We start from the raw sequence: 230,786 nt of genomic DNA, 5'->3' as shown, positions 1-230,786 counted from the left end.
ACAGAAACATTTGTTTGAATGGTAACAGCTCTTCCATTCTTGTTTCAGTGAGTAGTCCAAAGTAAGCTGAACGAAGCCTATGATAGTAACATTGTGGGTGTTCATTCCAAGCTTGTTTGACAGTGTTAGCCAGTGAGCAATTGTGTTTGTGAGTTGCAGATCCACTGAATTCATATTTCACAGCTGTGACAAGTTTAGCGTAGTCATTTAGCATATGTTGCTGTTGTAGACAAATGAACCGCATCACTATTCGATGTTCGCTTCAACAGGTAAACCCTGACAGAACCCGTAGCATTCGGGTAGCCATCCGATGCATCCTATATGTCAGCTAGTAATGTCTCAGTATCGTTTGGCTGACCTGGAATGTGGTCAAAGGTGGGGACATTTTTGACGAGAGTTTGTCAAGGCTTGCCAAGCAGGCGGAGAGGGTTGGCTTCATTCTGTGGGGAAATTGGGGCCGAAAGGCCAAGAGAAGAAGCCAAGCTTTGGCTTTGTTGGCGAAGATTGTACCAGATTGTACCTAAGGGTGGTATTCTGCTGCATTGTTAAGTCCACTTGAGTGCTTAGAGTACTGATTTTGGACACGTAAGTGTCATACTTGCTCCTTTCAGTCTCATACTTATCTGTCATGGTTTGCAAATACAAGTCTTGGGTATGGTGTGAGAGATTCAGTGATGAGATTTTCTCCCTTTGCTTAGAAATCAATATTTCCATCTTCATCACTTGAGTTCTCTCATCATTCATTAGGTCGGCGACTTCAACTTAGTCATTGTGTCCGTTGACTGATCGTCTTTGGTCTTCAGCATTTGGAGTTGAACATTGTTACTTTGAGTAATGTTCAACAAAACTGCCTACATGTTATCAAATTGCACGTTCCTGTTTGTAGATAACTCAACAGATTTATCTAGTTTGGAGTGGACTACATCGTATTTAGTTTTGGCTAAATCGAGTTGTTCCTGTAGAAAATTATTTTGTTGATGAGTTTGTGCTCATTCATCGTCATAAGTATTTGCAGTTACTTTTAATTGTTCAGATTTCAAACGCAGTTCCTCGGTTAGCAGAATGCATTAATTTCCTGCTTTTGCCAATAGTTGCTTGGTTCTCTGTACCTGTCCCTTCATGTCAGCCATGTCTTGCACGTGCTTCTGCTGAGCACTGTGGTACTGGACTGATGCCAATCTTTGATGGTGATACATAAGGGCTAAAGTGGAGAGAACCGTTACAAAGCATGCGTTCGATGGTTAATTTTGGAGAGCGATGTTCACCATTTCTGCAGTTTTTCCGCTAATGTCATAATTAGGGTTTGTATCGCTGCTGAGGTTAGGTTCACTAATTAGCAGGGGAGTGGGGACTATCGCATCTGAAAGCTTGCACATTATCAAAACATTTTAAATAAAAATAATATATTAAAAAAAGTTTGGTTTTGGAATACATTGGAAGCTGCGAAGATGATTTTAATCTATTTATAGACATTAACTTCTTGGTGACGGGGCAGTATTTTCACGTCCAGATGAAACATGCCCAAATTCAACAGCCTGCTACTCATCCCCAGAATATATGATATGCATATTATAAGTAGATTTGGATAGAAAACACTCTGAAGTTTCTAACTGTTTGAATCATGTCTGTGAGTATAACCAAACTTATGTAGCAGGTGAAACCCCGAGGACAAACTATTCAGATTTTTTTTTTAAGGTCACTCTCTTTTCAATGAGTTTATATTGGGAATCCAGATTTCTAAGGGACCTTCTTGCAGTTCCTACCACTTCCACTGGATGTCACCAGTCTTTAGAAATTGGTTGAGATTTTTCCTTTGTGTAATGAAGAAGTAGCCCTGTTCAAAACAAGGAATACAGTGTACCGTTAGATAGAGGTGCGTGACCAGAAAGGTAGCGTCAGTTTGTTTTCTTCCTGTATTGAACACAGATCATCCCGTCTTCAATTTTATTGATTATTTACTTTAAAAAATACCTAAAGTTGTATTACAAAAGTAGTTTGAAATGTTTTGGCAAAGTTTACAGGTAACTTTAGAGATATTTTGTAGTCACGTTGCGCAAGTTGGATCCGGTGTTTTTCTGGATCAAACGCGTCAAATAAATGGACATTTTGGATATATATGGAGGGAATTAATCGAACAAACGGACCATTTGTGATGTTTATGGGACATATTGGAGTGCCAACGAAAGAAGCTCGTCAAAGGTAAGGCATGATTTATATTTTTATTTCTGCGTTTTGTGTCGCGCCTGCAGGTGGTGCTATCCTCAGATAATAGCATCGTTAGCTTTCGCCAAAAAGGCTTTTTGAAATCTGGCATGTTGGCTGGATTCACAACAAGTGTAGCTTTAATTTGGTATCTTACATGTGTGATTTCATGAAAGTTAGATTTTTATGGTAATTTATTTGAATTTGGCGCTCTGCATTTTCACTGGCTTTTGGCCAGGTGAGGTTAATGAACCATCACTACTGTATCGGTAATGTAGGAGTTGAACGTGAAAGCAAATTTAATTGATTAATCATACCTGGATAGGCAATCTGGGAATTTTACTTTAATTAACCTGAAAGCGTTGCTTCATCTAGGTTAATATGGAACAGTTTAAAATGTCTCATTTACTTGGAAGAACCTGAAAAGGTACACTACCTTTCAAAAGTTTGAGGTCACTTAGACATTTCTTTGTTTTTGAAAGAAAAGCTATTTTTTTGTCCATTAAAATAACATCAAATTTATCAGAAATGCAGTGCAGACATGAATGTTGTAAATTACTATTGTAGCTGGAAATGGCAGATTTTTAATGGAAAATCTACATTGGCGTACAGAAGCCCATTATCAGCAACCATCACTCCTGTGTTCCAATGGCAAGTTGTTAGCTAATCCAAGTTTAGCATTTTAAAAGGCTAATTGATCACTAGAAAACCCTTTTGCAAATATGTTAGCACAGCTGAAAACTGTGGTCCTGATTTTAAAAAGAATCCCCTTAAACAAGGAAACATTTTTACTAGTGATCGTCTTACGTTCAAACCTTTTTCGGCATTCTTCTTTGCTAGCACTAAGTTACCAGAATTTGCGGTAATTTTAGGAGAAAGATATGCCTGTGCCCTCCTGGCGCTACTGAAAACGCGGGGGACCGAGAATTATCGCTTGGCCAGCTAATATCTCCTCAAATTTCTATTGGCTGGCTCTGTGTCCTCGCTCAAGAAATTAATAATGACCGAGTCTACCTGATTCTGAAACGTGGGAGACAGAAATAGCACGTCTGGCCCAACGCGTCTATTTCTCAAATTTCTAAAATTGCTGGATTGTTATCCATGTACTAGAAATTGAATCACTAACTTTACCAACTCATAAGACACCCTGACATCATCAGATACTGGGACAACTTCTATAGGCAAACAAACACAACCAATAATTCCTGTCTACTACTCCCATGCTGCATCACATAATACGGGTGTATATTGCAATCTGTTTTTCAATTTTATATAGGCTGAATCAAAATTCCTCACAAGGGGCACCATAATGTTGTGTCTGTGACTTAAATCATTAAATTTGACTGTATATTATCAAATACATTCCCTATGTGTAATTTAATTACGTGATTAAACTAATCATGTAACTTTAATTAACTAGGAAGTCGGGGAACCACGGAAAAATGTGGTTTATAGAGTGTCAATTTCCCGAATATAACTCTTCAGATATTTTCATATCTTATCAAAACAGTCGCTTATTAATGTGTTATTATTACCTCACCAGTTTTCATTACTGAACTGAAGGTTGAAAGCCTTGGATATCTGCATGAACCCTACCATAAATTATGAATCAGCGGTATACAAATTGGTTCAATTATTTATTTACTAACTAACTTAATCAATCACAGAATTACATAATCACACACTATTAGTTCACACATGGGTTACTACATGATACAAAGAAAAAGTCTCTAGCGGACAAAACCGATATGACGGCTTGGTAGACAAAAGAAAGCTCAAGAGCGGGAAACTCATAGCTGATAATTACACTCATAGAAATTGCTAATGCTTTACATGAATGACCGCTCATTCGAAAAAGCAATTGCAATTTACATATTTACCATGTGTATGTTTTGTTGTCTCTCTCTGTGGTCGCCGGTCCGTCTGCTGGAGAGTCAATCGACAAAGTCTCTACGTTGTGTTCATAATGGATACGTCAGGCATAGTTTTTATAATGGCTACTTCAGAGTACTATTCGGAAATCTACTTAGATCGGCGGCATTACCAGACTAAAGAACTTAACAGCTGCTGTCTGAATAATTATTCTTTAGTTTGTAGATTTCTTCGTCATTTCAACGTGGGAATGTGCTCCACGTTCTCTGGTCTTGTCCTTTGGTAGAGTTGTAGTATAAACCACTTCACACACCAGCGTCACCCGGCATGTTTTGGTCTTAGAAATTCAACCATCTGCAACCTTAGCATACTCCGTGGTTTGCGTGGTCTGGTGTGAATTGTGTCACGGGGGCTCTTATATTTGGGTAGCAAAGGGCCGTCTCATCATGTTTGTGCCCACCTGGGCATCGCCACTGACTGTGTATAAGTTACCATAAAACAACCACTTCTCATTTAGAAGACTAAATAACATTACGTATTGTTTAATTATTCAAACTATTGATGTTCAAGTGTCTGTCTGTGTTCCACAATTTACATTCCAATCTTGAACACTACAGAGCATATTTACAAAAAAAGCAATTGGGAGGAAGCATTGCGCAGCAGCTGAAACCTGGTCCCGACAGTCCGAACGCTCCTTGGCAACAACAACACCAGGCTCCAGAGCATCGAAACTGTAAAACAGGAATAGTTTTTTTTTGAAGGCATTACAACCTTGCACAACATCAATTCACCTCCCAAGCTTAGATAAGAAGAATAACCTCATACAATGCAATGAAAATGATATTCACCTGACGTGCTGGTACTGCTTGATCTGTGGCAGTGGCCTGAAGTACAGAGCCAGGTGTTGTTGCCAGCCATAGTTTTCCAACAGCACCATACCATCCTCCAGTCCGACCAGCTGTGGGATGTTGACCCCTATCACAGTGTTGACCTTCACAACACCAGCAATCTCATACAAAGTGTTCACTCTGGTATTTCTGAAGCGCTGCTTGATGAGGCCGAAGCACCAGTCGGGGGGAAAACTTGGTGTGGCCTGTGATCAGGAAGTGAAGGTCCAGACTGTGGTGGAGCTTGTGCATGGTCCGCCAGGCACAATACCAAAGCACAAACTTGTTCTTGTTTTGGCCACTGCAGTTATCACAATTCAAGTCCACATGTGTTTTCCCAACTCCATGGTTGGAGAAGAAATGGTGCACATAGTTGATGACTGCGCTGCTGCCTTTGCTGGATGACATGCCTTCATCAATCAAGTAGTTGACTTGTGGTATTCCTTCACAGCAGACACCAAACAAGCCACACTTGCGAGGAGTTAGAAAAGAGATGGGACCTGGCTGCATAGCGTGAGAAGAATAGTGCACCTGCAAACAACAAAGAACATTAAGATAAATTACAATTAATTGTCTCACCCCTGTCAGTCTGTCTTTACACCGCTCAATGAAAGATATTTGCCTGCCTCCCATATATATATTTTTAGGCATATTTTTGTGTGTGTATCTATCCATCTATTGTCCTTAATCAGTGTGAAGGAGGAAGTGTTGCTTACGTGTTGAGCGATATCAAAGCTGTAATAAATCCTGATGTCTTTGCTTGCTGGTTCAGTAGGAGCCCCCCAGAGACAACTGAGGGTCTTGACAGGTGGTCTTGCAGTCAGCAACCATCTTCTGATAGACAGACCGCTCACTCTGAACAAGCAGGAGATGCTGCTCTTGCAACTTCAGCTTGGCTGCCTTAAACAGCTTCTGGCAGATCTGAAGATCTGATAGTTGTTCCTCTGGCACTGTCAGCGCAGGTCTGTCCTCGGCTTAGTGCTTGAGATGTGGGGCAGCAATTTTCTCCACAGATTCCTGAAGGAAGATGTGAGATCAATAAAATAATCAATACACGTTGTGATATCAATAAATGTAGTGCCAAACATGTTGTAGGTCAATTAAATAATCAAAATGTGTTTATGCTTTACATACCAAGTGTTGTCATCGATTCCTTGTAAAGACGCCACATTTTGAGACATGGGATGGCAGCAGCTTTCCACCAAAGTGTTTGTGTCAAGGGTGGCGTCCTGGTAATACTATTGCATTATCCTCTGTGTAGTTGTTGATGAAGATCACCACTCGCTGCAAGTCCTCATGCTTCAGGAGTAACCTGTGCTTGCTTGGACCAGCTCTCTTTTTGATGGGAGGCATTAGAACATTCTTCTTGTATGACTGGTGTAGGAGAGTCTGGTGTGTTCTATTGATGCTGAAAGACAAATTCCAGATACTAACATTACACACTTCATACATATAAGTTAATGTTAGCTAGCAAGCCAGCCATCTACGCCCTGTTAACGTTAGCTAGCTAACAGCAAGCTTTAACTTGGGGTCTTTTGTTTAGACATGTAACATTAACTTTAGCTAGCTTGGCACGATCGTCCTCCAGAAAGTCCATCACAACTTTTCCCCACTGTCCTTTGTCGATAGCGCCTGATAAATTCAGGACAGCAATGTTCTTGAGAGCAGAAGCAACATATTTGCATTTATCTGTGGCTAATGCTATATCTTTAAAAAAAACTGCAGTAGAAAGGATTATCTACACATTATGAGCAGCTCATTTTATAGACAGCAGATCAATCCAAACTCATCTCTCGGCATGTCCAGCCCATTCATTATCTCAGCCAATCATGGCAAGCGGAAAGGTTGCTTACCTTTTCTGTGGCTGAACAAACTGGGCTCGTAATTTAACAATTGTATTCACAATTACAAATAGCATACAAGTTTAATATTAAGGCACATGAAAGTTCACATGTTCGAGAATGTATTTCTGCCCCCAAAAAATGCATTTTGATAAAAATGTATTTTTTAACCTCACTAGGGTAGGGGCTATTTTCACCTCTGGATGAAAAGCTTGCCCAAAGTAAACTACCTGCTACTCAGGCCCAGGAGCTAGGATATGTATATAATTATTTGGATAGAAAACACTCCAAAGTTTCTAAAACGGTTAAAATAATGTCTGTGAGTATAACAAAACTGAAATGGCAGGTGAAAACCTGAGAAAAATCCATCCAGGAAGTGGGATTTTTTTTGTTTGTAGTTTTCCATTGACTGCCTATACAGATTCCATTGACTTAGGACTCAAATTGCACTTCCTATGGCTTCCACTAGATGTCAACAGTCTTTAGAAATTGTTTCAGCTTGTATTCTGAAAAATGAGGGAGTAAGACCACTCTGAATGAGTGGACACTGCAATGTCCCAGAGGTTTTTCATGCGTGCGACCGAGAGTGCGCCTATCTTGTTTTCCTTTTATATTGACGTAGCTTTTGTCCGGTTGAAATATTATTGATTATTATGACTTAAAAACAACCTGAGGATTGTTTATAAACATTGTTTCTACGAACTTTACTGATACTTTTCGGATTTTTCGTCTGCCTGTTGTGACTGCGTTTGAGCCTATGGATTCCTGAACAAAACGTGCAAACAAAATGGAGGTTTTTGGATATAAAGAGGGACTTTATCGAACAAAACTAACATTTATTGAGTAAATGGGTAAGTGCAACCATATGAAGATCATCAAAGGTAAGTGATTAATTTTATCGCTATTTCTGACTCCTGTAACTCCTCTACTTGGCTGGTAACTGTTTGTAATGATTTGTTTTCTGGGCGCTGTTCTCAGATAATCGCATGGTATGCTTTCTCTTTAAAGCCTTTTTGAAATCTGACACTGTGTTTGGATTAACAAGAAGTTAATTTTTAAACCGATTTGTAACACTTGTATGTTTTTTATGAATTTTTATAATGAGTATTTCTGTTTCTGAATTTTGCGCTCTGCAATTTCACTGGATGTTGGCCAGGTGTGACGCTACCTTCCCACACCCCCTAGAGAGGTTAAGTTCAAACGGCTCTCCTGTGAAGTCGTGACTTGCGACATATGCCTAATTTCCTGAATCGGGTCACATATATCTATTCAAACAGACCCCATTTCAAAGGAAACAAGCAGTCATTAAGATCAGGTGTGGCCAATTAATGGGAGTGGCCAACACACCTGAACGCACTTAACAAGATAATGTTTTGTTGACGCTGAGAATGTAATGTACATGTTTTTAAATGACATTCTTCAAACATTTAGGCATTAGGTTCAAGAGGACTTAATGTATTGTGCATCCTAAATGGCACCCTATTCTCTATGTAGTGCAATACTTTTGACCTGGACCCATAATGTGCTATATAGTGGGAACAGGGTGCCATTTCGGACACATCCGTAGTCTGATGACACATTTTAATGTACTTCTGTATGGGAGACGATAGTAACAAAGAGGGAGGGGTCGTTTTTAAAAAGAAAGAAAGCAAGTCCTTGGAATGTTTTTCATCTTCATAACAAAAAAATTGCTTGGGAGAATGTATAATGTTCAAGTTGTGTAATTGACTAACTGGGCCGGGTCAAGTCACGCTCAGCTTTACTGGAAAACAATTTCCAAGCTGGCAGAGGAATAGATGCATACAAATCAAACACTTTCTGTGTTTGGGATAATGGTGTGATGATTTTAATAGAGTTCCCAGAGAGGAGGAAGAGAGGAGGAGAAGATGATTAAAAGAGAAGTGACAGCAGTAGAGGACAGAGGAAGAGAATGCAGAGTGATGCTGACTGAAAAATGCAGAGGAGATAAAGCAATGAATAAAAGTCTGACTCATTTTATTTCCTGAGTCTCAATGGGAACAGTGCAGAGAAAGAGAGAGTGAGAGAGAGACCCTCAGCTCACAGGGTTCCAAACACCTACCTGGAGGTGACAGCATTCCCTCCCCCATATGTCCCTCTGGACACAACTACAACAACATAACCAACAAAACAGGTCACAATACCTGCAGCTCTGTCTCACACAAACAAACCAAAACAAAGGCAAATTATTTTCATGCTTTGTAAATTTCAAAAAACCTTGTGACTAAATTTGGTAAGAGGGTATGCTACACAAATTGATGGAAAGCGATGTTGGGGGAAAAACATACAACATCAAATCCATCTACACAAACAGCAAGTATACAGTTAAATTTGGCAAAAAACACACACATTTCTTTCCACAGTGCCGTGGGGTGAGACTGGAATGCGACTTGAGCCCCACCCTCTTCAACATACAGTATTCGGTACAATCAGAAAACATTCAGACCCCTTGACTTTTTCCACATTTGTTATGTTCCAGCTTTATTCTAAATTTGAAAAATAAAAAATTCTACACACAATACCCCATAATGACAAAGCGAAAACAGGTTTTTAGAAATGTTTGCAAATGTATTCAAAATAAAAACAGAAATACCTTATTTACATAAGTTTTCAGACCATTTTCTATGAGACTCGAAATTGAGCTCAGGTGCATCCTATTTCCATTGGTCATCCTTGAGATGCTTCTACAACTTGATTGGAGTCATCCTGTGGTAAATTCAATGGATTGAACATGATTTGGAAAGGCACACACCTGTCTATATAAGGTCCCACAGTTGACAGTGCATGTCAAAGCAAAGACCAAGCCATGAGGTCGAAGGAATTGTCCGTAGATCTCCAAGACAGGATTGTGTCAAGGCACAGATCTGCGGAAGGATACCAAAAACTTTCTTCACCGTTGAAGGTCCCCAAAAACACAGTGGCCTTCATCATTCTTAAATGGAAGAAGTTTGGAACCACCAAGACTCTTACTAGAGCTGGCCGCCCGGCCAAACTGAGCAATCGGTGTAGAAGGGCCTTGGTCAGGGAGGTGACCAAGAACCCGATGGTCACTCTGACAGAGCTCCATTGTTCCTCTGTGGAGATGGGAGAACCTTCCAGAGGGACAAACATCTCTGCAGCACTCCACCAATCAGGCCTTTATGGTAGAGTGGCCAGATGGAAACCACTCCTCAGTAAAAGGCACACGACAGCCTGCTTGGAGTTTGCCAAAAGGCACATAAAGAACTCTGACCATGAGAAACAAGAGATTGAGACCAAGATTGAACTCTTTGGCCTGAATGCCAAGCATCATGTCTGGAGGATACCTGGCACCATCCCTACGGTGAAGCATGTTGGTGGCGGCATCATGCTATGTGGATATTAGGGGACTGGGAGACTAGTATGGGTCAAGGAAAAGATGAACAAAGTAAAGTATAGAGATCCTTGATGAAAACCTGCTCCAAAGCACTCAGGACATCAGGCTGGGGTGAAGGTTCACCTTCCAACAGGACAATGACCCTAAGCACACAGCCAAGACCATGCATGAGTGACTTCGGGACAAGTCTCTGAATGTCCTTGAGTGGCCAAACCAGAGCCCGGACTTGAACCAGATTGAACATCTCTAGAGAGACCTGAAAATAGCTGTGCGAAGACGCTCCCCATCCAACCTGACAGAGCTTGTGAGGATCTGCTGAGAAGAATGTGAGAAACTCCCCAAATACAGGTGTGCCAAGCTTGTAGCGTTATACACTAGAAGACTTGAGGCTGTAATCGCTGCCAAACATGATTCAACAAAGTACTGAGTAAAAGGTCTGAATACTTATGTAAATGTTTTTTTAATTCAACTTTTTTTTTTAAATGCCTAAACCTGTTTTTGCTTTGCCATTATGGGGTATTGTGTGTAACTTGATGAGGGGGAAAAAAACGATATAACACATTTTTGAATAAGGCTGTAATGTAACAAAATGGATGAGCCGTTGTTGCTCCTAGACGTTTCCACTTCACAATAACAGCAGTTCCAGTTGACCGGGGCAGCTCTAGCAGGGCAGAACTTTGACTAACTGACTTGTTGGAAAGGTGGCATCCTATGATAGTGCCATGTTGAAAGTCACAACTCTTCAGTAAGGCCATTCTACTGTCAAGGTTTGTCTATGGAGATTGCATATCTGTGTGCTTGATTGTATTCACCTGTCAGCAACGGGTGTGGCTGAAATAGCCAAATCCACTCATTTGTGTGGTGTCCACATTCTTTTTTATATACAGTTGAAGTCGGAAGTTTACATACACTTATGTTGGAGTCATTAAAACTCGTTTTTCAAATACTCCACAAATGTCTTGTTAACAAGCTATATTTTTTGCAAGACAGACAGATTATTTCATGACATCATGGGAAAATCCAAATAAATCTCCCAAGACCTCAGAAAAAAAATGGTGGACCTCCACAAGTCTGCTTCATCTTTGGGAGCAATTTCCAAACCCGTTTAAAGTACCATGTTCATCTGTACAAACAATAGTACGCAAGTATAAACACCATGGGACCACACAGCCGTCATTCTGCTCAGGAAGGAGACACGTTCTGTGTCCTAGAGATGAACGTATTTTGGTGCGAAAAGTGCAAATCAATCCCAGAGCAACAGCAAAGGACCTTGTGAAGATGTGGAGGAAACGGGTACAAAAGTATTTAACCAGGTAGGCTAGTTGAGAACAAGTTCTCATTTACAGCTGCGAGCGACCTGGACAAGATAAAGCAAAGCAGTTCGACATATACAATGACACAGAGTTACACATGGAATAAACAAACAGACAGTCAATAATACAGTACAAAAACAAGTCTATATCTAATATCTATAAAGTATCTGTATCCACAGTGAAACGAGTCCTATATTGACACAATCTGAAAGGCCGCTCAGCAAGAAAGAAGCCTGCTCCAAAACCGCCATAAAAAATCCAGACTACGGTTTTCAACTGCACATGAGGACAAAGATTGTACTTTTTGGAGAAATGTCCTTTGGTCTGATGAAACAAAAATATAATTGTTTGGCCATAATTGTCCATCGTTATGTTTGGAGGAAAAAGGGGGAGGCTTGCAAGCCGAAGAACACCATTCCAACCGTGATGCACGGGGGTGGCAGAAACATGTTGTGGGGGTGCTTTGCTGCTGGAGGGACTGGTGCACTTCACAAAATAGATGGCATCATGAGGAAAGAAAATTATATAGATGTATTGAAGCAATATCTCAAGACATCAGTCAGGAAGTTAAAGCTTGGTCGCAAAGGGGTCTTCCAAATGGACAATGACCCCAAGCATACTTCCAAAGTTGTGGCAAAATGGCTTGAGGACAACAAAGTCAAGGTTTTGTAGTGGCCATGACAAAGCACTGACCTCAATCCTATAGAACATTTCTGGGCAGAACTGAAAAGCGTGTACGAGCAAGGAGGGCCTTACAAACCTGACTCAGTTACACCAGCTCTGCCAGGAGGAATGGGCCAAAATTCACCCAACTTATTGTGGGAAGCTTGTGAAAGGCTACCTGAAACATTTGACCCAAGTTAAACAATTTAAAGGCAATGCTACCAAATACTAATTGAGTGTATGTAAACTTCTGATCAACTGGGAAGGTGGTGAAAGAAATAAAAGCTGAAATAAATCATTCTCTCTACTATTATTCTGACATTTCACATTCTTAAAATAAAGTGGTGATCCTAACTGACCTAAAACGGGGAATCTTTGCTAGGATTAAATGTCAGGAATTGTGAAAACTGAGTTTAAATGTATTTGGCTAAGGTGTATGTAAACTTCCGACTTCAACTGTATATTTGCATGATTTAGCATAATTAATTCATCATTACCGTTTTGTTTCATTCATGTGACCGACCAATACTGTTTCATAACATGACAGACCAACACCTCATGAGGCTTCTCCTCTCTAAGCTGAGACCTTGAAACTGAGATATCGTTTGTTCGTTCTCAAAACAACGTCTGAGGATTTTTACAGTCAGCCACTTGCATGAACACAGAAATGGGTTATTAGAAAAGCACAAATAGTACACAGAAATTACTTTATAAGAAAAGCACAAACATTAAAAGTCCCATTGCATTCAATAATGTTATTACTATGTGTGATATTAATCATTCATTTGTAATGTAAGCATTTAGATTTGAGCTTCTATATCAAAATATTATATATTCCTATTAAAGTTTTTTTTTAAACAGACACTTCATCATTTTAAACCCTTCATTCTGGGTTTCACAATCCACTTAGTATGGTAATACTATGATCAAAATAAAGGTTATACTTTATTCATGGCATTGAGTATAAAAACTACACAATGGATCTGTAGATTCAGAGGTGAATAAATCTCTCGATGTTAACCATTGTTTCCATATTTCTTTCCACAATCGGGTTTTATTGACCTATGTTTTCACAAACTGTCCCTGGGGCATCCACCTAGTCAAAATATAAAACCCAGTGGTTTAACTTGCTTGTTCCACTTAATGTAAACAGGTTAAGGGTTTAGATGACCTTAGCCTCTTAAAAGAAAACAACCTTCAATCTAACTGTTGCACCATTCTCGGGAGGAGTAAAAAACAAGATAGCTGCTGAAATCTTATCAGCCAGAGAGGCACATTACCTTACAGCATGTTAATAACATATCAAAGAGAAGAGATAGAGGACACATGACAGTTTCACCCCAAACTTGCTAATATTGAGATTGTTGCAAGGTTAGCCCAAGCTACAATCTCATCTCTCCTAATTTTTTAGGGCACAGCTCTGTCTCTAGAAGCCTTGCCTTTCCCAATCATAATTATTGATACAGTATAGTATCCATCCCACATTTAGAATCAGAGTTCTTATCAGGTTGGAAGGTAAGACCCAGATGCAGACACGTCTAATTAACAGTGGTTTAATAATCCAACAGGGGCAGGCAATAGACAGGTCAAGGCAGGCAGGGGTCAGTAAACCAGAGGCGGGGCAACGGTACCGGACGGCAGGCAGGCTTAGGCAGGCTCAGGGTCAGTGGCAGGTAAAGTGGTCTGGCAGGCGGGCTCAGAGTCACGACAGGCAAGGGTCAAAACCAGGAGGGCGAGAAAAAGGGAGACTGGGAAAAGCAGCAGTTGAGAACAAAAACGTTGGTTGACTTGACAAACAAGACAAACTGGCAACAGACAAACAGAGAACACAGGTATAAATGTCGAGGCTGAATCAGAATTAGTTACACATTGATAAATAAGATGTTTTATTTACATAATAATGCTTATGTGATATGTTTGTCATTAGGAAGTTTTATTTTGGATAATACTGTTGGCAGTTGCATTTTCCTCTCTTTTCTCCAGGTCTTAGTCACTCGGGGCCCAGAGAGTGGAGAGGTCAGGCTTGTCTTCATATGTCAATGTATCTGTTAAACCATGTGATGCTATGAAGAATATCAGAAGGGGAGGAGGACAGAATGGAGGCTTGTCTTCTTATGGGGAATGTGTCTGTAACTATTGTATGTCCCCTCTGAGGTTGCCCTTATCTTGACCTAGCATATGATCTAAGAGGCTCACTGTCTCGGTGAGCTTGTCCATTTGAGATGGGTGTATATAGAATTGACCATTGATATATGCCATTGGATGAGGAAAAGGTTTGGACTATGTTGTACCAAGAACGAGATAAGAACTTTGTTTAGGAGACCAAACTGAACAATAATGTATAGCTAATTCTATCTGGCTATGGGATACTCCTCTCTCAAGTAAAAGGCCCTTTGTAATGATCCTAAGATCTGTTATTTGTCATGTGAGTTGAGAGCGGTGTGTCTTGGCTATAAAGGATACTAAGAACTGTTTTGTAAGCACTCTCAGAGAATTCATTTATAGACACTGAATTGATCTCAGAGTCACAGGGTGAAGCTCATATAATTAAAGATGGACTTTATACTATAACTCTGACTTGTGTGTGGTTTGCTCTCTCAATGTTTAGTAATACAGGAAATTACCACAACAAAATACACAGGGGATAATGAGGAAGATGGGCGACACCTGGAGGGGGGTGGAGACAATCACAAAGACAGGTGAAATAGATCAGGGTGTGACAGTCCTTAGTGCATCACATTGGTTCTATCACTTTAATTTAAGACCCTCTCTTTTCACATCACTTGTGGTAATGATAGATTGGTATTTCAGTCTAAATTATACAATTTTGAGATCTGCAGACCTCCACAATCAACCTGATACTTCAAATAAACAATTTTAGACAAGCCTAACTCAATTACGGGCACGGTTGACCACTCCCTTCCACGGCACTCATTCTTCCTCCTGGCGTCTCATGTTCTTCTTCAGATAGTGTTTCAGTTTGTCCTTTTAATGGCACATGTTCAAAGTGGATGGCCCTTGATAATGTCTCTCACCTGAGCCGCCACTGTCCTTTACAGTCCATTATGTCTTTGTCCATTTTCCTACCTGTACAACAGCAGCATGAGAGATGTTTGGACTGGATCTCTCTCCATGCTCACTCCACATGCAGCCCATGTTGCACTCCATGAGAGAAAAAGCATGAGAGAAATGGCAGTTGATAGCTTTGAATGCTGTGTACAGGTTGCTGGCTTGGACTCAGGTCTTACAGTAGAAGTGGTGTGGTGAAGGACCCTACTGAACGCCATTCTCGCCATTTTCACCAATTTCAAGCGGTTAGAGGGGGTGTTGAGGTTCATCGGCCAAATTATCTTCCATGCATCTAGATACCATCTCAGCCATTACCTCAAGAGAGGACAGACCAGAACAACAGTTTAGTTTAGGATAACAATACACAGTTCACCAACCCCCCCCTCCCCAAATTGTCTTATACTCCCCTATCATCTTGGTGATCTCACTGCTGCGTTACAGGTCAGGGAGACAGATGGCTAATCCTTAGGGAGGGATCCCGACCATCCAGCAGACCCAATCTGGTGAGATTTGTTATGGAAGCAGGACAAAAACAAAGGAAAGAAAAGAAAGCAACAACAGCAATACACATCTATTACTCGAGGTGGTGAAAACTTAAATTAATTTGAAGTAACTGTCATAAATTACCAGCATCTCTTTTTCTCTTTTACAGGCAGGCATGTGAATAAAATCAATTCACATATTTACCAAAGGGCCCCAGGGGATCGGTAATTCCTCCGTTGGATACATGACTCACATCGTGATTCATGCGTCCGAAAAAGAAGAAAAAACGACACTGCCTGTTAAATCAAAAATAAACCAATTAGAATAAATCAAATATAATTATATATTGATAACTCCATAAGGAAGGAATTGTATCCATAAGGTAATGGTAAAATAGGCTAGAGACAGCTCTCTCTCTCTCTCTCTCTGTCCTTCTCGTGGTCTGAATCACACATAGGACTATTGACAAATTACAAACTTCTTCTTAATTTAATTTATTTGTTTTTACATAGCCCATAAAAAACAATGTCTCCTGTCTTCTTAGTAAGGGTGATCAGGCCTCACTAGGAAGTCAGAACAGAGGTCAGAGGTCAGTCAGACCTATTAAGTGAGTGTTTGTTTTTCCTGTACCTCAGACATTATTTAAAGATATTTCAAACATTTTAAACATTTTGTATATCAGGATTACATTTGGGTTTTTCAGTGCATTTCTTCTAATCAAGAGAACCTACATGTGTGTAACCAAAACTCTGGCAATAGAAACTTTTATTTGTGTACAGCATCCTTTCTAACCCGTGAAAAACCAAACAAGAGTATTAAAACCTCTTATGGATTCCTTCATGTGCCAATCCCTTTAGCGAGATCAATTTGACAACATCCAGTGAAATTGCAGAGCGTCAAATTCAAACTACAGGAATATCAATATTCAACATTCACAAAAATATGAGCGTAATACATCAAAATAAAGCTTAACCTCTTGTTAATCCAGCCGCTGTGTCAAATTTCAAAAAGGCTTTACGGCGAAAGCAGACCATGCGATTATCTGAGGACAGCACCCCGCATACAAACACATTAAAATAATTTTTCAAACAGGCAGGTGCGACACAAAAGCCAGAAATAACGATATAATAAATGCCTTACCTTTGCAGATCTTCATCTTTTTGCAATTCCAAATGTCTAAGAGACACAATGAATGGTCATTTTGTTTGATAAATTCCTTCTTTATATCCTCCAAGCCTCCTACTCTGTCCCAGATGCTAATATATGCATATTATTATTAGTATAGAAAACACTCTGAAGTTTCTAAAACTGTTTGAATGATGTCTGTGAGTATAACAGAACTCATTTGGCAGGCAAAAACCTGAGAGGAAATCCAAACAGGAAGTGAGAAATCTGAGGTTGGTCGAGTTTCCCTATTGAATTCACAGTGAGATATGGATGAAGTTGCACTTCCTAGGGCTTCCACTAGATGTCAACCGTCTTTAGAAACTGGTTTGAGGATTCTACTGTGAAGTGGGACCGAATGAGAGAGGAATGAGTCAGGTCTGCCATGAGCTGACCATGCTCTGACCATGTGCGTTCACATGAGAGTTATATATCACACTTCTGAAGACAATGGAATTCTCCGGTTGGAACATTATTGACATTTTATGTTAAAAACATCCTAAAGATTGATTCCATACATCGTTTGACATGTTTCTACGGACAGGAACGGAACTTTTTGACATTTCGTCTGCAACTAGGGAACGCGCTTCATGACTTTGGATTTGTTAACCAAACGTGCTAACAAAAGTAGCTCTAAACTAAATCAAACATTTAATGTCGAACTGGGATTCCTGGGAGTGCATTCTGATGAAGATCATCAAAGGTAAGGGAATATTTGTAATGCTATTTATGAATAATGTTGACTGCCCAATATGACGGATCTCTTTTTGGCTGCTTTGTTGTCTGAAAGCTGTACTCAGATTATTGCATGGTTTGCTTTTTCCGTAAAGTTTTTTTGAAATCTGAAACAGGGGTTGCATTAAGGAGAAGTGTATCTATATTTCCATGTCTAACAATTGTATTTTCATCAACATTTATAATGAGAATTTCTGTAAAATAATGTGGCTCTCTGCAATATCACTGGATGTTTTTGGAACTAGTGAACATAACGCGCCAATGTATACTGAGATTTTTTTAATATAAATTTGCACTTTATCGAACAAAACATATATGTATTGTGTAACATGAAGTCCTATGAGTGTCATCTGATGAAGATCATCAAAGGTTAGTGATTAATTGTATCTCTATTTGTGCTTTTTGTGACTCCTCTCTTTGCCTGGAAAAATGGCTGAATTTTTCTGTGACTTGGTGGTGACCTAACATAATTGTTTGTGGTGCTTTCGCTGTAAAGCCTATTTGAAATTGGACACTTTGGTGGGACTAACAATAAGATTACCTTTAAAATGGTATAAGATACATTTATGTTTGAGGAATTTTAATTATGAGATTTCTGTTGTTTGAATTTGGCGCTCTGCAATTTCACTGGCTGTTGTCATATCGATCCCGGTAACGGGATTGCAGCCCTAAGAAGTTTTTAACCGATACTCGTATGTTCATAAATGTTTAATATTACGATTATTTATTATTTATCCAATTTTACCGGATGTTGTCGACAGGGGTCCTGCTGACGGGACGCCTATCCCTAAGAAGCTCTCAAGGCACCTGTCTCAGGAAACCTTTTCAAAGGGAGAGATACAGAATCATTGATAAAAAAAAATTAAAAATTACTTGGTAGTGGACATTTCATCACTCCTGGAAGAAAGAAAATAAACATGTACTTAATTTTTACAATACTACACTTGAATCAGTCCTAAAAATTCTTAATCATTAATCGAGTTTACTGCATCTAGGGCAGGAAGTCTTAATAAACCCACGCGTATACATAATTATACTTCAAACAAATTTATATTTCAGACATATCAGATGATACTGTGTCCCGTGTAGCTGAATTGGGCACCTTCAAAAGTAAACACTTCTCTTGCATTCATATTCTTTTTGGCCTGTTGCATTGACATACAATTATGTACAAACTGTCCCAAATGTCCCCACTGTGTCTCTCACAGCCTGTTTGAGTTCAGTGTACACAGTGTGTACACTATTGTTCCACGGAAAGGTTATCTCTCAACCAAACAAAAGATGACGTAAACATGAGAGCAGTGGACCAGGCCTTGAAGAGTGAGCAGCCTCTAGTTTAATTTCAGTCCCAATGCTCAATCCCTCTGTTTTACTCAAATACTGCATTATTGGATTGCTATCATTCACTTTGTTACTTTCACTTGTCTCCATAATCAGTTTCCTTCAACTAAAACCCTTCTACTCTTTCCAGTAGAAAAAAAAACATTCTCAATCACTACTCCTAATACACACGCACCACTCTCAAACAATGTTCTGCCAGAGTCAATATAACAGAGCTCTACCAGGCGGTTGAAAAGTCAAGAGGGTCATACCAGCAATGCCATATTAGAAATGCAATTTAAATAGCTTTGCCATTGAAATCAATCTAAAGTAATTTTTGCAATATTGTTGAGAAGAGTAAAAAATTGTATATAAATTGCAATTCTAATATGTCCTGGTCTCCACACACACACACACACACACACACACACACACACACACACACACACACACACACACACACGCAGCATGCCCATGCATTCTTCCAAAAAAAACAAACAGAGCAGTGATCTACAGTAGCTACTTTCATGTATATCATAGTTTGTAACAGATTGGGTGTCGTACTGGGCTGCGTGTGCATCTTGGGCTGTCTGTGCGTCTGAAGATCATGGTATCCCACTGAGCTAAACGCCTATTGTCTTTTGTTATGGCAGCAAACACTGCTGCATGGTTGGATAAACATTTGAAGTCGTCAGGACTTACGACAAGGTTACTCACTCAGACGAGCATAGTTTGTCAATCCACCTCCACTACATATGCAGTTGCTCTCCTGTATCTTCAGATGGTGACAGACATTAATCACAGTAACACAACGTTGAACTGAGGGATACTGAGTCTGTTCAGGGGGATATCATATAGGAACATGTATTATATACTACAGTACAGATGTTACACACAGACATGGGGAATAAAATCTATAATACAATTGATTAGATAGATGGACATGATACCAGGCTCTTCCTTATCTTATCTAAGAGTTCATCCCTTTGAATGTCTTTGTCATAGAATTTAATTACAGCATCTCTATGGTCTTCATTCCAACCCACAAAAGGTATTATATAGACAATATATGCAATGCAAATATTATAGACAAATATAGGGAATAAAACAGATAAGATAGGGAATATATAATGTCCCTAGAATGTCTTAATTAAATCCAAACGAACAAAGGAAACAATGATTAATGATTACCATTGATCCCACCTGCCTGTTTTATATCTGCCTCTGGGGCCCCCTCATAAAACACACACACACACACACACACACACACACACACACACACACAGGGCTCTGGTCAAAAGTAGTGCACTGCCATGTAGGACACAGCCCCATACATACACCGTATGGATAAACCTATCCCTCAGTACACAACACGACAGGAACAGAAGTTAGTAATAGCTCCTGGGCTCGCTAGCTAACCAAATTACAGGCCTGTTTTTATGGGCCTCATAGACGTCAAGAGGGCTTCCTCCACCACAGTTCTCCTATGGAAGACTAGAGGAATGCGTGTGTGTCATGGCCCCTGCTCCCAGCTGCTCTTGGGGCGTTCAGCCTGTGTTCTTCTTTAGGTACAGAAACTAACGACTATAGTTTCAACCCATAAGGGGGAGACGGAGCACACATGTCCTGTGTGCTAGGGTGTTGACGATCACCTTGCTTTCATCTTTAGAGGGGGGGGTGGGGGGGGGTGTAATAAGAGAAGTGTTCAAGGTCTGCACCTGTGTGGCTGGGGAGCTGATGCACCCGAGGGTGGTCTCACACACACATTCATGCTGACACATCCCTCATGTGAGCAGGACACACACATACATAGGGACCCACGCACACGCACGCTGAAATGAATGCAGACTCACGCGACCAGGACACACACATCTACATACATGTTGTTACATGCTGAGGCATAAGGACACACATGGGAAAGCACACCAAAGGCATTCCTGTACACTCATAGCTACACCATTACACCTCCCAGGGTTCCACACCAATTATGTGTATATACCCTGGATGACTGACAGGGGGCGCTGTATTGAAGCCACTGTGCAGCCATCTTGTTACCCCTCCTCAATTGTAAAAAAATATATTGGAAGCTATAGAAATGCATTTATTAATGTCTACATTTGGTTTTGACATGTTTGTTATATTACAGACACTTTAATGCATATTTTTAAATAAAACAGAAATATATATGCACATTTTCCTTAAAGTATTTTCTTTAGAGAGTTCTAATGTTACTGTCCACACTCCAGCCTCTCAATGGCCAGTACATAGCATCAGCAATCCAAGGTTTATATACGTCAATGGTTCACACACACTTGTCATTGATGTCTGGATACATACACACACGCACATCTGGTCTGGCCTGGTTTGGCGTGCGTGATACAGGATGGTTCTGTTACTACAGTGTGCTACTTTCCTTCTGATGCTGTGTAGAGACAGTATAGGCCTTAGCAGCCCCAGCCCCGGACACCAGCAGCCCCAACCCCAGCCCTAGACACCCCCCCTCCAACCCTAGCCTCAACCCCAGCCCCTTGCTCTAGTCACCGGGGTGCTTTCCATCTAGGATCTAGGGTTACCCTGCAGGCTCAAACAGGTCCTAGTCCTCTCCCCCCACCTCCCCACCACTGCATTACACATCAAAGCAGGAGAAGGGGCCTCAGTCAAAACCACACAGGGGGTCGGAGATGGGTCGGTGGGGTACGTCTGTTAGAGCGTGTGTAGTCTGAATCTTCCTGTATTCTTTCCTACATTTATTTTGACCCATTTTCTCTCCTCTGGATGGATGGAATGGTGATATTTGAACAGAATTGACGTCCATCGTCTACTGTAACTCCCCTGTCCTGGTGATTTTTAATGAACCTGATACTACATGCTTCTCTCAGTGGCCTTAGTGTGTGCTAATGTAGGTGCCAATTAAGTTTTTGTTAAACATCGTTTTTTTTAGATGATGGATTAGGGATGATGCATTGTCCTCATGGTGTGTGCATGTGTACATTTGACTGTAGATTACTTTTAAAAAACGTAAATGAAGGCTTACTGTACATAACAGACATGGACCCGGTTTCCCGATAGCGAGGGAATTTAGGCTTACAAGTGTTTTAACAATACATCTTTCCTACAACGGCCAGAGATGTAACACGTTGCCCAAAATACCACGCAGAGAGAAAGTTTTCTAAGTGCGTTGTTGAGGCGTGTCGATACTGATATGATCGAAAGAAAGGCAATCAAAATCATTGGAATATATAGGCCTATGTAGCCTATACTGTAGGTAGGCGATTTGTCTTCTAATGCATTCATCTCGGTTTTCATTTCATCCTTCGCTTGTATGTAACAATTGCAAAGCCATTGGCAACTTTGTATTTGTAGTCAAACTTCGTTGTGAAGTTACTGGCGGTCACAGAGACGATAAATATCTTCATTCTATGTTTAGCGGAGATCTTCACATCTAATGTTGCACTTAGCTGTTCTGTGAGTGGTCATGCAGACGGTAAATAACAAGCATTTGCAGGTGCAACTTTAGTAACAATGTTTTTTGGAAAATGCTCTGAGATTTAACAATGTTTCTATGAAGGTTCTAACAATGAACTTAGCCTTAAAGATGCTTTTTGGAAATCTGGGCCCTGCTCTGTTTGTTCGCTGTCTCTTAAATTTGTTGGACTCAATGTTATATTCCTTTGCTGGAAGAAATATTATGTAAATACACGGAGATATCCACGTTAACACTCCCTCTTTCTACTGGTTCCAGATGTATCAATATTCTCATATGGTGTGTGTATCATCAATCATCAATCTTGACTTTGACCAGTTATGTACCTCATGTGTGGGCTCGCTGCTTTTGTTAATCCGATTCAATGTTTGAACAAAAGTTCAATAGAAGGTGTTCAATTCAATAGAAGGTGTTATTACCTTTGGCACTAAAGCCAAATGTACAGTCGTGGCCAAATGTCTGCTGCCTCAGGTTGTATGATGGCAATTTGCACATACTCCAGAATATTATGAAGAGTGATCAGATGAATTGCAATTAATTGCAAAGTCCCTCTTTGCCATGCAAATGACCTGAATCCCCAAAAAACATTTCCACTGCATTTCAGCCCTGCCACAAAAGGACCAGCTGACATCATGTCAGTGATTCTCTCGTTAACACAGGTGTGAGTGTTGACGAGGACAAGGCTGGAGATCACTCTGTTATGCTGATTGAGTTCGAATAACAGACTGGAAGCTTCAAAAGGAGGGGGGGTGCTTGGAATCATTGTTCTTCCTCTGTCAAACATGGTTACCTGCAAGGAAAAACGTTCCGTCATCATTGCTTTGCACAAAAAGGGCTTCACAGGCAAGGATATTGCTGCCAGTAAGATTGCACCTAAATCAACCATTTATCAGATCATCAAGAACTTAAAGGAGAGCGGTTCAATTGTTGTGAAGAAAGCTGCAGGGCACCCAAGAAAGTCCAGCAAGAGCCAGGACCGTCTTCTAAAGTTGATTCAACTGCGGGATCGGGGCACCACCAGTACAGAGCTTGCTCAGGAATGGCAGCAGACAGGTGTGAGTGCATCTGCACGCACAGTGAGGCAAAGACTTTTGGAGGATTGCCTGGTGTCAAGAAGGGCAGCAAAGAAGCCACTTCTCTCCAGGAATAACATCAGGGACAGACTGATATTCTGCAAATGGTACAGGGATTGGACTGCTGAGGACTGGGGTAAAGTCATTTTCTCTGATGAATCCCCTTTCGGATTGTTTGGGGCATCTGGAAAAAAGCTTGTACGGAGAAGACAAGGTGAGTGCTACCATCAGTCCTGTGTCATGCCAACAGTAAAGCATCCTGAGACCACTCATGTGTGTGGTTGCTTCTCAGCCAAGGGTGTGGGATCACTCACAAGTTTGCCAGAGAACACCAAGATTGGCAAATTCGCCACTGGCGCCCTGTGCTATTCACAGATGAAAGCAGGTTCACACTGAGCACATGTGACAGACGTGACAGAGTCTGGAGACGCCGTGGAGAACGTTCTGCTGCCTGCAACATCCTCCAGCATGACCGGTTTGGCGGTGGGTCAGTCATGGTGTGGGGTGGCATTTCTTTGGGGGGCCGCACAGGCCTCCATGTGCTCGCCAGAGGTAGCCTGACTGCCATTAGGTATCGAGATGAGATCCTCAGACCCCTTGTGAGACCATAAGCTGGTGCGGTTGGCCCTGGGTTCCTCCTAATGCAAGACAATGCTAGACCTCATGTGGCTGGAGTGTGTCAGCAGTTCCTGCAAGAGGAAGGCATTGATGCTATGGACTGGCCCGTCCGTTCCCCAGACCTGAATCCAATTGAGCACATCTGGGACATCATGTCTCGCTCCATCCACCACTCCAGCCACAGACTGTCCAGCAGTTGGTGGATGCTTTAGTCCAGGTCTGGGAGGAGATCCCTCAGGAGACCATCCGCCACCTCATCAGGAGCATGCCCAGGCGTTGTAGGGAGGTCATACAGGCACGTGGAGGCCACACACACACTACTGAGCCTAATTTTGACTTGTTTTAAGGACATTACATCAAAGTTGGATCAGCCTGTAGTGTGGTTTTCTACTTTAATTTTGAGTGTGACTCCAAATCCAGACCTCCATGGATTGATACATTTGATTTCCATTGATCAATTTTGTGTGATTTTGTTGTCAGCACATTCAACTATGTAAAGAAAAAAGTATTTAATAAAAATATTTAATTCATTCAGATCTAGGATGTGTTATTTTAGTGTTCCCTTTTGAGCAGTGTATAATTGCGAATGTATGGCTGTTTTTCTTGTCAATGGTTTTTCCTTTATTGTATTGAATACCTTCTCTTTGTCTATGGCTGTGCCACAGGTTTTATCATTACCATCATTATAAATAAACATGGTGATAGATATTGTGTATGGTAATTCAAGGAATGTTTGTTCGTAAGTCAATTATAGATAATAAATGTATGCAATATTGCAAAAGTATAGCTGTATTTTTTGTAGTTTTGAAGGCCTTGAGAATTTTAATCAGCAAATGGTCCCTGTACCACTGTGCTGCCCAAAACAACAACCCCATCCAGCTGTGACCCAGTTGGCCCATAGTGCCCATGCAATGACCCCGTAGACCCTCCCTAAGTTACCCATGGGGTCATCTTTATGACTTTGACCTAAAAAACTTTTTATTTTCCTTCTCCAAAACAAACCCCAGGAGGGTAAGAGGAACCAGAGGGATTGTGTCCCATACCACTGATCTCTCACTAAGATAGGTGGGTACTGCCGGTGGGGGGTGGCTGGTGTGTGTATGTGTGTGTTGTCTTTATGTGTGTGTTTGAATTTGTGTGTACATGCATGTGTGTTTAGAGGGAGGGTGGGGGCTAATTAAAATAACCTGTCCCTGGTGGATGCTTTGTCTTTGATGTTGTGCGGCAGGCAGCAAGGAGAGCTGTGGTCAATGGCTACCAGCTGTGCAATGCTGGATCTATTAGCAGGACCAGAGGAACTAGAGAGACTCTAGAGAGAGAGAGTCTCTGTAGAGATAGGCTGTTGTTGAGGAAAGGATAGAGGTCTCTTAGGTCTCAGAGGATCCTTACCCACACTGCTGATGCTGTCTGACAGTCATTTCTGCACAGATACACACACATGAATCCAGATAGCCAGAGACATAGACATACCCACATAGCTCCTGGCCTGACATCAACAAAGAATAGAGCAAGTACACGCAAGCACACACACACACGGCTTGCTACACCAAGCTAGAAAAGAGCAAGGGGAGTAAACACACACACACCATCATCATCGGCTATCACGTGGGGTTGAGTATAATTGTCTTCCTTGTGGATCTTGCTTGTTGGTCTTCAGATGGCTGAAGAGGCCGATCCGGGAGCCACATATTTTGGTGTAATGTGGGCAAGGGTCAGTGGTGGTGGTGGTTTTGCCTTCTTTGTGAAAAGTCTCTCCTTTTGAAGTTGCTGCTTGTCCTCTAGCGGCACGGCAAAGATCTTCTTCTCCTCCATGTCCTCTAAGCTGGACATGTTCATGTGGCACTTTTTGAGGTTTGTTTTTAGGTTGTCCTTGTACCGCCTCTTTTGTCCTCTAGAGGGCCTCTGTCCTGTGTTTAGTTGTGGGTTTTGACCTGTTTCAGGAGGCGAGAGTTGGGCATCATGACAACATGGCCAGTCCATCAAAGCTGGTGTTGAGTGATGGTGGTGGTGATGCTGTTAATGTTTGCCTCCTCCAGGACACTGGTGTTGGTGCATTTGTCTTCCCAGCTGATCCTCATGATTTTGCGGAGGCAGCTTTCGTGGTGCGTCTCCATGGCTTTATTAAGGATCAGTATGTGGTTCATGTTTCTGACTCATATAGTAGGGAGGGGAACACTACTCCTTTGTAGACCAGGATTTTAGTTAGTTCTGGCTTGGATGTCATGATCCTTGAAGACTCTTTTCCTGAGTCTCGAGAAGGATCCACTGGCACAGCTTGGGCGGTGGCTAATATCTGCGTCAATGTCGGCTTTGGAGGGGAGAAGGCTGCCAAGGTAGGGAAAGTGGTCCACATTTTCAAGAGTGGTATTGTCAACATGTATCGCTGGGGCGGGTGTATTTTTTGTAGGTATTTTATTAGATTTTTTATCAGGCAGTGATTGGTTAAGGATTTGGCTCTTTATGTTCAGGGCCAGACCCAGCAGCATGTCTGCTTTTGCGAAAGCATACAGGATGCGCTGAAGGTCCTCTTCCAAGTGGGCAGTGAAGGCATTCTCATCTGCATATTGGAGCTCCACAATGGAATTGTTGGTGATTTTGCTCTTGGCCTTGAATCGGTTGAGGTTGAATGTTGCCGTATGTTCTGTACAGGATTTGGACTTTGTTGTTCCTCATCTTCCTGATGCCATCTTACACCTGCTATAGGCTGGGTGGTTCTCCCATGTCCTCCTTTGTGGGTCGCTGTGGGATGTGATTGATGACCTCCATCTCAGCTGTTTGTGCTTCTGTTGAGAGGAGCTCCTCAAGGTGCTCTTTCCACTGGAATTGGATTTCTTTGTCTTCTTTCAGCAGCTTTAACCCATATTTGGAGTGAAGGTGGTTTAGGCCACAGTAACTGGGTATGTACACCGCATGTGTGGTGTCAAAGAAGAGTCTGCCAGCTGCTGGATCTCCAGGACATTTTCTGTCCACCATTTGTTTTTAAGTTCCCTCACGCGGCGTTGGACATCTGCCTTCGCTCTTCCAAGAACTTCACTTTTGTCCTTGCAGTTGATATTGTTCTGACAGGCACAGGATGTTCTCCACTTGGTGTCCATGAGCTGTTCAATTTCTGAGTCATTCTTATCAAACCAGTCCTTGTGCTTTTTTGTCTTATAGCCGAGGGTGTCCTTGCAGGATGGTGAACTTGAGCATTCTCCAGTGTGTTTCAATATCCTCAAGATATTTTTTGGACAGTTCTGCACTGAGAACAGTTTGGAGGTGTTGCTGTTTGCTGGAGTCACCCAGACTTTCAATGTCAAGCCTTGGCTGGCTCAGCTTTTTCTGCACACTTCTTTTCGCATGATTCGGATGGACATAGTGGAGCAAATTAGACGATGGTCTGTCCAGCAGTTGCCTGCGCTGGTCATTGATCTAGTGATGTTCATATCACAACTATCCTTGGTGTGGACAATGACGTAGTCGATGAGATGCCAGAGTTTGGACTTAGATCCAAGATATTTTGAATTTGTTATTTTGTCAAAGTGTGTTGGTGTGGTTAGTGAAGTGTGTTGGTGATGGTGAGACCATATTCAGCACATTTAGTGAGCAAAATAACTCCATTTGAGTTTGTATTGCCGAATATTGTAGTTCCGACTGACCCTGGCATTAACCTTTTCATGAGCGAATTCCAAATTTCTCTTAATGGTCCCCCCAGCATGAGTTTTTTTTAATGCGTGTGATGTCAGAATGTGCTCACTGTTCCAAAACGTGATTGTTATGCAACAGAACAGTTACCAAGTGCATGCCACAAACCGCGCTGCGCTCAAACCAATATCTTTAGGCTATGTTTCAACTTGTCAGTTTCAAATCATTTTCAAACAACAGTTAAATTTTTTCAAAGCTCTTTAAATGCTTTTGGAGCTCTTCAGTTACTGTTTCTTATATTATTCATAATTGTCATGTTGTCAATGCAACTTCCTAATTCCTCTTTATTCTGTACTTACAGAAACCACACAAACAAATGATATTGAACATGATGTTGACAAATGTTGCTATCTATGCTAGCATCATATTGTTTGGAGAAGGGAGTGAGGAAGTGGGGAGGTGTGTGTGAGATATGATGGAACTGTATTTGATTTGTATGTGAACTCTATGTCCACTGTATGTCCAAGTACAAAAGACCTTGTTCAGTAATCATCTGACTTGTCAGCTGGCGGTGAACTATGTGGCCATTTAGGACAGCAGTGTCGATCAGATAGAGAAAATACATTCTTATATGGCTTGGTGGTTTTCCGAGCGCATGCCACAAAGCTGTTTATCATGTCTGCCTTATCTACAGCCCCAGTTTTGTGATTACAGTCAAGCACACAGCGTGGTTTGATCTTTCTCTCTCCATAAGGTGGTCCAGCTTCCCTGTGCATCTCTCTTTTCCTGTAGCTCCAAGGCATAGTGATTGGTCTCCTTCACTAAGTCTCCCATCAGCTCCACTGTCAGAAACAGCTTGAAGCACTCTGCCTCAGAGGGAGATGGCAAGGGGCTTTGCACTCCAGACTGAGACTCATCAAAGCCAACATCAGGGCCAGGAGGGGTGAAATGGCTGCCTTCCAGCTACCACAGACCCCCTGTACTTCACCTACTGTTGGTCTGCCTCCATCACCACCAGCATTTTCAGAGGGACCTGGGACTTCGTTGGTGGGCGAGGGGTCCTCAGATTCAGGGTTCTCAATGGCCACAAGGTTGGGGGGCAGCTCCCCACTGTCAGAATCTGATTCCTCACATTCAGAATTGACAAAAATCTCCTTTTGAAAGATATTGCAAATGCTACAGATTAGCCCATAGCATGGAACCAACAGGACCCTGAAAAGCTTCTACCCTCAATCCATAAGACTGCTAAATAGTTAACCAAATAGCTGCCCTGATCTGTTTCACCTGTCTTTGTGCTTGTCTCCACCCCCCTCCAGGTGTCGCCCATCTTCCCTATTATCTCTTGTGTATTTATTCCTGTGTTCTCTGTTTGTCTGTTGCCAGTTTGTCTTATTTGTCAAGCTTACCAGCGTTCATCCTGTCAGCTCCTGTCTTTTTCCCTGCCTCTCTTTTTCTCGTCCTCCTGGTTTTTGGCCCTTGCCTGTCCTGACCTTGTACCCGCCTGCCATCTTGTACCTGCCTGCCATCCTGTACCTTTGCTACACCTCTGGATTACTGAACTCTGCCTGTCCCTGACCCTGAGCCTGCCTGCCTTGACCTGTCGTTTGCCTGCCCCAGGGGTTACAATAAACATTGTTACTTCACACAGTCTGCACTTGGGTCTTACCTTCATTCCTGATAGCCCGGATTGTCTGCTTTGACCCTTTTTGACTCGTCACATACGCCACTGCTACTGTTTATTATCTATACTGTTGCCTCGTCACATACGCCACTGCTACTGTTTATTATCTATCCTGTTGCTTCGTCACTTTGCCCCTACCTATATATACATATCTACTAAATACAATCATGTGTATTTGTTCTTTGGGGTATTATTTTTCAAAAATGTTTTATTTTTCTCTTTGCTTTGTTGGGAAGGGCCTGTAAGTAAGCATTTCACTGTTAGTCTACACTTGGCGTTTTACGACGCATGTTACAAATGACATTTGGTTTCAGATGTTCTAGCAAAACGAGGTGAAGGAATGGTTCACTCGTCTTTTGAGTAAACTTCCAGAAGTGAATGATGGGAAGTGAATGATGGTAGATGACACACCCCCTTCGCCTTCAACATTCATATTGCGAACAGACCCAACTCATCGGGAAATGGCGGAAGTGGATGCCGGGGTTGAATCGAGCAGCGTGTTGAGCAAAGTTGGTGAAGATGAATGGACAACAGTAGTGAAAAAGAATGGAACAAAAAGGAAATGATCTAAAGTTGGAGTGGAGTATAGATATTCGTATATGTCGGATAATGATTTGTTTCTTGTTGGGATGCTTTTGTTGAATATTGAAGCATGTCTGGGAGACCCATTTGAGGTGTAGAAGTTGGTGAAGCATGCACTGGGAAAATAGGAATCTATCAAAGTGACATGAAGTGGTCTTATTCTGACTAATTGTGTTTCTGAAGAACAGAGGAAGATTGCAATGGGCCGCCAAAAAATCCAAACAACAGAAGTATCGCTGACGGTGTAATCTCCTAACAGGCTGTACATTTCACTGCTTTCATGTGTCAGTCGCTGCTTACAAGAAAGGCAATGGAGCAGATCGCCGAGACCTGTACTGTTCAGAGAGTCAAATGTTGATTAATTGTGCGTTTGTGTGTGTGTATATGTGTGCTTGCGAGTGTGTGTGTGTGTGTGCACGTCCGTAGATGTGTGTGCATACGTGTGTGTGTGTTTCATCTCAGTGGAGGCCTTCTTTTCCAAAGCTGTGTTTACCCATGCCTTATCTCCCATTCCTCATAATTAGCCGAATCCAATTCAAACACAAATAAATGCTCGCCGCTCTGCTCTGCTCTGTTTAAGCCTGTTTCTCTCACTGGGAGTTTTACCTTACTTCAAATCTCCTGTTTTATCCTCCTTTAAACTGACAGATTAGCAGGCCCTGTGTAGTGGTGTTGGCCAAAGATTCAGTTTTTAGTGAGTTTTTTTGTTTCAAGTCTGGTGGTGCAGCTTTGCAGATGCACATTGTTCTGGCTTCTCTTAGGCCTACAATATAAGCATGATTCAATCAATGTGTTCTCTTCTAATATAACCCCAGCTACTCTAGCCTGATCCCAGATATATTTGTGCTGTCTTGCCAACTGCTATGATCATTTTCATTGTTTAGCAACTGTAAAATTGTTATTGTAAAACAGCTCAAACAGTTCAGGAACCAGGCTACAGCTACTGTGCAGTATATGTGGCCTACTCATCTTTAAAGGCTTGTTCTCACATTTATGTGAGTTAAGAAAGCACACTTTACTTAAACACTAACTACACTTGACATTAACACTCTGTGTGACTTTATCACAAGAAAGGGCCTGGCTACTGGTGTTCCCCTTTCTTACCCTCCCTAACATCAGACACTTGAACCCTATTCCCCTCTGAGGCACCCTAACCTAATCCACACACCAGTGGCAAAGTTTAGGGCCGGCTCTCGTTTTTCATTTGAGTCAGTTCTTTTTATAATAGAGAACGTCATCTTCCCAGGCCACAGAAAAGTCAGATACCTCTCTTTAACTGCAACACAGATGAGGGTAACAGAGAGAGAGAGAGCAGGGCCCTGCTTGTGTACTAGTTTTGTGACTACATAACGAATTGCGTGCCATTTGGAACGCAGACTTAAATCTGCCCAACAGAGGAAGCCATTAAAGACTCAATCAGGTGGCGCTATGGAAACTATGGGGCACTAAACTCCACAGAAAGCCTGCGGAAGGGCACTGAGCCAGGGTATTGAGACGTTCACCCACCATACCAAAATATAAATTAATTGCAGGCTACTTGGAAACTTTGTGTTTTTATAAACATGAGAGAGAAACTGGGTGGAGCGAAGTGATTTCCCCGATTTGAGATGATTCAAATGCAAAACAGGGTGTGCAGGGGCCAAATTCAAAATGGGAGGGAGAGAGAGAGAGAGAGAGAGAGAGAGAGAGAGAGAGAGAGAGAGAGAGAGAGAGAGAGAGAGAAAAAAAAAACACGCAAGAGAATTGTGGTGGAATTCAATTATTTAGTGATTGTTGTTAGTGTGTGTGTGTTCTGCTCTGTGTTGTGCCACCCAGCCAACACAAACAAGCCCTTATTATTTTGCAACCGTCCTTGACAGGTTGCACTTTTGAACGCTATTTTCAATTTAATGTTTAGGTTAGCAGATATCAAGTTGCAGTTTTTTCAGAGATATACTCAGGGGGATACTTTGATCCCCGATTTCCTCAAAATACATGTACAGTACATTATCCCTAAAAATAAATAATATACTGTATATCCCGTTTAGCAGAAGCTTTTATCCAAAGCATGCATACACTTTGCGAATGGGTGGTCACGGGAATCAAACGCACTATCCTGGCATTGAAAGCACCATGCTCTACCAACTGAGATGCAGAGGACCAAATATTCCACAGTATTACAGTGCCTTTTGTGGTTGGCCTGCACACAATACCCATTAATGTCAAAGTCGAGTTTTTCAAAAGTTTTACAAATGAAATGTCTTGTCAATAAGATTTTAACCCATTTGTTTGTTACGAGATGTCACCAAGCCAATAGATGGCGCTGATGTTATGTGTATCTAAGTGTGATACTACATATTACAAGTGCGCCAAGTTAGGTAATACTTACTATGCACTGAATGGCACTGTATGCATGCTACACAGTGATGCTGAAGTAAAGACTTTCTAATCAACATTACCTTGCTCTTGTATCGAATAAACACAGTACAAAACATGGTGTCAGAAGTCAGAACCAAATAGGTATGTCCTTGACTAATCAAAAGAGCAAAACGACACCATGTTAAATGTGACTCGTTTCTGGAAATGTCGCACGTCACTACTTCACTTGAGCAGCATTTGAAGTAAAAAGTTTTTTTTTTTTATCAAAATGCCTTTTTTGGCAGAACTGCCTTCTGGAATATGTGAACTTTCATGTGTCTTGGCCAAAAGTTTTGAGAATGACAAAAATATTAATTTCCACAAAGTTTGCTGCTTCAGTGTCTTTAGATATTTTTGTCAGATGTTACTATGGAATACTGAAGTATAATTACAAGTATTTCATAACTGTCAAAGGCTTTTATTGACAATTACATGAAGTTGATGCAAAGAGTCAATATTTGCCGTGTTGACCCTTCTTTTCACGACCTCTGCAATCCACCCTGGCATGCTGTCAATTAACTTCTGGACCACATCCTGACTGATGGCAGCCCATTCTTGCATAATCAATGCTTGGAGTTTGTCAGAATTTGTGGGGTTTTGTTTGTCCACCCGCCTCTTGAGGATTGACCACAAGTTCTCAATGGGATTAAGGTCTGGGGAGTTTCCTGGCCATGGACCCATCCATGTTTTGTTCCCCGAGCCACTTACATATAACTTTTGCAAGGTGCTCCATCATGCTGGAAAAGGCATTGTTCGTCATCAAACTGTTCCTGGATGGTTGGGAGAAGTTGCTCTTGGAGGATGTGTTGGTACCATTCTTTATTCATGGCTGTGTTCTTAGGAACAATTGTGAGTGAGCCCACTCCCTTGGCTGAGAAGCAATCCCACACATGAATGGTCTCAGGATGCTTTACTGTAGACATGACACAATACTGATGGTAGTGCTCACCTCGTCTTCTCCGGACAAGCTTTTTTCCAGATGCCCCAAACAATCGGAAAGGGGATTCATCAAAGAAAATGACTTTACCCCAGTCCTTAGCAGTCCAATCCCTGTACCTTTTGCAGAATATCAGTCTGTCCCTGATGTTTTTCCTGGAGAGAAGTGGCTTCTTTGCTGCCCTTCTTGACACCAGGCCATCCTCCAAAAGTCTTTGCCTCACTGTGCGTGCAGATGCACTCTGTTACGGTGCGTGAATGAGGACCCAAAAGCGAATTAACTTAAACAGAGCTTCTTTAATTACCAAACATAGGTAGGCTCAGACGGACCGGCAGATTCCGACAGGACAAGACAAGGTTACAGCAAACATGACGACAGTCTGGTTCAGGCATGAAACACAACAAACAAGAATCCGACAAGGACAGGAGCAGAAACAGAGAGAGATATAGGGACCTAATCAGAGGGAAAAAGGGAACAGGTGGGAAAAGGGGTGACGAGGTGGTTAGGAGGAGACAAGGCACAGCTGGGGGAAAGAGGGGGAGAAAAGGTAACCTAACAACGACCAGCAGAGGGAGACAGGGTGAAGGGAAAGGACAGAGACAAGACACAACATGACAGTACATGACAGTACCCCCCCACTCACCGAGCACCTCCTGGCGCACTCGAGGAGGAAACCTGGCGGCAACGGAGGAAATCCTCGATCAGCGCACGGTCCAGCACGTCCCGAGAGGGAACCCAACTCCTCTCCTCAGGACCGTACCCCTCCCAATCTACGAGGTACTGGTGACCACGGCCCCGAGGACGCATGTCCAAAATTCTACGGACCCTGTAGATGGGTGCGCCCTCGACAAGGATGGGGGGGGGGGGGAAGACGAGCGGGGGCGCGAAGGACGGGCTTGATGCAGGAGACATGGAAGACCGGGTGGACGCGACGAAGGTATCGCGGAAGAAGAAGTCGAACTGCGACAGGATTAATGACCCGAGAAATACGGAACGGACCAATGAACCGCGGGGTCAACTTGCGAGAAGCCGTCTTAAGGGGAAGGTTCTGAGTGGAGAGCCAAACTCTCTGACCGCGACGATATCTAGGACTCTTAGTTCTACGCTTATTAGCAGCCCTCACAGTCTGCGTCCTATAACGGCAAAGTGCAGACCTGACCCTCTTCCAGGTGCGCTCGCAACGTTGGACAAAAGCCTGAGCGGAGGGGACGCTGGACTCGGCGAACTGAGATGAGAACAGCGGAGGCTGGTACCCGAGGCTACTCTGAAAAGGAGATAGCCCGGTCGCAGACGAAGGAAGCGAGTTGTGGGCGTATTCTGCCCAGGGGAGCTGTTCTGACCAAGACGCAGGGTTGCGAAAAGAAAGACTGCGTAAGATGCGACCAATAGTCTGATTGGCCCGTTCTGCTTGACCGTTAGACTGGGGGTGAAAGCCGGAAGAGAGACTGACGGAAGCCCCAATCAAACGGCAAAACTCCCTCCAAAATTGAGACGTGAATTGCGGACCTCTGTCCGAAACGACGTCTGACGGAAGGCCATGAATTCTGAAAACATTCTCGATTATGATTTGTGCCGTCTCTTTAGCAGAAGGAAGCTTAGCAAGGGGAATGAAATGAGCCGCCTTAGAGAACCTATCGACAACCGTAAGAATAACAGTCTTCCCCGCTGACGAAGGCAGTCCGGTGACAAAATCTAAGGCGATGTGAGACCACGGTCGAGAGGGAATAGGAAGCGGCCTGAGACGGCCGGCAGGAGGAGAGTTACCGGACTTAGTCTGCGCGCAGACCGAACAAGCAGCCACGAAACGACGCGTGTCATGCTCCCGGGTGGGCCACCAAAAACGCTGGCGAATGGAAGCAAGCGTACCCCGAACGCCAGGGTGGCCGGCTAACTTGGCAGAGTGAGCCCACTGAAGAACGGCCAGACGAGTAGGAACGGGAACGAAAAGAAGGTTCCTAGGACAAGCGCGCGGCGACGGAGTGTGAGTGAGCGCTTGCTTTACCTGCCTCTCAATTCCCCAGACAGTCAACCCGACAACACGCCCCTCAGGGAGAATCCCCTCGGGGTCAGTGGAGGCTACTGAAGAACTGAAGAGACGAGACAAAGCATCAGGCTTGGTGTTCTTAGAGCCCGGACGATAAGAAATCACGAACTCGAAACGAGCGAAAAACAGCACCCAACGCGCCTGACGCGCATTAAGTCGTTTGGCAGAACGGATGTACTCAAGGTTCCTATGGTCAGTCCAAACGACAAAAGGAACGGTCGCCCCCTCCAACCACTGTCGCCATTCGCCTAGGGCTAACCGGATGGCGAGCAGTTCGCGGTTACCCACATCATAGTTACGTTCCGACGGCGACAGGCGATGAGAAAAATACGCGCATGGGTGGACCTTGTCGTCAGAGAGGGAGCGCTGAGAAAGAATGGCTCCCACGCCCACCTCTGACGCGTCAACCTCGACAACGAACTGTCTAGAGACGTCAGGTGTAACAAGGATAGGAGCGGATGTAAAACGATTCTTGAGGAGATCAAAAGCTCCCTGGGCGGAAACGGACCACTTAAAGCACGTCTTGACAGAAGTAAGGGCTGTGAGAGGAGCTGCCACCTGACCGAAATTACGGATGAAACGACGATAGAAGTTTGCGAAGCTGAGAAAGCGCTGCAGCTCGACGCGTGACTTAGGGACGGGCCAATCAATGACAGCTTGGACCTTAGCGGGATCCATCTTAATGCCTTCAGCGGAAATAACAGAACCGAGAAATGTGACGGAGGAGGCATGAAAAGTGCACTTCTCAGCCTTCACAAAAAGACAATTCTCTAAAAGGCGCTGGAGGACACGTCGAACGTGCTGAACATGAATCTGGAGTGACGGTGAAAAAATCAGGATATCGTCAAGGTAAACGAAAACAAAGATGTTCAGCATGTCTCTCAGGACATCATTGACTAATGCCTGAAAGACAGCTGGAGCGTTAGCGAGGCCGAAAGGAAGAACCCGGTATTCAAAGTGCCCTAACGGAGTGTTAAACGCCGTCTTCCACTCGTCCTCCTCCCTGATGCGCACGAGATGGTAAGCGCTACGAAGGTCCAACTTAGTGAAAAACCTGGCTCCCTGCAGGATCTCGAAGGCTGAAGACATAAGAGGAAGCGGATAACGATTCTTCACTGTTATGTCATTCAGCCCTCGATAATCTATGCAGGGGCGCAGAGACCCGTCCTTCTTCTTGACAAAAAAAAACCCCGCTCCGGCGGGAGAGGAGGAGGGGACTATGGTACCGGCGTCAAGAGCTACAGACAAATAATCTTCGAGAGCCTTACGTTCGGGAGCCGACAGAGAGTATAGTCTACCCCGGGGGGGGGTGGTTCCCGGAAGGAGATCAATACTACAATCATACGACCGGTGTGGAGGAAGAGAGGTGGCCCTGGACCGACTGAACACCGTGCGCAGATCGTGATATTCCTCCGGCACCCCTGTCAAATCACCAGGCTCCTCCTGTGAAGAAGAGACAGAGGAAACAGGAGGGATAGCAGACATTAAACATTTCACATGACAAGAGACGTTCCAGGAGAGGATAGAATTACTAGACCAATTAATGGAAGGATTATGACAAACTAGCCAGGGATGGCCCAAAACAACAGGTGTAAAAGGTGAACGAAAAATTAAAAAAGAAATGGTTTCACTATGATTACCAGAAACAGTGAGGGTTAAAGGTAGCGTCTCACGCTGAATCCTGGGGAGAGGACTACCATCCAGGGCGAACAAGGCCGTGGGCTCCTTTAACTGTCTGAGAGGAATGTCATGTTCCCGAGCCCAGGTCTCGTCCATAAAACAGCCCTCCGCCCCAGAGTCTATTAAGGCACTGCAGGAAGCTGACGAACCGGTCCAGCGTAGATGGACCGACAAGGTAGTGCAGGATCTTGAAGGAGAGACAGGAGTAGTAGCGCTCACCAGTAGCCCTCCGCTTACTGATGAGCTCTGGCCTTTTACTGGACATGAAGTGACAAAATGACCAGCGGAACCGCAATAGAGACAGAGGCGGTTGGTGATTCTCCGTTCCCTCTCCTTAGTCGAGATGCGGATACCTCCCAGCTGCATGGGCTCAGCACCCGAGCCGACAGAGGAAGATGGTAGTGATGCGGAGAGGGGGGCAACGGAGAACGCGAGCTCCTTTCCACGAGCTCGGTGACGAAGATCAACCCGTCGCTCAATGCGAATAGCGAGTTCAATCAAGGAATCCACGCTGGAAGGAACCTCCCGGGAGAGAATCTCATCCTTTACCTCTGCGCGGAGACCCTCCAGAAAACGAGCGAGCAAAGCCGGCTCGTTCCAGCCACTGGAGGCAGCAAGAGTGCGAAACTCAATAGAGTAGTCTGTTATGGATCGATTACCTTGACATAGGGAAGACAGGGCCCTGGAAGCCTCCTCCCCAAAAACAGATCGATCAAAAACCCGTATCATCTCCTCCTTAAAGTCCTGATACTGGTTAGTACACTCAGACCTTGCCTCCCAGATTGCCGTGCCCCACTCACGAGCCCGTCCAATAAGGAGAGATATGACGTAGGCGACACGAGCAGTGCTCCTGGAGAAAGTGTAGGGCTGGAGAGAAAACACAATATCACACTGGGTGAGGAACGAGCGGCATTCAGTGGGCTCCCCAGAGTAACACGGCGGGTTATTGATTCTGGGCTCCGGAGATTCGAAAGCCCTGGAAGTGGCCGGTGGATCGAGGCGGAGATGGTGAACCTGTTCTGTGAGGTTGGAGACTTGGGTGGCCAGGGTCTCAACGGCACGTCGAGCAGCAGACAATTCCTGCTCGTGTCTGCCTAGCATCGCTCCCTGGATCCCGACGGCTGAGTGGAGAGGATCCGAAGTCGCTGGGTCCATTCTTGGTCGGATTCTTCTGTTACGGTGCGTGAATGAGGACCCAAAAGCGAATTAACTTAAACAGAGCTTCTTTAATTACCAAACATAGGTAGGCTCAGACGGACCGGCAGATTCCGACAGGACAAGACAAGGTTACAGCAAACATGACGACAGTCTGGTTCAGGCATGAAACACAACAAACAAGAATCCGACAAGGACAGGAGCAGAAACAGAGAGAGATATAGGGACCTAATCAGAGGGAAAAAGGGAACAGGTGGGAAAAGGGGTGACGAGGTGGTTAGGAGGAGACAAGGCACAGCTGGGGGAAAGAGGGGGAGAAAAGGTAACCTAACAACGACCAGCAGAGGGAGACAGGGTGAAGGGAAAGGACAGAGACAAGACACAACATGACAGTACATGACACACTCACACCTGTCTGCTGCCATTCCTGAGCAAGCTCTGTACTGGTGGTGCCCCGATCCCGCAGTTGAATCAACTTTAGAAGACGGTCCTGGCACTTGCTGGACTTTTTTGGGTGCCCTGAAGCCTTCTTCACAACAATTGAACCGCTCTCCTTGAAGTTCTTGATGATCTGATAAATGGTTGATTTAGGTGCAATCTTACTGGCAGCAATATCCTTGCCTGTGAAGCCCTTTTTGTGCAAAGAAATGATGATGGCACGTGTTTCCTTGCAGGTAACCATGGATGACAGAGGAAGAACAATGATTCGATGATGGCACATGTTTCCTTGCAGGTAACCATGGATGACAGAGGAAGAACAATGATTCCAAGCACCGCCCTCCTTTTGAAGCTTCCAGTCTGTTATTCAAACTCAATCAGCATGACAGAGTGATCTCCATCCTTGTCCTCGTCAACACTCCCACCTGTGTTAACAAGAGAATCACTGACATGTCAGCTGGTCCTTTTGTGGCAGGGCTGAAATGCAGTGGAAATGTTTTTTGGGGATTCAGTTCATTTGCATGGCAGAGAGGGACTTGCAATTAATTGCAATTCATCTGATCACTCTTCATAACAATATATGCACATTGCCGTCATACAAACTGAGGCAGCAGACTTTGTGAAAATTAATATTTGTGTCATTCTCAAAACTTTTGGCCACGACTGTATACGGGTAAAAGTCTAGCTACATTTTCCAGATATAAGTTTCTAATTTTGTCAGAAAGTCGTTTTTATTGCTAGTTGAAGTGAACTGTTAGTTAGCTAGCAAACGTTAGCTTACTGGCTTGCTAGCTAACGTTACGTGTATGATCTGTGTGGTAAAATCATTTGAATCAGAAATCCATTTGCATTGTTAGTTATAGCCTAATGTTAGCTAGCTGAAATTGAACCTAGTTTGTTAGCTTTAGCTACCTGCAGAGTCATACCTACAGCTATGACAATGAATGTGTTGGTAGTCGTATGAGTTGGGGTTAACGTGGTTCATTGTTTAGCTAGCTAGCTACATGTCTAAACAAAAGATTCCACTTCGGACAGATTTATCACATTTTAGGAAAGACCCAGATGCAGACAGTATCGAAGTAACAAAAGTTTATTACTAGAACAGGGGTCAGGCAAAACGACAGGTCAAGGGCAGGCAGAGGCCAGTAATCCAGATCAGAGTCCAAAAGGTACAGAACGGCAGGCAGTCTCAGGGTCAGGGAAGGTCTGAGGTCAATAATCCAGTGTTGTGGGACAAGGTACAGAATGGCAGGCAGGCTCAGGGCAGGCAGAGGTCAATAATCCAGTGTTGCGGGACAAGGTACAGAACGGCAGGCAGGCTCAGGGCAGGCAGAGGTCAATAATCCAGTGTTGCGGGACAAGGTACAGAACGGCAGGCAGGCTCAGGGCAGGCAGAGGTCAATAATCCAGTGTTGTGGGACAAGGTACAGGAAGGCAGGCAGGCTCAGGGTCAGGGCAGGCAGAATGGTCAAAACCAGGAAAACAGGAACTTTAGAAAAGACAGGAACAAGGGGGAAAATGCTGGTAAGCTTGACAAACAAAACAAACTGGTGTCAGACAAACCGAGATGAGGGGAGATGGGAGACACCTACTGGGGGGTGGAGACAAGCACAAACACAGGTGAAACAGATCAGGGTGTGACAGTACCCCCCCTCCAGGGGAGCTATGAGGCCTGGCTCCAGGATGTCCCTAGCGGGGACGCAGCACCTCTCCTCTGGGCCATAACCCTCAAAGTCAACCAGGTACCGGAATCCCCTGCCCCGAGGTCGAACCTGTAGGACACGACAGTGTACGCCGATGAGACGGGGGAGAGGGGTGGGCAAGAAAACAGGAGACAAAGGTCTGAGAGATATGAGTTTGAATTTGATTTTAGACACATGACAAGTGGGATGTATACGGAGGGTACGGGGTAACAGAAGACGAATAGCAGAGGGGCTAATGACGATACTGTTACGCCGGGGTCCGGTGAAGGTCCGCTTATCGTCGATACCTGGAGCTGATCTTGAGAAGGGCCGACCAGGCTCTCTTCCAGGTATGACAACGTTCAGACATACATCTGGGCCGAAGGTATGCTGACCTCTTCCACTTTTTCAGGGAAGAGCGTGGGCTGATAGCCCAGGGAACACTCAAAGGGCGAGAGACCAGTGGCAGAGCAAGGAAGGGTGTTGCATATGTATTCTACCCACACTAGTTGCTGATCCACTACCACTACCGATCCACTACTGCCAGCATGGCGGTGTTGCCATCAGACACCTGTGACGAATTCCAGGGATATGTGAGTCCAGGGACCGTGAAGGACAGACAGTGGTTGAGGAAGACCAGCTGGGTCTTGCTGAGGAGTCTTGTTCTGCACACAGACCGTGCAGGCGGCGACAAATGCGGAGAGGTCCAGGACCATGGTAGGCCACCAAAAGCGTTGTCGCACAAAAGCCAGGGTCCGACGGGAGCCCGGGTGGCAGGCAAGCCTGGAGGACTGGGCCCACTCCAGGACCGAGGAGCGGACAGCGTCAGGCACAAACATCCGGTTATCTGGGCAACCCCTGGGGTTCGGCTGGGAACGCTGGGCCTCACGGATCTGCTTCCCTATTCCCCAGCTGAGTGCTGTCGCCAGGCACGAGGTGGGAAGGATGATCTCGGGGTCCGAGGATGTAGCCGCAGGGCTATAGTGGAGTGACAGAGCATCCTGCTTGATGTTCTTGGACCCTGGTCGGTAGGAGAGGGAGAATTTGAACCGGGTGAAGAGCAGGGCTCACTTAGCTGGCCTGGAATTGAGATGCTTGGCGGTGCGGAGATATTCCAGGTTCTTGTAGTCGGCTCACACAATGAACGGATGTTCCACCCCCTCCAGCCAGTACCTCCACTCTTCTAACGTCATCTTCACAGGGAGAAGCTCACGATTGCCCACATCGTAGTTCCTCTCTGTGGCAATGGGAGAAGAAGGCGCAGGGATGTAACTTGAGGTCCAGGGCAGAACACTGGGACAGGACAGCCCCCACTCTGACATTCAAAGCATCGGCTTCCATCATAAACTGGAGGGACAGGTCAGGATGAACCAAGATAGGAACTGTGGGGAAATGGTGTATGAGAACCCGGAACGCCCGGTCAGCACCTGGGGACCACGTGAACGGAACCTTAGGAGAGGTGAGTGCAGATAGGGAGGAAGCCAGGGTGCTGTAACGCCATATAAAGAGGCAATAAAAGTTGCAAAATCTCAGGAAAATGTTGCAGCTGCACCCTTGGATGTAAGCTGGGGCCAATCCACCACTGCTCTTACCTTCCCGGGATCCATCTGTACACTCCCCGCAGCGATGATGTAACCCAGGGATGGGATGGTGGAGCGATGGAATCCGCAGTTCTCCGCTTTCACAAAAAGCTGGTTCTCCAGGAGACGTTGGAGAACCTGCCGGATGTGGAGCACGTGTTCTTGGGTAGAGCGTGAGAATATGAGGATGTCATTGAGGTAGATGACGACACACCGGTTCAACATGTCGCAGAGAACATCATTAACCAGAGCCTGGAACACAGCTGGGGAGTTGGTAAGGTCAAATGGAATGACCAGATACTCGTTGTGACCACTGGCAGTGTTGAAGGCAGTTTTCCACTCGTCCCCATCCTGTATCTGCATCAGGTGGTAGGTGTTCCGTAGGTCCAGCTTGGAGAACACGGTGCACTCAGGAGCACCTCAAAGGCCAAGGAGATGAGTTGTAGTGGGTAGCGGTTCTTCACTGTGATGTCATTGAGGACCCGGTAGTCGATGCACAAGCAAATGGTTTTGTCCTTCTTCTCCACAAAGAAGAACCCTGTGCCAGTAGGGGAGGCAAAAGGACGGATGAACCCTGCAGCTAGGGAGTCCTCAGTGTCAGTCTTGATAGCCTTGGTCTCTGGACCCGACAGAGAGTACAGTCGTCCCCGGGGTCGGAGTGGTGCCTGGGAGATGGTCAATCCCGCAGTCATAGGGTCGGTGCGGCGGAAGCAAAGTGGCCCGGGCTTTACTGAACACCTCCCGGAGGTCCTGGTACTCCGCAGGAATGACGGAGAGGTTCGGGGCAACTTCTGAGCCCACAGGAAGACGTCCCGGGGGAGGCTGCGCTGACTTCAGACAATGGGCATGGCAGAACGGGTTCCAGCCCATAACGGCACCAGCAGTCCAGTCTATGATGTGACTGTGTTGCTGGAGCCAAGAGAATCCCTATACCACGAGAAACTGAGGAGACTTAATCAGCATAAATTGGATTGCCTCGCTGTGGTTCCCTGACACTCGCAGTTTGATGGGAGTTGTAATTGTGAGTGATCCGGCATATAGAGCGCCCATCCAGTGCTCTCACGTCCATGGGAATGGAGAAGGGCTAAGTGGGGATGCCCAGCTCGGACGCCAGGATAGTGTCCAAAAAACTCTCATCGGCCCCAGAGTCGATGAGGACCTAGAGAGATTTCAACTCGGTTCCCCGACAGCAGGATGGTATGGAAAGGGGTGCAAGTAAGGAGAGAGGGAAAGTTCTCCATAAGGCCCACCAGAGTACTAGCCCCTTCTTGAGGAGTCTGTTTTTTTAATGGGCAGTTAGCTATGAAATGTCCCGTAGCTCCACAATATAGACAGCTCTGGGTGTGGAGTCGGTGTAAGCGCTCAGCCAGAGTCAATCTAGCCTTGTCCAGGTACCTGGACTTTGAAGGAGGCGACACGGCAGCCCTCCTGATTCCCGAGAGAAATCCGAGTGTCGTAGGGTTCACTCAAACATGTCGACTTCGGGGGTCTCCAGGATTCTTCAAAGGCGAGGTGGGAATCGAGGGCGAACAAGCTATCCTACGTTCTTGAAGCCGCCCAACGATCCGGATGGAAGGCTATGAGGGAGTCAAGGTCCATGCGCAGCTCCCGGGCTGCAAGCTCATGCTGTAAGCTCATCTTTGACCACGACCGATAATACAAGAAGGAACATGTCGAACAATGCTTCCGTGTTCCAGGCACTCTCAGCCGCCAACGTGCGAAAATCTGTCGCGTAGTGTGCCACACTACGGGAGTCTTGGCGTAGCTGGAGCAGCTTACGAGCAGCCTCTCTCCCGGACAACAGAGAATCAAACACCTTCCCAAACTTCCGCCACAAACTCCTCTAGGCAGACGGCGGACTGTTGCTCCCACACCTCCGTAGCGGTGTTATGATGTATGCTATCCTTGAGAGGTCCGAGGGGAACGAAGAAGGCTGCAGCTCGAAAATGAGGGAGCACTGGGAGAGAAAAGCCCGGCAGGCTCCGGAATCTCCAGCGTAGCACTCCGGAGGAGGTAAGTGAGGTTCTGGGGACACTGGGGTAGGCTACGAGATTACGGGTGTAACCCGCTGCCCAGTGGGGAATCTGCGGAATTGCTCCAGCAAAGTCCGGAATGCCTGGTCATGGAGTTCTGACTGGGTATGAAATCACTCCATAAGACTTTAACTCCTCGTGTCGTCCGATTGTAGCTCCTTGCAGGGAGACAGCATTGTGGAGCTGGTCTAAGTCTACTGGGTCGGTCATGGCCAGTTCATACTATCACATTTTAGGAAAGACCCAGATGCAGACAGTGTCAAAGTAACAAAAGTTAATTACGAAAAAAGGGGACAGATCAGAATCCAAAAGGTACAGAATAGCAGGCAGTCTCAGGTTCAGCGCAGGCAGAGGTCAATAATCCAGTGTGTTGGGACAAGGTACAGGCGGCAGGCAGGCTCAGGGCCAGGGCAGGTAGAATTGTCAAAACCGGGAAAACTAGAAAGCAGGAACTTTAGAAAAGACAGGAGCAAGGGGGAAACCGCTGGTAGGCTTGACGAACAAAACGAACTGGCAACAGACTGTCGTTGCTCCAACGTGTACCTATACAAATGGGATAATGAGGGGAGATGGAAGACACCTGGTGGGGGTGGAGACAAGCACAAAGACAGGTGAAACAGATTCTGTGTGTGACAGATTATTACATGAGCCATCAAATTAGCAGGTGTGCCTGGGGTAATTATGGCCATCGATTTTACATGTCTGGATATAGTAGTGGCCCATCTACTTAGCTAGATGTGGGTGAGTTGTGGTTATAGAATTTCCTTCACATGACCCATCAATTTAGTCAAGTGTGTCAGGTAAGTGTTATCTAATAACAATAAAATATTTATTAAATATTTTTCTGGACACTGTTTTTGATATTGCTACTATGCATGTATGCAAGTACTACCACTGTACTGTTTACACCTTCTGTATCCTGTGCATGTGACAAATAAAACACTTTTTATTTGATATAGCATGTGTTTACCACATGGCTTCACATGTGAATCCTTAAAGAGATGGGTGAGCTAATGCGTAAGAGGGTGTGAATGATTCTGAATGGGTGTAGACTAGAGGTCGACCGATTACTCGTAATGGCCGATTAATTAGGGCCGATTTCAAGTTTTCATAACAATCGGAAATCTGTAATTTTTTTTCCTCCACCTTTATTTAATCTTTATTTAACTAGGCAAGTCAGTTAAGAACACATTCTTATTTTCAATGACGGCCTAGGAACTGTGGGTTAACTGCCTTGTTCAGGGGCAGAACGACACATTTTTACCTTGTCAGCTCAGGGATTCAATCTTGCAACCTTACGGTTAACTAGTCCAACGCTCTAACCACCAGCCTCACAAGGAGCCCGCCTGTTACGTGAATGCAGTAAGAAGCAAAGGTAAGTTGCTAGCTAGCATTAAACTTAATCAATCATAATCACTAGTGATAACTACACATGGTTGATGATATTACTAGTTTATCAAGCGTGCCCTGCGTTGCAGTGCGCATTCGCGAATGACTGTTGTTGCTCCAACGTGTACCTAACCATAAACATCAATGCGTTTCTTAAAATCAATACACAGAAGTATATATTTTGAAACCTGCATATTTAGCTAAAATAAATCCAGGTTAGCAGGCAATACGAACCAGGTGAAATTGTGTCACTTCTCTTGCGTTCATTGCACGCAGAGTCAGGGTATATGCAACAGTTTGGGACGCCTGGCTCATTGTGAACTAACTTGCCAGAATTTTACGTAATTATGACATAACGTTGAAGATTGTGCAATGTAACAGGAATATTTAGACTGATGAATGCCACCCGTTAGATAAAATACGGAACGGTTCCGTATTTCATTGAAAGAATAAACGTCTTGTTTTCGAGATGATAGTTTACGGATTCGACCATATTAATGACCTAAGGCTCGCATTTCTGTGTGTTATTATGTTATAATTAAGTTTGATTTGATAGAGCAGTCTGACTGAGCGATGGTAGGCACCAGCAGGCTCATGAGCATTCATTCAAACAGCACTATCGTGCGTTTGCCAGCACCTATGCTGTTTATGACTTCAAGCCTATCAACTCCCGAGATTAGGCTGGTGTAACGATGTGAAATGGCTAGCTAGTTAGCGGGGTGAGCGATAATAGCATTTCAAACGTCACTCGCTCTGAGACTTGAGTAGTTGTTCCCCTTGCTCTGCATGGGTAACGCTGCTTCGAGGGTGGCTGTTGTCGTTGTGTTCCTGGTTCGAGCCCAGGTAGGAGCGAGGAGAGGGATGGAAGCTATACTGTTACACTGGCAATACCAAAGTGCCTATAAGAACATCCAATAGTCAAAGGTATATGAAATACAAATGGTGTAGAGAGAAATAGTCCTATAATTCCTATAATAACTACAACCTAAAACTCCTTACCTGGGAATATTGAAGACTCTTGTTAAAAGGAACCACCAGCTTTCATATGTTCTCATGTTCTGAGCAAGGAACTGAAACGTTAGCTTTCTTACTTGGCACTTTTACTTTCTTCTCCAACACTTTGTTTTTGCATTATTTAAACGAAATTGAACATGTTTCATTATTTATTTGAGGCTAAATTGATTTTATTGATATATTATATTAAGTTAAAATAAGTGTTCATTCAGTATTGTTGTAATTGTCATTATTACAAATACATTTTAAAAATCAGCATTGGCTTTTTTTGTCCTCCAATAATCGGTATCGGCGTTGAAAAATCATGATCGGTCGACCTCTAGTGTAGACACAGAAGAGCGCTCCAGTAGGTGTACAAAAACATTCAAGGGGCCATTTTCTCAAAAGTGGGGTTACAAGTTTATCAACTTTCAAAGCAAAATGACTTCCCCATTGTTCATCAACTGCAGTGTATGATATACCATTTTCTAGCTCTGAGTCTATACTTTTTTCCAATGTAAAAAACACAATGGAATGAACCCGCCATCCAAGCAGGTGGTGAACAACAAGCTGCTGATATAGAAGAGGCCGCACTGCCTGAAAATATACGTCTGAAACACACCCGAACCAGGGCAAATATCAGTGAATTTCAAATACTGATTCAACCACAAAGACCAGGGAGGTTTTCCAATGCCTCGCAAAGAAGGGTACGTATTGGTAGATGGGTAAAAATAAAAAAAGCAGACATTGAATATCTGTTTCAGCATGGTGAAGTTATTAATTACAATTTGGACTGTGTATCAATACACCCAGTCACTACAAAGGTGTCCTTCCTAACCCAGTTGCTGGAGAGGAGGGAATCCGCTCAGGGATTTCACCATGAGGCCACTGGTGACTTTAAAACAGTTAAGAGTTTAATGGCTGTGATAGGGAAAAAAAACAGAGAATGAATCAACAGCATTGTAGTTATGCCACAATGCTAACCTAACTGACAGAGTGAAAAAGTAGCCTGTAAAGAATAAAAATATTCAGAAACATGCATCCTGTTTGCAACAAGGCTTGGAGTCTAACAATATTTAATAATCCAAAGGGGCAGGCAAGAGAATGGTTGTGGACAAGCAAGAAGGTCAAAACTAGATCAGAGTCCAGAAGGTACAGAGTGGCAGACAGGCCCGTGGTCAAGGCAGGCAGAATGGTCAGGCAGGTGGGTACAGAGTCCAGAAACAGGCAAGGGTAAAACCGGGAGGACTTTTTTTTCTAGCCATGATCAACAACCAATTTGACAGAGCTTGAAGAATTCTGAAAATAATAATGGGCAGATGTTGCACAATCCAGATGTCTCACAGCCGTAATCGCTACCAAAGGTGCTTCTGCAAAGTATTGAATTAGGGGTGTGAATACTTAAGGAAATGAGATATGTCTTTAAAAACATACTTTCACTCTGTCATTATTGTGTATTGTGTGTAGATTGATGGGTGAGAGAAAAAAAATCTATTTGATCCATTTTGAATTCAGGCTGTAACACAACAAAATGTGGAATAAGTGAAGGATACTTTCTGAAGGCACTTTAGGTTTTTTCTCTTGATTGCTAAGATAACATGAATGAAACTGGCGAAACTGGTTTCATGCCATTGATTGATTGATTGAAACGATTAAACATTGATTCAGAATACATTTACATGTATACTAAAGTACATACATTAGGACATAGAGATAAAACAATCTATATGTATTAGGCCAACTGTATTAAGCTTTAGACTAGTATCTCCCTTGATGCATGCTTCATGACACCCTGGTCTCCTCTCTTCTCATGCAAACTGTTTTCTGAGGAATGGAGGTAAGAATCAATATACAATACATTTCTACTATAGCATACAAAATATTAGGCATGCTGTATTAGACAGAGCATATCCCTTGATCCATGTTTCATGACACATCTGTCTGTCTCTCTTCTCATGAAAACAGCTTCTGAGACTCTTTTCTACTGGTGAGGGGAACTTCCCCCTCAAATCCACCCCCAGAATCTCAGAATCCCCAGAATCTCAGAATCCCCCAAATCTGCCAGAACTTGGTTCTTGTTATTGGAGATAAAGGGCTGAAATCCGCCCCAACCATTACCCTTAATGACCTGCTTAACTAACCGCACTATGCCACAGTCAGAGTCACTTCACAGAAGAAAAGGAAACTTCAAACAATACATTTAGAGTACTGTAGATGCTCAGTTAGGTTTGTGTTTTCCCCTTCTCTCTCTTTTGTCTTTGTAACATGCAAAGGGAATTGATATTTGTAAAATGCACTCATCTGATAAAATGGCAGTTGTAGTGTACAGTTTGTACACTTGGTGTTTAGAGTTTCTTTGGCAGATTGTGTGTGGTGTGTGTGTGTAACCAATCTGAAAATTAATGTGTGTGTGTGTGTGTGTGTGTGTGTGTGTGTGTGTGTGTGTGTGTGTGTGTGTGTGTGTGTGTGTGTGTGTGTGTGTGTGTGTGTGTGTGTGTGTGTGTGCGTGCGTGCGTGCGTGTGTGCGTGTGAGTGAGACATGTGAGTGGTCTCGCACACACAGATTAGCAGAGATGTGCTGATGAGACAGTATCTGTGACTGACTGCCAGTCCAGACTTGATTGTCTCTGACAGCCTCACCCTGTTGATTAAACTCACACATCTCTCCAGCCAGACTAATGGTTTGCTTAACATTATCTCTGGTTTAGGTTTACCTACAGTACGCGCTTAGAACCAAGGGTTCATAAAGGGTTCTTCATTGGGTGAAAGAGTTCTACTTGAAACCAAGAAAGGCTTCTCCAACCTACAGTGACAGCCGAATAACCCTTTGGTTCTAGGTAGTCCTCTTTTTCTATGAGTGTATTGTACTGCATACAGTGGACTGTTATTACCAGGCCATCACCAGAATATGAAATATAATACCCAGAATACCTTAAAAAAAGTGGACCAAGGCACTCTTCATATACAGTAATTAATTAAAATTCCCTTTTTGTATGGCATGTTCAATGGAAAAAAGTTTAAAAACACACAGAATATCTTCTATGGCACATTCAGGTATCATAACGACAAGTAACAGCTTCATCCATTGTGAAAAAAAGTGTTATGCACATTTTAGCCAGATAAGCCTGTTTTCTAAAAGTATTTTAATTTGAAATACCAAATCTCATTATTCACCAACATTTAGGAAAACAAAATGTACTTATAATGTGTACACTACACTGCAATGATTAATTGACTAGATTATGCAGTAGCCCACGGCTCCTTTGTCTAAATCAGCAGTCCTTGTTATTTATGATATCCATAACATGAACCGACTCCTTTATGAAGTCAGTGGGGAAATTTCCCATCAGTAGTCGTGGTTTGAACACGACAGGAGAGGAGGTGGGGGTTCCCAGGCGTAGCTCCCTATGGTATCTGGTTGTGGTTAGCACACACACACAAACACACACACACACACACGCACACACAGCCTTGTACAGCTAACCTTGTGGGGACATACAACTCAGTCCCATTCAAAACCCTATTTTCCCTAACCCCTAACGCTATATCTAAACCTAACCCTAACACCTACTCTTACCCTAACCTTAACCCAAAAACCTAACCTTTAACCCTAACACTAGCTCCTAACCCTAACCCTAATTTTAATCCTAACGCTAATTCTAACCTTAACCCTAAACCCGATAGAAATAGTATTTGCCCTTGTGGGGACCAAAAAAATGTCCCCAGTTGGTCAAACCTTTGTTCGTTTACTATTTTAAAAATAAAAAAAATCTTTGAATGAGTATGTGTAATCCAAATTTAGACTTCTACTGTACATAGGCTATATACACACTACATTGCGTATGGAGTATGCTGTAGACACACACACACATATGCGCACACACAAGCACACACCAGGAAGGCAGCTACTGCTATTGTCTGTTGTCTGGAGCTGTGTGTGTGTGTGTGTGTGTGTGTGTGTGTTTGTGTGTGTTTGTGTGTGTGTGTGTGTGTGTGTGTGTGTGTGTGTGTGTGTGTGTGTGTGTGTGTGTGTGTGTGTGTGTGTGTGTGTGTGTGTGTGTGTGTGTGTGTGTGTGCGTGCGTGCGTGCGTGTCTACAACATACTACTGAAACGTACTGTATGTAGCGTGTATGTACCTTATGTAAAGTACCAGTCAAATATTGGACACACAGACTAATTCAAAGACGTTTCTTTATTTTTACAATTTTCTACATTGTAGAATAATACTGAAGACATCAAAACTATGAAATAACACATATGGAATCATGTAGTAACCAAAAAAGTGAAGAGGTTCCCACATATTCTGAGCACTTGTTGGCTGCTTTTCCTTCACTCTGCAATCCAACTCATCTCAATTGAGTTGAGGTCAGGTGATTGTGGAGGTCAGGTCATCTGATGCAGCACTCCATCACTCTCCTTCTATGCCGTACACAGCCTGGAGGTGTGTTGGTCATTGTCCTGTTGAAAAACAAATGATAGTCCCACTAAGCGCAAACCAGATGAGATGGCGTATCGCTGCAGAATGCTGTGGTAGACATGCCGGTTAAGTGTGCCTTGAATTCTAAATAAATCATTGACAGTGTCACCAGCAAAGCACCCCCACACCATCACACCTCCTCCACCATGCTTCACGGTGGGAACCATGCATGCAGAGATCATCCATTCACCTACTCTGCGTCTCACAAAGACACGGCGGATTGGAACCAAAAATCTCAAATTTGGACTTATCAGACCAAAGGACAGATTTCCACCGGTCTTGTGTTTCTTGGCCCTATCAAATTTTCTTATTGATGTCCTGTAGTAGTGGTTTCTTCGCAGCAATTCGTCCACGAAGGCCTGATTCACACAGTCTCCTCTAAACAGTTGATGTTGAGATGTGTCTGTTACTAGAACTCTGTGAAGCATTTATTTGGTCTACAATTTCTGAGGCTGGTATCTCTAATGAATTTATCCTCTGCAACAGAGATAACTCTGGGTTTTCCTTTCCTCTGGCAGTTCTCATGAGAGTCAGTTTCATCATAGCTCTTGATGGGTTTTGCGACTACACTTGAAGAAACTTTCAAAGTTCTTGAAATTTTCCAGATTGACTGACCTTCACGTCAGCTAATAATAATAATAACTAACTAATAATGAACGGTCATTTCTCTTTGCTTATTTGAGCAATTCTTGCCATAATATGGACATGGTCTATTACCAAACAAGGCTATCTTCTGTATACCACCCCTACATTGTCACAACAGAACTGATTGGCTCGAACGCATTAAGAAGGAAAGACATTCCACAAATTAGGGCACACTTACATTCCAGGTGACTACCTCATGAAACTGGTTGAGAGAATGCCAAGAGTGTGCAAAGCTGTCATCAAGGTAAAGGGTGGCTACTTTGAAGAATCTCAAATATAAAATATATTTTGATATGTTTAACACTTCTTTGGTTACTACATGATTCCATATGTGTTATTTCATAGTTTCGATATCTTCACTATCATTCTACAATGTTGAAAATAGTACAAATAAATAAAAACCCTCGAATGAGTAGGTGTGTCCAAACTTTCCACTGGTACTGTATGTGTGTGCGTGTGTCTGTGTGCATGTCCGCGCACACACATGTGTTTGAGTTCACTGGGACATCTGCTCGGCTCCTCTCCTCTCTTTAATCATACATTCTGGCTGCTCCAGTATGAGTCAGAATGTGTTCACTCCTCTACTCTACTTGACTTGGTGTGTCAGGTCCACTGAGGTTAAGCACTCATTATTATTCATGCTGTCTGTTCTGCTCTGTGCTCAACTCCAACCTAACGTACCTGACACAGAATTTAACATACACCATTGACTCTCACCTACTGTTCATCATCAGATTTATCTTCATGCTATTCAGATCATACTTCCTGAGTTTTTAGAAGATGTGATCCAGAATAACACGAAGACATGGTAGGGTAAGCATCAGTGTGATAAATGTGCCTACTAAATGATAAGTGTAAACCCTCAAATGGTCGGCCAGTGTGGGGAATTATGATTTCTTTGGTAAAATGGAACGCCATCTTTATATCCTCAGATCCATCATTCCTAGTACACTGCTCCTCAGCCTACCTGCTTATCTGTCACATTATTCTAGCATTAAACTTAACTAGGTTCTAAAGTTTTTCCTGCTCAGGTCTCATGGTCATGAAAAACTCCTGGTCCAAATGTAAGTAACTGACTATGTCACCTCATACTGTATTTTACAGTAAGTTAAGAGGTACTGATACACCAATACTGTCGTACTGAACATCCTCTGTCATTGATCCTCTTTAGAAGTCCTCCCTCTGAAACAAACTGGAGTTGCAAAACTGCACTGCGTTGGGACATAACATTACTGCCTTTGGATGTGATTTATGGTAGAACTAACCGCCATGCTCTGTGAATCGGTTGTCAGGATAGGGCATAGCTGACATACTTCCCCCCTGACTAGATTCATTTGGTAATTGGGAGTGAGATGTGCGGTTGGTGCGAGTGGTGCCAAACATCGGAGGCACATTTTCACGGTTCAGCGACAAGCAACATTCAGGGGGGTAGGCCTCGGTCCTGGCTGTCTTCAGCAAAGTTCTGAACTTTCAAACAAAACAAACTCTTATTTCTGAGTTAGAGGCTAGAGCAAAACATAATGAATGGCTGTGTCCCAAATGGTACCATATTCGCTATATATTCTCTAAGTCTCCTTGTCAACAGTAGTGCACTATATTCAGAATAGGGTGCCATTCGGGACTGGCCCAATTTGTTTTTGAGGGGACGTACACAGTTATTGTGCTGTGTATGTGTTTGTACACTACACAGTATCAGAGAAATGAAGAGCTGCTGAAAGGAAACATGAAGCTGCATCAGAAGCCCAGTTTATAACTGGTTCTAACATGTGAAGGTTAATGTGAAGCATATAAGCTGTTCATTCTGCTGCTGCTGTAAACATTGTGCCCACACCAAGACGAGCCTTTGTGTCCCAAATAACACCCTATTCCCTATTGTGTACTACTTTGACCAGGGCCCTATGGGGTCTGGTCAAAACAAGTGCACTATTCAGGGAATAGGGTGTCATTTTATACGTAAGTCAAGTATGTTTTCCATCAAGAGCTACAGTATTTACTCCGCTCATATGGTGCGCTGCGGTGCACTCCAAGGAGACGTTGCATTCTCTGGAGGGACAAAATGAAAGGACACTCATCAGATTATGTTTACGGTGTTGTCGGAAAACTTGGAAACCAAGGTTTGTTCTCAATGTACCCCACACAGAGACACACACACACGCACACATGCACACACACATACACACACACACACACACACACACACACACACACACAGATGAAACCTCTCATGCTGTTCGTACTTGGGAAGAAATTGCATTTTCGTAATGAACTCGAGATGGTAGAAGGGACCATTTTATACAACCACCCTTTGAAGGCCATGCAGACTCTCACAGCTTTCAGAAGAAAACATTTTCTGAGATTTTAGTCAGTGGTGAGTGTTCTATTTTCTAGAATACAGTGAACATTCTCAGAATCCTTAAAGGGTGGCTGAACTTCCTGATTTGGCCTCGTTTTAAATATGGCTCATTAAGAAATGCTAGCGGCCATGGCTGAATTTAAATGTGAGTTGGTTTCGGGGTGTGTTTTGATGTGGGTGTTTTGTGTGTGTGTTCGCAGGTGGGAAGAGTTAGCCAAATTCTTTCGCCAATTATTAGCTTCAGCCTGCAGTTGTGCAACCATGGCAAAGTTGGTTTGACTTTATCAGTGCCCAAATCTGCCATTTTACGAGTGGAAAGGGTGACAAAACAAGGCTACGACATACAAGTGTCATTTGTATCCTAAGGTTAGGAATGAACTGTCAAAATTGAGTTAAATTGTGGCCTGGGGGGTCTAGCGTTTAGGGCCACTGCCTTCAGTGTGCACATTTAGGCCTACCGTGTCGGCGTGGGTTCGATTGCCGCCCACGCCCTTCTGGCATACATTATACTTGAAAATGCAATAAGTTAAAAACTTTAATTGTTCAAACCCTCAACCCATTCAGAATCAAAACAGCATTGTGAAGACATCGAAATCACCAAAGCCAGTGAAGTGTAGATCTCCAAGATAAACTTTAATTTATAACTGGTATGCTTAAACAGACATTGACAGTTTGTGTACATTCAATTGACTTTGCATGGTTTTTATTCTGTATATTGTTGTGTGTTTAGAATCTCATGAGGAATGTAATCTCCCACCCCCAGCCAATACTGCTTCCCAAGTTATCTAAGTATGGTAGCCTGCAATGCTAATTACTTGGTATCGTTGGTATAGTTGAGTCCAAGTCATGACATTTTACATGACATTTGAATCCCTTCTAGCTAATATTTGTTTTCCCCCTTTACAGCAAGTGTGAGTCTTAGCAAATCAAAGGCAACAGAGGCATAGTCTATGCTAGGTAAAGCTCCGCCTTATCTCAGTTCACTGGTCACGATGGCAACACCCACCCGTAGCACGCGCTCCAGCAGGTGTATCTCACTGATCATCCCTAAAGCCAAAACCTCCTTTGGCCGCCTTTCCTTCCAGCTCTCTGCTGCCTGCGACTGGAACGAATTGCAAAAAAAGTTGGAGACTTTTATCTCCCTCACCAACTTTAAACATCTGCTATCTGAGCAGCTAACCGATCGCTGCAGCTGTACATAGTCCATTGGTATATAGCCCACCCAATTTACCTACCTCAGCCCCATACTGTTTTTATTTATTTACCTTTCTGCTCTTTTGCACACCAGTATGAACCTGCACATGTTCATCTGATCATTTATCACTCCAGTGTTAATCTTCTAAATTGTAATTATTCGCTCCTATGGCCTATTTATTGCCTACCTCCTCATGCCTTTTGCACACAATGTATATAGATTCTTTTTTTTCTACTATGTTATTGACTTGTTTATTGTTTACTCCATGTGTAACTCTGTGTTGTTGTCTGTTCACACTGCTATGCTTTATCTTGGCCTGGTTGCAGTTGCAAATGAGAACTTGTTCTCAACTAGCCTACCTGGTTAAATGAAGGTGAAATAAAAATAAATAAAATATACTAAAGGTGATGTTAACGTGCCTGAAATATGCACCTGAGCGCAAAGGGAGCAGTGGGATGAGTATGGGGAAGAAAGAGTTCTTAAGAAGTTAAAAGCATCAAAGCCTGTTCCGACAGTGCCTTTTTTGGGGGGTTATTGCATATCTAATTGGTTTCCAGAAGCCTGTGCCAGAAATTAATTTTGGGGCTTTTTAAAATTATTTATTATCTCTTTTCTGGTGCAATACATTTTAATTTCTTCACGTTGACAGAAAACATTTGCATAACAGTTTTGACATGGGACAAAGGTTTACACAATGCTGTTCCAAGTTACAATAGCTAACAGTTGTATAGACCCTAAGTCTGGAAGATACATTTTGCACTATGAGTATAATTCTATTATACATAGCATGGTGCTTTTCAAAGGTGTGCAACATCAGAAAGGTCCTGGTTGATGCAGTTTGTTTTCCTATTCTTAGCTCAGGCTCTTATCCTTATTTAATGTAAAGATGCCTACATCACAAAATGGCAATTACATCTATACATCTAATCAACACACTTCATGGATTGGTCATCGTCCCTGCTCAATAAATGGTGTTTTGTTGAAATCCCACAAGTGTAAAGGGTTAAGTCATTGAAATTTGGAGCTATTGGAATTTTTACATTTTGTCCCATGTATGTAATTTGGTTCCTAACTAGCCCCATAGGGATAGCCAAAGTTGATCCAAATTTACCACAGGCATTACAATCGGGTTGTGTTCAGCTGCTCTCCGAATTGATGATTACTTGTCTGCTGCCAGCTGTGGGCATGTGGGCAGGATTGAAACAAACCCAACCTTCACTCTGTTTTTGACGAGACTGACATTATGACTAAAATTATCCTATTTACACTTTGAAGTAAATTCTGACAGTAGAACAAATGTTTATGACTCATGTCGATGCCACATAGGCTGTTTTCTAAATGAGAAGTTGTTTTTTAGGGGCAGTTGCTCTTTAACAGAACAACAGAACAGGATGCTCAACACTAATACCATTTTACAGGATTCCATTCCAGCCCAGTGTTTCCGGGTCAAAGGTCATGTTGTTGTTTTGGAGTCAGGTCCGATTAGGTTAATCAAACTGAACTACAACACCATGGCTTAATCCCAAATGACACCCAGGGCCCATAGGGCCAGCTCTGGTCAAACGTAGTGCACTATTTATGGAGTAGGGTGCCATTTGGGACAAACACCATGGCTTCAGACCTCTCTTCTCTGCCCTGGTTGTCTCTGAGATTAGTGGAGTGGAAAGTGTTGAGTCAAAACTCTTATTTCTCCCTCTTTCTCATCTCTCGCTCTCTCTTCCATCTCTCTGTTGCTCAACCCCCCCCCCCCCCCCTCACTCTCTCTCTCTTTCCCGACATTTGGGCTCAGTAGATTCCTGTTATACCAATCTGATTTGCTGTCACTGAGTTCCCCCTGGGGAAATCCACCTTTGTGTGTTTCCCACAGACTGGAACAGGGGCTTGGCCATCTTGTTTTGGCGGGAAGAGGAGAGGAGCACCTCCGGCCAACTATGTTCCGTTCTGGCATCCCTTTGACAAGTATCAGGTAATGACTAGAAAATAACAAGATGATGATAATGATGGTGAGGATGATGATGATAATGGTGGTGGTGATAATGATCCTGATGATGATGACGACGATAACGACCAGAGAAGGTGTCAGAAGAAGCCCAAATCGATTCACTTATCCCCTTGGCCACAGAAGACTACTAGCGTGACGGTACAAAATAGTTAGTGTTATTGTTTAAAGTCATTATCAATATGGGGCTATGCCACTTTTTGTGCACATTTGAAACAAAATATATAGAGTTGTTTAAAATTAGTAAATTCTGTGGATCTTCTGCTACAATGGTGTGTGCATTTATCAACTCAGAGCCAATCAGATTTGACACTGAGGCTTGCAGGAGCATAACCTATATTTTTGTGTCGGCCAAGGAGACCAAAAGGACTGGGCATGCTTCATGATGAAAAATAGCTTTGGAACTTGTTTCATTTAAACATGTGCCATTGCATTTACAAGCTTCCTAGTAGAGGTCTTCATGGATTCACCTGTACTCGAATACCCGAGACCAGTGTGGATCCAGAATTGTAAATAATGTCATGGATCTGATTCAGACCTGATTGTCACGGGTCTCTGTCCAGAAGGGCCCGTGCATTTCCGAACATGAGTGCTGCAGTAAAGAGAAATTCTTTGCAGTAAAGAGAAATTGTATTGTGCAGCTGCAGCTGTTGCGTTTCACTAGACTGGAGCATGGCATGTGTATTTTGTTGTTGGCCAATCATAAGTCATCAAAGTGGCAACAGGCTACACAGTCATATTGCCTCGCTCGATGTGTGAAAGAAGTTAGGAGATATCTAATCAATGCAAGATGGAATTAAAATTACGGAATTAAAAGTTAAAGGAGAAGGATAGGCTACAACGACCAAGAGCCATCAGCTAGGCAGGCTGCCACTTAATATTCGGAATGGAGTTATGTGTAACTGTAGGATCAGAAAGCGTATGCATTGCAGCCTCAGTTAGCCTAGCTAGCTAACTAGCTTGTTAATAACTACCTTCTCGTCCCGGTTTGATGCAGTCCAAGACAGGTACTATGTAATCATATTTGATGATAAATAACTTAGCTATGGCAGCTATTACTGTAGTCTACAATAGCGCAAGCCAGTTTGGTTGCTGTCTCTTGTCTCTCCCTCCTCCCCATGTCACTCGCTCACAGTACGGCCCATCCCCTGCCTGGTAGAGCGGCACCCCTCTCCCTCCTGTCGCACTCAGCTCCCCTCTCCCTCCTGTCGCACTCAACTCCGGTTAATAAAGTAGCTTTTTAAAAAGAAAATCTGCTGATTTCCTTACTTGGATTGGACCAGGTCTGGATCCGACCAGGTTAAAACGGAATGGGTCTAGTTGTCTTCGGGTCCATTCGGAACGGGTTGTTTCAGTATGATATGTTGGATAAAATAATAAAGACAGACACCAATGTCAAGTTTAATAGCCTTGTTCAAGCATTGTACAAGTCCCTACACACGGAGTCCGGGTAAAAGCCCAGCTAGTTGATTACCTATCTACTGGACTCCATAACATCATCCTTTTCAATAGAAAGTGCAAATATAACGGCACAACATTAAGTTCTTAACATAATAATTGAACAAAACACTTTATTTTACTTCAGTTGTCACCTTCCTCTTTTTTTCTTTCTTTCTTTTTTTCATAAACAGAGGACAAGTTAACACAGTCCCTTGCTTACAAAGTAAGCCTGTCCGGTGGCTTGCACAGCCGACTCACCCGTGAGTAAGTATGGGCTCTAACAGGGAAAGGATTCGGGCCACGAGCTGGAGAGCTTGGCCTGGACTGTGCTCCAGGTGAGTGTATGACGTGTTCTGGTTTGTCTGCTCTGCTACGTGCAGATCCACCCGATTGCGACGATAGAGGGAGCCACCAACATCCACCAGGTAAGAACGTGGTGCAACTCTCTATAGGAACGTGCCGAGCCTCCAAAGTCCAGTGTGGTCTCCCATCAGCGCCCTTAGGCCTGGACAGTTTTTTCGTTTCACCCCCCTCCAGCTCTGGTAGGACTCGAGCAGTCCGGTTGTAGAAGCACTTAGCTTTCTGTGTCGCAGTTTGTCCAAGACGACAACACGCAGGGTTCAAGTAGCTTGTTAGCTATGGGGATGGTCTTCATAGTCTTCAGACATCTGGACAGAAGGCGTTGTGCTGGGCTGCTGTCCATGTTTTCGGTGGGTGTATTCCTCCACTGTCAGATGGCTTTCCATGGGTCATTGCTGTCACGCAAGGCCCTGCTTAATAGTTTTTTTGCAATCTTGACAGTTGACTCTGCCTTGCCATTTGCCTTTGGGTGTCTTGGAGAGGAGGCCACGTGGACAAACTCCCATTCTGAAGTGAAACGCTTGAACTGTGCAGTGAATTGTGGTCCATTGTCCGTGATGACCTTGTCAGGCAGGCCTTGCAAACTTCGCCATGCAGTGCTTTATGATCATCTCTGCAGACTAGTCAGGGAGCAGTTCAATTTCCCAAAAGTCAGAGTAGTGATCAAAAATGAGAAGATAGTCCTTTTATCTGTGGCTGAATAAGTCTATGCTGACAATTTGCCAGGCCCTTGTGGGAAGTTTGTGCGACATCATGGTTTCCTTTTGCTGTTCATGCGCGTACTCATTGCATGTGGTGCAGCTGCTGTCAAGGTCTTTAATTTCTGCTTGCATGTTTGGCCAGTATAATGCTTCACAAGCCTGGCGGTAGAATGCTTCACCTCCAACATGACTGGAGTGTATGTGGGTAAACCTCTCTGGACGTAGTGATTTGGGGATAATGACCTCCTGACCTCTGAACAAGATGCCATTTTGCACGCTGATCTCATTTCGAAAGGTCCAGTATTCTCTCAATGTGAAAGATGTCTCTTCTTTCAGTTACGGCCAACCTGTGAGAACGATGGACTTCAGTGACTGTAGGGTTCGTCCTTGTCAGTGTGTTGCCTAATCTGGGCTAGGTGCGGATCTGTGACTTTAAGTAGTCTGCCTGATTGATCTGTTAAACATCTTGTTGTTTCTGCAGTAGCGAACAGATGGCATGCCGCTGATAGGCAGTGCCAATGCCTGTACATTGTGCTGTTACCCTGCTCAGTGTGTCAATGATGTACATCTCTGTTCCTGGCTTGTAGACAATCTTCAACATGCTCCACGATGTGCAAGACATTTGGTACGGTGAACTGCATCAGTCTCAGGCGTTTGCATGTAGAGCCTGAGAGGAGAGGATGTTGACTGGTTTTCACAATCTCAAACTCCAGCTTGTGTTTGCATCCCCCAATAACACATTCGGTATCAAAGATGCCTATAAAGCTCATTAGCTCTCCTGAGTACAGCTTAAGTCTAGTATCGCTGGGCAAGAGATGTGTGTCAGGTGCCAGATTGATTTTATCTTAGTAGCTCATTACATTGCATGTATCACCGAAATCCAGTTGACATTGTTGTTGCTTGTTGTGTAATCGTAGTGTCACAAACCATTTTTTCCCTCTTGAGTGTACAACCCCAATAGATTCATGCATGTAAATGTCACTTTCACTGTTCTGCTCTGAACACTGAGTGACATCATCATCACAGTGAATCTTGCCATCACTCACCCATCTTTTGCTTTTGAGACACATTTTTGCAAAGTGATTATTAGTTCCACAAGCTCTGCATTGTTTTCCGTAGGCAGGGCAGTGCTCTTTGCCTTGTGCGTGTGCGTTTCCACATTATTTGCATGCTATGGGGCTCTCTGTGTTCACCGTTCTTGGTGAATTACTCTGCTTCGATTGGTTTTGTCTGAATGTCTGCCTGGCAACAGCGTGAACAGTATCAGCATCGGTGCGTGGGGTTTCGATTTCCATTGCTCTCATTCTCATGTCATTGACTTCGGCAGTGCGGCACATTTCAATGGCAGTTACTAATGTTAAGCCTCTCTCTCTTAGTAGACGCTGGCGCTTATCCTCATTTGCAATTCCTAGTACTATTTTGTCACAAATCAATTAATCTTTCAATCACCCGTATTCACAAGTAGCGGATCTTTCTCTCAAACGGCTTACAAAGTTGTGTACTGACTCACCCTCTTCCTGTTTGCAGCTTCCAAAAACGAACCGCTCGTAAATGACTTTCCAGGTTTGAAGTAATTCTCCAATGCACCCAGTATAGCCTTTGCATCACGCTGTTGTTGTGCTGTGAGGGTGAGAATGTGCCGGTAGATATCCCTGCATTCGCTGCCCATTAAGCTCCTCAGAGTTGACTCTTGGACCTCGTTGGATTTCTCATATAGACCGGTCACCAGCGGATAGTCTTTGAATTCATCCCTGAAGTTGTCCCAGTCCCCTGTGAGAACCATGGGATTTGGTGGCGTAATGTTCGCTGCCATAGCGATGGAATAGGAGATCTCTTTGCCTTCAGCCATCGAGTTAGGTAGTGATGCTAGCTAGCCAGCTAACAACGAGTTGATCGGTGTTGGGACTAATGTAAACAGTAGGAAATGGCGCATGTTCGCATATGGAACGTAACCGCGTCTATACTACACTTAGCTACAAAAATAACAAACGTGTGGTTTTCGAGCCACTTCTGATACCATGTTTCAAATCAAATCAAATCAAATTTTATTTGTCACATACACATGGTTAGCAGATGTTAATGCGAGTGTAGCGAAATGCTTGTGCTTCTAGTTCCGACAATGCAGTAATAACCAATCTAACTAACAATTCCAAAACTACTACCTTATACACACAAGTGTAAAGGGATAAAGACTATGTACATAAAGATATGTGAATGAGTGATGGTACAGAACGACATTGGCAAGATGCAGTAGATGGTATCGAGTACAGTATATACATATGAGATGAGTATGTAAACAAAGTGGCATAGTTTAAAGTGGCAAGTGATACATGTATTACATAAAGATGCAGTAGATGATATAGAGTACAGTATATACGTAGACATATGAGATGAATAATGTAGAGTATGTAAACATTATATTAAGTAGCATTGTTTAAAGTGGCTAGTGATATATTTTACAGCCTTGAGATAGAAGTTGTTTTTCAGTCTCTCGGTCCCAGCTTTGATGCACCTGTACTGACCTCGCCTTCTGGATGATAGCGGGGTGAACAGGCAGTGGCTTAGGTGGTTGTTGTCCTTGATGATCGTTATGGCCTTCCTGTGACATCGGGTGGTGTAGGTGTCCTGGAGGGCAGGTAGTTTGCCCCCGGTGATGCGTTGTGCGGACCTCACTACCCTCTGGAGAGCCTTACGGTTGTGGGCGGAGCAGTTGCCGTACCAGGCGGTGATACAGCCCGACAGGATGCTCTCGATTGTGCATCTGTAGAAGTTTGTGAGTGCTTTTGGTGACAAGCGGAATTTCTTCAGCCTCCTGAGGTTGAAGAGGCGCTGCTGCGCCTTCTTCACGATGCTGTCTGTGTGGGTGGACCTATTCAGTTTGTCTGTGATGTGTACGCCGAGGAACTTAAAACTTACTACCCTCTCCACTGCAGTTCCATCGATGTGGATAGGGGGGTGTTCCCTCTGTTGTTTCCTGAAGTCCACAATCATCTCCTTAGTTTTGTTGACGTTGAGTGTGAAGTTATTTTCCTGACACCACACTCCGAGGGCCCTCACCTCCTCCCTGTAGGCCGTCTCGTCGTTGTTGGTAATCAAGCCTATCACTGTTGTGTCGTCCGCAAACTTGATGATTGAGTTGGAGGCGTGCGTGGCCACGCAGTCGTGGGTGAACAGGGAGTACAGGAGAGGGCTCAGAACGCACCCTTGTGGGGCCCCAGTGTTGAGGATCAGCGGGGTGGAGATGTTGTTACCTACCCTCACCACCTGGAGGCGGCCCGTCAGGAAGTCCAGTACCCAGTTGCACAGGGCGGGGTCGAGACCCAGAGTCTCGAGCTTGATGACGAGCTTGGAGGGTACTATGGTGTTGAATGCCGAGCTGTAGTCAAGGAACAGCATTCTCACATAGGTATTCCTCTTGTCCAGATGGGTTAGGGCAGTGTGCAGTGTGGTTGAGATTGCATCGTCTGTGGACCTATTTGGGCGGTAAGCAAATTGGAGTGGGTCTAGGGTGCCAGGTAGGGTGGAGGTGATATGGTCCTTGACTAGTCTCTCAAAGCACTTCATGATGACAGAAGTGAGTGCTACGGGGCGGTAGTCGTTTAGCTCAGTTACCTTAGCTTTCTTGGGAACAGGAACAGGTGGCCCTCTTGAAGCATGTGGGAACAGCAGACTGGTATAGGGATTGATTGAATATGTCCGTAAACACACCGGCCAGCTGGTCTGCGCATGCTCTGAGGGCGCGGCTGGGGATGCCGTCTGGGCCTGCAGCCTTGCGAGGGTTAACACGTTTAAATGTCTTACTCACCTCGGCTGCAGTGAAGGAGAGACCGCAAGTTTTCGTTGCAGGCCGTGTCAGTGGCACTGTATTGTCCTCAAAGCGGGCAAAAAAGTTATTTAGTCTGCCTGGGAGCAGGACATCCTGGTCCGTGACTGGGCTGGATTTCTTCCTGTAGTCCGTGATTGACTGTAGACCCTGCCACATGCCTCTTGTGTCTGAGCCGTTGAATTGAGATTCTACTTTGTCTCTGTACTGACGCTTAGCTTGTTTGATAGCCTTGCGGAGGGAATAGCTGCACTGTTTGTATTCGGTCATGTTACCAGACACCTTGCCCTGGTTAGAAGCAGTGGTTCGCGCTTTCAGTTTCACGCGAATGCTGCCATCAATCCACGGTTTCTGGTTAGGGAATGTTTTAATCGTTGCTATGGGAACGACATCTTCAACGCACGTTCTAATGAACTCGCACACCGAATCAGCGTATTCGTCAATGTTGTTGTCTGACGCAATACGAAACATGTCCCAGTCCACGTGATGGAAGCAGTCTTGGAGTGTGGAGTCAGCTTGGTCGGACCAGCGTTGGACAGACCTCAGCGTGGGAGCCTCTTGTTTTAGTTTCTGTCTGTAGGCAGGGATCAACAAAATGGAGTCGTGGTCAGCTTTTCCGAAAGGGGGGCGGGGCAGGGCCTTATATGCGTCGCGGAAGTTAGAGTAACAATGATCCAAGGTCTTTCCACCCCTGGTTGCGCAATCGATATGCTGATAAAATTTAGGGAGTCTTGTTTTCAGATTAGCCTTGTTAAAATCCCCAGCTACAATGAATGCAGCCTCCGGATAAATGGTTTCCAGTTTGCAAAGAGTCAAATAAAGTTCATTCAGAGCCAACGATGTGTCTGCTTGGGGGGGGATATATACGGCTGTGATTATAATCGAAGAGAATTCTCTTGGTAGATAATGCGGTCTACATTTGATTGTGAGGAATTCTAAATCAGGTGAACAGAAGGATTTGAGTTCCTGTATGTTTCTTTCATCACACCATGTCACGTTAGTCATAAGGCATACGCCCCCGCCCCTCTTCTTACCAGAAAGATGTTTGTTTCTGTCTGCGCGATGCGTGGAGAAACCTGTTGGCTGCACCGCCTCGGATAGCGTCTCTCCAGTAAGCCACGTTTCCGTGAAGCAAAGAACGTTACAGTCTCTGATGTCCCTCTGGAATGCTACCCTTGCTCGGATTTCATCAACCTTGTTGTCAAGAGACTGGACATTGGCAAGAAGAATGCTAGGGAATGGTGCACGGTGTGCCCGTCTCCGGAGTCTGACCAGAAGACCGCCTCGTTTCCCTCTTTTTGGGAGTCGTTTTTTTGGGTCGCTGCATGGGATCCGCTCCGTTGTCCTGTTTGTAAGGCAGAACACAGGATCCGCGTCGCGAAAAACATATTCTTGGTCGTACTGATGGTGAGTTGACGCTGATCTTATATTCAGTAGTTCTTCTCGACTGTATGTAATGAAACCTAAGATGACCTGGGGTACTAATGTAAGAAATAACACGTAAAAAAACTAAAAACTGCATAGTTTCCTAGGAACGCGAAGCGAGGCGGCCATCTCTGTCGGCGCCGGAAATCATAGATCCTGATAAATGAATTTGCCTGGCTCAGATAAGCTGTCATTCTCGTCCGGACACGTTCATTCTCTATGGCATGGTGGAGATCGCAAAAGAAAAACAACTTTAACATTGTTGCACAGGTTGGAGAACCAGGCAGCAAGCTTCAGACAAACCCCAACTGTTGCAAACCAATTTTCTAGGCTAGAATCTTGCAAAAAAATAATATCTGGACTGTTTTTTTATTTTTAAGTTTATGAATTGCCTGGCTGGGGTGTGGGACAGTAGATGCGCATTGATCATTCAAATGGAACTGTTAACAGGCATTACCCGGAGATTGTGGTGAGTAACTCCCTGCTAACAACCAATCAGAATATAGGATCCAAACTACCTGTTTTATAATTAATCATATTCATAATTAATCATAATCATAGCATTGTTGAATACTCGTTCATGATTGGCTTGAAGGGAATTCTAGAGCGTGCATTATTTCCCTATAACGCACACTATATTAGCATGGTAGAATTAAATGGCCAGTTCATTCATACATTTTATATTGCCGTGTTTATAACAACTGGGAACTCCCAAAAAAATTTGCTTGGACTGGGGAAGACCTGAAGATCACTGAGGTCATGATTTGACCTAGTTCCCAGTTGTCTTGAAAGCACCATTAGTTTGAGCTGCTTTTGAAAGCAAAAGTCAAATTGAAAACATTAACGTTATTGGCATTGATGAATTTTCCTAATAACAAGCTAGGCGTGATGGTTTGGCTAGCTAAACTAGCAAGTCTGTTTGTTTGGTGACCAAGGCAACTACTGTAGCTATCTAGTAAACTTGTGAACACGTTTTTTTCCTGCAAATGAACACATTTCTAGCAGCAAATGTGTTAAATTATAGCCATGGTATAAAAGGAATGATCAACTCGCGGCTCTATGCGTTCTCTGGAAAATAATGCAACTCCGTGGAAGGATAGTTCCACTCCGCTAGCGTGTCTTGGAACACACCTTCCACGCATAGCTCCTGATTGATTATCCCTTACATATTCCCCATGTTATGTTAATTGTGCGCTAACATGGCTGCCATAGAATGTTGTAGTGTCATGTAAATGCATCATAATGCTGAAACTTCAATTGCCCAACTCTCTAAATACATGACTCCGGGGCAGGCCCGGGGGACTGGGACTCTGTAACTCTTTGTGTTGTGATTTTAATTAATGTAGTGACTCGAGACGTGTCAGAGTGTTCGGCGTTTAGTTGGAATTGCACTGACAGCTAAATAGTGAGTCAAACATTAAGAAGTCAAAAGAAGGGTGGAGTAAGGACAACATGAGCACATTTTGTGTTAGCCAAACTGTGAAGAAATATGGCCGTTTTTTATTATTTTGAATGTCATGCATTTGCTAACACTTCATTGGCACAATGTTATCAAAAAAGTAGGGGTGAACTTATTTGAAAAACGTTACGTGACTTTTTTGTTCTTTTAAGGAAACCACGTACTTATTGTCCCCCCATCTCTATCTTTCTCTTTTTTTCTGTCTCTCTCTCTCTCCCTCTCTCCGTCTCTCTCTATTTTTCTGTCTCTCTCTCTTTCTCTCTCCCTTTCTCAGTCTCTCTCTCCCTCTCGCCATCTCTCTCTATTTTTCTCTCTGTCTCTCTTTTTCTCTCTGTCTCTCTTTCTTTCCGTCTCTCGCTCTATCTCTATTGCTCTTGGGTAATAAAACAGCTCATCTAATAAGGCAATTGCATTTACATTTTCATGTTCGTGTTACGCATATTTCTCCTTCGCAAGGTTATGCCCAACTCATAAGACTCTATAATGTAAACACCAATGAGAGCCCCCTATCCTAGACATTTTTCCCTCAAAAAAATCATTTAATTTCAGAAATATAGGGTTCACTGAAATATAATCGCTATGAGCACTTACACTCCACTCCGGATCGTCTGTAGATATGACTAGTCTTGGCTCACCCCACCAAACCGTAAAGTGCAAATTTGATGTATGCATGTAAGAGGGCATACAGTGTTTCAGCAGGAGAGTGCAGGATAAAAGACAAATAGCAGGGTTGCTGTAACTCCAGTTGACCACAAGGAATGCAACCAGGCAGCGTGTACAGACAGGAGAGGAGAGGAGAGGGGAGAGGAACAACGTGATTCCACACAGAGACGAGGATAGACAAAGGCTCCAACCCTGCTCACTGTAGGCTGCTTATCATCATTATCCTCTATGAAAGGAGTAATAGTAGTGAGGAGTAATGGGAGTAAGATAAGTATTTTAATGGGATTCAGTAGAAATTTTGAAAAGTATGAAAATGGCACACAGAGAATATTCTAATAGCTTAAAGAAGTCAATGTACAATATTATGGCCCTTCTTCCATCTTTTAATATTACTGTGTGAAACAAGGATTTAGTGTCCCTTAGAATAGTTGATATTGACTGTTTTTATTAATAATTATTTGGTTTTCCAAAAAATGAATACATTTGTGAATCATAGACTGTATGTAGAGATCCACTGTAGTGTCGACTTAAAGGCAGTGTGGCCTTATGGTGCTCATGTAGCAGCTTGAGGATACTTTGTAACTTTCATCTCCAAAGGTCACGAGTCACCCAGAATTATTACTTTCCCAGTGCAGTGTTATATAGTATAGTGTACCCTCCCAAACAACCCAACCAACCAGCCAACTCTGTGAGTTCTGGCAACTATGTCATATTTCTGTTGGTGAGATTGGGTTGGTAAGATCATAATGGATATTCTATTTTAGGGTCCTGAATGTTTTCTGACTCTGTGTGTGTGTGTGTGTGTGTGTGTGTGTGTGTGTGTGTGTGTGTGTGTGCGTACTTGCGTTCATGCGCGCATGTGTCCGACAGAGCAGACAGCAATACTTCCTAATTGTGATATTATGATGAACACATGAGGGTGCTGTTCTGCTTACAACGTTTGGGAGGTAGTGAGAGAAGGTCAAGCGGTAGAATTACTCAAGCATTTGGGACTAAAGTATAATTCTGCACCTGTTTTCTGCCTGACAACTGATTACTAAGCTATAAATGGTAAAAAGGGTGGTCGCATTTTATTTGGATAGCCCGGATTTTCCATCTGTAGATGCTCTACTGATGGTCATACTATCAATAAACTATTGTTGATAAGCAACTGCTTGCTAAGGTTACGGTTAGGTGTATGAAAATGTAGGGTTAGGATAAGGATTAGGGTTAGGGTTAGAGTTAGGGTTAAGGTTAGTAGATAGTTAGTTGAAATGTTGCTGTAGATAGTCTGTAGAGCATCTATCCAAATAAAAGTTCAAGGCTGCTTATGTTTTAACTCCATTCTAAGCTTTTTATTTGCTTCAAAAAAATGTGGTTTCACCCCCTCCAATAGCCCGGAACCAAATTTATATTGCAAATAAGATACTGTAAACATCATTTGTTTACAACACATTACAACACATTTCACGGGGACTTCCGGATTTACGTCCCACTTTGTCTCAAAATGGAGCAGGATCATTGAATATGTCAAGGTTCATCCTGGCACGCCCTGAGGGTAACTTACAGGAACGAAACTATAGCACGGTCAGTATAGTGATGGAAGAAACGTTTTGAAATGAGAATAAACTGCTTTCTCCATCTACTCATCCTCACACTGAGCCTCTCATTTCAGACTCCAGACTGTGTGGAAATAATCAGTTCTCCACAGTAAATGGTAGTAGCTGTGCGTCAGGAACAGTACGTTTCAGAGACTTTCAGTGAGTTACAGAGCGCTTCAGAGAGTTTCAGTGAGTCTTGCACATCAAGTCAAACTAAACCAAGGTCTTGGCTCTGTGGTCACTAAAGATCCCAAGGCATCTGTGACAGTAGGGGTGTTAACCCCAGTGTCCCAGGCTGAATTCCAACTTGACCCCTCATCTATTCTCAACCTTATTCCCTGATAAAAGAAAGTGGAATGAATGAACCAGTGTTATTGATGTGTTATTATTTTACTGAGGCACTAAAACTGCTCTGACATGCAAACCCTCAATGACTCCCAATTTACTCGCTCTCAATTTAATTCAATGGGCTTTATTATCTCTCTCTCTCACACACACTCTCACTGCCCAACGCTGCAGGTTGAATCCATTGCCACGATTTCCTGTCACATGATTCGAAATAGGATCCCCTGCTTGCTTTCTACTATCTCTCTTGTGTCTGTGTGTTGAGACCTGCCTGCCTTGGAGTTCACTTCACAGACTTTAAACGCGAACTAGGAACGACACCTCTACCCACACAAAACGACTGGGCGCATCAGTCCGCATCAGGCTGCGTTCAGAACAACAGTTCACCTGCGTCCGAAGCTCTGAACACTCTCTGCTCCGTTCGGGAACACGACTGTACCCTACCCAAGACAAGTCCCCGCTCTTTCTTTCTCAAAGACTGGAGCGATGGATTCATTTTTGACAATTACTGCTGCCCTTCTACTAGTTGGGTTTCTATCTTCGACTGCTTCCAGACAGTTCGACACTGGTAAGTTGATCAGAAACGTATTCTGCTGTTGTTTCTTCTCCCAGTGTGTGTCTTTATCCAACACATCCGCTACCAGAAGCCGTTTAAAAGTTACGAGGTACGCTGCGTACTTTTTTGAGCCGCCTGATAATTTCCTCCCTAGACGCTCAATGGAAAGATGAGGCTATTCGTGTGAAATTCTTTGCGGATGTAATTTACTGTATGACTGAATTTGTGCACATATCGTAGCCCGTGAATATGCTACAATGTTCTGCACTTGTAGCGTACAACAGAGCATTACACATAATTCTTTCTATGCGTCTCCCGACCTGTCTACTGGAATGTTTTGTATAGCCTACTGTACATCGTTGCAGATGCTGAAAGGCTGCTGCTACCTGTCACTGGTTAAATTCAGAAAGCAACAGAAATTCAATTTTCTTATGACAAATGTGTACAAATTATTCAATATAGGCTACTGTAATAATATTCAATTATTGTAATATAAAGTAGGCTAATAATGCAATATTGTCCAAGGTATCGGGTTGACAGTGGGCCAGAGTCATTGGCTGTTATTTATTTCATTCCTTATGAATGGGTTGAGTTGGCTACATTGTAATACAACGTGGACTCCCCACAGTGACATTGGATTCCCTCGTTTCAAGAGAAAAATTAAGAATTGTAATATTTAATATTGATGACCACATAAGCCAACATTTCTGGTGCTGTAATGTGTGATGTGTTTAATGTCTACACAGAAAATCCTCCTGCTTTCCTCTTATTTTTTTTCTTTCTTAATTATACTTTTTTGATTCCAATGAGAGGTTTGACCATCTGGGCTACATATGTTAGTGCTCCCATGTGTACCTATGTATTACCACTGTAAGCAATGGTATTCCCCCTCTTTGCCTGCAATGGACAGAGAACCCTAGTCCAGAATACTGAAGTCTGGCCTAAAGTATTCTGTATGTTAACTGTACAATATCTATGTACCCTCTGCATAATAGATATTGGGTATATAATCATATTTTATACATCCTTTGCATCTGGAAAATCTGTTCTGTTTTCTGTTGCATATTTGTTATAGAGCAACTCAGTGCGGTGATGATGTTCTGTCTATTTTGGATGTTTTCACCCAAATACATTTTAGATCAAGTAGAAGGAACGTTTCCGAGTGTAGACAACACGCACGCATGCACGCACACATACACAAACACATCACACACACACAGAGTTTCCTGTGTGCCACTCATACAACTTGAATTCATGCTGAAGCAAATTGTCCTTTTATATCTTGTCTCCTGTACAGTACAGAGAGGGTCGTCATCCCTACTGTAACTATGCAGTAGGGCAGGGTTTCCTTAACGTGGGGTGCACATATTGGTTTTTACCCTAGCACTATACAGCTGAGTCAAATAATAAAAGCTTGATGATGAATCGGTTATTTGAATCAGCTGTGTAGTGCTAGGGCATAAACCAACACATGTACCCAGGGGGGCCCCAGGACCGAGTTTGGGGAAAACCCTGCAGTAGGACATTTCCATCGTAAAGGACCCATGAGCACCAACATGTGAGGTTTATAGGAGCATATCACATTGGGTGTCAAATGAAAGCTAACTGAAGGTCTTTATACATTTCTCTGTCTCTGTCTCTCTCTCTCTCACTCTTTCACTCACTCTTTCACTCACTCTTTCACTCACTCACTCACTCACTCACTCACTCACTCACTCACTCACTCACACACACACACACACACACACACACACACACACAGTGTGAACCTCCCCCCATCCAAAAGACCCTATTAACTTCATTTTGGGGAAATGTTTACTGTATAGGGGATGCATTTCCTTCTTGTTTTGACCTTTTGGGATTATTTGTGTATTGAGATTGTATTGCTGCACTAAAGGAGCTAGAAACCCAAGCATTTCGCTGCACCTGCTGTAACATCTGCAAATCTGTGTACACAACCAATAAACTTTGATTTGATTTGTTACATACGGTACATCTCTGATCCTGTCAATATCAGATAAAAAAAATAAAAGCTTAATTGTCACCATCATGGTAGTACATCCAAGTTATCATCATAGTAGTACATATATCATACTTTTATGTTTCTACTTTACAGACATACATTTCGTTTTCAAAATCTGTAGTAAACTAATCGGTTTACATGTAAATATCTATAGGTTTATCAAACATTTAAGTGATTATAAATTAAGAGCAGTCCCATTAAGTAACAGTAAAATGTAATTTAACAAAAGATAAAAGAATCATATCAAAAGTAATGTGCGCATTGCGTTATGAAAGGTAATTACTTTATATGAAAATGTATTGCAATGCGAAACATGTATTTCTAGATGATACACTGATTAAGTTTGGTGAAAAATCTACTGTATGATTTTGTGTTGTACTTAGTCAATTAAAAATGTACATAGTGTTTTGAAACAACTACTTTTTTGATGGTCTGTTTGGAGTTTTGTACTAAGAGTGGTGAAAATGTACCATATACTTGTGAAAATTGCACACACAAAAAAGTGATAACATTTTTTTTTTAAACGTAACGTTCACACTGGACCAAATCTGAACTTATGTTTCACAAGTTTGGATAGCACAGTACAGTAGAATACAGTACAACACAATAAAGTACAAATACAATATAGTACAGTGAGTAGAGCACAGTAGAGTACAGTCCGATACAGTAGTACAATACAGTACAGTAAAGAAAAGCAGAGTATAGTACAGTAGAGTCCAGAATATTCTACTGTACTCTACTGTACTGAACTAAATCGACTTTACTGCACTGTACTGAACTCTACCCTACTCTGCTGTGCTGTATTGTACTGCACTCTACTCTACTGTGCTGCACTGTGTCAAAACTTGTGAAACATGAGGAGAATGACATTCATATCTATAATTATGCATTTCTGTAGTGCAGATCAGGGACCCATGATGTAATTATGTTAGCATAATTCCGTTACCGGGTGTAAATCCAATTCACTTACTGTAGTTCAATAACCAAAATGGATTTTTTTCAAACTCAAGGTGCCATGTCATAGCTGACACCCCATTCTTTCTGCAGAAATCTTTGAATCTTAATTTAGGGAGGATATTTAACAGAGGTTTTGGAAAACGTGGTCACATAAACACCTGAGAGACATTTGACCGTAATTCTACTAAAGTTAGCATTTTCACAGTTCTTCCAAGAAATTTGTTTTTGTAAATTTTTCAGTGGACATTGTTAAAAGTAGTCCTTGTGCATTTTTTTTTTTTACAAATTTAACTAGGTTAGTCATTTAAGAACACATTTTTATTTACATTGACAGCCTAGGAACAGTGGGTTAACTGCCTTGTACAGGGGCAGAATGACAGATTTTTACCTTGTCATCTCAGCGATTCGATCTAGTAACCTTTCAGTTACTAGTCCAACACTATAACCACTAGGCTACCTGCCGCCCCAAAGAGTTGAGAGTTGCATAGAGTTGCATAGAGTATGGTTTGTTAAAATCAATGTTTTTTTGGGGCATAATTCAATTTCCGTAGAATTGCCAAGCACAGGGTAAGCCTGTGCTTGGCAATTCTACGGAAATTGAATTATGCCGTGTGTCGTAGGTGTTGAAGGAAGATATATAGCTGAGGCTTAAACACTCATCATCTCTGCCTCCTTTTTACACTTACTGCGTCTCAATTGTCACCCCTATTGCCTATACAGTATAGTGCACTTCTTTTGACCAGAGCCCAATGGGCCCCGGTCAAAAGTAGTGCACTATAAAGGGAATAGGGTTCCATTTGGGACGCACACATTGGCTTTCAGAGCTGAGTGTCTTTAAGGGCTTTATATACGGGCCCAGCCGCTTGGACTCCGACATACCATTCTCCTCTCTAACCAACCAGGAGCAAAGCTCAGAGAGAGAAAGTTTGCTTGGCAGCCGCAGAGACACTCGTACACACAAATGGAAGTCGTTTCATGTCAAAGCTGTAACAGTGACGTTTTGAGTTTTGCTGAAAGCTGAAAGATGGTGATGTTTGCTTTCGCGGTGTGTGTGTGTCGGGCCCTATGAACAACCCGGAGCCTGTTAAACTGCAGTTATTATTCTGTTGTTGACGTTTCTGTTCGGGGGAGTCGAGAAGCAAGTTCAGGGAGTGACTTTTAATAATAACTAACACAAGGAACAAAACAAGAAACACAAGTTGCGTACAGACATGAAACAACGGAACAGAAACTATAACGCCTAGGGAAAGAACCAAAGGGAGTGACATATATAGGGAAGGTAATCAGACAGGTGATTGAATCCAGGTGAGTCTGATGAGGCTATTTGAATCAGCTGTGTAGTGCTAGGGCATAAACCAACACATGTACCCAGGGGGGCCCCAGGATCGAGTTTGGGGAAAACCCTGCAGTAGGGCATTTCCATCGTAAAGGACCCATGAGCACCAACATGTGAGGTTTATAGGAGCATATCACATTGGGTGTTAAATTAAAGCTAAAAGTCTATATAAAAGGCATAGATGCATTTTTTTCCACCATTTTCCACCTTAAAAATTAGGCATAAGTAAAGGCATTGATTTCTGGATAAACAGATGGAAAAGGGGTCTTAGAAAACATCTGCCAGAAAAATTCTTAAAAAGATTTCAGAAATACAACAAAACAAAACAAAAATCATAACTGCAAGGCCAGCTGAATATCTTTGAGTGCATGTATGGCCATTCCCGTTGCCGACAGGTGTATAAAATAGACAAACATTGGCAGTAGAATGGCCCGTACTGAAAAGTTCAGTGATTTTCAACGTGGCACTGTTATTTGATGCTACCTTTCCATCAAGTCAGTTCATCAAATTTCTGCCCTGCTAGAGCTCCCCCGGTCAACTGTAAGTGCTGTTATTGTGAAGTGGAATAGTCTAGGAGCAACAACGTCTCTGCCACGAAGTGGTAGGCTACACAAGCTCACAGAATGGGACCGCCGAGTGCTCGGTTGCAACACTAATTACCGAGTTCCAAACTGTCTCTGGAAGCAACGTCTGAACAATAACCCTTCGTCGGGAGCTGGGTTGGGTTTCCATGGCCGAGCAGCCACACACAAGCCTAAGATCACCATGCGCAATGCGAAGCGTTGGCTGGAGTGGTGTAAATCTCACTGCCATTGGACTCTGGAGCAGTGGAAACGTGTTCTCTGGAGTGATGAATCACGCTTCACCATCGGGCAGTCTGGCGGATGAATCTGGGTTTGGCGGGTGCCAGGAGAACACCACCTGCCTGAATGCATAATGGTCTGGGGCTGTTTTTTATGGGTAGGCCCCTTAGTTCTAGTGAAGGAAAACCTTAACGCTATAGCATACAAATACATTCTAGACAATTCTGTGCTTCCAACTTTGTGTCAACACTTTGGGGAAGGCTCTCTCCTGTTTGAGCATGACAATGCCCCAGTGAACAAAGTGAGGTCCATACAGAAGTGGTTTGTCGAGATTGGTGTGGAAGAACTTGCCTGTCCTGCACAGACCCCTGACCTCAACCCCCTCGAACACCTTTGAGATGAATTGGAATGCCGACTGCGAACCAGGCCTAATCGTCTGACATCAGTGCCCAACTAATGCTCTTCAGTCCCCACAGCAATGTTCCAACATCTAGTGGAAAGCTTTCCCAGAAGAGTGGAGGCTGTTATAGCAGCAACGTGGGGACCAACTATATATTAATGCCCATGATTTTGGAATGAGATGTTTGACGAGCACGTGTCCACATACCTTTGGCCATGTAGTGTATTTTTCTGCATCACAACATTAGGCTTGGACAGTTTACTGTTGAAATTGAACCCTAACCCTTGCAGGGGTGCATGCTACGCCACTGCCTATGACTATACGTTATAATTATACTTATCGTTAATGAGCTCGAGGAGAACAGAGGAGTTGATTCTGATTCGATAACCCTCACAGCTATCCTCCAATCACAACGATTATTCAAATATTGTAACTCTTCACTTTTTTCTTCTTCACAGAACAGGTTGGTATCCGGTTGCTAAGCAACTGTTTTTTGTTTGTACATGCAAAACCAGTCTGTCAAAAGTTGTAAGTGCTAGCTCATGTCTAAATTCTCCAACTCAATACATACTGCAATTCCAACCACAAAATGTAGGCCTCAAAATCCAACAACTTGCCTAGCTAACAGCTACATGTATGTTTTTTACTTTGTTATAATTCAAATTCTGTTTTTGAGGCTCCACATGTTGTCATGGAAAATATTCATATTATTTCCAACTACCAACTCCACCTGCATATAGAACGTGGATGCCAGTCTCTCTGGCAATGACATTTATCTTTGATTTATTTAAACTTTATTTAACTAGGCAAGTCAGTTAAGAACAAATTCTTATTTACAATCACTGGCCTACACCGGCTAAACCCAGTCAATGCTGGGCCAATTGTGCAACGCCCTATGGGACTCCCAATCACAGCCAGATGTGATTCAGCATGGATTTGAATCACTCAGATGCAATGCCTTAGACCACTGCGCCACTCGGGAGCCCTGGAGAGAAAAAGAGTGGAATGTTAGCTAAAAAGACTGGTACCCAGACTAGAGACATTCAATCCCCTCCTGGATCCAGATCCCTGTTGCCTAAATTGCTTTTATGAGTCCCAAAAAATGTATAAAATAACACCCCTTGTGTGCACTTCCGGTGTAGGTGTTTGACAAAGGAATATCTGAGGAAAACGGAAGGCGACTGAACTGTCAGAAATAAGGTCTGGTGAAAACATGATGTGGTTATCCAGGCAGGATATTAGGGGCAAAATGTCATGGCGTTTGGAATTGATTGAACAGGAGAGAGCGTTAGGTTTGCCATTACTTATCTTGTGCTGTGAAGTCTCCATAGCGATGTAGAGATGCGTGATCTAACTTGTAAGACTGAGCTAATGTGACATGTTAGGAGTGTTCTCTGTTCAGAGAGAGCATCTGATTTGCTGCATGTGAAGCAACAGCATGACGTTCTGACATCAACTGCATTTAGATGAAAATCATATAAAGTAGAGGAGTTTGGATTAGTGTCAATATGTATGGTGTGTGGAGTATATGTGCTTGTGCTCCTTTGTGTGTACGTGTGTGTATGCTAGCCTAGCGGTTAAGACCGTTAAGACCGGAGTGAGGAGAGTGAGTGTCTAGTAATGGATTTCCTTCCAGTCCAGACTGACTCCCCTAGCTGTCTCTGTGAGAGCAGCAGAATTTGGCAACCAAATGGCTTTCTCCTGCTACCTAAGTCTACCATATCTGGCAACGTGACCCCTCGCTCCTACTCCGACTCCTGCTCTGTCAGGCAATCTCACCACTCTCTCTTGCTCTCCCCTGCGCCTGCTCCGAGACGCATCCTGGGCCAGATTAACAGCAGAACACAGCCTAGTTCACAGAGCCTGCACTCTGTCAGGAGCATCGCAGAGCAGACAGCCAGATACATTACTGGCCTGGAGAGGAGCTGTGTGTGTTGTGTTAGTGTGTTGTGTTAGTGTTAGTGTGTGTGTGTGTGTGTGTGTGTGTGTGTGTGTGTGTGTGTGTGTGTGTGTGTGTGTGTGTGTGTGTGTGTGTGTGTGTGTGTGTGTGTGTGTGTGTGTGTGTGTGTGTGTGGCCAACAGCGCACAGTGTGGTAACCGATAAACGGTCCACGCTAGGTTGTAACTGTTTGTGTAATGTTTTTTTCTCCCACTCTGGCAAGCAAGCTACAAAACAGACACGGATTAATGGGCTTTGTGATGACTTCTCAAGTTTCTGGCTCAAGTTGTGTGTGTGTGTGTGTGTGTGTGTGTGTGTGTGTGTGTGTGTGTATGTGTGTAGAGGAAGGGTCTAGGCCCTAAGACATCCAGTGACTTCATAAACTCCCCATGTTCCTGCTCAGGTTTTAAAGGGGTCACCACACAACGCTAAGACCCGGGGGTCTCATGTCCTCACCCCTGACTCCCCTTTCCCCGTAGTCTCCCTCCTTTCTCCCCCGTCCAACCCAAGTGTTGCCTCCTCTCCCCCCTCTCTCGCCCTTCTCTCTCCCCCTCTCCCCCTCTCTCCTACTTTCTCTTTCCCCCCTCATCCTTCCTCTCCTCCATCCCTTTCGCTCTCTACCCCCCTACAGCCCAGGTGTTGCCTCGCCCCCCTCATCCCCTCACTATTCCCTGGGTCTGTATCTAGTTAGGTCCCTCTCTCTATTCCTCTCGTAACTGCCGCCCATGCACCATATGTTTTGACTGGGTTATGACTGTTTGACTAGGATGGGGATGGAGATGGGGATGGAGATGTAGATGGGGATGGAGATGGAGGTGGGGATGGAGATGGAGATGGAGATGGGGATGGAGATGGGTATGGGGATGGGGATGGATGTGGGGATGGAGATGGAGATGGAGATGGAGATGGGGATGGAGATGGGGATGGAGATGAGGATGGGGATGGAGATGGGGATGGAGATGGAGATGGGGATGGAGATGGAGATGGGGATGGGGATGGAGATGGGGATGGAGATGGAGATGGGGATGGGGATGGAGATGGGGATGGAGATGGAGATGGGGATGGAGGTGGGGATGGAGATGGGGATGGAGATGGAGATGGAGATGGAGATGGGGATGGAGGTGGGGATGGAGATGGGGATGGAGATGGAGATGGGGATGGGGATGGGGATGGGGATGGAGATGGAGATGGGGATGGAGGTGGGGATGGAGATGGAGATGGGGATGGGGATGGGGATGGGGATGGAGATGGGGATGGGGATGGAGATGGGGATAGAGATGGGGATGGGGATGGAGATGGGGATGGAGATGGAGATAGGGATGGGACTGAGGTTGTATGTGTCCCAAATGGCAGCTTGTTCCCTATGTAGTGCAGTGGATTTGACCAGGACCCATAGGGAATAGGGTGCCATTTGGGATATAGCCGATGATGGGGCTGTAAGGGCTGGGTCCTCTTTGAAGATAACAGTGAGGCTGTCGGGGGGGATATGTGACCATGTGTTGGCAGGAGGAGGGAGGGATAGAGATAGAGAGGTAGATGGAGACAGACGGGGGGACACAATGCATGTGTGTGCGTGTGCATGCGTGACCGCATGCGCGCGTGCATGCGTGACTGTATGCGCGCGTGCATGCGTGTGCGCGTGCATGTGTGTGTTTAACCCATCTTGCTCAGCACAGGGAGTGTCAGGGGGTTATAGGCTTCATATGTGGCCCTTGTGGTCCTTTTTTTAACCTCTTAGCCACGGATGGGCTTCAGTGCAGCAGACACTGGTGACCCACTGAATGTATGTGGAGCGGTGTGCTTGTTTGTGTGCTTGTTTGTGTGTGTGTGTTTGTGCGCCTCTCGTCGCCTTCCTCTCCTCTCCTCCTCTCCGATGTATAATCAGTGCATCCCCCGGCCCCATATGTTGCCCTCATAAGTCTTTGATGGAAAGCCAGAAGATGTTCACTTCAACAGGGAAACAAAACACACTAACTAAACTAACACCAATATGTTTCCAGATAGAAGTCCGCTAGTCTCCAGTCCATGTGGTGTTTGTTTACAGCACACAACAAAGAGAGACCGCAGCCTTTTATCACTGTTGTGCAGCACGTGCCAGGTGATGCAGTTACAGTATGGAATTCACAACTAAATGTTTGCCAGGTTGATATCTTATGAAGTTTAGTTCTAAAATGTGCTAAGTGCTCTGCAGTTGTTAATCTGTTTTGCAAATTTCATTTTTTTTGCGAAATCAAGCTTTTCTTGGTAACAGCAGAGAATTCCCTCCTGGATCAACAGCTCTGTTGTGTAACATTTGTCTTGTGCGTGCAGCAAACTGTGAGTAGCATTTTTGAGTTACTTGTGTAACTTTATTAGCTGGGACGTCTGTCCTGCGAATAGTTTAGGTCAGAGACTATATCAAATGTTCGCAGTGCACTCGTTAGCATTTAGTTAGCATTCTCTGTGAGATTTGACATGTACTTGTTAGCATTGCTAGCCTTCGGATTACAGCGGTTTGAAAAAAAGAGCCCCATTTGTTCAGTGCCGATATTACCAAATATCCCAAGATGGCACAAGGTCAGAATGAAGGTATGACAATCTGGATACCGCCCAAACCTAGCTGGCACACTGCAGTGAGAGATCAGGCTGGGCATTACTAGCAGCTTAGTACTATAATATGCTAGGATCTAATTGCTATCCTATCCCTAGCCTATCTTGTTGTCTCATGCGCTAACCTAGGGGAATCAGGCCATCAGTGCTGTTAGCAATGCTAACAATGTGTTTGCGTGAATGGAGACAGAAGTATTGGGGCTTGGAGAGGTTGTGTTAGGACTTATGAAAGGTAAAGAGTTTAAGGGTGGAGAAGGAAGAAGAGAAGAGAGAGACATGGGAAATGGAGAGATATATAGGTACAGAGAGAGGGAGACCGAGACAGAGCAGATATTATAGTGAAAGAGAGAGTATGAGTGCTCCCTATTTGCCTACATTCCCAGTACTTTGCAGCATGCCCTGACTTGCGACGGCTGCCCGAAGTTCAGTGGAATACTCATATTTATTTGGCTGAAAGTGAGTTCAGTTTGGCTGGAAGTAGGAAACTTTGGTCTGTGTTATGTGGCTTAGCGTCCGGCCGCTGGCCCAGTAGCTACTTCCTGTTGACCCCTGGGTGGTGCCCTGCAGAGGTCAGGTTACGGCCGACGCCCTGGGACAGGCTACCATTGCAACCACAGACCCAGACGGACGGAGCCTTATTGTACACTGTCCTGATCGGGATTATTATTACTATTATTACCAAGCCTGATTCTAGACTAGCTGTAGCTGTGAATGTTTTTTTTGTCATGTTCCTCAGAGGATTTCAAAGGCTTCTGTGTGTTTGATCAGGAGCCCTTTTACTGTCTGTCTGTCTGTCTGTCTGTCTGTCTGTCTGTCTGTCTGTCTGTCTGTCTGTCTGTCTGTCTGTCTGTCTGTCTGTCTGTACTCTTTCTTTCTCTCTCTCTCTCTCTCTCTCTCTCTCTCTCTCTCTCTCTCTCTCTCTCTCTCTCTCTCTGTTATTCTGTCTTTCTCTGTTCTTACTCCTTTCCATCTCTTTCTCTTTCACCTTGTGCAAGCCACCCCTGTCATCTTCTCATGTGTCAGAAAGTCTCTGCAAGTCTTTGCATCTCACTTCTTTTCCATTTTTCTTTCCCTACCGCCCTTCCTCCCTCTTTCTTTCCTTCCCCGCCCCGTGTCAGAGTCAGATTCGCTTTCTGCCAGAGGCCCTGTCCTGTCTCATCTCTTAACGTCAGAGACACTTCGTCGGATGAGGAGGCGAATGGGGCAGCTATCCTCTATCTAGGTAGTAGATTGGGGACTTGACAGATGTGATGATTATGTAAAGCGTGTTGTGAGAAGAGAGAAAAGAAAGAGGGCCCCAAACAAGGTGGTTTTATGTTCACTGTGTCACTCAGTCTGGCCTGATCCGGCAAGGCAGCTTTCTGCTCTGCTCTACTCTCCTCTTCTCCTTTCTCCTCTTCTCCTCTACATAGAATTAAGCTGTCAAGCATCTGCTTGGTTCAACACTCTGTGTGTTTTTGTGTGCGCGCACGTGCATGTTAGTGTGAGTGTCCAATGCTCAACTGCCAAGACCGGAGGACATAAACAATGTTTAGGTGATGGGAGTGTATTCGTTGTTCTTTTTTTCTGTCTCTGCTGCCAGCTATTACTTTTCTTGGGACATTTTTGTGTTAAATGTAGGTCAAGATCAATCAGGGATGTTTTCTGCTTGGACATGTCCAATTTCAACTGTACATCACTGTCCTGACCCTTTAGAACTTGATCTATACTGTTGTTGCGCAATACATCAACATCTCTGCACTGCATTCTCTCTTTCCTTCTCTCTCTCTCTCTCTCTCTCTCTCTCTCTCTCTCTCCCTCTCTCTCTTCCTCTCTCTCTCTCTCTTATTCTCCTCTCCCTCTATTTCTGTCATTCTCTCTCTCTCTGTCTCTCTCTCTCTCTCTCTCTCTCTCTCTCTCTCTCTCTTCCACTCCTCCTCCATCCCTCTCTTATTTGAATGCCATTATGCACGAGCAGCGTTTGTCACCTCATCGGCCCAGTCTTCTTATGTACCTTGACATTTTGCTTCAGCATTAGGAGCCTCTCCTCTCATCTCCCACTGACATTCTCTCCGGGCCCCGCCAATTCCTACGGGCCCTGGCCAAAAGTAGTGCACAAATGGAGGGAATAGGGTTCCATTTGCAACACAGCCTCTGTTATAGGCCATCAAACTGAAGACACTTTGAGACGTGGCGTGCGCAGCGCAGGGTAAATGCAGATACGCAAAGAACAGTAATGGCATTCCATGTAGCAGCATACATGCCCCGTGCTTTCGGAGAATTCTATCAACTCTCTACAGCAAACAATTGTATTTCATTATTGAAATGCAATTTTATTCATCTGAATGGAATTTTAAAGTACGTTTGGTTAGGATTGGAAGCCCCTGAGGGGAAGTGTGTTTCGATGCATTGGCGAATTACACAAAATAATGAGTTTTTGTGCCTAAGCTTTTGGATTCATATAATGAGTTTAAATCCAAATGCCCTGTTATCAGCTGTGGGCGTGTAGATCAGCTGTGGGCGTGTAGATCAGCTGTGGGCGTGTAGATCAGCTGTGGGCGTGTAGATCAGCTGTGGGCGTGTAGATCAGCTGTGGGCGTGTAGATCAGCTGTGGGTGTGTAGATCAGCTGTGGGCGTGTAGATCAGCTGTGGGCGTGTAGATATGAGGAGAACACACATTGCTATTCGAACTGAGTCAGTGCTCTGATAGGTCGCTGTTAGTAATGTATTCCTATTCTTCCTAGTGTGTCAGGAGAAAAATATCAAGTTATGTGAGACACTGTGGTTCTATATTCCCGGTAAAAAAACCAAAACCAATTGTGTTTGCTTTGCTTGCTTCCCCTTTTAGAATACTATTAATAAAGATGTCATATAGTTGTGTTATTAAGGTCAAATGAACTGTTTACTTTTCTCTCTGGTGTAAACGTATAACATGGTTCCAACATCATAACCCACTAGAGATTGGGAGCTTATTCAAAATAATCACCAGACCAGCACCGAATCCCAACCATGCATTTTTGTGGGCCGAAAACCAATCACACATTGGCCGGATATAGAATTGAATTGCTACTGTGTGTGAGACTGAGGCATGACCTGTTTGTGTCGGTGTTTGTCTATGCACGTGCAAGTGTGTGTGTGTGGGGGGGGGGCATGACCTGTCCTGTGAACTCCAGTCTTTTTATACAAGGGTTGTGTTTGGTCCTCAGCCGGTGACCACTGAAGTCTCTGCTTTGCATCCAAAATGGCACCCTATTCCCTACAAGTGGTATACTTTTGACCAGAGCTCTATGGACCCTGGTCAAATGTAGTGTGCTATATTAGGAATAGGGTACCATTTGGGACGTAGCTTGCTCTCTGTTCCAGCCCTGCTGCTGAGGAATGACAGGCTCAGCCTCTCTAAATACACACACACACACACACACACACACACACACACACACACACACACACACACACACACACACACACACACACACACACACACACACACACACACCAAATGAAATCCCAGGCTCTCTAAATAAATGGAGAGCAATTTCCCTCCAGCAGGGGCCAGTGCCTCAACTTGGCTTGGCATTTTGTGGCCGAAGAAGCAAATTGTCGCCTTTCCCCTCCTGCAGAAGCAGGGAACACCCACTGACATTGGACAGCAGGGATCTGTGGACAGGCCAAGTGGACAGGGATAAGTAGTAGACAGGACATGGGAGATAACAAGACAATGTCTGCACATCTGTACAACATAGGGAGTGGACACAGCTAAATGGACAGGATACAGACGTGAACAAGGCAAGGAGAGTTCAGGACAGTCAGGGAGTTGACATAGTAGTGGATTGGACACAGAAGTGTGCGAGATATAACAAGGACAGGGAGAGGACACCACTGAGTACACTGAACATAGACATGACTTAGCTAAGTGGACTACTCAGAGTTAAGTGGATTGTGGGAAGGGGGATTGCATTGCAATATCTATATCTATCTACTGAATCAAAGTTGTGTGTGAACTCAACAGACACAATGATTTATGGAAGTGATTAAACCTTGGAGAACCACAGGAACATCTTGGTTTCAGGACCTGGTTTTACGACCCAGGTCTTACCCTGTAAGCCGTTTAACTGTGAGCCAGTGATATCCCATTGCAGCGCACTGAATCTCTTTGAATGTGGCTGAAACTCAATGGGTTTGAAACCTGACCTGACAGGACAAGAGGCCTTGATTTAGCTAGCTGTCTGTCTGCCTCCCTAATGGCATCCTATTCCCTACACAGTACCTTTGACCAGAGCCCTACATGGACCCTGGTCAAAAGTGGTTTACTATAGGGAATAGGGTGCCATTTGGGACACATCCCCTGTGTTCTTGAGGTGAATACATCCAACCTCTCTGAGATGAACAACAAGTTGGTTGAACGTGTGTGTGTGTGTGTGTGTGTGTGTGTGTGTGTGTGTGTGTGTGTGTGTGTGTGTGTGTGTGTGTGTGTGTGTGTGTGTGTGTGTGTGTGTGTGTGTGTGTGTGTTTCCAAAATACCCCCAGTGCCACATAGACAGTTTGTGGCACCATCACCGTTCCCAGCGCCGACCGAGCAACCAGGGGCGGTCACACACGGCCGATGCCATGAAACTAGATCCTCAATAGATCCCTGTAATGGATCCTCTTTCTCAGGCATGGTAGTGGGACTGGGATGCCCTCTCGCTACCTTTGACCGGAGACATCTGATTCTCTGTACAGAGGAGCTTCCTAGAGCCTCACAGACCACAGTGAAACATACACTCACACACAAACCGCAGTGATAAGGATTCACTTTCACAAGTCAGGACCAGACATTGGAGATGGCCTGGTAAACACACAAAAGAAAGGGGGCTAAAAAGGCTGGTGATGATCCCTGGTTTAGTTCCTTCTTGTGTTGTGTTTAGGGTTGCAAAGGGAGGGTATAATAATGGAAATGTTCCAAGTTTATCTTTCAAGGATTTTATGTAATCTGTCACAAGACATCTAGTGGCCCTTTTGCGTACTTCAGATGATCACAGGTATCTGTAAAGACCTCTGGCCCTCTGTGTGGCCTTATCACATGTAAAATATAGGAAATAATTAAATAGGATGATTTTTAAATAAAACATTTAATGACAAAGCTGTGAAACATTATCCTACATATAAACCATCAATTTAGTGAATACTATTGGTGTTTAATATGAGTGTCTCACACACTTATTTAATTGACTATGTCAATATGTACAGTTGAAGTCGGAGGTTTACATACACTTAGGTTGGAGTCATTAAAACTTGTTCTTAAACCACTCCACAAATTTCTTGTTAACAAACTATAGTTTTGGCAAGTCGGTTAGGACATCTACTTTGTGCATGACACAAGTAATTGTTTACAGACAGATTATTTCAGATATAATTCACTGTATTACAATTTCAGTGGGTCAGAAGTTTACATAAACTAAGTTAACTGTGCCTTTAATAAACAGCTTGGAAAATTCCTGAAAATTATGTCATGGCTTTAGAAGCTTCAGATAGGCCACTTTACATAATTTGAGTCAATTGGAGGTGAACCTGTGGATGTATTTCAAGGCCTACCTTCGAACTCAGTGCCTCTTTGCTTGACATCATGGGAAAATCAAAAGAAATCTGTCAAGATCTCAGAGAGAAAAAAATTGTAGAACTCCACAAGTCTGGTTCATCCTTGGGAGCAATTTCCAAACGCCTGAAGGTACCACATTCATCATAAACACCATGGGACCACGCAGCCGTCATACCGATCAGGAAGGAGATGCATTCTGTCTCCTAGAGATGAACGTACTTTGGTGCAAAAAGTGCAAATCAACCTTGTAAAGATGTTGGAGGAAACAGTTACAAAAGTATCTATATCCACAGTTAAACGAGTCCTATATCGACATAACCTGAAAGGTTGCTCAGCATGTAAGAAGCCACTGCTCCAAAACCGCCATAAAAAAGCCAGACTACAGTTTGCAACTGCACATGGGGACAAAGATCGTACTTTTTTGAGAAATGTCCTCTGGTCTGATGAAACAAAAATACAACTGTTTGGCCATAATGACCATTGTTATGTTTGGAGGAAAAAGGGGGAGGCTTGCAAGCTCAAGAACACCATTCGAACCGTGAAGCACGGGGATGGCAGTATCATGTTGTGGGGATGCTTTATTGCAGTAGGAACTGGTGCACTTCACAAAATAGATGGCTTCATGAGGGAGGAAAATTATGTGGATATATTGAAGCAACATCTCAAGGCATCAGTCAGGAAGTTAAAGCTTGGTCGTAAATGGGTCTTCCAAATGGACAATAACCCCAAGCATACTTTAAGGACAATAAAGTCAAGGTATTGGAGTGGCCATCACATAGCCTTGACCTCAATCCCATAGAAAATTTGTGGGCAGAACTGAAAAGCGTGTGCGAGCAAGAAAGCCTACAAACCTGACTCAGTTACACGAGCTCTGTTATGAAGAATGGGCCAAAATTCACCCAATTTATTGTGGGAAGCTTCTGGAAGGCTACGCGAAACGTTTGACCCAAGTTAAGCAATTTAAAGGCAATGCTACCAAATACTAATTGAGTGTATGTAAACTTCTGAACCACTGGGAATGTGATGAAAGGAATAAAAGCTGAAATAAATAATTCTCTCTACTATTATTCTGACATTTCACATTCTTAAAACATTCTTAAAATATAGTGGTGATCGTAACTGACCTAAGACAGGGAATTTTTATCATGAGTTTAAATGTATTTGGCTAAGGTGTTTGTAAATTTCCGACTTCAACTGTATTTTTTGTAAATGTTTTGGCGTCAAACTGGTGGCAGTTGTGAAAAAGTCAGTAGTTAGAAGAGTTGTAGAGTTAATAGAAAATAATGCCATTGTTGATTAGGTGCTTTTTTCATGAATTAGGCTATTTTCTCTTGAACCATATGTTCTGTCTACTGGAAACTCATGGACAATATGGACACAGAAATTAATACTATGGATGAATCAATTTTTTTAAGTTACGCAAATATGATAGATTGCCATAGATTTTCTGTTAATTTCCCAGATTAGATTCCGATAACTGGTAAATGACCTGTAGCTTTGCAACCCTAAGTTGTGTGGCAGCTTTTGTGCATTGGTTTTTGTGTCCTGGTGTTGTGTGTTTTGTTCACGGGTTATCTGTCGGTCTTTTGTCCTTTTAATATGGTGGTATTGCACCCTTTGCTCGTTGGCTGACCGTGGCAAACAGGAAGATAAAACATCAGGCATTAAATGCATTTAGAGAAAATCAAAGAAATCAAAGTACAGATGAATGTGTTTTGTTGTGGTCCTTTTTAGAAAATGTTTCAGATAAGGGGGAATTTAGTGTGGAGAGAGATAAGAGTGACATTTCGGACCGCTCTCTCACCATCATAGCAGAGAGCCCCAGTTTCTCTCGTTTTTTCCTCAGATCCAATTGGAGTAGAAGCAATATGTGACGATGCAGTCGGAGGAATGCAGAAGGGACAGCCAAGACTTCCATCTGTAGTTTACAAAGATCGGCAAAACAAACATGCGGGGCTTTTTTCTGATGTGCTTGCCACTCACACTCTACTAGCTCCATGCTGCTAGAAAAGAGTCATTGGAGGCAGATGGGGCATGTTTGTGTTCCACGTGGACCCGCTGCTCCCACAACACTCTGACGAAGCGTTCTAAAACGAATAGTTCTTGAACTTGGAACACTGAGTTCTAGAACTATGGAGCTACAGGAACACGGGGTTCTAAAACTATGGAGCTAGAAAAACGGAGTTCTAGAACCATGGATCTAGAAATTCTCTGAGTTCTAGAACTATGGAGCAACAGGTATACTGAGTTAGAAAATTATGGAGCGAGGGAAACTCTTGAGTTCTACATGGCTCTAGAATTCTCCAGGTTTCTTAAGTGCAGCTATGAAGTGCAGTCTATGTAATGTTGTCATATGCCCAAAGGGTGAACAAAATCCAATGTTGGTCTTTTCCAATTACGCCTAATCAAAACACATGACTCAAAGCCTTACTTAGACGTTTTGATCAAATTATGTCAAATTTCCAGCCGGCACTTCATCCCACTTCTGATCTCATCTGAAGAACAACTATTCCAAAGTAAGCCCATTGGCTATAGAACTCACAAGCTGATGTTATATTATTTCACTGTGGCGAGCGGGTTGGCACTCGGCCGGATGTTGGGTTATTGCAGATGTTCCAATCATTGCTACCCAGAATGCCAAGCTGGCATTACTACGTCCTCCTTACTACTTCCACTTCGGTTCTCAAACTGTCAAACTTCTTACGACAACATATTGGGAAGTTCACCGTAATTCTCTCTTTCCCCCTTTGGTTTTGCGTGGTTACATTAAATCCTCATTGCTTCTCTTTCTTTCGACATCAATAACATTCGTATAATATTGCATATTAACATCTGTATTAGTGTTATCGTTACATGTTCTTGAGGAAACAGTAGTGCTGAGCCATTACTGCGTTTTGAGGTTGTTTTGGTTTGATTATATAAAAATTACTTTTTGGGGTTTTGATTTTTGTTTTTAAACATTAAATGCACTATGCATAATGTGGGTTGAAGGCGGTAACAACACAGAATAAAACAATTAATTAACGTCCCGTGATGGTAGTGACTGCCCATTACTGCTTGTCAATTATTAACCATAGTTTATTCAGATTACTTTTATAAAAAAATATCAGGTGTTTTGTATATTACATTTGTTTTATTTGATGACTTTATTATTTCATTCCAAGTCATCATCCCATCTTTATAGAGCTGCTGCTTATGCTGTCTGACAAAATCACTATGTTAGTAGTTCTTCAAGGTAAATAAGGCATAATTTTATGACTGCTGAATACCAGGTATCAATCACTTAGATCAGGTAGAGATACCTCGTGAAGCAGCTGCTCTATCCCTCTCAATTGTGTATTATTCTGTCTCTTCTATGTAGCAGGCTAAAAGAAACATAGATCGGACAAGTAGGCGTGCGTTGGATTACAGTCATTGTAGTTAATTACCACGTTTTCAGCACTAAACGACGTTGAATATTGTCCTGTTGGAAACTACAACTCCCTACTACATTGATCGCACAGTTCGGGCTTGATTTGATTTATCTCTACAGAAACTGAGCAATGTGCACATTGAGCTCACAGAAAAAGAACCAAAATTGAATTCAAATAATTCAACAGATGTTGGTCAATTAGTTCTTTAAAATCTGAAAAATAACCAAAATGCTGGGTAATCGCTCAGCACTAGAACAGAATAACAGAAAGGAAGAACAAAGGTGAATTTCTCTATTACTGTTGCCTGCATAATATACAGTACCAGTCAAAAGTCTGGACACACCTACTCATTTAAGGGTTTTTCTTTATTTGTACTATTTTCTAGATTGTATAATAATAGTGAAGACATCAACACTATGAAATAACACATATGGAATCATGTAGTAACAAGTAACCAGAAAAGTGTTTAACAAGTCAAAATTGATTTCATATTTGAGATTCTTCAAAGTATCCACCCTTTGCCTTGATGACAGCTTTGCACACGCTTGGCATTCTCTCAACCAGCTTCATGAGGTAGTCACCTGGAATGCATTTGAATTAACAGGTGTGCCTTGTTAAAAGTTCATTTGTGGAATTTCTTTCCTTCTTAACGGGTTTGAGCCAATCCGTTGTGTTGTGACATGGTAGGGGTGGTATACAGAAGATAGCCCTATTTGGTAAAAGACCAATTCCATATTATTGCAAGAACAGCTCAAATAAGCAAAGAGAAACGACAGTTCATCATTACAAGACATTAAGGTCAGTCAATTCCGGAACATTTCAAGGACTTTGAAAGTTTCTTCAAGTGCAGTCACAAAAACCATCAAGCACGATGATGAAACTGGCTCTCATGAGGACCGCCACAGGAAAGGACGACCCAGAGTTACCTCTGCTGCAGAGGATAAGTTCATTAGCTTCACAGTTCATGTAACAGACACATGTCAACATGTCAACTGTTGAGAGGAGACTGCGTGAATAAGGTCTTCATGGTCGAATTGCTGCAAAGAAACTACTACTAAAGGTCACCAATATTAAGAAGAGACTTGCTTGGGCCAAGAAACACGAGCAATGGACATTAGACCGGTGGATATCTGTCCTTTGGTTTGATGAGTCCAAATTTGAGATTTTTAGTTCCAACCGCTGTGTCTTTGTGAGACACAGAGTAGGTGAATGGATGATCTCCGCATGTGTGGTTCCCACCGTGAAGCATAGAGGAGGTGTGATGGTGTGGGGGGCTTTTCTGGTGACACTGTCTGTGATTTGTTTAGAATTCAAGGCACACTTAATCAGCATGGCTACCACAGCATTCTAAATCGATACACCATTCCATCTGGTTTGCACTTAGTGGGACAATCATTTGTTCTTCAACAAGACAATGACCCAACACACTTTTTGACCTATTTGACCAAGAAGGAGAGTGATGGAGTGCTGCATCAGATGACATGGCCTCCATAATCAGCAGACCTCAACCCAATTGAGATGGTTTGGGATAAATTGGACCTCAGAGTGAAGAAAAAGCAGCCAACAACTGCTCAGTATATGCGGGGACTCCAAGACTGTTGGAAAAGCATTCCTCATGAAGCTGGTTGGGAGAATGGCAAGAGTGTGCAAAGCTGTCATCAAGGCAAAGGGTGGCTACTTTGAATAATCTCAAATATAAAATATAAAATAACACTTTCCTGGTTACTACATGATTCCATGTGTGTTATTTCATAGTTTTGATGTCTTCACTATTATTCTACAATGTAGAAAATAGTAAAAATTAAGAAAAACCCTTGAATGAGTAGGTGTGTCCAAACTTTTGACTGGTACTGTAAGTGATTAAATTGTTTTTTGAGAGCACTTGAATGCCAGGTCACACTTGACTCACCTCAGTTCAGGCCCTCTATTTATCCTCCCAGTCCGGCCCCATCTTCCCTTAGGCCTGTAATCAAGCAGGGGCCCAGAAAGAGAGAGGAAAGGAGAGGGAGGGAGATGAGGGAGAAAAGAGAGAGAGGTAAGGAGGGGGTCTTTGTTTTGAAACACACCTGTTTTCGATCGTCCTGTTTGTGCTCATGTTGGCTGGCATGTCTGGTATGTTAATTACATGTGGTTTGGGGTAAGGAGGCTCTGGCTTTGAGCTGTTTCAGGGGCATGTGTGTGCAGCTATTAGCCGCTCTCTGTTCTCTCTCTCTCTTTCACTCACTCACTTCACTCACTTAGTTAAATAAAGGTTAAATAAAGAAATAAAAAATAACTTGCTCACTCTCTCTCTTTGTGAGGTGTGTTCGCGATGTTGCAGTGAGGCTTTGGCTAGAGTAAGAGGGGTTTGGGAGATCCCTGGAGATAGATGAAAGTGTCTCTGATAGGGAGGAAGGAGAGTTGAAGTTCACAAAGATGCCTGTGGGACTTCACATTTTGGACACACATTCAACCTTATGGATCAATATGTTTGCATTTCTACTGTAACATTTTATTGTTTGAAGCTAATGACGGATTGACTTGCTGTTTTTTGCTTTCATTCAGAATGCCAGGAAATGAACAAGTCACCCTAATGTTCTGTACTGTAGATACCACAGGCTTACAGTTAAGCAATAAGGCCCGAGGGGGTGTGGCAAGGGCTGTTCTTAGGCACGACGCAACGTGGAGACAGCCCTTATCTGTGGTATTTTGGCCATATATACTGTCCAGTATACTGTCTGATATACCATGGCTGTCAGCCAATCAGCGTTCAGGGCTCAAACCACCCAGTTTATAATAAATTATTTAGCACAATGATTGCTGCCTTTGAAAGTCTGGAACACGCTGGTCAGCCTAGATTAGAATGACTGACACACACACAGTGGGCGGACATCCTTTGGGGAATTACACTGGCAGTACAGTCAAGAGTGGGTGAGAATAAATGAATGACATGGGCACAATGACATACTCCACTGGGAAGTTGGAACAATGCAGTCTGTGTGTCTGAGTACCCCCGTCCTCCACATCGGATGCAACTTAAAACACTGTCGCCACCGCTGCTCGGCTGATTAAAATTGCACCCGTCTGAAGAGTAGAAGGAGAGAGAAGGGAGGGAGAGAAAGAGAGAGAGAGAGAGAGAGAGAGAGAGAGTAAAGGAATGCTGTGGTTATTAGAGACAGATTAATGCATGTTCTGTCACTGCATCTGCGTATCACACATCTCTGAGGCTGCCTCTGAAATGCCCTATTCCCTATATAGTGCACCCGTATGTGCCCTGCTCAAAAGTAGTGCACTGTGAAGGGAATAGGGTGCCAGTTAGTTAGTGTTAGTTAGTGTAGGGATAATTCACTCTTTTTTTATATATAAAAAGAAGGGAATAGGAGAAGAATAGAGGAAGAGAAGAAGAGATGAGAAAACCCCAATGCAGTTCTTGAACAGACTTTAGCAACAGTGGGCCGTCATATCCCATATCACAGCCATAGATCCCAAAGCTAGCCAATCCCCGATAGTACTAAGAACCCATATGCGTGTGTGTGCGTGTGTTTGTGTGTTCATTACCTTCCTTCCTAGCAGACAAATTAAACAGGCTCGGTTTTTTTTCTCTCTCTAAGCCCTACATTTGTTGTTTGTTTGCTGGTATAGGGGCCCAGCACGTAACTGCACCACAGAGCTCATCTGGAATGGCATTTGGAGCTCTGAGCTGAGACCTGGCTGGTCTGGTGTATGTTAGCTAGGCGCTTGCTAGCTTTGTCTTTGTTTGCTGTACATTTTTTATGAGCCTTGGCTTGTTGGGTCATAACATAACAATAGGAAATCAAATCAACCAAGTGTTACTTCACTGGAGCAACATGGAGAGAATGAGGGTTTTGAAGAAAGCAGTTCTAACAACAAATAAAGAGTTTTCTATCTCTCGCTCTGCCACTACTTCTCCTGTGGTTTCTCTTTGGTACACTCCTTTTGTTTCATTCTCACTTCCTCATTTTTTTTTCTGTGTCTAATTCTCTCTTCTCTCATCCTATCTCTCTGTTTTTCTCTTTCCCATTGGCTCTTTCTTTCATCGTGTCTTCTTTGCTCTCTGTGCACCCGCTTAATTTACGGTTTGGTTTATGATTTCAGATGGATCTTTCCTAAACACCCTAATAGTGTACCTTGGAATAGAGCAACTTCACTGAGCCTCTCTCTCTCTGTCTCCCTCCCTCTCTCCTGCTCTGTCCCGGGGCCTCATTTATAAAAATGTTCTTAGATATATACTTGAACTTAGTCGTAAGGTCATTACCGACGGTGTGCTTACTTTCGATTCATAAAAGATACTGAGCATAAAAAACCTTGCTTATGCAGGTTCTAAGAAGCCCATTTGTAACTTACGCACCTGTGATCTATAAATCTCAAATGAACTTAAAATGGACGGCACCTGAATGTGCCTTACAGGCTGACTACACTGCTCGCGTTGCAAAATAAATGTAGAAATCTGTTATTCAATTATTGCACCCACACTGCTCGTGCGCTCCAATTAGCGCCTGTGTTGCCAATGGCTAAAATAGAAATCAGTTCTATTTCTGACGCAGATCGCGTTGTAAGTTCTGCCTCTCCCATCTCCTCATTGGTTATACCCACGTTGGTGACTGAAAGTCGGACGAGGTCAGTGGCGGTAATGCACCTAATTTATGAAAGCAATATAAATTGCAATATAAAGTCAAGAGAAGAAAAAGCATGGAAGGATGAGAGATGATGACTAGAAACGATTTGGTTGACCGTTTTATGTGTGGATTAATTGGCGAAGTAGAGGACCTTGTGCATTTCAGGTAACATAACACCTCATTGTTTATATCCCAGGACAAATTAGCTAGCAACAGCAAGCTAGCTAAAACGGACAAATTAGCTAGCAAGTGCAAGCTATCAAATTAATATAATTGGTTCAGGGTTTGTTTTGATATTTTAATCTGCGTGACTTGATCGCGTTTGGTGTGGGGGGACAAAATAAATGTATGGTCGATGGCGCACGCACGCAGCCGGTTTGGGTTCCGTGTTACAATCAGCAATTTCCCCTTATAGAATGCTAGCACAAATGAGGGAATAGCCATGGACCAAAAGAGAAATGCAAACCTTTTGGAAGACAAGATCATGGAGATGGTAGAGGAGATTGAAGACAGGCAACACGTATTATTCGGTGGACTAAATAGTGGGTTGACAAACAAAGCCAAACAGGTATCTTGGGAGCGTGTCACCGCGGCAGTGAACGAGGTGGGTAGCAAGACAGAACTGTGGAGGATGTGAAAAAGAAATGGTCTGACCTTAAACTGCAAGGGATAAAAATAATAGCCATACATAACCGCAGCATTAAGGCAACGGGGGGAGGGGGCCTGGCACGCCGGAGCTCTCCCAAATGGAACAGCGCATTGGGGCAATCATTGGAGAGCGTGTACTCTGGCACATGCTCTAACGTCGATAGTGAATGTTTAAAAAAAGGTGAGTTTCTTCTATTTTGCTTCATTTTATTTTTCATATGGTTTAATCCCAACTTTTACATCGTTTAGCAGTAACATCGGAAACGGTGAAGTCGGAGCGCGAAACCCCCACGACTGCATCACTGGATCACGGTAAGTTATTAAGAGAATGTGAAACGTGGTTGTCAGTAACTTAATATACAAGACGTGCACTGATTCATTTTATTCACATAGAAACGGGGGAAGCTACTTTGCAGCCCGTGCGCCGGGTGAGTGTGTCCCCTCCACCAACGGAAGCTGCGTTGCAGCCATGCGCCCTCCACCCGGGGATAAAGTGCACGAGGCTCCCAAATCAGCAGGTGCCAGGAGTGAGGGGGAAGGTTTGGCCACAGGTGTCGAGGGTCCGTCCACATCTGTGTCCACGTCTACAGTTCAACCCAGAACGAGTTGAACACATTGGTTGGGCAGATTGTGACTGAACTCGGAAGAATAGTTAGGGTTTTGATTCATTTACATAATGCAATTGTTGAACATTTTCCACAACGTGAATAAAAAAACCTATGCTTTGTATATTGTCTGGCATTCTGTTTCTTACCACCAATCTCTGTTTGAGCTGCCGCCTCCTTCTCATTGCGTCAGCCGGGGCAGGTGCTCCATTGGGTGGGGGGGTTAGGAGGGTCTTGGGGGTCCATTCTAATCTCCACATCCATTTCAATACCATGCTTCAGGGCTATGTTGTGGAGCACACCACATGCCAGTATGATGTGTGTCACCTTTGATTGGGGAGGGAAACCATTCATTCTTAAAACAGGCCAACATTTTATATTTAGGTTTGAAATTGCACACCCCAATGTTCTTGTCAAACAAACTTGCACTGCAAATAGGCACTACAGTTACTGAGATGTCCCCTTGAAATCTGTTTGCATTTTGTTGCAGTGCTAGTGGAAATGATAGGAATCAGCTGATTCCATTCGTTTACACTAGCAATGCTACAAAATGAACAAGCTTCAAAGGGACATCTCAGTAACCGTAGGGCCAAAATAAAAACTGTTTTCAGCTATTTGGCCAGAAATTTGGGTGTGCAATTTCAATAAAATGCTAAATATAAAATGTTGGTATATGTTGCTTTAAGTTGACCCATTTTAAAACTAAATTAAAGTTTTGCATTTTTATGAAATGAAATGACCTTCTCTGGCTTGTAGAGTAGTTTTCCACCTGATGCATCAAGGCAACGTGGCCCTTCAGCAATCGGACGGTGCGCTCCACAACCGACCTTGTTCTGCCGTGCGCCAAAATGCAGCGCATTTCCTCTGCTGTTCGGGGATCAGCAAAGGGAGCAAGAAGCCACTTTGTCAGTGGATAGCCCCAGTCACCTAATAGGGTAAAACCGTCGTGTTAGACGCTGGCCACTTGGAGCATACATTGAGGAGTTGCGTACGGGCATCGCAGATGATCTGAACATTAAATGAATGGAAATTCTTCCTGTTGACATATACATGTTCATCTATGCGTGCAGTCAACTGCACCTACAGTACGACCCCTGGGAAATGAAATGAGGGTGTAAATGGGAAACTAAATGGGTATCTCATGGACAATATGTGTAGAATCGCCAATATGTGTAGAATCGATGTGGCTGAATGATGGCTGTGATATATACCCGACCTGTCACTCATTTCCCTCTGGAATGTCCCAGTAGTGAGGAATCCCAGAGTGGACAGTACTTGGACAGATATGGATATGGCTTGATTTACAGAGTGTCTTCCTTTCCAGATTAGGGACTAAATCCGCGCACAAATCTAACAGAAGATTTCTTGGGAGACGATAGGCCATAGACCATGGATCATTGTCCGCAAAGTCGTTCTGGTCTCTGAAAACTCTGGCTTCTAAAAGCACAGATTTTCAATGTCTTCCAGTAACGCCAGAACAGCCATGTTTACTTTATTCTAATTTGACACACTATTTATAGAACATCGCATCCTGTTTTTAATTCAAAACACCTTGCGTCTGGCAGTTCATTCCTCACACCTTTAATTGATAATTCCTAACAAATTGTTCATAAAGCTAATGCAAAGTTCACCACAGGTTTGGACGCATATGCGTCCCAAACTGCAATACCCCTACATAACCAGTAGGAAAATCACTTACGTCAAGTCTAGACTTTGAGGAGAGATAAGATCATTTCCACGGCAATGTAAGGTTTTATAAATAACTACTTAGACGTGGTATTCTGCGTAATCATACTTAAAATCAAAATTGATCGTAAGTCCGTTTTATAAATGCGGCCCCTGGCTGTATCCACTGAGACCCTCTCTCTCTCTCTCTCTCTCTCTCGCTCTCTCTCTCTCTCTCTCTCTCTCTCTCTCTCTCTCACACACACTCACACTCACTCCCCTCACCTCTCTCCCCCTAACCTCATCTCCACCTTGTTTACTCTGGTGTCAGAATTGGTTTAGAGTGAGTTCACCGGGAGCATGTGTTGAGTATGCGGAATGGTGTAGCAGGATGGACATATCCCCCTCTATATTTGTTTAACCTGCTAACCTTGTCTACTTAGTCCACTTAGAGGCCTGGGACATGGCAGATTAACTAGCTTGAGATACAGTAATGGAGCGAGGCAGGCAGGGGTGAAGTGTGTGTGTGTGTGTGTGTGTGTGTGTGTGTGTGTGTGTGTGTGTGTGTAATAGGAGGTGAGGATATGAATACCCTTTCAATCATGTTTGGAAAATACGCCTTCATTTTCATATTTGTCTTTGTCTCACTGAACCTGCAGATGGCTAGAGCAAAGTGACTCAAGAAGAAACAGGGATACTGACAGGGGGTGCTAAGGAGAAGTAGTTTAACGTGACACCCGTCCTCCCTTGTGTCACGTTGGCATTTCGTCCTCACACATGTCAGGTCCTTCCTTTCCACTTTTGTTTCAACGTCCTCCTTCAGGTCATAGTCAGTGTATAAGTCACATCTTTCACCTTTCACTTCCTCATCCCCCCATTCACCCAAAGTGTGCACTTGACTTCCACACTTTCTCGCATGGATTTGACAATGGTGGAAGTGCACACTTCCTGTAAAAGGGTGGAGAATCGGGACGCAGCATTTGCCCACGGGTCACCCAGACCAAGCTGTACCCTCAGTCCGTCTGTGCTGCTGTGTTCTGTCAAACATCATTCCAAACCCCTGTGGCGATTGTTTTAAAGGTAGATACTTTATCACCTTTAATCTATTCTCTGATAGATTCTCCGACATCAGTCAAAGACTTTAATTGAAGGCCAAATCGCAGCTTGAGACAACGTTTGTTTCTTTAAGCTTTTCTTTCGATCGGCATGTTGTATCCTGACAATAGAGAGAGAGAGAACTGAAGGCTACATTCGTCTCTTCCCATTACGGCGTGAGTAGAAGTAAATAATAAGGAGCACGTTAGACCAAGAAGCAGCCACATTTTATAGATGCTACTGATTCCATTTTGGCAAGGATTCCCTTGGACTTGGACTAGGTGAGGTGGTGGCCTGGGGTGGGTGTGTGTGTGTGTGTGTGTGTGTGTGTGTGTGTGTGTGTGTGTGTGTGTGTGTGTGTGTGTGTGTGTGTGTGTGTGTGTGTGTGTGTGAGGGGTATTCGGGGTAGTGTTGAAGCTATTTTAGGGCTAAATTGGGTTTCCATGGTTTTATTGCTCCCTTATTCAGGCCACTAACAAAACAGAAGGACAATGGCTCTAAAGGAAACGAGGCATTGTATTGGAGGAAGACATTGAGGTAGTGAATGGGCATCTCTCACTTACGTGGGAATAAGACTCTTTTCAATGATGTTGTAGCAAGTCTATCTTTTTCAGTCACGTTCACACTTTTGTTGACCCTTGCAAGGATGAGAGCATCTTGCCTGTTTAGTCACAGTTGTAACCTGTAAGTCTAGACTCCTGATATCCCATAGTGGAATACTGTATCTAAAACACCTCATGGGAAATAAGTTACTGTACTTGCATAAAACTTCACAGCCCTGCAGTATACCTGTAAAAATATGTTTTCCCCCTCTGCCATGCGGTGCCTTCCTCAAATCAAATTCTATTTGTCACGCGCTTCGTAAACAGGGAAGTGTGGACTGAAGGCCTCTGCATGCTTCCCAGCCTAAACAGTTTGGGATGGTTTGTGCATATGTTATGACAACATTTTGTAACGTTTTTGTTAGTTTTGGTCCCCAGCAATGACTCCATGCCTGGGGTCCTAACGCAACTCCAGTCATGTTTGTGCTTGCGAGATTGAGTCTGACGAGTAGAGAAGCGTTGTCTTCTCCTTTCCCTAGCAGTTGAAATTCAATAACAGGAAAACAACCTAGCTTGTGAACAAAACAATGGAAATAGTATTTTGTTTCAAGTAAATTAGACCAACTTGTATGTCTGTGCGCTGTGCTTATAAAAAAAATAATCTTTCAGCTCTTCACATGTGCACAGCCCCCCAGCCAGGCATTGTTGCAGCGCAAGGTGGAATAGGCTATGTAGGTTTCATAGTTCTTTGACCCAATTTACCAGCTATGGAAAATACTTTGAAGAACAGCTAATGTAGAATTTATTTGACTAGAAATGTGATCATACTTGACTATTTTTATTCACAAATGCGAGTGAAATGCTCGCATTGTGGAGCCCTGACCATCTGCCAACCTGGCTGGTGAAATAGATATCTTACCCACCAATGCCAAAATCTACTTGCATTTGCAGGCGGGCGGGTGTTTTTAACCAGAGACTAATCGTTTTCATTCAAATTTTTTCACTTGAGAAATACTGCACCAAACATTTTACATTCTGACTAGGCCGGGCATACGCTTGCGTCCGCCTTCGCACGCATGCTGATTTTGTCCATCCACACCAGACGCGATCAGGACATGCAGGTTGAAATATCAAAAATAACTCTGAACCAACTATAGTTAGCGAACGCACTTTTGTACATCACACTGTAGCGTACAATTGCCCTTATTTTAGCGCCCCAAAAACGTAATACTTCCAGGTCAACTGTAATATGAATACCATTGTCAAGCACAATTTATCCCCTTTCCGGCCAAATCAATGACGAGACCTTCATGCTGCACATCTCTGCATGATTGAAGAAGGCAATGAGCTCCATCGGGTCTTTTTAAAAATGGCGGGTGGGGAAGCGTGTGATAGGGAAAGGGGGAGATGAGCAGTGTGGGGAAACCCAATCTGTCCAACTTATCACCTCTAAAACATAAATAAAACACTATGAAGAGTTTATGTCGAATTTGAATCAGGTTTTTAGGGCGCGCTAAAGTTATCTTCAGAAGTAAATAACGGCTTTTGAGAGTCATGATGGCTTGCGGTGATGACGCAAAAAATGAATGCATTCAGTTGTCAAATTGACTAGGTATCCCCCCCCCCTGACCCTGTCCCTTTCTTAGTTTTAATCTGCGAGAGAAGCGCTATACCTGGTAGAGAGAGGAAACGTGCTGGATGCGTGCTGGACGTTACGTCATGAAACGCCGCAATTTTACGTACAGTGTCAGAGGGGTTCGTTTTTTAAAACTTTTCTCCAGTACTATCGGTCCATTACCATGTCAATCAACGCTTGAATAGAAATGTAGTTCTCACACCAGATTTTGATGCCAACACAGTCGCTACAGTCCCATTAGTTTACATTGCAGCCTCGTTTGAATGCCGCGGTTGCGCAAATTTGTACGGAATGGGGTTAGTCAACAGTATATTCGTTTCGGGACAGGTTGAAACACACGAAACGTGGTTGGACATTTCGCTAGCTAAACGCGGGCTGTGGTCAGCATGTTAGTAAAATGTAAAATCGCGCAAATAAAATCTCCTTGGCAGAAACGTCACAATTACTGACAGATTTCTTGAATTATCTTACATTAATTCAGACTATTTTGAGGAAGTGTATACTGACTACGGTGTCTCCAAATGGACAAGCAGTACTATTGACTCGTTTTTTCTTGTTTCTCAAATGAAGGTATTTTAACGGAGTATGCAGGCACACATGTTCGTTTCGCCTAGCCGAGTTCGTCCCGTGGTGCCCCAATGCTTTATTAAGACACTTTATGTTGGTGTTTACTTTATTTTGTCAGTTACCTCATATATATCTGAGATATTTACTGTAGCCCTCATCCTCCACATACAACACCCGTTCTGCCAGTCACAATCTGTTAAAGGTCCCCAAAGCACACACATCCCTGGGTCGCTCCTCTTTTCAGTTCGCTGCAGCTAGCGACTGGAACGAGCTGCAACAATCACTCAAACTGGAAAGTTTTTTCTCAATTTCTTCAATCAAAGACTCAAATGTACATTCTTACTGACAGTTGTGGCTCTTTTGCGTGATGTATAGTTGTCTCTACCTTCTTGCCCTGTGCTGTTTGTTGTCTGTGCCCAATAATGTTTGGTTGCTTGGTTGTCATGTGTTGCTGCCTTGCTATGTTTGTTGTCTTAGTTCTCTCTTTATGTAGTGTTGTGTTGTCTCTCTTGTCGTGTTTAATTTTTTATTTTTTTTATCCCCGCAGGAGGCCTCTTGCCTTTTGGTAAGCCGTCTTTGTAAATAGGAATTTGTTCGTAACTGACTTGTCTAGTTAAATAAAGATGAAATAAATACAAATGTAAAAATACATATATATAGTCTGTCCTACAGTCAGTCCTCATGGTTGTCCCTCTGTTACTCCCTACTGGGTTGCAATAAAGATGGCAGAATGGATAGAAGGATGGAGGGATATAGAGAGGGATGGAGGAAGCTCCTGTCTTTAGAACCAGACCTATGTAATTATCTCGCGCTTTGTTTCATCCCTGCTCATAGCTAACACAACAACACAGTGCTGTATTAATAGCGTGACCTGGCAGCTCTCTACAGAGAAACATCCTTTGTTTGTCTGCTTGTTTGTTTTGTTTACCAATGAAATCACATGACCACAAGCAGGCAGGCACAGCTCTCTCTCCCTCTTTCTCTCTCTCCCTCTCTCTTTCTCTTTCTCTCCCCCTCTCTATATATCCCTCTCTCTCTCTCTCTCTCTCTCTCTCTCTCTCCATCACTCGCCAACGAGCACTATTTGAAGTCTTAGTATGGAAGTAATTAGCCCACAAATCCCGACAAATATAATAACAGGGCGATTAGCTCTCAGTGAATTATCCTCCTCTCTTTCCTTTTTTAAGACTTCTTGGGTTTGTGTGGTATCCTGCGAGCGCAAGACTTTGCTGGTTGGGGTTTGGGGCGAGTCCTCCATCCTCCTCTTCTCCTCCCTTTTCCCGGACTTTTCTATTTGAGGATCTTGCATGTATTTAAGAGTTTTTTTTCTACTCACCCCCCCTCCCCACTCGCTCTCTCTCTCTCTCTCTCTCTCTCTCTCTCTCTCATGCGGTCGTGGTCTCTGGTTCTGTTTCCCATCAGGCTGTGATGCAACCACAAGAAAGGCCCTTGTCATGTGACATGAGTGGAATGGTCACATGCTGACAGAGAGGGGGGGGGGGGGGCTGAGGTGGCGATAGTCACCAATCAGAGGGAAGAGGACAGCTGGAGTATGTCCCAAATAGCTTCCTATTCCCTTATATAGAGCACTATTTTTGATGGTTCCTGGTTAAAAGTAGTGCACTAAATAAGGAATAGTGTACCATTTTGGATGGAGACCTTGTAGTAAGTGGATGGATTGTGTCACAGCTTTTGGATCTCTCTTCCTATCCTCATCCTATAGCGGGAGGAACTTTCGTTTTGAAGGACATGTGCATGGTATCCCTCCCTCCCTTCCTCCGCAGACCTTTTAAACACTCCATTCATCTTTAAGATGGCCTCAATTATCTCTGAGTCCCTGCAGATACACTACTTCCCATTCCCACCGCAGGCAAATGGTGCCTTCAGACCACATCAAGCCCTTGGCCCGGCCGCTAGGAAAACACTGTCTTATTTACCGTCTCGTCCTGGAAGGGTTAGATAGCTTCGCCATAGCAGGGACATGACTGCCAACAGCAGGAGTAGTATCCAAAGTACTGAACACTGAAACAGTACACTTTCACAAAAGTTGAACAAATAGGAGACATTTCACAAAGTCACGTTGGGTTCCTCTTCTTTTCTCTTCTGATCTATTGCTTTGTAAAGCAGGCACAATAACATCAGTCGCTTCAATTTCAATCTAGTGTGTGTGTGTGTCTAGTTTGAAGGACCGACACGAGGCCTGTTTGTCATGCAAGGCTCTGCCTCAACGCTTCCTGCAAGGTACTGCTGTCTGTCTAAGATGACTGGAGTGGAGAGTATAGCACCCTTGACGTGATTGCTCTGGGATATGAGTGACTCATAAACGCACTGGAACTGGCCCTCAAACTCTCCACACTGCTCAGTGTGAATCCTGTGACACACACACACACACACACACACACACACACACACACACTCATCCATATTAAACCACCTCATCTGTCCTCTGAACGCCAGACTGATCGCTGATGCTATCTCTTTCTGTTTACATTCTCTCTATACTCCCCATACGAGTGTGACACGTCTCCTAACGCTATAAAGCCGGATTGCTACTTTTATGAATACATGTTCGTTCCCCTTCACTTTAGTCTCTAGGTATATTTATGATGCTTGGCTGATACTGAGCCACGCAGACCTAGACACTGGCAGAACTAATTCACTGAGGGAGTGAGGAGCTGTTTACGGTTTACAGACAATGGAGTGGCTTCATAATTACTGAAACCCTACACCCCTCAGCTCCTTACGAGCAGTGAAGCCTGTCAGTCTGTCATACCGCTGATGGATCGTGGATAGGGCTGACCGAACAATTGTGCCTGCCCTAAATGTCTTTAATTTAAACCCACTTTTACATGACACTGAAAGCAACTAGAGGCCTCTCCTGGTTTGACATGGAGGCAGCTCGTTTTTCTGCAAGAACATAGTGTTTCACGAGGGAAACTATTGTATGTGATTATTAGTGTAGAATACGTTGTTGGAGTTTCTTTGTATGTGTTTCCTGTTACTTTTGGCACGAGACATAGAAGGAATGACTTCAGACAAGTTGTGTTTCAGATATCAAACCTCCATAACCTCCATACAGACAACACTGGATGACTGAAGTCGTTTTGATTTAGTTTCTGCTGTATTTTGCTCGGTGTTCTTCCATAGATCAGCCTTATGGAGGACTGGGTAAGGGTCTCTTGAGGAGAACACGGGAATCAGGGGAGACCAATACCAAGTGGTAGGACTAATTGACTCCTTCGTCTGTGAACTAACACATCTAGGGCTGAGTTGCGTGGGTGACTTTGGGAAAAGTCCTTCCAAGGCTCTGTGATGCTGCTGTCTCTTCCCAAACAGGCCGGTAACAAGCTGTACAGGGCTGCTTCAAGAGGGTCTATAGACAACGCTGTTGGGATAGACTGATCTGAATGATGTTCTAGCCTAGATGCTGTGGAACAGGAAATGAGCTTTAAACTTTAGACTCCAAAGGGGAAGCAGAAAGAGACCGACATCATAGCGTCATCTCTCAGGGCAAATGGCTGTCACTGCGAGCAGGGTGGACAGTAGAAGTGACAGAGCTTCGCTCTATACTTCACTGTACTGCACCTCAAGTAGATGAGAGTTTAAGATGCATTTTCAGACAGTGCCTGTGTCTGTGCTGGCCAGACCAGAGACCCTCTTCCCTCCCTCTGAGCCCCAGGGAAACACTGCGCAATGAGGGCTCATCAGACTCCCTTCACCACTGGCTGTGATAATTTGGTTACTCTTTCTTTTGTTGTCTGAGAAAAAAAGTGTTTATTTTCTCCATTTTGTGTTTTGCTTGAGCGTTAGAATGGAGATGAAGTTGTTTAACCATGCTTTAGTTTGTTCTCTCTGTCCCCCTCTCTCGCTCTCTCTCTCACTTGCTCTCGCGCTCTCTCTCTCGCTCTCGTCTCCATATGGTTGTCGTCCAATTTGACAGAAAATTCAAACCATGCCTGTTTTGTTTTTTACTGTATACATCGTAGTGGGTTTCTCAAGACCCTTCACATTTGGAGGGCATTAATTGGAACAATATTGTGTGATTGATCTCACACTAGCTATCTAACACATTTGGCCATCTTTAGAATCTAAAATTGGGTAAAGAACACAACTATTCCAAGACTTACAGTTATTTCGATTGTATCCTATTTGTGTAAAACACGAATAATTCAAGCCTACTCTTTTGGCCCAATATTAACAACAGACTAGGTCACTACATTGATGTGAAAACATGACTGAAAAAAACTCAGCCAAGCTTTGGATTTTATCAGAATAGATCTTTCTCTCGAAATGCCAAACACAGTGAACACTTGTTAAATCTTTCTCTCCCCTCTCTCCCTTCTCTCTCTTCCTCTCTCCTTCCCTCATTCCCCCCTCCTTCCCTAATCCCCCCCCCCTCCTTCCCTCCCCCTCTCCCTCTCTCTCTTTTTCTCTCCAGAATGTTACACAGCCAATGGAGGGGACTACAGGGGCTGCCAAAACCAGACAAGCCTCCTTGGGGGCAAGCCATGCCTCTTCTGGAATGAGACCTTCCAGCACCCCTACAACACCCTCAAGTACCCCAATGGAGAGGGGGGTCTTGGCAGCCACAACTACTGCAGGTGAGACCCCCTCTGGAGCCTGAGATGGAGGAGTTGGGTTAGCATTTAGCCTCACTATAATATCTATAACATTTTCAGACAAGATAGAACTGCCAAAGTGTTGCGGAGTTGCAATCTACTGCAGAGATAGCCTGCAGAGTTCTGTCACACTATCCAGGTCTGTGCCCAAACAATTCGAGGTTCTACTTCTAAAAATTCTCCTTTCCAGAAACAAGTCTCTCACCGTTACCACTTGTTATAGACCACCATCAGCCCCCAGCTGTGAGCTGGACACCATATGTCTATCTTCAGAGCTTGTTCTGTTAGTTGACCTAAACTGGGATATGCTTAACACCCCGGCCATCCTACAATCTAAGCTAGATGCCCTCAATCTCACACAAATGATCAATGAACCTACCAGGTACAACCCCAAATCCGTAAACACGGGCAACCTCATAGGATATCATCCTGACCAACCTGCCCTCTAAATATACCTCTGCTGTCTTCAACCAGGATCTCAGCGATCACTGCCTCATTGCCTGCGTCCATAATGGGTCTGCGGTCAAACAACCACCCCTCATCACTGTAAACCGCTCTCTAAAACACTTCAGCGAGCAGGCCTTTCTAATTGACTTGGTATCCTGGAAGGATATTGACCTCATTCTGTCAGTCAGTGCTTTCCTCACCATCTTAAATAAGCATGCCCCCATTCAAAAAACTTAGAACCAGGAACATATATTGCCCTTGGTTCACTCCAGACCTGACTGCCCTTGACCAGCACAAAAACATCCTGTGGCGTATCGCATTAGCATCAAATAGCCCCCGCGATATGCACATTTCAGGGAAGTTAGGAACCAATATACACAGGCAGTTTTTCAAACAGAAATTTGCATCCTGTAGTGCTAACTGGGAAAAGTTCTGGGACACTGAAAAATCCATGGAGAATAAGAGCACCTCCTCCCAGCTGCCCACTGCACTGAGGCTAGGAAACACTGTCACCACTGATAAATCCACGATAATTGAGAATTTCAATAACCATTTTTCTACGGCTGACCATGCTTTCCACCTGGCTACCCCTACCCCGGTCAACAGCTCTGCACCCCCCACAGCAACTCGCCCAAGCCTCCCCCATTTCTCCTTCATCCAAATCCAGATAGCTGGTGTTCTGAAAGAGTTGTAAATTCTGGACCCCTACAAATCAGCTGGGCTAGACAATCTGGACCCTCTCTTTCTAAAATGATCCGCCGCCATTATTGCAACCCCTATTACTAGCCTGTTCAACCTCTCTTTCGTATCGTCTGAGATCCCCAAAGATTGGAAAGCTGCCGTGGTCATTCCCCTCTTCAAAGGGGGAGACACTCTAGACCCAAACTGTTATAAACCTATATCTATCCTACCCTGCCTTTCTAAGGTCTTTCGAAAGCCAAGTTAACAAACAGATCACTGACCATTTCGAATCCCACCGTACCTTCTCCGCAATGCAATCTGGTTTCCGAGCTGGTCATGGGTGCACCTCAGCCACGCTCAAGGACCTAAACGATATCATAACTGCCACCGATAAAAGACAATACTGCGCAGCCGTATTCATCGACCTGGCCAAGGCTTTCGACTCTTTCAATCACCACATTCTTATCGGCAGACAACTGCCTTGGTTTCTCAAATCACTTCCTTGCCTGGTTCACCAACTACTTCTCAGACAGAGTTCAGTGTGTCAAATCGGAGGGCCTGTTGTCCGGACCACTGGCAGTCTCTATGGGGGTGCCACAGGGTTCAATTCTCAGGCCGACTCTTTTCTCTGTATTCGTCAATGATGTCGCTCTTGCTGCTGGTGATGCTCTGATCCACCTCTACGCAAACGACACCATTCTGTATACCTCTGGCCCTTCTTTGGACACTATGTTAACTAACCTTCAGACGAGCTTCAATGCCATACAACTCTCCTTCCAAGGCCTCCAACTGCTCTTATATGCAATTAAAACTAAATGCATGCTCTTCAACCGATAGCTGCCCACACCTGCCCGCCCATCCAGCATCACTACTCTGTACGGTTCTGACTTAGAATATGTGGACTACTACAAATACCTAGGTGTCTGGTTAGACTGTAAACTCTCCTTCCAGACTCACATTAAGCATCTCCAATCCAAAATTAAATCTAGAATCGGTTTCCTATTTTGCAATAAAACATCCTTCACTCATGCTGCCAAACATACCTCGTAAAACTGACTATCCTACCAATCCTTGACTTCGGCGATGTCATTTACAAAATAGCCTCCAACACTCTACTTAGCAAATTGGATGCAGTCTATCCGTTTTGTCAGGAAAGCCCCATAAACTACCCACCTCTGTGACCTGTATGCTCTCATTGGCTGGCCCTCGCTTCATATCCGTCTCAAAACCCACTGGCTCTAGGTAATCTGTAAGTCTTTGCTAGGTAAAACCCCACCTTATCTCAGCTCACTGGTCACCATAGCAGCACCCACCCACTTTAAGCACTAGCTGTCAGAGCAGTTCACAGATTATTGCACCTGTACATAGCCCATCTGTAAATAGCCCATCCAACTACCTCATCCCCATATTGTTATAATTTTGTTTTGCTCCTTTGCAGCCCAGTATCACTACTTGCACATTCATCTTCTGCACATCTATCTCTCCAGTGTTAATTGCTAAATTGTAATTACTTGGCCACTACGGCCTATTTATTGCCTTACCTCCCTAATTTTACCTCATTTGCACACACTTTTTTCTATTGTGTTATTGACTGTACGTTTGTTTATTCCATGTGTAACTCTGTGTTGTTGTTTGGTTGTTTGTGTCGCACTGCTTTGCTTTATCTTGGCCAGGTCGCAGTTGTAAATGAGAACTTGTTCTCAACTGGCCTACCTGGTTAAATAAAGGTGAAATAAAAAAACTTTTAAAAACTATTAGTATGCTTGAAGCTAGCTGGTGAAGTTAGCTTAGCCTGTTAGCATTTAGCCTAACTATTAGTATGCTTGAAGCCTGCTGGGGGAGTTAGCTTACCCTGTTAGCATTTAGCTTCACTATTAGTATGCTGGAAGCTGGCGCTGGTGGAGTTAGCTTTGTCTGTTAGCATTTAGCCTTACTATTAGTATCTCTGAACATTGTTTCGACACTTTACAACAGCAACCCCATTCTGTCTTTCCTTGTTATATTTCTTCCCTACTCTATTCAATCTGCCGTGGTTTTATTTACATGAGAAAGTGTACTCACACAACACATCAATAAAATCATACAGCAAGGAGATTTTAAATTCCTGTTATTGTCTGAAAATACACGTAGTGATGTCACTTCTGGTGCATGCAGCATGGTGTATGATGTGATTGACTTAGGCAGACTGTTCTTAAAATGCAACCAAGTCTTTAGAAGTAGAGCACATAGAGACATGCTTCTGAGAAGTCAGGGGAGAGATTCCCTCTCAGATGGTTTGACACAGAATCCCCTAAGTGTGTGTGTTTGTGTGTGTGTGCGTGCATGTGTACATTTGTGTGTGTATGAGCGGGTGTGTTAGTGTGTGTGCTTGGGGGTGTGGGGTTGTTTCCCCCCTTGCCCCTCTCAGACATTCGCGTGTGAATATTTAATGGTGGCGGTCTTTTTATCCTTGTCATCACGGGAAGCCAACCACGCTTGAAGAGTTTGTACAAGCAAAGTCCTCCTCACCCCACTGATCCAGGGAATGCCAGGGGACACCACCGCGTCTGGGCTGTCTGGAAAACACAATTCCCGCCATCGCTGTCAGTCTCATATAAAACACTAACATGGCTACAGCACTCACACAGCCATACTTACTTATGTACCACACTCATAGGCCTATGATTGCTATCAGCTACACTCAAATACAACACAACTCTGTGATATGTGGTTGTCCCACCTAGCTATCTTAAGATGAATGCACTAATTGTAAGTCGCTCTGGATAAGAGCATCTGTTAAATGACTAATATTAACTCACACAGCCCTACTTACTTACATACAACACTCACAATCATAGGCCCATAACCTCCCATACATATGCCCATAGCCTAGTAGACATTGCTGTCAGCTGCATTCACAGACAACACTCACATAGGTCCAGTGGTGTAAAGTACCTAATAACCTTTTGCTGCAGTGGGCTAAATCAGGGTCACACACAGTGATTCTTGGTAGTCTTAAACAAATATACTTTGAAACAAAAGCATACACCTAACACACATTGTTACGGGCTTAATAAAAGTAGACACCTGTACCATGTCAGATTTTGAGTTTGCATCACAATATTACAGTTTATATACTACACAGAAGACTGAAATATAGCAAACCTTGTTTGACATAGAAACACCGGATTTTCTGCTTTTTTAACACAATGTTTATTATTTATGAATTTATGAAAAATATTAATAGCATTCCACCCATGAGGCCACTAGTTATTAGACTTCAGGAAAGGTCTATGTAAAAGTATTTTAAAGCACTACTTAAGTCGTGTTATTGGGTATGTCTTCACTATTTATATTTTTGACAACTTTTACTTTTACTCCACTATTTTCCTAAGAAAATGATGTACTTTTTACTCCATACATTTTCCCTGACACCCAAAAGTACTCGTTACATGTTGAATGCTCAGCAGGACAGAAAAATGAGTAATTTGAAATTATGTAAACTTTTACATTTTAGCGATTATGTTTACTTTTGATACTTAAGTACAGTGCCTTCGGAAAGTATTCAGATCCCTTTGTTTTTTCCACATTTTGTTTTGTTACAACCTTATTTTAAAAAGTATTACATATTTTTGGGGGACTCAGCAATCTACACACAATACCCCATAATGTAAAAGTGAAAACAGGTAAAAAATATAAAAACTGAAATACCTTATTTACATAAGTATTCAGACCCTTTGCTATTAGACTCCAAATTGAGCTCGGTGCATCCTGTTTCCATTGATCCTCCTTGACATGTATCTACAACTTGATTGGAGTCCACCTGTGGTAAATCCAATTGATTGGACATGATTTGGAAAGGCACACATCTGTCTATATAAGGTCCCACAGTTGACAGTGTACGTCAGGGAAGAACCCAAGCCATGAGTTCGAAGGAAGTGTCCGTAGAGTTACGAGAGAGGATTCTGTCGATGGACAGATCTGGTGAAGGGTGCCAAAACATTTCTGCAGCATTGAAGGTCCCCAAGAACACAGTGGCCTCCATCATTCTTAAATGGAAGAAGTTTGGAACCACTAAGACTCTTCCTAGAACTGGTCAACTGGCCAAACTGAGAAATTGGTGGAGAAGGGCTTTGGTCAGAGAGGTGACCAAGAACCTGATGGTCACTCTGAAAGATCTCTACAGTTCCTCTCTGGAGATTGGAGAACTTTCCAGAAAGACAACCATCTCTGAAGCACTCCACCAATCAGGCCTTTATGTTAGAGTGGCCAGATGGACGCCTCTCCTCAGTAAAAGGCACATGACAGCCGCTTGGAGTTTGCCAAAAGGTACCTAAAGAACTCAGACCATGCAAAACAAGATTCTGTGGTCTGATGAAACCAAGATTGAACTTTGTCACATCTGGAGGAAACCTGGCATCATCCCTATGGTGAAGCAAGGTGGTGGCGGCATCATGCTGTGGGCATGTTCTTCAGCCACTGGGATGTAACGGCTGTCGTGGGAAGAAGTTGAGGACCAAAGCGCAGCGTGGTAAGTGTTCATCTTATTTAGTGAAAAAACTGAACACTGAATAACAAACAACAAAGAAACAACCAAAACAGTTCTGTCTGGTGCAGACACACAAAGACTGAAAATAACCACCCACAAAACACAATAGAAAACAGGCTACCTAAATATGGTTCTCAATCAGGGACAGCGATTGACAGCTGCCTCTGATTGAGAACCATACCAGGCCAAAGACAGAAATAGAAAATCATAGAAAAACTAACATAGACAACCTACCCAACGCCCTGACCATACTAAAACAAAAGACAAAACAAAGTAACTAAGGTCAGAACGTGACATGGAAGACTAGTCAGGATCGAGGCAAAGATGAACGGAGTAAAGGACAGAACCTTGATGAAAACCTGCTCAAGAGCGCTCAGAACATCAGACTGGGGCGAAGGTTCACCTTCCAACAGGACAACGACCTTAAGCACACAGCCAAGACAACGCAGGAGTCACTTCGGGACAAGTCTCAATGTCTTTGTGTGGCCCAGCCAGAGCCCGGATTTGAACCCGATCGAATATTTCTGGAGAGACCTGAAAATAGCTGTGCAGCAACGCTCCCCATCCAACCTGACTGAGCTTGAGGGATCTACAGAGAAGAATGGGAGAAACTCCTCAAATACAGGTGTTCCAAGCTTGTAGCATCATACCCAAGAAGACTCAAGACTCTAATCGCTGCCAAAGGTGCTTCAACAAAGTACTGAGTAAATGGTCTGAATACGTAAATGTGTAAGTAAATATCAGTTTTTTATTCTTAATAAATTTGCAAACATTTCTAAAAACCTGTTTTTGCTTTGTCGTTATGGGGTATTGTGTGTGTGGATTTATTTATTTAATAAATTTTGGAATAAGGCTGTAACGCAACAAAATGTGGAAAAAGTCAAGGGATCTGAATACTTTCAGAATGCACTGTATATTTAAAACCAAATACTTAGACTTTTACTCAAATAATAGTATTTTACTTGGTGACTTTCACTTTTACTCTAAGGTATTGTTTACTCAAGTATGACAATTGGGTACTTTTTCCACCACTGCAAAAGCCTACAATCTAGTGGACTCATTGAACCCTGTAGCTAGCATTGAAGTATTTCCCCACTTAAAAGCCCTAAAAATATTTCCGAAGTCTAAGTCATTGATCTTGAGAGACTTCTAGTAAGTAGCTAAGTCCATAGATATAGGAAAAAATGTATTTCCCCACCACCACTTAAAAAACAATTTAAAACATTTCCTAAGTTAAGTCATTGCCATAAAGTCCTAAAGCAACAATGCTTTGAAGTGGCCGAGGACTGATTTGTTTTTGCTTTGCTTGGATTGGGATTCCTACTATTTATGAGCGGGATACATAGAGGTTGTGTCCCAAATAGCACCCTATTCCCTATATAGTGCATTACTTTTGACCAGGGCCATAGAGGCACAGCCAGAGAGGATAGTGGAAGTCTTTCACCCACAGCACATTAAGAATATATTACTCCTGACAAACAATGTGAAATAGGACATCTTAATTTTTTGGAGTCTAGCCCATTGTGTGATCCATGCACAATAAACATTTCATGATTCAGGCTATTGACAACTCACCACTTCGTAAATCTAGTTGGGTTGAAAGTAAAAGACACAGATCCATGATCTGCAAAGTTGTTCCTGGGTTAGCTTTAATTGGCACCTTATCTAACCCCTTCTCTCTCTTTCTGTCCCTCATCAGCATGAGTATTGGGACTGGATTGGCTACTTCACACTGAATAGATGAGCGATGGCATTTACGAGTGGCTCAGTCACACAGTCACGCCTCTTTTGTTATTGCCTTGCCTTATCCTGGCTGGCATTTCCCTGAACAAGGCTGAGTGAATTAGGGAGTGCAAGAGAGAATGTAAGGCTTCCGTTTTTCAGTCTCTCTCTTCCCTCTGTCCCTTTTTCTCTCTCTCTCTCTCTCTCTCTCTCTCTCTCTCTCTCTCTCTCTCTCGCTCTCTCTCTCTCTCTCTCTCTCTCTCTCTCTCTCTCTCTCTCTCTCTCTCTCTCTCTCTCTCTCTCTCTCTCTCTCTCTCTCTCTCTCTCTCGCTCTCTCTCTCTCTCTCTCTCTCTCTCTCTCTGTCTCTCTCTCTCTCTCTCTCTCTCTCTCTCTCTCTCTCTCTCTCTCTCTCTCTCTCTCTCTCTCTCTCTCTCTCTCTCTCTCTCTCTCTCTCTCTCTCTCTCTCTCTCTCTCTCTCTCTCTCTCTCTCTCTCTGTCTCTCTCTCTCTCTCTCTCTCTCTCTCTCTCTCTCTCTCTCTCTGTCTCTCTCATTTCAATTTAAATTCAGTTTCAATTCAATTTCAGTTCAAAGAGGCTGTATTGCCATCAGAAACACGTTTATATTGCCAAAGCAAGTGAAATAAACAATCGGAAATTATCAGTAACCTTACACATTCTCTCTCTCGCTCTCAATTCAATTCAATGGGCTTTATTGACATGGGAAACATATAGTAAGGTTACATTGCCAAAAAAGTTAAATAAACAATTTAAAAATGAACAGTAAACATTACACACAAAAAAGTTTCAAAGGAATATATACATTTCAAATGTCATATTATGGCTATGTACAGTGTTATAACAATGTGCAAATAGTTAAAGTACAAAAGGGAAAATAAATATACATAAATATGGGTTGTATTTACAATGGTGTTTATTCTTCACTGGTTGCCCTTTTCTTGTGGGCGTAGGTCACAAATCTTGCTGCTGTGGTGGCACACTGTGGTAATTCATCCAATAGATATGGGATTTGATCAAAATGTGATTTGTTTTCAAATTCCTTGTGGGTCTGTGTATGTGTCTTTAATATGGTCATACATTTGGCAGGGGGTTAAGAAGTGCAGCTCAGTTTTCACATCATGTTGTGAGCAGTGTGCACAAAGGCAGACCTGGCTTAGCAATGCTCACTGAGTCTGTACATAGCTTTCCTTATTTTCAGTCACAGTGGTCAGGTATTCTGCCACTGTGTACTCTCTGTTTAGGTCTGTTCTTTGGGGTATTCTTTCCAATGTGTCAAATAATTATCTTTTTGTTTTCTCATTTGTGACTCGTTTTAGGAAACTAGGCGTATGTCGCTCGGCACTACTTCACAGGAGAGCCATTTAAATATGAACTTTTTTAAACTCAAAATGTGTTTCTTTTTAGCAGAAATGCCTTCTGGAACATGTGAACTTTCATGTGCCTTAATAACAAACGTCTGTTAATATAAAATTGTTACATTTACAAGCCTAGTTGGTTTAACCACAGAAAAAGGCAGCAACCTTCCTGCTAGCCATGATTGGCTGAGATAATGAATGGGCTGGACATGCCGAAAGATGAGTTCGGATTGGTCTGCCATGTAGCATGCTTCTGTCTTTTTGAGCTGGTCAGTATGTGTAGGTAATCCTTTCTAATGGACTTTAAAAATATATATATATATATCACATAGTAGAACTGCATAAGTGTTGCTCTCCACTTTCTGGAGGGCCGAGTTTTAAAATCAGTGGAATTAAGGGCAACCATGGAATCCGTGATGGAGAGGGAGAAGCGTCCATCCATGTATATGGGTAGGATAGTCTAGCTAGCTACATTTTTAGATATTACACATTTCAAATTCTGTCAAAAAGTTGTTTTCATTTCAAGTTAGTGTACCGTTAGCTAGCTATTGTTAGCTGGCTGGCTTGCTAGCCGACATTACGTGTATGATCTGTGTAGTAATATTATTTGTATCTCAGAGCCAGTTGCTTGGCTAGTTATAGCCTAATGTTATCTAGCTAACATTGAACCTGGTTGGTTAGCTACCTGCAGATTCATGCAGGGTAGTGACATCATGAGTTGGGATTATGGTTCATTGTTTAGCTAGTTAGCTAACTAGCTACATGTCTTAACAAAAGACTCCACTATGCAAGTAACCATTTCAGTAGAATGTTCATGATGTCGCTGCGAGAACTGTTGATAGAAGTAGCTGGTAAATTCACTCTGCTATCTACTCTGATTTCAGAGCACTCTTGTCTGAGTATGCCAGAGCGCAGAATAACTGACGAATTTATGAATGTTCAACACCCGTTGAATATGTCAGTAAACGTTGGGGGGAAAACACGTAATTAAATTGTTGCCAGCAGCACAGTTACAGTCACCAACACTCTGGATAACATAAAAACAGCCTAACCAGCTCTGCTAGGGTGAGTGAAATGGTCAGAGTGAGCTGTTCTCTCATTTGTGTCTGGAAGTAGCTAGCAAGCTAGCCAACGTTAGCCAGTTAGCTTGGGTGCTTGACTGCTGTTGTTAGGACAGAACGCTCAGATCAACCCTACTCCTCTGCCTCACATGCGAATCCTTAAAGAGATGGGTGGGGCTAAAACTTAAGAGAGTGTGAACGATGCTGAATGGGTGTAGACAAAGAGCTCAACCAGTAGGTGTACCAAAACATTCTAAAGCCATTTTCTCGAATCAAATCAAATTTTATTTGTCACATACACATGGTTAGCAGATGTTAATGCGAGTGTAGCGAAATGCTTGTGCTTCTAGTTCCAACAATGCAGTAATAACCAATGAGTAATCTAACCTAACAATTCCACAACTACTACCTTATACACACAAGTGTAAAGGGATAAAGAATATGAATATATTCAGTAGATGATATAGAGTACAGTATATACATATACATATGAGATGAGTAATGTAGGGTATGTAAACATTATATTAAGTCGCATTGTTTAAAGTGGCTAGTGATACATTTTTTCCATCAATTTCCATCAATTTCCAGTATTAAAGTGGCTGGAGTTGAGTCAGTATGTTGGCAGCAGCCACTCAATGTTAGTGGTGGCTGTTTAACAGTCTGATGGCCTTGAGATAGAAGCAGTTTTTCAGGCTCTCGGTCCTTGCTTTGATGCACCTGTACTGACCTCGCCTTCTGGATGATAGCGGGGTGAACAGGCAGTGGCTCGGGTGGTTGTTGTCCTTGATGATCTTTATGACCTTCCTGTGACATCGGGTGGTGTAGGTGTCCTGGAGAGGCAGGTAGTTTGCCCCCAGTGATGCGTTGTGCCGACCTCACTACCCTCTGGAGAGCCTTATGGTTGTGGGCGGAGCAGTTGCCGTACCAGGCGGTGATACAGCCCGACAGGATGCTCTTGATTGTGCATCTGTAGAAGTTTGTGAGTGCTTTTGGTGATAAGCAGAATTTCTTCAGCCTCCTGAGGTTGAAGAGGCGCTGCTGCGCCTTCTTCACAACGCTGTCTGTGTGGGTGGACCAATTCAGTTTGTCCGTGATGTGTACGCCGAGGAACATGAAACTTACTACCCTCTCCACTACTGTCCTGTCGATGTGGATAGGGGGGTGCTCCCTCTGCTGTTTCCTGAAGTCCACAATCATCTCCTTTGTTTTGTTGACGTTGAGTGTGAAGTTAATTTCCTGACACCACACTCCGAGGGCCCTCACCTCCTCCCTGTAGGCCGTCTCGTCGTTGTTGGTGATCAAGCCTACCACTGTAGTGTCATCCGCAAACTTGATGATTGAGTTGGAGGCGTGCATGGCCACGCAGTCGTGGGTGAACAAGGAGTACAGGAGAGGGCTCAGAACGCATCCTTGTGGGGCCCCAGTGTTGAGGATCAGCGGGGTGGAGATGTTGTTACCTTCCCTCACCACCTGGGGGCGGCCCGTCAGGAAGTCCAGTACCCAGTTGCATAGGGCGGGGTCGAGACCCAGGGTCTCGAGCTTAATGACGAGTTTGGAGGGTACTATGGTGTTAAATGCCTAGCTGTAGTTGATGAACAGCTTTCTCACATAGGTATTCCTCTTGTCCAGATGGATTAGGGCAGTGTGGTTGCGATTGCGTCGTCTGTGGACCTATTGAGGTGGTAAGCAAATTGGAGTGGGTCTAGGGTGTCAGGTAGGGTGGAGGGGATATGGTCCTTGACTAGTCTCTCAAAGCACTTCATTATGACGGAAGTGAGTGCTACTGGGCGGTAGTCGTTTATTTCAGTTACCTTAGCTTTCTTGGGAACAGGAACAATGGTGGCCCTCTTGAAGCATGTTGGAACAGCAGACTGGGATAAGGATTGATTGAATATGTCCATAACACATTTAAATGTTTTACTCACGTCGGCGGCAGTGAAGGAGAGCTCGCAGGTTTTGGTAGCGGGCCATGTCAGTGGCACTGTATTGTCCTCAAAGCGAGCAAAAAAGTTATTTAGTCTGTCTGGGAGCAAGACATCCTGGTCCGCGACGGGGCTGGTTTTCTTTTTGTAATCCGTGATTGACTGTAGACCCTGCCACATACCTCTTGTGTCTGAGCCGTTGAATTGTGACTCTACTTTGTCTATATACTGACACTTAGCTTGTTTGATTGCCTTGCGGAGGGAATAGCTACACTGTTTGTATTCGGTCATATTTCCGGTCACCCAGCCCTGGTTAAAAGCAGTGGTTCGCGCTTTCAGTTTCGCGCGAATGCTGCCATCAATCCACGGTTTCTGGTCTGGGAATGTGTTAATCGTTGCTGTGGGTATAACATCCCCAATGCACTTTCTAAGATCTCGATCACCGAATCAGCGTTGTTGTTGGACGCAATGCGGAACATATCCCAATCCACGTGATCGAAGCAGTCTTGAAGCGGTGAAATCAGATTGGTCCGACCAGCGTTGAACAGACCTGAGCGCGGGAGCTTCTTGTTTTAGTCTCTGTCTGTAGGCTGGAAGCAACAAAATGGAGTCGTGGTCAGCTTTTCAGAAAGGAGGGTGGGGGAGGGCCTTATATGCGTCACGGAAGTTAGAATAAAAATTATCCAGGGTTTTACCAGCCCTGGTAGCACAATCGATATGCTGATAGAATTTAGGGAGTCTTGTTTTCAGATTAGCCTTGTTAAAATCCACAGCTACAATGAATGCAGCCTCAGGATATGTGGTTTCCAGTTTACATAGAGTCAAATAAAGTTTGTTCAGGGCCATCGATGTGTCTGCTTGGGGGGGAATATATACGGCTGTGATTATAATCGAAGAGAATTCCCTTGGTAGATAATGCGGTCGACATTTGATTGTGAGGAATTCTAAGTCAGGGAACAGAAGGACTTGAGTTCCTGTATGTTGTTATGATCACACCACGTCTCGTTAATCATAAGGCATACTCCCCCACCCCTCTTCTTACCAGAAAGATGCTTGTTTCTGTCGGCGTGATGCGTGAAGAAACAAGCTGGCTGCACCGACTCCGTTAGCGTCTCTCGAGTGAGCCATGTTTCCGTGAAGCAAAGAACGTTACAGTCTCTGATGTCTCTCTGGAATGCTACCCTTGCTCGGATTTCATCAACCTTGTTGTCAAGAGACTGGACATTGGCGAGTAGTATGCTAGGGAGTGGTACGTGATGTGCCCGTCTCCGGAGCCTGACCAGAAGACCGCTTCGTTTGTCCCTTTTTCGGCGGCTTTGTTTTGGGTCGCCGGCTGGCATCCGATCCATTGTCCTGGGTGGAAGGCAAAACACAGGATCCACTTTGGAAAAGTCATATTCCTGGTCGTAAGGATGGTGATTTGACGTTGCTCTTATATGCAGTAGTTCCTCCCGACTCTATGTAATGAAACCTAAGATAACCTGGGGTACCAATGTAAGAAATAACACGTAAAAAAAAAAAAAATACTGCATGGTTTCCTAGAAACGCGAAGCGAGGCGGCCATCTGTCGGCGCCGGAAGAGTGAGTATACAGGTTAATCAAGTTTCAAAGCAGAATTACTTTTCCATTGTTCCTCAACTGTAGTGTATAATATACCATTGTCTAGCTCTGAGTCTCTACTTTTATCCAATGTAAAAAACACCATTTCAAATGTTGCTACATAAGACAAAATTGAGCCTGTCGGTCACAATAGGTTTGATCTAATTGTGTTGCTATCTTGGGGCTCTGTTCACAAACACAACCAGACACCACAGAGCCCCAGGACAGCAACACAATTAGATCAAACCAAATGTGACCGACCGGCTCGAAGAGTCCCCTAAGCAAGCTGGTCCTGGGGCTCTGTGGGGTCTGGTTGTGTTTGTGAACAGGACCAGCTTGCTTAGGGGACTCTTATCTAAGTTAATCTCTCTGTAGGTGATGGCTTTGTTATGGAAGGTTTGGGAATTGCTCCACTTTAGGTAATTGTAGAATTTAACGTCTCTTGTCTGGATTTTGATCATTAATGGGTATCAGCCTAATTCTGCTCTACATGCATTATTTGGTGTTTTACTTTGTACACGAAGGATGCTGTTGCAGAATTCTGCATGCAGTCTCAATTTGGTGTTTGTCCCAATTTGTGAATTATTGGTTAGTGAGCGGACCCCCGACCTCACAACCCATAAAGGGCAATGGGTTCTATAACTGATTCAAGTATTTTTTGTCAGATCCTAATTGGGATGTCTAATTTTATGTTCCTTTTTTTTATGGCCCTTCTTGCCTTGTCCCTCAGATCGTTCCCAGCTTTGTGGAAGTGGTGCTGATTTTTAGGCCAAGGTAGGTATAGTTTTTTTTGTGTGCTCTAGGGTAACGATATCTTGATGGAATTTGTATTTGTGGTTCTGGCAACTGGACCTTTTTTGGAACGCCATTATTTTTGTCTCACTGAGAATTACTGTCAGGGCCCAGGTCAGACAGAATCTGTGCAGAAGATCTAGGTGCTGCTGTAGGCCTTCCTTGGTTGGGGACAGAAGCATTAACATTTGACTTCAGATTCCAGTAGGGTGGTCTCTCTCTCTTGCTCTTGTTCTGTGTGCATTTGCGCGTGCGCGCTCGTGTGTGTGTCCGTGCGTGTGTGTGTGTTAAGTGCGTGCGTGTGCCTGTGTGTGTGGAATTTCTGAAGTCCCTACCACATGGAGAAGACTTTCTGTTCAATCCATTTGGTTTGATGGAAGGGTTGGTTGATTGGATATGTAAATGTCTAGCCAGATCGGAAATTGACTTGGACTGAAGAATTTGGAATGCAAAATACCTGATTTACATCATGGGCATCTTTCAATTCAAATTCAAATCTCCAGTACTCTCTCTACCTTGCAACTCTCTGTCTCCTTCTCCATGTTATCTCCCCTCTCTCCCTTTCTCGTTCTCCCTCTCTTTATCCCTTCGTCTTCCACATGTTTTCTCTCACTCACTCACGGTCTTTGTCTTAGTTTATTTCTCCCTCTCTTTACATCCTTCCCTGGCACAGGTTTTTACTGTGTTGGGAATATGGCTGGATAGGGCCTTCGCTGGATCTGGAGCTGCACTGTAGCTGGTAAGATTGAGACGGAGGGAGAGAGACGGAGGGAGAGAAACATAGGGAGAGAGGAGGAGGGAGAGAGGAGGAGGGAGAGAGACGGAGGGAGAGAGAAGGAGGGAGAGGATGGGGCGACGGTCTGTCAGGGCCAAGGGAGTTTTAATACAAACCAGAGCAAGTTGGGGCTGAGGCCAAAGCACAGGTGATGTTTTAAGGACAGGAGTCATTACATTTCTTTCCTTTAAGGTGGTGGCTGTGAATATGGAGTTTTCGCCCATGGCCCATCCAGAACCCTCTTTCTCAAAGCTAAGGATCTGAATCACGTTCTGCACATTTTTTTGTTTTACGCACAAAATCACATTTCTTCTCACCGTCTTCTGAACACTCAACCAATGATATGATGATGTAGACTATATGTCTCTGCCTCCCAATAGCCAATGTTTGCACATTAAATCGCTTTTGACTGCCTGCCTGTCTGTCTTGTCTAGTTCGATATGCTGCTGCTTTCCTAAATAGCTGCATGCAAGTGAACTCCCCTCCTAAAAAATAACCGCTTGACTGCCTGTTGTGTCGTGCTTATGTTGCAATACATTACAGTTAAAACAGACAAAGAACTTTGTCTGTTCAAACGGTCTTACTTGCACAAGCGGCAGCAGAGTCATGGGGTGGGCACTGAGCCAAAGTGTGGGAGGGGGGGGGGGGGTCTGAGAATGTGAGGGTGTATGTGGGATTTGGACAAGAGAAGCAGGTGGAATGGGGGTGGACTTACGAGGAGCGATGGGGGAATCGTAAACCGTGCTCCCATCCCATTGTTGGCTTTTCCCCATACTGATTTAGTTGAAAGGGGTCTGTGGCTCCATGGCAGTGTGCAAAGAGGGTCTCTAATAGCCCTCACATTTCATCTTTATAGCCGTCAGTAAAACAGCCTAGGGAGAGATGGGGTTATATGGGGCAGAGGGAAATGTCATATTAATTACAGAAAAGGAGAGAAAAGCTGCATTAAATGTCAAGAGAACTCGTGTCTCTCCGGAGAGAGACACAGTTAGATTCGACCTCGCACAACGCATTTCAAATACTGACACTGACTGACACCGGGAATGTAAGAGCATACTGTTACAGCAAAGTGCCCTCAGTTTTCAGGTGAAGACATACGTCACTTCATTAATAAATTAAATGTAAATTAAACCAAATTAAAGGGGGGTTTTGTACATAGCCTACACACAGCTTTAACCTTTATTAAGCCAGGTTGCCCCAAGTTGTCAGAAGACCTCTTGTTGAAGAGAGACATGGCCTAATCTGGTGTTGTGCTGCTGCCACTGGCGTAACGTAGTTTCTCTGGACCCCCTTGCAAGGCAGGCTGGAGTATGCCTCCCCCCAATTTGTTTTTGAATGTGTCAGCCAGACAGCCACTCACATTACCGATCGCTGTCCATGGTGCTGAAATCGTTGCCTTGACCGCAGCATTTGTTCACCGATATCCCCTTATACTTTCAATCAGTGGAATTGTTTATATTTCAAGGCCTGAGGCCTTTTCAGTCATATTCCTGAATCCCAAGATATGGGACAAAAATTCCCCCACGATACGAATACAGCTTTTGCAGAGGCCCAAACCAGACGGCGGTCTAGCTCTACCGGATTTCAGATTCTATTATTGGGCCGCTAACCTTAGGATCATTCAGTACTGGTTACAGAGCAGAGAGATATTCCCACCCCCAATTTGACTAGTGATGGAGGCCGCCTCATCTATACCGGCATCATTGTCTTCCCTCGCTTACTCCTCCTTCACCAAAAATATGTGTCAAAACAACATTGAAGATCTGGAATCAAATTTAGGCGCCACTTTGGGTTTCAGACAACCTCTTCTTTTGCTCCGGTAGCCTCAAACCCAGCTTTTCCCACATCTATGGTTGATGGTGCTTTCTCAACATGGTCTAGTCTCAGTATTAAAATATTTAGAGAACTCTATATTAACAGTACATTTAGTACGTTTGAACAATTATCAGCTAAATTTGGTCTCCCCAGACATCATTTCTTTAGGTTCTTACAAGTCCGGAGTTATGTCCACAGAATAGGGCCCCGATTCCCCACCCTTCCTGGTGAAACACAGTTTGACACATTTCTTATCCCACTTCCTACTCTGAAAGGCACCTTGTCAATAATCTATAGTCAGATTTGCTCACTACAAACCACCTCATTAAACAATATTAAATTCTCATGGGAGGAGGAACTGGGTGAGGAAATATCTGATGAACTATGGGAAGGGGCACTCAAAAAGGTACATACCTCTTCTATTTGCGCTCGACACGGTCCCATTTAATGCAAACTGATTCATAGGGCCCACTGGACCAAAGCAAGATTATCCCAGATTTACAAGGATATGAACCCTAATTGTGTACGATGTAACCAGTCTCCGGCTAATCATGTACACATGTTTTGGTGTTGCCCATCTCTTGTTGGTTTCTGGAAAGACATCTTTAACACACTCTCAGAATTAAGCGGCACACAGATCGAGCCAGACCCTTTTATTGCATTATTACAATTGACCAAAATGAATAAGGATGTAATTGCCTTCGTCACTTTGGTAGCGAGACGATTAATTTTACTTAGATGGAAATCCTCTGCAACCCCTTCTCATGCTCTTTGGATTAAATCCGTTTTGAATTGCATAACGTTGGAAAAAATTCAACACTCACTCAATGGGTCTATAGACAAATTCTATGCAATGTGGGCTCCCTTCTTTTCTCATGTTAAACGACTACATTTCCCTGCAGTGCCAGAGTGATGTATATTTATATATTGGTGATGTAAGAGGCCTGGTATGTGTATACACAACATCTTGGATATTAAGGACTGTATCTGTGCTAGTTGACCTGTAACAACTGTATCAAAATATATATTTTTTCTTGTCTTTTTCTTTTTTTCTTTTTTGTTTGTCTCTCTCTTTGTTTTGCTGTATTGTTGTATTTGATGTGTTGTTTTATATTACTACCAAATAACTTACAAGTGCAATTATTTTGTAAATGCTGGTGTTTCAAAAATTAAACAATTTAAAAGAAAAAATGATTCCGTTGTGCAAACCCACAGTTTTATCAGCTGTTTGGGTGGCTGGTCTCAGAAGATCCCGCAGGTGAAGAAGCCGCATGTGGAGGTCCTGGACTCGTGTGGTTACACATGTTCTACGGGTGTGAGGCCGGTTAGACGTGCTGCCAAATTCTCTAAAAAGGAATCGGCTTATGGTAGAGAAATGGAACATTACATTCTCTGGCAACAGCTCTGTTGGAAATTCCAGCAGTTAGCATGCTAATTGCACGCTCCCTCAAAACTTGAGACATCTGTGGCATTGTGTTGTGTGACAAAACTGCACATTTTAGAGTGGCCTTTTAATGTCTCCAGCACAAGGGGCACCTATGTAATGATCATGCTGTTTAATCAGATTACCGATATGATACACACCTGTCAGGTTATTGAATCAGATTATTGATACACACCTGTCAGGTGGATGGATTATCTTAGGAAAGGAGAAATGCTCACTAACAGGGATATAAACACATTTCTGCACAAAATATGAGCAAAATAAGCTTTTTGCGGGTATGGAACATTTGCAGGATCTTTTATTTCAGCTCATGAAACATGGGACCAACACTTTACATGTTGCAGCATTTATATTTTTGGTCAGTGATTGTCTGTGCATTCGGGAAAGTATTCAGACCTTAGACTTTTTCCACATTTTGTTATGCTACACCCTTATTCAAAATTTTTCATCAGTCCACACACAACAGCCTATAATTACAAAGAGAAAACAGGTTTTTAGACATTTTTGCAAATGTTTAAAAAAATAAATACAAAAATACCTTACCTTTACATAAGTATTCGGACCATTTGCTATGGAACTCGAAAATGAGCCCAGGTGCATCCTGTTTCCATGATCATCCTTGAGATGTTTCTACAACTTGATTGGAGTCCATCTGTGGTAAATTCAATTGATTGAACATGATTTGTAAAGGTATACACCTGCCTATATAAGGTCCCACAGTTGACAGTGCATGTCAGAGCAAAAACCAAGCCGTGAAGTTGATGGAATCCGAGACAGGATCACAGATCTGGGGAAGGATACCAAAACATTTCTGCAGCATTGAATGTCCCCAAGAACACATTGGCATCCATCATTTCTTAAATGGAAGAAGTTTGGAACCACCAGCTCTTCCTAGAGTCCAGCAAAACTGAGCAATCATGGGAGAAGGGCCTTGGCCAAGAACCCGATGGAGTTCTAGAGCTCTAGAGTTCCTCTGTGGAGATGGGAGAACCTTCCAGAAGGACAACCTTCTCTGCAGCACTCCACCAATCAGGCCTTTATGGTAGAGTGGCCAGACATAAGCCACTCCTCAGTAAAAGGCACATGACAGCCGCTTGGAGTTTGCCAAAAGGCACTTAAAGGACTCAGACCATGAGAAACAAGATTCTGTGGTCTGGTGAAACAAAGATTAAACTCTTTGGCTTGAATGCCAAGTGTCACGTCTAGAGGAAATCTGGCACCATCCCTACGGTGAAGCATGGTGGTGGCAGCAGCATCATGCTGTGGGGATGTTTTTCAGCGACAGGGAGACTAGTCAAGCCGGAGGCAAAGATGAACGGAGCAAAGGACAGAGAGAACCTTGATGAAAACCTTCTCCAGAGCACTCAGGACATCAGACTGGGGCGAAGATTCACCTTCCAACAGGACAATGACCCTAAGCACACAGCCAAGACAACACAGGAGTGGCTTCGGGACAAGTCTCTGAATGTCATTGAGTGGCCAGCCAGAGTCCGGACTTGAACCCGATCAAACATCTCTGGAGAGACCTAAAAATAGCTGTGCAGCGACACTTGTAGTGTCATACCCAAGAAGACTTGAGGCTGTCATCGCTGCCAAAGGTGCTGCAACAAAGTACTGAGTAAAGGTGAAATTTCCATTTTTATTTTTTATAATTTAGCAAACATTAAAAACATTTTTTTTTGCTTTGTCATTATGGGGTATTGTGTGTAGATTAATGAAGGGGAAAAAACAATTTTATACATTTTAGAATAAGGCTGTAACGTAACAAAATGTTTTTAAAAAAAACAAAGGGTATAAATACTTTCCGAATGCAGTGTGAAGGCTAGCACAGTGTTCAACATACAGTACGTGAACAAAAGTATATGTAGTCGGTCCCCCCTTTGCTGCTATAACAGCCTCCACTCTTCTGGGAATGCTTTCTACTAGATGTTGGAACATTGCTACGGGGACTTGCTTCCATTCAGCCACAAGCATTAGTGAGGTTGGGTAATTAGGCCTGGCTCACAGTTCGCGTTCCAATTCATCCCAAAGGTGTTTGATGGTGTTGAGGTCAGGGTGTCAAGTTCCCAGTCAAGTTCTTACACACCGATCTCGACAAACCATTTTTGTATGGACCTCGCTTTGTGCATGGGGGCATTGTCATGCTGAAACAGGAAAGGGCCTTCCCCAAACTGTTGCCACAAAGTTGGAAGCATAGAGTCGTTTAGAATGTCATTGTATGCTGTAGATACCCTTTAATTCAACTAGGCACATGCAATTGCAGAGTTCGGTAAACAAATTGCCACTGGATTGATGCAAATTATCATGATATCAGTATACCAGGTAGGCATAAGTAACTTTGTAGGTAATTGAGAAGGTTTTTGGGAAAGCCTTTCCATCTACCAGAAGACGGTTGTTATTATTATAAGAAGGGACGTCAAACATTCAGCCTGCTGCACAGACCCTTTGGACGCTCTAATAATAATAATAAATCATTGATTATATTTATATAGCGCTTTTCTACCAACTGAGGTATTCAAAGTGCTTTGCATAGTAGGGGGAAGCTCACCTTATCCCCCAGAAACGTGCGGCACCCACCTGGATGATGCACGGCAACCAGTTTTGTGACAGGATGCTCACCACACATCAGCAATCAGGTGGAGAGGTGAGGAGTGATATATGCCCATTAGGAAAGAGGAGGATGATTAGGTGGCCATGATGGAATGGGGCCAGGTTGGAAATTTAGCCATGACACCGGAGTTTACACCTCTACTCTTACAATAAGTGCCACTGGGATTTTTTTATGACCACATAGGGCTCTAGTCTTGAGCGCCAGGAGAAATTGTGCTTAGCAGCATTTTTAAACTCTCGCCATTGCTAAAGTAGGAAGAAATAGAAGTAATTGCTGTAAAAATGTTTGAGTGTGCTATGTTTACTATCATCATATATTAAAATATATAATTAATTTAACATATTTCATTGTTATATTATGCTAATTTCCTATGGTGGACAAAACTTGTTACATTTCACAAGCTTGCAATTTCACTACATAACATTTTGTGGAATTACATCAGATTGGGGATGTGTATAGTCTGTCACAGCCAGGACTTATAACGCCGTTGTCATTTTCAAATTGAAATGGCACAGACAATTTGTGGCACTCTCTGTATAAAAGTCGCTGGCCACAAACTAATACACGGATTTGACAGTGAAGCTATCACTAAAACGAAAGCCAACCCCTGTCACTGTTTAGAACTCTCTCTCTCTCTCTCTCTCTCTGTCTCTCTGTCTCTCTGTCTCTCTCTCTCTCTCTCTCTCTGTCTCTCTCTCTCTCTCTCTCTCTCTCTCTCTCTCTGTGTTTCTCTCTGTGACAGTCAGCCTCTGATCCTCTCCTGACCTCAACCTAAACCTAACAAGCCTCTCAAACCCTCTTCAGCAGTTTTACACAGTCATTTTCCAAAGGGGTTTTCAGCTATCATATTTTCTCTGTGGTTTCAGTGCGCGGCCAAATACTACACTAATACAATTTCAAATACTTTCAGCATTTGCAGTTTGAGTCCCAGATGTGTGGGGTTTGCAGCTGTGGGACCCTTCTATTGGTTCCATTGCAACAGGCAAGCTCAAACAAGCACAGTATTGGAAATTATTTCAAATAGTGTTTGAACCCAGCTCTGAACCGCAGGCTAGTGGCTTGCTAATAGCATGAGTCCTGGGTGAACAGACCGACCACCTCACACAGAAAAGCATGTTATTTCCAGCCCAGCTCTGTGCTGCTCAGCACTGCAGGTTTTTCTCCTCTCTGATGTTGACGATTCAGAGCTTTTTATGGCTACGCTGTGCCAGATATTTTAAAGTTTATCATACATTTTATGATGAGGGTTACTTGGAAAATGGTTATTAAAGAAAAGTCTTTTGAACAGCGGCCAGCGGGGAACAGCTGTTTTTCTCTGTTCTCAGATGTAAGACACACTGCCCAGTTAAAACACCGCCTAGCAGCTAGCTAAAACAGAGGAGTTAAACACAGACACAAACACAGTACACCCCCCACCCCCCTCCTGCCAGCCCCCCCCCACACTACACACACACACATACAAAACACACACACACACACCCACACCAAATCCATACGCCCCTAGAGCTACTATATCAGAGCCAGGGCATCTCCACTTAGGCAGCGGTCTTTCTCTGTACTAACAGGTTCAAATGATGGATTCTCTCTCCCTACCACAGCCCATTCTCCACCTGTCCTCTCCATCCTCCATGTTCACCTCGAGGTTGGGGATAATGCCTCTCCTCTTTCATGTGGGTTTACCCAGTCATTCACCCCTCTCCTCACCTCCACCCCCTCCCTCCCTCCCTCCCTCCATCACAGGGGGCTCAGGACAGGGACAGAAAACGGATCGTTTGTTGATCAAAGCTACCGGTTGTGTGTGTGTGTGTGTGTGTGTGTGTGTGTGTGTGTGTGTGTGTGTGTGTGTGTGTGTGTGTGTGTGTGTGTGTGTGTGTGTGTGTGTGTGTGTGTGTGTGTGTGTGTGTGTGTTCAGGATGATGCCCTCCTGAGGCTGTGATTAGGTTAATTAGATTATTGACTATAGGTGATGGATAACCTCATATCAAATAGAGCAGTTTGACAAGTCCAATTTGTGTTTGTGTGAGTGCATTGGTGTAGAGTAGTGTGTGTGTGCGCGCTTATGTGTGCGTGTTTCTATTTGCGTGCATGTGCTTTTGTACATTTGCGTGTAGCGTGTGTTTGTTCCCTAGAGATTTGAACCTAGCCTCCCCTATCTTTAACATCAGGATAGTATCCCCTCCCCCCAGACAAACATGTGTCAGCCCTAACAGCTCCAGAGACTGGGTGTATTACCATAGAGATAATGGAGAAGGTCAGGCTAGAGCACAGGTGTCACACTCGTTCCACGCAGGGTCGAGTGTCTGCGGGTTTTCGCTCCTCCCTTGTACTTGATTGATGAATTCAGGTCACTAGTTAGTAAGGAACTCCCCACACTTGATTGTCTTTGGCTTAATTGAAAGGGGAAACTAAACACCTGCAGACACTAGGCCCTCCATGGAATGAGTTTCACAACCCTGGACGAGTGTCCCAATCCGAGTGGAAAACAAGTACTGTGTTTCCTGTGTGTGGCAGGCTGCACTTTACACTAGATTTACATGGAAATAATGGAGATGAAAACAATATTTAGGGTATGAGATATGAGAAAGAATATATGGCTGCATAGCCAGGTAGAGTGCTAAATGGCACCTTATTACCTACATGGTGAACTACTTTTGAACCAGGTCAAAAGTAGCGCACTATATAGGGAATAGGCTGCCATTTGGGAGACGAGTTCACGGTTTGGAGGAAGAGAGGGATTATTTTCTCCTAACGGAGGGAAAAAAAGATCCAAATGTCCACAGTACATAACTCGACATCATCCCCATCCCTAGGTTAAAGCTTCCCCTTACGAACAAGAACAATATCCCTGTTCCTAAAACGGCATCTTGCTCAAAAAACTTTTTTCTGCCCTGTGAAAGGAGAGGAAGAGACCCTGGAAAGTGTTTTTGATAGGAGAAGAAAAGGAATGGAAACGCCCTTCAGAATTCCCCCCACAATAGGGCTGAAATGGGATAGCTGAGGCCCCTGGCTTTTTTACAATGAAGAACGTCAAAAGAGAATAGAAAAGAAGAGAATAGGTCCCAGGCAATTACAGTCAGAGCTGAGGAAAGGACAACAGTAATGCTCCTAAAGAAGATCCTTCCTCAATTGACCTAGGATGTTTTTTTTTTTTTTGCCCTGTGCACCTTATTGAAAAAAAGGCTCCATACTAGGCTTTGGTGGTATACCGTACAGTATATACTGTATACCTGGGCATCTGGAAATAGCCACGGGATGGTTTTTCATTACCATCAATATCGTTGGAACAATTTCGTTGACGTTCATTTCATACATTTGAATATTTGTAGCTACTTAAGTTAAATACCTGCAGTCAACTTGTGCAATACGCTAAGAGATAACGAAGATTGCGTTCTTCATTTCACCTGTCACATAATTTTTAATTATACAACTTACCGGTAGTCCCCAGGCACTTGGTGTTTGTTTACCAGCACACAACAGTGAGAGACTGGAGTCTTGTGAGTCACTCACTGTTGTGCAGCATTTGCAAGGTAGCATTTGCAAGGTATCTTATATCTATCTATAAAGTAACATTTCTAAAATGTGCTAAATGCCGTGCGGTTGTGCATTTGGTTTGCTAATTTAGTCGCTAATTAGCTATCTAGCTAAATTGTTAGCTTCTTCCAAAATCTAGCTTCGCTTGGTAACAGTAGAGAATCCCCCCCTGGATCAAGAGCCTTGCTGTGTAATATTTGTTTTGTGTGTGCAGCAAACTGTGAGTAGCATTTTGGAGTCACTTATATAACTTTATAAGCTGGGACATCTGTCCTGTACAGACACTGCATAAAATGTTGGCAATGTGCTCGTTAGCATTTAGTTAGCCTTTAGTTAGCAATCTCTATGGGATTTGAGATGTACTTGTTAGCTTTGCTAACCTTCAGATTACAGAGGATCAGTGGGGTTTGAAAATAGCACCCCTTGTGTTCAGTGCCGGTATTACCAAATATTCCGTTATGGCGCAAGGTCGGTACGAAGGTATAACAATCTGGATACCACCCAAGCCTATTCCACACACTGGGATATGTGCTCCAAATGGTGTCTATGTAGCTATTTATTATGTAATTAACAGTTTATAACCTTCTTATAAACCCTTTTCAAACTCTCCATTAAACCCATTATAAAGGGTAAGTGAAGTAGTAAAATTAATTGAACAAAGCACACAGACAGTATAGACAGTTCACAGAAACTAACAGTTGCTCAAAGGCCCTGTCTGGATGTGTGTATGTTCTCCCTCCCTTCCCGTCAGTGAAACCAAAACAGCCAAAGTGCCACCTGGGGCCAAAAGGGGCCAGGCTGTCAGGTTTGAAGGGTTAAAAGTGCAGAGTGGCGGTTCAAATGACCGTGGCCCCTTCAGACAAAAGACCCTGCTCCATTCTCACCCCAGGACAGTTCTCTGTCTCAATCAGAACAAAGACCCCAACGTTCCTTTAGGCCACTGTCTGCCTGTCTGAGAGCCCACTGTCTAGGCCGGGGTCTGCTGGACATGCATGGTCAGGCCACTGAGGACAGGCTAACATAACAAACAGAGCAAAGCGACTAGCTAGTGCCTAGTGTAGGTGTTGCAGTAGGGAGATGATAATTTGCACCACAGACAGACACAATCTCAAAATCATCTCTCCCGCAATATTCAGTGTCCAGTTTTTTGGTCGATAACCTCTTTTTATTTCTGTTTTCTCCCCCTTATTTCCCCTCCGTCTCCCGTCTCTCTCGTCATCCCTCCTTCCAGGAACCCTGATGGTGACGTCCAGCCGTGGTGTTACATCGCTGACCACGAAGAAGGAATCTACTGGAGATACTGTGACATCTCCACCTGTCAGAGTAAGTGGCTGTGTGTGTGTGTGTGTGTCTTGTTCTGTGTGTGTGCATGCTTGTGTGTGTTGACTCATGGAGTCAACGCCCTGTGTTCCTGTATTACACCCTGACCGACCTGAAGCCCGGAGGCCCTGTACCATTTGCATGATCATCTGTTCATCTCCCGGTCTCTCATTCGGACAGATAGATACAGTAGTTATGAAAATGTTTATAGGTCGTCAGCAGGGTTTTACTGAGCTATTATCATCCTGAAGAATGTGCCTAATTGCCTCTCATCACCAGCCCTGCTATGTCTGGGCCTGTCTGTTCGATATGAACTGTCAGTCAGTCAGTCACACTGTGTGGGTTTCACTACTTACCGCATGTGGGTGTGTTACTGTGTGTGCATGTGAATTGTGTGTGTAAACATACATGTTTGTGAGTATTTGTGTGCATGTTAACACGTCTGTATGTCTATGCATGTGTGTGTGTATCCTTTTTTTTTTAATCCCAGTGTTAGTGTGTGCGTTTACATTAATATCAGCGTGCCGACTATCTCTATTAGCTGTCAGTCAGCTCAGCAGAGCAGTGTGCGTGTGTGCGTTGTTGCATCTATGCATGTTTTCTACTGGCTTGGCACAGACCTGGTAGAGCTGTCTGTCTCTCTCTCTGTCTGTAATGCCATCAGCCCAGCCTGGAACAGTCTCATCACCACATACATTAAACCCTCCTCCCTTCCTTTATCACTGGCTGGGAGAATGAACCGCTTTGGTATTACCTGATTGATGGGAGGGACAAGGAGCGAGAGGGAGAGACTGGGCCTAATGCATCAACCAGTCAACTCAATCACAGACTGGACATGACCTGAACTCACAGTCAGTGCTACTAGACTCGACTGTGATGTGTGTCAGTGCTCTGGACTGAAAACTCTCCCATTCTTTATGTTTCTAACTTAAACCACATTATCAAATTAGGCATTATTTAAACAGCACATTCCAGACATGGAATGCAACACAATGTGCTTCACAGGGAAAATAAATAAATAAAACCCGGAAATATTTACAAACATAAGCGAATAAAAAACAATATAATAATAAAAACTCAACGACTAAAAAAAAACCCTAAGGAAAAACAAAGCTAAAAAGGTGTGTTTTAAGATACCAGTCGCAACGTCAACAGTGAAGAGGCGACTCCGTAATGCTGGCCTTCTAGGCAGAGTTCCTCTGTCCAGTGTCTGTGTTCATTTGCCCATCTTAATCTTTTATTTTTATTGGCCAGTCTGAGATATGGCTTTTTCTTTGCAACTCTGCCTAGAAGGCCAGCATCCCGGAGTCACCTCGTCACTGTTGACGTTGAGACTGGTGTTTTGAGGGTACTATTTAATGAAGCTGCCAGTTGAGGACTTGTGAGGCGTCTGTTTCTCAAACTAGACACTCTAATGTTCTTGTCCTCTTGCTCAGTTGTGCACCGGGGCCTCCCACCCCTCTTTCTATTCTGGTTAGGGCCAGTTTGCGCTGTTCTGTGAAGGGAGTAGTACACAGCGTTGTACGAGCTCTTCAGTTTCTTGGCAATTTCTCGCATGGAATAGCCTTCATTTCTCAGAACAAGAATAGACTGACGAGTTTCAGAAGAAAGTTCTTTGTTTCTGGCCATTTTGAGCCTGTAATCGAACCCACAAATGCTGATGCTCCAGATATTCAACGAGTCTAAAGAACGGCAGTTTTATTGCTTCTTTAATCAGAACAACAGTTTTCAGCTGTGCTAACATAATTGCAAAAGGGTTTTCTAATGATCAATTAGCCTTTTAAAATGGTAAACTTGGATTAGCTAACACAACGTGCCATTGGAACACAGGAGTGATGGTTGCTGATAATGGGCCTCTGTACGCCTATGTAGATATCCATTTTAAAAAATCTGCCATTTCCAGCTACAATAGTCATTTACAACATTAACAATGTCTACACTGTATTTCTGATCAAGTTGATGTTATTTTAATGGACAAAGAAATGTGCTTGTCTTTCAAAAACAAGGACATTTCTAAGTGACCCCAAACTTTTGAACGGTAGTGTATGTCCACAGTTTCGGCCCCCCTCAGGTTCTCTGGGAGGCTATTCCAGTGGCTGGGAGCATAGTAACTAAAGGCTGCCTCTCCATGCCTCTTGGTCCTAGGCTTTGAGATAGTTAAAAAGCCAGTGCCAGTGGACCTCAGAGACCTACTGGATACATAACTTAACATATAACCAATTATAACCAGTGTCATTTGACACTGCCAGTGTTAACAAATGTCACATAATAGATCTTGACAGGCCTGTTTGACCCCGTATGAAGGTCCACACTCTTACAGTACCAATGCCTATTTCAGACCTACACAACCAACTACTTAAGAATACTACAAGCAGAGTTCTTCCTTGACCTCACGCGACCAGCCTGGACACAAAACTAACGAGGTGGAGCCACTGCCCGCCAAGCTGGCGTGACCCTAGATAACAGGGCACAGTGGGACGACTTACTGATCAATCCTGGCAGATACAGACAGAGCCTTAGTGAATGGCCACGCTGCCACACGAAAACACAGACCAAACCACATGTAGACCAACAAAAACATTTACATTTGAGTCATTTAGCAGATGCTCTTATCCAGAGCGTCTTACAGTTAGTGCATTCATCTTAAGATAGCTAGGTGAGACATAGTAAGTACACTTTTCATCAATAAAGTAGCTATCAGCAAAGTCAGAGCTAGATTTTTTTTTTTTTTTTTGGGGGGGGGGGGTCGAGGTGAGGTGGGGGATTATTTAAGATACTCTTTGAAGAGGTAGGAAGATGGGCAGGGACTCTGCTGTTTTATCTTCAGGGGGAAGCTGGTTCCACCATTTGGGTGCCAGGACAGAGATGAGCTTGGACTGAGCTGAGCAAGAGCTGCCCTCCCATAGGGGTGGGAGAGCCAAGACACCAGAGGTGGCAGAACGGAGTGCTCGGGTTGGAGTGTAGGGTTTGAGCATAGCCTGAAGGTAGGGAGGGGCAGTTCCTCTTGCTGTTAAGTAGGCAAGCACCATCTTGTAGTGGATGCGAGCTTTAGCTGGAAACCAGTGGAGTGTGCGGAGTAGCGGATTGACATGGGAGAACTTCTAAAGATTGAAAACCAGGCGGGCTGCAGCGTTATGGATAAGTTGCAGGGGTATGATGGTACAAGCGGGGAGCCCAGCCAACAGCGAGTTGCAGTAGTCCAGACAGGAGATGACAAGGGCCTGGAATAGGACCTGTGTCCCTTCCTGTGTGAGGTAGGGTTGTACTCTACGGATGTTCTAGAGCATGCTGCAGAAGCGAGTCACTGCTTTGATGTTTGCAGAGAATGACAGGGTTTTGTCCAGAGTCACACCAAGGTTCTTTGCACTCTGGGAGGGCGACACTGTGGAGTTGTCAACCGTGATGGAGCGGGCAGGCCTTTTCCGGTAGGAAGAGCAGCTCAGTCTTGTCGGGTTGAGCTTGATGTTGTGGGCCGACGTCTAAGCTGAGATATCTGCCAGGTATGCAGAGATGTGTGTCGCCACCTGGGTGTCAGAAGAGGGAAGGAGAAAAGTAATTGAGTGTCATCTGCATAGCAATGATAGGAGAGACCATGTGAGGATATGACAGAGCCAAGTGACTTGGTGTATAGAGAGAAGAGGAGAGGGCCTAGAACCGAGCCCTGGGGGACACCAGTAATGAGAGTACGTGGTGCAGACACATATCCTCTCCACATCACCTGGTAGGAGTGGGCTGTCAGGTAGGATGAAATCCAAGAGTGTAGAGCCTGAGACACCCAACCCTGAGAGGGAGGAGAGGAGGATCTGATGGTTCACAGTTGCAAAGGCAGCGGATAGATCTAGGATAATGAGAACAGAGGGGAGAGAGTCAGTTTTGGCAGTGTGGCGAGCCTCTGTAAAACATAGAACAGCAGTCTCAGTTGAGTGACCCGTCTTGAAGCCTGACTGGTTAGGGTCAAGAAGATTATTTTGAGGGAGATAACGAGAGAGTTGATCAGAGACAGCACGCTCAATTGTTTTGGAAAGAAAAGAAAGGGAGGCAGGTCTACAGTTTTACGTCAGATAAGTCAAGTGTTGGTTTCTTGGGAGCGTCTTGGCCATTTTGAAGTCAGAGGGGATGCAGCCAGTGTTCAGGGATGAGTTGATGAGGGAAGTGAGGAAGGGGATAAGGTCTCCAGTGATGGTCTGGAGAAGGGAGGGGATGGGGTTGAGCGGGCAGGTTGTCGGCCAAACCTCACTAGTCGCAGGATTTCAGGTCGATGTGTAGGGTAGTTCTGTGTGAGTGGGACCAGTAGACTCAATAGGCTAAGTGAATGAGGAGCGGATGTCGTCAACCTTCTTTTCAAAGTGGTTGAGAAAGTCATCCGCAGAGAGGGAGGAGGGAGGAGAGCAAAGATTGCGATGGCGCATGACCCTTTGGGTAGGGGCTGAGGGGCTAGGGTTGGAGGAAAGGGAGAAAGAAAAGGAACCAAAGTAATGATCAGAGACCAGGCAGTGAGTTTAGTAGGCAAACAGCCTCTAGTAAAGGTGAGGTCAAGCGTATTGCCTGCCTTGTGAGTTGGATGGGGATTGGGAAAGGGTGAGGTGAAAAGCGGCTAGAAGGAGAAAGAGAGTTGGAAAGACATAAATTGAAGCCTGACATCGGGGGTTGATGTCACCAAGTATGAAGCTTATCAAGGTGTTAAGATCATTGAGGAATTCTCCAAGGGCACCTGGTGAGCGATAGGTGAAAACAATTTTAAGCTTGAGTGGACAAGTGACAGTGACAGCACGGAATTCAAATGAGGAGATGTTCAGGTGAGAGAAGGAGAAGAGAAGATCTCCAGTTAGGAGGAATTAGTAGCACTGTGCCACCACTGTGACAACCACATGCTCTTAGAATTTGACAGAAAACGTAGTCAGACGAAGCGAAAACAGCTGAAGTAGCAGTGTTCTCTGGATGTCTCCACCAGGGACAAAAAGTCAAGGGACTGAAGGGCAGCATGGGCTGAGATGATCTTGGCATTCTTGACCGCAGATCGGCAGCTCCAAACGTTGCCAGAGACCCGGAATTCCACATGGGTTGTGCCCGCAGGGTACACGGAATTAGAAGGGTTGGAGCCAAGTGGTGGGAAGTGTCTGTAAAGGCCTACAGGGAGAGGCGCGAACAGGTATAGAAAACACACAAATTGTTGCCAAAGCTACAAAAGAGCACAATGAGATCATCCGAAAGTAACCAGGTAAGATACTCAAGGGAGAGAGTTGTTGAGCCTTCCTTCCTCGAAGAACCTTCTTTGTTTCGGTGACGGTATTAGTTTTGCAGCCGAGACCGCCACTGAAACGAGCGCCGCTGAGAAACCAGGGGAGACTGAAGTACTAACACTAATTGCTAATTGCCTAGCAAAGGTGAAGAACACACCTCCTCCAACACAGTCACTGATTACCAAAACAAGTCAAATGCAGACCAACCAAAACACAGACAGACCACATGAAGACCAACCAAAACACAGACAGACCACCAAAACAGACAAAAGGGAACGCAGACGACCCAGATCCCTTTCTGAAAAACCACAGGAGCTCTGAGGCTCTCGTTGTTTGTCATGATCTTGTGAGAAGACACTGACAGAAAGTGTGTTCTTTCTTTCACTTAGCCGCTACCTTTTAGATGCAGAAGAACACATTGAGAAAGGGCATGGCTGGAGGTGAAGGCAGGCAGAACCATGTGGCGACTGTGGTTTCACAATAAGATCAGACGACTTGGTTTCGTGTTCTAGAACGCACTCTCTTCTCGCTGGATGCCCTTAGGGCAGAACTGTCTCCTCAAGACAGAACAGGCACGTTCTCATCTGTCTTCATTGTAGATGCCTCACTCAGGGCCCTTCCCTTCCTTTCTTTATCTCAATTGTCTCTTTATTCAGTAACACAGTGTGTCTATCTACTGTAAAGCCAGGGCAGAAAGGGGAGCAGGGAGGGTGTGTGTAGATCTGCATTCAATATAGGCAATGCTCGAAGCAGGCAGAAGAGGTGGAACACACACACGGCACAGGGGTAGGTTACAGGACAGGCTGGCTGCACCAGTCCAGCCCGGAAGACAACAGACAAAATATGCATGGAGGCAGGGAGCACTATGGTGACCCAGCCACCCATCTGCACTGCAACAAAGGCTGGCCTCAATTTCCCTGAGATAAGTAATCAGCTTAGCTCTTACTCCAGCCAGGGGAATGGGTGGATGGATGGGAGGGTCGGACTGTTCCGCTCTGACACAAAGGGCATGGGATCGCTCTGGTCCAGACACTCATGGATATATGGACACTTGTGTGAAATAGGTCAGTCGAACGAGAAAGAGAGACGTAGACACCTAAAGTACACACACGCACGCACACGCACTGCCTTTTCAGAAACCCACGCATTGTTGGATGGGTCGATGGGTCCTTTAGTCATTTGGCCTCCAGAGGCTGAGAGGACAGTTGAAGACTGAGAGGACAGCTGAAGACTGAGAGGAGTAGGCTTGAGTCACACAGAGGAGTAGTGGCCACAGTCTCTCTCTCTCCCTGTCCCCTCCTGCCTACTACATTCTTGGGGCTGGCTGGGAGGGTTAGGGAAGAGGAGGAAGGGAAGAATGGGGTGTAATGGTGTTCTGTGAGAGATCACCAGTGGTTAATGAGGTGTGGGGAATGTACCAGATAAATCCCTGTAAACCCCCACAGCCAAACTTACAATAGGGCCAAGCCCACTCTACCCTGAGCCAGGCCTGCGCCAATAGAACCCTTGGTGGCAAAAAAAGCTGTAGGCCTATCCTCATAGTAGGATGTTGCAGAAACATTCCTGTCCCACTACCTTGAGTCTGTTGTGACCTTTCACCTTTTTGCAGGTATTGTTTTTCAGAAACATTTTGTAGTTATAGAATACTCAGTGGTGGAAAAAGTACCCAATTGTTATACTTGAGTATAAGTAAAGTAGCTGTACTTTAATAGAAAATGACTCAAGTAAAAGTGTAAGTCACCTGGTAAAATACTACTTGAGTAGAAGTCTAAAAGTATTTGGTTTTAAATATACCTAAAATAAAAATCTGATAGTAAGCAAACCAAACGGCACAACGTTCTTGATATTTTTAAAAAATGTACAGATAGCCAGGGGCACACTCCAACGCAGACATCATTTACAAATGAAGCATTTGTGAATTTACTTGATGAAGTCACCCCACCACTTTCCCTCTTCCATCTGTCTGAGAATGACACAGATCGAAGAGCTTTCTGGCGGTGTCAGGGGGAGGGCTCCGGGAACTAAAGTCCTGGAGCCTTCTCTGAAACATGCACGCACACACACGCACGCACACACACACACACACACACGCACACACACACACACACACACACACACACACGCACGCACGCACACACACACACACTGTACTCCTTGAGCGTTCTCTAAAAAACAAAGAGACTTTGAGACATTGAAGTGAGTGAGGCGAAGAGCTCATCTCTCAACAACCAGCCATATGATCAGGAAAAACAGGCTCTGTGTGTCACTACTGTGCATTCCTGTCTTCAGATACAGCCTCTCAGTTTTCTCTGCTGCACTCAACACTAACAATTTGTTCTTTACAGCATGTTTACATTTTCAGTTCAAAGAAGGGATAATCCCATGACTCATATGTATACTTCATAAACATACATATTATTCCACCCAGGGACAATTGAACTGTGGAGAAGAGCCAATATGCTAAAAGTATATGCTATACATGTTTTTCTTTAGTGCAGTTGACATGTCAAGCAAATCATTAGAGGATATCCAAATGAACTTACCCTTAGTAAGTTCAAAGGCAAGTCCCTCAAGGATCTTATTTGTGATTGATTAGAGAAGCGGGGTAAAACTTAAAGCTGTATTTTCCTGTTGCACCTGAAATGTGTATTATAAAAATAAATATGTATTATAAATCAAGTTTAAAAAACGTAGAGTGAGGTCATTTCGTACAGTGAGGTCATTTCGTACAGTGAGGTCATTTCGTACAGTGAGGTCATTTCGGTCTATGCAGAGGCCTTCATCAGACAGAGGACATGCTAATGTACATGTTTGCTCTGTGCATTGAAGTTCAAAGTAAAGACAGTCGCTGAAGGGTGTTAGTCGTGATTGATTCGGGAGGACAGGGGTAAAGCCTGACGCTTCAAAGTGTGATCACTGATTCTGTTATCAGAAATACTTCCACACCGTCATTACCACGCTATCTGTCTGCCGTTTTTATGAGATGGTCCATTGATTTATTATTACGCTACATATATGTTCTGTTTTATTATGCTATAAAGGAAAAGGTTATGATGCGATATATGATCCCTTGGTTGCAATATATCACTCGTCCCTGGAGCTTGTCTGTGGTCGTGTCATGTGGTCAGTGTCGCATGGTAATATATTTGACATTTTAATCCTTTTCTCTTTAACCAGAGCGACAATCAATGCATTCAACCAAGGTAGGTAAAAACAACCCTGTTTTTTAATCAGTTGCCATCTTGCTCCACCTGCAGAGTTGGTGTAGGTTGAAATGTCCCCTAGACGCTGATCTGGGGTCAGTTTCCCCCACTAATGGTTAATGTTAGGATTGGGTGAGGGGAAGCTGATCCTAGATCTGTATTTAGGTGCTAGGGGAAACTTCACTCCGGAGCTGGAGAGTTACAGTTCAGTACAGTTCAGGAGAGAGTCAAAGTCATATCATCTCCCCTCAGTAGGAGTGAGACTGTTCACATAGGACACCTGAGACTGAGAACTCTCCCTCCATTCAGGCCCTTCGTGTAACTGACCAGCCATTCCAGGCCCAGGAGAGCACAGGGACCATTGTTCTGGCAACTCAATGGCGCCATTGTGGGGGGTGAAAGTGAGACGCGGGCGGCTCAGTGGCTTAAGGAGTTTTTTATGCATCCCCTCCCCACAGATAGATGAGTTAGTGCAACTGTGATCATCTGATTGTCTGTTTCCAGGGCATCTAGTACAGAGAATATGGGAAAAACATATTTTGAAGCATTATTATCATCTCGTAATGATCCTGACTAAATACCAAATATGTAGTGGCAAAATACTGCTCCTGACTGTAGATAAAAGGCAGTATGTTTTCAACACACACAGACATACCTGGTTTGTTGTTTAAACCAGAGAGACTTTCAAGTTGTGTTATTGTGGTCGTTATTCTCATCATGGTCACTCCTGTTAGAGACAGATGCAAGTCTATGGTAGGTGGTCTCATCCTCTCCACCCCTTTACACACACACACACACACACACACACACACACACACACACACACACACACACGCACACGCACACACACACAAATGTGCATGTGAGCAAGAGTGTGTGTCTGTGTGCGTACATGCCTGTGTGTGAATGTGTCTGTATGACTAATCTCTGTCTCAGCCCTGACGCCTGTCTGTCAGTATAAGCTGCCCCTCTCACCTGTCTGTTCCAGACCCCTCTCCAATGAGTAAACTCTTTGTTGGGTCTCAATGACCCCTGACCTCTCACAACTCCGCCCACATTACCCCTGGGGGTAAATGCCTGCACACAGGTACAAACAAGCTTTTCGTATCCCTAGGGGGGAAGTAGAGGGGACGGAGGAACGGGACAAAAACAAGAGAATCACTTGGTAGATTCGTATTTCTCTCTCTCTCCCTTTCTGTCTTTCTCTGTTACATAGTCTAAATAGGGTCATTGTCATTAGGGAATTAAGTGGATTGATGTCAAGGAGAGGTAGTTATACAGACTGGCCTTTAATAGAAACAAATAGACGCTTGTTATCAAACCTTGGTCTGGAGAAACAAGAGAAGAGAAATACTGTAGCATGGTGACCCTCTTACATAGGAATCATCAGAGCAAAGCCAAGTCCAGACAAAATGCATATAGCCTATGGAATAGCTTGTATGGGATATGGGATAGTTTATATGGGATATGGGATAGCTTATATGGGAGAGCTTGTATGGGATATGGGGATAGCTTGTATGGGATACTGTAGTTTATATACAGTGTATATAGAGGAACCACCATATTATCCTCATTGATAAATGAACCTGCTCTGTGAGTAATGTATTCTTGTGAATTAGGACTCAATCCACACAGAATAGTTCAGTTGAGACAGAACCTAGACAGAGAACACATGCTATACTGGCCCGTAGACCGGTTTATGTATGACCTGAGAGGAGGAAAATGGGGTTTTACATCCGCTATTACAGGGTACTGAGTCACACACACAAACAGTCCCATTCAAAATGTTAGTAAGGACTTAAGTTAGGGAATCTGGCCAAGAGGGCCAGATGTCCTATGGGAATGGCATTCTGTTGTCTGCTTTTTCTGTTAAAGACATGTCACCCTCGATGTCTCCTGGCTCACATGGTCTTCTTCTTGGGTCAAATGGGAAGAGCCCATCAAAGAATATTGAACAGATAAGAATCACCCAAATTTCTTAAATATAGTCTGAACCCTCTGTCTTGATAGACGTCTTTTCGCATGCTATTCTACACAAACCACTGTGCCGTTTACATTGGAACACACACACACACACCAGGACGTATGAGAACTTCCCTGTGGTCTAAACGGTAGCTAAAGCAACCTGCTGTCACAGTTATTAAAATCACGAAAGACACGTTGTTCACTTTGAAAGAGGAACATGATGAATTTGAAGAGCTAGCCTTCCCGGGGTCTGTTATGTGTCGGACTGCAGGAAGACTAGCTGTCGCCATTGGCGTCGGCTAATGGGGATCCTACTAAAATCATAAATCATTCAAGCGCTTCTGAAAGAACCCCACAGGGGCAGACAGACATTTAGGAAAGCCATGCTTTTCATCTCCATCGGATCCGCCGATGAAATAGAAGCCTATCTCCCCAGGACACACACTGCAGTGTGTGCGTGCGTGCAAGTGCTGTGTATTCATTCGTCTGTCCTCTAGAAAAGCCTATGTAAGTTACGATCGGCAGAACGTACAAAAAAACAAAACATTTTTAGATGGCTGTTTTGGCCTCTTAAACGTGTTTATTATGATCGATCCCCACATGGAGTAAAAAAAAAGAAAGTTGGCTACAAATCGAGACATTTCATTAAATAGTGATCAATTCTGACTACTACATTTGTCGTCACACAGGACCACCCTGCTGACACAGACCAATCACGGGCCAGCAGGCGAAGAGTCGTCTCGCAACCTCATGCCATAGACATTAAGGCTGACAGGATGAAAACAACTACATCGACAATGAGCCTTTGCCGGTTACAGCTACTTTCACCACAATCATTATCGATTTTTTTTGTGCCATTCAGCCCCATTCAGCCCCATTTCAGCTTCAAATTCAAATACTTCCGGCTTCATGCGCTATTGGGAGTTGTCCATAGGAATACATGGGTGACGCCAGCGCTATTACAATCCACTGGTTTTAACGTCTATGGTGTGTGTGCATGGCACAGCGGCCATTTTAAATGTTCTCTCCTTTGTTCCCTGGTTCAGTCAGGCACACAGAAAGCCCTCTAATTATTAATTTAGAACAGAGTTGTGTTCTGTTCTCTTCCTTTAATTAGCTTCTTCTGCTAGGGGCCCTCAGGCAAACGCATTGATCTCCTCTGTCTTCTATCTCTCTGTCGTGTTGTAACACGTCTAGCCAACACACACACACACACACACACACACACACACACACACACACACACACACACACACACACACACAAACAGATTAGGCAGGCAGACACACACAGTGCACCATGCACACACATAGGATGCACGAACACACACACACAGACATACACATGCAGCAAGCACACACAGACATACACACAGGGCCAGGCGAATTACAGGACGCATACTCAGAGCATGCGCTGACCAGCTGGCGGGTGTCTTCACTGACATTTTCAACCTCTCCCTGACTCAGTCTGTAATACCTACATTTTACAAGCAGACCACCATAGTCCCTGTGGCTAAGAACGCCAAGGTAAACTGTTTAAATGACTATCGCCCCGTAGCACTCACATCTGTAGCCATAAAATACTTTGAAAGGCTGATCATGGCTCACGTCAACACCATCATCCCAAACACCCTGGACCCATTCCAATTACGCATACCGCCCCAACAGATCCACAGATGAGGCAATCTGTTAAAGCAAATCACTAAGCTCAGGACACTGGGACTGAACACCTCCCTCTGCAACTGGATCCTGGACTTCCTGACGGGCCGCCCCCAGGTGGTGAGGGTAGGCAACAACACATCCGCCATGCTGACCCTTAACACGGGGGCCCCTCAGGGGTGCGTATTTAGTCCCCTCCCGTTCACACACGACTGCGTGGCGAAGTACGACTCCAACACCAACATTACGTTTGTTGACGAAACGATAGTGATATGCCTAATCACCGATGGCGATTAGACCGCCTATAGATAGGAAGGCAGTGAGCTGTTTGTGGACTACAGGAAACAGAGGGCCGAGCACGCCCCCAACCACATCGATGGGGCTGTAGTAGAGCGTGTCGAGAGCTTCAAGTTCCTCGGTGACCACATCACTAAGGAATTAACATGGTCCACACACATCAACACAGTCGTGAAGAAGGCACGACAATGCCTCTTCCACCACAGGAGGCTGAAAAGACTTGACATGGGCCCACAGATCTTCCAAAAAATCTATAGCTGCACCATTGAGACTATCTTGACTGGCTGCATCACCGCTTCGTATGGCAACTGCTTGGCATCAACCGCAAGGCGCTACAGGGGGTAGTGCGTACGGCCCAGTTCATCACTGGGGCTGAGCTCCCTACCATCCAGAACCTCTATACTAAGCGGTGTCAGAGGAAGCCCCTAAAAATTGTCAAAGAGTACAGCTACCCAAGTCACAGACTGTTCTCTCTGCTACCGCATGGCAAGCAGTACCAATGCACCAAGACTGGAACCAACAGGACCCTGAAAAGCTTCTACCCCCAAGCCATAAGAACACTAAAAAGTTAACCAAATAGCTACCCAAACTATCTGCATTGACTCATCACATACACTCCTGCTACTGTTTATTATCTATCCTGTTGCCTAGTCACTTTACCCCTACCTACACTATAGTTGAAATGTCCTTATTTTAGAAAGAAAATAAAAAAAATTGTCCATTAAAATAACATAAAATTTATCAGAAATACAGTGTAGACATAGTTAATGTTGTGAAAGACTATTGTAGCTGGAAACGGCAGATGTTTTATGGAATATCTACCTAAGCGTACAGAGACCCATTATCAGCAACGATCACTCCTGTGTTCCAATGGCACGTTGTGTTAGCTAATCCAAGTTTATAATTTAAAAAGACCTATTGAACATTAGAAAACCCTTTTGCAATTATGTTAGCACAGCTGAAAACTCTTGTTCTGATTAAAGAAGCAATAAATCTGACCTTCTTTAGACTAGTTGAATATCTGGAGCATCAGCATTTCGATTACAGGCTCAAAATGGCCAGAAACAAATAACTTTCTTCTCAAACTCGTCAGTCTATTCTTGTTCTGAGAAATTAAAGCAATTCCACGTGAGAAATTGCCAAGAAACTGAAGATCTCGTACAACGCTGTGTACTACTCCCTTCACAGAAAAGTGCAAACTGTCTCTAACCAGAATAGAAAGAGGAGTGGGAGGCCCCAGTGCACAACTGAGCAGGAGGACAAGTACATTAGTGTCTAGTTTGAGAAACAGACACCTCACAGGTCCTCAACTGGCAGCTTCATTAAATAGTACCCGCAAAACACCAGTCTCAACGTCAACAGTGACGAGGCGTCTCCGGGATGCTGGCCTTCTAGGCACAGTTGCAAAGAACAAGCCACATCTCAGACTGGCCAATAAAAATAAAAGATTAAGATGGGCAAATGAACACAGACACTGGACAGAGATATGGCTTTTTCTTTGCACACACACACACATGACACAGACACACATGAGTATACACAGACCCTCAAAATCTCCCCCTTCTACACCAGAGGGGTGACACCTTCATCCCAGAGGAGTAGTAAAAGCAAAGAAGGCTGGGTAAAATAAAAACAACATTCTGTTTAAAAACCAGCTGCCTATTGTCTTACTGAGACCTGTTTCACTGCCATAACCACCAATAACCCCCCTTCACCACACTGTGTTTTATGGTGCACAAACACACACACACAAAGTATGTGTTTTATGAAAGCCTTGTTGCAGTGCCTCATTTACAACAGGCTGGATTTATGATGTCTAAAGCCCTGGATCAAGAATAAAACACACAGACACACATAAAGACATAAAGCAGGAAACACCCTCTCTCTTTAATAACACTAACTAGAATGTCTCCACATCTCTTTTTTTCCTATGGGAGTTATGGCATATTCTCTCTGTTTAATTTTGTTGCTCATAAATCATGCTGGAGTAAAACAGAGCAGAACAGAGCTGTCCTGACCCTAATAAGACTCAGCTGTTTTTATACGTTTTAGTCTGAGTATGAGGAGTTTCATTCCAGAACACTATACAGTACCAGTCAAAAGTTTGGACAAACCTACTCATTCAAGGGTTTTTCTTTATTTTTTACTATTTCCTACATTGTAGAATAATAGCGAAGACATCACAACTATGAAATAACAGGCATGGAATCATGCTATAACCAAAACAGTGTTAAAGAAATCAAAATATATTTTATATTTGAGATTCTTGAAAGTAGCCACCCTTTGCCTTGATGACAGCTTTGCAACACTTGGCATTGTCTCAACCAGCTTCATGAGGTCGCCTTGTTAATGCATTTCAATTAACAGGTGTGCCTTGTTAAAAGTACATTTACTGAATTTCTTTCCTTCTTGAGCCAATCGGCAGTGTTGTGACAAGATAGCGGTGGCATACAGAAGATAGCCCTATTTGGTAAAGACCAAGTCCATATTATGGCAAGAAATAGCTCAAATAAGCAAAGAGAAACAACAGTCCATCATTACTTTAAGACATGAAGGTCAGTAAAATCTGGAAAATGTCAAGAACTTTCAAAGTTTCTTCAAGTGCAGTCGCAAGAACCATCAAGCGCTATGATGAAACTGGCTCTCATGAGGACCGCCACAGGAAAGGAAGACCCAGACTTACATCTCCTGCAGAGTTACCAGCCCAAATAAATGCTTCACAGAGTTCAAGTAACAGACACATTTCAGCCTCAACTGTTCAGAGGAGACTGTGTGAATCAGCCGCCCTTAATGGTCGAATTGCTGCAATGAAACCACTACTAAAGGACACTAAGAAGAAGAAGAGACTTGCTTGGGCCAAGAAACAAGTACAATGGACATTAGACCGGTGGATATCTGTCCTTTGCTTTGATGAGTCCAAATTTTAGATTTTTGTTTCCAACCGCCCTGTCTTTGTGAGATGCAAGTAGAACGGAGGATCTCTGCAGGTGTAATGGTGTGGTGGTGCTTTGTTGATTACACTGTCGGTGGTTTATTTAGAATTCAAGGCACACTTAACCAGCATGGCTTCCACAGCATTCTGCAGCAATACAGCATCCCATCTAGTTTGCGCTTAGTGGGACTATAATTTGTTTTTCAACAGGACAATGACCCAAAACACACCTCCAGGCTGTGTAAGGGCTATTTGATCAAGAAGAAGAGTGATGAAGTGCTGAATCAGATGACCTGGCCTCCACAATCACCCGACCTCAACCCAATTGAGATGGTTTGGGATGAGTTGGAGCGCGGAGTGTTAGGAAAAGCAGCCAACAAGTGCTCAAAATATGTAGGAACTCCTTCAAGACGTTTGGAAAAGCATTCCAGGGGAAGCTGGTTGAGTGGCTACTTAGAATAATCCAAATTATAAAATATTTTTTTGGTTACTATTTGATTCCATATGTGTTATTTCATAGTTTTGTCTTCACTGTTATTCTACAAAGTAGAAAATAGTTCAAATAAAGAAGAACCCTTCAATGTTTTGACTGGTACTGTATATCTATTTTCAGAAATGCTGGTCATTTATTGTTTAAATAGATTATGAAATAAATTGGTGTGTTTTTTCATTATATGGTTGTTCAATGACAGACATGTACTCTGTTTGTTTAAAATCAATCACTTGGTGGTTTCATTTCAGAGACAAATAGTCACGTTCACTCTCAGAGAAATAAGTAGTACTTCTGGGTTATACACAGTCAATGTAACAAATAACTACATTTTGTATAAATAAATGTACGAATTATACATTTGTGACATCGATATTTAAAAATATATATACAGTTGAAGTCGGAAGTTTACATACACTTAGGTTGGTGTCATTAAAATACATTTTTCAACCACTCCACAAATGTCTTGTTAACAAACTATAGTTTTGGCAAGTCGGTTAGGACATCTACTCTGTGCATGACACAAGTCATTTTTCCAACAATTGTTTACAGACAGATTATTTCACTTATAATTCACTGTATCACAATTCCAGTGGGTCAGACGTTTACATACACTAAGTTGACTGTGCCTTTAAACAGCTTGGAAAATTCCAGAAAATGTCATGGCTAGAAGCTTTTGTCATGGTTAGAAGCTTCTGATAGGCTGATTTACATAATTTGAGTCATTTGGAGGTGTACCTGTGGATGTATTTCAAGGCCTACCTTCAAACTCAGTGCCTCTTTGCTTGACGTCATGGGGAAATCAAAAGAAATCAGCCAAGACCCCAGAAAAAAAATGTAGACCTCCACAAGTCTCGTTCATCCTTGGGAGCAATTTCCAAACGCCTGAAGGTACCACGTTCATCTGTACAAACAATAGTATGCAAGTATAAACACCATGGGACCACGCTGCCGTCATACCGCTCAGGAAGGAGATGCGTTCTGTCTCCTAGAGATGAACGTACTTTGGTGTGAAAAGTGAAAATCAATCCCAGAACAACAGCAAAGGACCTTGTGAAGATGATGGAGGAAACAGGTACAAAAGTATCTACCGGTATATCCACAGTAAAACTAGTCCTATATCAACATAACTTGAAAGGCCGCAAGGAAGAAGCCACTGCTCCAAAACCGCCATAGAAAAGCCATACTACGTTTTGCAACTGCACATGGGTACAAAGATCGTACTTTTTGGAGAAATGTCCTCTGGTCTGATGAAACACAAATAGAACTGTTTGACCATAATGACCATTGCTATGTTTGGAGGAAAAAGGGGGAGGCTTGCAAGCTGAAGAACATCATCCCAACCGTGAAGCACGGGGGTGGCAGCATCATGTTGTGGGGGTGCTTTGCTGCAGGAGGGACTGGTACACATCACAAAATAGATGGCATGAGGAAGGGAAAATTAAGTGGATATATTGAAGCAACATCTCAAGACATCAGTCAGGAAGTTAAAGCTTGGTGGCAAATGGGTCTTCCAAATGGACAATGACCCCAAGCATACTTCCAAAGTTGTGCCAAAATAGGTTAAGGACAACAAAGTCAAGGTATTGGAGTGGCCATCACAAAACCCTGACCTCAATCCTATAGAAAATGTATGGGCAGAACTGAAAAAGCATGTGCAAGCAAGGAGACCCACAAACCTGACTCAGTTACATCAGCTCTGTCAGGAAGAATGGGCCAAAATTCACCCAACTTATTGTGGGAATTTTGTGGAAGCCTACCCAAAACGTTTGACCCAAGTTAAACAATTTAAAGGCAATGCTACCAAATACTAATTGAGTGTATGCAAACTTCTGACCCACTGGGAATGCGATGAAAGAAATAAAAGCTGAAATAAATAATTCCCTCTACTATTATTCTGACATTTCACATTCTTAAAATAAAGTGCTGATCCTAACTGACCTAAGACAGGGAATTTGTACTAGGATTAAATGTCAGGAATTGTGAAAACTGAGTTTAAATGTATTTGGCTAAGATGTATGTATTCTTCCGACTTCAACTGTTCATTTGACATGTTAGTCATTTGGCATGCTCATATACAGAGCGACGTACAGTAAGGGCATTCATCCTAAGATAATCATTATTATTCTTATTGTTATTATTGTATTATTATTATTTATTACATTTGTAAAGCGCTTTCCATTATACAGAATCATCTAAAATGTCATTAAAAAAATGGAGCCAACTGAACAGAGCAACTGACACAAAGACCACAGCTGCTACAAGGGACAAGGACACCAAGGAGCAAAGCTATCAACAGAAAGCCTGAAAGGGAAAGGTCTTTAGGCCCGTTTTAAAGGAGCCCAGACTCGGCAGTGTTGTAGTCGAGTCACAAAGTTCTCTGTACTTGAGTCCAAGTCGAGTCACGAGTCCCTATAGTTGAAGTTCAAATCGAGTCCAAGTCACCAATGGTCGAGTCACGGGTCCCTCAATTTATAATAGGTCTTATTGTCCTGTGTGGCTCAGTTGGTAGTGCACGGTGCTTGCAACACCAACACCAACACTGTAAGTTGCTCTGGATAAGAGCATCCGCTAAAATGTAAATCTATTGTGCCATTTTTTTCTAGTCACAACCAGATGGCAATACAGTGCCTTGCGAAAGTATTCGGCCCCCTTGAACTTTGCGACCTTTTGCCACATTTCAGGCTTCAAACATAAAGATATAAAACTGTATTTTTTTGTGAAGAATCAACAACAAGTGGGACACAATCATGAAGTGGAACGACATTTATTGGATATTTCAAACTTTTTTAACAAATCAAAAACTGAAAAATTGGGCGTGCAAAATTATTCAGCCCCTTTACTTTCAGTGCAGCAAACTCTCTCCAGAAGTTCAGTGAGGATCTCTGAATGATCCAATGTTGACCTAAATGACTAATGATGATAAATACAATCCACCTGTGTGTAATCAAGTCTCCGTATAAATGCACCTGCACTGTGATAGTCTCAGAGGTCCGTTAAAAGCGCAGAGAGCATCATGAAGAACAAGGAACACACCAGGCAGGTCCGAGATACTGTTGTGAAGAAGTTTAAAGCCGGATTTGGATACAAAAATATTTCCCAAGCTTTAAACATCCCAAGGAGCACTGTGCAAGCGATAATATTGAAATGGAAGGAGTATCAGACCACTGCAAATCTACCAAGACCTAGCCGTCCCTCTAAACTTTCAGCTCATACAAGGAGAAGACTGATCAGAGATGCAGCCAAGAGGCCCATGATCACTCTGATGAACTGCAGAGATCTACAGCTGAGGTGGGAGACTCTGTCCATAGGACAACAATCAGTCGTATATTGCACAAATCTGGCCTTTATGGAAGAGTGGCAAGAAGAAAGCCATTTCTTAAAGATATCCATAAAAAGTGTTGTTTAAAGTTTGCCACAAGCCACCTGGGAGACACACCAAACATGTGGAAGAAGGTGCTCTGGTCAGATGAAACCAAAATTGAACTTTTTGGCAACAATGCAAAACGTTATGTTTGGCGTAAAAGCAACACAGCTGAACACACCATCCCCACTGTCAAACATGGTGGTGGCAGCATCATGGTTTGGGCCTGATTTTCTTCAGCAGGGACAGGGAAGATGGTTAAAATTGATGGGAAGATGGATGGAGCCAAATACAGGACCATTCTGGAAGAAAACCTGATGGAGTCTGCAAAAGACCTGAGACTGGGACGGAGATTTGTCTTCCAACAAGACAATGATCCAAAACATAAAGCAAAATCTACAATGGAATGGTTCAAAAATAAACATATCCAGGTGTTAGAATGGCCAAGTCAAAGTCCAGACCTGAATCCAATCGAGAATCTGTGGAAAGAACTGAAAACTGCTGTTCACAAATGCTCTCCATCCAACCTCACTGAGCTCGAGCTGTTTTGCAAGGAGGAATGGGAAAAATGTTCAGTCTCTCGATGTGCAAAACTGATAGAGACATACCCCAAGCGACTTACAGCTGTAATCGCAGCAAAAGGTGGCGCTACAAAGTATTAACTTAAGGGGGCTGAATAATTTTGCACGCCCAATTTTTCAGTTTTTGATTTGTTAAAAAAGTTTGAAATATCCAATAAATGTCATTCCACTTCATGATTGTGTCCCACTTGTTGTTGATTCTTCACAAAAAAAATAAAGTTTTATATCTTTATGTTTGAAGCCTGAAATGTGGCAAAAGGTCGCAAAGTTCAAGGGGGCCGAATACTTTCGCAAGGCACTGTATATCGCCACTCCCTCATGAACAAAAACCACTAATTTACTATTAATCACTACCTCACAAGTTATACTCAATACCTGTGTTTCACTACTTATTTACTACATAAATGAATGTTAAGTTAGGCTCTCGGCTACTTTTTTGTAATCAGCCACTGATATTTGGGAGACTTGTCAGAACCTGGCAATGGGATGCAGGGGGGAAAGTGGCAGGGTAGAGCGAGACGACAAAGACAGCGTACTTTTCCGGCGGGGAAAGAGACAAATAGCTAGACTGTTGTTTTACCATTAAACTCAATACTAGTATTGTTACCAATTTCGTAAAGTAATTTGTGTTTCTTAACCAGGCAAAGCTAACTAGTAGGCTGGTGACTGGGGGTTACGGGGAAGCAAGAGAGTCTATTGCTCGATGTGTAGCCTATGATTGGAGGCGAAGCCGGAGCGGTGCATGTCTGTCCACACTCATACCATGCTCTCCCACACTCATACCATGCTCTCCCACACTCATACCATGCTCTCCCACCATCATACCATGCTCTCCCACACTCATACCATGCTCTCCCACACTCATACCACACTCTCCCACACTCATACCACGCTCTCCCACACTCATACCACGCTCTCCCACACTCATACCATGCTCTCCCACACTCATACCATGCTCTCCCACACTCATACCATGCTCTCCCACACTCATACCATGCTCTCCCACACTCATACCATGCTCTCCCACACTCATACCATGCTCTCCCGCAGCTCACCAGCTGATGTAGGCTGCAAATGCCAGGTGTGGCACATCCTTCCCACTGCTAGATAACAAAACCCTTACTGCTCTGTGCAGCCAGTGCTGCTAATATTCTGCCTATCATAGTAGCCTATGCAGTCCACGTGCAAATACAAGTCACGAGAAGGCGAGTCAGAGTCCTGGACTCAAGTATTATAACACTGCTAGCTACATTATGCGAGACAACCACATATACCAGTCAAATATACAGGATACGAGCATTCCATTCCAGTTAAACAATGAATATATAGCATCTATGAATAGAAAATCTGAGAACAGTAATATTTTTTCTTTTAATGGTAGATATAGTGTTTTTGGGAAATAAACTCTTCATATAGACATACAGAGAAATAAACTCACAAACACAGAAATGTATAAGGACATAGAGATGAGAACGAGCGTGTGTGAGTAATGGAGAGAGATCAACAGAGGTAAAGACAGAAAGTGAAAGAGAGAGAGAGAACTACAGAGAGAGAGAATAACTTATAAACACAGTCAGTGATAAGTATTATTTCCTTGGTGCATGATACTTAACATTCCCGGAGAGACAGATGAGTCTGTTCCAGGCGGTGAGGTGTGTGTGTGCGTGAGCGTGCGCGTCAGTGCTTGTGTACATGTGTGTGTGAGAGTTGTTAAGGTGTTGACAACCCGTCGGTAAGGTGGTGGCATCGTTAATGGGCCTCTGGGATCCTGTCCAAGCCCCAAAATACCTTCCTGTGTTACTGTAGGGCACTGAGACACAAACACACACACATTAGTGTAGGTAGGTAGAGATCCAGCCATGAGGAGCATCTTAAATTGCCTGACTGTGAGTGAAGAGTCTTTTATGACAGGGGTGTTTTTAAAATCTCCATCTCCCTTTGTGACATCACAGCATTCCTAACCAGGAAGTGCTAATGAGCTTCTCTCTTTATGGCATCACGTAGTTAGATGTAAATGAACCCACAGCGTTAGCGAAGAAGCTAAAGTGACCCCACGCTGTCCGCTCTTAGCATGGCCCACACAATGACATTAAAGACCGTAGATATCGTTTATGATCTGTGTGGGCAGACTAACCCTTATCGGGAGTTGCGTAGTGTGTTGCTGCTAAACTGACCTTTTGTGTTCCCCCGGAGTGGGAACGTTGTGCATTCTTTAGGCCGATACACAGAGAGTGGCCATTGAGACATTGACCATGGAGACATTTACACTGTATAAAGAGTGTTGAGTCAATACTGGTGTGCTGCAGATACTGTATGTTTTCCCCCTCATGAATGAGTCCTGCAGGTCATTAGCACTTGGCAGCTAGTTTGGAAAGACTTTAGAAAGACTGGCTTATTAACCTTTGACAAGTCATCGACCTTCTTATTGTCCTCCTCCTCTCTCACTGTCTCTTTCTGTGCCTCTCTCTTTCTCCTTTCCTCTCATCTCTCATGTATAAATATCCCTGGCTGTGTGTTCTCGGCGTGGCACGTGGAGTTAAGACTACATTTATGTAAAGTCCTCTCTCTGTTTCTCAGTCTCTCTCTCTCTCTCTCTCTCTCTCTCTCTCTCTCTCTCTCTCTCTCTCTCTCTCTCTCTCTCTCTCTCTCTCTTTCCAGATGTAATTGCAATTTATGTCTGTAACCACAACACGGTTGGTCGGGGAGAGACAGGGAGAGGAGAGAGAGTGAGAGAACGAAGAGAGACTAAGACAGAGAGAGAATGTGGCTGGAGGCATACAGAGCTGCTCGCCTGCCACCGCTGCCAAGTGAACTGTGTTGCCAAAGCCTGCTGCCGGTCCCTGTGTGTTTGATGTTGTGGTGTTTGTTATCATGCTGTGGCCCTCCCCCCACTGATGTTTTTAGTTCTGGTCTAGGTGTCTGCTCCTTCTCCAGAGGTGTCTTATCCTGTTGCAGACAGACCGTTTTTGTTGTTGTTTTGTCTGCAATGAACCCTGGGGTGTGGTAAGCGATCTCTTCCTAGCCGAGGCAGCAAGTTGTGATGATTCTGTCTATAGACAGGTCCTCCTGTGTCGGAGTCTGTGTGTTTCTGTGTGTGTGTCTCTACTCATGTGATTCCCCCTGCTTGGCTCTCCCCAGGCCTCTCTCCAGTCTGGCCTGGCTGATATAGCTGCCGCTGCCTTCATACACCTTGTTTCCCTCATCTCCCCGGCTTGTTAAACCAAATTCCACTGACGGCTTTGAAGTGTGTGTGTGTGTGTGTGTGTGTGTGTGTGTGTGTGTGTGTGTGTGTGTGTGTGTGTGTGTGTGTGTGTGTGTGTGTGTGTGTGTGTGTGTGTGTGTGTGTGTGTGTGTGTGTGTGTGTGTGTGTGTGTATTTATTTTATTACAAGCAAAGATTTTGTACTGGTTGTGCGGCTTGCGTCTGTGTAGCAGATGTAACGGACGAACAATGCTTTGCTCAGGGCCTTTTCTTCTGTTAAGGCATTTCTGCTATAATTGCCGACGTTAGCAGAAAAATTCTGCCGCCTTCCATTGTCATCTCAAGTTCCTGAGCGAGCAAAGCTGTGATTTAAGGGCTTATATCACACACACACACACACGCACACGCACACGCGCACACGCACACACACGCACACACACACACACACACACACACACACAGTCACAATCCACGAGTTGCCGCTCCTCCTTTCAGTTGAAGCCGCTGCCGCTGGGATAACAGGACAAGGGCAGACAAATTGACAGTCGTCCACAATCGTCTTGTCAAAAGAGAACCAAGGGGCCTGCTGCCTTTAAATCTCACTGCTGAACCCTGTAGTAGCATCCCCTGCTGTTTGAAAGCCTTATTGAAGTGGCACCTACCTGCCTGGGTTAGCTTTAGCTCAGGGGAGGAAGGTTGCTATACAAACCACCAGATGTTTACTGGGTTGTGTGTGTGCGTGCGTCCGCGTGCGTGTTTGTGTTGCTGTACACACCAGGTGTTTACCGCTCTAAAGACTAAACTCGGGGTCACGCCCTGCGTACTTTTACGGGGTTTAGTGTGGCTGGAAGAATACCTGGGCCGCTTAAACTCATGTCCCAACCTCTACCTGCCTCACCCTGGAGAGTATGAAGTACCTAATCAAGACTTCAAATATCCACATTACTGTCATGTTTGTCTTTAACTCGCCACTTAATCTCCCTCCTAATTCCTAAAGTCAGCCGCTGTGTGCTGAACTGTGTGTGCGCTCTGCCACACTAAATGAGCCAGACAGAGGTATTCATCGTCTCATAAAGCGAGAGCTTTTTTTTTTTACATGACTGTAAAGAAGAAAAGAAAGGATAAAAAGAGGGAAAGGAAGACAGGAGGGATATTCCTGGTGATTTATAGAGGAGAGGAACTTTTCCTTCCCTCTTCACTGCTCCTCTCCTCAAACTCAGATTGCTCTCTCTCCCTCTGTCCTCTGTCGTCGTCTCCTCTCTTCCGCTCTCTCCATCTCTCTCTCTCTCTCTCTCATCATCACCATGGTCGCCTCCCATCTCCTTTCTCTCCTCTGCACTTTGTTGATCCCGTCGTGGCCCTTCGGCCAACAGCGTGGTCGGACTGCGGTCAGAGAACGTGGGCGAGAAGCAGGGCGTAGAGTAGCAACGTTGTCCTGTCCTTGTCCGGGACATTTGGGTTAATGTCCCAAATGGCACCCGATTTCCTATATAGTGTACTACTTTTAATCAGGGTTCTGGTCAAAAGTAGTGGACTAGAAAGGGGACAGGGCGCCATTCGGGAAGCGCCCTTGGTTAGCGAGTGTTCAGCACTGGCCTTTTGAACCTCTTTTGGGATTCCCAGAAGGCCTCGCCCTGCTCGTGTTTCGTCCTTATGCAAACACCAACGCATCTGTGGCATCTGCTATTTACATAGATGAGCTATTGTGTCAGCCAAAACGTTTACATTGGCACCGACGAGGCAGGCAGCGGGACTGGGGAGCGCACGTGTGTGGTCTTCGTCCACTCTCTCCTCTCTCTTTCTCGCTCCCTCCAAATCTCCCTGTCTTTCTCATAATACAATACAATACATGCTCTATTGGCATGAATTTGTGGTTGCCACTGTTGCCAAAGCACTGTATATGAAGTATACAAATCAACAATATGTTCCCTCTCCCTCTCTCTCTCTGTGTCTCTGTGTGTGTGTGTGTGTCTCTCTCTGTGTGTCTCTCTCTCTCTCTGTGTGTGTGTGTGTGTGTGTGTCTTTCTCTCTCTCTCTCTCGCTCTCTCTCGTTCTCTCATTCTCTCGGTCTGTAGAAAACACCCCAGGGAAAAAACGTGAACTAGGCATAGGTTTTAAGTCTTAAACATCCAGCATGCACCAGTTAAAATGCGTGGGTGCGCTAACTAGATGTCTACAAGCCTCTTCTAGAACTCTCGGAACTCATTCTCTCTCTAACATGACACAGTAGAGCTGTATTGAAACTTCGTACCAATTTAGTGTATTGTTTGTATAAAGTTATACACTGAGTGTACAAAACATTAAGAAAACCTTCCTAATATTGAGTTGCACCCCCTTTTGCCCTCAGAACAGCCTCAATTCGTCAGGGCATGGACTCTACAAGGTGTCGAAAGCGTTCCACAGAGATGCTGGCCCATGTTGACTCTAATACTTCCCACAGTTGTGTCAAGTTCGCTGAATGTCCTTTGGGTGGTGGACCATTCTTGATACACAAGGGAAACTGTTGAGTGTGAAAACCCCAGCAGCATTGCAGTTCTTGATCGGCATGCCTGGCACCTAGTACCATACCCCATTCAAAGGCACCATCTGAATGGCACACATACACACATACATTTTGCCCTAAAATTTGCCTGGTTGGCACCTTAGGTTGATTTTCAACAGTCATATCACTGAGTTGTCCCTCAAACCAGCCCTGACAGTCAGATAAACCTCCCTGTTCTCTCTCTCTCTCTCTCTCTCTCTCTCTCTCTCTCTCTCTCGCTCTCTCTCTCTCTCTCTCTCTCTCTCTCTCTCTCTCTCTCTCTCTCTGGCATTGTTCTAGCTTGTGGCTAGATGACACAAATTCCAATTTGAGACAATAGCTTTGGGGTGGAATAGAAATGAGTTTGATATTGTGTTTTAATTTTGTTCTCTCTAATACGTTTTACCCATAAAACATTGAAATGTGAATAAAAGTAATACAACTTGAATCATAATGAGACAAAGGATTCTAAATCCGATTATTTGTATTAGTCCAGGCTTGAAGGTTTACCTGGAATATAATGCATTTTATTACTTACTTACACGGTGTTTAATGAATGCACGGTGGATTAGGGTGAAGAACACTCTATTTGTCTTCCAGAGAACAGAAAAGCTGTCTTTACATCTTTACAACCCAACACCCTGGATAGGGGCAGCCTCTCTCCTCTCTCCCAGACCATGTCCTCAGAAGTGTCCTTTCACAGCCCATGTATATTGCAGCAGAGGCTGTCTGCTGCTTATTTTTGACCTCTGACTCAATAGACCTTCTCTCTCCTCTCACGTCAATGTTTAAAGAGAGCCCCAGGCTGTTGTACTATGAGGTATTCTGGGGTCAACGCGTCCACTGTACCCACTTCTCTCTGTCTAGCACAGTTAGGGCGATAAATGCACGTACACTCAAGCATGCAGGCACACACGCACGCACGCACGCACGCACACACACACACCCTACAGCAGTGTTTCCCAACTCCAGTCCTCAAGTACCCCCAACAGTACATATTTTTTTGTTGTGGCCCCTGACAAGCACACCTGATCCTACTTGTCAACTAATCACCAAGCCCTTGACAAGTTGAATCAGGTGTTTTTGTCTGGGGCTACAACAAAAATGTGTGCTGTTAGGGGTACTTGAGGACCGGTTGGGAAACACTGCCCTACAGCACCCTCAGCGATAGCCAAGTAAAACTCAACTCCGCAATGTACTTCACAGCTCCGACATCACATAGAATACATTTTTTTAAATCAAAAACTACGTATTTCTTCACCCAAAGAATAGCACGCAATTACACAGGACATTACATTTTATTTGACGTTGGAGCTCCAGTCCACCCACTCTCGTCTCCGCTCAACTCCATTGCGTGAAATACATTGTGGAGTTGAGTTTTTCTCGGCTATCTCAGTAACAACCCTTGAAAGTACACTCTTACTGCCAGTTCCTGTCCCTCTCACGCACACGCATACGCACGCACAAACAAGCACAGCCAGTTTCACACACGCCACCTACCCTCTATGGCAGTGATACTTCCAGCTTGCCCGGATATCGACATACTCTAGATTCCAACCCCCTTTCACTGTGACTCAGACACCCTTCCTCTCCTCCCTCACCTCCTCCCTCTCTCCTCCCTCACTCCTCACCTCCTCCTCCTTTCTTCCAAGCCCAACTTTTTGTCTGGTGACAATTAACAAAACAATCTCAAACTGAAGCCAGCCAGAGAATTCTGGGGAGATGGCTTTTTTTTTTTTTTGGCGCAGCTCATCGTGTTTCATGGCGTTCCCAGTCCGCCGGAGTGTGTGTGTCTGCATCTGTGTGTGCGTGCGTGTGCATGCCTGCCTGTGAGTGTGCCTGTGCGTGTGGAGCCAGGCCAGCCATGTGGGGCCAGGCAAGCCATTGGAGAAGAAGTGTTAATCACACCTTATAAAACACAACACTATTCAACAGAGCCACATGACAGACCAGGTTACAGGAAACATACTGTATGATCTAATGATCTATTACAGAACTACAACCTAGGACTGGCTAGAACTGGCTCTGAGCTTAATCCTGCATATTCAAGGGTCCCTCAGGATTGGATCTGTCGACCAATGTTCTATATCTTCGTTGACGCCTGTTCTATGAGACACAGGTGGATTGTGGGATGTGTAGTCCCACACGACCACTGTTCTGGCATATGGCCTCATGGTAAATGATCCCTGGGATTGGTTGTTTCAAACAGGACTAATACACCACACAGGTGCATCATGGGGGAAAAGTGGAGGCAAGTGGGAGGAGCTATAGGAGGACGGGCTCATTGTAATGGCTGGAATGGAATCGATGGAACAGAGTCAAACATGTAGTTTCCTTATGTTTGATGTGTTTGATATCTTTCCATTGATTCCCTTCCAGCCACAATGACCCCATCCTCCTATAGCTCCTCCCACAAGCTTCCTCTGTGGGAAATACAGTGAATGTTTAATGCAATGTGTGATTTGACGTACAGAAGGGCCTCTTAAGAGGAACTACATCATATCACAACACATTGCAAATGCTTCATGGGAAATGTAGTGAATGCATAATGCAGTGTGTGCCTGTTAGTATTGAAGTGCCTATCGTTATGAAATACATGGCTAACCCCTGCTGTCTTCTCTGTGTTTTCTCCAGTGCCAGGTAACCTGGGCTGTTTCAAAGACAGTGGAGACCCTCCCACCCTGACAGGGAGCAGTGAGACCTCCAACAAACTCACCATCCAGAACTGCATCAGCTTCTGCCGCAAACAGAGATACAAGGTAAGAAAGTACAGAGATGGATGTGTCCCAAAAGTAATGCACTATAGGGACTATGATGCCTTTCAAGATTTGGTTCACCAACCTGTTTCATCTGCAGGAAGTCATCTTTGAGGGAAGAATGGCTGTCTGTTCTAGACACTGTATTTCTATATTTATGACCATAACTATCCTCCCATTTCAAATTAAATCAGTGACACATCAGATGATGAAACATCGCCGCCAGCTGTGAATGTACAGGCTCGATGGCCTTCTATTGTCTTGGGTACTGACCATGGGTGTAAACAATGGCAGGTGTTTATGTTCGGTGTGAACACGTCCAGTTGGCCCTGCGTCAGACCCAGCTCTCAGACGCTGTCTGCACTGATGAGCAGTGACAGTCAGCCCCCTCTGTGTGTGTGCGTGTGTCCCTCCAGTCCCGCTCCGCAGATGGCACTGACATTATGTGTCGGCAGCCTGAGACCATAACGTCTGTCCGTCCTCTGATTGTCATTGTCTCTAATACACATTTAAAACGCTGCATTGATGCTCTCTGACTTCACTATGACAAACAACCACATCCAACCATAAGTCAGTCAGACAGTAAGTCGGTGAATACGTCCCAAATGGCACCCTATTCCCTGGGGCGGCAGTTAGAGTGTTGGACTAGTAACCAGAAGGTTACAAGTTCAAACCCCTGAGCTGACAAGGTACAAATCTGTCGTTCTGCCCCTGAACAGGCAGTTCAGGCAGAACAGGCAACCCACTGTTCCTAGGCCGTCATTGAAAATAAGAATTTGTATTTAACTGACTTGCCTAGTTAAATAAAGGTAAAATAAATATAGTGCACTACTTTTGGCCAGGGCCCCACAAGGAATAGGGTGCCATTTGGGACACACCCAATGACTTGTGATTCAGTGATTCAGATGCCCCTTGCAAACAATTTTCTGCTCTGTCACCAGAGTTTGTCTTCCTTTCTCAAGTACATTTTCTTTTTCATCTGATAAATATGTAACACATTCACGTCGGTTCGGTTAGCGGCGGAGGAGTCTAGTTACATAAATTCCAGCTTCATGAGAAAATGTTCAGAATGAAGGGAAGTGATGCGGTACCTTCATATGAATTCATTTATGGGAAGAAAATGACACAATGGTCTTCTTTTAATGAGAGACAATGGCGCTCTTAGTCAGTGTTCTGCCTGCACACTGAGTACGACTGGTTTGGATCTGAATTCTGAAAGGAAAGGTCAAGATGATTGAAGAGGTTTGACTGAGTGTGTCCCAAATGGCAGCCTAGTGTTCCCTTTATAGTGCACTACTTTGCCCTGGTCAAACATAGTGCACTTTTAAGGGAAGAGGGTGCCATTTGGGAAGCATTCCGTGATTCTGTCTCTCATTCTAATACAGCCCAACGCAACATGGCTTTCGGAAATGTTTACTATGTTTTGACTAAGAGATGTAGGTTAAGTGGTCCGATGCTATTTCAGACTAGTTTATTTGAGCCCTACACTGAGGTCTTTGATGTGAGTTCGTACTCAACTAGTCACCCTCTAATTAATTACTGCTGACAGAGTGGGGATTTGTCCAACATTGCACCCTATTTCCTATGGAGTTGCACTACTTTTGACCAGGGCCCATAGGGCATATATATGTATATTAGGGAATAGGGTGCCATTTGGCACGCATGAAGGAGTGGTGACTGTTCTGTTTCTCCGAACGCACTGGACTCAAACCAACCACACCATATTATTATCATCAAACGCCTGATGGCTTTAGACACATAAATCACTTTATTTTAGGACAGAAAAACAGTCATTTTGGGGATTTTTATGGAATCATTCTGAAAGTATGCTTATTAACATACAATTTTATGATATAGTAGTATCTCTGATTAAGTTGTCTGACTCTACCATCCAGAGTTGGCTTAAGGAGGTTCAGCTCTCTCTAAATTCTGTTTCCTCTCAAGGTTTCTTTCTTTGCCTTCATCCAAAGGGTTTTATACTACTTTTTTTTAAGTTACCCTCTTGTGAAGCTTTAGACAAGTGCTAAACAAATAAAGTTTGATTTGAGCTTAACATTTGATGATCATTGATTGATTTGCATGTCTCTCTCTGTTCTGTAGCTAGCTGGGATGGAGTCGGGTTACGCCTGTTTCTGTGGCAACGACCTAGACCAGCATCACCATGGCAAAGCACCCAGTATGGAGTGCAACCATGTGTGTTTTGGTGACCACACCCAGCCCTGTGGAGGAGATGGATGGGTCATCATCTTCGACAGTGAGTAGGAGATCATTTGCTCTGGGTCGTATTCATTAGTGCACATCGCTGCAAACGATAGACATTATTTCCCGTGTGCAAACAATACAAACTATTCTTATTGGACATATTCAGGTAGTCCTTCACAGTTTTGGGCTGTTTTCTTCCATTTGGCTTTTAGTGAAAATGACCCTAGACTGGTCAGCCCTTTATAACATCTATGATGCTTCACCTAATATGTAAAAAGGGGAGTTTGCATTTTTTTTTTTTTTACACATAAGCTCCACCACACTGGCGATGGTGAATAATCCACAAACAATTGAATGGTTCTCTCAGAACCAACATTGGAAAGAAGTGAAACAACCGAACAGAATATGAAAGGATTGCATCACTCTCACCAACTCACTTTTTTGGAAGAGTCATGTGAACATAATGTTCTATCTCTCCCTCTGTTGTCGTAAAATGATTTGCTGATTTTTGGCAAAACAATGCCTGCTAAATCTCTTTCTAATAGGCTACACAAGCATATCGTTTATGGCAGACACACCTGCTAGATAATGAGACGCAGATTTCACAGCTGTAGTCAACACAATTACAACGATGATGAAATACTCCTTGTTCAGTCCAGTCTCATCTTTCCTCTCTGTGTTGAAAACTCTTCATTCCACTCTCTCTATCATTGAGAGAGTCTGTTGTATGTAGTTTCTATATGAAAAGGTCTCTTTGACAACTCTTGAGACATAGGAGTCAACGGGGTTAGTTATATAAGAGGGTGAAGTTGTATGAGAGACTTATAAAGTTGCAAATGCAAACTTCAATAACTGAACTGTTATTCGTTGAATCATCTTTCTCTGTTTCTCTCCTCCAGCTCGTGTTGGGGCGTGCGGGGGTAACTACTCTGCTCCCTCTGGGGTGGTCTACTCCCCTGACTTCCCTGATAAGTACGAGGCAGGGAGGGTCTGCTACTGGACTGTCCAGGTATTGTGTCTCGTTTCTTAGGTTGTGTATCAAATGGCACCCTATCCACTTTACAGTGCACTACTTTTGACCGGGGTCCAACTGTAATGTGTTATATTGGGGATAGGGTGTAATATAATGCACTACAGTTGGACCCTTTCTGTTTGTTGCCTATTGCCTAAAGCATCGTTGGCTTTCAGAAAGTAGTAAGTATCATGTATTATTAAGTACTATGTGTTTTTTTCTATTTGCATTATTATTAGGTACCTGGAGCCTCCATGATCCTGTTCAACTTCACCTTCTTCGACATCTCGGACCAGACAGACATGGTGGAAATGCTGGATGGCTATACCACCCAGGTGTTAGCACGGTTCGACGGTCGCAACTCGCCCCAGGACCTGGTCAACGTCACTGGAGACTTTGTCATCCTCTACTTCTACTCAGACCACACCAACCAAGCACAGGGCTTCTCTGTCACATACCAAGGTGGGTTTGCAATGGGATATATACAGTATACACACACACACACATATACAGAGCGCACCAAGCTAGCTGTCACATACCAAGTTAAGAGACCTGTAGACATGTCGTAGGTAAGGACTTCAGGAGGGGGTAAATTAGTACTGTCCCCAACCCTTGTTGCCAACATCACCCACACATACACTATATATACAAAAGTATGTGGACACCCCTTCAAATTAGTGGATTCGGCTATTTCAGCCACACCCGGTGCTGACAGGTGTATAAAATTGAGCACACAGCCATGCAATTTCCATAGACAAACATTGGCAGAAGAATGGCCTTACTGATGAGCTCAGTGACTTTCAACGTGGGACCGTCATAAGATGCCACCTTTCCAACAAGTCAATTCGTCAAATTTCTGCCCTGCTAGAGCTTCCCCGGTGAACTGTAAGTGCTGTTCTTGTTAAGTGGAAACGTCTAGGAGCAACATCGGCTCAGCAGCGAAGTGGTAGGCCACACAAGCTCACAGAACGGCACCGCCGAGTGCTGAAGTGTATAAAAAGCGTCTGTCTTTGGTTGCAACCCTCAATACTGAGTTCCAAACTGCCTCTGGAAGCAACGTCAGCACAAGAGCTGTTCATCAGGGCTTCATGAAATGGGTTTCCATGGCCAAGCAGCCACACCCAAGCCTAAGATCACCATGCGCAATGCCAAGTGTCGGCTGGAGTGGTGTAAAGCTCACCGCCATTGAACTTTGGAGCAGTTGAAATGCATTCTCTGGAGTGATAAATCACGCTTCACCATCTGGCAGTTCAACGGACGAATCTGGGTTTGGCGGAGGCCAGGAGAACACTACCTGCCCCAATGCATAGTGCCAACTATAAAGTTTGGTGGAGGAGGAATAAATGGCCTGGGGCTGTTTTACATGGTTCAGGCTAGGCCCCTTAGTTCCAGTGAAGGGAAATTTTAATGCTACAGCATACAAAGTCATTCTAGACGATTCTGTGCTTCCAACTTTGTGGCAACAGTTTGAGGCAGGCCCTTTCCTGTTCCAGCATGACAATGCCCCCGTTTACAAAGTGAGGTCCATGCAGAAATGGTTTGTCGAGATCGGTGTGGAAGAACTTGACTGGCTTGCACAGAGCCCTGACCTCAAACCCATCGAACACTTTTGGGATGAATTGGAACGCCGACTGCGAGCCAGGCCTAATCAACCCAACATCAGTGCCCGACCTCACTAAAGCTCTTATAGCTAATTGGAAGCAAGTCCCCGCAGCAATGTTCCAACATCTCATGGAAAGCCTTCCCAGAAGAGTGGAGGCTGTAATAGCAGCAAAGGGAGGACCGACTCCATATTAATGCCCATGATTTTGGAATGAGATGTTCGATGAGCAGTTGTCCAAATACTTTTGGTCATGTCGTGTAGGTTGTTTTGAGGTTGTCACAACAATTGTACAAAAACCAAGCAAATTGTTATAGTAGATATGAGAGATTACTGTAACAAGCTTTTCCATCGCCTTCGGCTTGGCTTGAATTATTTCAGCCCCATGCAGTGATTTGACTGAACCACAAACTCATCTCTCTCCGGGAGCCATAATTTGCATGAACAGGTGCAGGCTGACATCCTGCTATCCTGGTTCCATGGCAGGGTTTTGCATAGCAACCAAGCCGGATGGACACTGTTAAATCGACCAGACGAATGTGTTGTGGCTCTACTTAAAGCACACACACATAAACACAGACACGCAGGCACATGCACACACACACACACACATGCATGCGCCCAGCCACACCCTGAGGGTAAGAAAGGGAGACAGGCAGGGAAGTGCTGCCGGCGGTGGACCCTTTCTCTTATAATTTGCTAGCCAATGCCTCAACGCCGCAGGTGATATTGGTGTTGCGTATATTGAAATGTTTTGTTTTTCTAGGAACTCACCGTGAGACACACACTAATTCACAAGGTGCATGTCGTAGCATATTAAACATTGGCAGTGTGGGGGGATACTTTTCGGGATGGTAAAAATGTTCTGTGTTAACTTGAATGACTAACAAACAGATACAAAAAACATGTATGTAGAAAATATAAATAGCCGTCTTTGAAAACTAACAATCACCAAAATAAAAACTGCACGGTCAGGTAGAATAAAAAATTCTAAACATTTCACGTCATTGGGCTCCCATTGATTTTGTTATAATGTTTGAGTCACTCAGATAGCATAAGAACATGGCATAGAATTGCAGGAAATTAGTAGAGCTGGGAATTGCCAGGGACCTCACGATACGATATTATCATGATTATTAGGTGCCGATACGACATGTATTGCGATTCGATACCGCGATTTTATTGCGATTTGATGATTCAAACATATTGCTCACTACATGTCTGCTGCAAAGAGACAAGAAAGAGCATGAGAAAATTAGTTTAGATCATTCAGGGAAATAAAAGTGCTGAAAACATTTTTGGCTCACTATTTATGTAAAAAGAAGATGGAGAACTATAGGATGAAAAGTTTTGGCACAGGTACAACAGGCTAGCGCTAGAACATTTACAAATCAATACTTCCAAGTCAAATATCAATATAATATTGAACAAAAACTAAATTGCTATATGTAACTGTATAGATTTTTTCCCTTCCTTTTGTTTTTGGTCTTTGTCCTACTCACAAACCTCTGTTGGAAACAGGTCGGGTCGCGCGTCCGCCAAAAGGCCATTCTTTGCCTATCTCCCCTTCCAGAACAGCCTTGAGTTCAAATTTACACTTCACATTTCCATATCATAAAACGTATGTAATATACAGTGTCAATGTTTACTATGTTTGATGTACAGTAAAAAGATGACATGGTGTCATACCCTGTGTTGTTCTGAACAGAATGAGCCTGTTTTGTTTATTGTGAAGGAAATTCACTGTGGAGCACGCACCTGAATGCACGCATGATTATTTTCTATGCGCACCAAAATGACCATCTGTTTCTCTGAATTTCCATGTGAAAGCCAAACACTCCGTGCTTGACTTGGGCCGGAGCTATCTGGAGGACCGTACTGGCACCTCCAAATGTTGAGGAACTGCGTAACGGCTCCTCTATAAAACAAAGTAGCCTATCACCAGCCAGGATCAATCAAAAAAAGATTGATCAAAGCGGAATGAAGGCGGGATCTGCATGGAATAGCAATGGAGAGTGGGCATTCAGATCCTGATTCCACTTTCTTCAGTGTATGTCTACCAGTAGACTGTTCCGAGTTTGAGAATGCGCAGATTGAGAATGGGGCCAGCCTGAATGTTCAGGATGCGCTGTTCCAAGTTGTCAAATGAGGGTTCTTACGGTCATGAAAATCCTGAAAAAGTTATGGAATTTTTATATTGTGTTTTCCTTTTTAAGTATATGTCTATTTTTAAGTTATTTATCATATCAGCCATGATCAAAATTAGGCCTATCCTTCAGCATGTCTTTCTGTGTGTGCTGTGCATCATCTGTGTGTGTACCAGTGCAAGTGGGCGTTGCTCGAGGAGAGAGAGGGAGCCCAGCTAGCACACAACATTCTGAGAAGCATATGTTTCTTTAAGCTTGGTGAGAGCGTGGTTGTCCTATGGTTAGTTTGCATACAACCTTCCCACAAAGTTCTGGGAATGGTGCAGATAAGTTGCTTAGCATTGGGACTTTCTCAGCACATTTAAGGAACTTGACAAAATCATGTTATTTCTTGGTATTTCATTACTTTAACAGAACGTTTCTTAAAAGTTCAAACATGGTTACATTTAATTACATTTTTGGTAATGTTCTAGGAATGTTCTTCAACTGGTTTGACATTGGGAATGTTCTCAAATAGTTCAGAGAACGTTAAGAAACAATGTTCTCCTCTGGGAATTTCAGTACTTCAGCCTAACGTTTTCTGCAGGTTTCCTCGTGGTTCTAGTTGAAGTCATATTCTCAGAATATTAAGGAAATGTTCCATAAAAACCACAAGAAAACATTAGTAACGTTGAAAGAACGTTCTAATAAAGTTATTGAAAAACACATACATTCCGTTCTCAGCATCAACAAAACTCTCACTATCCACTATCTTGTTAAGTGTGTTCAGGTGTGTTGGCCAAGCCCACTAATTGGCCTCACATTATATTAATGAGTGCTTGTTTCCTTTGAAATGGGGTCAGTTTGAATAGACTAAAATGAACAGCTTTGTATGAGTTAAAAAAATAAATAATACATTGCTTGTTAGCTCCAACCTGGTGGACTAATCCCATGGATCGAAAACAGAAGATCATAGGTTTGAATCTCACTGACGGCTTGTCACAATAAAAAAATACCTGTGTTTGCATGATAATGCTTAAGCAAATTAATTTCTAAATGTTCCATCTGTGCTTGGAGTTCAAAACAGTTAACCTAAGCTAGCAGTCTTATTAAAACAACAAATATGGCGAAAAGTACAGTAAATATAAAATCAACATTGTAATGTTTGGATTCAGTCTTCTGTCAGGTGAACTGTTGTGTCCTCAAATTTGGTCAAATAATTTTCCTATAATCTCCAGACGTTTCCATTTCAGTTGCTACCATGCTTCTGCATAAAAAATGTATTCTGTAAGAAACAATTCAATTTAGCCCTATCCATATAGGCCAATTCCTATAAGGTTAACAGATCACAGGAGTGTCACAATATTCTTTGCCAGCTCTTGTCTCTGTGTTAGGAAAAACTTCAACAAAAGGAACGTTTTATACGGCTAAGAATTAGCTTTGTCTCTTTTTCTCCTCGAGGTCTCTTTGTAGCTAGCATCCGGAACCTGCTGGCTACAGATACTTGGCTAGCTTAACTGCAAGGTTTCGCTAACCAGGCTAGTTCACTATCCTACCCTATATTTTCTACCTGCAAGGGAAGAATTTCTAATCTTTCTCTCGGTAGAGAGATACGCTTTGTCCGTCGCAAGACTAACTTAGCGCTAGCTTCCTCCTGCTAACTAGCTAGTTCAGTACCCCACTTGGCGAACGATAGCTACGTTCACTTGGTTAAGAGGTTAGCTTTTCCCAGCTAACATTGTGCTAACTAGCCTAGCTGGCAGCCAACACACTGCTAGTTAGCTGTGTTTTTTATTTTGTTCTGGGATTAGCTTTCCCATCAGTGCTATGGAAGAAGCTAACCCTGCCTCAGGGGATCCGAGCACCAAGCTAGTTTGACAGCATTGAGATTGCTCCCAGCGGATTCCCTTGGAGGGAGTGGGGGCATCTGACCTAGGGGAACGCCCCAGCAGCAGAAAAGTGCAGTGGACAGTTACACTCTGTGTTCTGCGCTGGTACCTTCTTGGGTGGAGCACAGTGGACGTCAATGTGCTACTGGTGAGTGCCTCCCCATGTGCTGCTCACTGAGAGAGTAGAAAACCAGCATGCATCCGCAGTCAAGTCTGGGACCCTATCCACTGTTACCAAGTGCTACAGACTGCAGTTCGCTATGAGACCTCTTGCCTTCAATGGCATTCTGGAATCAGATGAACCGTGACTTGGCTCGCATACTAAAGCAGGAAATCTCCTCTCTTCTATTCAAATTGAATATCAGAGCGATAGCAGAGGAAGAGAGACATTGAGCCTTCTACTCCTGGTACTTTCTGGTTGACAAAAAGGGGAGAGATTTGCCCCATTCTGGACCTACAGGTCCTCTACAGTTATCTGAGGAATTTTGCGTTTCGTTTGCGCACACCGAACGTGCTGTCTCGTTCTATTCGTCCAGGCGACTGGGTCACATCAGTTGAACCGCGTACTTCCAGATAAGCATCCACACAAGGTTTCTAAGGATTGCCAAGGCAAAGCCTATGAATAACTTGTTCTCCCGTTCGGGCTAGCGCTTCCCGGACATTCACCAAGTGTGTGGAGGCGCTCACAAGTCCGTCAGAAACGAGGGGCTGAGGGTATCCGCCTACATAGATGATAACCTGCTCTGCTCCCCTTCCCGGGAGCAAGCGGGGCGAGATGTTACCTCCTTGGTAACCCACCTTTCCGGGCTCGGGTTTCCAAATCAATCAGATAAAAGTTTTTTGTACTGACACAGAGAATATAGAATCAGTATCATCCAACGCTGTTGGAAGGCCGCATCGCCTCATTCCGACAGTGCCTATCCCTATTAAACAGGAGGCACACGGCCATGTTCTGAATACGCCTCCGGTTACTGGAGTTAATGGACTCCACTATCTCAGTGGTCCCACATGGCCTACTGAGGATGAGAAGTTTCAAACGCTGGGTTTTATCCCTATGTCTGTGCACTCAAAATCAGAGTGACTCACATCTTTCTGGAAATGGAGGGGCCCCTCGATCTTCACATTCGGCACCACTCTGAAAGTGGAGGAAGGTGATGACGACAGACGCATCACTCATGGGTTGGGGCGAAGTTTATGAGGGCCAGGCAGTTAACTGAGTGTGGACCACACAACTCTGTCTTGCCCATATCAATTACCTAGAATTTCTGACAGTGTTCCTCTTTTGAAACACTTTCTGCCCTTCCTTCGGTATTGTCACGGCCTTGTCAGGACAGACGGCCTACATCAACAATCAGGGATCATCATCATCAACAATAATTTTAAGGCACATGTTCCTTAAAATTCCATATGGCATAGCCAGATCAGGGCCTAACATAAGGACAACTCAGAGTATGCTATTCTGTTCTTCTGAAATAGACTACATTTTCTTCGTATCATGTTTCTTTATTGTGATGGTGTAAGCTATGTTACATGGATTTATTAGACTTTTCTCAAATGTAGATGTTCCAAATGCCTGCATCAGTGGCGTGTCAGCGATGTGTGGAAGCCAGGAGATGCTAAAGGTGTTTATGTTAATTCATGGTCAATTACTATGAGACCGGAAGTTATTTGCTTGACAATCACCGGCTGACAAAATGTCATGACTACCACAGCCATAGTTGGTACACCCTTGGCCAAAGGCGCACCGCTCTCTGCATTTCCCCCTATGCGCCTCACATTCCCCACTCTAGCCATCGTCCCTCATCCTGGTAGCACCCACATGGCCGGGCAAGCTCTGTTTAACAGAGATTATTCTCTTGCTTTATGACGAGCCCTGGCAACTCCCATTATCTCCTGACCCAGGCAAACTGGCCCTATGGGTCTGGCCCGTGAGGTTAAATCTGGACAAGACTAGTCTGCCTCTCAGAGCCATTGAGACAATCCAGAGCCCCTTCTACATGCTCACTTTACAGAAATAAGTGGTGCATCTTTGAGAAGTGGTGTGACCAAAAACAAATAATTCCTTACCAATGTTTTGTGTCAGAGGTTTTATACTTCATGCAAGGCCTTCTGGCTTTCTCCACGGTTAAGTTCTACTTAACCGCTTTCTCAGTTTGTCAAATAGGCCTTAATAACAGCGCAGTGGACAAGCACCCTCTCTAGTGCCGTTTCAAGAAAGGGTGCGCCGCTTATGTCTGTATCCAAGCCTGTAGCCCCGCCTTGGGATCTTTCTACTGTGCTTGAGGCTTTGAGATGCTGGAGAATGTAGGGATGAAGTATCTCTGTCTCAAGCCCTCTTTATTCGTAGCCCTTGCTTCCTCAAAGCGAGTGAGTGAACGACATTCACTGTCAGTTCAACATTCCTGCCTACTATTTGTCCCGGGTTTTACCAAGGTAACCTTATTGCATAACCCCACCTTTATGCCAAAAGGTCAGCGACAGTTACAATTGTCTCACCTTGAAGCTTATGGCTTTCCACCTACCGCCTTTCTCTTCTGCAGAGGAAGATCGTCTCCACCGTTTGTGTCCAGTGCGTGCTATACTCATGTATTAGGATAGAACGAGAGCTTTACGCAAGAGCGACCAGCTCTTTGTGTCTTGTACACCCCCCTTCTCTCGTCAATGGCTGTCACATTGGATAGTGGATGCTATTATACTAGCTTATAATAGCACGGGTTTACAGTCTCTGGAGGGCATGAGGGCTCATTCCACCAGAGGTACAGTATGGCTACCTCTTGGGCTCTCCTTGCAGGAGATCTGTAACGCGGCATGTCGGGCATCCCCTCATGAGGTTCTACCGACTGGAAGTCACGGCACCTTCTCTGGTGCATACTGTTCTCAGTATCGGGGTCTCTGAGGGGTAGTCTGGAAACTAGTGTTCGGAGAGCGTGCCTACGTTACGGGAGTTTCATACATCTCATATGTGAGACGTCTAAACAAATAATTGAAAGAGAACTCCGTTATTTGAGTTTTCTGCAAACAGGCACGTTCCCACATGAGTCGACTCACTCATAATATTAGAGAACCGGGGTTATGTAAATAACCTTGAGATGTTTTGTTTGTCACTGGTATCGTATATCTTTATATATCATTCATACATCATTCTCCCCATCCTTAACATCATTGTATACAACAGAGTGCACCACCTCCTAGGGATCCCAATCTGAACCCAGTCTTATATTACACACTCATCATAATGGAATGGAAGTATTTATGTATAAATAGCAGTTCTCTGTTTAGACCAAACTCTTGTAAACACCCCACTATTGTTTCAGTTCCATTTCCTTAAGGCATCAGCACTCAGCACAACTCTCTCTGAATTAGTTAGTATTGTTGACATTAAAGCGAAGAGCTTACAGGGCTGGGAGGCACGCACACAATCACAGACATACACACATACACACACACACACACAATCACAGACACACACAGACACAGACTGTCCTAACCTTTTCTCATTTTGTTCAACTAAAAACAATATTCTTAGGTCAGAGTCTGACCCCCAGACTTGCAGCCAATTCCCTTCTGGTCATGTCTCAATTCTGACTTCCCCTGTTTCAGACTGCACATCAGAAACAGAAGTTGTTGAAATGAAAATACAATATTATGAGACATGTTATAAGAAAAGGTCAGATAAGTAAATTGTTTTTTTCCCCCTGCTGAGCTGGGAGGAGAAACGGATGGGGAAAGAGAGAAAGAGAGATTCTCTCTTGAGGTTAAGCTGGATGTTAGTTCATCCATACAGTGCTGAGTGGTGCGATGTTAATTTCCTTCTCAGATGAGGATAAACGCTCTTAGATGACGTCTGAGGAATTTCCTGCCGAACCGAGGTTTGAAGCAATGGCAGCACTGCATTCTGTTGTATCAAATGGAGAACATGTGGGAAAAATCCCAGTCAAGTTGAGTTATGTCAGACAAAAACCTTTAATCCTAGTAAAGATTTAGGCCACCATTTATGGTAGGGATAAGGGATTATAATAACATGTTTTGATAATTTCATAAATGAACCTTGTTAATTTAGACAAAGTCTTAGCTCAGGGGTTGGCAGTAATTTTGGTCCTGGGGCCACACTGAGATTTCAAAATTCAGTGGAGGGTCGCACTTATTTATTTTTATCAAACTTGTAGACCAGCTGATCTGACACTGTTATGGTGTCAAACCGTCTGGATACAAGACAGCGGAAATGGCATAGGAAATCATATTTATTTGTGTCGACCCAATGAAGTAACACCCTATCAGTGAAATGTAAATAAGGAAAAAGGAAGAATATGGCAACCAAAATAAAATGATTTGACTCAAAATGTAGCCTATGTCAATTAAAATGATTTAGTTAACACGTTTAATTGTAGACAATTCAGCCAATTATGGCTACATCGAGGCTACTCTTCTGAGAAAATACATGTATAGAAGACCAACTTTTAATGAATTACCACATTGTAAATTAAAGTGATATGGATTGCAGCAACATGTGTGACATACAATTGAAATATCATTATCAAACCAAGCCCTTTGTATTTGTTTCTTTGGATAACGACTTCCAAATAATAAATTCATCTCCACACCAAATTTCCTTCCAATTCAGATATTGTTTCTTCAATAAAGTACAATATGCCGCAGCCGGCCTAATGGCCTAATTACTGTAGTCCTGTACGAAAATATACATTTTACTATTGAGTGTTGTACCCGCAAAACACTGGCAGCGTCATTAAATAGTACCTGCAAATCACCAGTCTCAACGTCAACAGTGAAGAGGCGACTCTGGGATGCTGGCCTTCTAGGCAGAGTTCCTCTGTCCAGTGTCTGTGTTCTTTTGCCCATCTTAATCTTTTATTTTTAATAGCCAGTCTGAGATATGGATTTTTCTTTGCAACTCTGCCTAGAAGGCCAGCATCCCGGAGTCACCTCTTCACTGTTGACGTTGAGACTGGTGTTTTGCGGATACTATTTAATGAAGCTGCCAGTGTTTTGTGGGTACTATTTAATGAAGCTGCCAGTTAGCGTCTGTTTCTGAAACTAGACACTCTAATGTACTTGTCCTCTTGTTCAGTTGTGCACCGGGGCCTCCCACTCCTCTTTCTATTCTGGTTAGAGACAGTTTGCGCTGTTCTGTGAAGGGAGTAGTACACAGAGTTGTATGAGATCTTCAGTTTCTTGGCAATTTCTCGCATGGAATAGCCTTCATTTCTCAGAACAAGAACAGACTGACGAGTTTCAGAAGAAAGTTATTTGTTTCTGGCCATTTTGAGCCTGTAATCGAACCCACAAATGCTGATGCTCCAGATACCTAACTAGTCTAAAGAAGGCCAGTTTTATTGCTTCTTTAAGCAGAACAAAAGTTTTCAACTGCGCTAACATAATTGCAAACTATTTTCTAATGATCAATTTGCCTTTTAAAATAATAAACTGGGATTAGCTAACACAACGTGCCATTGGAGTGATGGTTGCTGAAAATGGGCCTCTGTACGCCTATGCAGATATTTCATAGAAAATCAGCAACAGTAGTCATTTAACAACGTATTTCTGATCAAGTTGATGTTATTTTAATGGACATAAAATGTGCTTTTCTTTAAAAAATAAGGACATTTCTAAGTGACCCAAAACTTTTTAACATTTTTTTTTGTTCGTTTTTTTCAAGTGATTAAAATGATTGGTTATATGGCTGCAATCCCAATACCGGGATCGATATGACAACTACCAGTGAAAATAGAGAGCGCCAAATTCAAACCACAAATCTCATAATTACAATTCCTAAAACATACATGTGTTTTATATAATTTTAAAGGTAATCTTGTTGTTAATCCCACCAAAGTGTCCGATTTCAAATAGGCTTTTCAGCGAAAGCACTACAAACGATTATGTTAGATCTCCACCAAACCACAATAAGCACAGCCATTTTCCAGCGAAATATAGCATTCACAAAAAGCAGAAATAAAGATACAATTAATCACTAACCTTGAATTATCTTCATCAGATGCACTCATAGGACTTCATGTTACACAATACATGCATGTTTTGTTTGATAAAGCTCATATTTATATTTAAAAAATCTGAGTTTACATTGGTTTATTAGATTCACTAGTTCCAAAAACATCAAGTGATTTTGCATAGCCACATCGTTTCAACATAAATACTCATCATAAATAGATGATAATACAGGTTATACACATGCCATATGAGTTCTGTTATACTCACAGACATAATTCAAACAGTTTTAGAAATAGAAACTTAGAAACTTCAGAGTGTTTTCTATCCAATACTAATAATAATATGCATATATTAGTAACTGAGACTGAGGAGCTGGCCGTTTACAATGGGCACCTTTTCATCCAAGCTACTCAATACTGCCCCTGCAGCCATAAAAAGTTAAAAACACAATGATATATTATTTGTGCAACTTTAAATAACTTCATTACTATTATTAGAATACAATATAATTTGATTCATAACACAATGCAATCACGATTTAGTTTAAAATGTCAAATGGAATATTTCCTTTTGCCCTCTTGATAAGAAATGACCATATTCGATTCAGACAAGTAAAATCATTTATGGATAACATTAATTGGAAACATGGTGTAGGAAAAAGTATTCCTACACCATAGATTTGCATAGGGTAGGCTACATTTACATAGTAGATTTGCTGTGGTAAACGAGGGCATTAAATACTTTATTTTAGTTCTGCGGAATGATTGTCAAATAGATAAATCGTCCTTAGTCAAGTAGTATTGCCAGATCAAATTGTTCCGATGATAATACCCAGTAGAGGGCTTTTTTGTGCTAATTTTGGTTGCAATGAGGACTAAAGGATAAACCCGACATCCGCGTTGAGGAGCAGTAAATCGGTGGCCAATGCTGCTTGCAATTGAGATCAGCTGCTTTGGTGAATGTATCATGTATTGATGGTTTGACAAGAGATCATCTGCCAATAATCTACAGGCCAATCTTCGTTGCAATAGGCCCATGGAAACATTTGATTTGTTGTTGTTTGTTTCAGCGCTGAGAGGCCTGGACACCAGACCTATGGATGAGGATGAGAAGGAAGATGAGGACACTAGTACAGTGAAGCCTCTGCTTAACGGCGTAACGGAGAAGTCTAACGGGAGCGATAACGGACGTTCCTCTCAAATCCTCTATGTGATAACGTCCAGTCCCGGTAAACCAGACCACAACATGCCAGGTCAGTGGGCCGGACCCAACGGGACCAACGGACACACCTCTAGTATGTAGATACCAATATTGTTGTTTTCTATCTATCACTTACCAGCATCATATCTTTCTATTTCTCTGGGTTTCTAATGGAGCTTTCTACTATGACTCACCTCTATTGATACCGACGTTGCAACGTCCTACCTCTCCGTCTCTCAGTTACTACTTGTTTCTTTTTTTGTACCGTTGGTACTGTTTTTTTACCGTTCTGGGGTTTCTCTTATGTGTAACCAACATTTTACCTTTCTGGGGTTTCTCTCATGTGTAACCAACATTTTACCTTTCTGGGGTTTCTCTCATGTGTAACCAACATTGTACTTTTCTGGGCTTTCTCTCATGTGTAACCAACATTGTACTTTTCTGGGCTTTCTCTCATGTGTAACCAACAGCGTACCTGTCTGCATCTGTGGTCTCACACTGGTTTTGATTGGTCAAAAACTGTATGTTTTACAAAAAAGGTGTGAGACCTGTTTTGTTATATGAATATATAGTGAACAAAAATATAAATGCAACATGCAACAACTTCTAAGATTTTACTGAGTTACAGTTCATATTAGGATATCAGTCAATTAAAATACATTCATTAGGCCATAATCTATGGATTTCACATGACTGGGCAAGGGTGCAGCCATTGGTGGGCCTAGGAAAACATAGGCCCACCCATTTGGGAGCCAGGACCACTCACTGGGGAGCCAGGACCACAAAATAGCTTTATTACAGACAGAAATACTCCTCAGCACCCTCTCAGATGATACTGCAGGTGAAGAAGCCAGATGTGGAGGTCCTGGGCTGACGTGGTCTGTGGTTGTGAGGCCGGTTGGACGTACTGCCAAATTCTCTAAAACGACTTTGGAGGGGGCCTATGGTAGAGGAATGAACATTAAAAACAGCTTTGTTTGACATTCCTGCAGTCGGCATGCCAATTGCACGCTCCCTCAAAACTTGAGATATCTGTGGTATTGTGTTGTGTGACAAAACTTTACATTTTAGAGTGGCCTTTTATTGTCCCCAGCACAAGGTGCACCTGTGTAATGATCATGCCGTTTAATCAGATTATTGATATGCCACACCTATCAGGTGAATGGATTATCTTGGCAAGGAGAAATGCTCACTAACATGGAGGTAAACACATTTGTTTAAGCTTTGTGTGCATATGGAACATTTCCGGGATCTTTTATTTTCAGCCCATGAGACACTTTAAATGTTGCGTGCATATTTTTGTTCAGTATATATTAAAATAAAAAGCATGAGCTGGCGCACACCCAGAGAAAAGGATTTAGTGTAGAGGTGCTGACTAACGGTGAATAAACTGTCAGCTATGAAAACAAAGAGAGTCGCACACTCCACATGTATAACCTCCCAGTCATTTATTGGGCATTAAGGTTGAACCAAAAGATTACATGTAACAAAAACATTTAATGAAATTGGAAATATTTTAATATATAGGTGATATTAAATGAAACAATTTATGTTGACGCTAATGTTAAGAAAGGAATAATATATTCAATATGCTGTGTGCTATTGTCTTTCAACAGTTTCGCTCAATTCATTCTGATCAAGATAGCAATTACGAAACACCCCTCACTATTGACATTGGTTGCACTAGTTGTCTACATAACCTGGTTCAAGCATTGATGACATTACCCTGAGGAAGGCACAGTGATGCCGAAACATTGGTGTTTTTTCCCCCAGTAAATTACTGGGAGGTTATACTTTGACCTTATAGCTTGCTGTTAAGTAACAGATGCACCAATAACGTAGGTACTAATATTTTACCATCTGAATCGGTTGTGACAAAGGCCTTTAGGCTAACGTGTGCCTGTAGATCAAGCCTTACACTGAGTGTCCTCTTTCCCGACATAGACTGACCAGGTGAAAGCTATGGTCCCTTAATGATGTCACCTGTTAAATCCACTTCAATCAGTGTAGATGAAGGGGAGGCGACAGTTTAAACAAAGAGTTTTATGCCTTGAGACAATTGAGACATGTTATTGTGTATGTGTACCATTCAGAGGGTGAATGGGCAAGACAAAATATTGAAGTGCCTTTGAACAGGGTATGGTAGTAGGTGCCAGGCGCACCGGTTTGAGTGTGTCAAGAACTGCAACGCTGCTGGGTTTTTTACTCTCAACAGTTTCCCATGTGCATCAAGAATAGTCAACCACCCAAAGGACATCCAGCCAATTTGACACAACTGTGGAAAGCATTGGAGTCAACATGGACCAGCCTCCCTGTGGAAGGCTTTCGACACCTTTTAGAGTCCATAACCCCAACGAATTGAGGCTGTTCTGAGGTCAAAATGGGGTGCAACTCAATATTAGGAAGGTGTTCTTAATGTTTTGTACACTCAGTGTATAGTACTGTACAAATATGATGTAGATATTCCAGACTGTTTTTAGTTTATAGATCCCTTTTATCTCTATCCGATCAGGTTTCTCCATGCCTGTCTGAGAGTCTACTCAAAATGCATAGGGTGCTTCTTAACTGGTATGTTTTCTTCTAAACTGTCTGATTTCAATTGTGTTTCTGTGTTGACAGTGTGGACCATCTACGCCCTAGCTGCACTCCTGACTCTGACAGTCATAGCCATGGTGGCTAAACTACTACTGCATATTACAGTGAAGTAGGTATTACATTTTACAGTTTGATGTAAATTATGGACAATGAAGTTTTATTGTACTAATGCCTCGAAAGTATAATCAAAGTGTAGTTTATTGTATCTAATATATTTTTAACACTGTGAGAGCCCCAGACAGTGGAATATGTAACCTAATGTTACTGTTCTCTCTTGCCATATCTATTTCTTTCTTATCTCCCCCCCTCATCCCTTGTCTCTTTCCAGGTCTCCCAACATCCCGACCAGCAGTGGTTCAGAGAGTTGCAGCGTGCAGAGTGCTGCGTCCGAGCCCTGGATCATCTTCTACCGGCCCTCCACCATCTCCCTCTTCAAGAAGAAGCTAAAGAACCACCATGGAGACCTCAGCCCTCTGGTGGGCAACTAGCGAACTGCAGTCTGGTCTACTAACATCATCACCATCATGTACCAGGGCCTAGCGTACCAGAGCTAGTTATAGAGCTAGCCCCTCTACCAATGAGACTCTATGGGGTACTGAGCTACAAAGCTAACATAATCACTAATGACTGATTCACTGACTCACTGAGTGACTACTACCAAATGGCCCAAGAGCCAAGTCCCTAAAGGGGATCCAGACAGGGCTGTCTGTGTCTGCTGTGTACAAGGCAGGAGAGGAGGGCAGCTATACAGTGTGAGGTGGATGTTTTACTGTAGGGAACTCATCTTCTATGGGTTCCACTTCCATTGTCCATGGATGTCTGAGAGCATTGCAGTCCTCCTCTAGAGACAAGGGTTGGCTGGGGCCAAAGCAAGCAGTTTCCATAGGACTCCTCCAGAATGCAGGCCTTTCATTGTAACTGTGTGCCGGTGGGGCACAAAATGTCTGACAATCTCTCCAAATTCGCTAACCTGCGAACAACTGAGGGAGCCATGCATATATTCCCTATCATAGGTGTAGGTGTCTCACAGAACAAGGTGTTGGATCACAAGGTGTTGGTGTTGGATCACAAGGGGTCAGAGCAATGCCTAGATTCAATCAGATCAAGCGTTAAACAGCAATATCTGATGTTTTGGTGGTGTCAGAGGTGTAACTGTTGGAGCAGTCAAATCGGTTAGCAGGTGCTCTTGATCATTGTCACAAAGCCACACCCGCAGCTCACGTTAGAAGTTCAGAACGAGAAAATGTAGGCTGTCTAGAAATAATGACACTCAAATTAAAAATCGTTAGACGAAGAAAGCGTCATCGAGGTGTAGATTACAACTCACATTCCAGTGTTCGAACTTGTAGAGAGGGCTACTTGGGATTTCTCTTAATGCGACTCCGCGCAGCCAATGGCAAAGTCCGCTTTAGGTATAATGCCAGGAGCCACTTGTGGATTTGAATGTTCTAAAGCAGTTCCACCACCGACACTGCTATCTCTTCCACAACGCCTCTGGAGGAAACTGTATCAAGAGTCTCTTCCATGGCCACTGGTGGATGAGGGATGTGGTTTCATGAAACAACTGCCGTTCAAAAGAGTGTTTGAAATGCTCAGAGGTTCTCTCTCATCCGCTCAGCTGTGGTTCTTATCTTTCTGGTTGAACTATGTTTAAGTGCCTTAAGGATCTTAAAGAAGCCTGCTATGGCTTCTTTCCCTCTCCCCTCCCCCTCCCCCCCCTTCTCACTGTCTTTGAGTCTATTGCTTGTGGTTCCACACCCTATGAGAGACTATGTCGATGGGATTTACTGTAGCGTGGGCGAGACTTGGGAAAAAGGTTTGCTTCATTTTTGTATCTTTTTCTTTCTGTGTGCTCTTATGCGTAGTCTTCTTGGACATTACCGAACATATTGCTATCGTTATGTTGCCATTTGATTACAAGGAGGGGGTAAATTGTGTTGTATATTGCGTAATTCAATGTGGGGGATGATGATGATGACATATGTCCTGCTCTTTCATTTTGTGTCTCGGCAAAGCAATGGCAAAATCCTTCAAAGTCGTTTTTGTACTTACTCATCAACTGCTACTTAGCTCGGAGGTTGGAGCACATTTTTTTCCCCCCCTGTCTTCAGCAGCAGATTCATTCCCACATTCAGAGGGCTCACGAGACCCAAACAACCTCTCTCAACTTACAGCTAAAGCACAAATAATATGGAATGAGTGAATGAAACTACTCGTGATGGTCCACTGTGGAAGGCAAACGACTGTTGCAGTCCGGCGTGTTTCTGTGAGCATTGAGGACACGTTATAAGTTAACAATGCATTAATGTGCCCCTTGAATACAGCAGGTTGGAATTCCATAAAGAGAGGTTGAACCATCGATGAAATATATGTTAATATATATTACATTATACTGTATATGTATAATAATGTTAGAATTCTATTTCTATGGCTTTGTTTTTCCCAACAATCTCAAACCCAGTGAAAGCTGATTCATCTGGTCCAAACGTCAATGCACTTACATTTGCCTCTACTTGTATGGTGACAGATAAATAATACTGAAATCCAGTTTGGCTCTTATTTGCTCTCGAAACCAAAACCGTTTGAAACTGATGATAGGAGATTTGCAAAGTGCAAACTTGACATTGAGAGCACTTGCAACAAAAGATTAGATAGGTAGATTACATTTTAGGTAGTGTAACTTGGTCAAAAAATACTTTAATTTCACCTCATTTTAACATTCTGTCATAAACAGCACATGTTCAACTACATAAAACAACATGTTTTCCCACCCCAAGGGGTATTTTTGTTTTACTATTGTAAGTACCAATAAAGTACCATTAAAGTAACAGAGTTGTATATACACTAGATGATACTCTCCATTTTGGCACTCCCCCACTTTTGTAAAAAAAATATATATTTTGGAAGCTATGGAAATGCATTTATTAACATCTACATTTGTTTTTGTCACATTTATTATTATTTTAATTTGACATAAAATTATGTTTGCTAAACATAAAAATTCCAAATGAATAAATAAATAAAAACATTTTCCTTAAAGTATCATTTTTTAGAAAGCACTAATGTTACTGTCCCCACTAAAACAACACAAATACTTAAATACATGAAATGTTATCTTTGAAACATTTAAATGAAATACTGTAGAATTCCATTCATTCCTATGGAGGACTGCTTTTCTGAGGAGTGCCAATATGGCCGACTGGTGGCTTCAAAGCCTTTGCATTTTTCCGATACATAGCATCAGCAATCCAGTTTCTATACTTCATTGACTGTAACAGTGTTGAAGTTTCCATCTTAAATCAGCCATGCTTTTGATGGCTCGTGACAGCTTGTTGTGTGCAACAGGCCAAAAAGAGTTGACCCAGCTCACCTGCTTTTACACTATGATGTGACTTGAAATTGGAATAGTTCAATTGGAATAGCTTCACTAAATTAAAATGAGATTTCAGTTCACGTAACAGGGTTGACCTTAAAATGAGGGGCAGACGTATATTATTCACTAATCACAATTAAATAAATAACAATCTTCAGAAATAACTCTGTCAAAGCAAGGACATAATTAGGGCTTTACAATGATGGTGAAAACGTAATGACATTTTGTGGTTAAGTGGGTTCAAATCTTCCTACAAGTCAGAACAACATGACAAAAGCTCAGATTTTTTTCATTCATTTCAACAAAAATCTGATTTATTGAATTGTCGATGTGGTTTATATTAAAGGGCACTTCATTTAATATAACAGGCTTTTAAAATTCAATATTGGCGCGCAATTTCTACTTAAAACATCAAAGGGACCAGTGGCTGTGTCCCAAATGGCACCCTATTCCCAACTATATGTAGTGCACTACTTTTGACCAGATTCACATTGGAATAAGGTTTAGGATTTATCGTAGGTGTGACTTAATGAAAGGGCCTTGAACTTTTCTTCTTCTCAACTCTAATGTTTGTCTGCTGGGTGACCTAATGTTGTATTTTGGCTGTCTGCTCATCTGTTACTCATGTTAATTATCGCAGTACAAGTTATGATCAGTGCAGTTTGTGCTTAGAGAAAGGGAGACTGTGTGTGTGTGTGTGTGTGTGTGTGTGTGTGTGTGTGTGTGTGTGTGTGTGTGTGTGTGTGTGTGTGTGCGTGTGTGCGTGCGTGCGTGCGTGTGCACGTTTTACTATTTTTGTGAGTACCAGAAGTCCTCACAAGAATAGTAAACAAGAAATTCAGAGAAGTCCTCACTTGTAAAAAGGCTATTTTTGGTTTAGGGTTAGAATTACAGGTTTGGGTTAGGAATTAGGTTTAGGGTTATGGGTTAAGGTTAGGGATTAGGGAAAATAGGATTTTGTATGGGAATCAATTGTTGGTCTCCAAAAAGTCCTCACAAGTATAGTATAGGAAGACATAGAGTGAGCTCCAAAACCTTTGGGACAGTGACACATTGTTTGTTGTTTTGGCTCTGTACTCCAGCACTTTGGATTTGAAATGAGGTTAAAGTGCAGACTGTCAGCTTTAATTTGAGGGTATTTTTGTGAATCGTTTAGAAATTACAGCACTTTTTTTTTTACATAGTCCCCCTATTTTAAGGGACAAAAAGTATTGGGACAAATTCACTTATGTGTATTAAAGTGAAGTATTTGGTCCCATATTCATAGCATGCAATGACTACATCAAGCTTGTGACTCTACACATTTGTTGGATGCATTTGCTCTTTGTTTTTGTTGTTTCAGATTATTTTGTGCACAATAGAAATTCATGGTAAATAATGTATAAATAATGTATCAATGTCATTTTGGAGTCACTGTTATTGTAAATAAGACTAGAATATGCTTCTAAACACTTCTACATTAATGTGGATGCTACCATGATTACAGATCATCCTGAATGAATCGTGAATAAGGATGAGTGAGAAAGTTACAGATGCACAAAGGATGAGTGAGAAAGTTACAGATGCACAAAACCCCAGGACATAACCTCTCACCATTACAATAACAGTGAAGGTTAGTATTTTTTTTTTTGGGGGGGGGGGGGTATAATATTTGATCACCTGATATGGATGAAAATACCCTCAGATTAAAGCTGACACTCTGCACTTTAACTTCATAGTTATTTGTATCATTTCAAATCCGAAGGGCTGGAGTAGAGAGCCAAAAGAATAACACGTGTCCCAATACTTTTGGAGCTCTCTCTCTCTTTCTCTCTCTGTGTGTGTGTGTGTGTGTGTGTGTGTGTGTGTGTGTGTGTGTGTGTTTGTGTGCGTGCGTGCGTGCGTGCGTGCACGCGCGTCGTGTTTGGATAGCCTGGTGAATAATAATACCAACTCCATTTTCTCCCATGTCAACGGGACAATTCCATGGTACCTCCATATAATAATAGAAACTGTCTTCTCTTTTCTCTATCTGCGACTCATTCAAAATGTTACTCGACACTCTTGTCATGATAACAAGATGAGCCGCTCTGTGTGATGTGGAGACCAATGGGTTTTGGGGGAATACAAAATATTGTTTTCATGAAAATTGTAAATAAATTAGTGAAATTGTAATTTATACAGTAAATTATTATTATTTTGTATGTGAATGGGATATAATCTATGTTTTGTATAAGTTAAGTATCTTTGCAGTTTTATTTAAGTGAATGTGTCCTGGTTGCTAAATAAATTCTGTATGCATGTTTCTTATTCCTGTGTCCAGCCGTGATTAGTTGACTTCGGTCTGTCATATCAATATCAGCACACAAAACCTACCCTACACATTTTCAGAATACATTATTATGGATATTCACATGTACAGTGTGAATACATGTGAACCACCAGTATCCCTGCACATTGATATAGTACTGGTACTGACCTTTATAGCATTCGATACTGGTGTGTTTCTATTTCATGTGTGTTTTTTTTTTCTTCATTTGAAGTGACCCAGTAATTGATTCCCTGCTCTTCTTTTAGTTTACATGTTTACCTTTGATATTGTTGAGGAAAAGCTTGCAAGTAAGCATTTCACTGTACTGTTTACACCTGTTGTATCCTGTGCATGTGACAAATACACTTTGATTGATTTTGAGGTGAGAAAATAGAATAATATCTAACAGTAGAGATGAAAAGGGGAATTGTTGTTTATACACATAGAGAAAAGTATACTATTATACTGTAGTAGTACTGAAGTAAAGGTACTAGTACAGTGGATAAACATTATAGTCACAAACATGTTTTGAGAAGTAGTACACATGAAGTACCTATTTTTATCCATGTCCCACAACTCTACAACTTGAACTAACGATCCACCGTGCCTCCACAAAGCATCCATAGTCCTTTTGGGCCACTTCAGTCAGTGCTTGAAAAGACTGCACGGAGGGTAATTCAAGCCCTATTTTTCTCCAAAGCAGCTTAATCCTTATCGTATGTCTGAAATGACTGCCAGACTCTCTCTTGCTATCTCTCTGTAGATGCATAGAGACAGAGTGGTGGGTCTTCGGAGCAGACCTCAAATACTACTCTAAATCATTTCAAATAATTTTGCTAAACCGGATTGAGCTAGCCTATTGTATTGCAACAATAGAGAAGCCCCAAAAGTGAAAACCAAGCAAATGCGGCACACCTGGCACACCAGGCAGGCTAGGGCAAACGCTCAAAGTATTTAAAATATTTTAAATCCCATGTGAACCCAGGTATGGGAATGGGGGTGCCATGTTTGACCCATTGTCAGTCATGCAACCTGCAGATTTGGAAGAGTATGAGGTCAGAGATTTAATTGGAGCCGCATAAAAAGTAAAAACAGGAACGGATATATTATGATCTAAAACATTTGTGTCTGTATGGGTATCTTTCTTCTTCAACTGGACTAGTGAAGAGGGCAAGAGGCTCTAGTTAACTTAACTCAACAGGACTTGTAATTTGTCAAATACAATTGCACACAGAAAAAATATATATTTTGAAGCAAGACTTACACTGTCACTGCATATCTAGTTTGAATCCGACAGGACACACATTTAGAACAGGTAATTAACTTAAAGTGAGGCAGATCGTTACGTTTTTTTAAGGAAAATATGATGTTTAACATGACCATGGGTCAGGATATGTTAACATTGTGGTGCCTCACCCATGCGATAGATAGCCTAGCAGTTAGAACGTTGTGCTAGTAACAGAAAGGTTGCAGGCTCGATTCCCTGAGCCAACCAGGTGAAAAATCTGCCGATGTGCCCTTGAGCAAGGCACTTAACCATAATTGCTGGATAAGTGTCTGCTAACATGTAAAACAAATAACTGTGGTGAAGAGTTGACCTGAATGTTTATTACTTTGAAATACTGTCATCTTGCCCCCTCTACTGGTGGCATGAATTTCTGCTCCATACCAGTTTACAACTATAGGCTTAGAAGAATGGAAGAATGAAGACAGCAGCACACTCTACTCATAACTCAGAATAGCATGGGGGTCTGTGCCACTGACCTCTCATGGAGACAGAGATAATGAGAGAGACTTGCTCTGTGAAGAAGGGAAGGAGATAGAGAGAGACAGATAAACATAGTCTTTTGCTACCACACGCACACAGACTACATGACACCTCGCCTTGCATCAACCCTGACTGCTCTTTTCACTCCCCTGGTCCACTGGTGCTGCCTAGCTATTGTTAGGCTGTAACACTAGTCCTGTGACTCTAACTTACCCCTCTCTCTCGCTGTATATGTGACACAGAGACGTAGGAGGACTTTTTCTCCCTTCTCTCTCCACAGAGCCAGTGTGTTTCCACCATCCACTAGGTCCTTATGAGATGGCCATGCAGGCCATGGCCATGGCCCTGTCCCCTGTTCCTTCCATCACCTTCCCTGTAGCAGAGGCCATGAGAACAGACTGGTGCCAGCTTCTCCCTCCGAACATGAGACTTAGCCTCTAATTAACACAACAATAGAGACAATGGAACCAGGTGTCTGGTTACCACAGAAAAGAGAAAAGGTTTGGTCCCAATCGATGAACAGGCAGGAAAACTGCCACTTTCTACACTAAAAGAGAAAGAGGTAGAAGAAGTCAGAAACTGGAGTAGGATAAAACCACAAATAGGTGTGTGTGTGTGTGGTAGTGTGTGTGTGTGTGTGTGTGTGTGTGTGTGTGTGTGTGTGTGTGTGTGTGTGTGTGTGTGTGTGTGTGTGTGTGTGTGTGTGTGTGTGTGTGTGTGTGTGTGTGTGTGTGTGTGTGTGTGTGTGTGCGTGCGTGTGTGTGTGCAATGTGTTTACAGGTCTGTTTATTTTCAGTTTTGTGAAATTGGAGCAAATTATCGAACATAAAACATAAAACAAACATTGGTGTTGAGCACTAACTTACTTATTATATAATCGTGCTGAAATTGCATCAAAATGAGGAAGATATAATTTTACGTATTTAACTCAAATGAGAATCAAGCTTGCAAGTAAGCATTTCACTGTACTGTTTACACCTGTTGTATCCTGTGCATGTGACAAATCAACTTTGATTGATTTTGAGGTGAGAAAATAGAATAATCTCTGACAGTAGAGATGGAAAGGGAATTGTTGTTTATACACAGAGAAAAGTATACTATTATACTGTAGTAGTACTGAAGTAAAGGTACTAGTACAGTGGATAAACGTTATAGTCACAAACAGTTTAGAGAAGTCGTACACATGTCATGATTTGACCTCATTTTCTCAGAGTTCCCAGTTGTCATGTGGTACTTTTAAAAAATATGCCAGTTTCCAACTTGGGTCGGATGACCATTCAAAACACATTTGAGTTCCCAGTTGTCTTGAACGCAATTTCCGAGTTCCCAGTTACTTTTAAAGCGGCATGAGATTCACCATGGCGGCCTGAAAGATGGCGGAAGCGGACGCTGATTGGAATATAGTAGTGTACAGTGCTGAGAATGTATCTTGTAAGAGTATGGTTTGTTAAAGAGGAGCAGCTGATCGGATTCCCGATCTTGAAGAATACATTTGAGATATTCAAAATGGTGGAGAGAGTGCTGGGTAAACAAAGACCTCCTTCATTCCTGTCATTATTGAAAGAGATTGTGATATCTCACATCTCAAAATAGGGCTACTTAAAACTTTGGAATTTTGGATGAAAAGCGTGCCCAAATTAAACTTCCTGCTACTCGGGCCCAGAATATATGATATGCAACGTTTTCAAAACTGTTAAAATAGTGTCTGTGAGTATAACAGAACTGATTTGTCAGGCGAAAACCTGAGAAAAATCCATTTAGGAAGTAGGATTTTTTCTTATTTTTTAGTTTTCTATTCAATGCCATTACAGTATCCATTGACTTAGGACTCAAATTGCAATTCCCATGCCTTCCACTAGATGTCAACAGTCTTTAGAATTGGTTTCAGGCTTGTATTCTGAAAAATGATGGAGTAAGAGCAGTCAGAATGAGTGGACCCTGCCATGTCACAGAGCTTTTTCATGCGCGCGACCGAGAGAGTGCCTTTCTTGTTTACATTTTATATTAACAACGTTATTGTCCGGGAGAAATATTATCGATTATTTAGGCTAAAAGCAACCTGAGGATTGAATATAAACATTGTTTGACATGTTTCTATGAACTTTACGGACACAATTTTGATTTTTTTGTCTGCCTGTTGTGACTGCGTTTGAGCCTGTAGATTACTGAAGAAAACACGAGAACAAAACTGAGGTTTTTGGATATAAAGAGAGACTTTATCGAACAAAAGGAACATTTATTGAGTAAATGAATGTCTTCTGAGTGCATACATATGAAGATCATCAAAGGTAAGGGATTCATTTTATCTATATTTCTGACTTGTGTAACTCTTCTACTTGGCTGGTTACTGTTTGTAATGATTTGTCCGCTGGGCGACGTTCTCAAATAATCTTAAGGTATGCTTTCGCCGTAAAGCATTTTTGAAATCTAACACAGTGGTTGGATTCACAAGAAGCTCATATTTAAACCTATGTAAAATACTTGTATGTTTTCTGAAATTTTATAAGGAGTATTTCTGTATTTGAATTTGACGCTCTGCAATCTCACTGGATGTTGGCCAGGTGGGACGCTATAGCATCCCACATACCCTAGTGAGGTTAATGTTAGATCCCTCACTTCCAAGGCAGTTATAGTCAATGAACTAATCACGGATCATAATCTTGATGTGATTGGCCTGACTGAAACATGGCTTAAGCCTGATGAATTTACTGTGTTAAATGAGACCTCTCCTCCTGGTTACACTAGAGACCATATCCCCAGCGCATCCCGCAAAGGCAGAGGTGTTGCTAACATTTACGATGGGAAAAAAAATGACTGTCTTTTGGTCTTTTGAGCTTCTAGTCATGAAATCTATGCAACCTACTCAATTACTTTTTATAGCTTCTGTTTACAGGCCTCCTGGGCCGTATACAGCGTTCCTCGCTGAGTTCCCTGAATTCCTATCGGACCTTATAGTCATGGCAGATAATATTCACATTTTTGGTGACTTTAATATTCACATGGAAAAGTTCACAGACCCACTCCAAAAGGCTTTCAGAGCCATCATCAACTAAGTGGGTTTTGTCCTCCTGGACTATCAGACCACCATACTCACTGCCACAGTCATACTCTGGACCTAGTTTTGTCTCGTGGAATAAATATTGTGGATCTTAATGTTTTTCCTCATAATCCTGGACTATCAGACCACCATTTTATTACGTTTGCAATCGCAACAAATAATCTGCTCAGACCCCAACCAAGGATCATCAAAAGCCGTGCTATAAATTCTCGGACAACTCAAAGATTCCTAGATGCCCTTCCAGACTCCCTCCACCTACCCAAGGAAGTCAGAGTACAACAATCGGTTAATCACCTAACTGAGGAACTTAATTTAACCTTGCTTAATACCCTAGATGCAGTCCTAAAAACAAAAAAACATTTGTCATAAGCAACTAGCTCCCTGGTATACAGAAAATACCCGAGCCCTGAAGCAAGCTTCCAGAAAATTGGAATGGAAATGGCGCTACACCAAACTGAATGTCTTCCGATTAGCTTGGAAAGACAGTACCGTGCAGTATTGAAGAGCCCTCACTGCTGCTCGATCATCCTATTTTTGATACTGTCGCAAAGCTAACTAAAAAGCAGCATTCCCCAAGAGAGGATGGCTTTCACTTCAGCAGTGATAAATTCATTAACTTCTTTGAGGAAAAGATCATGATCATTTGAAAGCAAACTACGGACTCCTCTTTAAATCTGGGTATTTCTCCAATGCTCAGTTGTCCTGAGTCTGCACAACACTGCCAGGACCTAGGATCAAAGGAGATACTCAAGTTTTTTAATATTATATCTCTTGACACATTGATGAAAATAGTCATGGCCTCTAAACCTTCAAGCTGCATACCGGACCCTATTCCAACTAAACTACTGAAAGAGCTGCTTCCTGTGCTTGGCCCTCCTATGTTGAACATAATAAACGGCTCCCTATCCACCGGATGTGTACCAAACTCACTAAAAGTTGCAGTAATAAAGCATCTCTTGAAAAAGCCAAACCTTGAACCAGAGAATTAAAAAAATATTGACCTATATCAAATCTCCCATTCTTCGCAAAATGTTTTGAAAAAGCTGTTGTGCAGCAACTTACTGCCTTCCTGAAGACTAACAATGTATACGAAACGCTTCAGTCTGGTTTTAGACCCCATCATAGCACTGAGACTGCACTCGTGAAGGTGGTAAATTACCTTTTAAAGGCGTCAGACCAAGGCTCTGCATCTATCCTGGTGCTGCTAGACCTTAGTGCTGCTTTTGACACCATCGATCACCACATTCTTTTGGAGAGATTGGAAACCCAAATTGGTATACACGGACAGGTTCTGGCCTGGTTTAGATCTTACCTGTCAGAAAAATATCAGTTTGTCTCTGTGAATGGTTTGTCCTCTGACAAATCAACTGTAAATGTTGGTGTTCCTCAAGGTTCCGTTTTAGGACCACTAATGTTTTCACTGTATATTTTACCTCTTGGTGATGTCATTTTGAAACATAATGATAACTTTCACTGCTATGCGGAAGATACATAGCTGTACATTTCAATGAAACATGGTGAAGCAGCCAAATGGGCCCTCCCTGGAAGCCTGTGTTTCAGACATAAGGAAGTGGATGGTGGCAAATGTTTTACTTTTAAACTCGGACAAAACAGAGATGCTAGTTCAAAAATCAAATCAAATCAAATTTTATTTGTCACATACACATGGTTAGCAGATGTTAATGCGAGTGTAGCGAAATGCTTGTGCTTCTAGTTCCGACAATGCAGTAATAACAAGTAATCTAACTAACAATTCCAAAACTACTGTCTTGTACACAGTGTAAGGGGATAAAGAATATGTACATAAGGATATATGAATGAGTGATGGTACAGAGCAGCATAGGCAAGATACAGTAGATGGTATCGAGTACAGTATATACATATGAGATGAGTATGTAAACAAAGTGGCATAGTTAAAGTGGCTAGTGATACATGTATTACATAAGAATACAGTCGATGATATAGAGTACAGTATATACGTATGCATATGAGATGAATAATGTAGGGTAAGTAACATTATATAAGGTAGCATTGTTTAAAGTGGCTAGTGATATATTTACATCATTTCCCATCAATTCCCATTATTAAAGTGGCTGGAGTTGAGTCAGTGTCAGTGTGTTGGCAGCAGCCTCTCAATGTTAGTGGTGGCTGTTTAACAGTCTGATGGCCTTGAGATAGAAGCTGTTTTTCAGTCTCTCGGTCCCAGCTTTGATGCACCTGTACTGACCTCGCCTTCTGGATGATAGCGGGGTGAACAGGCAGTGGCTCGGGTGGTTGATGTCCTTGATGATCTTTATGGCCTTCCTGTGACATCGGGTGGTGTAGGTGTCCTGGAGGGCAGGTAGTTTGCCCCCGGTGATGCGTTGTGCAGACCTCACTACCCTCTGGAGAGCCTTACGGTTGAGGGCGGAGCAGTTGCCGTACCAGGCGGTGATACAGCCCGACAGGATGCTCTCGATTGTGCATCTGTAGAAGTTTGTGAGTGCTTTTGGTGACAAGCCGAATTTCTTCAGCCTCCTGAGGTTGAAGAGGCGCTGATGCACCTGTCTGTGTGAGTGGACCAATTCAGTTTGTCTGTGATGTGTATGCCGAGGAACTTAAAACTTGCTACCCTCTCCACTACTGTTCCATCGATGTGGATAGGGGGGTGTTCCCTCTGCTGTTTCCTGAAGTCCACAATCATCGCCTTAGTTTTGTTGACGTTGAGTGTGAGGTTATTTTCCTGACACCACACTCCGAGGGCCCTCACCTCCTCCCTGTAGGCCGTCTCGTCGTTGTTGGTAATCAAGCCTACCACTGTTGTGTCGTCCGCAAACTTGATGATTGAGTTGGAGGCGTGCGTGGCCACGCAGTCGTGGGTGAACAGGGAGTACAGGAGAGGGCTCAGAACGCACCCTTGTGGGGCCCCAGTGTTGAGGATCAGCGGGGAGGAGATGTTGTTGCCTACCCTCACCACCTGGGGGCGGCCCGTCAGGAAGTCCAGTACCCAGTTGCACAGGGCGGGGTCGAGACCCAGGGTCTCGAGCTTGATGACGAGCTTGGAGGGTACTATGGTGTTGAATGCCGAGCTGTAGTCGATGAACAGCATTCTCACATAGGTATTCCTCTTGTCCAGATGGGTTAGGGCAGTGTGCAGTGTGGTTGAGATTGCATCGTCTGTGGACCTATTTGGGCGGTAAGCAAATTGGAGTGGGTCTAGGGTGTCAGGTAGGGTGGAGGTGATATGGTCCTTGACTAGTCTCTCAAAGCACTTCATGATGACGGAAGTGAGTGCTACGGGGCGGTAGTCGTTTAGCTCAGTTACCTTAGCTTTCTTGGGAACAGGAACAGTGGTGGCCCTCTTGAAGCATGTGGGAACAGCAGACTGGTATAGGGATTGATTGAATATGTCCGTAAACACACCGGCCAGCTGGTCTGCGCATGCTCTGAGGGCGCGGCTGGGGATGCCGTCTGGGCCTGCAGCCTTGCGAGGGTTAACACGTTTAAATGTCTTACTCACCTCACCTGCAGTGAAGGAGAGACCGCATGTTTTCGTTGCAGGCCGTTTTCGTTGCAGGCCGTGTCAGTGGCACTGTATTGTCCTCAAAGCTGGCAAAAAAGTTATTTAGTCTGCCTGGGAGCAGGACATCCTGGTCCGTGCTGGGCTGGATTTCTTCCTGTAGTCCGTGATTGACTGTAGACCCTGCCACATGCCTCTTGTGTCTGAGCCGTTGAATTGAGATTCTACTTTGTCTCTGTACTGACGCTTAGCTTGTTTGATAGCCTTGCGGAGGGAATAGCTGCACTGTTTGTATTCGGTCATGTTACCAGACACCTTGCCCTGATTAAAAGCAGTGGTTCGCGCATTTAGTTTCACGTGAATGCTGCCATCAATCCACGGTTTCTGGTTAGGGAATGTTTTAATCGTTGCTATGGGAACGACATCTTCAACGCACGTTCTAATGAACTCGCACACCAAATCAGCGTATTCGTCAATGTTGTTGTCTGACGCAATACGAAACATGTCCCAGTCCACGTGATGGAAGCAGTCTTGGAGTGTGGAGTCAGCTTGGTCGGACCAGCGTTGGACAGACCTCAGCGTGGGAGCCTCTTGTTTTAGTTTATGTCTGTAGGCAGGGATCAACAAAATGGAGTCGTGGTCAGCTTTTCCGAAAGGGGGGCGGGGCAGGGCCTTATATGCGTCGCGGAAGTTAGAGTAACAATGATCCAAGGTCTTTCCACCCCTGGTTGCGCAATCGATATGCTGATAAAATTTAGGGAGTCTTGTTTTCAGATTAGCTTTGTTAAAATCCCCAGCTACAATGAATGCAGCCTCCGGATAAATGGTTTGCAGTTTGCAAAAAGTCAAATAAAGTTCATTCAGAGCCATCGATGTGTCTGCTTGGGGGGGGATATATACGGCTGTGATTATAATCGAAGAGAATTCTCTTGGTAGATAATGCGGTCTACATTTGATTGTGAGGAATTCTAAATCAGGTGAACAGAAGGATTTGAGTTCCTGTATGTTTCTTTCATCACACCATGTCACGTTAGCCATAAGGCATACGCCCCCGCCCCTCTTCTTACCAGAAAGATGTTTGTTTCTGTCTGCGCGATGCGTGGAGAAACCCGTTGGCTGCACCGCCTCGGATAGCGTCTCTCCAGTGAGCCACGTTTCCGTGAAGCAAAGAACGTTACAGTCTCTGATGTCCCTCTGGAATGCTACCCTTGCTCGGATTTCATCAACCTTGTTGTCAAGAGACTGGACATTGGCAAGAAGAATGCTAGGGAGTGGTGCACGGTGTGCCCGTCTCCGGAGTCTGACCAGAAGACCGCCTCGTTTCCCTCTTTTTCGGAGTCGTTTTTTTGGGTCGCTGCATGGGATCCGCTCCGTTGTCCTGTTTGTAAGGCAGAACACAGGATCCGCGTCGCGAAAAACATATTCTTGGTCGTACTGATGGTGAGTTGACGCTGATCTTATATTCAGTAGTTCTTCTCGACTGTATGTAATGAAACCTAAGATGACCTGGTGTACAAATGTAAGAAATAACACATAAAAAAACAAGTTCTATGTCCCAAGAAACAAAGAGATCTTCTGTTGAATCTGACAATTAATCTTGATGATTGTACAGTCGTCTCAAATGAAACTTTAAAGGACCTTGGCGTTACTCTGGACCATGATCTCTCTTTTGACGAACATATCAACTCTGTTTCAAGGACAGATTTTTTCCATCTATGTAACATTGCAAAAATCTGAAACTTTCTGTCCAAAAATGACCCAGAAAAATGAATCCATGCTTTTGCCACTTCTAGATTATACTACTGCAATGCTCCACTTTCCGGCTACCCGGATAAAGAACTAAATAAACTTCAGTTAGTGCTAAACACGGCTGCTAGAATCTTGACTAGAACCAAAAAAATCTATCATATTCCTCCAGTGCTAGCCTCTCTACACTGGCTTCCTGTTAAGGCTAGGGATGATTTCAAGGTTTTACTGCTAACCTAGAAAGCATTACATGGGCTTGCTCCTATCTAGCTTTACGATTTGGTCCTGCCGTACATACCTACACGTAAGCTACGGTCACAAGACGCAGGCCTCCTTTTTGTCCCTAGAATTTCTAAGCAAACAGATGGAGGCAGGGCTTTCTCCTATCGAGCTCCATTTTTATGGAATGGTCTACCTATCCATGTGAGAGACGCAGACTCGGTCTCGATCTTGAAGTATTTATTGAAGACTCATCTTTTCAGGAGGCCCAATGATTGAGTGTAGTCTGGCCCAGGGGTGTGAAGGTGAACGGAAAGGCACTGGAGCGACGGTTCCCCTCTCTCCACTAGGATTCTCTGCCTCTAACCCTATTACTGGTGCTCTTCCATGCTGTCCTTAGGAGAGGTGTGTCACTTGAGTGGGTTGAGTCTCTGACGTGATCTTCCTGTCCGGGTTGGCGCTAGAGGTCGACCGATTATGATTTTTCAACTCCGACAGCGATACCGATTATTGGAGGACCAAAAAAAGCCGATACCGATTAATCTGCTGATTTTTTTATTTTATTTGTAATAATGACAATTACAACAATACTGAAGGAACATTTATTTTAACCTAATATAATACATCAACAAAATCAATTTAGCCTCAAATAAATAATGAAACATGTTCAATTGGGTTTAACTAATGCAAAAACAAAGTGTTGGAGAAGAAAGTAAAAGTGCAATATGTGCCATGTAAGAAAGCTAACGTTTCAGTTCCTTGCTCAAAACATGAGAACATATGAAAGCTGGTGGTTCCTTTTAACATGAGTCTTCAATATTCCCAGGTAAGACGTTTTAGGTTGTAGTTATTATAGGAATTATAGGACTATTTCTCTCTATACCATTTGTATTTCATTAACCTTTGACTATTGGATGTTCTTATAGGCACTTTAGTATTGCCAGTGTAACAGTATAGCTTCCATCCCTCTCCTCGCTCCTGGGCTCGAACCTGGGCTCGAACCAGGAACACATCGACAACAGCCACCATCGAAGCAGCGTTACCCATGCAGAGCAAGGGGAACAACCACTCCAAGTCTCAGAGCGAGTGACGTTTGAAACGCTATCAGCGCGCACCCCGCTAACTAGCTAGCCATTTTACATCGGTTACACCAGCCTAATCGCGGGAGTTGATAGGCTTGAAGTCATAAACAGCTGCTGGCAAATGCATGAAAGTGCTGTTTGAATGAATGCTTACGAGCCTGCTGGTGCCTACCATCGCTCAGTCAGACTGCTCTATCAAATCAGACTTAGTTATAACATGATAACACACAGAAATACGAGCCTTAGGTCATTAATATGGTCGAATCCGGAAACTATCATCTCGAAAACAAGACGTCTATTCTTTCAGTGAAATACGGAACCATTTACGTATTTTATCTAACGGGTGTCATCCATAATTCTAAATATTGCTGTTACATTGCACAACCTTCAATGTTATGTCATAATTACGTTAAATTCTGGCAAATTAGTTCGCAATGAGCCAGGTGGCCCAAACTGTTGCATATACCCTGACTCTGCGTGCAATGAACGCAAGAGAAGTGACACAATTTCACCTGGTTAATATTACCTGCTAACCTGGATTTCTTTTAGCTAAATATGCAGGTTTAAAAATATATACACTGCTCAAAAAAATAAAGGGAACACTAAAATAACACATCCTAGATCTGAATGAATGAAATATTCTTATTAAATACTTTTTTCTTTACATAGTTGAATGTGCTGACAACAAAATCACACAAAAATGATCAATGGAAATCAAATTTATCAACCCATGGAGGTCTGGATTTGGAGTCACACTCAAAATTAAAGTGGAAAACCACACTACAGGCTGATCCAACTTTGATGTAATGTCCTTAAAACAAGTAAAATTGAGGCTCAGTAGTGTGTGTGGCCTCCACGTGCCTGTATGACCTCCCTACAACGCCTGGGCATGCTCCATGATGAGGTGGCGGATGGTCTCCTGAGGGATCTCCTCCCAGACCTGGATTAAAGCATCCGCCAACTCCTGGACAGTCTGTGGTGCAACGTGGCGTTGGTGGATGGAGCGAGACATGATGTCCCAGATGTGCTCAATTGGATTCAGGTCTGGGGAACTGGCGGGCCAGTCCATAGCATCAATGCCTTCCTCTTGCAGGAACTGCTGACACACTCCAGCCACATGAGGTCTAGCATTGCCTTGCATTATTAGGAGGAACCCAGGGCCAACCGCACCAGCATATGGTCTCACAAGGGGTCTGAAGATCTCATCTCGGTACCTAATGGCAGTCAGGCTACTTCTGGCGAGCACATGGAGGGCTGTGCGGCCCCCCAAAGAAATGCCACCCCACACTATAACTGACCCACTGCCAAACCAGTCATGCTGGAGGATGTTGCAGGCAGCAGAACGTTCTCCACGGCGTCTCCAGACTCTGTCACGTCTGTCACATGTGCTCATTGTGAACCTGCTTTCATCTGTGAAGAGCACAGGGCGCCAGTGGCGAATTTGCCAATCTTGGTGTTCTCTGGCAAATGCCAAACATCCTGCACGGTGTTGGGCTGTAAGCACAACCCCCACCTGTGAACGTCGGGCCCTCATACCACCCTCATGGAGTCTGTTTCTGACCGTTTGAGCAGACACATGCACATTTGTGGCCTGCTGGAGGTCATTTTGCAGGGCTCTGGCAGTGCTCTTCCTGCTCCTCCTTGCACAAAGGACCCCTGCTGCTTGGTTGTTGCCCTCCTACGGCCTCCTCCACGTCTCCTGATGTACTGGCCTGTCTCCTGGTAGCACCTCCAGACACAGCAAACCTTCCACAGCTCACATTGATGTACCATCCTGGATGAGCTGCACTACCTGAGCCACTTGTGTGGGTTGTAGAATCAGTCTCATGCTACCACTAGAGTGAAAGCACCGCCAGCATTCAAAAGTGACCAAAACATCAGCCAGGAAGCATAGGAACTGAGAAGTGGTCTGTGGTCACCACCTGCAGAACCACTCCTTTATTGGGGGTGTCTTGCTAATTGACTATAATTACCACCTGTTGTCTATTCCATTTGCACAACAGCATGTGGAATTTATTGTCAATCAGTGTTGCTTCCTAAGTGGACAGTTTGATTTCACAGAGGTGTGATTGACTTGGAGTTACATTGTGTTGTTTAAGTGTTCCCTTTATTTTTTTGAGCAGTGTACTTCTGTGTATTGATTTTAAGAAAGGCATTGATGTTTATGGTTAGGTACACATTGGAGCAACGATACGCACCGCATCGATTAATATGCAACGCAGGACACACTAGATAAACTAGTAATATCATCAACCATGTGTAGTTAACTAGTGATTATGATTGATTGATTGATTGTTTTTTATAAGATAAGTTTAATGCTAGCTAGCAACCTACCTTGGCTTACTGCATTCGCGTAACAGGCAGGCTCCTCGTGGAGTGCAATGAGAGGCAGGTGGTTAGAGCGTTGGACTAGTTAACTCTAAGGTTGCAAGATTGAATCGCTGAGCTGACAAGGTCAAAATCTGTTGTTCTGCCCCTGAACAAGGCAGTTAACCCACCGTTCCTAGGCCGTCATTGAAAATAAGAATGCGTTCTTAACTGACTTGCCTAGTTAAATAAAGATTAAATAAAGGTGTAAAAAATAAATAAATAAAAAATCGGCCAAATTGGTGTCCAAAAATACAGATTTCCGATTGTTATGAAAACTTGAAATTGGCCCTAATTAATCGGCCATTCCGATTAATCGGTCGACCTCTAGTTGGTGCCCCCCCCTCGGGTTCGAACCGTGGGGGAGATCTTTGTGGGCTATACTCAGACTTGTCTCAGAGTAGTAAGTTGGTGGTTGAAGATATCCCTCTAGTGGTATGAGGGCTGTGCTTTGGCAAATTGGGTGAGGTTATATCCTGCCTGGTTGGCCCTGTCCGGGGGTATAGTCGGACGGGGCCACAGTTTCTCCCGGCCCCTCCTGTCTCAGCCTCCAGTAATTACGCTGCAATAGTTTGTGTCGGGGGCTAGGGTCAGTTTGTTATATCTGGAGTATTTCTCCTGTCTTATCCGGTGTCCTGTGTGAATTTAAGTATGCTCCCTCTAATTCCCTCTCTCTCTCTCTCGTTCTCTTTTTCTCTTTTCAAGATCTCTTCTCTCTGAGGACCTGAGCCCTAACACCATGCCTCAGGACTACCTGTCCTGATGACTCCTTGCTGTCCCCAGTCCACCTGGTCGTGCTTCTGCTCCAGTTTAAACTGTTCTGCCTGCGTCTATGGAACCCTGACCAACTGACATTTACTGCAGAGGTGCTGACCTGTTGCACCCTCTACAACCACTGTGATTATTATTATTTGACCCTGCTGGTCATCTATGAACGTTTCAACATCTTGGCCATGTACCGGCACAGCCAGAAGAGGACTGGCCACCCCTCAGAGCCTGGTTCCTCTCTAGGTTTCTTCCTAGGTTTTGGCCTTTCTAGGGAGTTTTTCCTAGGCTGGGTTTCTGTACAGCACTTTGAGATATCAGCTGATGTACGAAGGGCTATATACATACTTTTGATTTGATTTGATGTGTTTTAAAAGTGATGAAAATGTGACATGTTTCAATTGTGGTGGGAACCATGAAGCCACGTCTTTCGAATGCCCGACAAGGATGAAAGAGAATGAGGTGGCCAAAGTTAGGGCTGTCCAGAGCATTTCATTTGCAGCGTCTGTTAAAAGGGTTGAGGGTTTGAATGGTGCTCCTGAAGAGTCCGTGGTGGTGGATAGCCCTTCACTGGGCTACAGAGTAGCGCAGTGGTTTAAGAAACTGCATCCCAGTGTACACTGCATCCCAGCACACAATTGGCCCAGTGTTGTCCGGGTTTGGCCGGGGTAGGCCGTCATTGTAAATAAGAATTTGTTCTTAACTGACTTGCCTAGTTAAATAAAGGTTAAATAAAATAAAAAAACTGCAGGCTGCAGGGGTTGCCTTTCACCAGCAGAACCCAGATATTTTTAAGTTTAACAAGGTGGACTTTGTGGCCTTTATAGCTATGGTGATTGTTGGCACTGCCAAGGTGGAATTCCACGAAAATAGATATTATTGTGGATTCGGCGGAGCGGTTCCTGGGACTGAAAGGAAAGATTTCTCGGCGGAGGAGTTGCATGGAGTATTGTCACAAGCCGTACCACTCTTTCAGGACCTAGAGCCTGAGAAGCAAGAAATGGGGATTTGAAGGAAGGAAATGGAGTTTTGGTTTTGTCAACGTACTATTTTAACAGTGGTGTAAAGTACTTAAGTAAAAATACTTTAAAGTACACTGAAGTTGTTTTTTTCTTCTTAAAAAAGAAAATACAATTATGCTGTCTGGTTTGCTTAATATAAGCAATTTGAAACGATTTATACTTTTACCTTCGATACTTAAGTATATTTAAAACCAAATACTTAGACTTTTACTCAATAAGTATTTTACTGGGTGACTTTCACTTTTCCTTTAGTCATGTTCTATTAAGGAATCTTTACTTTTACTCAAGTATGACAATTGGGCACTTGTTCAACCACTGATTTTTATTTGGGTTGAGTTAAGGTCGTATGGGTTTTCTTTTACCTTGTTTTTTCAACCCGTCCAGTTGGTGGCGGCAATACACCTTGTTGAGTTGTAGTCCGCCATTAAAGCCCACAGAAGAAGAAAAATACCATGGCGGCTTCCATTAGGTTGCTCGCTCGGAGAATAGTTCGTGATGCTTTTCGAACTATCAATAGCAGTGTGTCTGTTCGAATAGTCAGTTCAAGTTGCCCTTCAAATCTTTCAGCTTGTCGATGTTTCAGCGATGGTGCCGCGGACAAAAGTACACATTTCGGCTTCGAGACTGTGTCCGAAGGAGAGAAGGCAGAGAGAGGTAACGTTAACGTTAGGTAGCTAGCTACGTTAAGGCTGCTCAGATATTTATTAATTGATACGCCTAGCTTGTTGGTTCAGTTGGCCATCAATGCCCGATTTTGGATTGTATGTTCATTGCAAATGTATCTCGATGTCTGTAGAGGCAAACCATTTTACCTCTAATTTAGTTAATGTTATCTCGCTTGAAAATCGATTGTTAACCTTGCCCTACAACGATCCGCGTGGGTAAGTTAGTCTACATGCCCCCCTCCCCACACTCTTTTACATGCCCCCCCCCCCCCCCCCCCAACTCTTTTGCCACGGTTAGCCGTGCATGCCCCAATGCTGGCGTAATATGGGCTTTATTCCCAGTCCCTGATATCGACTCTTCCTTCAAAATGTTAACCCAGAGATTTGTATAGTTATAGAGTAGGTTTCCCCTATTCATCTGTGTTCAAACCTTCACCTGTATCTCCAGTTTACAAGGTGTTTGAGAGCGTGGCCCAGAAGTATGATGTGATGAATGATGCTATGAGTCTGGGGGTCCACCGGCTCTGGAAGGACATGCTACTCCACGTTATGAACCCCCAGCCAGGCATACGCCTACTGGACGTAGCTGGAGGAACAGGTACAGGTTCAGTATCCATAACAGTAGTCCTTATGTAGCACAGGTGATTTTTGAATTAGACTCTCGTGGTGAGCTAGCCCTGCCTTAGACTTGTAAGTGCATGTTTTGTTCACATCCCACTGGTTACACACTTGTAACTCAATTTTTCTCTGCCAATTCAAATAAATCACTTCAACTGTGCACCTCCAGGTGACATCTCCTTAAGATTCCTGAACTATGTGAGGTCTCAGCAGGAGCGTGTTGCACGGCGGACTGCCCGGGCCAACCAGACCCCCTCCTGGCAGGAGATCTCAACCAGCTACACGACCCCCACGGAGGGAATAGAGATGGAGACGGAGGCCAGAGAGTCCAGGGCTGTAGTCTGTGACATCAACAAGGAGATGCTAAAAGTGGGCAAACAGAAAGCGGAGAGCATGGGCGTCAGTAGTGGTAGGGAGATTTATTTGGAACATTTTTTTATTGAACTGTACATTATCTGGTGTATCACCCACTGATTAGTCAGGCTACTATCTATATTATTTATATGCACACAGTATTACTCTCCATTTACTACCTTTCTTTAGTACACCATATTACTCTCCATTTACTACCTTTCTTTAGTACACCATATTACCCTCATTAGACATGTCTGGACTGTGCTCTCAACAAGTGCTCATGATTTCTTTTGGCTTGACTGGGGTATATGATGTGACATAACCCTGTGTTTTCCCTCACCTGTGTGTATCACAGGTCTGTCCTGGGTGGTAGGAGATGCAGAGGAACTGCCTTTCGATGATGACCAGTTTGACGTGTACACCATTGCTTTTGGCATCCGTAATGTCACCCACATAGACCTGGTAATCCTTCTCAATCCACTTAATTTCAGTGTACTCCTGGCAGGCAAGGAAATAAACATTTGTAATTCATCTTGCATTCATTGTACACCAGAAATCAAACTTGATAATGTAGCCAAATAGAATACTCTTCTACGGGCCAATACTTACCTAAAATGATCAAATGAAATGTTTTTCTTCTGTCTTATTTCCAGGCTCTACAGGAGGCTGTACGTGTGCTGAAGCCAGGGGGAAGGTTCATGTGTCTGGAGTTCAGTAAAGTCACCAATCCCCTGCTGGCCAGGCTCTACGATGCCTACAGTTTCCAGATGATCCCAGTGCTGGGGGAGGTGATCGCTGGCGACTGGAAGTCCTATCAGTACCTGGTGGAGAGCATCAGGAAGTTCCCAGACCAGGTAAGAATGAATGATTCAAACATCCTTCTGTACCTACTCTGTCTGGCCCTTTGGTGGCCAGAATTATGCTGAATAGATTTCTCAAACTATCTTCAAATGCTGCCCGACTAAATTACATTGAATATTGTGTATGTTTGTAAACTTAAGTTTTGCTGTATTTTTTTACCTAACTGTTTCTCTCTAATCTTCTCTCCCTCTACAGGAGACATTCAAGCAAATGATTGAGGATGCAGGGTTATTTTCTGTCCGCTACCACAACCTGACAGGAGGAGTGGTGGCCCTACACTCTGGATTCAAGCTGTGAACAGAGCAGTGCTGATCTCGGAACGGGTACCCACTGTTGATTTATATTTGTATTCATTAGGATCTAAAAGGCAACTGCTCCTAGATCAGCCCTCATACACTGAGACATTTTATGAATACAGGCCCTGGACTTAACTCTAAGTAGTCAAGGCTGAGGCCCAGTGTCAGACAGCTCCTCTAGGGTATGTGTGACTGGGGTTTTAAACCCAAGCAGATTCCACCGCAAACGTCAAGGAAACAATATACACAGAAATGGAAACACTGACATGCTGTCTACAATATTTGTGTATTGTATTTATTTTTTCTGGTGGTTTGAGGAAAGGCTGGCTTTTCTCAGGGGGTACAATATATAATATATTTGGCAGGTTTCAATGTGAACCCAACCTCTGCTCACAGGTCCTCTAGAGGCCAGAAGTTCTGTCCCAAATGGCACCCTATTTCCTATATGCACCCTGGTCAAAAGTAGTGCACTATATGGGGAATAGGGTGCCATTTGGGATGTTACCTGAGCAACCAATGGGAGGAGCACTTAGCAAAGGGTGCATCATGACAACTATTTAAAATCTCAATCTTTTTTGTAATGTCAACTGGTTTTACAATAAAAGTAAACTCCTAATTCCTCTTTTGTGCTTTAGCAATCCAATATTGTTTTCTGCTTTCAAAATAAGTACTAACTTCTGTGAAACATCTAAATGCTTGATTTAGTCACTTCTCCCCATCTTTATAGAGCAGTCCTCCCATGTGAAGAGTCATACTACCCTCCTCTGGTCAACTGAGAAACTACACTGATCACTCTGAAAGTTATGGATTGATATGGACCTCTTGCCAAAACTTGACTGAACCACACAATTGTGTACAATTGTACCACCAATTGTGTACAAATCAATCAAATAAAACTTTATTGAAAGCACATTTTAAATTGTGACATTTTACAGTAAAACAATAGAATGAAGGAGAATTATTGTTTTTAAACTGAAGGCAATAACATTCAAACTAAATGTGTAAAATAATAGTGACAGATCATCTTACAAGAGAAGATTGTTTTATGGAGACTGTCATTTTCTGTTTTCTTTTATTATAACTCCTGGCCAGTCATTACAGGTATCTAAGGACAGTCCTATTGTTGTGTCCACAGTTGTTTTTAACATTTTAATTCAGCTGTTTAAAATGTGGTTTCTTAGTAAGAATGCATTGCTGAGTTTCAGTGTGAGCCTCATGTACTAAGTTTTATATTAGCAGGGGTGGACTTGTCACAAGTTAATTTGTGGAATTGCTTTCCTTAATGCGTTTGAGCTAATCAGTTGTGTTGTGACAAGGTTGGGGTGGTATACAGAAGATAGCCCTATTTGGTAAAATACCAAGTTCTTATGTCAAGAACAGCTCAAATAAAGATAAATAACAGTCCATCATTACTTTAAGCCATGAAGTTCAGTCAATCCGGAACATTTTAAGAATGTTGAATGTTTCTTCAAGTGCAATCTCAAAAACCATCAAGCGCTATGATGAAACTGGCTCTCATGAGGACCGCCACGGGAAAGGAAGACCCAGAGTTACCTCTGCTGCAGAGGATAAGTTTGTCAGTTACCAGCCTCAGAAGTTACAAGTACCAGACACTGTTCACAGGAGACTGCGTGAATCAGGCCATCATGGTTGAATTACTGCAAAGAAACCATGACTAAAGGACACCATTAAGAAGAAGAGACTTGCTTGAGCCAAGAAACACAAGCAATGGATATTAGACCGGTGGAAATCTGTTCTTTGGTCTGATGTGTCCAAATTTTAGATTTTTGGTTCCAACCGCCATGTCTTTGTGAGATGCAGAGTAGGTGAACGGATGATCTCTGCATGTGTGGTTCCCACCGTGGTGAAGCATGGAGGATTAGGTATGATATTGTGGGGGTGCTTTGCTGGTGACACTGTCAGTGATTTTAGGATTCAACGCACACTCCTCCATGCTTCACGGTGCATTCTGCAGCGGTACCATCCCATCTGGTTTGCGCTTAGTGGGACAATCATTTGTTTTTCAACAGGACAATGACTCAACACACCTCAAGGCTGTGTAAGGGCTGAACCGCAGAGTGAAGGAAAAGCAGCGAACAAGTGCTCAGCGTATGTGGGAACTCCTTCAAGACTGTTGGAAAATCATTCCAGGTGAAGCTAGTTGAGACAATGCCAAGACAGATGAGACACACCAAGACAGTCATGAAGAGGGCACGACAAAGCCTATTCCCCCTCAGGAAACTAAAAAGATTTGGCATGGGTCCTGAAACCTCAAAAGGTTCTACAGCTGCAACATCGAGAGCATCCTGACTGGTTGCATCACTGCCTGGTACGCAATTGCTCGGGCTCCGACCGGAAGGAACTACAGAACTATGTACGGCCCAGTACATCACTGGGGCTAAGCTGCCTGCCATCCAGGACCTCTACACCAGGCGGTGGAGCGCCAAGTCTGGGACCAAAAGGCTCCTGAACAGCTTCTACCCCCAAGCCATAAGACTCCTGAACAGGTAATCGGCTACCCAATTACCGGTTACCCGGTACATTTTGTACCTCCCCAACCCCTATTTTTACGCTGCTGCTACTCTCTGTTCATCATATATGCATAGTCACTTTAACCATATCTACATGTACATACTACCTCAATGAGCCTGACTAACCGGTGTCTGTATGTCTGTACTTTTATAGCCTCGCTACTGTATATAGACTGTCTCATTACTGTTGTTTTTATTTCTTTACTTACTTATTGTTTACCAAATACCTTTTTTGCACTATTGGTTAGAGCCTGTAAGTAAGCATTTCACTGTAAGGTCTGCTGTTATATTCGTGCCGAATATACGAGACAAATAAACTTTGATTTGAGAGAGTGTGCAAAGCTGGGATGAATGCAAAGGGTGGCTACTTTGAAGAATATAAAATCGAAAATAGATTTACTACATGATTCCATATGTGTTATTTCATAGTTTTGATGTCTTTACTATTATTCTACAATATTGAATATAGTACAAATAATGCAAAACCATTGAATGAGTAGGTGTCCAAACGTTTGACTGGTACTCTACATGGGCTAAACATACAGGGCATTCGGAAAGTATTTTGTTACATTACAGTCTTATTCTAAAGTTGATTTAATAAAATATTTTCACTCATTAATCTACACACAATTGCCCATAATGACAAAGCGAAAACAGGTTTTTAAAAATGTTTGCACATTAATAATAAAAAACAGATACCTTAAGTATTCAGACCCTTTGCTATAAGACTTGAAATTGAGCTCAGGTGCATCTTGTTCCCATTGATCATCCTTGAGATGCTTCTACAACTTGATTGGAGTCCACCTGTGGTAGATTCAATTGATTGGACATGATTTGGAAAGGCACACACCTGTCTATTTAAGGTCCCACAGTTGAAAGTGCATGTCCGAGCTAAAAACCCAAGCCATGAGGTCGAAGGAATTGTCCGTAGAGCGCCGAGACAGGATTGCATCGAGGCACAAATCTGGGGAAGGGTACCAAAAACATTTCTGCAGCATTGAAGGTCCCCAAGAACACAGTGGCCTCCATCATTTCTTAAATGGAATAAGTTTGGAACCACCAAGACTCTTCCTAGAACGTTCATGAGTGGCCCAGCCAGAGCCTGTACTTGAACCCTATCGAACATCTCTGGAGAGACCTGAAAATAGCTGTGCAGCAACGCTCCCCATCCAACCTGACAGAGCTTGAGAGGATCTGCAGGGAAGAATGGGAGAAACTCCTCAAATACAGGTTTACCAAGCTTGTAGTTACATACCTAAGAAGACTCGAGGCTGTAATCGCTGCCAAAGGTTATTCAACAAAGTACTGAGTAAAGGGTCTGAATGTGATATTTCAGTTTAATATATATATATATATATATAAAAATTAGCAAAAAACTCTAAACCCGTTTTTGCTTTGTCATAATGGGGTATTGTGTGTAGATTGATGAGGGGGAAAAACAATTGAATCCATTACATCATAAGGCTGTAGCGTAACAAAATGTGGAAAAAGTCAAGGGGTCTGAATACTTTCCGAATGCACTGTTCATGTCATCTGCCTCGACAATGATGGCAGTATAATCCGCAGTACCTGTCTTTTTACTAAAGAAATTCCTTAATTTAAGTAATTACTCTGTTAAAATTAAATCGTCTTTCTTACTTTTTATTTTATCTGCCACGCTCTGATAGCGCCCCATTGCTGCAGCTTGCGGAGCATGGACGGACCTTAAACTGAGAAATTATAAAGAAACTAAAAAGGTTTTCTTGTGTCCAGCACACAAGATCCCTTGAGGATGTGAGGCCTGAGACAATTGCCTCTTCTGCCTAATGGTAAAATCTACCACTGTATATTAACGCCTACTCAATATAATGAGTTTAAACATGTCTTCTCTTCTAGTCCTGGCTTGGATTGCATACTACTGCCCTGCAGGAAACCAGGGGTTCAGATCTGCTAAGTTGACAGTAAATCATTCTAGATGAGCCTAGCTGTCAGTAGCTACTAAAATCCAAAATGAGTGGCACCTCGAGGAACAAGTTGACACCAGCTTAGTGGGTTGTGAAACTACCATTCCCCCTATAGGATGTCTATCTCATATCACACTTAAAACAGTAGTCCAGACTAACAATAATCCCATAGGATCTAGATATCACATGTCAACAGATGTCCAAACTAAAAGCTGTAGCCTAAAATCCTGAGGAAAGGGTACTTGGAGAATATCCCATAGTTGATTTGTTGTGTCATGTCCTCATCTCCAACCTGGATTGACTTCAGAGCAGAATGTTGTTTAATTCCTGGAGACCCATAGGCTGTACTGACGTTTATTCCAACCCACTTCTTAATTTGTTTAACCAGGTGTGTTACTGTTGGGCTGGAACTAAGTTTGCAAAGTGAGGGTATGATACTGGAAACTTGTAAACTACCAGAATGTTGGTAGCTTTCAAGTTTTTGGGATAACATTTGTTATTTAACTAGGCAAGTCAGTTAAGAACAAATTCTTATTCACAATGACGGCCTACTCAGGCCAAATCCAGATGAAGCTAGGCAAATTGTGCTCCAACCTATGGAACTCCCAATCACAGCCTGGATTCGAACCAGGTACTATAGTGACACCTCCTGTGCTGAGATGCAGTTCCTTAGACCGCTGCACCACTCAGGAGCTAGAATATATAAAATAATCAAATAGTAATTTAAAAAAACTAGAATGACAAAGCTGTAAAACATTATCCTAAATATACTTAGTGAATACAGTGGTGTTTAATATGAGAGTTTCAGCATTGAAGTCAGAAGTTTACATACACTTAGGTTGGAGTCATTAAAACTTGTTTTTCAACAAATTTCTAGTTAACAAACTAAAGTTTTGGCATCTTGGTTAGGACATCTACTTTGTGCATGACACAAGTAATTTTTCCAAGAATTGTTTACAGACAGATTATTTCACTTATTTCACTCACTTTCACTTCACTGTATCACAATTCCAGTGGGTCAGAAGTTTACATACACTAAGTTGACTGTGCCTTTAAACAGCTTGGAAAATTCCAGAAAATGTCATGGTTTTAGAAGCTTATGATAGGCTAATTGACATAATTTGAGTCAATTGGAGGTGTACCTGTGGATGTATTTAAAGGCCTACCTTCAAACTCAGCGCCTCTGCTTGACATCATGGGAAACTGAAAATAAAAAAATTGTAGACCTCCACAAGTCTGGTTCATCCTTGGGAGCAATTTCCAAATGCTTGAAGGTACCATTTTCATCTGTACAAACAATAGTACACAAGTATAAACACCATGGGAACATGCAACCATCATACCGCTCAGGAAGGAGAAGCGTTCTGTCTCCTAGAGATGAACGTACTTTGGTGCGAAAAGTGCAAATCAATCCTAGAACAACAGCAAAGGACCTTATGAAGATGCTGGAGGAAACATCTACAAAAGCATCTCTATCCACAGTAAAACGAGTCCTATATCAACAACCTGAAAGGCCGCTCAGCAAGGAAGAAGCCACTTCTCCAAAACCTCCATAAAAATCCAGACTACGGTTTGTAACTGCATATGGGGACAAATATCGTAGTTTTTCGAGAAATGTTCTCTGGTTTGATGAAATAGATGGCCTCATGAGGGAGGAAAATTATGTGGATATATTGAAGCAACATCTCAAGACATCAGCCAGGAAGTTAAAGCTTGGTTGCAAATGGGTCTTCCAAAGGGACAATGACACCAAGCATTCTTCCAAAGTTGTGGCAAAATGGTTTAAGGACAACAAAGTCAAGGTATTGGAGTGGAAAATCAGAAAGCCCTGACCTCAATCCTAAAGAAAATTTGTGGGCAGAACTGAAAAGTGTGTGCGAGCAAGGAGGCCAACAAACCTGACTCAGTTACACCAGCTCTATCAGGAGGAATGGGCCAAAATGCACCCAACTTATTGTGGGAAGCTTGTGGAAGGCTACCCAAAACGTTTGACCCAAGTTAAACAATTTCAAGGGAATGCTACCAAATACTAATTGAGTGTATGTAAACTTCTGACCCACTGGGAATGTGATGACATAAATAAAAGCTGAAATAAATCATTCTCTATACTATTATTCTGACATTTCACATTCTTAATTAAAATAAAGTGGTGATCCTAACTGACCTATATCAGGGCATTTTTTACAAGGATTAAATGTTAGCAATTGTGAAAAACAGAGTTTAAATGTATTTGGTTGAGGTGTATGTAAACTTCCGATTTCAACTACATATGTGTATATAGTATATATTATTTTTAGCACTTTTTTTAAATACTATGTTTATGTCTTTGTTGTAAATGTTTTGGCACCAAATTGATGGCAGTTATGAAATAAGTCAGTAATTGTAAGAGATGTACGAAATTCATAGAAAATAATGCACATTGTTGATTGGATGCTTTTTTCATTAATTAGGCAATTTTCTCTTGAACCATATTTTTTATTTTTTTATTTATCCGTTATTTTACCAGGTAAGTTTACTGAGAACACGTTCTCATTTACAGCAGCGGCCTGGGGAATAGTTACAGGGAGAGGCGGGGGATGAAAGAGCCAATTGTAAACTGGGGATTATTAGGTGACCGTGATGGTTTGAAGGCCAGGTTGGGCATTTAGCCAGGACACCAGGGTTAACACCCCCAGGACACCAGGGTTAACACCCCTACTCTTACAATAAGTGCCATGGGGTCTTTTAATGGCCTCAGAGAGTCAGGACACCCATTTAACGTCCCATCCGAAAGACGGCACCCTACACAGGGCAGTGTGTAGGGTACCAATCACTGCCCTGGGGCATTGGGATATTTTTTAGACCAGAGGAAAGAGTGCCTCCTACTGGCCCTCCAACACCACTTCCAGCAGCATCTGGTCTCCCATCCAGGGACCATATGATCTATCCACTAGAAACATATGGACACAGATTTAAAAAGGAGTATTTTATATGAATACAAAAAAAATGTGTTATTCATGTTTAAATTACCAAAGCTGCCATAAGAGTACCTATTAATTACAAACATTTCAGAAGATTCTGCTAACTTTGGTAAATTACCGGTAGCTTTGCAACCCTAGCTGGAACAAATGCCTGCACAGTTTATAAATCTCCCGGACCAGGGTTGAAGAACACAGGTCGAGAAGGCTGAAACTGAATAAAATTCACAAGTTGAATCGTCAAGATTGGGCATAGACATTCCTGAAGACAGATTTTTCTAAGATTTTATGGACAGAGGAAATGAGAGTGACTCTTGATGGACCAGATGGATGGACCCGTGGCTGGATCAGTAATGGACACAGGGCACCACAGGCGCCAGCAAGGTGGAGGAGGGGTACTGCTATGGGCTGCTATCATTAAGGATGAGGTAGTTGGACCTTTTCAGGTTGAAGATGGACTGAAACTCAACTCCCAAACCTACTGCCAGTTTCTGGAAGATACTTTCTTCAGGGAGTGGTACAGGAAGAAGTCCTCAGCATTCAAGAAGGCCATGATCTTTATGCAGGACAATGCTTCATCACATGCATCCAAGTACTCCACTGCTTGGCTAGCCAGTAAGGGCCTCAAAGATGCCCGAATAATGACCTGGCCCCCTTCCTCACCTGACTTAAATCATGTTGAGAACTTGTGGGCCCATCTCAAACATGAGATTTACAGTGAGGGAAGACAATACACTTCTTTGAACAGCATTTGCGAGGCTGTGGTTGCTGCTTCAGCGGAAGTTCATCGTCAACAGATCAAGAAACTGACAGACTCCATGGATGGAAGGCTCATGGCAGTCATTGAAAAGAAGGGTGGCTATATTGGTCACTGAATATTTTTGAAAGGCCAAAAATGTTATTTAATTGTCATTTTGTGTTACTTATTTGTTACACTTACTCTAAAAATTTAGAATAAATAATTGAGTTCGGAGAAGTTATTTTTGTAATTTAGTTGCCTAATAATTCTGCACACTAATAGTTGTCTAATAAATGTTTACACCATTATATGTTACACTGAGAAAGACAAAACTCACATTTCCTTTGTTAAACATTCAGGTTTGAGGTTCAATAACATTTTGGATTGACTGAGAGCATTGTGTTTGTTCAATAATAAAATGAATACAATTTGCCTAATAATTGTGCACGCAGTGTGCTGTAGGTGTGTAGACTCCATTAAAAAATTCTACAACACTGCAATTCTGGAATTACTGTAACCTGCTCCCGCTCTCCTTCAGAGATGAGTGCGCCTACCCCATCCCCAGCCATGCCTGTCCCCGTCATTATAACAAGCACAAACACACAGTTGGAAACAACTAATTAATGAGTGTTGACTCTGGCAAGGGAAGGGGAGTGTGCAGCATTCCAGAGCCTATAGGTCTGTCTGAGTGGCTCGCTGCCCTATCCCTCCATCCTTTCTCCCTCCCTACCTAGGATTCCCCTGGCTCTCTTGGTGAGCTACGAAAACCAGACATTTCCCACTGACTTTTTTTGAAAATAATGTCACATCAGCACAATAGTTTAGAACAGAGTGCCTCAGAGTGGTAAGGGAATCTCCATTCCCAGTCACTGGTTGAATCCCAAATAACACTTTATTCCCCGTATATTGCAATACTTTTGACCTACCTCTCATGTGAACTACTAGCCTGATCCCCAGATCTATTTGTGCTGTCTCTTGCAGAGGAAGTTCAAATGGATGCAAGTCAACCACAGGGTGACACAGAGAATAGCTCTGTAGCTCAGCTTCCACTGTACACACACAAACACCATATCAACCTCAACGTCAGAAAGACGAAGGAGCTGATCGTGGACTACAGGAAACGGGGGGCCGAGCATGCCCCCTTTCAAATTGTCTACAGTGGAGACGGTCAAGAGATTCAAGTTCCTCTGTGTCCACATCACTAAGGACCTATCATGCCTCTTCCCCCTCAAGAGGTTGAAAAGATTTGGCATGGGACCTCAGATTCTCAAAAAGTTATACAGCTACACCAGTAAGAGCGTCTTGACTGGCTGCTGCTCGGCATCCGACCACAAGGTGCTACAGAGGGTAGTGCGTATGGCCCAGAACATCACTGGGGCCGAGCTCCCTTGTCAACCAGGACCTCTAACCAGGCGGTGTCAGAGGAAGGCCCCAAAAATGGTCAAAGACTCCAGCCACCCAAGTCACAGTTTGTTCTCTGCTACCGCACGGAAAGTGGTACTGGAGCAGCAAGTCTGGGACTAAAAGGCTCCTGAACAGCTTCTACCCCCAAGCCATAAGATTGCTGAACAGTTAATCAAATGGCTACTGGGACTTTCTCCTTTTCACCCTGTTGGTCAATTTCTTCAACAAATGATCAAGTCTATATAATTATCAAACATACATTAGTAATGGAAAGGAAACACAGACTCTTTGTTTAACTATTAAAATAATCCTTTAGTAATACAATTGTAGGCAGATGTTGGGACAGAGTACAGCATAACAGTATATGATAGCTCTCCCAAAGTTCTGCAAAATGTCTAAGACAACCTGTAACTCATATAGCCTCCCCAATCCCCCTTACATAACTTTCCCTAGCAACAACATTTTAATAAATCTAACCTCCCTCTGACAGCAGGAACCATCTTATCAGCAAGTAAAAGCTCAGAAGTGGGTTTGACTGAAACGTGACCTTTCATCACAAGTATAGGGTCATAACAAGGTGAATGAGTGTAAGCATCTTCTGACAGGTGGCTGGTTTCATCAGGTCTGTGGCAGCCTTGTGTTCTCAAAAAAACAGAGAACCACGGTGGGATCCAGACAGGAGTCTGAATGTAGACGCCTTCTGATAGTGTCTGAAAGTCACAACCCTCAAAAAAAGGTTTTAACACACACACACAGAGGTCTCCTGAAGAAACCTTACAGTTTATCATAACATCATTTATTAACATTTTTAAACGTTTAAGGCCTTGGTTTAACCCTCTTCAACCCCTACCTACATGTACATATTACCTCAATCAATCAACCCAACTACCTCATACCCCAGTACACTGACTCTGAGTACACTGACACTGAGTACACTGACCTGTACTCCCTGTATATAGGCTCATTATTGTTATATTTTATTGTGTTACTATTTTTATCTATTTGCTCATTTTCTTACTTTTAACTGCATTGTTGGGAAAGTAAGTAAGCATTCCACAATAAAGTCTACACTTGTTGTCTTCGACACATGACAAATAAAATGAGATTTTGATATGGTGGCACTGAGAACAGCTCGCTAACCCAGATTCCACTGTTCACACAGGCAGACAAACCGAACCTATGGTAAGATAGGTCCCTGCTGCTGTATTGACTCTCTCTTCTGCTAGTCCTTTGTGATTTGTGAGTTCTTTGATCTGATGGATCGTTTTCCTTTTATGATTAGTGTTCTCCCCCAGCGGTCAAGCACTCTGCCAAGTCAAGCACTGCAGTAGTACGGGAGGCCTGGGAACATGTTGGAAGTAGAGAGGGGGGTGATGAGAGAGAGAAAAAAAAAGAGCAAGAGAGCGGGGTGAGAGACAAGTGTGAGAAAGCAGAGAAAGGAACAAGTAGAAAGGGAGTGGAGAAAGAGAGAACTGGGAAAGAGAGAACGGGGAAAGAGAGAACTGGGAAAGAGAGAACTGGGAAAGAGAGAACGGGGAAAGAGAGAACTGGGAAAGAGAGAACTGGGAAAGAGAGAACGGGGAAAGAGAGAACTGGGAAAGAGAGAACGGGGAAAGAGAGAACTGGGAAAGAGAGAACGGGGAAAGAGAGAACTGGGAAAGAGAGAACGGGGAAAGAGAGAACTGGGAAAGAGAGAACTGGGAAAGAGAGAACGGGGAAAGAGAGAACGGGGAAAGAGAGAACTGGGAAAGAGAGAACTGGGAAAGAGAGAACGAGGAAAGAGAGAACGGGGAAAGAGAGAACTGGGAAAGAGAGAACGGGGAAAGAGAGAACGGGATAAAGAGAGAACTGGGAAAGAGAGAACGGGGAAAGAGAGAACTAGGAAAGAGAGAACTGGGAAAGAGAGAACGGGGAAAGAGAGAACTGGGAAAGAGAGAACGGGGAAAGAGAGAACTGGGAAAGAGAGAACGGGGAAAGAGAGAACGGGGAAAGAGAGAACGGGGAAAGAGAGAACGGGGAAAGAGAGAACTGGGAAAGAAAATGGCAAAGGGTGAGAGATGGAGGAGCGGGAGAGACTGTGTCACAGACCGTCTGCGCGCTTTCTCATACTCTGTGTTCCTCTGGGTTCTTTACCTTTCCCCCTCGTTCCCAGGCTCACTTCCACATCCACTTCCCCCCTCAACATGTCACTACCTGTCAAACACCTTCGCGCAGCGGCTCTTTGAACTTAACTACAGAACATTTAAGTGGTCAGGCATTGATTTGCCGCTTCAAACTTCAGTTGGTTAAAATAAGCGAAGGCTTGATTGATCCGGGTTGACCTTAACATCCCACACAGCACATTACCCACAGCCAAGATTGTTAGCAAATATGCCAGTCTGTTTAGTTATGCTGTTGGATTAAGTTTCTCTTTTAACAAGACACACTCGCGGACCGGACCGATCTGGGTTGGCCTCATTTGTTGTTCAGAACAACACTTTTGTTTTTAGTTCTTATTTGTTTGTTTGCTTGTGTGTGTGTCGGCGGGGGTGCAGTGTGTGTGTATGTGTGCGTGTGTGTGAGCACATATGACTTGAAAAAGAAAAAGAGCGCCGTACACTAGGTGCTCAGATGCAATCATTTTATAGCCAACATTTTGATAGCCAAGCTGTCTTCATCAGGGTAGCACAAATGTTTATCTACTTTATCGTCAGAATATCTCCTCTCATACTAATAATAGTTCATTAATCTGAGGAATGATGATTACTGTGAAGATGATTCAAATGACTTCTAACACTCATTCCCCCCCCCCTGAGATCATACCTGTTTCTGCAAGCCTTAAAAGGTGCAGGTGCCTCAACTGAGGCGCGCGCGCACGCACACACACACACACACGCACACACACAAACACACACACACACACACACACACACACACACACACACACACACACACACACACACACAGAGAGAACCTCAGTGCAACAGGGCCTCTCTTTCTCTGAAGACTCCACTTCCCTCCTACCATCCCCCCAGACGATTTCAGCATTCATCCCACAGAGTGTGCGTATGCGTTCACTGTGGAATTAGGGCCTATTGAAATAACTCCCCCTAATCTACACTTCAAAGTCAGTGTTCCCCGGGGCAGATCCGTCCAAGGGGCGGTCCGACTGAGGCTAGCGCTGTCTCAGAATGCTTAACACTTCAAAACCTCAAATATTCTGTCATGAACTGTTTGAAAAGTGAAATCCATTTAAAGACACAACGCAGAGCTAGAGTTCATTATTATGAATCGTTGTCTATGAAGAGTAAAAGCTAAAGGTTAACGTTTTTACATAGCAGTTATTTTTCCCATGGTCAAATAAAATTACAGCCAGGTTTTAGGTACTGTTAAACCATACTACTACTAAAACCAGAAAGAATAAGATGTGAACATACCGTTATTTGTAAACAAAGACATTACTATTTATATACTGGAATCAATAGACTTCCAGCCTAGACTATTTTGGAGTTGGACATATTGTACGTCTGAAAACAAATAAAGGAATCTACAGTGTATCAAAGCTGTATCTTTCCATTTCTCTCTCCCCCCTTCCCGTCTCTTCTGCTTTTGATCCCAGACAGAAAAAAGTGTCAACAACAGTTACTATTTATGAGTTACTATTTTTCCAGAAAAAGAGTCATTTGAATGTGTAGCCTACGATTTGCGCACTACACTGCTCTGTATGCACAAACCAGGCCTCCTCTTCTCCTCTCTGTGAATTGTCTCTTTGTTGCCGGGGTGCTGACGTTGTGTTTTAATGAAGAAAGGAGATGATGGGGAAGGCAGGGTTTAGCAGCACTGCAGTGTATTATTACATAAAGCAATTAAGGGGCCCCACACACCCCCAACTGGAGGGAGATGCTTTCCCCATGACAGTGTGCTGACTATTGACTCTGGGATAGAGAGAAGAGTTTGTGTGATTCACATGACAATTGTTATGTTTGTTATCGGTGTGTGTACTCATGCATCCGTGCATGTGTGTATATACACGTGTTTGTGAATATTTGAACACATTTGTCACCCTCTCGCTCCACTTTGAATTTGCACACCTTTGACATATTTTCTATAAATCCAACAGGTTTGATATTTGTTGACATGGTATGTAGGCTACACACAACCCAGTGGGTATCTCCTTATAACATACAAGACACATACAGTGGGGCAAAAAAGTATTTAGTCAGCCACCAATTGTGCAAGTTCTCCCACTTAAAAAGATTAGAGAGGCCTGTAATTTTCCTCATAGGTACAGTACACTTCAACTATGACAGACAAAATGAGAAGAAAAAAATCCAGAAAATCACATTATAGGATTTTTAATGAATTTATTTGCAAATGATGGTGGAAAATAAGTATTTGGTCAATAACAAAAGTTTATCTCAATACTTTGTTATATACCCTTTGTTGGCAATGACAGAGGTCAAACGTTTTCTGTAAGTCTTCACAAGGTTTTCACACACTGGTATTTTGGCCCATTCCTCCATGCAGATCTCCTCTAGAGCAGTGATGTTTTGGGGCTGTTGCTGGGCAACACGGACTTTCAACTCCCTCCAAAGATTTTCTTTGGGGTTGAGATCTGGAGACTGGCTAGGCCACTCCAGGACGGAGTGGTGTGTTTGGGATCATTGTCATGCTGAAAGACCCAGCCACGTTTCATCTTCAATGCCCTTGCTGATAGAAGGAGGTTTTCACTCAAAATCTCACGATACATGGCCCCATTCATTCTTTCCTTTACACGGATCAGTCGTCCTGGTCCCTAGAAAAACAGCCCCAAAGCATGATGTTTCCACCCCCATGCTTCACAGTAGGTATGGTGTTCTTTGGATTGAACTCAGCATTCTTTGTCCTCCAAACACGACAAGTTCAGTTTTTACCAAAAAGTTATATTTTGGTTTCATCTGACCATATGACACTCTCCCAATCTTCTTCTGGCTCATACAAATGCTCTCTAGCAAACTTCAGATGGGCCTGGACATGTACTGGCTTAAGCAGGGGGACACGTCTGGCACTGCAGAATTTGAGTCCCTGGCGGCGTAGTGTGTTACTGATGGTAGGCTTTGTTACTTTGGTCCCAGCTCTCTGCAGGTCATTCACTAGGTCCCCCCGTGTGGTTCTGGGATTTTTGCTCACCGTTCTTGTGATCATTATGACCCCACAAGGGTGAGATCTTGCGTGGAGCCCCAAATCGAGGGAGATTATCAGTGGTTTATCATATCATTATCTTGTATGTTTTCCATTTCCTAATAATTGCTCCCACAGTTGATTTCTTCAAACCAAGCTGCTTACGTATTGCAGATTCAGTCTTCCCAGCCTGGTGCAGGTCTACAATTGTGTTTCTGGTGTCCTTTGAGAGCTCTTTGGTCTTGGCCATAGTGGAGTTTGGAGTGTGACTGTTTGAGGTTGTGGACAGGTGTCTTTTATACTGATAACAAGTTCAAACAGGTGCCATTAATACAGGTAAGGAGTGGAGGACAGAGGAGCCTCTTAAAGAAGAAGTTACAGGTCTGTGAGAGCCAGAAATCTTGCTTGTTTGTTGATGACCAAATACTTATTTTCCACCATAATTTGAAAATAAATTCATAAAAAATCCTACAATGTGATTTTCTGGATGTTTTTCCTCATTTTGTCTGTCATAATTGAAGTGTACCTATGATGAAAATTACAGGCCTCTCATCTTTTAAAGTGGGAGAACTTGCACAATTGGTGGCTGACTAAATACTTTTTCCCCCCACTGTATATACACACAGTACCGATTACATCGGGGGTGTAGAACTCATTTGACTCGGGGGACGCATTCAGTCCTCAACGAGGTTTGGGCGACGGTACTGATTTTGAAAAATATTCATTTCTATTTATTTTTTATGCTCCCTGACTGTCACAGGAGGTTGGTGGCACCTTAATTGGGGAGAACGAGCTCATGGTAATGACCGGCGCAGAATAGGTGGGATGGTATCAAATACATCAAACGCATGGTTTCCAGGTGTTTGAAGCCATTCCATTTGCTCTCTTCCGGACATTATGAGCCATTCTTCCCTTCGTAGACTCTTGTCCTGTCTAGTGATTAATAGTGAGCTGGACAGTCAAGAAACTGTCTGAATATAGTGTAGGTCACGGGAGGTTGGTGGCACATTAATTGGGGAGAAACGTGCTCGTGGTAATGGCTGGAGCGGAATGGTACCATTCCTTTCGCTCCGTTCCAGACATTATTAGCCGTCTACCCCTCAGCAGCCTCCACTGATACAGGTCCATTATCATGTCTACACAGTTCCGATTTGGTTTAAGTCATTTTAAAGTATGAGTTTGATTATGCGATGTTCTTATGTTGAGTGACTCAAACATAACAAGATGAATGGGGGCCCCAAGCCATGACATTTAATTCATTATATTCTCCCTGACTGTCTAGTTCATTTTGGTGATTGTTTGTAAAAAATATGTAAGCTGACACTGTTACTATACAGCCAGCTGTGTATGATACTGAATACTTGATGACATGTTTAACTCTTTGCTGCCATAGATCGTGTGTAACGGGGTGTAGTGGAGGAAGAAGTCAGGCACAGGAAGCAGAGAGTTCAGGGTAGCGCTACTTTATTTGCACCACAATGGTGAAACGACACCAACCCAAACAAATGCCTCAAACACGGGGAACTTAAACAGTCCAGCAAAATACAAAATACACGGACAACCGTGACCTACAGCCGTGTACAACATGTACACTGAAAACAATCCCGCACAACCAGCAGGCGGGCCGGCTGGTAAATAAAGCCCAACCAATTATCCTAAACTAAACACAGGTGCAACTAATAAACAGAAAAGGGGGGAAAGGGATCAGTGGCAGCTAGTAGGCCGGTGACGACAACCGCCGAGCGCCACCCGAACAGGAAGGGGAGCCACCTTCGGTAGGAGTCGTGACATCGTGCCTTCAGAAAGTAGTCACACCCATTGACTTATTCCACATTCTGTTGTGTTACAGCCTGAATTCAAAAAATGGATTAAATAGATTTTTTTCCCCCTCACCCATTTACACATAATACCCCATAATGACTAAATTAACACGTTTTTAGACATTTTTGGTGGAAACCATGTTCTCCTCTAGGATTTCCCCTGTGCTTAGCTCCATTCCATTTTATCCTGAAAAACTCCCTAGGCCTTGATTACAATAATACCATAACATGATTCAGCCACCATGCTTGAAAATATGGAGAGCGGCACTCAGTAATGTGTTGGATTTGCCCCAAACATAACACTTTGTATTCAGGTGAAAAAGTGAATTGCTTTGCCAATTATTTTACAGTATAACTTTAGTGCCTTGTTACAAACAGCAGTCATGTTTTGGAATATTTGTATTCTGTACAGGCTTCCTTCTTTTCACTCTCGGTTAGTATTGTGGAGTACCTACAATGTTGTTGATCCATCCTCAGTTCTCCTATCACAGCCATTAAACTCTAACTGTTTTAAAGTGGAACTATATCATGACACAAGGTGAGACCCAGATGCAGACACAGGGGGCAGATGGTTGGAGTCTTACAATTTTCATTAATCCAAAAGAAGTAGGCAAGAGAATGGCCATGGACAGGCAAAAAGTCAAAACCAGATCAGAGTCCAGGAGGTACAGAATGGCAGACAGGCTCGTGGTCAAGACAGGCAGGCGGGTACAGAGTCCAGAAACAGGCAAGGGTCAAAACCGGGAGGACTAGAAAAGGGAGAATAGCGGGAGAAAGGGAAAAATGCTGGTTGACTTGGAAAAATATACAAGATGAATTAGCACACACATAAATACACTGGGGCAAATCAGCGACACCTCTCCTCTGGGCCATAACCCTCCCAGTCAACCAGGTACTGGATACCCCTACCCCGTGGTCGAACCTTCAAGAGGCGTCTCACCGTGTACGCTGGCTGGCCATCGATTACCCGGAGACAATCACAAGGACAGGTGAAACAGATCAGGGTGTGACAGTACCCCTAGGGACGCCACCTGGCGTCCTACCTGGCTGACGGCGGTGGAATTCGGTGATGAGGGCCGGGTTCAAGATGTCTTTAGCAGGAACTCAGCACCTCTCCTCTGAGCCATAACCCTCCCAGTCAACCAGGTACTGGATACCCCTGCCCCGTGGTCGAACCGACAATACCTGGAGTTGGTCTTGAGAATAGCCGCCCGAGCTCTTCTCCAGGTACGTTGACAGTGGCGGACAAACATCTGGACCGAGGGAACGCTGACCTCCTGCTCTTGTTCTGGGAAGAGTGGAGGCTGATACCCCATGGAGCACTCGAAAGGGCAGAATTTCATGGCAGAACAGGGAAGGGTGTTCTGGGCATACTCCACCCAGACCAGTTGACAGCTCCAGGTAGTGGGGTTGAGACCAGACATCTCAAGGTGGTTTCCAGATCTTGGTTGGCTCGCTCCGACTGACCATTGGTCTGGGGGTGGAATCCAGATGACAGGCTGGCCAACAACTGATTAGGATGCAGAATGCCTTCTAGAACTGAGGACCCCGATCGGAGACCAGGTCTACTGGGAGTCCCTGGATCCAGAAGACATGCTGCACCATAAGCTGGGCCATCTCCTTAGCAGAATGTAGTTTGGGGAGAGGGATTAAATGGGTGGCCTTGGAGAATGACAGTCAGAATAGCGTCAGAATGACAGTGTTGCCATCAGAAGGAGGGAGTCCAGTGATCAAGTCCAGATATATGAGATCAGTGATGATGAGGGACTGTGGTAGTGGCTGGTAGTGACTGAAGGGAGGCCAGAAGGAGCTTGCCGTGGAGTCTTGTTCTGAGAACACACTGTGAATGCGGCGACGAAGGCAGAGACGTCAGGAACCATTGTGGGCCACCAGAAACATTGTCGGAGGAAGGCTAGTGTACGACGGGACCCTGGATGACAGGTCAGCCTGGAGGAATGAGCCCATTCCAGGACCGGATTGGGTTAGGGACAAACAGCCGGTCTACAGTGGCAACGAGGCATGAGGTAGGAAGAATGGTTTCAGAAGTGAAGGGTGTGGCAGAGGAACTGTATAGGCGGGAGAGAGTGTCAGGCGTCACATTTTTTGACCCTGGGCGGTAGAAAATGGTAAAGTTGAATCTTGTAAACAAGAGGGCCCACCGGACCTGCCTGAAGTTGAGGCGCTTGGCTGTACGGAGATATTCCAAGTTTTTATGGTCGGTCCAGACAAACAATGGCTGTTCTGCTCCTTCCAGCCAGTGCCTCCACTCTTCCAAGGCCATCTTAACAGCCAGGAGTTCTCGATTGCCTACATTGTAGTTCCTCTCTGCAGGATTGAGACAATGTGACAGGAAGGCACAGGGATGAAGCTTTTGTTCCTGGGCAGATTGCTGGGACATGATGGCCCCCACTCCAACAGCCAAAGCATCAACTTTCACCACAAATTGACGCGAGGGGTCCGGATGGATGAGGATGGGAGCTGTTGTGAACCGATGCTTCAGGTCCACAAAGGCTTTGTCGTCAGCTGGGGACTATTTGAATGGTACCTTGGGAGAGGGGAGTGCCGAGAGAGGGGCCACCAGGGTGCCATAATCCCGAATGAAACAGCGGTAGAAGTTAGCAAAACCAAGAAACCGTTGCAACTGCACCTTGGGCGTTGGTTGAGGCCAATCCACCACCACCTTTCCAGGATCCATCTGAACATTGCTCTCAGCAATGACATATCCCAGAAAGGTGATTGTACAGCGGTGGACCTCACACTTCTCAGTGTTCACAAACAATTGGTTCTCCAGGAGGCGCTGAAGAACCTGTCTGACATGAAGTACATGTTCTTGGGCAGATCGGGTAAAAAACAGGATGTCGTCAAGGTAAACGAAAACAAAATGGTTTAGCATGTCCCGGAGCACAACGTTGACCAAATCCTGGAAAACAGGGGCGATGACATGACCTGGTACTCCAAATGACATTACCTGGTACTCATAATGTCCACTGGCTGTGTTGAAGGTTGTCTTCCACTCATCCCCCTCGCGTATCCGAACCAGGTGGTAGGCATTCCGAAGGTCCAACTTGGAAAACATGGTGGCTCCCTGGAGAGGTTCAAAACGCTGAGGAGATTAGAGGTAAGGGATACATTTTTTTACCATAGTGTCTTTAAGTCCCGGTAGTCAATGCACAGACGCAGGGTCTTGTCCCCTTCCACAAAGAAAACCTTGCGCCGGCAGGAGATGCAGACGGACGAACGGCCCCAGTGGCCAGAGACTCCTCTATGTACTCCTCCATAGCTTTGGTCTCTGGTCCGGACAGAGAATACAACCAACCCCGGGGTGGTGTAGTGCCTGGGAGAAGATCAATGGCACAGTCATACATAGCACGTGCCTTACTGAAATCATGGTATTCAGTGGGAATAGCTGAGACATCCACAGTCGTGCTAACATCCTGAGGAAGACAACTTGGGGAGGCTGTGCTGCTTGAAGGCAGTGGGAATGGCAAAATAGGCTCCAACCCAGGATGGAGCTTGTGGTACAGTCAATCACCGGATTGTGCTTTTGTAGCCAGGAAAATCCCAAAATGACTGGAACATGGGGAGATTCAATGAGGAGGAACTGTATGGTCTAACTGTGGTTACCAGAAACCCGTAATTGAACGGGCACAGTACTATGAGTGACTTCCCCTATAGAGCGGCCGTCCAGTGCCCTAGCATCCATGGGAACAGAGAGAGGCTGAGTGGGAATACCAAGCTCCGATGCAATATTGTCATCCATAAAACGTTCATCAGCCCCAGAGTCAATGAGCACTCGGAGAGAGTTAGATTGGTCTCCCCACAGCACAAGCACAAAAAAAGGGTGTGCCGGTGATGGGAATTAGGGAACGCCCAGTCTGACTCACCATAGTGCTGGTACCCACTAGAGACAAGGGTTGCCTAACAGGGCAGGTAGCTATAAAATGTACTGCCCCTCCACAGTACAGACAACAGTTACTGTTCATCCTCTGTGAGTGTTCCCCAACTGATAACCTAGCTCTTCCCAACTGCATAGGCTCAGGAGTATCCAACTCACCCATCGTAGATTCACGAGAGTGCTCGTGTGGCTTCGAATCCTCTGTAAAACCGCCTTCGGAAACTTCCGGATTCCCTCGAAGGTGAACGAGCCATAGAGGGTGCACAAGTGTGCCCGAGAACAGTCCTCCTCTCACTCCTACGTTCCTTTAGGCGTCCATTGATTTTGATGGTAGGGTGAGTCTAGGTCCACCAGCAATTCCCAAGCATCTAGCTCATCCTTTACATCCTCAGATAATCTGTGCAGAAAAGTATCAAAAAGAGACTCCGGATTCCAGGCACCCTCGGTGGCCAACATGCGAAAATCAACCGCGTAGTCTGCCACACTACAGGTTTTCTGACATAAGTCAAGCAGTTTACTGGCCACCTTTCTCTCAAATACCTTTCTCACCTCTGCCATAAATTCCTCCAGATGACCACAAATGGCAGATTGTGGCTCCCAAACTGCCGTAGCCCAGGAGAGCGCCCTCCCGACATAAGCTTAATGATAGACGCCATCTTCGATTGGTCTGAAGGAAACGAAGATGGCTATAGCTCAAAAATTAGCGAGCACTGAGAAAGAAAACCCTGGCAGGAACCAGGATTCCCCGAATATCACTCCGGAGGTGGTAAGAGGGGTTCTCGTGGAGCTGGAATAGGCTGTACAAACTCACCACAGGGAGGGAAAAAATTACTTGGGTGATAGTTTTTTTTCCAGAGGTGGCAGGCAGCCTCTGAGCTAACTCCCTGATTTGCTCCATAACCCATGGTTTAACCCATGGTCATGGCGTTCCTGCCAAGGAACTGAGCCCTTCCAAAATTCCTTGTAACAACTCCTCATGTCTCCTAATGGTGGCTCCCTGCAAGGAGACAGCGTGGCGGAGCTGGTCCAAGTCTGCTGGGTCTGTCATGGCCAGTTCGTACTCTCATGACACAAGGCGAGACCCAGATGCAGACACATGAAGCAGATGGTTGGAGTCTTACTATGTTTATTAATCCAAAAGGAGTAGGCAAAGAGAATGGTCGTGGACAGGCAAAAAGTCAAAACCAGATCAGAGTCCAGGGGGTACAGAGTGGCTAACAGGCTCGTGGTCAAGGCAGGCAGAATGGTCAGGCAGGCGGGTACAGAGTCCAGGATCACAACAGGGAGGACTAGAAAAAGGAGAATAGCAAAAAGCAGAAGTGGAAAACCACTGGTTAACTTGGAAAAATATACAATATATAATATATAATATATAATATAATATACAGGAAACACAGGGATAAATACACTGGGGAAAATCCGCGACACCTGGAGGGGGTGGAGACAATCACAAGGACAGGTGAAACGGATCAGGACGTGACAGAACTGACAGTGTTTTAACTACTTTGCAGATATGAAACAAACAGACAATCATAATATCAGAAAAACATATCAAATTCCCAGTTTGCACTACAAAACCAACTTCATAAGAGGTTTAAAAAAAATAGGTTATATTTGACTCAACATTCCATGACATACACAAAGGCATTGTTGGCAGAGTAGTTGGATGCAGTTCAATGCATGATTAATAAAAAAATATTCCAAAAAAATATTGTTATCAGGTTGTAAATCACAGCTGGCCTGGTACATTGTTTACTGCCTCCATTAGGTATGCACTGTTTCAGTTTCAATTACTCAATATTTTGAACAAGAACAGACAAATGTAACTAAGGCTGGGAATGTCAATACAATTAGACTAGCAAGGGAAATGATCACAAGTCCGTCATAATGTGGCTAATAGGCTAGTGTATCAATGTACACTACCGTTCAAAAGTTTGGGGTCACTTAGAAATGTTCTTGTTTTTGAAAGAAAAGCAACATTTTCTGTCCATTAAAATAACATCAAATTGATCAGAAATACAGTGTAGACATTGTTAATGTTGTAAATGACTATTGTAGCTGGAAACAGCAAATTCTTTATGGAATATCTACATAGGCGTACAGAGGCCCATTATCAGCAACCATCACTCCTGTGTTTCAATGGCACGTTGTGTTAGCTAATCCAAGTTTATAATTTTAAAAGTCTAATTGATCATTAGAAACCCTTTTGCAATTATGTTAGCACAGCTGAAAACTGTCGTGCTGATTAAAGAAGCAATAAATCTGGCTTTCTTTAGACTAGTTGAGTATCAGGAGCATCAGCATTTGTGGGTTCGATTACAGGCTCAAAATGGACAGAAACAAAGAACTTTCTTCTGAAACTCGTCAGTTTATTCTTGTTCAGAGAAATTAAGTCTATTCCATGCGAGAAATTGCCAAGAAACTGAAGATCTGGTACAACGCTGTGTACTACTCCCTTCACAGAACAGCACAAACTGGCCCTAACCAGAATAGAAAGAGGAGTGGGAGGCCCCGTTGCACAACTATGCAAGAGGACAAGTACATTAGTGTCTAGTTTGAGAAACAGACGCCTCACAAGTCCTCAACTGGCAGCGTCATTAAATAGTACCCGCAAAACACCCGTCTCAACGTCAAGAGTGAAGAGACAACTCCAGAGTTGCAAAGAAAAAGCCATATCTCAGACTGGCCAATAAAAATAAAAGATTAAGATGGGCAGGAGAACACAAACACAGAGGAACTCTGTCTAGAAGGCCAGCATCTGTCCATACCCTGTTATTATATATTTATACTAAAACAAAATTTTTCACGAGCTGAAATAAAACATCCAAGATATTTCACATATGCACAAAAAGCTAATATTTTCCAAACATCCCCACTTTTATAGGCTTGGCATACATTTGTGTGCAGAAAAATTACCCTATACTTCCACAGTGAGCTCCAAAAGTATTGGGACAGTGATATTTTTTATTGGGGGGGGGCTCTGTACTCCAGCACTTTGGATTTTAAATGATACAATGACTATGAGGTTAAAGTGCAGACTGTCCCCTTTCATTTGGAGGATACTTTTATCCATATCGGGTGGACCTCTCTGGGATAGGCGCGTCCCACTTGGCCAGTAGCCAGGGAAAATGCAGAGCGCCAAATTCAAAACTTTCATTAAATCACACATGTAAGATACCAAATTAAGCTACACTCGTTGTGAATCCAGTCAACACGTCAGATTTCAAAAAGGCTTTTCGGCGAAAGCATAAGTTGAAGTCGGAAGTCGGAAGTTTACATACACCTTAGCCAAATACATTTAAACTCAGTTTTTCACAATTCCTGACATTTAATCATTGTAAAAATGCCCTGTTATAGGTCAGTTAGGATCACCACTTTATTTTAAGAATGTGAAATCTCAGAATAATAGTATGGAGAATGATTTACTTCCACTCTGTTTTCAGCTTTCATCACATTCCCAGTGGGTCAGAAGTTTACATGCACTCAATTAGTATTTGGTAGCATTGCCTTTAAAATGGTTTAATTTGGGTCAAACGTTTCGGGCAGCCTTCCACAAACTTCTCACAATAGGTTTGGTGAATTTTGGCCCATTCCTCCTGACAGAGCTGGTGTAACTGAGTCAGGTTTGTAGGCCTCCTTGCTCGGAAACACTTTTTTAGTTATACCCATACATTTTCTATGAGATTGAGGTCAGGGCTTTGTGATGGCCACTCCAATACCTTGACTTTGTTCTTCTTAAGCCACATTGCCACAACTTTGGAAGTATGCTTGTGTCATTGTCCATTTGGAAGACCCATTTGCAACCAAGTTTTAACTTCCTGACTGATGTCTTGAGATGTTGCTTCAATATATCCACATAATTTTCCCCCCTCATGATGCCATCTATTTTGTGAAGTGCACCAGTCCCTCCTGCAGCAAAGCACCCCCACAACATGTTGCTGTCAGTCCTGTGTTTCACGGTTGGGATGGTGTTCTTCGGTTTGCAAGCCTCCCCCTTTTTCCTCCAAACATAACTATGGTCATTATGGCCAAACAGTTCTATTTTTGTTTCATCAGACCAGAGTAAATTTCCCCCCAAAATACAAACTTTGTCCCCATGTGTAGTTGCAAACCGTAGTCTGGCTTTTTTATGGCGGTTTTGGAGAAGTGGCTTCTTTCTTGCTGAGTGGCCTTTCAGGTTATGTCGATATAGGACCTGTTTTACTGTGGATATAGATACATTTGTACCTGTTTCCTCCAGCATCTTCACAAGGTCCTATGCTGTTGTTCTGAGATTGATTTGCACTTTTCGCACCAAAGTACATTAATCTCTAGGAGACAAAACGCGTCTCCTTCCTGAGCGGTATGACGGCTGCGTGGTCCCAGGGTTTTTATACTTGCGTACTATTGTTTGTACAGATGAACGTGGTACCTTCTGGTGTTTGGAAATTGCTCCCAAGGATGAACCAGACTTGTGGAGGTCTACAATTGTTTTTTCTGAGGTATTGGCTGATTTCTTTATATTTTCCCATGATGTCAAGCAAAGAGCCACTGAGTTTGAAGGTAGGCCTTGAAATGCATCCACAGGTACACCTCCAATTGACTCAAATTATGTCAATTAGCCTATCAGAAGCTTCTAAAGCCATGACATAATTTTCTGGATTTTCCAAGCTGTTTAAAGGCACAGTCAACTTAGTGTATGTTAACTTTGAACTCACTGGAATTGTGAAACAGTGAATTATAAGTGAAATAATCTGTCTGTAAACAGTTATTGGAAAAATTACTTGTGTCATGCACAAAGTTCATGTCCTAACAGACTTGCAAAACTATAGTTTGTTAACAAGAAATTTGTGGAGTGGTTGAAAAACGAGTTTTAATTACTTCAACCTAAATGTACGTAAACTTCCGACTTCAACTGTATCTTTTTTACATAGAAATAATCATAAGGATTATGGCTCTAGATTGCAGGAAAAAGCTGTTCTCCAATTTCCAGTCATTATTATAAACCTTCCTCCCCTCAGCAACTTCCACTGCATTCATGGTGAAATCTTAAATAATAAACTGACATGCGACTGAAACTTGTCTCCATTGAGAGTACATGTAAATTCAATTCTTATGGCTCTTCATTAGGCTTAACTAAAAGTCTATAACTATAACACATCGAAACGCATTGAACAATACATTCATAAATAGCAAAACAGACAGTCAAAAAATAAATCATAAGGAGTAAGGTTTTGAAGTCTGTCCTATGACTAGGAGATATAAGAAAGCTCAGGAAATATTTTAGGTTTTTTTCAACACATATTTAACCCTTTTTTTGTTGGCACAAATCTACTTCCGTACTATCGTACATTTTTTAAACCAGTACCAGGTTACCTTCAGACTAGTCCCATGACACTTGTGAGGGTCATAGAGCAAATCGCAGAGTCTCATCTTTCCATAGAGTAGTCATTTTAGTTAGTAGGATGCTACTAACTGATCGGATGCTACAAATGTTTTTGTGAGAATATTTTTGGGATGTCTCCTGATCTGACCAACAGCGCTGTAGCTCTGACACTTTCCACTGCAGATGCGGAAGGCTGACATGGGCGGATGCTGTGAATTGAGACGCAGCCCATGCAGATATCTAGCTTAAATTGACAGATGTTGATGGGGATTTTCTTATTATGTTATTTAGATGTTTTAAGGATTAATAATTTAGGTCGGATTCACTCGCGATATTGTTGAAATGCATTGGAAGTTTGTGCCAACTTTTTGGAAGCCCCTATTTGCCAAACTAAATGTGAGTGCGTTGCACCCTTACACAGACTTCACAGCAAATGTCCACATTGCGGTTGGGGGGCAGACCACAAAATGTTGTCTCTAAGCAATTGTGATCGTGATCTTGTCTCAGGATGGTGAGTTGGTGGTTGAAGATGTCCCTCTAGGGGTGTGGGGGCTGTGCTTTGGCAAAGTGGGTGGGGTTATATCCTGCCTGTTTGGCCCTGTCCGGGGGTATCGTCGGACGGGCCCACAGTGTCTCCTGACCCCTCCTGTCTCAGCCTCAAGTATTTATGCTGCAATAGTTTGTGTCGGGGGGCTAGGGTCAGTCTGTTATATCTGGAGTATTTCTCCTGTCTTATCCTGTGTCCTGTGTGAATTTAAGTATGCTCTCTCTAATTCTCCCTCTCTTTTTTTCTTTTTTTCTTTCTTTCTTTCTTTCTTTCTTTCTCGGAGGAACTGAGCCCTAGGACCATGCCTCAGGACTACCTGGCCTGATGACTCCTTGCTGTCTCCAGTCCACCTGGTTGTGCTGCTGCTCTAGTTTAAACTGTTCTGCCTGTGGCTATGGAACCCTGACCTGTTCACCGGACGTGCTACCTATCCCAAATCTGCTGTTTCCAACTCTCTAGAGACAGCAGGAGCTGTAGAGGTTACTCCGAATGATCAGCTATGAAAAGCCAACTGACATTTACTCCTGAGGTGCTGACCTGTTGCACCCTCTACAACCACTGTGATTATTATTATCTGACCCTGCTGGTCATCTATGAACATTTGAACATCTTGGCCATGTTCTGTTATAATCTCCACCCGGCACAGCCAGAAGAGGACTGGCCACCCCTCATAGCCTGGTTCCTCTCTAGGTTTCTTCCTAGGTTCTGGCCTTTCTAGGGAGTTTTTGTTAGCCACGTGCTTCTACACCTGCATTGCTTGCTGTTTGGGGTTTTAGGCTGGGTTTCTGTACAGCACTTTTTGACATCAGCTAATGTAAGAAGGGCTATATAAATACATTGGATTGATGAATTGATTGAATTGGGCATCATTGGCGAAAGTGGGCATGTAAGTAATCCATACCCAACCCTCCAGTAAATCGTGACGAACTCACTTACAAGACTCAGTTTTGGACGAACCTGACTATATCATCAAAATAATATACTATTTACACTTTGTAGTCAATTTTGATACTTTAATAAATTTTTCTGACTCATATCAATGCCACATGGGCCGTTTTTCAAAAGGAGAAGTTGGTTTTCAAGGGCAGTTGACCTTTAAAGACAGAGGAAGCGATTGATCTATATTGAACAAAAATATGAACGCAACATGTAAAGTGTTGGTCCCATGTTTCATGAGCTGAAATTAAAGATCCCAGAAATGTTCCATTTGCACAAAAAGCTTATTTCTCACAAATGTTGTGCACAAATTTGTTTACATCCCTGTTAGTGAGCATTTCTACTTTGCAAGATAATCCATCCACCTGACAGGTGTGGCATATCAAGAAGCTGATAAAACAGTGTGATCATTACACAGGTGCACCTTGTGCTGGGGACAATGAAAGGCTACTCTAAAATGTGCAGTTTTTTCAAACAACACAATGCCACAGATGTCTCAAGTTTTGAGGGAGACTGCAATTGGCATGCTGACTGCGGGAATGTCCACCAGAGCTCTTGCCAGAGAATGTAATGTTAATTTCTCTACCATAAGCCGCCTCCAACGTTGTTTTAGAGAATTTGGCAGTATGTCTAACCAGCCTCACAACCGCAGACCAAGTGTAACCACGCCACCCAGGACCTCCACATCCGGCTTCTTCACCTGCGGGATCATCTGAGACCAGCCACCCGGACAGCTGATTAAACTGAGGAGTATTTCTGTCTGTAGAAAGCCCTTTTGTGGGGAAAAACTCATTCTGATTTGCTGGGCCTATGCCCTCCCAGGCCCACCCATGGCTGCATTCTGCTCATTCATGTGAAATCCATAGATTAGGACCTAATTTACTTCAATTTACTGATCTTCTTGAATGAACTATAACGCAGTAAAATCGTTGATTTTGTTGCATGTTGCGTTTGTATTTTTTTATCAGTATAGAAACAACCCCTAGACCCTATTCTAGACCATAGGCCCTACTCTGGGGTGGCAGGCAGCCTAGTGGTTAGAGAGTTGGACTAGGAACCGAAAGGCTGCACGATCAAATCCCTGAGCTGACAAGGTTATGCCCGAGCTGACAAGGTTACCTATTACATTTGTTCAGATCAACTTCAAGTTCCTAGCAGGTTAGCTAAGGGTTGCATCCCAATAATCTCCTTTCTCCTGAATTGTGCACTTGTTCACTCCCTTTCATTGATTTGGAAGGAAAATGGTGGTATGTATGGAAACTCCCTCAAGCCCATTCCACCACGAATCAAATGCTTTAAAATGTGTGGGGAGTAGTGAACGATTGCGACAAAACCAGGGACTCATGCCATTGTGCTTGCAGGTCTTTTACAAACCAGCAGAGGGCAGGCTTGATGTAAAAACTTAAATCTACCGTTATGAGAAGCAATAGCTGTTGACTTGTTGACAAAATAAGTTCCCCTTGTCTACTGGTTTATTATAATGTAGTGTTTTGATGTCATTGTATTATACCTGTTCAAAAATGATAATGCTACACTATAGCTTCATGTTTCTTCAACAACTAACCTCTATGGGAAAACAATCTCAATTTATTTGAAATAACTCGAGACGAGAGACAATGGAATGTTATATTGTGTTGATCATGTATTGGCATCTTGCGTTATTATTTTTAATCTGTATTGTTTAGGAGAACATGTCCGATAACTGTGGTCAATGGTGTAAACAATCAATGACAGACAGTGTTCGGAGTATATTAAAACAGTCTTTACAAATGCTGACATTTGGGAAATCCCAGAAACATTTTTGCATTTAACCAGGCAAGTCAGTTAAGAACAAATTCTTATTTACAATGACAGTCTACCCCAGCCAAACCAACACTTGGCCAATTGTGCACCACCCTATGGGACTCCCAATCACAGCCTGGATTTGAACCAGGGACCTCTTACACTGAGATGCTGTGCCTTAGACTGCTGCGCCACTCTGTGTAGTGTAGAGCTGCTATACCATTAAATATTTATAAAAATATTTTGATGGGCGCTCAAACAAACGGCATGTCGTACGTTTGAAAGCGAAGTATTTAATAATTGAGTGATTTTGACCACTTCAGATGACAAGACTAGAAATAGCTAAAGATGACTTTGGTGTGTGTGTGTGTGTGTGTGTGTGTGTGTGTGTGTGTGTGTGTGTGTGTGTGTGTGTGTGTGTGTGTGTGTGTGTGTGTGTGTGTGTGTGTGTGTGTGTGTGTGTGTGTGTGTGTGTGTGTGTGTGTGTGCGTGCACGCGTCCGTTCGTCCGTCTGTGGACTTGATCACAATCAATGGTCACCAGGCAAAGGTGATCTGTAAATAATTGTCATGCTTGAGGTGGAAGAAGAAGAAAAAAACATCTTCAAAATCAGCTTGCTAGCTTCAACTCCTTTGATTTTTTTTTTGCTCCTCTGCATTGCTGCCATTTGAATCAGAACATATGTTGACCAGAAAGCAGCTTTTTTTCCAAGGGCTGCTGCATTTTTGACCTAAAAAGGCCTCTAGTCTCCATCTCGTGCAGTTGGTTTTCATAATCACCCTGCTACTCAACTGACAGAGTTGTGAGATGAGACCTTGCTTCTGTTTAAAAAAAAGAATGTTCATCATTTTACTTGATAGATCTATTTGCAGCTGAAATTAGATCAGTCAATGATGAAAAAGCTGTTGACAAGATAGGGGTAGATAATGAATGCAGTTGTAATCAAATTAAATGTCACTTGATTCCAATTTAAAATCTGTTT

General features: G+C 43.4%; 2 protein-coding genes across 6 annotated transcripts; both read left to right on the top strand.

Moving 5' to 3' along the window:
• Positions 1–68,923: 68,923 nt before the first annotated feature.
• On the top strand, positions 68,924–182,425 carry kremen1 (kringle containing transmembrane protein 1). 2 transcript variants are annotated; one of them, XM_021606620.3, is made up of 10 exons: positions 68,924–69,346; positions 104,165–104,327; positions 129,879–129,970; positions 158,054–158,178; positions 160,276–160,429; positions 161,277–161,386; positions 161,629–161,851; positions 174,038–174,220; positions 176,788–176,872; positions 177,092–179,791. In XM_021606620.3, exons 1-10 carry the CDS (start codon positions 69,265–69,267, stop codon positions 177,249–177,251), a joined length of 1,377 nt encoding a protein of 458 aa, XP_021462295.1. In that variant the 5' UTR covers positions 68,924–69,264; the 3' UTR covers positions 177,252–179,791. The 2 variants fall into 2 exon arrangements, with proteins under 2 accessions (XP_021462295.1, XP_021462294.1); XM_021606619.3 differs by having other exon boundaries at positions 68,939–69,346; positions 174,038–174,262; positions 177,092–182,425.
• Positions 182,426–198,343: 15,918 nt separating this feature from the next.
• coq5 (coenzyme Q5, methyltransferase) lies at positions 198,344–201,658 on the top strand. 4 transcript variants are annotated; one of them, XM_021606617.3, is made up of 7 exons: positions 198,344–198,606; positions 199,066–199,215; positions 199,405–199,644; positions 199,945–200,051; positions 200,243–200,443; positions 200,646–200,773; positions 201,479–201,658. In XM_021606617.3, exons 1-6 carry the CDS (start codon positions 198,405–198,407, stop codon positions 200,745–200,747), a joined length of 1,002 nt encoding a protein of 333 aa, XP_021462292.1. In that variant the 5' UTR covers positions 198,344–198,404; the 3' UTR covers positions 200,748–200,773; positions 201,479–201,658. The 4 variants fall into 4 exon arrangements, with proteins under 4 accessions (XP_021462292.1, XP_021462291.1, XP_090094116.1 ...); XM_021606616.3 differs by having other exon boundaries at positions 201,474–201,658; XM_090237990.1 differs by lacking the exon at positions 199,066–199,215 and having other exon boundaries at positions 198,370–198,606.
• Positions 201,659–230,786: the final 29,128 nt, after the last annotated feature.

Source organism: Oncorhynchus mykiss, chromosome 6 (assembly GCF_057628025.1).
Source record: "Oncorhynchus mykiss isolate SJ-2025 chromosome 6, ASM5762802v1, whole genome shotgun sequence".
Lineage (NCBI taxonomy): Eukaryota > Metazoa > Chordata > Actinopteri > Salmoniformes > Salmonidae > Oncorhynchus > Oncorhynchus mykiss.
This window is presented reverse-complemented; position numbering and strand designations above follow the sequence as displayed.

Coding starts and splice junctions, on each gene's coding strand:
- kremen1 (XM_021606619.3), top strand. CDS start 69,265: ATGGATTCATTTTTGACAATTACTGCTGCCCTTCTACTAGTTGGGTTT. Junction 160,430..161,276: donor ATGGGTCATCATCTTCGACA/GTGAGTAGGAGA, acceptor TCTCTCCTCCAG/CTCGTGTTGGGGCGTGCGGG. Junction 174,263..176,787: donor GACCAACGGACACACCTCTA/GTATGTAGATAC, acceptor CTGTGTTGACAG/TGTGGACCATCTACGCCCTA.
- coq5 (XM_021606617.3), top strand. CDS start 198,405: ATGGCGGCTTCCATTAGGTTGCTCGCTCGGAGAATAGTTCGTGATGCT. Junction 199,216..199,404: donor GGACGTAGCTGGAGGAACAG/GTACAGGTTCAG, acceptor GTGCACCTCCAG/GTGACATCTCCTTAAGATTC. Junction 199,645..199,944: donor GAGCATGGGCGTCAGTAGTG/GTAGGGAGATTT, acceptor TGTGTATCACAG/GTCTGTCCTGGGTGGTAGGA.